At 42.0% G+C, this 288,358-nt stretch overlaps 6 protein-coding genes across 15 annotated transcripts in view; 4 read left to right on the top strand and 2 right to left on the bottom strand.

Annotated features, from left to right (window-relative positions):
* Positions 1 to 16,722, bottom strand: part of LOC137632592 (uncharacterized) — a 35,303-nt gene extending 18,581 nt beyond the window's left edge. The window contains exons 1-12 of one of the 2 annotated variants that reach the window (XM_068364622.1): positions 16,589 to 16,722; positions 12,753 to 12,885; positions 12,229 to 12,358; positions 11,114 to 11,264; positions 10,921 to 11,029; positions 8,211 to 8,363; positions 7,925 to 7,998; positions 7,701 to 7,830; positions 5,789 to 5,960; positions 2,959 to 3,071; positions 2,651 to 2,843; positions 50 to 189 (exon numbers count right to left, since the gene is read on the bottom strand). In XM_068364622.1, coding sequence (XP_068220723.1) covers positions 50 to 189; positions 2,651 to 2,843; positions 2,959 to 3,071; positions 5,789 to 5,960; positions 7,701 to 7,830; positions 7,925 to 7,998; positions 8,211 to 8,363; positions 10,921 to 11,029; positions 11,114 to 11,264; positions 12,229 to 12,358; positions 12,753 to 12,866 — 1,479 coding nt within the window. In that variant the 5' untranslated portion in view covers positions 12,867 to 12,885; positions 16,589 to 16,722. Of the gene's footprint in view, positions 1 to 49; positions 190 to 2,650; positions 2,844 to 2,958; positions 3,072 to 5,788; positions 5,961 to 7,700; positions 7,831 to 7,924; positions 7,999 to 8,210; positions 8,364 to 10,920; positions 11,030 to 11,113; positions 11,265 to 12,228; positions 12,359 to 12,752; positions 12,886 to 16,569 lie in introns of both variants that reach the window. The other variant, XM_068364623.1, reaches the window with a different exon arrangement.
* Positions 16,723 to 27,223: 10,501 nt separating this feature from the next.
* On the top strand, positions 27,224 to 54,562 carry LOC137632596 (GSK3-beta interaction protein-like). 2 transcript variants are annotated; one of them, XM_068364627.1, is made up of 3 exons: positions 27,224 to 27,382; positions 41,354 to 41,565; positions 54,376 to 54,562. In XM_068364627.1, exons 2-3 carry the CDS (start codon positions 41,369 to 41,371, stop codon positions 54,557 to 54,559), a joined length of 381 nt encoding a protein of 126 aa, XP_068220728.1. In that variant the 5' UTR covers positions 27,224 to 27,382; positions 41,354 to 41,368; the 3' UTR covers positions 54,560 to 54,562. The 2 variants fall into 2 exon arrangements, with proteins under 2 accessions (XP_068220728.1, XP_068220729.1); XM_068364628.1 differs by having other exon boundaries at positions 27,224 to 27,288.
* Positions 54,563 to 54,697: 135 nt separating this feature from the next.
* On the top strand, positions 54,698 to 97,451 carry LOC137632594 (RING finger protein 141-like). Of its 2 annotated transcripts, none has more exons than XM_068364625.1 (6): positions 54,698 to 54,839; positions 67,396 to 67,554; positions 77,963 to 78,134; positions 82,292 to 82,373; positions 86,485 to 86,788; positions 96,056 to 97,451. In XM_068364625.1, the coding sequence occupies exons 2-6, from the start codon at positions 67,397 to 67,399 to the stop codon at positions 96,213 to 96,215; spliced, it is 876 nt and encodes a 291-aa protein (XP_068220726.1). In that variant the 5' UTR covers positions 54,698 to 54,839; position 67,396; the 3' UTR covers positions 96,216 to 97,451. The 2 variants fall into 2 exon arrangements, with proteins under 2 accessions (XP_068220726.1, XP_068220727.1); XM_068364626.1 differs by having other exon boundaries at positions 86,485 to 86,731.
* A 6,830-nt stretch (positions 97,452 to 104,281) lies between these two features.
* Positions 104,282 to 127,231, bottom strand: LOC137632597 (chromosome transmission fidelity protein 8 homolog). Its single transcript, XM_068364629.1, has 3 exons — positions 127,095 to 127,231; positions 115,755 to 115,878; positions 104,282 to 104,814 (listed from the first exon to the last, which is right to left on the bottom strand). Exons 1-3 carry the CDS (start codon positions 127,112 to 127,114, stop codon positions 104,572 to 104,574), a joined length of 387 nt encoding a protein of 128 aa, XP_068220730.1. The 5' UTR covers positions 127,115 to 127,231; the 3' UTR covers positions 104,282 to 104,571.
* Positions 127,232 to 128,233: 1,002 nt separating this feature from the next.
* LOC137632598 (uncharacterized oxidoreductase ZK1290.5-like) lies at positions 128,234 to 215,397 on the top strand. Of its 7 annotated transcripts, XR_011042064.1 has the most exons (10): positions 128,245 to 128,470; positions 153,862 to 153,943; positions 161,436 to 161,560; positions 180,241 to 180,364; positions 191,998 to 192,083; positions 194,609 to 194,788; positions 198,235 to 198,405; positions 208,059 to 208,229; positions 209,943 to 210,091; positions 213,876 to 214,014. XR_011042064.1 is itself a non-coding variant. In XM_068364632.1 (9 exons), exons 2-9 carry the CDS (start codon positions 153,868 to 153,870, stop codon positions 214,032 to 214,034), a joined length of 1,092 nt encoding a protein of 363 aa, XP_068220733.1. In that variant the 5' UTR covers positions 128,234 to 128,385; positions 153,862 to 153,867; the 3' UTR covers positions 214,035 to 215,395. The 7 variants fall into 7 exon arrangements, 6 of the variants coding, with proteins under 6 accessions (XP_068220733.1, XP_068220734.1, XP_068220731.1 ...); XM_068364632.1 differs by lacking the exon at positions 209,943 to 210,091 and having other exon boundaries at positions 128,234 to 128,385; positions 213,876 to 215,395; XM_068364633.1 differs by lacking the exon at positions 209,943 to 210,091 and having other exon boundaries at positions 128,245 to 128,430; positions 213,876 to 215,396.
* Positions 215,398 to 236,327: 20,930 nt separating this feature from the next.
* On the top strand, positions 236,328 to 270,552 carry Elp5 (Elongator complex protein 5). The gene is made up of 6 exons (XM_068364637.1): positions 236,328 to 236,719; positions 241,478 to 241,609; positions 252,310 to 252,531; positions 256,038 to 256,204; positions 261,821 to 262,005; positions 270,375 to 270,552. The coding sequence occupies exons 1-6, from the start codon at positions 236,647 to 236,649 to the stop codon at positions 270,463 to 270,465; spliced, it is 870 nt and encodes a 289-aa protein (XP_068220738.1). The 5' UTR covers positions 236,328 to 236,646; the 3' UTR covers positions 270,466 to 270,552.
* The last annotated feature ends 17,806 nt before the right edge of the window (positions 270,553 to 288,358 follow it).

Genomic DNA, 288,358 nt, shown 5'->3' on the forward strand with positions numbered 1-288,358 from the left:
GGTATATTATCTTACATGGTATATTATCTTACATGGTATACTATCTTACCTGGTCATGATCTACTGTCATTAACCTGTCATTAACAACAATGTCTTCCAGATATGCAATGCTTTGTTTTCGTCCTTCCAATGTTCTGTTCAATCCATGCAGACATTCAAGTAAGGTATCTCCATGTCCTTCTGCAGCTCCTAAAATAGGAATTTTAAATCCTGATATAAAAATAAAATTCTTTCTAAGTTACATTAGCATTTCCAAATAAATATTCCATTCTAATAGAACTGCACACAATGTATAGCACATTATCTTTAAAAATTGAAATAGTCCAACCGTTACAAATTTTACTAAAAATCCCTTTGTACGTAACTGGCAAGAAATCTTTCCCATTTTAAATCATTACTCTTTTCTCCACTATACTCTCCTTCTCCCAGTGTATTTGCAGCGCCTGAATCTAGTTTCATTTCGGTCCCAATTTGCAGATAGGCAAAATTAGCCCTTTCAACATGTTAATTGGCAAATACTATTAAAAATTACAGTACCTTTTGTGTAAGGTTGCTAAAAATAAACTAAATAATGGTGAACACTCTTATGGCTAGCAGGAGAGCTCGAGTGGACGGCAAATAATAAAAAAAATATAAACCGATACACAAAAATAAAGCCTGAACTTGATACAGGCGATCAGTAAATTTATTTGCCATGGAGTTTAGCCGCACTAAAGGTCATGGGAAGGCAAGGAAGAATGGTTTTATAGAGGAAAGGAGAGACTGCTTAAGAAATTAAATGGAATCCATGTTTGTAAAAGATTCAAATACTGTACTGTATAATAAGCCATTGCCAAGTTTCTGGTAATTTCAAAATCCTTCATAATACCATTTTAGGTCTCCCTTCAAGCTATCCTATACAGTAAAACTAATCAATGGGAATTTTCAAACTTAGGAAGCTAACAGTATATCCAAAATGAACCAAACTAAATATCCATTTGAATTTACAATGTAACAAAGTAAACTTGTCTTCTCAGATATGCACCATTCAGCAGTGTCTTTACAACAAAACCAAATTCCGAAGCTGTGCAAAGGTTAAATTTTCTTTAAAACTTTGATCTATTATGTTAAACTAATTTTAATGTGCACCATGTATCAAAGAAAAAGCATGGTTAAAAGTTTGCCCTCCATACAAACTTTGGGAGACTCTTAAGGAGATTCACACCATATGGAACAATAGTGCTTTAAAAATTGTGAACAGATAACTAAATACCAAAATTACTGTATGGTAGCCCTAGAACAATAGTATCTGTCAGGCGTTACAACTTTGGAGGCTACATGGCAGCAGTAACACTTATTGTAGCCCTAAACTGTCAAAACCAGGTATGCAGTAGGAGTAAAAATAGATATACAGCATTTACCGATTAACTGAAGTCTACTTTTCTACCTTAACGACTAGAGAATTTACAATATCTCGTCCTTCAAATATGATCAGTTGCCCTCCAATCTGTGCAATTAAAAAAATTAGCTCTTCATCCTATGCATCAAAAATAGGAATCTGCAGCCACAAAGCTTACAATTTTATACATCCAAGAGTTATGCAGTTGCTTTAGTCTAGTATATGTAGTCACTGTACAGTTGTGGTTTAGCCAACTAGTTTAAAACTAGATAAAATTAATCGAACTCACTCCAAAAGACTAAATGTACTTATTTTTACATACATGGCTTATTTACCAAGTAATAGCATTATCAGAGGATTGAAAACTTCCTAAGGGTTTAAGTTTGACAGTTTGGGCAAACCAAATTATTATATACCAAATTTTCCAGCTACCAATAACCAAATGCTTCTGAACATTGTTTGATACCATAGTGATAAGGACAGCTACAAAATTCCTTATAGTTTATTACGTACTCTTTTCCTTTTTATAGAGATTCTTTGCTATCAAAGTGTTGCAAGAACCAATCTGGTCTCAGGAAAATAAAATTTTGCAGGTAGGTCTAAACTACAATAACCCTTGAGAATAACTTGTGTTATGTAAAACTCCATAGAAGAAATGTTACCAATTTCAAAGACCTAAATGCTAGATATTAATTTCTAAAATTAATGACACCTTGGGCAGGGGATGTCGCACTCAGAGAACACTAAAATTCAATGTTATTGTTTTGCAATTATAAAGTCACTTTTGAAGTTATTCTAATCCAAAGTAGATTTTCATAGCCCTATTTGAAGTTGCATAACATTATGACAAAGCTCCTGTAAGACAGTTTTGTAGTACAACTAAAAATGTTAACAATTTATAGAGTAGTAAACTTAAGACTTTAATGTTACTCTTAATAAATTTATCAAGACTGTTAGGTCTTAAAAACAGAAGACTTTAGTGAAAGTTAGATGCTACTAATGTACTAGGCCCACAGGTTTTAGAGAAATCTTTAAACTAATTATAAATCTTAATTTTCTAAGAAAGTCAATACTTTGTTACTCTAAACTGATAATGTTAATCTAATAGACTTTCAGTGGGATTGACCCATGCTTAATCCACTCCCAAGTTCCAAACTGCATATGCTACTTTAACTACCTCAATAGATGAAATTTATGTTTTTCAATAGCATTCAAACTATTTACAGGATCAAAACAAATTAAACCAAGCTACTGCAAAATACAAATACTCACCAAAGTCCACTTCTAAAAATGTGAGAACTCTCCTTTCAAGGACATTCACATCATTGACACAAATGTAATAGATATAGTAAGTTTCACTTATTATAATTCCTCGAATATCCACAACAGACGAACAACTAGTAGCCACAGAGAAAGTTTCGAAGTAGTGGCCAGTAAGATCATCGACATACACAGTAATGACACCCTGCAGTAAAGAAATTTCAAATTTAATATATCTATGAAATTACAAATTTACTTTATTTATCAAAGGTCTTAAAGTTTCATACATTGGAATTTCAACAACTGCTGTATAGCCTTACCCTTTCAGCAACAAAAACAACAGTTTCAAGATTCCTTAAAGTAATGAATCCAACTGAAGCAAATGGAGACAGCAAACCAGTATGCAGTACCTGCCATTGAACAAGCTGCGAATCTGAAAATATTAAACAGTTTACAATATACTATATCAACACTGTTTGGTCACCTATTAAAAAAGTTTTGTTCTACTATGCATGTAAAGTTTATATTCTGTTACCCTGAAGGATCTAATCGCTATTTCTCAACTGTTGCCAATGCCAGCTGGATAGGGACAATTCCTCAAATTAAGTATCACAGGGAAATCTGGCAGAGTCACCCAGCAACTTTATTAACCACCAGTTACATTACAACCCAGGTGTTACGCTTCAACAAAAACAGCGATCAAGCCGCTTTAGATAGATGCTCCTAACTAATTATATAAATTCTCAACCCATAAAGGACACTTATTGGAAAGTTTACTAGGAACCTTCCATATATACCACAATGCCTAGAATTCTGCTCTGCTTAAGCAATGAATTTTCCATGTTCATTAAACTGAAATCTCGAAACCTTATAATGAAGTCTTAAATTTATTTAGAGAATCTTTATACAGTAACTTTAAAGTTTAAATATTTACCTAGTATTAGTTACAACTTAACTGAAATTAAGTTTTCCTTGGGCAAGTAGATAAACAAATGGTTCATATGAAAATATTTGGTTACAAATTTATCTACTTTGACAACTGTGCAATGGTAATAAACTCTGCAACTATAAAAAGGTATAGCAAGGGTCTTACCGAAACCAAACCGATAGAAATTCAAATCAGCTTGTTGGACAACTCTCCAATTTTCTTTTATAGTTTTATTAATTATTACTTGGAAATTTCATAAGGAAACTAGTTTAAAGAATTATCTTTAGGGAATGGACATTTCCAAAGGGTCTGGGTGCAGAGAGATAAAATAACAGGGAACTTTCTACAAGAGCCTAGTTTAAATTAGTTGGCCCAAAATTTTTCATCCATGGTATCTACTCCACAAAAAAGCCACTCACAGCCCTACTTTCTAAAAATCCAAGCCACTACTGTAATTTCCTTTGCAACATACAATTTGCCTCAACCAGTTTAGTCTTTTCTAACAACTAAGAACAAAAATTTTAAACCAAAGTATTTGCATGGACCATCTAAATCTGAACCTTCAGATACAAATTTTATGAATGAAAGTTACAATTCAGGGCAGAGCAAGAACTCACAGCAGATAGGCCAAGAATGCAATTCCACTTGCATGCGCAACATTTAAAAGATCGGCATAATAACCATCGAGAAACTTATGTAGATTTATGGATTTGGGTAATCAAACAGAAGTCAATCAGCATCCACTTTAATTTCAGGATAAAACTAATAGCATAAAGTTAAGGTTTAACTGCAAGAAAGATTAAATTTAGAATAAAAGATACATTAGAGGTGTGAGTGTCAAAGGAACAAGGCTAGGTATAGAGTACACATGGAAGTGCACAGACTACTACCTCAAGGATGTTACCATTCAAGAAAATTTGCCAACTACTAACAGCAATAAAAAACAGACTGGGCCTTCTTTCTCAATCCAATAACTTACTAATTAGATTGCTTTTGGTGCAGCCTTCAACCAGAACATAATAGTTAGAGTTTCTATTTAATTTGGGCCACAGCAAAGGAAGATTGACGAAGCCTCACCTTAATGTGCTGCGAAGTGTACAAGGGATGCTAACAAAGTGGAAGCACTGAATAATAAAGGTAAAGCTTACAAATTCTGTATGCAGTGGGTGCACTTTGTGATTAAGGCCCCACTGGAAAGCAATCTATAGCAGATCTTAACATTAAACGTTAATGCTCTTCATTGACAGTGCTTCTCTTTCCTAGATTGGAGGAAGGACTGAAGACTAGTTCAAATACATCCCATATCACGACTGGACCAGCAGGGAGTTTTATAATTTAAGCTCTCTAGAAGATCTTACAGCCAAAGCTCCAGAAAAAAAATTCTAGTGTCAGAAAGACACTGGAGTAGTCTAACAAAATGATGGTAGTGGCTGATAATGACTTCCTCCAGGCAGGCTTGCTACTTTTAGAGATTTCAGGCCCAAGTAAAAGTTAGAGAAAAATGTGCACTTATAAGATGCAGCTCTACCAAAGGACAGCTTACCACAGAGGAAGTGAAAGAGCAGCAGCAACAACAACAAGAGACTAGCAATGGAAATAGCTTCAAAATGGGATTACAGTAATTCAGTGCTACTGGAATGGTTTGCGAAGTGATTTTACATAATTCTGCGGATATAAAACCAGGGTCAATAGCATTAACAGACAATGCAATGAGTATTTTCACACCCCGGAACATAATACTGCTCCAAACCAGATTGAAGTAAAGCACTTGCCTGGATTGGCTACAAGGGACTAAAAATCTGAAGAGAGCAGTTACCAGAAGTCAAAATTGATTAACCGATCCCCTTTTACCGAAGCCATCATATTTACTATGTGGTAGTCTTAAATTTTACTTTATGTCATATCCTAAATAGGTGTGCTTTAATGCATGCAATATGAAAATCTGGAAAATAATTACAAAATTGGGAGAATTAAATTTTAAATCCTTAAGGTTTCAATGCCTAAAACATTCTAATGCACTTTGCAAAAGTATTTCACCAAGAAAATATGTAAATGGTTAAGAAATAATTTGTTCTAAAGAACGAAGCCATTATATTTAAGTTCACTGACATTTACAAACTTATGTATTTATGATACATCAACTAAATTTTAAAGTAAAATGCACAATTTCTAACCCACATAATAGTTAAAACTTTGAAATTTCACCAGCAACATGCACTTACTGTCCCACCAATAGATAGTTGCTCGACTGCTTTCACTCCTTACTATGACATAATTCTTCAAGTCGTGTGCATCAATGTAAGTCACCACCTGCAGAACTCTGGTCTCAATAAGCTCTTGTACCAATGTAAGGGTGTCTGCTATGGGGTCCAATTCATATACATGCGTACCTTTCTGAAATTGCATACAAGCAGTTTGAGTGCATTCTGCAAGGAATTTCCATTAATGGTTAAATGGATGCCCGACTAATGGCCATCTCCAATCAAAACATTGATGTAACAAAGTCTCAAATTTATATTCAAACTACACATTAAGGGTTTCCCCAGTTCTCTCTGCTATTCTAGAATAGAGTGAAGAATAATCATTAAGCCATACCCTTAAAGTCATGATTTCCAACAGAAAAACTGAATCTATATTAATTACACTAAAATTTTATGGCAAAACATAGCACCAGTAGCCATGAAAATTTCCTGTACTACAGCTGTCTTGTGGCCCCTTAATTACGTCAATCATTTTAACCATTAAGAGGCCGAAATTTTTTCTAAATTTAGTAGCTTCCTCGCAATTCATGAAACTTAGCAACAATTCATGAAACTTAGCAACAAATTGCAATTAGAAATTTCCTCACTTGGGCAAAATTAGCTTCCCATGTTTGTAGTTTAAACAGCTACAAGAAACCAAGATAAAGAGGACACTCTTGCATACAAGACTACCTTTAATTAAAAAACTAGCTTTGTACTTTACATAATCTCTAATTAAACTACAGTAGTGTGGCCACTACTGCCAAATTACTTTACTATCCGACAAGTTAGATTTTGCAGCTACAGGTTTAACAGAAACAAAATAAACAATCTCAAAACACCAACTATTAGGGGGAAGGATCAAGTTAATCAGATTGTCAGTTAAATCTAAAATAAGATTCCTGGAGCCTAGTTTAATACAGAATTACTATACATTTCCGACACATTTTGATATTCTTACAACTAGCAGGATATTTTAAGACAGAAAAGTACATTCCTTCCGAAAACAGATTACTGCAAGCATAGATATGATTAAACTACTCTAAATTTTACAGAATCATTAACTATCAAGGGAAATATTGCATGAATGAAGGATTTTGGTTAAAAAATTTTAGTTAATAAACTAATACATTACTGTATCTGGATAGTATAATTGAAAAATTAGTATTTTAAGGCTACTTAGTCTACAGAATAGTTTACCTCTAATTCGGGTCTTAAATTTAGCACAATTCTTTAGTAAAATAGATACTTTACAGTACTTATGCTCAGCTTCACGCCTTCACATGAATACTATCTTATATCTATTTGGTCCCTTTTACCAAAAATTACATAAAAATTAAAGTGTTACTTTCCAGTTTTTATAGAAAATAATTTATTAAATAAGCTGAAGTTTTATATGAGAAATTTTTCTCGAGAGAACTATAGTTAGGTTTAAATTTTATGTCTGGTTATCACACCAGCAGCCAAGGCCAGCCTACCAAAAAACATTACTACAATAAAGTTTTATTATCAGGTTAGTAGAGGATACTATTTCAAGGGGAGTATTGAAGGATAATGACGTAGTTTTAATGGGGAAAATTTAATTAATCCTAGTTTAGAAACCCTTTACGACCACCTTCCCGAAGCCCTACGCAACAGTTCACACCAAAGCCTATTCAGACAGTCATCACACTTCTACAAACATCATTGATATTTCACTAATCATTACATTTTAAGTCATTCTATCCTATGATTATAAATGGGCTATATAAGTAAAAGTGAATGATTTTGGTTAGTAGGTATAAGTGAAAGATTCTGGTTAGTAGAGAAAATATGAGTAAGAGGGATTGGTGAATATATCAAGTGGCAAGAATGAGAAAAATTATATAGAAATTTTAAATTATTTAATACTCACAACATTGTTCATGCCAATAATAATTATGTAGTCACCACCTTCAAGAAATCCAGTAATAGACTGGACACCAGTACATTCCATGGAAAAGCGGTCCCGTCGGTCAAAGTAGCGTCCCATCAACATGTATATTCTGAAAAATAAATAATTATAGCCATAACTTTCCTATAACACTTCATAACTTACAACCTTAACACACTTCATAACTTAAAACCTTAACTCCTTACTCTGTCGTGCCCACAGAATCTGAAGGTGCTGAACGGTATCTTTCTCCTATAACCAGATAAACTGTATCACCAGCCTGTAAATTGGAAAAAAAAGATAAGTTGATGAATTGGGAAAAGTTACATTTCTAGGGGGGTAAGATTCTCCAGGAACTTATTCCACGAAACTTCAAAAAGTTGAATTAAATTTAAACTCTGTAGCATTGATACGACTCCAGCTAAAAAAGGTACTTCTCGTTAAAACAAAATTTCTTAAAATAGTTATAATCCTGTATAGTGAAGTACTTGCCTGGAACATGTGAAGATCTCCAAGAATTCCTTTGATGGGAATATTTTGAGGCTGCCTGACCTCGCCAGTCAAGAGGTTTACGCATACAATAGACACCAACCTTGAATCAGAGGATCCAAGAGCAATCCAAAGCAATTCATTGTCCACAGCAGCCTGCAAAATAATAAGTAAAGGTTTTCAAAAGCCTTAAAATCTCAGATTGTAGTAGTTAAAATATCTATACAATGACAAACTTTAAAAGTATATTTCACTATATTAACAGTATTTGAGCCAAAGTTGGGAATCCAGACTGGGGGAATGAATTTGTAATTAAATATTTATTATATTTATCTTGATTAGCATTATAAATTATCTTATTTGCTAGTGTTGCAAAAGCTAGCGACCTTATACAAAATTTTAAAATTTTTCTGAAGATATCTCACCCAACCCATAGCCCAGTCATTACCTAACTCTAGATTTCAGAGTGTGGGTTTGGGGGTGGGGTGGAGCAGCCGATATTGTGGGGTAAACTACCACAAGTTTTAAACAAATTTAAAGGGATTTAAATATATATATACAGTATAAAAGTTTTGTTTCTGCTAATTTTCATGGATCATACCTTCCATAGTCAAGCCCTGGCTGTCAGTTTTTTTTTTTGAGAGTGAAGACTAAAAAATCAGTTAAGTAGGGAAAAATCAGTGGAGGAGGAGCAACGAAGTTTTAAAGATAACTAAATTTTTTTTTCCACAGGGTTTATGGGTGTTATGTGAACTAAATTCATAATTTTTGTATTTAAACTAACACTAGGGATTTCTTTACAGTATCAAATTTAAAGAGAATGGCATGTTCAAAATGCCTTTGCAAAAACCAAACTCTTCATAGCAAATCTATTAAGACACTGCCTAAAGTCTAGATAGATAAAGAGTTAAGGAATGGGCAGAACTGTAGTGCTAGAGCTTCCAATAATGTTTAGCTAAGAAAACCAATTCAAAAAGAGCAAGAACCACCTTAATATAGCAAAAAAATATTCTAAGGGCTGCATTTTTGGTCCTGTACAGCAGGAGAACCAAACTCTTAAAGACCTCAATGTTCATTGAGGTACATGAATATTTCACATTGCATATTTCTCGCTTACAGTTATAGTAACAATTAAAAAATTTACTGAATAATCAAGTCTTGAGTTTGCTCTTGAAAGCCTTAATATCTTGAAAGTATTGTAAAAGTCTTATGGGGGGGGGGGGGGGGGTTATTGCATAGTCTCAGAGCTGCATATTTAAAGGCTCTAAAGCCTACAGCAGACATTGTAGGTTCCTGTAGTTGGAAGCCATCTAACTATCCTCGCATCAGGGAGATTTGTTGGCAGCACAATATGTAGCAATTCTTAGATATTTTGGAAGACTTTTTGATAACTTTGTGGGTTATAGTACACATTTTAAATTCTTTAATCAACAACCAATTTAGATCAATTAGTATAGCAGTGATCCTTTCTCTAGGTGGGAGACCTTTTATCACTCTTACTCTGACAAGTTTTGTAATTTCTCAAATTGTACCCGAGATTGTAGTATATCGAGTTACAGTAGTAAACTCTTTATTTAACCAAGAAATAAGCAGTCTTAATTTTGGGCCCTCTGGTCAGCCAGCCAATAAAATTAAGGTTTCGCTTAGAGATATGGCAATAGTAATACCAGTTTTGATATCAGGTGGGTCTTGCAAGCTTCTCATGAATGAAATCAATTTCTTAACACAAATTAAGCAGTTGGGATAATCTATGTTGAATGAAAGTTGAATTCTAAATGCTTTATTATAAAAACTGCCAAATTAAAAGACTAAAGAAAGTAATTTGATAGCTATTAGGGTGGAGAAAGACTAGGAACTACCATCAATTTAAAAAGTTTCCATTGTAGTGGCATGCAGCATCAAGAATCTCCTTTACCTTAGGATCAACATAATATCTAAACAATAGTTAAAGCTGCCTACACAAATTAATAACTTGGCAATCATCATAGCCTTTAAAAGTGGTTTATGCCTAAAGTAGATAAGATTAAGAGATTTGGAAACTAAATTATGACTATGAATTCTAAATTTGCAATTTCTACTTGAAGAAGTATGCATTTATGTTTTGTAGGTAGAAGTCGGCAAATTATGGGTAGCAGTTACTATAACCTGGCTCTGGTCACACTGAATTTTAATAAACTAAACAGTCCATACTTAGGACAAACTGATAAATTTGCAATATTTCCTTTAGGAAAGAAACTACAGATTTGCCCATTGTTAAAAGCTTTTAGGCCGCGGGTGACATACCTACTTAGTATAATATCCATTCAAAGTTCCCTATGGTTTCATAATTTAAGATACTTATGGACAATTTTATTAATATTCAATCTAAGATTTGTTATGGTCTAAACCCCAAAAGTGTTAAAACCACACCAAGTTGCAAACCAATCCAGGATTAGAATACCCCGATTTCACCATCTGAATCTCCCATCCCTGGACACCAAATTTAATCTGGATCGGTAGATCTTGACGGGATCAAGCCATGGCAAGCCAACAGCTCGGGTAGTGCCCAGAGCTTTTGTAATTTTACTAACATTCAAGAGAATACTTAAATAATTTATAAGATCTAATTTATCCACAAGTTTGGTAGTTACCACATTACCAATAAGCAGTGTACTAAAGCTAATAAGTTAATATATTCCTTCCCACAAAGACATACAATTAAAATTATACTTACAGTAATTATATTTATTTTTTCAAAAGCAACCACGGACAGTTTGAACTTCGCAATAATGTCAAAACCACCGTCATAAGGGTTAATGGCCATAACCGCTACATTCTCACTCCTGAAATAGAAATAAAAGTTTAAAACCCCTGGTACATTACGACAACAGCTAAAGAAAGCGAGCGAGAGACAGCGAGAAACTTACGTGGGGCCACCAGTTATTATAAAAGTCCTCCCTTCATGCAACAGAACTTCAAAACCAGTAACTTTGTGGATCCAGCTTGAACCATCCTTCTCAGTCAAGTTAAATGGCAAGATTTCCAAATTTGTAACATTGGCAGATTTTGAGTCTAGCTCTGGAATTAGAAAAAAATTTAGATTAGTATTTGCAATTGATAGAGCTCTTACATCTGAAGTAACAAAATTGAGAATTTTAATTAAACAGCAGCTTTGAAGAGCTTTTATTTAAGACTAATTTTTTAAGAAAATCTTCAAAAGGGAAGAGATTCAGGTTACCACCATAAGGTACTCTACACAGTCTGCAGCACCCTACAGTAGCTGCCTATCCAAGACCAGTTTTAATTGGAAATACAGTAAGCTAGTCCTCCAAGGTTCTAATGTTAAAACACTAGAACCATCCTACCTCACAAAAAGTAAACTAAAACTGGACCCTGCATCAATAATTTTAAAAGTTTTACCCAATATCTTCAAAACTTCCTAAGGGTTACAATCTCTACAATAGGTCCTTTCCCAATCACAGTTTTAACTTAAATTTGAGTAACCGAAGTCAAATCTATTTATAAAAAATATTTTTAAAGCTTTAGATACAATCTTTACTATTCAGAAGTAGAAAGTTAATCAGTACTAGGAATAATATAAGGAGAAAGTGCTAAGGCAGGCCTAAACACCACTGCCTACATTGTCCTTTAACAAACTGGACCTGGATAAAGAACAAACCTAATTCCAACTCCTAAGTTACATTGAAATATCTGCAGAGTAAAGAATTTTTATTTAAAAGTATGCACACCACTTATAGTAACTTTTCTAGTTTATTGTAATCAACAGTACCCCCAAAGTAGTTCCTTATAGTTTAAAGCTTTCAAAGCTCCAACAGTAAAATTTACAATCTAATATAATTGCAGTCATAATTAGACTTAAATACAAACAAACTGTAGAAAATTAAACCTTGATAAACGTAAAAAGAATAAGTGCCACTGCATACCTTAACAGATTGAGTATCTAGCGATACACTTACAAGGTTACTCTTGCCTAAATATGACAGGTTATGAGGATAAAATACTCCAAAAGATTAACACTTACCTCTTTTGTACCTTCGAACTTCTGCAGAAAAGGCTTTGGATATATGCAGTTTGGCTAATCTTCGAATTGCCTCACCATATGCATCCAGGTCCTCCATGGTTTCAAGTTTAAAGTTCCCAAGTTCCTCATCCTTAAAAATAAAATTTTATATGCAAATTTATGTGCAAACTTCATTGCAAAGAACCTAATTCCCAAGCTATTCAGTGAATTTAATCTGTCAATGATTTAGATTAAAAATTAATTTTTTAACAGCATAGCCACTTGCAAACTTATAAATTATAGAAATGTTAGGATGAAGAGGAAAGAACACTGGTACTCATTGTGAAAACATGTGTAGCTAGAGGCCTAAAGGATGCTGCAGCAGAGACTAAGTGATGCCTACTTTGCACAACTGAGGTGCACTTACAACACTTAAAAGTCAAATTACCGAACTCTAAACCACATTAATTTATGCTAAATTTCAAAATTTTAGCTTTCATATTGAAGGAAAAGGTCATACAATATGAAGATGCTGTATGCCTTACCAATCTCTCCAGGGAAGGAATGTCTGGAAGATAGTCTTTAGAAGACACTTTTTGAGCCATAGATGCAGCCATCAACAGCATCAAGGATGCTGCCCATCTAGCCACCTGCCACATTCTTGAAGTTTAGGAATCACTGAAAAGGTTAAAATTTAAAGTTCAGTATCAGAGCAGTTCAATATCTTCATAGTTTAGGGGGGAAAAACCACTCTCCTACTAATGCACCAGAAAAATAAAGGTCATTGTATTTAAATCAATGCAAAGCCCCAAGTTTACAACTTTATGGAAAAGTGTTTTCAGTGGAATGAAGTATCCTTTGAAAATTTATATGCAATCAAGATTTTTGGGCTCAGGCCATGGCGTCCTGATGGAAGGTTCCTTTTGTAACTTCCCAAGGGTATCTTTGACTACTATGAACCTTCCATCAGGACGACATGGCTATCTCACCCAAAAAGAGATTTTTCGCTTTGCTCAAAATAAGTTTTAGGGGCCATGCATAAAATATCTACAGTAGTTACACTTAAATTTTAAATTCTTTCCACACAAATTCAAATTTGAAATTTGGAGCCCAATAAAATTACCTTTAAACTCTAGTTTAGTTAAAAAATAGTGTATCAAATTTTAGGAAATCAAATAGAGTTTTGGATTCTACCACTATCAACAAAAAACCTGTAGCCATTGTAATAAAAGTTGAAGTACAGTAATCACAATTCAGAAGGCCTAGTAGTAATTAAACACTCAAAACCCTGGCTACTTTTTGTCTGGACTACTGAAAGCATAGAAACCGCAAATATAGTATCCAATCATTTTCTATAGGGCCGTTAGTCCAGTGTCAATCAATCTACAACTAAATCTCCTTAACAGAGCCAATTAAACTTATTTGTACACGAAGTTAGCACTTTGTTCTTCCACAGCTCTTTGCTCAGATAGATACTCATTGCTTCTGTGCCCTGCATATCAGCCCCGTGGGCTGGTATTTTGTCATGTTTTTAGTCAACAAATCTATCAGACTATTCGAATAGGTTTTCGTTCTGCCTCTGTTTGCACGTTGCCTCCACTTCCAACTCCTACCAGAATAACTAATCTACCCTAAACTTTAATAAAATAAAGAGTTGTAAATACATAGTATATTCCAATATTATTGAACACAAACAAACCACACATTGAGCACTTTAATTATGATCCGACAGAAGTGCTACCTATCTATTTTCTCCAAGACTGTGCGAAAGGAGATTCCTCGAGGTGTGTCCCAAGATGATGAAAGGAGCAAAGTAAACTTTTAACCTACACTTCAGAGGTAAACTTTAGAGGTTTCTACTGTAGTGTACAGTATTAGCAAAATTCTGGTAAACAGTTCCAATGCCTAACCAATATTGGCTTGGTCTAATCAAACAATATTAGAAATTACAAATTACTGGTTCCTGCCACACACAAGACTTTTCAAAAGGAATTTAGAGCCATAGAATAAAGGGTAAAATTATACAACACTGAACTAAACTTCCAATAGAAAATATTTTCCTACAGTAAATATCAACACCTAACCTAGTACATAGTAGCAGATCAGACCTAGCAGGGGCAGCACCGTGGAACCCCCTTCCAGGTTCCAGACCTAGCAGGGGGGGGGGGCAGAAACCCCTGGATACCCCTTTCCAGGTTACAGACCTAGCAGGGGAGCGGCAAACTCCATAGAACCCCCTTTCCAGGTCTTCAACCTAGTTATATCCCTTTATATAAACAGACACTGATACACCAGTGTATTAGTCACGGCAATCTTTACAATCTAGACAATAGAAAATTAGCTGATCTAACCTAAAATATAGCATAATCATTAGAGAGACTAAAATTGGGGACACCAGAGAGCTTTAAAAATAGTTCGCTACACTAGGCGTTCCATTATACGCATCACGAAACTTTGCTATACCTATATTGGCAGCCATTACACTAAAGTAATGTTTGGCTCCTTAACAACGAACAACTGAACTACAAAGAATAATTGCCCTGAGAAAACCAACTGCTGTCACAGAACTGCCTACATCACATGCATGTAAACATGCCCAAATGTAGTATTTTTTGTCATATGGTAGGAGAAAGTACAGCAAGGAACCAAGTAAAAATTAAATATCAGGATTAATTCCATTGGTAGAAAGTGGGAGGAGGGCTAGTACACAGGAAGAACACTGAAGTTTTTATTGAATAAAAAGATATGAACAAGTATGAGCCCATACATATGGTTAGTAAACCTTAAAAGTGAAATCCATATTTCAGGGGATATACTCCATACAGGGTAATTTTGTTTAATTGTGCATCCCACAAAGTTAAAGGGAAGAAAAGGTTGGTTTTACCATTATTGATTTGACACTAAATTTTCCACCAAAATGCCATGGTTCCCACTGGGCGGCCGAAATTACCATAGGATATATTAGGGTACATCTTAAATATAAGATGAAAAATTTTTTTCAAAGGAAATTAGTTTTGCTATATAAGATTCCTTTCCCTTAAGTTAATCTTTTTCTGTGTTAACTATAATAGTAAAACACTAATTACCTCCATTACCACAACTGGAATTATTGGACCATGGCAAACTTCCAACCCTACCTCCAAGCAAAAGATTAATATCCTGTAGGAGGGGTAAGGTAAGAAGACTAATGCAATCCCAGGTGAGGTTAAGAGTCTGTACTGATTTAACCTAGTGAAACAGATTTTAAAATACAACCCACTCTAAAGGGTTGCCTATACAATCTAACTTATAAATTTTGTTAAATTGGACAAAAAGATATTTTTAAACTCATGAAACATTCTGAAAATTTCCCTTGAATGTTCAATACTTATATCCATTTCCTAGTTTATTTTCCTCACAGGGCTAGTTTTCCCTGTTGCAGCCCTTTAACTTGTAGCATCTTTCTTTACCAACTAGGATTGTAACCTCATTAATTATTTCTAGATATTATTAGAGGTTAAGCTACAACCCTAGACGGAAAATAAAGATTCTACTAGTCAAAAAGGGATCCAATAGCGGAAGATGGCCCAGTGAGTAAAAGAAATAAGGTAGCAGATAGAACTTCCTGTACCATAATCTGACTGCTTCCTAAAAAGGCATAGCAACCCCACCCCCACCAACTTTCAGATAACAGTAAACTTGCAAGACATGAATGAAAACACTGATAACAATTTTCAGATATTCTTAGCATACTAGCAACAAGTGACTTAGCAAGTCAAACGAGGAATGGATTCGGAAATATCGAAACCTACCATTTCAATTAACACGACCGACATGCAAAATAAAGTTTTCATTTTTTTTAAGGCTTTGGTCCTCCCCGCCCTAAACTGATAAGCTTACCAACGACAAGAAATACTCGAAATTAATTAAAATTACTTGGCAAGGAGTTGATAACTACACTGCAGGGATAACTACACTGCAGGGATACAAGACAGACTGCATTAGAAGAAATACACAGATTAATGATTATTAAAGTAGCCTACATATCCCACGAGTCCCAGGAAAATTATGTAAAACCGCATTAATTTTAATTTTTCCCCCCTTTTAAAATTAAGATAGTACAAGCCCTACATACAAAGATATGTCCTCAAACTTAAGTTAATTACACTAAGTTAGCGAAGATGAATTCTTCACTATGCTCTAATACCATTATGACTTGACTATACTAATAAGAAATGCAAAGTAAAACCGGTCGGCGTTCGGTTCTATTAGTTAATAGATGATAACGAGAACAGCTGTCAATAATGTAGAGCAGCCCAAAGCTCTATACAATGAAATAATCAGACACGAAAATAAAAATATAACAAAGGAAAAGTTGCTTACCCAGTTAGAAGTTGCTTACCCAGTTAGAAATAGTTGCCAAACACTAAAACACATTGATAACTATAAAACTGCAAGTAGGTCCAGCTACTTATGGTAAAGGAAACGGCGTTAGGTACTTTATAACCTCTAAAATGATTATGGTCATTGCCAATGATCACCAAACGAATTCACAATACCTCTAGCGGAAGGTCGATGCCATCGTCTTTCATCTCTTCCTTCGGTTGCTAGAGTCACACAACAGATGGCAGTGAAAACAAGTAGGAAAATCCGTCAAATTATTATTATTATTATTATTATTATTATTATTATTATTATTATTATTATTATTATTATTATTATTATTATTAAGCTACAACCCTAGTTGGAAAAGCAGAATGCTATAACACTATCTTAAATATCAAATTATATTTCGAACTATAATTATGCAAGCAGGAGATTGCCGTATTACCATCATGCACAATAACGCTACTCAGAAAACTTCTGCTTATATATATATATATATATATATATATATATATATATATATATATATATATATATATATGCGTGTGTATGTGTGTGTGCGTGCGTAAATATATACATATAGAAAATTTTGAAAACTAAAACCAAAATTAGTATGTAATACATTAAGTGATGAAACCGGTTGTTGCTTTGATACGCAGTTTTTTTTTTCTTTTAATCTGTTACAGTATTTTGAGAAGATAAGTCTATTATCCCACTTAATGCTGAAATGTGATGCTGAAATTCGAAAAAACTATTCAAGATAATAGAGACAAAGTTATGTTGAGATGGGGAACGTATGGCATACGTGATAGGTACACCAAGATCTACTGATGGATACGATATCACGCGATCACCAGCTTCCACTATCAAAATACCCGAGAATGTATAGGCTAAACTGATGTTGTAGGTCCTGCAGAGAATATGGGCCCTCTACGTAATAGGGCCATAAAGGCAGCCTAAATTAGTAAAGGTATGAATATATAAGAAAAAAAGCTCAAGACTTGACAAAGCGTGTAAGAAATGTGCAGGAAATCACAACACCAAGGAATGTAACTCCCGAGTAGTAAATTGTATAAATTTTCACTATATCAAAAACCAAAATTATCATATAGTAAATTCAAGAAATTACAAATCTTTAGATATGAAATTGACGAGACTAGCAGAAAATACGGATCATGTATACTAAGGATTGTAAATATTCAATCTGTTGGTAATAAAACAATTCAAATTAGAGAATTGACAAATGAGAAACCTTTTGACATATGATATTAGCGATATCTTTAAAAAAAAAAATGGTTAAATGACTGTTTTTCTGAGGGCTTCTACGATATGTATTTGGTAACTCCTTGGGTAAGCGTGTATACACTGTTTCAACTGTTTGATACTCTAAATACCAAAGATTAATATATGTCACAAACAGATAATGTAGGCGCAGGTTTTTCGTGTATTATAAGAATAGGAAAACGTCCCTTTTAACGTAAGGCAAGTAAAGATGTTATAAGACGTGACCTATGAATCACTGTGATTTCTGGACATCACCGGAATGAGACTAAACTTGTATTACCAGTTTTTCTTCTTTATTATGCAGTATAATGTGATCAGATACGCATAATATCACCCACAACGAAAGAAGAAAATTCCCTAAATGTAATTTTATTAGATTCTGGCAGTACTAAGTCATTAGTTCACATGCAAAATTTCTGTAGAAGTAATTAACATGGATGATTCATTTATTTCTCTCATGTTAAGTTTTGAAAATATCAAGTTTTTCTAAAGCTCGTTATCAAGTCATTGCTTTATTTGTGTTTATTATTAACAACTGGTTTATTTGTTATTTTATTTGGTTATCTTTATCAAATTCCTCTGTGACTCTTCCTGATAATGATTATGCTAATGATATAACGATAATGATGATGATAATAATAATAGTATCAATATTAATAAAGCAAGACTATTCATAAGAAAGCCATTTTTGTCAAACTTTTTCCAATGTTAGTCCAGACACTCGTAATAGATTACAAACACACAATTGATGGCAACATATTTCCCGAGATCGTAAACAATATCTAAAATTACAACATTAACGACGAGAAATTTGTTTTCATTCCTACCTATAAATAATTCATAGGTGTCAAATAATTTGTTTATAAAAATCGAAACAAACCCAATAAATCCAAAATTCATGATTTATATAAAGTAAAAAGATTTATGAAAATTAACATATTCAACCAAAGCAGTTATGGTTAATTAAAGAAGAAAAATATATGATAATAATTAACATATTAAGAAAATATATGCACCCTCTGCATTTTAAGGTTCATTCCTCTTAACAGTTCTGCATCTCATTTCTCATAAATCTTATTCATTCTGAATCTACAGAACTTCAAATTACAATTATTTATATATAGACAGATCGATAGATAGTTAAGTAGATAGATGGAAAGATAAAATAATAGGAGTATTAATGAATGTGCACTTTTCGCTGAAAACAGCCATCCTTGGGAAAGTAGAATAGCAAAGAGAGGGATGTTGTTGCTATCAAGGTTGCAAGAGAATAATATTTACTTTTCTTCGTGAATATAAGCGCTGGTGAAGTGCAAATGATACATGTTTATAAATCATAATGTTATCGAGACGTTTTCGATTATGTATACTCACACGCACACCGCAGCCGTGTATAGAGTTACCATGAGTCCATGACGCAATACAATATAGGTAGCATGGTTTCGAAATTCATGCAGTGTTTAAGAAACTCGAAAATATATTTTTTTTACAACATTACCGTATCATTTTACATTATTTGAAGTGAACCTGCCATAATTGATACAAGACGATCTTTATTACATACTGTATAAGCAAATCTACGTTTACACTTTTAACGTGATTGAAGCCAGCAAACAATTATTTGTTAAGTACACTGACAATGACATAAAGAGTTGAGGCTGACGTCGTTTTAATGGGTAAACAACCTGACGCTATGTAAACGCCATCTTACCCTTCCCAATATTGCTTAAAAATCGACGTCTTTCACAATTCTCACTTTATTTTCTATTTCAATCGTGCATCAATCATTATCATATAGAGACAAAATATACATGTATATGTATTATATCAAATACCAAACGTTGCACTTATCAAATTTGGCGAATGTTAAATTTATTCGGAACAAACATGCCATGCAGTTTAAGTCCTTTAAGTTATTTTGTTTTTTTTATTTGGCTAACTGTAAATGGTATCCCGTGTATCACATTAAATCACGAGACTAAGTCATGTGTGTTACTAGATGTTGCAGATGAATTATTTATTTAATGCCGGATTAAGGCATGTGAGGAAGTTTTGTCCTGTGTGGAGACCACCCCTAAAAACTAATATAGTAATATTCTTATTCAAGGGAAAATGGACGAGTATATAGTGTGCAGTGTGCTATATGTTTAGAATAGATTTATGCGTGTCGGCTGCCTAACGTTTTAATGAACTGCAATAATAATCTTTATGTTAGTTTTCGTCTTTTATTGTTAATAAGAATATTGATAACTGACGTGGACACATAATTTGCTTTTCTACAAATAGTCATGTTATCAATCATTCGTGTCCTGTCTATTTGTTGAAACTGTTTTTCAAATAAAAATTATAGCATCTTTCAAAATGCCATTATATATTTTTTTTTTTTTGGTGGCATTATTCATCATATACTGATCTGCCTTACTTGAATTGTCTCAAAGATTTCTTGCTTTGCTTAGTTTATATTACTGATTGCAATCATAACAATAGACGTAAAAATCACAGATATTTTACCTTTCTTCAACTATAATTAATTTTCTAGGCCAATGAACTTACGTTGGATAGAGCCCAGTTTTCACGATCTTCTACTAAAATCTAGTAAGTGGAACATGTACAATTTAAATTTCTCTTCTGAGAAGAAGCACATCATAATTATCGCCTATTTTTCAGAGATGTGCTCATGAACCCCATCGCGAACTTCAGAAGTTCCATGGAATTCAAATGACAGTAGTATTAAAATCATATACGTAATTTCACAGTAGATCTACTAATAAACTGATTTTAACTTTTCTGTATAATGGACCGAAAAGAATCTTGTTGTAGTTTACCAGACGTCGCAATAATTTAGTATTGATGAAGTTTTACTTATGTATTTCAACAAATTTATAACAACCATTCAGTTATATTCCTTGCCAGATTTTTTATCTTGCTGTCTTTTCATCGTAAGTTCACCAATGTCATTACGAAACTATTTCAGTTTAATCATTCGTCCCTAGATTAAATCTTATACTATGTCTTAGTAGCAATGAAGATTATCCCATGATCATGGTAGATATGTTTTAACATTAACGTCCATATGTACTAAATATAGCATTTATAAGATATGATTTAGGATGGTTATTAATAGTATGTTAGGCTTACAGCTAGATGTAAATGTTAGTTAAATTCAATTACTTACAGTACCTTGACTGTAATTAGTGTTACATGGGATAAATTTAGAATACACTTAGCCTTAGAAATCAGATGAAATGAACTTTCTTTCATAAGCATACTCTATAAAAGTCTTCCAGAGATTTCTCCAAATAATTTCATGTATTTCACAAATCTATTTTGTAACAAAATATAATTGTCTTATTTTCCCAATGAAAATATGATCGTATACTGATGGAGTACCTGCAGTAAGATATGTTTTCCCATGGCGGGCAGGCGCCAAGTGAGTGGCACTGTGCCGATTGCAGAGAGCAACAGCATCAGTTTGTATCTGAGGACGCATTAAACTACATGTCTCCAGCATCGTGTATCTCTCGTCCTATCTTGACATCCAATATGGCGCAGTGATTATCAAGGACAAACGCGACCCTCACCATGCCCTTCCAGCGCCGCTCAATGCAGTCCACCCCAAGGGCCGCACGCCCTGTCGTCCCCCGTGGACTTGTCCCTGCCCTGCAAGAAGCCAGGCAAGCCATGGCGGCACAGCAACATATGATCAACGCTCTCCGTGACCGGCTTGCGACACATGCGACCCCTGCACCTCGTGTCCCCGCGTCTGCAGCCCCAGAGAAGTGCGAAATTGAGCTGAAGCCCGCTGCATTCAGGTCCTGGAGGAGGTCGATGGAATGCTGGATCGAACTGTGCAGACTACCGCCCCACGAGGTCGTCCACCACATCAGGCTATACTGCACACCCCCTCTGCAACGGGCGCTAGATGCCAGATTCACGTCACAGGAATGGGGCAACCTCACCGCTACGGAAGCCATGGACTTCATTCGCGATATTGTGTTGCGTTCTACAAATCGTGCCGTATTATGGTCGGAGTTTTTTAACGCAGTACAAGGCCCAGGAGAAAGTGTCAGTGATTATTTTTTAAAGTGTTCTCAGAAGGCCACCGATTGCAATTTCCAGTGCCCTCAGTGTCAGTGCAATCTGGCCGAATATATGTTGTTACCCAAGTTAATGGTGGGCCTAAGCGATGAGGCTATGCGCCGCCATGTATACCAGTGTAGCAATGATATCAATAGTGTTAGTGCCCTTAGGGCCAAGTGCTGTGCATACGAGGCGGCCCGCGTCGACGCCGCTGCTCGCCAATGCAACTGGAGGGAATCTGCTTGTGCAGCTGGCAGCGAAACGCCTGAGGCAGATCATCCAAGTGCAACCGTCGCTGGCACAGGCAGGGGTCCCCCACCACCTTCCTGCGGGAACTGCGGTGGGCGCCATGCCCCTGGTAGAGCTTCATGCCCCGCTAAATCCGTCTTATGCAACGGCTGCCACAAGCAGGGCCACTATCACAGATGCTGCAGGAAGTCACAGGCAAAATCGGCAGGATCCCCGACGGATGTGTCTAGTGCTACGTCTAGTGCTGTGCTTGTTGCAGGCGCCAACCTTGCCCGCCACCCAGTAGTGGAGGTGACAGTCGTGCACAACGATACGGGAGTGCGAGTGCCAGTCACCGCCGTGGCGGACACTGGGGCACAGGTATGTGTGGCCGGGCCCTCCTTACTATCGCACCTCCAAGTTCGCCCAGCAGCTCTCACACCCCGGGCCGGTTTGCGTGATGTGGCGAACCTTCCCCTGAAGTGCCTTGGATCTGCCGTGTGCCACGTCACCCTCCAAGGTCGCACCACGGAGCAGGACGTGTACTTCGTGCAGTCGGCAAAGCACCTCTTTCTGTCGTTGAACGCTTGCAAGGATTTAACGCTGATACCCAAGGAATTCCCCTATCCCTCCCCCGCGGTGGCACACGTGAGCCTGTTCGATGGCACAGCCAGGCGGGCCGCCCAGGTACCACCCCGACCTGCCGAGGTGCCCATGCCACCCCAGGAGGAACATGCGGCCAGGTTGGAAGCCTGGCTCCTACAACATTTCGCTACAACGACCTTCAACACAGCCAGGAAACCACTACCAGTGATGCAGGGGAAACCGCACCGTATCCACCTGCTCCCAGGAACTACGCCTTACGCATGCCATACCCCAGCATCAGTGCCGAAACACTGGGAAGAAGAAGTGAAGGCCCAGCTCGAAGAAGATGCCGCCCGTGGCGTTATAGAACCGGTACCCGCCGGGCAGCCAACCGAATGGTGCGCCCGTATGGTGGTCGTCGCCAAGAAATCAGGACAGCCACGCCGTACAGTCGACTATCAGCGCCTCAACGCATCTTGCCTACGGGAGACACATCACACCCCTGCCCCATTCGACATGGTGTCCGGGGTTCCTAAGCACACGTTCAAGACCGTGGCGGACGCGTACTGGGGATACCACCAGGTGGAGTTAGACGAAGAAAGCCGCGATCTAACCACATTTATTACCCCCTGGGGAAGGTTTCGTTACCGTCGTACACCCATGGGGCACTGCTCCGCTGGCGATGCGTATACCAAGCGGTTTGACGACGCCATCCAGGATATCCAGAGGAAATACAAGTGCGTGGACGACACCTTACTCTACGACGACAACATCGAAGGGGCCTTCTGGCATGCCTACGACTTCCTCGAAACATGCGCAGCCAAGGGTATCACGCTTAAGCCGGAGAAATTCCAATTCGCCAGAAGGGAAGTAGACTTCGTGGGCTTCAACCTGGGCTGGGAGGCCTACAAGCCAACAGAGGAACGTTTGGCGGCCATCAAGAACTTCCCGATGCCACGTCAGCCCTCTATCACCGACATAAGGGCTTGGTACGGATTTGTCAACCAGCTGGCGCCATTCCTCGCAACAGCCCCTATCATGAATCCGTTCAGGGAGCTCCTCAAAAAACCAACGGGGAAGGCAGTGTACTGGGACGAGGCACTCCGCACCAAATTTCATCACGCCCAAGATATGATATGCCAACTAGCGAAGGACGGACTGGCCTACTACGACAGGAGCCGCCCCACAGCAGCGATCACCGACTGGAGTAAAGAAGGCATAGGGTTCGTCATCCTTCAACAGTACTGCTCATGCAGCTCCGCCAATACGCCCTTTTGCTGCACGGGTGGGTGGCGCCTGGCACTATGCGGCAGCCGCCATCTCACCGCCGCTGAAGCTGGCTACGCCGCCGTGGAAGGGGAGGCCCTTGCCGTAGCCTGGTGTCTCCAGAAGGCGAGGCTGTTCTTGCTGGGGTGCCCCAACCTCACCGTCGTGACGGACCACCGCCCGTTAACCAAGTTACTGGGGGATCGTGCCCTCACGGAAATCTCGAACCCCCGCCTTTTCAGGCTGAAGGAGAGAACTCTGCAGTACCGATTCAGGGTCAAGTACCTGCCAGGGAAGCGTAACAGCGCGGCGGACTTCCTGTCCCGATACCCCGCCTTAAAGGCCGGTCCCAGCGCCTACGACATGGACCTCGACGAAGATCTCACCGACACCATGGCGGCCGCCGTCGTGGCAGCAGTGGAGCACGACAGCTGTGTCGTGGACGAGGCGAGAGTTAGACACGCCGCCACCATCGACCCCGTGTACCAGCTGCTCACGGCCAGAGTCCTGGCCGGGGACTGGGCCGATAGGAAGTCCCAGGAAATTGCGTGCCTTCGGCCCTTTTACAGTGTCAGGGAAAGGCTGGCCGTTATCCAAGACTTGGTGACATATACGTTCGAACAGGGCAACGTTCGCCTAGTTATCCCGGAGCCTCTCCGTCAGCAGGTGGCTGCCAACCTACACGCGGGGCACCAAGGCCTGGACTCGATGCAACGACGAGCGCGCCAGACGGTATACTGGCCTGGACTCGAGGGGGACCTGCAGTATCACCGATCCTCGTGCGAAGAATGCGATGTACACGCACCATCTCAGGCCGCGGAGGAACTCATTATCACGCCGCCCCCAGAGTACCCCTTCCAGATGACGGTTGCAGATATGTTTCAGCACGACGGACACTCGTACATGGCCTACGCAGACAGGCTCACAGGGTGGCTGGAGCTCGCCCACTTCCCCCACGGAACCTCCTCCTCCCACATCAAGACTCAGCTACGTCGCTACTTCGCCAGATGGGGGGCCCCGGAGCAAATCTCCACGGACGGTGGCACCAATCTGGCAAGTGAGGAAATGGGGGAATTCTTCAAGTTATGGGGCGTGTCTGTGCGTCTGTCATCCGCCCAGTACCCGCAGTCCAATGGCAGGGCAGAGGCCGCAGTCAAGATTGGGAAGCGGATAATAATGGCGAACACGGGCAGCAGCGGCACCCTCGACACGGACAAGTCCTCTATGGCTATCTTGCAGTACCTCAACACCCCCCTCCGCGGAATAAACAGGTCACCCGCCCAGATGGCAGCGGGCAGGCAGCTCCGAGATGGCGTACCTACGGCTCGCTGGCACCTCACGGTAGACAAACACTGGGGGGCGACCTTACGACAGAGAGAACGTCAGATGGCCGACAGTGGTGCTGCCCTCACCAGGACCGGACCGTCAAGAAAGCTTCCAGCCATCAACCCGGGATCCCAAGTACGAGTGCAAAATCAGGCCACCAAGCTATGGGACCGCACCGGTACCGTAGCGGAAACGCTCCCATACCGACAGTACCTAGTCAAGTTAGACGGCAGCGGGCGCCTCTCCCTCCGCAACAGGAAGCACCTGCGTCTCACATCATCGGGGCCCCAGCCTAGGCAGGCCACACCCGCTACGCATCCAGCCACGCCCACGCCCGAGCAGCTACCAGGCAGTCACCCCGCGCCCAGCCCACATGCAGCACGGAAGCCACGCCCATCACGGTGCACTAGAAGGCCTGCGTGGATGGATGACTACATGTGATCATCGTACATTACAGCGGCACCTGCATACATTTGTCTTTTCTTTCTGTCTTTTATTGCTTTTGCTTTTCATATTATTCTATGAACATGTATTACCCGCACATTGTATTTTGCATTCCTGACAGCTATGTACCTGTCTTCTTATTATTGCACATGCACCCAATTTAATCCATGTATATCCATGCATTATTTTTTATCATTGCCTCTCCATGTATACCCATGTATTAATCTCGGGGGGGGGATGATGGAGTACCTGCAGTAAGATATGTTTTCCCATGGCGGGCAGGCGCCAAGTGAGTGGCACTGTGCCGGTTGCAGAGAGCAACAGCATCAGTTTGTATCTGAGGACGCATTAAACTACATGTCTCCAGCATCGTGTATCTCTCGTCCTATCTTGACATCCAATATATACTTTCCCAGTACATCCTTCTTTTACTTATCCCTTCCCATCGGCTGTCGTGGCAATTCTTTACCTTTGTTAATGTTTTACTGTTAATCTCCCATTTGTTTTTGTTTTTTAAGTAATTCTGTCTTATTTTATAGCCAGTGGTTAAATAAAAGTTTAACCATACCTTAAGATTGTAGGCTAATCTTTGAATATTTGCCATATGATGGAGTCCATAGTGTCTACTGAGATCTACACTAGCAGATGTAAAGATGGTAACATTAGTTGCAAATGTAATACAGGAACATTTCTTAATCAGTGCTGTACCATCGTGATATTAGTGATTGTAAGACCTCGTGAAGTGCTGCAGGTAACTTGGTCACGAACACAGTATAAGTTGACCTCAAACCTGCTATGGAAAGTACCCATGAAAATGGTGATCTATACACTGATGTAAATAAGTTTTTTAAAGGCTAACAATTTAAATGGAGTATATTGATAGAAGTTTCATCTACATATGTAAAGCTGGTTATACTGTAGAAATCTAAATTGTGCATATACGTTTATCTTTATAACTGTGTCATTTTGGCAATAAATTAGGTATCTAATTTAAAATCCGGCTGAATAACATTCATGTTATAATAGTAATGTGAAGTGGATTAGGTTGACATTGTTTGAAATGTATGAAAATTATTCTATGTGACCTTAAAATAAGTGTGTTTTTAGTTAATAATCAAAGGGTAAGAAGATTGCATTGGTCCCTGGAGTCACTCCTGAGTTTCTTTTTTAGATTTTTAGAGTAAATATGCTCAATCTATTTTTTATTTTGTCAAAGTTTATGTCATTTGTCATACTAATAGGAATCTGACAAAACTTTAATTTCTAGGTTTCTTGTTTCTGTTTCACTTGCCTTCAATTTAAGCAATATGAGAGAGAGAGAGAGAGAGAGAGAGAGAGAGAGAGAGAGAGAGAGAGAGAGAGAGAGAGAGAGAGAGAGAGAGAGAGAGAGAGAGAGTTTATTTTAAGGATTGCTAGTGTTTGTGTTCGCTGGCTGCGTATGTGAAGAAGCTGTTTGCCAGTGTTGCATTAGGGCAGACGATAACAACACTCATCAACGCAATTGTAGGAAACGAAGCATATTTATTTAGTTCATTTTAATAACAATAAATCGTTTGATATTAGAATGTATTAACAAATTGCCGTAGTCTTAAAGCATGTAAGTATTTTTTTAAAGACCATACAGTTTAAACATTGTTGAATAGCTTGAATTTACTGTTGTCTGTAATTTTTTTTCTAACTCGTAGGTTTACCGTACAGTAGTCGAATGTGTTGTAATCCTTCTTGACGTTTTCTCAGAATAACATCTTTAGCTGCTTTGTTTAATAATAGGATACTTTTTTTTATTTCCTCTTACATAGCCTATAGTAGGTGATAAATTCTATGACGTAGTTGTTTTATTCGATAACGTATGGTACCCTGTGGTAGTTTTCCCTCGAACAGGTCGGGCTAACCTTATAATACATTACTGTATTACTGAGAAAAGGGTAATACTATAGTTTCCTAGTATTGTATTGATAGACCGGCTATTACTTGTGACAGTTCATACTAATTCATAGGTCAAATTATAGAATGGTACAATATTAGTTAGGACATTGAAACACTTTGCAAATACACTACTGTATTTCGAATGCCATATACTACTGGCAGAAACCTCAATTAATAAAGTGGAGCCTTTGTATATTAGAGGCCGGTTACTCATGAGTTGATTAAAAATGGACATCAACTAACCTAAACTTCCCCCCCCCAACCTAACCTACAAGCCGTGTCCTTACCTTCATACCTAACGGCTAACGCCCCCTTGCGACCCCCCTTACACTGCCGTATTCTAAGTGAGCCATAATACATACAGGTGGCCACTATCACATACACCCCTCTCTTTGTTATTAATTTTCAATATTGGAATATGCAACATAATCATAGCTCTTATTTTATTGATTATGTTAATAATAAAAGGTTTGGGTAGAAATGTGCTTGATTGATTTAGTCTGATCATTCGAAAAAGGAAGCCAAGTCCGTGTTTGAACAGATGTTGGAGCACGAAGCTATAACTATCCCCTTTGTTAAGTGTATTGAACTCAGAAAGTTTGTGTAATTGATAATTATGGCCAAAATACTAGCCGGGGGGTTAATGCGTAGCGAAATGTAGGCTGCTTGCCAGAACATAGGAGTATTGAGATAATGTTTATTCGTGAGTGTAGCAAGCATACGTCAGAGCAAAAACCAATAAATCATTAGCACAATTAAGAAAGGAAGTATTTGTAATACGATGAACATTGCTACAAATGACTCCATAGAAAATGGGATGGATACCCCTGTTTTGTATGCTTCTGGAAGTCTGGCATACTAAGGCTCAAATGTTTTGACAGTGTTTCATTACTGTTACTCGGTTTTGATTATGGTATCTTATTTTATCACAGTGAATTTTTATTGCCGACGATTGACAGAAGCAAAGTTTTAAAAACTTAATTCAGATATCTATACAATTAGATAAGTACAGTAAATTTTCAGGTGTTTCAAACGTAATTGATGATGATACCTAGCGCAAAGCCATAGCTTTTAAGTTATCGTAGGCTACCCACCATGACTCAATAACTATGGATTTCTACCTGGAATCATTATCAAAAACGTTCAGAACATCAAAAAATATTTTTCAATATTAATCTTACCCGATAATCATGTAGCTGTCAACTCCGTTGCCCGACAGAATTCTACGGAAGGGATACGCCAGCGATCACTATACTAGAAGGGGGTGTACTCACCAGCGCCACCTGTGGCCAGGTACTGCAGTACTTCTTGTTGACACCACCTCAATTTTTCCTCTGTCGTGCTTCCGGCAAGACCTACATGGATACGCTTATAATTTTGGAGTCTTGTTCACGGTTTTTGGTGAAGTATTGCTCTAAGATTTCAGCTTTCGCTATACTGGAAACTTGTCTATTAGCTTAGATAGCTTTTATATTGATTTGATTAATGGTTAACGATCTTTTGCTTTAATTGGAATCCCCCTTGACTGTTCTTTGATTCAAGATGTCCGACCTTTCTCAAGCTCCTCCCCAAAGACGATGTAGGACTTGTATTAGGCGTATTCCGAAGGCCTCGGTTGATCCTCACACCGTTTGTTCCGACTGTAGGGGAAAATCCTGTCAGTTGGAAGATCGATGTGAGGAATGCGCCGGACTTTCGGAACTTGATTTTGTTCGATTCCTCAAGTATACCACTAAGTTAGAGAGAGAGAGAGTTAGGAGGAGTTCGGCTCGCTCTTCGCTTTATTCCTCACCCCATGATCCTCAACCTTTTCCTCCCCCTGTAGTGGCTACCCCCGAACCTACTATTTGTGCTCAGCCTGATATGTCTGATGTTTTACGTGCCATTCAGGCTTTAGGTGATAAAGTGGAGTCGGTAGTGAGTGACCACAAGTTCCTCTTGGCGGACGTCAAGGAACTTAAAGTGAAAAGTGCAGTGGGAAGTGGTAGTGCCAGTGCTGTGCCGAGTGCTAGTGTCAGTGTCAGTGTTGTGCGTGAGGGTACTTCTGTGCGTGCCAGTCGTCCTCCCAGTCCGGGACCTCTTGCAAGCTCCCAAGCCCAGGGGAGAAGCAATGTCGAAGGGCAAAAGGGTTCGGCAGGCCTTGATCGGCGCACAGAAGTATCCTCGGTGGTTGCGGGCGTATCTTACAGAGATCGTCACTCCCACTCTCAGACGATTGAGCCTTTATTTTTCTCGTCTGCAGAAGAATTTTCGGGGAGAAAACGCTGGACTCAGGTCTCAAGACCTCTTAAGCGTAAAGTCCAGACCTCACGAGTTCAACAGCCCGGATGTAGTCATTGGGCTAGCTCTGACTCGCCGCAGTCATCAGGTGACTGCACACCTCCTAAGAGAGGTAAGGCGATGCCTCAACAGACCTCAACTTCTGTTAAGGCTTTGCCTCAACAGACCTCATCGTCTGTTGATCCCAAGATGGCTTTGCTGCAGTCCATGCAGTCGCAGCTTGCGGTCTTAATGCGTGAGTTTCAGGCAGAGAAGGTTACACCTCCTCCTGCGAGCGCTCCTCCTCCTCTCCGCAGTCCAGTCTGCCAGACGTACGAAGTTGAGGTTCCTCAAGCTACCTCCATGCGTGAGCTACCGCGTTGGGAGTTGCCAGTTACCAGCGTTGTGCAGCAACCTCCACCTTCCTTGAGGCAGGAATCTCTTACCACGCGACAACCCCCTCAACAATGGGGACAGGAGTCTTATGCCTTACAACCTCCTCTTCCTTTGAGGCAAGAGTTTCTTGCAGTAAGACCATCCTCGAGGCAGCAACCTCTTGAGGTACGACAACCTCTACCATCCTTGAGGCAGCCACCTCAGCTCTCGCAGCTGCTACCTCCACTTTCCTCGAGGCGAGAACCTCAACTCTCGAGGCAAGCACCTCAAGAACCTCAACTCGTGAGACAGGAGCCGCGTTCTGCGCAGCCGCCACCTCAACTCTCGCAGCTCACACCTCAAGAACCTCAACTCGTGAGACAGGAATCTCTTACTGCGCAACCACCTCAACCCTTGAAGCAAGCGCAACTCTTGAGACAGGAACCTCATGCAATGAGTCAGCCACCTCAACGCATGCATCTACCACCTTCTCCTCTACTTGACCAGTCTTTGCAGCCTGAACCTCAGGTTTTACTTCAGTCGCCTCTCTCCACACTTGCTCCTCAAACCTCCGCAGAACCTCCTTCATCCCAGCCTCATGACTTTGTCATTACCAGCCCTCATCCTCTTCAACAGAGACTTGAGGATGAGACCGCAAGTGTTTATGCACCCGCTTGTCAGGATTCTGCTGTTCAGCATACCGCTGTAACTTTACCTCTCGCTTCTCAACACTCAGGTGATGAGGTTTCTGAGGAGGAAGCTGCGCACCTAGATGATCCCTCTTCGGACGTGGAGGAACCCAAGTCGTTACCACCCTCCATTGACTTTCGCAAGGTCCTGGCTCTTTTCAGAGAGGTTTACCCGGATCATTTTGTTTCTGCTACCCCTCGCTCTCCTCCATCAGAGTTTTCTCTAGGCATGCAACCGGTTAAGTCGGCCTACACTAAGCTCGTCTTTGCTAGATCCTCTAAGAGAGCTTTAAGAATGTTAGGGGATTGGTTGCAGTCCAAACAACAACTAGGGAAGACTTCATTTATGTTTCCTCCTACTAAGCTGACTTCTAAGGCGGGCGTATGGTATGCCACAGGAGAGGAACCAGGCTTGGGAATCCCTGCCTCTGCCCAGGCTGACTTCTCAAGTTTGGTTGACTCTCCACGTAGATCGGCTATGAGGCGCTCTAAGGTCTGCTGGACCTTTTCCGACTTAGACCACTTCTTAAAGGGTGTCTTTCGCGCCTTTGAGATTTTCAATTTTCTCGACTGGTGCCTGGGGGCCTTGAGCAAGAAGACTGCCCCTTCTGACAAGGACTCGGCCATGCTTATAATGTCCGGTATGGATAAAGCAATTCGCGATGGGTCCGGCGAACTTGCCTCCATGTTTGTTTCGGGAGTACTCAAGAAAAGGGAACAACTGTGCACTTTCCTTTCCACTGGTATCACCTCTTGTCAAAGGTCTCAGTTACTTTTTGCTCCGCTTTCTAAGTTCCTGTTTCCTGAGGAGCTTATCAAGGAATTGTCTGCGGCCCTTATTCAGAAGGACACTCATGACCTTGTGGCCTCTTCAGCTCGTAAGGCTAAGGTTGCTCCTTCGGTTCCTAGAACTTACCGCACCCCAGTGGCCGATACTCCTGCTACAAGATTTATTCCGCCCTTTCGTGGCAGAGCCCCCAGCCGAGGAAGTACCCGTCCAGACGCTTTCAGGGGCAGGTCTAAGAAAGGTCCCAAGCCTTCGAAAGGCAAACACTGACTCTCCTCCTCTCCAGACAGCAGTAGGAGCCAGACTCAAGATCTTCTGGCAAGCTTGGGAAAGAAGAGGTGCAGACGCCCAGTCTGTCAAGTGGCTAAGGGAGGGTTACAGGATACCATTCTGCTGCAATCCCCCTCTGACCACTTCTCCCATCAACCTCTCTCCCAACTACAAGGAAAAGGACAAGAGGCTAGCGTTACACCAGGAGGTGTCGCTCCTGTTACAGAAGAAGGCAGTGGTGATAGTCCGGGACCATCAATCCCCGGGCTTCTACAACCGTCTCTTTCTGGTGGCCAAGAAGACAGGAGGTTGGAGACCGGTGCTGGACGTCAGTGCGCTCAATGCTTATGTCACCAAGCAGACGTTCACTATGGAGACGACGAAGTCGGTCCTAGCAGCGGTCAGGCAGGAGGACTGGATGGTCTCGTTGGATCTGAAAGACGCTTACTTTCACGTTCCTATTCATCCAGACTCCCAACCTTTCCTGAGATTCGTTTTTGGAAAGGTTGTGTACCAATTCCAAGCCCTGTGTTTTGGCCTAAGCACAGAGCCTATGGTGTTTACGCGTCTGATGAGGAATATTGCAAAATTCCTCCACTTAGCGGACATCAGAGCCTCCCTTTATTTAGACGACTGGCTGTTAAGAGCCCCCACAAGTCGTCGCTGTCTGGAGAGTCTCAACTGGACTTTGGACTTGATCAAGGAACTGGGTCTTTTGGTCAACTTAGAAAAGTCCCAGCTTATTCCCTCCCAATCCATCGTTTACCTGGGAATGGAGATTCGGAGTCAAGCTTTTCGGGCTTTTCCGTCGGCCCCAAGAATCAGCCAAGCCCTAGAGTGCATTCTGAGCATGCTGAAGAGGAACGGATGCTCGGTGAGACAGTGGATGAGTCTAACAGGGACCCTGTCATCGTTAGCCCTGTTCATAGAGTTAGGGAGACTCCACCTCCGCCCTCTCCAATTCCATCTAGCAGCTCACTGGGACAAGGATTTGACGCTCGAAGCGGTCTCTATTCCTGTCACCAAAGAGATGAAGACTACTCTCATGTGGTGGAAGACCAACATCCTTCTCAAGGAGGGTCTATCGTTAGCGATTCAGACCCCCAATCTTCATCTCTTTTCGGACGCATCAGACTCGGGCTGGGGCGCGACCTTGGACGGACAGGAATGCTCGGGAACATGGAACAAGGAACAGGAAACGCTTCACATCAACTGCAAGGAGCTACTGGCAGTTCATCTGGCCTTAATGAACTTCAAGTCCCTCCTGCTAAACAAGGTGGTGGAGGTGAACTCCGACAACACCACAGCCTTGGCATACATTTTCAAGCAGGGAGGGACCCATTCGAGGAAGCTGTACGAGATAGCAAGGGACCTCCTCATTTGGTCAAGAAGTCTAAACCTCACACTGGTAACGAGGTTCATTCAGGGCAATATGAACGTCTCAGCAGATCGCCTCAGCAGGAAAGATCAAGTCATCCCCACGGAATGGACCCTTCACAAGAGCGTGTGCAACAGACTTTGGACCTTGTGGGGTCAGCCAACGATAGATCTGTTCGCCACCTCCATGACCAAGAGGCTCCCTTTGTACTGTTCCCCAGTTCCAGACCCAGCAGCAGTTCACGTGGATGCTTTTCTGCTGGATTGGTCCCATCTCGACCTATATGCATTCCCGCCGTTCAAGATCATCAACAGAGTCATTCAGAAGTTCGTCTCTCACGAAGGGACACGGCTGACGCTGGTTGCTCCCCTTTGGCCTGCAAGAGAATGGTTCACAGAGGTACTACAATGGCTGGTCGACGTTCCCAGGACTCTCCCTCTAAGAGTGGACCTTCTACGTCAACCTCACGTAAAGAAGGTACACCCAAACCTCCACGCTCTTCGTCTGACTGCCTTCAGACTGTCGAAAGACTCGCTAGAGCTAGAGGCTTTTCGAAGGAGGCAGCCAGAGCGATTGCCAGAGCAAGGAGGATATCCACTCGTAGAGTCTATCAATCCAAGTGGGAAGTCTTCCGAAGCTGGTGCAGAGCTAATGCAGTTTCCTCTACCAATACCTCTGTAACCCAAGTTGCTGACTTCCTGTTACATCTTAGGAATGTTAGATCTCTTTCGGCTCCTACGATTAAAGGGTACAGAAGTATGTTGGCTTCAGTTCTCCGCCACAGAGGTTTGGATCTTTCCTCCAACAAGGACCTACAAGACATCCTTAAATCTTTCGAGACTTCTAAAGAACGTCGTTTGTCCACTCCAGGCTGGAATCTAGACGTAGTCTTAAGGTTCCTTATGTCTCCTAGGTTCGAACCTCTCCAGTCAGCTTCCTTCAAAGACCTTACTCTCAAAACTCTTTTCCTCGTCTGCCTTGCGACAGCCAAAAGAGTTAGTGAGGTTCACGCCTTCAGCAAGAACATAGGATTCACATCCGAATCAGCAACATGTTCTTTACAGCTCGGATTTTTAGCTAAAAATGAACTTCCTTCACGTCCTTGGCCTAGATCGTTCGAAATTCCTAGCCTTTCCAACATGGTGGGTAACGAGCTAGAGAGAGTTCTTTGCCCTGTCAGAGCTCTGAAATACTATCTTAAAAGGTCAAAACCTATACGAGGACAGTCAGAGGCCTTATGGTGTGCCATCAAGAAACCTTCGATGCCTATGTCCAAAAACGCAGTTTCGTATTATATAAGGCTTCTGATTAGAGAAGCTCATTCTCACATGAAGGATGAAGACCTTGCTTTGCTAAAGGTAAGGACCCACGAAGTGAGAGCTGTAGCCACTTCGATGGCCTTTAAACAGAACCGTTCTCTGCAGAGTATTATGGATGCAACTTATTGGAGGAGCAAGTCAGTGTTTGCATCATTTTATCTCAAAGATGTCCAGTCTCTTTACGAGAACTGCTACACCCTGGGACCATTCGTAGCAGCGAGTGCAGTAGTAGGTGAGGGCTCAGCCACTACATTCCCTTAATCCCATAACCTTTTTAACCTTTCTCTTGAATGCTTTTATTGTTGTTTTTTGGGTTGTTACGGTAGGCTAAGAAGCCTTCCGCATCCTGTTTGATTTGGCGGGTGGTCAATTCGTTCTTGAGAAGCGCCTAGGTTAGAGGTTGTGTAGAGGTCCTTTAGTATGGGTTGCAGCCCTTTATACTTCAGCACCTTAGGGTTGTTCAGCCTCCTAAGAGGAACGCTGCGCTCAGTAAGGAAGACGAACTTATTAAAGGCAGAGTAATGGTTCAAGTCGACTTCCTTACCAGGTACTTATAATTTCATTGTTATTTTGAATAACTGATAATATGAAATACGGGATACTTAGCTTCTTGATATACATGTACACTGGTTTTCACCCACCTCCCTGGGTGTGAATCAGCTACATGATTATCGGGTAAGATTAATATTGAAAAATGTTATTTTCATTAGTAAAATAAATTTTTTAATATACTTACCCGATAATCATGATTTAATTGACCCACCCTTCCTCCCCATAGAGAACCAGTGGACCGAGGAAAAATTGAGGTGGTGTCAACAAGAAGTACTGCAGTACCTGGCCACAGGTGGCGCTGGTGAGTACACCCCCTTCTAGTATAGTGATAGCTGGCGTATCCCTTCCGTAGAATTCTGTCGGGCAACGGAGTTGACAGCTACATGATTATCGGGTAAGTATATTCAAAAATTTATTTTACTAATGAAAATAACATATTACAAACCAGTCTTATTTTCTACAAACCATTTATTGTACCATTCTATAATTTTATCAATAGATGTAATGTCCTACAAACCAGCTCAGTGTTTTAAAGAAGACCAGAAATAATGGAAATTGGAAAAGGGAGGCAAAATATACAATAGAAAAAATTAGTACCTATTTAGTATAGTGCAACATGTTAGCTCTCTCCAGCTCGCAAACACTCCTGTGCGCCAGCTCACCAGTGCTCACCTGTGCGCCAGCGCTCGCCTGTGCTCACCTGTGCGCCAGCGCTCACCTGCCCGCCAGCATTCTCCAGCTTGTCAGCGCTCACCTGTGCACCAGCGTTCTCCAGCTCGTTAGCGCTTGACTGCGCACCAATGTTCTCCAGCTCGTCAGCGCTCGCCTGCGCACCAGCGTTCTCTAGCTCATCAGCACTTGCCTGTACATCAGTATTTTCCAGCTCGTCTGCGCTCTCCAGCTCGACTGCGCTCACGTGCGCACCTGTGCTTGCCTGAGCAACAGCGTTCTTCGGCTTGCCTGCACTCGCCTGTGCTCACCTGTGCTTAAGCGCTTGCTTGCTCGTCAGTGCTCTCCTGCGCAGTGCTTTTCTGCACTCTAGTGCTCTCCAGCGCGCCAGCGCTCCTTAACGTTCCCCAATGCTCCAGCACTCTCCTGTGCACTCGCGTGAAAGGCAAAAAGAACGAAAGGGAAAACTTTTTTGAAAGGTCAGTACTACTGTCAGCAAACACAATCTGGACATTGCGAACGGCCTATCATTAACTCACCAATCTCCAGTTACCAGCTCGCCGATCACTAACTCGCCAATCTCCAGTTACCAGCTCGTCGATCACTAACTCGCCAACTGCCGTTTACTAGTCCGCCAATTGCCGATTACTAGCTTGTCTTCCACCAATGAGAAATCATCAACCGGCTGATCGCTAGATCACCGTTTGCTGATCGCTAGCTCGCTGATAGCTATATCTTTCTCTGATGATTGACCTCCAGTCTTGCCAATTGCTAACTATCTCCGGTTGCTAGCGTGCCGATCGCCGATTACTAGTCGATAATCAGTCATCAGCTTTCTAATCACTAGCTCGCCGATTGCTAGCTCGTCTTTCTTCGATCATCGACCTCATTCTCGCTGTTCTCTGACCCCCAGCACTCTAATAGCCTGTCATCACCTTGCTGATCTCAAGCTCGCCGATCGCCAGTCCTCGATAGTCAGCTGTTGCTTGCTTACTATTCACTAATGCTCCAATCGCTGATCACTAGATCGCCATTCACCGATGATTACCTCAACACTCCGATTGTCGAATGTTTCTCTAACCATACGGTTCTCGATCATCAGCTTTCCAAGCTTCCTTTCAGAGCTCTGAGCTCTGATCGTCAGTGGCTCGCCGATCACCAACTAGCGATCTTTAAACCATTCTGCTGTTTCTCAGGGCGCTCCAAGCCGATAGCCAACTCATTGTTCGCCAGCCTTCCTTGGCTGACTGACCAGACAGCCTTCGTCTTCTTGTCGGTTACCATCTTCGGCTCACAGATCGCCATTTCGCTGATGATTGGTAGTTCACTGTTCACCGGCAGTTAACTTAGACTCTCTAGTCGACCTCTGCCTGTTGTTCCCTAGATCGGAAGGCAAACAACACACTTCTCGCTACTCGCCGTTCGCCATCACACCGATCCACTAAAGCGATCGGCAGACGATCGACATCGACAGCCCCCATCAGCAGCTTGTCGACAGCTGACTACTTGCGAGCACTCTCCAACTGCACTGTTTCCATGATACCCAGCCTTTGACCATTGGTTAATGTTTGCCAGAACGATGCTGTTCTAAGGAGTAGCATGAACCCCATCAGGGCGCATGGTAGGGTCACTTACTTACTTACTTACTTGTGAGTAGTCTTCAAGGCCCCGCTCCGCAGGGCCTCCCTCGTACACGCTGAGTTAACATCTATAATCTTGTTTAATGCACTTTTCATTCAAATCGTAGCATTCAGTGAATAAGTGGGTTTTCAACTTCTTAAAAATCTGCAAATTTTCACTGTTCTTGATATTTTCAGGCAGCTTATTGTACAGCCTTGGTCAAGCTATCATCCCTGGCCCGTCTAGTTTCCAACGGCCGCTTCAGGATTCGTTTTCTCCAGTGACGACACAAGTTCGATTGGAATCAGGCCAACAATTCCCCGGACATTCTGATCCCCGTGGAACCAGAGGATTGGACGGACCTTAAGGGATGGGTGGCAGTCGAGAATCTACGGGGAGGTGTAACCTTCTCATCCCCCCCCCCCCCCCCCAGACTTGATGCTGTGCTTAGACACATCAAAAGAAGGGAGGAAGGACCATCGTGCTGCACCACACGACCTCAGGCCTCTGGACAGAATCCGAAAGTATCTTCACTTAAATCTCTTAAGAGATGAAGGCCAACTTTCCGGTCCTTCAACAGTCTCATAAGTTCTTGATGCGCCACTCAGTGGTGTGATGAGGGACAACACCATATAGTGGCTCACATCAACAAGCAAGAAGGAACTTGCTTGCAGCCTCTTTCCATCTAACAGTATAAATACTAAGATGGGCCGAAGCCCGCTCGGTACTACTATCTGCTTGCTTCATTTCAGACTAGAGGAATGTGCTCGCCGACAGTCTGAGCACAGCATCTCAGATAGGGTGTACTGAATGGTCTTTGGATCTCCTTGTAGCCTACAAAGTCCTGACTTTATGGGGTTCTCCAACTGTGGATCTGTTCGCAATGCCCCTGAACCTCAGGCTTCCACTGCTCCCCAGTCCTAGACCCCAAGGCTCTCTGGCAAGAGGCATGCCAACAACGGTGGGTACAACGACGTTTACGTCTCATCCTCATTTTGCCTGATGAAATGGGTACTCAACAAGGCTAGAACATGGGTCATCCTCTCAAGGTCTCTCATAGTTCCGCTATGGCATTACGCGAAGTGGTTTCCAAACCTTCTGCAGCTCTTGATGGAGCCTCCAAGAGAATCCTCTCCACGTCACTGACAGCCACACTTTGACATCTACCACAAGCTATAGCTTCGCTATGATTGCATGCCTGGAGAATACCCAGCACCTCCTCTCTCGAAAAGGTTTTTTTGCAATAAGTTGCAAAGAGGTTTTCTGGATATCTGAGGAATTCCCCATCATCAGTCTACCAGGCAAAGTATAATGTCTTCTGTGGTTGGTGCCATAGGAAAGTGTATCTCTTCACTCTATACCTTTAATCCAGCGATAGCGTAATCCTTGAGTATATGCAGGAGAAAAAGACCCCCTTTTCAGTTTCGGCAGGTAAAGACGATCACTCGACCTTGAGCCTCACCTTCAAACTGAAAGGAAGGGACATCCTCTCATCGCTAGATCTTTCCTAACTCATGCGGACTTACAAACTTGCCTTGCCCCAGTCAGAATTGAGACCTTCCTTTCAGAACATGGTTTGAGTTCTCCGGTCTCTAAGGAGACCTCCCTACGATCCACTTCACCAGGCAATAAATTTTCACCTGGTTTAGAAGACAGTGTTCGTACACACTTTGACTGCGGCAAAACGAGTCAAGGAACTTCATGGTCTCTCTTTCGACATCGCCCACTCATGAGAAGGCTGAATGACAAAGTTCAGTATTGTCCTTGAGCTTGTTGCCAAGACACAGTCTCCAGAGGTGACATATCCTAGACAAGAAGTCTCCACTCGGTAACTGACGATCTAGATCCTCTGTTACTGTACCCGGGGTGAGGTTTGAGGATCTACCTCAAGAGAATGGCAACAGCCCACCCGGGTGCCTTCTCTTGTCAGCACTGGGAGAGACAAGAGGAGGATCTCCAAAACATCATCTCTGCTAGATTCAGAAAGTCATCAATCACACTCTGAATCCAGATCCTTATACAACACGTTGAACAATGACGTCAGGGTCATAGCTATGCCCCAGGCCCTTCAAAGCAGATTACTATGTGATGCAGGTTCTACAAGAAAGGGTGTGAATGCTCAAGGTGACTTTCACAACCTTTCTCCTGCAAGACGTGACCCAGAGGAACTCGATACGATCTCTATTGGTTCTGTGGTTGCTGCACAATAGCTGGTTGTATACCCCAAGCTCCTTATTGGACAAGTAGCAGAAGGTTGAGGGCATTGTTACCCAGCTTTAGTCTGCATGAATGAAAAGGAATGACTGGCCTGTTTTCTTTTCTTCATCTTCCCCTCTTATGGGGAAAGCAGCATCCTGGGTTCTCTGCACAAGCTGACCTAACCACTGCAGGTAAAACATGCTCCCATGTGTACCTAGTATTGTGTCAATGCTATTGCGTCCCCATACCCTGGCGCAGTGGTATTTGGAAAGTCTTGGCCTAATAGTTTTTCTTACAAAGTCTCGGAATAACTTTCACCTTGACAGTCACACTGCCTATCTCAACACACAGCTTGCGTAGGCCGCAGACCTTACATAGCAGGGTTTAGCGAGGTATAGGGACTCCGTATATTTGGTACTGTATCAACATATTCAATGCAAGGAGCCCCCGGGTAAAGCCAAAAAGCCAGATTGGCAGGGATGTCCACTTCCTAGTGGGTGAGTCTCCCCGAGTAAATAGCGTAGGTTTGTATTCCAGTTACGGAACAAATGACATATTCGTAGATGATTTGTATTTTTCCTAATGATACAAACCTTTAGCTATTTATACAAACTTACCTGCTGACCCTATCCCTCCCTTGAAATCCTACCTGCAAGCAAAGTGAGCTAAATCACAGGTGTGTGAGTGGGAGAGGTAGCAAGCTACCCCGCCTAACCCCTACTAATTAGCTGAATGGTTAGTTAACCCTCGCTAAAATTTGAATGGCTCGTCCTTTCAGTTTCACCAAAAATAATACCCCTAATAAATAGCTAAAGGTTTGTATCGTTAGGAAAAATACAAATTATCTACGAATTTGTCATTTCTTGCTCTATTTTTCCTGATTTACTGATATGTTTTCTATATGGGTACAGTATCTGGATCTCAACAGCTACCATTTGCATTAAACACCAGATTCAAATAACAGGTACTTTTATGGTTAGCCTTTCAGCTTTGGGGGTAGACCTACCAAGTTAGCAAGATAAATTTTGAAGAGGAGAGAAAGGAGATAATCGCTCTCTACCAGCCAAAAAGAAAGTGACTAGATCACAGTTCGGTGAGTATATATATAGGCGGCTAGTACTCCTAGCTACCCCCTACTCAGTGTCTGGGTAGGGTTGCCACCTTGCACCAAAAGTCTAAATGGCAACCATTCCACTTGGCCGAAAGAATATCCATAATAAATAACGTAATGTTTGTATTAGTTAGGGAAAAACGGAAATTATCTACGAATTTGTCATGTTAGTAAGATTTTTCACACCATCAGGAATTGGGCTAGTAATCCTATATCAGAAGGTGCAAAACTTAATAATGAGTATGGCTGGTGAGAAATTCTGGTGCCATTCCTGCCATCCACCTTTATTGAAATGTATTACTATCTAAGGCAGTGGTTCTATAATTAATAAATTGTAAAATTTGTTTAAAGTCTTTTTCCTAATTAAGTCTTGAGTAAACTTTAGATGTTATCTAACTCTTGGTTCTGTTTTAGCATGAGTATCCTAGCATGGAGCATCAAGAAGAACGTGTCCATGATGAGGAGGAATGGCATGTGGAAGCCTCTGCAGTCATTCAAGATGTAAAAGATTGTGTCAGCCAGATTCATATATCATCACTGCCTTCTTCAAATACTACCATCTTCTTCAACCTCACTACCAGGGAAAATAACACATATTGTATAGAACTCACAGCATCAGGTTTCAGGTACATATAACGGAAATTTTAGATTGAAAATCAGGCTTTAGAGAAATTTAGAATGTCTGTGTGTATAATATGTAGTTACCACTAATATCATTCCTATAAATTTATGCATTACAGTATATTAGGTTGAAAACAAAATTTTCAATATTAAACTTACCCGATAATCATGTAGCTTTTAACTCCGTTGCCCGACAGAATTCTACGGGAGGGATACGCCAGCTATCACTATACTAGAAGGGGGTGTACTCACCAGCGCCACCTGTGGTCAGGTACTGCAGTACTTCTTGTTGACACCACCTCACTTTTTCCTCTGTCGTGCTTCCGGCAAGACGTTCTGGGATATGCTTATGATTTTGGAGTATTGTTCACGGTTTTTGGTGAAGTATTCTCTAAGATTTCAGCTGTCGCTATACTGGAAACTTTTCTTATTAGCTTAGATAGCTTTTATATGGTTAACGATCTTTTTGCTTGATTTGGAATCCCCCTTGACTAACTCTTTGATTCAAGATGTCTGACCTTTCACAAGCCCCACCCCATAGACGATGTAGGTCTTGTAATAGGCGTGTTCCGAAGGCCTCGGTTGATCCTCACACCGCTTGTTCTGACTGTAGGGAAAGACCCTGTCAGTTGGAAGATCAATGTGAGGAATGCGCCGGACTTTCGGAACTTGAATTTGTTCGATTCCTGAAATATTCAACCAAGTTAGAGAGAGAGAGAGTTAGGAGGAGTTCTTCTCGCTCTTCACTTTTTTCCTCACCTCATGATCCTCAACCTTTTCCTCCCCCTGTAGTGGCTACCCCCGAACCTACTATTTGTACTCAATCTGATATGTCCGTTGTTTTGCGTGCCATTCAGGCTTTAGGTGACAAAGTGGAATCGGTGGTTAGCGATCATAAGTCTCTTATGGCAGAAGTCAAAGAACTTAAGGTCAAAAGTGCAGTGGGAGGGGATAGTGCCAGTGCTGTGCCAAGTGCTAGTGTCAGTGCGGTGCCAAGTGCTAGTGTCAGTGTCAGTGTGGTGCGTGAGGGTACTTCTGTGCGTGCCAGTCGTCCTCCCAGTCCGGGACCTCTTGCAAGCTCCCAAGCCCAGGGGAGAAGCAATGTCGAAGGGCAAAAGGGTTCGGCAGGCCTTGATCGGCGCACAGAAGTATCCTCGGTGGTTGCGGGCGTGTCTTACAGAGACCGTCACTCCCACCCGCAGACGATTGAGCCCGTCTTTTACTCGTCTGCAGAAGAAATGTCAGGGAGAAAACGCTGGACTCAGGTCTCAAGACCTCTCAAACGCAAAGTCCAGACCTCAAGAGTTCTACAACCTGGTTGCAGTCATTGGATTAGCTCTGACTCTCCGCAGTCATCAGGTGACTGCACACCTCCTAAGAGAGGTAAGGTGATGCCGCAACAGACCTCATCTTCTGTTAAGGCTTTGCCTCAGCAGACCTTAGCGTCTGTCGACCCCAAGATGACTTTGCTGCAGTCCATGCAGTCACAGCTTGCGGTCTTAATGCGTGAGTGTCAGGCTGAGAAGGTTACACCTCCTCCTGCGATTGCTCCGCCTCACCGCAGTCCAGTCTGCCAGGCGTACGAAGTTGAGGTTCCTCAGGATACCTTACCGCATACTGAGTTGCCAGTTACCAGCGGTGTGCAGCAACCTCCGCCTTCCTTAAGGCAACCTCAGCAATGGGAGCAGGAGTCTTATGCCTTACTTCCTCCGCTTCCGCTTGCGGTTCCACCAGCGAGGCAACATTCTCTTGAGGTACGACAACCTCTTCCATCCATGAGGCAGCCACCTCAGCACTCGCTGCAGCGACCTCAACCCTCCTCAAGGCGAGAGCCTCAACTCCTTAGGCTAGCACCTCAGGAACCTCAACTCGCGAGACAGGAACTGCGTTCTGCGCAGCCGCTACCTCAACTCTCGCAGCTCACACCTCAGGAACCTCAACTCGTTCCTCAGGAATCTGCTACTGCGCATCCGCCTCCCTTACAGCAAGCGCAACTCTTGAGACAAGAAACTCATGCTAGGAGTCAGCCGCCTCAACCCATGCGCCTACCTTCCTCTACTCTTCTTGACCAGTCTTTGCAGCCTGAACCTCAGGTTTTAACTCAGCAACAGAGACTTGAGGATGAAACCACAAGCGTTTATGCACCCGCTTGTTCAGATTCTGCTGTTCAGCATACCACTGTTACTTTTCCTCCCACTTCGCTACACTCTGGTGATGAGGTTTCTGAGGAGGAAGCTGCGCACCTGGATCCCTCATCAGACGTGGAAGAACAGAAGTCTTCTCCTCTACCCATTGACTTTCGTAAGGTCCTGGCTCTTTTCAGAGAGGTATACCCGGACCATTTTGTTTCTGCTACCCCCCGCTCTCCTCCATCTGAGTTTTTGCTGGGCATGCAGCCTGTTAAGTCAACTTATACTAAGCTCGTCTTTGCTAGGTCCTCTAAGAGAGCTTTAAGAATATTAGGGTAGTGGTTGCAGTCTAAACAGCAACTAGGGAAGACTTCCTTTATGTTCCCACCTACTAAGCTCACTTCTAAGGCGGGCGTATGGTATGCCACAGGAGAGGAACCAGGCTTGGGAGTCCCTGCCTCTGCCCAGGCTGACTTCTCAAGTTTGGTCGACTCTCCTCGTAGATCAGCAATGAGGCGCTCTAAGGTTTGCTGGACCTTCTCCGATTTAGACCACTTCCTAAAGGGTGTATTTCGTGCCTTTGAGATGTTCAATTTTCTAGACTGGTGCCTGGGGGCCCTGAGCAAGAAGACCTCCCCTGCGGACAAGGACTCGGCCATGCTTTTAATGTCCTGCATGGATAAAGCAATTCGGGATGGGTCTGGCGAGCTTGCTTCAATGTTTGTGTCAGGAGTTCTTAAGAAAAGGGAGCAACTTTGCACCTTTCTTTCTTCCAGCATCACACCTTGTCAAAGGTCTCAACTCCTTTTTGCTCCGCTTTCTAAGTTCTTGTTTCCCGAAGAGCTTATCAAGGATTTGTCTGCGGCCCTGATTCAGAAGGACACTCATGATCTTGTGGCCTCTTCAGCTCGTAAGACTAAGGTTGCTCCCTCAGCTCCCAGGACTTTCCGCACCCCAGTGGCTGATACTCCTGCTACAAGGTTTATTCCGCCCTTTCGTGGCAGAGCCCCCAGCCGAGGAAGCTCCCGTCCAGACTCTTCCAGGAGCAGGTCTAGGAAAGGTCCCAAGACTTCAAAAGGCAAACACTGACTCTCCTCCTCTCCAGACAGCAGTAGGAGCCAGACTCAAGACCTTCTGGCAAGCTTGGGAAAGGAGAGGTGCAGACGCCCAGTCTGTCAGGTGGCTAAGGGAGGGTTACAGGATACCATTCTGCCGCAAACCCCCTCTGACCACTTCTCCCATCAACCTCTCTCCCAACTACAAGGAAAAGGACAAGAGGCTAGCGTTGCACCAGGAGGTGTCGCTCCTGTTACAGAAGAAGGCAGTGGTTATAGTCCGGGACCATCAATCCCCGGGCTTCTACAACCGTCTCTTTCTGGTAGCCAAGAAGACAGGAGGTTGGAGACCGGTGCTGGACGTCAGCGCGCTCAATGCTTATGTCACCAAGCAGACGTTCACTATGGAGACGACTAAGTCGGTCCTAGCAGCGGTCAGGCAGGAGGACTGGATGGTCTCGTTGGATCTGAAAGACGCTTACTTTCACGTTCCTATTCATCCAGACTCCCAACCTTTCCTGAGATTCGTTTTTGGAAAGGTTGTGTACCAATTCCAAGCCCTGTGTTTTGGCCTAAGCACAGCTCCTATGGTGTTTACGCATCTGATGAGGAATATTGCAAAATTCCTCCACTTATCGGACATCAGAGCCTCCCTTTACTTAGACGAGAGCCTCCACGAGTCGTCGCTGTCTGGAGAGTCTCAACTGGACTTTGGACTTGATCAAGGAACTGGGTCTGTTAGTCAACTTCGAAAAGTCCCAGCTCATTCCCTCCCAATCCATAGTTTACCTGGGAATGGAGATTCGGAGTCAGGATTTTCGGGCTTTTCCATCGGCCCCAAGGATAAGCCAAGCCCTAGATTGCATCCTGAGCATGCTGAAGAGGAACAGTTGCTCGGTGAGACAGTGGATGAGTCTCACAGGGACCCTGTCATCATTAGCCCTGTTCGTCGAGTTAGGGAGACTCCACCTCCGCCCTCTCCAATTCCATCTAGCAGCTCATTGGGACAAGGATTTGACGCTCGAAGCAGTCTCTATCCCTGTCACCAAAGAGATGAAGACCACTCTCTTGTGGTGGAAGACCAACCTCCTTCTCAAGGAGGGCCTATCGTTAGCGATTCAGACCCCCAATCTTCATCTCTTCTCGGATGCATCAGACTCGGGCTGGGGCGCGACCTTGAACGGACGGGAATGCTCGGGAACGTGGAACAGGGAACAGGAAACGCTCCACATCAACTGCAAGGAGCTACTGGCAGTTCATTTGGCCCTTATGAACTTCAAGTCCCTCCTGCTAGGCAAGGTGGTGGAGGTGAACTCCGACAACACCACAGCCTTGGCTTACATCTCCAAGCAGGGAGGGACCCATTCGAGGAACCTATACGAGATAGCAAGGGACCTCCTCATTTGGTCAAGAAGTCTAAACCTCACTCTAGTAACGAGGTTCATTCAGGGCAACATGAACGTCTCAGCAGATCGCCTAAGCAGAAAAGATCAAGTCATCCCCACGGAATGGACCCTTCACAAGAGCGTGTGCAACAGACTTTGGACCTTGTGGGGTCAGCCTACGATAGATCTGTTTGCCACCTCCATGACCAAGAGGCTTCCTTTGTACTGTTCCCCAGTTCCAGACCCAGCAGCAGTTCATGTGGATGCTTTTCTGCTGAATTGGTCCCATCTCGACCTTTACGCATTCCCACCGTTCAAGATCATCAACAGAGTCATTCAGAAGTTCGTCTCGCACGAAGGGACACGGCTGACGCTGGTTGCTCCCCTTTGGCCTGCAAGAGAATGGTTCACAGAGGTACTACAATGGCTGGTCGACGTCCCCAGGACTCTCCCTCTAAGAGTGGACCTTCTACGTCAACCTCACGTAGACAAGGTGCACCCAAACCTCCACGCTCTTCGTCTGACTGCCTTCAGACTGTCGAAAGATTCGCTAGAGCTAGAGGCTTTTCGAAGGAGGCAGCCAGTGCGATTGCCAGAGCAAGGAGGGTATCCACTCGTAGAGTCTACCAATCCAAGTGGGAAGTCTTCCGAAGCTGGTGTAGAGCCAATGCAGTTTCCTCTACCAATACCTCTGTAACCCAAATAGCTGACTTCCTATTACATCTAAGGAATGAGAGATCCCTTTCGCCTCCTACGATTAAAGGTACAGAAGTATGTTGGCTTCAGTTCTCCGCCACAGAGGTTTGGACCTTTCTTCCAACAAGGACCTTCAAGACATCCTTAAGTCTTTTGAGACTTCTAAAGAACGTCGTTTACCCACTCCAGGCTGGAATCTAGACGTAGTCTTAAGGTTCCTTATGTCTCCTAGGTTCGAACCTCTCCAGTCAGCTTCCTTCAAGGACCTTACCCTCAAGACTTTTCCTCGTCTGCCTTGCAACAGCTAAAAGAGTCAGTGAGGTTCATGCCTTCAGCAAGAACATTGGGTTCACATCCGAATCTGCAACATGTTCTTTACAGCTCGGGTTCTTAGCTAAGAATGAACTTCCTTCACGTCCTTGGCCTAGATCGTTTGAAATTCCTAGCCTTTCCAACATGGTAGGTAACGAGCTAGAAAGAGTTCTTTGCCCTGTCAGAGCTCTGAAATATTATCTTAATAGGTCAAAACCTATACGAGGACAGTCAGAAGCCTTATGGTGTGCAATCAAGAAACCTTCGATGCCCATGTCCAAAAACGGAGTTTCGTATTATATAAGGCTTCTGATTAGAGAAGCCCATTCTCACATGAAGGATGAAGACCTTGCTTTGCTGAAGGTAAGGACCCACGAAGTGAGAGCCGTAGCCACTTCGATGGCCTTTAATAAGAACCGTTCTCTGCAGAGCATTATGGATGCAACTTATTGGAGGAGCAAGTCAGTGTTTGCATCATTTTATCTTAAAGATGTCCAGTCTCTTTACGAGAACTGCTACACCCTGGGACCATTCGTAACAGCGAGTGCAGTAGTAGGTGAGGGCTCAGCCACTACATTCCCTTAATCCCATAACCTTTTTAACCTTTCTCTTGAATGCTTTTATTGTTGTTTTTTGGGTTGTTACGGTAGGCTAAGAAGCCTTCCGCATCCTTTTTGATTTGGCGGGTGGTCAATTCATTCTTGAGAAGCGCCTGGGTTAGAGGTTGTGTAGAGGTCCTTTAGTATGGGTTGCAGCCCTGTATACTTTAGCACCTTTGAGTTGATTCAGCCTCCTAAGAGGAACGCTGCGCTCAGTAAGGAAGACGAACTTAATAAAGGCAGAGTAACGGTTCAAGTCGACTTCCTTACCAGGTACTTATTATTTCATTGTTATTCTGAGATAACTGATTATATGAAATACGGGATACTTAGCTATCCTTTAGTCATGTACACTGGTTTTCACCCACCCCCCTGGGTGTGAATCAGCTACATGATTATCGGGTAAGTTTAATATTGAAAAATGTTATTTTCATTTGTAAAATAAATTTTTGAATATACTTACCCGATAATCATGATTTAATTGACCCACCCTTCCTCCCCATAGAGAACCAGTGGACCGAGGAAAAAGTGAGGTGATGTCAACAAGAAGTACTGCAGTACCTGGCCACAGGTGGCGCTGGTGAGTACACCCCCTTCTAGTATAGTGATAGCTGGCGTATCCCTCCCGTAGAATTCTGTCGGGCAACGGAGTTAAAAGCTACATGATTATCGGGTAAGTATATTCAAAAATTTATTTTACTAATGAAAATAACATTTTTCCTTTCCATTGATAATGATACAAAATCAGCCAAAAGATACAGCTATTTAGTTGCACAAGCAAATTAGTTTGTAACAGTGGGCCTTTAAAACCTCTTTTGTTCCCATCTGAATGCAAACTATCATTCTTTAATGGAAGTATGATTTCAACAAACCTGGAATTTGGCTGTTAAAATTTATGATGTGATATCAGTAGTTACCAGAGGGTGTTGGGAAAGCCCTGCCTCCCTGTAAGCTAACTGAATAGCCACTTTATTTCAGCCGCCGAGCAGTATGGATGTACTGTCGGTGTTCCTAACTTTGCTGTATTAATTTTCTTTTTATCTTTGCAGTATGTTTGGTTGATATTTTCTGGAATGGATAAACAATGCGTGGACATGTGATCCTGCCCCGGAGTCCCTGGCCGTGAGTACGGCATCTTTATGAGCAAAACCAATGTTGATCCCTATTCCTTGGGACCTTTTTGTAGGGGGCCATGATTGTTTGCAATCATCCCTTTGTAATGAATAGCCATTGCCGTAATGGGTGGAATTTGGCAAGAGGAGGAAGAAGTTAAATGAAGAAATCCACTGGTGCTCTTCTTTTGCTCTCAGGTGTTCTACCTTCCAACCCTTCAACATCTCCCATTGGCGAAGGGAAGGCGAAGAAGGATGACGACCAGGAACTTCTGTATCTTATGGCTGCATGTGAAGGAGTTATGTCTGATTCCCCTAGTTAATCAGGAATCCTCCGTCCTTCAGTCCGTAGCAAGCCTGATGTGACTGACGATGACTTGGCCCTAAAGACGCTGTGTCCTTAAGGAATGAAGGGCATATTTTCCTCGTTAAGACTGCTGCAAGCCCTCGCTAGGACTTTCCAGTTTCCTACTGCTATTTCATATGACATGACCCCTTCTAGCCAAGCTAGGATTACTGTTGGTGTAGTTGACGACTGGTCCTCCCCTTCGATAGCTCCTTCACCTCCAGTTAAAGGAAAGATAGGAAGCTGTTTCCTTCATCTCCTCATCCATTTGATTTTAACCTGTTCATCTGCAGAGGAATCTCTGGAATCTGTCCCTTTACTGTAAGTAAAAGAGTGCTTCCGTGCACAGCCTGCTGCCCCTCCTTCACACAGCGTGACAAAGTTTCCTACAGTTTCTCTTGGAAACCTTCCCTATCTGAGAGCACAAAGCATGCCCACACCCCTTTTGGGATGGTTCTTTGGAGTCTTACCAATTCAGAGGACGAGACAAAACTTGAAAGCACTATGAGAGTCCTTGCACCTACGTATACCCCAGATTATACTTCCTCTTCCAATTTTTCTAAAGAGCTCTCACACGTGGTTGATCCTCTTTTTTCATGCCTGCTCGTTAATTCGCAAGTACTCTTCAGCATGCATGCACTCACCTGTTCACTCAGAAGAAGAGCTCTCACATAAGGCTAATCCTCAGGTTTTTGTGTGCTCTTCAGTTTGTGCGTGCTACTCACCAATGCGCACGTACCCCTCAGTCTGCACTCACTTTCCTGTTCACTCTGAAGAAGAACTCTCACATGAAGTTGATTCCCATGCTTGCTTTAACTCACCTAGTTGTTAGCACCCCATAGTGTGCTCACGCTCAGATGTTCACCAGCACTCAGTTGTCTACAGTAGTACCAGGGTGCATTCACCTCACCCCTTGCGCACACTCCTGTGTTATGGAGAAGTACAAGAGCATTGTGTTGTTGGGTGGTAAGGCAGTCACTTTTTTTTCTCCCACCAGGCAGAAAACCTGTGGGCTAATTGGGTTTTGAGAAGGTGGGATTCAGTCATTTCTCGTTTCTCTCCTGTTGGAGAGTTTTGTGCAGGCAATGGTAGAGTCATGGAGGACTGCTTAGCAGGACTCCCTGATCCACTGTGCTGCCTCTTTCAAGGGCCTCTGGCTTTCGTAAAGGGTTGCGGCCAATCCTGCAGGTTTGGGATTGAGGAAAGGCCCCGTATCCACTTCGAGACCTTTGCCCACAGCTCCCACAACCTTTTTTTTTTTTTTTTTTTTAGAAAAGAACCTGTGTGCGCACAGCTTTTTCAAGTATGCCAACCCATTTTTTTGAGGAAGTGTGGTGGTGGGAAAAAGCGAGGGAGAGAAAATCGCTGATGCTGGCGTTCCCCCTCTACCACTGCAGAGAGTAAGGGGATGCTTGTTTCATCATTGGGTGACTTGGCAGAGACACAAGGCTGAGCTACCCTTCCATGACCACTGGCCCTCCTATCTCTAGTTTCAATTGAGTTTCCAATGGAACATCCAACATCCATGAAAGCCCTGGCCTTGTGGGAAGAGGCAGAAGGGATGTTAGAGAAGTCGTTCGAGACGAGTCTCTTGGCTTCTACAGTTGACTCCTCCCAGTGGAGAAGGCAACACAGGGCTGGAGACCAGTCATCGACCTCTCTTCTCTGAACAATTTTGTTCATCAAACATATTTCAGAATGGAGACGGTACAGTCTATGCTATCTTCCGTCATAGAGTGAGATTTCATGCTTTTTGTAGACCTGAACGATGTATACTTTCAATTGCCTGCTCATCAGTCCTCTTGAAAGTACCTCTGGTTTTCTCTCTACGGTACTGTGTACCAGTTCAAGACTCTTTGCTGCTGAATATTTATGTCTCCCCAAGAGTTCACTCGAGTGTTCACCTTAGTAGTCAGCTGGGCCCTCTCACGAGGGATACGTTTGCTGATGTATTTTGACCACTGGTATAATCCTGACCTCCTCGGAGAGGCAATTGCTTCAGGAATGAGTTCAGATTCTTGCATTTTGCTGGAAACCAGGGATTGTGGTAAATTGGGAGAAGTAGAATTTCATACCCAAGCAGAGGTTGAAGTACCTGAGTATGCTGATAGACATGGCAGCAACGAAAGAGTTTCCTACAGACGATTGTATCAGCAGTCTCAGGGAGGTTACATGGTTATTTCTGTCCAAGACAGAAGTACGAGCTCAGCGCTGACAATGTCTTCTCAGCCACCTTTCCTCGTTGGAGAAGCTTGTTCCTCACTGGCTACTTCACCAGAGATTCCCTTATTGGTTTCTAAAAGATCACTGCTTAGCCGACAGGAATCCCCCTCTCCTTGTTCAGTGAGACAGGAGCTTGAGATGAACAGACCTAGTGGCTCGACAAGGACAACCTCACCAGGGAAGTCCCACTTGACTCACCACCTTCAGACATGCAACAGTTCTCAGATGCATCAAAGTAGGGGTGGGAAGCACACCTAGACGACTTGGTTGTCTCTGGGTTATGGACTGTAGAAGGAAGACATATGCACATCAATGTCCTTGAGATGCTGTAATGGTTTTGCGGACTGCGCCTCTTAGTGAGCTGACGAAGCGAATGCACATTTTGGCGACATTTCACGCCATTGAGTTGTCAGCAAAGTACATTCTTGGCATGAAGAATGTACTAGTAGACACACACTGTCACCTAGGACAGATTGTAAAACCATGGTGGTCTCTGTATCGTTTGGTAGCAAAAAGCTTCTTGCCCTGTGGTGGGTGAACACGAAGCTCCCCATGTTCTGCTCTCTCGTTCCACAACTTTGTACAGTGTTTGAAGACTCCTTCCAACACCCTTATGATTACCTGGATGTGTATGCCTTTTTGCCTTTCAGACTGATCCGGCCGGTAATCAACAGTATTGATTACACCAGGACTCATGATGTGCTTGGTGGCTCCCAGATGGTCTCATGCCGAATGTTATCCCCAACTTTTTGTTCTTGTGGTCTAAATCCTGAGAGAACTATTCCTTTGGCCCACAATTCTTTGTTATCTGCAACTCCAGAGGTACCATCAAGCCGTGGAGTCTTTGGCTCATCGCGGGTGAAGATTATTCAGCACCTCCTCCTTTCGCGAGGCACTGCACAGATGTGTAGGTACCTCCAGAGGTTCAATGCAGCTGTCTACCAAGCTAAGTGGGCCATTTTCTGCAATTGGTTTCGTAGAAGGGATATTTCTCCAGTCGGAGCAACTCTAGCATAGATAGCGGATTTCCTAGTCTTCCTTCGTGGGTAGAAGCAGCTCTCGGTCGCAGCTGTCAAAGGCTACCCATCAGCCTTGAGTATAGTCTTCCAACTGAAGGGCATAGACCTCTCTGCATCCTGGGAGTTGTCTATGCTCATGAGGGTCTTCGAACAGTCTTGCCCACTCCAAAATTTCAGGCCCCCGGATTGGGACATTACCTTGGTCCTCAAGGCTCTTACGAGTAACACATTCAAGCTTTTGAGAAGGTTATCAGACAGGGATCTGACTCAAAACTGTCTTTCTGCTAACTTTAATATCGACGAAAAGAGTTGTCTACTTACACACTCTCTCTTATTAAGTCACCCACACTGAGGGGTAGGAGGTCTCCTTCAATTTTGTGCCTAATATTTGAGTCCTTCTCCATCACCTCCCTTCAGGAGGCATTGGTTGGTAATCGAGAGGAGATGCTTTTTTGTCCTGTGGGGTCAGTGCAATCCTATCTGGAAAGGAAGTGACACATCAGGCCTCGGTGTCAGACGCTTTTTGTTAGCACTGCCAGCCCCCAGAAGGACCTGTCAAGGATCACTCTTTTTCTGGCTTTATGAAACGGGTCCTTGAGCTTAAGGCTGACGAGAGAGGACCAGGGCTCATGAGGTCAGGTTTATTGGCTCCACCCTCACCTTCATTATAAATCTTCCAGCTCACCAAGCAGTGAGTCCCTAATCAAAGGACGAATGTTTGTATGATGCGATGCATAGGAACGGTCAAATTGTTTATATAATTTGTATTTTTCATAGCCATACAATTCTGAGTCCTTTAATCAAACTTCTCTCCTTAACCATCCCTCTCAATTTTTGGCTGAAAGATCAAAAGTGTGAAATTAACGACTAGAAAGGTGACTGGGCTTCTTGCCTCGCACCCGCACTAGTTGGATAAATGCCCTTTATTCAAATTTAGCGACCGATTCTGGATTGTGCTTAAACACTCTCCCTAATGAAAGGACATGTTTGTATGGCTAAGAAAAATACAAGTTACTTGAAAAATTTGTCATATTCATTTCCTAAAAGTTTGTATTAGTTATAAGAATTAGTATTACAGTAATAGCATAGCATGCATAAAATTAGGACCTGTTATGATGAAACAACTTAGGCTGTGGTTATGGGTGCCTAGCTTCAACTATATTCAGCATATTAAGACTGGTGTCACACACTCCCTGTAAGTTTGGAAAAGAAGTATATTACTACTTGAAAAACATTTTACCATTTTTAGTGTGTGATGGAACCTAGTCAGAAATGGTATACTGTACAGTGCAAACAGAAAATTTTAATTTGATTGATTAAAAAATACAGTATGCTTATTTTATTTTAGCAAATTCGGATAATTGGCAATTTTTTCTTTGCAATTTTATATTATAAATAGTATTATGTGCTTTAAAGCTGAACTTACTTCCTTAGTTTGGATATTTGCATGTGCTGTAAATGGTACACATATACACACACACACAGTGTGTGTGTTTTTATGTTTATCCATTTTTAATGAAAGGGAACCAATCATTGATTTTAATTAAGAACCAATATTTTTTCCAATATGGAAATTATGAAATCTATTTTTCTCTTATTATTGTACAGTTTAGCATTTATAGATTCTCCATGATACTATACATAACCTACAGTCTAAACAAGGAATATTTAAGAAGTTATTTTACTAGTAATAATGTGAAAAATCTAGGTAAAGCATTCAATTACTTTATTACAGCATAGAATTTTAGGTACACTTAGGAGCTCAGATGATAGTTGACCTACTGTACTCATTTGCAAAAGAATCTTTAAAATAGTTATCAGGGGAACATATCTGTGTTTATCCTGCTTCACTTGAAGAAAGGTAACTAATTTTGAGTAGGATTTTCATTTTCCATTTAGATTAAGGTTTTGAAATTCAAGTTTTTTCTTTATTTTGCAGAATTGTAAGCTCCAAGTATGATGACAACAGTGAACCATCTGATGCATACTATGAAACACCATATGCACTGTTAGACACAATAAGCCCCATGTACCGAGAGAGTTTCAGTTCAGCACTGGCTGCCAAGTTATCTCTTTTGGTTCAGGAGCACGAAGATCCTCAGGATTTAGATTTAGTTGATTGAATACGTCTTCTTACAAAGTAGTTTGCTTAGTTTGGTAGACATTGTAAATGTGTTAGTTTTAAATAGTGGCAGTATTTTTGCAACTGTATAGCCACTGCAGTTTTAGTTCATGGGCAAACAACAAGCTGACCAATATTGGCAAATTAGCAACCATTGCTTCGCTATGACCTTCATGTCCTTTCTGAAGCGCTTTTTGTGAAAAACATCATGAAATCAATTCTCCTGATTGACTGACAGGACCCAACTGTATAAAGAAACTTTTCCTCCTAAATCATATAAGGTAAGGGTTTAATTGATTTATTATTTTTCAATATTTAACTTAGCCGGTGATTATAATAGCTGCAACTCTGTTGCTCGACAGAAAACTCTAAGGTAAAATTCGCCAGCGATCGCTACACAGGTTGCGGGTGTGCCCAACAGCGCCATCTGTCGTCCAGATACCCAGTACTCAATGTAAACAAAGAACTCAATTTTCTCTCTGTCGTGCTCCCGACAAGACGTGCTTATTCGCTGTTGCTAAACTGGATTTGTTTTCACAACTAATTGGTGAAGTACACTATTCTAGTTTTGAGCTTTCGCTGTGCAGGCTTTCTCTTCGCAATTCCTTGAACTCTTTTTGATTACGGATTCTTTGTTGATGACTTTTTGATAGTTTTTGAATTTCCCTTTGACCAATTCAAAATGGCTGACCCTTCACAAGTCCCAAAATTTAGGAAGTGCAATGCTAGGGACTGTTCAAGGCGTCTTCCGAAGGCCTCTATCGACCCTCACACTGTTTGTTCCAATTGTCGGGATAAAACCTGTCAATTGGAAGATCGATGTGAGGAGTGCGTTGGGCTTTCGGAATTCGATTTTATCGAATTCCAAAAATATACACGTAGGCTAGAGAGAGATAGAGTTAGGAGAAGTTCCTCTCGTTCTATTGACATTTCCTCTCCTCATGCCCCACAACCTATTCATTCCCCTGTAGTGGTTGCTCCTAATCCCCCTTCTGGCACTCAGGAACCTTCGATGGCTGATATGATGCGTGCCATCCAAGCTCTGGGTGAGAGAGTTGAGTCCCTGGCTAGTGACCGTAATCAGCTCATGGCGGATGTGAAGGAGCTGAAGTGTAAAAGTGCAGTGGGAAGTGTTAAAGTGAGTGATAGTGTTGTGGATAGTGTTGCGCTTGAGGGTTCGTCTGTTCGTGCCTGTCGTCCTCCTAGTCCGGGACCTCTTGCAAGCTCCCAAGTCCAGGGGAGAAGCAATGTCGTACGACAAATGGGTTCGAGAGGCTTTAATCAGCGAACAGACGTTTCCTCCGTGGTATCGGGCGTATCTACCCAAGATCGCCCCTGCCTAACAAAGACGAGAGAGCCCATTTATACCTCGTCTGCGGAAGAGGTTTCTCGCAAGAAACATTGGACCAAGGTCTCACGACCGTTAAAGCGCAAGTCGGTCCCTTCCGCGCAAGTCCAACGGCCCAGCTGTAGCCACTGGGTCAGTTCGGACTCGCTGCAGTCATCCGATGACTGCTCACCTCCTAAGAGAGGCAAAGCGGTACCGCCTCAGACAGTTACACTGTCTGTCGCCGCACCTGCTCCTGTAGACCCTAAGTGGTCTTTACTGCAAGACATGCAGTCGCAACTAACGTCGCTTATGCAGGACTTTCGTGCGGAGAAGGTTGCTGCCGCACCAGTAGCTAGTGCAGCTCCTTGCCTACAACCACCCACACGATCGGTTGTGCGTCCTGGGGACGCTGAGGTAACCTTCTCACGCACTCCAGTTGAGAGAGTTCCGCCACCCATGCGTGCCAGTGTGATCTGCCAGCCGCATGTTGACGTTCAGCGACGCACGGAGGTATCCGTTGACGTCCGTGAGGTTCAACAACCGTCAGAGTTGTTTTGTTTTGACGCGGTGCGTCAACCTCCGCAACCCAGTGTGGTTGCCACTGCGCACCCACATCAGTCTAGACAGTCTGGAGTAGACGCTGTGCGTCCCCGCGCTGCTATGGTTGTTGCCAGCTCACAGACTGGGCAACAGTTCCATGACGTTGCGTCCGGCTCAGTCACGCATGCACCCGTGCGACCGGACTCAGCTATCCAGCCGTTACCCACTCCGTTGCCGCTTCCTCATCAATACTCGGATGAGGGACTTTCTGATGATGATGGTGCTGCACACGTAGATGAACCGCATTCAGAACTGGACGAGCCTAAGTCTACGCAACCCTCTTTGGACTTTAGGAAAGTTTTGGCCCTGTTCAAAGAGATGTTTCCGGACCAGTTTGTGTCTGTGGCTCCGCGTTCTCCTCCGTCAGAGTTTGTGTTAGGCATGCCGTCAACCACCCCTGCCTTTACTAGACTCGTCCTCGCACGCTCGTCCAAGAGAGCTTTGCGGGTGATAGGAGAATGGCTGCAGTCCAAAAAGAGTTTAGGGAAGACAGCTTTTACGTTTCCCCCTGCTAGACTCTCTTCTAGATCGAGCGTCTGGTATGCCACGGGAGAAGTTCTCGGCTTAGGAGTTCCTGCCTCTGCCCAGGGCGACTTCTCAAGTCTTGTAGACTCTCCCCGCCGCCTAGCCATGAGACGCTCAAAAATATGTTGGTCATCTTCGGACCTGGACCACCTTTTGAAAGGTATCTATAGAGCCTTCGAGGTTTTTAACTTCCTAGACTGGTGTCTAGGAGCTCTTAGTAGAAAGATCTCTCCGATGGAGAAGGAGACTTCATTGCTCATTATGTCCTGCATGGACAAGGCCGTACGTGATGGGTCTAATGAGCTTGCTGCATCTTTCGTGTCCGGAGTCCTTAAGAAGCGTGAAAACCTCTGCTCATTCCTTTCAGCTGGAGTTACACCATGCCAGAGATCCGAACTTCTGTTTGCTCCTCTTTCCAAGTGCCTTTTTTCCAGAGGACCTGATTAAGGAGATTGCCGCTTCTTTGATACAGAAGGATACTCACGATCTTGTTGCGTCCTCTGCTCGCAAAGCCACCCCTTTGCCTACCTTGTCAGCTAGACCAAGGATGGACACTCCAGCGTCACGTTTTATTCCGCCCTTTCGTGGCAGAGCCTCCAGCAGAGGAGGTGCTCGTGCCGAAGGGAGACGTGGAAAGAAGAAAGGAACCAAGTCCTTTAAGGGCAGAGTCTGACTGCCAGCTTCTTCAGACAGCAGTGGGAGCCAGACTCAAGAACTTCTGGCAGACCTGGGAAAAGAGAGGCGCAGATGCACAATCTGTGAAGTTGCTCAGAGAGGGGTACAAGATCCCGTTTGTACGAAAACCCCCTCTAGCAACGTCTCCCATCGATCTCTCCCCCAGGTACAGAGAGGAAGACAAGAGACGAGCATTGAAACAGGAAGTGTCTCTCTTACTAGAGAAGGGAGCGGTAGTCAAAGTCCTGGACCATCAAACCCCGGGATTCTACAACCGTCTCTTCTTGGTGTCAAAGAAGACAGGAGGGTGGAGGCCGGTGCTAGACGTCAGTGCGCTGAATGTCTTTGTCACAAAGCAGACGTTCTCCATGGAGACCACAAAGTCGGTTCTAGCAGCGGTCAGAAGGGAAGACTGGATGGTCTCGTTAGACCTAAGGGACGCCTACTTCCACGTCCCCATCCACCCGGACTCCCAACCTTTTCTAAGATTCGTTTTCGAAAAGGTTGTCTACCAGTTTCAAGCCCTGTGCTTTGGCCTAAGCACAGCTCCTCTTGTGTTTACGAGGCTGATGAGGAATGTAGCCAAATTCCTTCATTTAGCGGACATCCGAGCCTCCCTCTATTTGGACGACTGGCTTCTCAGAGCTTCTTCCAGTCGTCGCTGTCTGAAGGATCTAAAGTGGACTCTAGATCTGACCAAGGAATTGGGTCTCCTTGTCAATATGGAAAAGTCACAAGTGGTCCCATCCCAAGCTATTGTATATTTAGGGATGGAGATTCACAGTCTAGCTTTTCGGGCTTTTCCGTCGGCCCCCAGAACAAGCCAAGCCCAGTTATGCATCCAGAACATGCTGAAGAAGGAACGATGTTCAGTCAGGAAGTGGATGAGTCTGATAGGGACGCTATCATCCCTGGAACAGTTCGTGTCATTAGGAAGACTACACCTCCGTCCTCTTCAATATCACCTAGCATTTCACTGGAAAAAGGACAATACGCTAGAAGCGGTCTCGATCCCCGTTTCCGAGAAGATGAAGTCTTGCCTGACATGGTGGAAGGACAGTATCAGCCTCAGAGAGGGTCTGCCCCTGGCTGTTCAGACTCCCAACCACGTTCTCTTCTCGGACGCATCGGACGTAGGCTGGGGCGCGACATTAGACGGTCGGGAATGCTCGGGAATATGGAACTCGAGTCAAAGGACAATGCATATCAACTGCAAGGAGCTACTGGCAGTACATCTGGCCTTGAAAAGCTTCAAGTCTCTCCTTCAAGGCAAAGTGGTGGAGGTGAACTCGGACAACACCACGGCTTTGGCGTACATCTCCAAGCAAGGAGGGACCCACTCACTGACGTTGTACGAGATCGCAAGGGACCTCCTCACCTGGTCAAAAGGTCTAAACATTTCGCTAGTTACGAGGTTCATCCAAGGCAACTTGAATGTCATGGCAGATTGTCTCAGTCGGAAGGGACAAATCATTCCAACAGAATGGACCCTCCACAAGGATGTATGCAAGAGACTTTGGGCCACCTGGGGCCAGCCAACCATAGATCTCTTTGCAACCTCGATGACCAAGAGGCTCCCAATATATTGCTCACCAATCCCGGACCCAGCAGCAGTTCATATAGATGCCTTTCTCCTAGATTGGTCACATCTAGACCTATATGCATTCCCTCCGTTCAAGATTGTCAACAAGGTACTGCAGAAGTTCGCCTCTCACGAAGGGACAAGGTTGACGCTAGTTGCTCCCCTCTGGCCCGCGAGAGAATGGTTCACCGAGGTACTTCGATGGCTAGTAGACGTTCCCAGAACTCTTCCTCTAAGGGTGGACCTTCTACGTCAGCCACACGTAAAGAAGGTACACCAAGGCCTCCACGCTCTTCGTCTGACTGCCTTCAGACTATCGAAAGACTCTCGAGAGCTAGAGGCTTTTCGAAGGAGGCAGCCAGAGCGATTGCTAGAGCAAGGAGAACATCCACCCTTAGAGTCTACCAATCGAAGTGGGAAGTCTTCCGAAACTGGTGCAAGTCAGTATCTGTATCCTCGACCAGTACCTCTGTAACCCAAATAGCTGACTTCCTCTTATACCTGAGGAAAGAACGATCTCTTTCAGCTCCCACTATCAAGGGTTACAGAAGCATGTTGGCATCAGTCTTCCGTCACAGAGGCTTAGATCTGTCCAACAATAAAGATCTACAGGACCTCCTTAAGTCTTTTGAGACCACGAAGGAGCGTCGTTTGGTTACACCTGGTTGGAATTTAGACGTGGTACTAAGATTCCTCATGTCAGACAGGTTCGAGCCGCTACAATCAGCCTCCCTAAAAGATCTCACCTTAAAGACTCTTTTCCTGGTATGCTTAGCCACAGCTAAAAGAGTCAGTGAGATTCATGCCTTCAGCAAGAACATCGGATTTTCATCTGAAACGGCTACATGTTCTCTACAACTTGGTTTTCTAGCCAAAAACGAGCTGCCTTCTCGACCTTGGCCGAAATCGTTCGATATTCCAAGCTTATCGAATATGGTTGGAAATGAACTAGAAAGAGTCTTATGCCCTGTGAGAGCTCTTAAGTTCTATTTAAAACGAACTAAACCTTTACGAGGCCTGTCTGAAGCTTTATGGTGTTCAGTTAAGAAACCATCTTTGCCCATGTCAAAGAATGCTTTATCCTATTTTATCAGACTGTTAATACGAGAAGCTCATTCCCATCTGAGTGAGGAAGACCAAGCTTTGCTGAAGGTAAGGACACACGAAGTTAGAGCTGTAACAACTTCCGTGGCCTTTAAACAAAATAGATCTCTGCGAAGTATAATGGACGCAACCTATTGGAGAAGCAAGTCAGTGTTCGCGTCTTTTTATCTTAAGGATGTCCAGTCTCTTTACGAGGACTGCTACACTCTGGGACCATTCGTAGCAGCGAGTGCAGTAGTGGGAGAGGGCTCAACCACTACAATTCCCTAATTCCATAACCTTTTTAATCTTTCTCTTGAAATGTTTTTATTGTTGTTTTTGGGTTGTCCGGAAGGCTAAGAAGCCTTTCGCATCCTAGTTGATTTGGCGGGTGGTCAAAGTCAAATTCTTGAGAAGCGCCTAGATTAGGGGTTTTGATGAGGTCCTGTTGTATGGGTTGCAACCCTTGATACTTCAGATCCTAGGGGTCGATCAGCATCCTAAGAGGATCGCGAGGCTCCGTAAGGAAGACGTACTTAAAAAGGCAGAGTAATTGTTCAAGTCGACTTCCTTACCAGGTACCTATTTATTTTGTTTTTGTTATTTTGATAACTTCTAAAATGAAATAAAAATTTTTAGCTCATAATAATGTAAACATATTTTGCTGGTCTCTACCCACCCCCCTGGGTGTGATTCAGCTATTATAATCACCGGCTAAGTTAAATATTGAAAAATGTTATTTTTATAATAAAATAAATTTTTGAATATACTTACCCGGTGATTATAAATTAAAGGACCCTCCCTTCCTCCCCAATAGAGACGCAGTGGGACGAGGAGAAAATTGAGTTCTTTGTTTACATTGAGTACTGGGTATCTGGACGACAGATGGCGCTGTTGGGCACACCCGCAACCTGTGTAGCGATCGCTGGCGAATTTTACCTTAGAGTTTTCTGTCGAGCAACAGAGTTGCAGCTATTATAATCACCGGGTAAGTATATTCAAAAATTTATTTTATTATAAAAATAACATTTTTGTAAAATTTCTTTTGTATTTTCTCACATTAAATAATTTACCGTTTGATTTTCATCACTTGAAAGTTGAGCTTTGCATGGTTTACTCTTGTGGTCTAGCATCAAAAAAGACAATTTAAGAATGTCCATCTTGAACTCTGGTTCAAGCTTTAACATCAAAGAAGTTGCTTTTGAATCCAAAGCCAATTTAGTTTCTAATAGTAAAGAATTTCATCCAGACTGTATTTGTTTCATTCATTTGTTGTTCTTGTTATTATTAATACTGTTATGTGGAAATAGTCCCAATTTTAAGGGCAATATTATTGAAAAAGATTGCGGTTTCAATAACTTTTGGTTTATATTATTTTTGTTAAATTCTTCTCATCAGCAGATAGACTATAAGAATTCCTAAAATGCATTGATAAATGTACTGTACTGCAAACTGTTGGGTTTAAGGTGATAGACAAGATGTCTTTTAGGCTATTACTCCTGATGCCAGGCAGATGATCTTACTGGAATTAGTATGGACCGGCTGGTGTCACTTGCCTTAGTTAGGTAAGCAGTCCGCATCACAGGGAACTGGCTATCCTATGATTAATTTGGCCAGTGAATCCTCTATGGATTTAGTCCATCTATGGAATGCAAAAATGACAGAAGGGGTCCCAGTCCTGGACGTAGCAGGGTACCAAGAATCTCCCGGTTTATAAACACTAAAGAAAAATTGAAAATTGGTAATTGGAATTTTAGAACCATAAATCAGATTGGGAAGTTAAAGCAAGTGGAGAATGAATTTATGAATTATAGTTTGGATATCTTGGCCTTAACTGAAACACGTTGTAAGGGGATTGATAAAGAAATCTTAGACCAAGGTAATACCTATATCTACTCAGGAAGATCAGATGGAGTTGGAAAAGAAGGGGTAGGAATGATGTTGATACCAAGAGCAGAAATGGCATTAATGGAATGGAGAACTGTAAATAGTAGACTTTCTCTTGCAAATTTTAAATTAGAGCAGTGCAATGTGAGTATTATAGTTTGCTATACCCCAACAAATGATTCCCCTGGAGAGAGGAAAGATGAATACTATGAAGAACTGCAGAGTGTAATAGATGAGATCCCAGAGAGAGATATGAAAATTGTGATTGACCACTTCAATGCTAAAGCTGGAAGTTGGCGAAGTTGCAAATGAAAATGGGGGACATTTTATAACTTTTTGTTCAACAAAACAATCTTGTTATCCGGGCTACTCTTTACCAGCATGAGGACATCCATTAATATACATGTACTTCTCCATGTTGCAATTATAAATTCAAATAGATCACATAGCTATTAATAAAGAGATAAAATAGAGGTGCAGATATTGGTAGTTATCACCAGCTCTTCATTGTCCGAGAAGGACGTCCCGTGGTTTGAAACCTGGGCGAGAGCGGTAACTTTAGCAGTCTCTGGCGCCTCTGCTTCTAAGCAGCAGTCATCCGCAGCTTCTACGCATATTCCCAGAATCTCGATAGTGAAGACAATCTTTCTGGTTACGGTTCTTTCCCTTTGCCTACACAGACACCGAATAGTCTGGCCTATTCTTTACAGATTCTCCTCTGTCCTCATACACTTGACAACACTGAGATTACTAAACAATTCTTCTTCACCCAAGGAGTTAACTACTACATTGTAATTCTTCATTGGCTACTTTCCTCTTGGTAAGGGTAGAAGAGACTCTTTAGCTATGGTAAGCAGCTTTTCTAGGGGAAGGATACTCCAAAATCAAACCATTGTTCTCTAGTCTTGGGTAGTGCCATAGCCTCTGTACCATGGTCTTCCACTGTCTTGGGTTAGAGTTCTCTTGCTTGAGGGTACACTCGGGCACACTATTCTATCTAATTTCTCTTCCTTTTGTTCTGTTAAAGTTTTTATAGTTTATATAGGAAAGAGTGTGTGTGAGAGAAGGAAGTTGAGAGTTAATGTGGGTAAGAGTAAGGTTATGAGATGTACGAGAAGGGAAGGTGGTGCAAGGTTGAATGTCATGTTGAATGGAGAGTTACTTGAGGAGGTGGATCAGTTTAAGTACTTGGGGTCTGTTGTTGCAGCAAATGGTGGAGTGGAAGCAGATGTACGTCAGAGAGTGAATGAAGGTTGCAAAGTGTTGGGGGCAGTTAAGGGAGTAGTAATAAATAGAAGGTTGGGCATGAATGTAAAGAGAGTTCTATATGAGAAAGTGATTGTACCAACTGTGATGTATGGATCAGAGTTGTGGGGAATGAAAGTGATGGAGAGACAGAAATTGAATGTGTTTGAGATGAAGTGTCTAAGGAGTATAGCTGATGTATCTCGAGTAGATAGGGTTAGGAACGAAGTGGTGAGAGTGAGAACGGGTGTAAGAAATGAGTTAGCAGCTAGAGTTGATATGAATGTGTTGAGGTGGTTTGGCCATGTTGAGAGAATGGAAAATGGCTGTCTGCTAAAGAAGGTGATGAATGCAAGAGTTGATGGGACAAGTACAAGACTAAGGCCAAGGTTTGGGTGGATGGATAGAGTGAAGGAAGCTCTGGGTGATAGGAGGATAGATGTGAGAGAAGCAAGAGAGCGTGCTAGAAATAGGAATGAATGGCGAGCGATTGTGACGCAGTTCCAGTGGGCCCTGCTGCTTTCTCTGATGCCTTAGATGACCGCGGAGGTAGCAGCAGTAGGGGATTCAGCATTATGAAGCTTCATCTGTGGTGGATAATGTGGGAGGGTGGGCTGTGGCACCCTAGCAGTACCAGCTGAACTCGGTTGAGTCCTTTGTTAGGCTGGGAGGAACGTAGAGAGTGGAGGTCCCCTTTTTTGTTTTGTTTCATTTATTGATGTCGGCTACCCCCCAAAATTGGGGGAAGTGCCTTGGTATATGTATGTATGTATATAGGAAATATTTATTTTAATATTATCACTGTTCTTAGGATATTTTATTTTTCCTTGTTTCCTTTCCTCACTGAGCTATTATCCCTGTTGGGGCCCCTGGGCCTATAGCATCCTGCTTTTCCAACTAGGGTTGTAGCTTAGCATTTAATAATAATAATAATAATAATAAGTGTTCATTTTATTGTTTCTGACAAGTTACCTGATAGGGCTTTAGTGAATAAGTGATTGATAGTTAACAAGTGTACAGTACTGTATTTGAGTTATGGACTGTGGTACAATTTCATGATCATGACTTTGTGCTGGAATAAGAGATTAGATGTTTCGGCCTATTGTTGATTCTTTGTTCTGCATGACTTATGACTTTTCTATTATTAGGAGATGAACGGAAACTTGGACATTTATTATTGGGGTATGTCGAAGTAGTGTTTACTCAGTTAGTGTGAAGAACATTATTGTGTGAGATGATTATATTGAAAGTAGAAATTCATAGTAGTCTCTCTAAATTTTTTTTTTTATTATTCAATAGCTGTTGTGTAGATATTGGAATTTGACATTTACAGCTTTCTAGATATGCCATATTTATTGATGAAAGCTATGATGTATTTAGCCAAAAAATAGCTGTGATAAATACAGAATAAAAAAAGATATATTTATCTAAAAAATATTTGTAAGACCTAATAGTTGAGTATATTTTCACTAAACTTAAATTTCATACTGTACTTTGATACCAATGGTATAGGTTTATATTGATGATTAATTCACAAGTGTAAAAAATAATTTTAAGAGGTTTTTATGTGTATTGTTTTATAGATTTTAACTTTGATATTAGTGAAGTTATGTGATATTTATGATTATTGAAATGTACTGTATATGGACGACAAAGTTGTGAGTATTGTGCATTACTGATAGTTTGCAGTTTAGTGAAGTGCTTTTCTGTGCATGTTATCAAGGGGAGTGCTAGTCCTATAAGAATCCATTGTACTTTTCAAAATAAGGAGAGCTAATGGTTGGAATGAATGCAGTTAAATTTAGAGTATGATAAATAAAAAAAAAAAATGTCAATTTAAAAGAATTCCACTCAGCTGAATTTACTTATTCATTCATAGATAGGTATTTGTTTCTACATGAATACAAACTTTTGTCCTTTGACCCCTTCCTTACGAGGCATTAGGTTCCTTCAGTGGATGCATATGAGATTTATCACCATCTGATATACATGCACACTTTTTATATGATAACCTATATGTTTATCCTTGTTTACTTGTTTTAATGCTAGCTACTGAGTAAATTTTTCAATTTTTTTTATATTCTACTTTAATAACTGAAATGCACAGTACTCTCATGTACTTTTCCTTTGAAATGTTCTTTCTATTCATTGTAATGTGATTGTAGAAAAAATTTTCAGAAATAATTTTTTTAATATTTTACTGTGAATAATAGCAAAGCACTGCAATTGTATGTGTAAAACAGCTGTATATTCATAATAAAGGGTTTTTGTAATATGTAATAATTCCACGACAGATAGCTGTCAAGAGATAAAACAACTCATCGGTAATGGACCTTACATTATACAGAAATGTAAAGAAAATATCTGTTTGTTTCCTTTGACACAAGGAGTCTAATATAATGTGTAATTGTAAGGTATATGATGAACACAAACTTATCCACTGATGACACAAGAAACCTCTATTTCTGGCCGTGAATACAGTACTCGCTTTAATTTTCATCTTCAAGAGATGTACATTATTCAGGGACTCGTTGAGTGCAAGAGAGACTAATAGGCAATTTAAACAGAGTATATCTAAGCCATGAAAATAATAATATTTTGTAGAAATAATACAGGTAGTTGACAAAATAAGGGAAGAAGCAAAAAAAACAATCAATCAGGCCGTCCATCATCATGTTTTCAGCTGTCAGAGTTACAAATGCGATCAGTATTACCGATATTGAGGAAATTTACGAAATTCTGTGAAATGCAAGTAAATGATGGTAAAATTTGGAAATTTAAAACAAAAGAAGGAAGTTTTTTGTGAACATATTTTCAGGTAGTCATTTATAGTATGGAGATAATTTGTTGGGATATCAGATATCATGTGATGGAATTCAACTGAAACACCAGGTCTCAATAACTTGCATGGCTGATATCTTGGTGGCAGAGGGGGAAGAGCACAACACAGCTGTCTCACTTTAGAGAATGCTTCCTGTATGATATGATCACATATGCCAACATAGAAATGCACTAAAATAGTGTAATATGTTAGCTGGCTGAAACTGCGTATAGCATGCAGACTTACTATTGGGTTAACAACCCCAATCCCGACTTCACGTATAGCTAAATAAATGACCTTGTTTTGGTTCAGGGCAAGGGAACCTAACCAGTGATACATGCTTCAAGAAAGATTTCCTTAAATAGAAGCATTGAATTACTACATCATTGAGGATTGGGTGATGTTATGAAAAGATAAAACAAGAAAATTATAAGAAATTATTTATTTGGGAAAGAAAAATAAGAAATCTAATACCCTACACATCAGTCCATCATGAACTATTGAAAAATGAAGTCACTGTTGCAAGGTTGGCTTGAAATACAGCTGAAATGGAGACAAGATATAATTACACAAACCTAGTTGTAAGAACATCTACTATAGTATCTGTTCATGTCACAGGTTGTAGCATCTGCATGTACTCTTGGTGGAATGTCAGGTGTGTAATTTTGTTTGTCATTCACTAATTGGCCAAGCTTACTATATCTGAGGTAACACCTTGTGAAACAAATTGACAGTACCATGTTATTAAGTCAGTTTTGTGTCAAGTTTTACAGTACAAATACATTCAAGACCAAACATTGAATGACAGCTAGTTCTTCAGCACTTCATGACACAAACGCCAAAACACCTAACCTTCATGTAAAGGGGTTTTATCTAAGTCTGTACCCTATTTCCTCCCTTCATCTGTATACCAGATCAACAAGACTACCACCTAGTCTTACTTTGAGGGTGATATCTATCAAAGAGGTCTCCTAGTAGTTCTGGTTTCATGTTATTTACTGATTTATTGATGAGCTGATTGATAAAATGTACCAAAGTATCAGTTTCCAAACTAAAAGTCCCACTTATTTTTATTTATTACATTAACAGGATGGGACAAGGAAGCAGCACAGGCAACCCACTGCGGGAAAACCTAGAATCTCTTCATAATCAGCTGATGAAACATGCTGGTGCTGATTATGACATCGCCACCACTACAACTCTTACCTATGACCAATTTTTAAGTTACATCACTCAGCTCAATCAAATGTAAGCCATAGAATTAAACATGAAATAGTTATAGAAATAAATTGTTATTAACTTTTTAATTGTAAAGTATAAGAAATTCACTGGTTAAATAAGTTGGCTAGAAATGATTTCTGGATAGTTGGTTTTATGAATTCAGTATTTGGGATTATGATATAATTTGATTAGTTAGTACCTTAGTAGCTGTTGTTTATTGTTAGGGAATCAAGCAATTAGTATAATATTTAGTTTTCCATAAGAATTGAATTTAGTTAAGTGGATATGTTTTGGTAAGTTTGCTGACTTTGCTTACAGGCCCATATGGTTATTTTACTTGGAATTTATTTCATGCAACACAACTGGTATGGCTAACAATAGTCATTTACCTAGTTAAGTTTCCACCAGGGAAGCCCAATTAATGTGATAGATCTTACCTCTAGGTCACTTTTGCTCATTTACACAACCCTTGATATGACAAAGTAATAGGGGGGGAAGGGTTTCTGATATATTGTAGCCAATTTTCACGATGTGAAAGACAGAGATTGATAACAATAATAATGATGTAGATAATTAGTCATTATAAATGGTAATAATGATGATTATTATTATCACTTTTGTTAATACAGATTGAGAATCATTTATCTGGAATTTCTTGGATTGGAAGTGTTTTGGATTTAAGATTTTTTTTTATTTTGGAATACCCCTTTAATGACGAGTTCACACATCATTTATAACATTCTAGTGAAGATTGCCTAATTTTATTTGATCACCTAAATAAGTTTTAAGTAAGTTTATATACAAAGTATATTATTATTTGCTATATGTTTTATTTTGAAGCTGTAATAGTCTTCAAGTTTTGTACACAAACCAATAACTGTAACTTTTTGTTTTTTCCTTTGATTTTAAACTGCCAAACAATGATATTTAGTGATCAGCTAGAAGGGTTTAGGTTTAATCAATGGCTCTACTGTATTTCCTTCAAACAGCAGCTAGCAGCACCTGGGTAAAGAAAAGGAGGGGGGGGGGAAGATTAACGAATGGCACCTTGAACCTTGCTACCAGGAAAAGCCTGTAATTAATGTCTTCATAATGTAGTTTTATCTTATTTATCCATTTATTTGATTGCAAGGTATAATTGTCAAATAAGATACTGTAGATATTGAAAAAATACAATTGCCAAAAGAGCAAAGGTAATACAGTACTTGTTCCTACATGAAATACAAACTTCCGTCATTTAAATGGGTTTACTCCGTTGCTGTTTGGCTGTGACCAGAAATAAGGAATTCATGGGATTCTGGTAACATTGTATGGTTCCCAGGATCCCATCTACGCAGGGTAGGGGCAGCTGAGTCGTAGTCGTCGTTCCAATCAGATACCTGGGTTGACTGCTGTCCATGCTATGCTTTGCTTTTGTGCTTATTCTCTTTCACTGCATTTTTTTCAATATTTAACTTAGCCGGTGATTATATAGCTGCAACTCTGTTGCCCGACAGACAACTCTACGGTAAAAACTCGCCAGCGATCGCTACACAGGTTGCGGGTGTGCCCAACAGCGCCATCTGTCGTCCAGATACCCAGTACTCAATGTAAACAAAGACTCAATTTTCTCTCTGTCGAGCTATCGACAAGACGTACTTACTCGCTGTTGCTAAACTGGAGTTTTTTCACAACTAATTGGTGAAGTACTTTATTCTAGTTTTGAGCTTTCGCTATGCAGGTGTTTTATCTTCATCTTAAATCTTGAACTCGTTTTGGATAGATTTAATTATGGTGACAAAGAGAGTATGGACTTTCTTTCACTTTTAAATGGCCGACCCTTCCCTTAGACGGAAGTGTGTTTGGCTTTTAGTAATTATCTTATCACGTTATAGATTTTCCTCTATATATTTTATATCTCTCCGCCTTTTTTAGGCCTCTTCGATTAACTTTCCATTTATTATAAACATATAAAAATAATTTTAATGTTTTGTTTATATAGACCTTTCCTGAGAGTAGGCGGTCCTAACTTGGAAACCGAAGTTAATCAACATTGAGCCCTTTATGTCGTAATTAGCTTTTAAAGAGCTAAGGATTTAAAACTTTTTAAATGTAATATTTTATGAAAGAATTTCTTTGATAGTCTTCGTACTGTTTTCAAAGATGAACTAACGTTTAGTTTATTTATGCTACGCAGTTGTTGACGTTCAGGACGTTCAACATGCGCTCTATCGTTACGATAGAGAGAGAGTGTATCACGGTTTCACTTTGCAGTAAGAGTAAATCGATTCTGACGTTTTGTTCATTCTTTCTTAGCTTAAATGTTTTAAATTCTATTTTAAAGGAACTTTTTATTTGAAAAACCTTTCAGTTTTTTCCTTTAGTCAAATAACATGTTTTTTTGACGAAATATAATTGGGCTCTTCTCTTAGGTGCGAAATCAAGAGAGAGAGAGATAGAGACGGAGGGAGAGAGAGTAGAGAAAACGTTCCGTTCAAGCGGGTAACGTTGTTCTCGAGTTACTCTCGTCCCTAGTCGCTGTACGGGGAGGAAGGATAAAACGTTTTTAGTTTTTTATTCTCGTCCCCAGGCTATGTGCGGGAGAGATTGAAAACGTAGTTATATGAACTAGTGTTTAGTCTCTTTCCCAGCCACTGATTTTTTTATCTTAAAATATGTTTTCTGTTTTTTGCTGGTATTAATGAGCTTGCATTATACGACTGATTTCGCAATTACTACCTTTTAATGAAGGGTAGAATTGCGTGTTTCAGGTAGAAATCAGTAAAAGTTTCGATTTCAGTGAAATAAGTGCAAAACAGAAAATCGAAGTGATAAAGTGATATGCGCAAAGTGTTACAGTGTTGCGTCCGAGGGTTCGTCTGTTCGTGCCTGTCGTTCACCTAGTCCGGGACCTCTTGCATGCTCCCAAGCCCAGGGGAGAAGTAATGTCAAACGACTTATGGGTTCGAGAGGCCTTGACCAACGAACAGACGTTTTTCCCTCTATGGTATCGGGTGTATCTTACCAAGATCTCCCCTACCATAAGACGAGAGAGACGTTGTTTCTCCTCGTCATCCGAAGGCTTTTCGCATAAGAAACCTGTCACAAGGTTTCGAAGCCCTTAAGCGAAAGTCAGTCCTTTCAGGACAGGTCCAGCGTCCTGGTTACAACCATTAGGACAGCTCTGACCCTATGCAGTCATCGGATAACTGCTCGCTGCCTAACAAAAGCGTAACACAGACTCCGAGAGTCTTTTTTTGTAGGCAAAGTGTTGCGGTCACAGACGTTACCCTCGTCTCTTACCACAACCATTTCCGTTGATCCTTAATGGGTTGTATGGCAAGACATGCAGTATATGCTTGCCGCCCTTATGGAAGACTATTCTGCCGATTAGTCCGTTGAGTCTAGCCGTTTATCTCATCGATATCCTGGCTTTCAGCCAACCTAACGTTCCTTTGTGCTTACTGTTGACGTTGGCGTAGCTTAGTCACGACAGTCAGGTTGTTTAGAACCACACTCGATGCGGTCTCGTGTGGTTTTTCAGCCGCATTTGGACGTTAGGCCACTTGCTGAGGCTCCTGTTGACGTTCAAGACGTTCACTAACAATCGGAGTTGACTTGTTTTGACGCTGTGCGTCAACCTCCGCATTCTAGAGTAGTTTTGACTGCTCAGTCTAGGCAGTCAAAGCAGTCTCGAGTGGACGCTGTGCGTCCTCACGCACCTGTTGTGGTTGACAGTTCAGTTGTTGACAGTTCACAGACTGTCAAGCAGTTACATGACGTTGCGTTCTGGTCCGCTACTAATGCACCAGTGAGTGTGGACTCTGCTTGTAAAGCATTGCCACCACGGTAGGTCTCTCCCTTGCTTGAGACTCAGCTTTTATCGGACAAGGTTCCTGTAGATGAGGAAGTTGCTGTTCCCCCTCCTACTGATATTCCCTTGAGGACTCTGTCAGATGGAGAGGAGCCTAAAGCTGCTTAGCCTCCTATGGACTTTAATTAAATCATGATGATTTTTTTAAGGATCTTTGTCCGGATCTTTTTGTAACTGCTGCTCCTCGTTCGCCTAAACGTCAGAGCTTACACTAGGCCTAGCTACTTCGAAGCCGTTGTTTTTAAGCTAGTGCTCTCTCGCTCTCCTAGAGAGCTTTACGTTTGCTAGGCGACTGGTTTTACACCAGGAGGAGTTTGGGGGATACAGCCTTTGCTTTCCCTTCTTTTAAACTGGTTTATAGAGCGAGAGTCTGATATGACACGAGAGAAGTTCTCGGCTTGGGAGTTCATGCCTCTGCCCAGATAGACTTCTCAATTCTCGTAGACTCTCCCTGGTGCCTGGCCAGGAGACGCTCCAAGTTGTTTACAGGTCAACTTCACAGCTGTTTTCGAGCCTTTGAAGTTTTGCTGTACAATTATGTCATGCATAACAAGGCTTTCAGGGATGGTAAACGGTACCGCCTCAGTCGCTAACCCCGTCTGTTGCCACACCTGCTCCCGTAGACCCTAAATGGGCTTTGCTGCAAGACATGCAGTCCAAGCTTGCGTCCTTGATAGAGGACTTTAATGCGGAGAAGGTTGCTACCGAACCTTCTGGCCAACAACCTTCCAACCGGTCGGTTGTGCGCCCTGTTGACGCTGAGGTAACCTACTCGCGTCTGCCAGTTGAGGTGGTTCCTCCACCGATGCGACCCAGTGTGGGTTGCCAGCCGCACGTTGACGTTAAGCGACGCTCGGAGGTGGTTGTTGACGTTCAGGACGTTCAACAACCAGCAGAGGTGACTTGTTTTGACGCAGTGCGTCAACCTCAGCAACCCGGTAGGGTGTTGACTGCACAACCCAGACGGTCTAGACAGTCTCGGGTTGACGCTGTGCTTCCTCGCGCACCCATGGTTGTTGACAGTTCACAGACTGTGCAGCAGTTCCATGATGTTGCGTCCGGCTCCGTCACGCATCCACCAGTGCGACCGGACTCAGAGAGCCAGACGTTGCCCACTCCGTTGCCGTTTCCTCATCAGTTTTCGGATGAGGAACCCTCTGATGAGGACGTTGCTGAACAACAAGACGATCAGCCCCCAGAATAGATCAAGCCCTGCTATCCATCCAGAAGATGCTGAAGAAGGAACGCTGCTCAGTCAGGCTGTGGATGAGTCTGGTAGGGACGCTGTCATCCGTGGAACAATTTGTGTCACTAGGAAGACTACACCTCCGTCCTCTTCAATACCATCTAGCTTTTCACTGGAAAAAGGACAAGACGCTAGAAGCGGTCTCGATCCCGGTTTCCGATAAGATAAAGTCTTGTCTGACTTGGTGGAAGGACAATATCAACCTAAGAGAGGGTCTTCCCCTGGCTGTTCAGACTCCCAACCACGTTCTCTTCTCGGACGCATCGGACGTTGGCTGGGGCGCGACACTAGACGGTCGGGAATGCTCAGGACTGTGGAACTCGAGTCAGAGGAGCATGCATATCAACTGCAAGGAGCTGTTGGCAGTACATCTGGCCTTGAAAAGCTTCAAGTCTCTCCTTCGAGGCAAAGTGGTGGAAGTTAACTCGGACATCACCACGGCCTTGGCGTACATCTCCAAACAAGGAGGTACCCACTCACTGACGTTGTACGAGATCACAAGGGACCTGCTCATCTGGTCAAAAGGTCAAGACATCTCCCTAGTAACGAGGTTCATCCAAGGCGACTTGAACGTCATAGCAGATTGTCTCAGTCGGAAAGGGCAAGTAATTCCAACCGAATGGACCCTCCACAAGGATGTGTGCAAGAGACTTTGGGCCACTTGGGGTAAAACCATCCATAGATCTCTTTGCAACCTCGCTGACCAAGAGGATTCCAATCTATTGCTCTCCAGTCCCGGACCCAGCAGCAATACATATAGATGCTTTCCTCCTAGATTGGTCACATCTGGATCTCTACGCATTCCCACCGTTCAAGATTGTCAACAAGGTACTGCAGAAGTTCGCCTCTCACGAAGGGACAAGGTTGACGTTAGTTGCTTCCCTCTGGCCCGCGAGAGAATGGTTCACCGAGATACTTCGATGGTTAGTAGACGTTCCCAGTAGTCTTCCTCTAAGGGTAGACCTTCTACATCAGCCACACGTAAAGAAGGTACTCCAAAGCCTCCACGCTCTTCGTCTGACTGCCTTCAGACTATCGAAAGACTCTCGAGAGCTAGAGGCTTTTCGAAGGAAGCAGCCAGTGCGATTGCTAGAGCAAGGAGAGCTTCTTCCATTAGAGTCTACCAATCGAAGTGGGAAGTCTTCCGAGACTGGTGCAAGTCAGTTTCTGTATCCTCGACCAGTACCTCTGTAGCTCAAATAGCTGTTTTTCTCTTATACCTGAGAAAAGGACGATCCCTTTCAGCTCCCACTATCAAGGGCTACAGAAGCATGTTGGCATCGGTCTTCCGGCATAGAGGCTTAGATCTTTCCAAACATAAAGATCTGCAAGACCTCCTTAAGTCTTTTGAGACCACCAAGGAGCGTCGTTTGGCCACCCCTGGATGGAATTTAGACGTGGTACTAAGATTCTTCATGTCAGACAGGTTGGAGCCGTTACAATCAGCCTCCCTGAAAGATCTCACTCTTAAGACTCTTTTCCTGGTATGCTTAGCCTCGGCTAAAAGAGTCAGTGAGATTCATGCCTTCAGCAAGAACATAGGATTTTCGTCAGAAAAAGCCACTTGTTCGCTACAACTTGGTTTTCTAGCCAAAAATGAGCTGCCTTCTCGGCCTTGGCCTAAATCTTTCGATATCCCCAGCTTATCGGAGATCGTAGGCAATGAACTAGAAAGAGTCTTATGCCCTGTTAGAGCTCTTAAGTTCTATTTAAAGCGTACTAAACCTTTACAAGGCCAATCTGAAGCTTTATGGTGTTCAGTTAAGAAACCATCCTTGCCTTTGTCAAAGAATGCTTGGTCAGACTTTATCAGATTGTTAATACGAGAAGCTCATTCACATCTGAGTGAGGAAGACCGAACTTTGCTTAAGGTGAAGACGCACGAAGTTAGAGCTGTAACAACTTCCGTGGCCTTTAAGCAAAATATATCTCTGCAAAGTATAATGGACGCAACCTATTGGAGAAGCAAGTCAGTGTTCGCGTCATTTTACTTGAAAGATGTCCAGTCTCTTTACAAGAACTGCTACACACTGGGACCATTCGTAGCAGCGAGTGCAGTAGTGGGTGAGGGCTCAACCACTACAATTCCCTAATTCCATACCCTTTTAATCTTTCTCTTGAAATGTTTTTATTGTTGTTTTTTGGGTTGTCCGGAAGGCTAAGAAGCCTTTCGCATCCTGGTTGATTTGGCGGGTGGTCAAAGTAATTTCTTGAGAGCGCCTAGATTAGGGGTTTTGATGAGGTCCTGTTGTATGGGTTGCAACCCTTGATACTTCAGATCCTAGGGGTCGATCAGCATCCTAAGAGGATCGCGAGGCTCCGTAAGGAAGACGTACTTAAAAGGCAGAGAAATTGTTCAAGTCGACTTCCTTACCAGGTACCTATTTATTTTGTTTTTGTTATTTTGATAACTTCTAAAATGAAATAAAAACTCTTAGCTCATAAAAGTGTAAACATATATTGCTGGTCTCTACCCACCCCCCCTGGGTGTGAATCAGCTATATAATCACCGGCTAAGTTAAATATTGAAAAATGTTATTTTGATAATAAAATAAATTTTTGAATATACTTACCCGGTGATTATAAATTAAAGGACCCTCCCTTCCTCCCCAATAGAGACGCAGTGGGACGAGGAGAAAATTGAGTCTTTGTTTACATTGAGTACTGGGTATCTGGACGACAGATGGCGCTGTTGGGCACACCCGCAACCTGTGTAGCGATCGCTGGCGAGTTTTTACCGTAGAGTTGTCTGTCGGGCAACAGAGTTGCAGCTATATAATCACCGGGTAAGTATATTCAAAAATTTATTTTATCATCAAAATAACATTTTATCATGAGTGTATCCCAAGGGAATGTGAGAACCTGCCTGGTCTTTTATTTCAATCTGAAAATGCATATTTATTGTGGATCCAACTTTAACCTTAAGCTATGTCAAACCTAAAACACTATGTGCTCGTACCCTGAGGTTGGACCCCAAATCCAAATACTACCAATTGAGAGGCAAGAACATAATTCCCTGAAGTTATTTATCATTATTATTACTAGCAAAGCTACAACCCCAGTAAGGAAAGGAAATAAATCAACTACAAGAGAAGTAATGAACAATTAAAATTAAATATTTAAGCACAGTAATATGAAAATAGATCTTTCATATATAAACTATAAAAAGAGACTTACTAGAATACTGTGTAATATTGAGCCTTTTATGATGGAAAAGGCATAACTACTAAAAGTATTACAAACACGATGGTACTTTCTGGGAATATCTGAATGCAAAGGATGGTCAGAACTAACTGAATGACAGTGCCAGAGATTAGTACAGTGAACCCTCGTTTATCGCGGTAGATAGGTTCCAGACCCGGCCGCGATAGGTGAAAATCCGCGAAGTAGTGACACCATATTTACCTATTTATTTAACATGTATATTCAGACTTTTAAAACCTTCCCTTGTACGTAGTACTGTTAACAAACTACCCTTTAATGTTCAGAACACTTAATGCATGTACTACAGTACCCTAAACTAAAACAGACACAAATATTAAAGGCGATTTTATATCATGCGTTTCCTAAACACGCCAAAAAGCACGATAAAAAATGGCAACCAATGTTTTGTTTACGTTTCTCTGATCATAATGAAGAAACAAACGCATTTACTGTACACATCTGTGTATAGGTTAGTTTTTGCATCGATTATATTGATTATTCAGTACAGTATGTTGATTTTGTTATTACCAATATGTATATATATATGGGTTATGAAAAAAATCCGCGAAGTGGTGAATCCGCGATGGTCGAACCGCGAAGTAGCGAGGGTTCACTGTATCTATATCAGGAATAAGAAACTTAATGGACCGTAAGTTTCTGTCCAACAATTTGAGGTGAGATTTAGTAGTTGAAGACCAGAGAGGAGAACAATACTCGAAACAAGATAGAATGAAAGACTTAGAACATTTCTTCAGAATAGATTTAAAATCCCACAAAACTTTTTCAATAAGCCAGTTTTTTGTGCAATTGAAGAGACAGACCTAATGCGTTTCTCAAAAGTAAATTTGGTATCAAGAATCACAACTGAAATTTTAAGAGTCATACAGAGTTAATTACTTACAAATTCAATAGTGATGCCAAGAAAAGACTCACCCACTCCTAACTGTTTGAGTTTGAAAACATGGGCCTCATGATTAACACTGTCAAAGGGAGCGCTAAAATCAAGGCCAATCATAAGAACTTCCTGTCCACAATTAAGGGATTTCTGTACAGCTTTAGGAAATGTAAGAAGAGCATCACATGCTCCAAGGGTTTTGTGAAAGCCAAATGACAACTAAGGGAACAGATGATTACCTTCAGCAAACTTAGACGTTTTGCCAAAATGTTCAAAAACTTTAGAGGATGTACAAGTTATGGAAATTGGGTGGTAATCAGCTGGACTTGTGCTATCACAACCAGCAGATACTCTAGTAACCCAAAACCAAAAGAAGTGAATGTGGTTATGACATTTACAGACCAAAAGCTTTGTAATGAATAAAGAGATGAGAGATTCAAGGGCATTTATAGCTTGAAAGCCATCTTATATCGTTTGAGAGAGCAATATTATGATCTTTGGGAATTCTTAGTGAATCAGATCCTTATTTTAAGCTATTGATATTGTAATATTCTCTACCCTACAACATATTACAGTGATCATTAGTCTTAATGATTTGTTTCTAAAGTCTTCCTTTTAATTCAGTGTTATATTACTTTAAATGTAATTATCAAGCATCTTACAGAAATTAAAAAGTTCATTAATTTATCTTGTTTCAGAGCTAGTTACTTGGTTTGCAAGTGATATTCCCTAGGGAAATTAAGATTTTAATTTATAGCCAGGTGTAAGTTGCAAACTCATTTAATGTTTCAGGTTTTATACAAACTATTAAAAACATTTATTTTATGCTTATTTATTATTTTGTATGCACAGTGCATACTGTACCAGCAACTATTTTTGTGAGTTGCAAGTTATATTAGGCAAAATGAATTTTTAGAGTTAAAAATATGTGTTTTAGTATATTCTTAAACTTTAGTTATTAGGGGTGACCATAAGTCATAAAGATTGTAAGTCAGGTCCACACAGTATTGGATTTTTACCATTTTTTTCTCTCGTGGTGAAAAATAAAGTATTTCAAGTAAATTTTTGGTGATGAGAATTACCGTAATGCATATATAAATTGCTTGGTAAACATTATATTTTTAGGATTTGGTGTCCTTCAAACCTAGGAAATTGATGTTCTTAGTATGAAGTACAATTTGTATTTTGCTCTTAAGTTTTTATTTGCAGTACTCATAATTTTTTTTTTTATATTCAGCTGCCGAGAGTACAAAGATAGCGATGGTCATGTGCTGGTGTTTGCAGTCAAAAAAGGAACAGACTCTACCATATTTTGGAAGGCTACAGTTCGCATTGCTTGTGTAAAGCTCAACACTGTCACTAATAAAGTGTTGTCATATAGACTCCTCAATATCCGGCAGTTTCTTCAGGTGAGTTGAACATTTAAACCTGAGTAATTAAATTGCAGACAGATACGGTACATGCTAATGGAACTTGTATTGACTTAACCTCTACTTTCATAGGACTCATGCTATTTAAAATTAAGAGATGTTGTGTTAGAAGTATTTTTTGAAAGATATAGTTCTTATTGTGCTAAGTGAATGCATTTAGTGTAGATCTCTTTGAAAAGAAAGCTATTTTATGGTTGTTTTTATAACTTTTGAGCCAGGTGATAAGATCTGATATTATTATTCAAAGGGGTTAATCATTTATATTTAGCAAGTTAAAATTGGTTGAGTAATCTTCCTTTGCCAGAATATGAGAAGTAACTGAATTTTAACAATGAAATTTATTTGTCTACTCACCTGATATTCATATTGCTTCTACTCAGATTTCTGGCGGCATCTGCCCCGAAATAAAAATTTTCCGTTCTCCCCCCCCCCCAATGCTTCCCAATCTGGGCACCACCACACCAACTGGCGATTGATGACAACTATCTAATCATTGAAATTGCAAACCTAATCATTATTCTTTTGACATCACTGATCAGAGGTGAGGAGGGGCTCATGTATATGAACATCAGATGAGTGTAAAGATAAATTTCATTATTGAAATTCTTTTTATTTTTTATGAAATTCCCCTGATGTTCATATTGCTGAATCTCACATTTTGATAGAGGTGGTATAATGAAAGAAAGAGATGTAAAAGTAGGAATATAGATTGATAAAGATACCCCCCACTCGGTACTAGTTTTAAAGGTAGTCAATCCTAACCCCAAGTAAATTTGCAATCACCAATTTCTTGGTTGGATTCCCAAAATAGTTTGCTCATCATCCACCTTTTAAAACTCAAGTCTTATACAGTGTAATGAATAAAACCCAAAATTTCTCATCTGGAGAAATAAAGATATAACTTTTTTTAAGTTGATAAAAAAACCATAAACTCTTATTCATACAAGTCTCAAATACCATTACTCTTCATGCCCAGTAAATTTTGATTTAACCAGGCTTCTATTTTATAAAGCCTTGCAAAAACTGACTATGAGCCAATTTTCCTTTTGATAAAAAAGATTGACAAAATACACTACCCTTCAAAGACTTTTATGGATAACTTTCTGTTCTTTACAAGTTAATTTTTCATCTCTTTATCACATTGTATATATTTTTTCCTTGACATGTTTTTTTTATAAGTAATTTTCATTCTTCACGTCATATGTATGTCAAATTGATCCTTTGCAATTCTAAAAGGGAACCATTCTGTAGGGTATTAGACCCTTTTCAAACATTTCCACAAAGAGAAGTAGCTGGATTACCACTCTGTGACACTAAACCTTTAAGTCTTTCTAGCTTGAAACTGACTTGTGTGACCTTTTCATGGAACCCTCAACTAGAGAAATGTCGTTTTATGAGTGAAAATACCCAAGAAAGTCTAAACTCTTAAACTAAATAAGAATTTCATTTTCAGTAAACTTTATATCAGTCTTATTATCATTTAGTGAAAAAAAAAATAAATGGTTCTGAAACAAAATAGTTATGAATTCACCCTCAAAATCTCATTACAGTAGCCTACTTGCAGTTTATCAAGATGTCTATCTGATATTAATGTTAATAATTGCCAATCTGTTTATGGTAAAACTAAAACTGTTATATCTGCCAGATCTTTAAAAGAAAAACTCGTAACCCAAAATGCTCATTAACCTTAACAATTTTCCCCATAGGAAATTGATGGAATTCACTCGCATTCCTTTTGTTCATAAATACATACATTCACTCATTTTCAAAGGTTCGTAATGGTAAATATTGAATAGTTTATAATCCCTAACATCACAAATGCATACAAATTAATAATTCACAATGAAAAATAGAAATAACATTAAGCAATTTAACTGGCATGGAAATTAGGTGAAATGTCTACATGGCAACATTCCCTCCTGGCCTGATGGGAAGCCTTGAAGGTTTTTTGGGTCCTTTCTCGTATGAGGATTATGATATACTTACGTGATGATGTCACTGTGGTGGTGGAAGGCTGAATTGATGCCCCCCTGTATGTAGAGCTTCCTTGATTGTCACACTAGGAGGCAATTATAGCCCTCTGGAACACAAATTGCGAATGCAATAATCCCGCCTGCCACTGTGCCCATTCAATGCGCTGCTATTGCACATATTTCAGCTGGTCCTGTCTGGCTTAGTATTTACAGTAGTATGTACATAACACTATATACCCATAATTAACCTATCTGTACAGGCATGTATCTCTCTGAACCTCAAATCCTATTTATCCTATCACTGTCATTTTACATTTTCCTTTTTCAAAATCTTTCGATTATTTCCCATATTCAAATCCTACATACTCTATCACTTTCATTTTTCATTTTCCTTTTTCAAAAGCTTTCAACCATTTCCCCTTATACAAAATACCTAATGGCTTTCGTCTGTCCCCTCATGTAAGAAAATAATAATAAATAATAGAGGTTACCAGAGAAGGATCTATGCCTGATTTTTTTTTTTTTTATGTACACCTACTTTGAAAACTAATTGCACACACAAAAGGCACAGTAATAGTGTATATAGTTCAGTATGTTATTCTTAAACATCTCAACTGATAGACATTTAAAGCAAAGTATTTCATGACCAAAGAAATTCTGTTCATCAAGGGATAGTCTCATTCTTTACATTACTTGCTTTTGTTTAAAAGAAAATACAATAAGATGAATTATCTGAACTGAATTCATCGTTGTAACGAGATCGATACCTAGGCTAGATTGATGCAACTTTAGTAATTTCTCAGAATACTTTGTAATCACCTTATATGATTATTCATATCTAAACAAATCATAATCAAAGTTAAGCCTAAATTTCTACTAAAAACTCTGCAAATGTCATAATTTCCAGTGAATTCCTCATTGAAACTCCTTTATTCAAAGATTTCCTCTTGTTTATTCTCTAATGACAAAGAAATTTAACTACATTATTCACAAATGAGGTTATACCATTGAATGATCTATAGAATGAATTGATAGGGTAATGGTTTTGCACTAAATGGGACCTGTATTCAAGTATTTTCTTTGTTTACACTCACTTAACTGAATGGAAAAAATTTTTGCACACAAGGTAAATTTAGGTAATTTGTCTATAAAATCGTGGAAACTGCAAAAATAAGTTGTCTTCATGAATATTTAGAAACAAATTAAAACAAAAAGAATTGAAAACTTATCTTAATTATTTATTTGTATATCTTACTAAAATAAGTGTCCATATACCTTACTCATCTCTAGGCAAGGAACTCATTTGGAAGACTTACGATAGCTCATCTAGTAGCCGAGAAAAGTACACAAGGTATAATTCCAATTGAGGCGGCTCACATCCTATCAAAACATGAAGCTTTAGCCTCCTGAAGGTTTATCAAATAATATTGATTAAATATTCACACCATAATAAAGGTTGGACACGATCACATACTACCTGGCTAATAACGAAGATAATACAGGAAGAAAATAGGACCCCTATGCAAAACTTAAGAAGTTAGCCTAGTGATTCCAGTCTTCTCTGGATTCCTCGGAACTAAAGGCACACAACATAACAAGTAAAGGTGTTGCTAAACTTTAGCCTTTGATTACTAATCAAAGCTGTTAACTAACAGCTGACATAACTTTAAAGAAGAGGAAATGGGAGTGAGGATCATTCTTTCCTACACATAAACACTACACTGTGACCAATGGCAGGGACCTGTTATACGTTTATGCTATGTAAAGCCTGGAAAAATTTGAGAACTTAATTTTAAGAAGAATGCAAGGCTTGTATTGGAATTAAAAGTAGAGCTATTGTATAACGTCACAAAGGCTGTGATAGTATTACAGTGGAGAAGAGAATACCATGATAGGAATGGAAGGTATGGTAGATAGAGACAAGAAAGACAACTTCCTGGAGAGCTTATTTGCACTCGATGAAAAATAATTTTTAAATTAATTTCTCCACATCATGAAATACAGAAAGGAACCATAGAGTTTTGAAAAAATTGCAGTGTGCATAAAGTGAATACAAAATTAATATTATTTTGTAAGTACAGTAACGGATTGAATCTTTTCCTTATGTTAGGGGGGGTCACGCATTTTTTTTATATAGCTAAAGTATTTTACTTGATATTCTAGGTGTTCCGGCGTATAACTTACGAATGCACTGGTGGATCCCTTGGAGGAGTAGAGGGTCTAGAGGCTACAAATGTTTGTGTAGGTAAGAAAATTGGTCAGGAGACAATAAATGTAAGATATTCTTGTAGCATGGTCATACTATTTTACTTATTTATCTTTTGGTTTTCTGTTTTTTTTAATGATTCCATTAGCTGAGTGTCTTACTATTGCTACTTGTAATGTATTTATTTATAATTTTTGTCACCATTATCATCTCTGTTCATAATACTCTATTTCAATTGTATATGAATACATTTATTATCGTTCCTTTTTTTTCATTATTTTTTTCGCTACTATATTTTCTTATGAATACAAAATGGGAATGTGATGATCAATTAGTAATTTGTATGTACAGTATTTTATAGTAAATGTCTAATCTCTGGTTCAATTCTTGTCCTGACCTGAGAGATTATTATTTTATTCCTACGCATATTCAAAGCTTTCGTCCTTTGGAATAAGGAAATGCCTTCAGCAGAGCTGGAATGGCAGTTGAATTTAACAAAGTTGCTAATGACAGGCGGTGAGTCCGAGAGAGTAGTCCCCCCACCTGTCAGAAGCTCTTCACTTTTGTTTTTAGCCATAAGGAGGACGGACATACTGTTGTGCCTTAACCAAAGTCTTTGATCTTTTTCTTTTTGCAGAAAGTGAATGTTGGCTGCTGTTGTTTGCAAGAGATTCGTATTTGGTGGGGAAAAGATGGCCACTTCAGCCAGTTTATGGAAAAACTGGCTGTAGATCCACACTCTCTATTTATGTCAAGGTTTTGATCTTTTTCTTTTTGCAGAAATTGAATTTTGGCTGCTGCTGCTGTTTGCAAGAGATTCGTATTTGGTGGGGGAAAAGATGGACACTGCAGCCAGTTTATGCAAAAACTGGCTTTAGATCCACACACTCTCTTTATGTCTTGTAGAGGGTATGATTGTTTGCAATCATCCCCATGTGCTGAGTGTAGGTTGTGGCCCACTGTGTGATGGAAGGCAAATGCATTGTATGAGAAAAAGTGAGCTAAGCCTTCTCCGGTGTCTGTTTTGGCTACGCCCAAGAAGGCACTGAGGAAGTCTTTCACCTCTTTCTTTCCCTCATCAAGTATGACTGCTACCACTGCTTTTGTGCATATGCCCCTGGCCCGGTCCTAGGAATTATGCGGCAGGAGTGAGGAGACCTTGGATCTACATCAGCGTATTTTTCAGGTTCTGGTGGGTATTTGGGGTTTTCCCAGTGGTTGCCATATCCCATCAGAGGTAGCAAAACTTTCTGCTGCTGTACAGACTGCTACTGACGAGTTTGGCCTAAGGAAGGCTTGGGCTTACTAGGGTCTTTTAGGTAGGCCCTATGTGGCTTTGTTAAGGAAACTGGTAGCTAAGGCTACCTCATCCGAGTATTAAAAATGCCAGTGTCTCCCCTAGGATGATATCTGTGATTAAGGGCAAGGTGGAAATGACCCTAGTGGTGATCCTACCCCATGTTATCATCAGGCCCAAAAGGACTATGAAGGGTTGTCAGTGCCGGTAGAAAAAGCTCCAGCATTATGTGGTGACATCCCTTAGGTAAGTCAACCTCAGTTTCAAATTATATAGAAAGAGAGAGAATTACATAAACAATGCTGTGTGTGCAGTACAGTAGCGTGACCTGGAGATCAGCTGATCGCTAACGATAGTAAAACCAAAGTAATTGTTAAATATTGAAATGCTCCCGAAATTGAAAAATAGCACTTAAACATGCTTCATTAAACCACTATTAAACACTATAAGTTATAGTGAAATATGAAGGCTTAATAATAAAATAAATTTAAATACTGTGTAAAGCTTTAAAAATGAACTAGCCGTACGAACGCACGTACACACACAGAAAAAGAGAGAACATATTTGTACGGTTAAAAATAATAGCTATAAACGAAGTATATGAAAACTATGATATCATGTAACATTCTGGTGCTGTATATAATATTCATCATGAATATATTTCAAATAAATTACGTAATTATATAAACAATACGCCATTTGTATGTGCAATGAGGGACCGTCAGATCAACAGCACAGCTGATCACAACCAAAGGTAAACAAAAAAGTTGGTAATTGTTGACTGCAAAAATTTTTCCGAAATTGAAAAATATAATACAATAGGGATTTATTAGATCATAAGATATACTATGGAACAAGAAAATTCAATAATGATATGCAGTAAGAAAATATTGATAAAATATGACTTGGATGATTGCCAAATCATAACACAGCTTGATAAATCTATGGAAACTTCACTTTTTTAGTTCGACATACGCTGAAATCGACTTACGATGAGCCTCTCGGTCCCTATCTCCGTCGTAAGTCGGCGACTACCTGTACTTGGGCATGGTGAAATACATGACAGCAGCGAGGGTCTTTCCATCGGATGATCACATCAGCAAGCTCAAGGAGATAGTGTGACCGTTCTTTTCCAAGAATGTACTCCCATCTCGGCGCTGGCAGAGTCTTCATGGCAACCTTAACTTGGTGGAGAGGCTCATTACTATCGGGTGCCTTCATTAGAGATCTCTTCAGTGGTTTTTGAAGGATCATTGGTCAGTCTCTAGGGATTACCCTTGCCTATAGGTTCCAGTAGTGAGGAATCTCACTGGACTCCCTACCACCAGACATGCAACTGTTCTCAAAAGAGTCTGGTCAGAAGAAGTAGGCCTCTGCACATCAACATCCTAGAAATGCAAGTAACCTTTCTAGCACAGCAAGCATTCCAAGAATTTTTGAGACTGCACTTAGTAGTGTTGAAGATCCACAACACCACTTTAATGGCTTATTTCAACAAGAAAGGGAGCACATTTCTGAACCCCCCCCCCTTTGCAAACTAATGAAGCAGATGCACATCTGGGCATTGTTCCACAGTGTAGAGTTGTCAGCCAAATACATTCCAGGCAAGAGGAATGTACTAGCTGGCATGCACATGTTGGTGTCATATTATGAAATAAAAACATAATGAATGTACGTCTTTTCCATTGTTTACGTTTGTAATGTGAGACTACAGCTACGCTTTCCAAATCAGCTGATTAAGGGAAACTACCAAAAGATGTTTTTTCCCTTGCTAAAAGAGAATTGGAGGGTCTCAATATGTTAGATCGCAAGTTACACGAGTATATATTGTATTACTATGCTTTACATTTTTAATTTTTAGTTCCAAATATGATTTTTAACAATTAAAATATGAAACTTATCTGCCCTCAGAAACCGGTAATATAAAGAGGAGTCCGTAGTATAGATTTACATTAATATATTTATAAATCTGCAATATTGCAAGGGAATACCAAACAAGCGGATAACAAGAGTTAATAGCTACAAAAACATTCTGACATATTCCTTATGATGGTATAGGTTCTCTTGTGACCAAGTACCATTTTCTCAGTACAGGGCTAACCAAAAGCCTGTGGCATCCGTATACGCACATTGTAAGATAGTTGTTGTAGTCATCACCTTTGTTCCTCTACAGGAATAAGTGCTCTGACAATTGCCAGGTAATTGACCCATCCCAAAATGCTTGTTCATAGAAACTTCCTCTTTCGTAAGGATAAGTCTCCTATTAAGGACAGTGGTTTGTCTTCATGTAGGAACAAATCACAAATCTTGAAGGAAATTTGTATTTTTACCAACTATATAAACCTCAATCCTTCAAGTTACAGTTCCCTTCTCAACTGCGCAGCAAGTCCAAGGCCTAAAGGTAAAAAATGCTAGTCTTGCTTACTGAAACGGTGGGGCTTCTCCGCTACCCGTTGCTAGTTATAACTACCTTGTCAAATTGTAATGGTTATTCCTGCTTTGCTAAAGTCATACTTCTATGAAAGGACTCAGACTTGTATATTTAGGAAAAATATAAATCACTTTAAGAATTTGGGATTTTTACACTTTTCTTTGAAGTTTAAGCTTGTATTTGAAACATACAGTATATGCATATTGATTAAGTATTAGAATTATGAATTTGATTATGAAAATTTGCATTTTACTTTTTATTGTATTAGAAATCTAGATTTAAACTCAAGTTGGTTTGGTTATGTTCATTAAAAGTAGCTCAGATTTAAATTTTGAATAAAGATTTGATTTATATTATATAGTATGAAGCTACTAGAGTTCAAATTTTGATTGTTATATAGATTAGTATTTTATTTCTTTCAGATGATAGGGGTGCCATTCCAAGTAATGTTCCTGTCCCCCCCACAATGGCTGCTTCCATGGTTTTGGGGCGTATGCAGGAGTTATCTACTTCTTCCAGAACTCATTTGAATCAGCCTGGAATCGAGAGCCATGGAGCAACAGGGACATGTGGGACCAATCTAGAAGAGTGTGTCATCTGCCTGGAGCGTCGGCCTGATGTGATTCTTCCGTGTGCCCATGCTTACTGTCTGCCTTGCATCGAACAATGGTGGGAATATGCTAATCCATCTGAAGAATGTACTTCCAACAATGTTGTGCTCTCCATGTAAGCAGTTGAATGCCTTTGCATTGAGCTTTAGCAGTTGCTTTGACACTGCTTACCAGTAGTCCCAATTAACACCTTTGTAAAATTCACTGAAATCACTCTTCTATCTTTAGAACTACTGGCCACTAAGTACTTCGATTTCTAGATTTGATATAAATATTTCTGAGCGCAAGAAAGTAATTCAGTTTTCATATAATAAATTAAAAAAAAATCAATGAATGATTGTAAGTTATCAGTCATCAATTGCAGTGGATATTGATGCTGATGTCAATTAAAAGACAGTAAAATCTCCTTACCTGTGGTCATTATGTTCTGAGAAGCAAACAACAAATTTCCACGACCCCGTCCCAGTGTGGTTGCACAATTACACGGATAACAGGCAACTTAAAATCTAAGGATTTTTGTTTGAATATTAACTTAAGAACTGTAATTATACTTTAAATGTAAAATTCATTACAAGAGTGAATGCACTGTACTGCAATAGAGTAGTAATATATTACAGTCATTAGAATCTTATACAATACTATACTGTACTCAATGCAGTGAGAAAGGGCTGATAGGGGAAGGCTCTTTGTTTGAAACAGATTCCACACTGATGTCCACAAATCACCAGCCCACTCTTCAACCCTCCCCCTTACTCTGTCTCTCTCTTTTTTTACTCTTCAAAATTATTTCTCTATATTTTCCTTTTATGCAAAGAAGTGTAAGTTCACATTGCATATATCTGCCTTAGTTTGGCTTTGAAGGTGGCCATATGGCAAGCTTAAAGCATAGGAACAGTCCATCATGAGAATGTGTGGGTGTGTCACAGTGTGTGTAGGGGCAACGTCTAGCATATGAGAGTGCGAGGGCCCCCTTTCATATGACACATTTAGGATGGGGGAAACCTATACAAAGAAAACACCTTGTAATGGTGGTGTGGTAGAAAAGTTTGAATAAGTTTGTATACAATTTAGTAAATATACCAATTTATATAGAAACAGGGAGAGATAAAGAGAGACAGAGAGTAAGAAGGTAGAGGACGGTTTCAGAAAGAAGGTGATTAGTGGAGGAATCTGTTTAAAACCAGGTGATCTCCCTTATTGGCTTTTTCTCACTGCATTAAGTATAGCAGTATTAGTATCCCTACACTATCTCATTCTCACTCTCTCTCGCCTTTTAATGTTTTGGAATATACTAAACTGCTGAGTTTAACAGAAGTATAGTACTGTTAATTTTATATTGCTGTAGTGATTACATGATAATGTCAGGTATAATGATACATATTAGGACTAAGAGTGAAACAGTAATAAAAAAAAAAAAATACACAATAACTTATAACCAACACCGGCAAACTGTGCTGCACAAAGTGTCGGGTCATATCATATCCATACTGGATAAATATACTACCAATGAAAATAATTAAAAGAGGCTTTGAAGATTTAGAGTACTGTATAAGTTTATATAGTATTTGGTAATAGAAAATGCATGATGAAAATAGGACTCAACCGAGTTCGGCTGGTACTACTAGGGTGCCACAGCCCACCCTCCCACATTATCCACCACAGTTGAAGCTTCATAATGCTGAATCCCCTACTGCTGCTACCTCCGCGGTCATCCAAGGCACCGGAGGAAGCAGCAGAGCCTACCGTAACTGCGTCACAATTGCTCGCCTTTCATTCCTATTTCTAGCACGCTCTTTTGCCTCTCTCACATCTATCCTCCTATCACCCAGAGTTTCCTTCACTCCATCCATCCACCCAAACCTTGGCCTTCCTCTTGTACTTCTCCCATCAACTCTTGCATTCATCACCTTCTTTAGCAGACAGCCATTTTCCATTCTCTCAACATGGCCAAACCACCTCAACACATTCATATCCACTCTAGCTGCTACCTCCTTTCTTACACCCGTTCTCACCCTCACTACTTCGTTCCTAACCCTATCTACTCGAGATACACCAGCCATACTCCTTTGACACTTCATCTCAAACACATTCAATTTCTGTCTCTGTCACTTTCATTCTCCACAACTCCGATCCATACAACACAGTTGGTACAACCACTTTCTCTTACAGAACTCTTTACATTCATGCCCAACCCTCTATTTTTTACTACTCCCTTAACTGCCCCCAACACTTTCATCCTTCATTCACTCACTGACGTACATCTGCTTCCACTCCACCATTTGCTGCAACAACAGACCCCAAGTACTTAAACTGATCCACCTCCTCAATTAACTCTCCATTCAACATGACATTCAACCTCGCACCACCTTCCCTTCTCGTACATCACATAACCTTACTCTTACCCACATTAACTCTCAACTTCCTTCTCTCACACACCCTTCCAAATTCTGTCACTAATCGGCCAAGCTTCTCTTCCGCGTCTGCAACCAGTACAGTATCATCCGCAAACAACTGATTTACCTCCCATTCATGGTCATTCTCGTCTACCAGTTTCAATCCTCGTACAAGCACTCGAGCATTCACCTCTCTTACCACTCCCTCAACATACAAATTAAACAACCACGGTGACATCACACATCCCTGTCTCAGCCCCACTCTCACCGGAAACCAATCGCTCACTTCATTTCCTATCCTAACACATGCTTTACTACCTTTGTAGAAACTTTTCACTGCTTGCAACAACCTTCCACCAACTCCATATAACCTCATCACATTCCATATTGCTTCCCTATCAACTCTATCATATGCTTTCTCCAGATCCATAAACGCAACATACACCTCCTTACCTTTTGCTAAGTATTTCTCGCATATCTGCCTAACTGTAAAAATCTGGTTCATGCAACCCCTACCTCTTCTAAAACCACCCTGTACTTCTAAGATTGCATTCTCTGTTTTATCGTTAATCCTATTAATCAGTACTCTACCATACACTTTTCCAACTACACTCAACAAACTAATACCCGTTGAATTACAACACTCATGCACATCTCCCTTACCCTTGTATAGTGGTACAATACACGCACAAACCCAATCCACTGGTACCATTGACAACACAAAACACACATTAAACAATCTCACCAACCTTACAAGTACAGTCACACCCCCTTCCTTCAACATCTCAGCTCTCACACCATCCATACCAGATGCTTTTCCTACTCTCATTCCATCTAGTGCTCTCCTCGCTTCCTCTCTCGTAATCTCTCTCTCATTCTCATCTCCCATCACTGGCACCTCAACACCTGCAACAGCAATTATATCTGCCTCCCTATTATCCTCAACATTCAGTAAACTTTCAAAATACTCCGCCCACCTTTTCCTTGCCTCCTCTCCTTTTAACAACCCATTTCCATCTTTCACTGTCTTCAATTCTTGAACCAGCCTTCCTTACTCTCTTCACTTCTTTCCAAAACTTCTTATTCTCTTCATATGAATAACCCAATCCCTGACCCTACCTCAGGTCAGCTGCCCTTTTTGCCTCCCTTACCTTGCGCTTTACGTCCACATTTTTCTCTCTATATCTTTTATACTTCTCTACACTATTACTCTGCAGCCATTCTTCAAAAGCCCTCTTTTTCTCTTCCACTTTTACCTTCACTCCTTCATTCCACCATTCACTGCCCTTCCTCATGCTGCCTCCAACAAACTTCTTGCCACATACATTACTTGCAATCCCTACAAAATTTTCTTTTACTAACTTCCACTCCTCCTCTAAATTTCCAGTTTCTCTTACTTTCACTTCGTCATATGCCATTTTCAACTTTTCTTGATATTTACTTTTTACCCCCGGTTTTATTAGTTCTTCAACCCTCACTAGCTCCTTTTTACATCCACCTACTTTATTCCCCCACTCTTTTGCTACAACTAATTTTCCTTCCACCAAAAAATGATCAGACATACCGTTAGCCATACACCTAAACACGAGCACGTCTTTCAATCTTCCAAACATTCTTTTAGCTATCAACACATAATCCATTAACGCCTTTTCTACCACTCTTCCATTTGCTACTCTTACCCATGTATACTTATTTTTATCTTTCTTTTTGAAAAAAATAGAACTTATCACCATCTCTTGCTTAACACACATATCTACCAGTCTCTCACCACTCATTTTCACCTAGTACGCCATACTGTACTTCCCAATGACACCTTCTACCTCTCCAGCGCCCACTCTAGCATTTAAGTCACCCATGACAACTACATAATAGTATCCTGAAGTTACTAAACTGTTCCCGTATTTGCAATCTGGCTTTTGCAAAGGCCCTGAAGCATGTGATGCCTTTCTTACAATTTCCAAAGGAAGTTCATATAATTGGCCTTGATTTTAGTGCTGCCTTTGACCATGTTAGTCATGAGTCCGTTGTTTTCAAACTTAAACAGTTTCAAGTAAGTGGGTTTTTCTTAGCATCATTATTGAATTTTTAAGCACACTTAATAGATAGCAATGAGATGGCGATGGGCACCATAATGAGTATAGAAATGTGATAACTGCTGTTCTCGACCCATTTTTTTTCATACTGTATACACATGATATGTGATTTGGCCTATAGAACAAGCTCATTGCATATGCAGATGATACTACTCTCATTGCATCAATTCCATCTCCTGAATGTAGATCTGGGGTTGCTGAATCCCTTAATAGAGAACTAGCTAAAGTTAGTGTATGGTGCAAATTATGGGGCATGAAGTTGAACCCTAACAAAACTCAGAGTATGATTGTAAGTAGGTTAAGAACAGTGACTAAATATCAAGGTCTCTTAATTAATAATGTTTCTTTAACTATACAACTCCTTTAAGATTTTAGTTGTGATTCTTGATTACAAATTTTCTTTTGAAAAACACATTCGGTCTGTTTCTTCTTCAATTGCACAAAAAATTGGCTTATTGAGAAAGCCTTTCAAGATTTTTGGTGATCAATCTATTCTAAAGAAGTTTGATTTTTTCGTTCTACTCTGTTCCAAGTATTGTTCTCCTATCTGGTCCTCATTTAATTTATTTGACAAAAACTTGGTCTAATAAATTTCTTAATCTTGAACTGGATATTGATCTCTGGCACCATCGTTCAGTTAGTTTGCTATGTATGTTGCATAGGATTTTTCATAATTCTGACCATCCATTGCATTTTTATAGTTCCAGACTGTACTATCTTGTACGCAACTTTACTAAACATGAAATAATGTTACAGGATGATATGTGGAAAATATAGACACTACTGTACGTACAGTATTTCGCCTTAATTCAGAACTGTATTTCCCCCTATAAGTCTAATATTTAAGGTAAGGTATTCTTAACCTTGGGAAACCTTTTCTAATGCTATTCATCTAAAAGTACGATTTATGAAATGGAATAGCCTTGTGTTAATTGGGATACTGAATCTGCTTGCATGCTTGTAATGCTTTTTTTATGCTTCGATCCTTTTTATAGCATGCTATTATACTTTATTGCATATGCTTCTGATTTGCAAAGTATCACCAGTTTTATATCTGCATCCTTTGCTGTATCCTATTTTTGTAGTTATGTCAATTGGAAGAATGTTCCATGAGAATGTTATAATACATATTTCAGTGTATTGTGTTATATGGTATATCAAAAATGTAATGTATGTTGTAGGAATTATTTGATGTGATTTTTTTAAGCCAGTAATTTTTCAAAGCCTGTTCATATGAATGAAGAGCAATTATTTCTTTAATAAATCTAAACTCAGAGCTCTGTTGGCTATCTTAGTCAACATCAACTTACACTTGATAATTATTATTGTCTTCCTTGCCAGAACTCAGTATTTTCATTCCATCACGTAACTGGAATTTTTTCATAGTAAAATCCATTTTTTTCCATATAAAATCCTGTTATTTTTATTATTACTGCATTTATGAGGCTTAAAATAGCTTAACCCTTTTACCCTCAAAGGACGTACTGGTACGTTTCACAAAAGCCATCCCTTTACCCCCATGGACGTACCGGTACGTCCTTTCAAAAAAATGCTATAAAATTTTTTTTTTTCATATTTTTGATAATTTATTGATAAAATTCAGGCATTTTCCAAGAGAATGAGACCAACCTGACCTCTCTCTGACAAAAATTAAGGCTGTTAGAGCAATTTAAAAAAAATATACTGCAAAATGTGCTGGGAAAAAAATAACCCCCTGGGGGTTAAGGGTTGGAAATTTCCAAATAGCCTGGGGGTAAAAGGGTTAATTGGCAGCTGGGCTTGCTCAGATCTGTAATTGCGCATTTGTTCATAAACGAATAAAAACCCTTGTAATTTAATACGAGTATATTTTCAGCATAGCTGGAAGGCGGTTCTTAAAATTTTAAGAATTTGGTAATAGTTACTGCTGGGTGGCTGAAAAGCCCTTCCCACCTGACAGGCCACTGAGCTCTTCACTTTGTTTTCAGCCCCTATAGAGTATTGACGTACTCGTGACACCATCAACTGTGCATTTAATTTTTGCGTTTTCTTTTAGATAATTTTTAGCAGTTTGTTTAGTGCAAGGGATATATTGTACAACAGCATTTTTGTTGCTGTTTATTCCCTCACAAATGAGGAGTGGTGCCCACTGCCGACAAGTTAAAGTAGAGGGGCGCTGCCCTTCTTGTCAGCGCCACCCTGCGTCTGGAAAGGTGCTAGAGGTGTCTCTTCATGAAGTTCCTAGGATTTCTTTCCTCGTTGCACAATTGTCGCTATCGGCCTGGAAACCACACTTAACGAAGAACTTCAAATTCCTCCTCCTCTTCCGCCTCGCTACCCCTTCATGCACTGCCAGTTCGGATAGAGGGCCACCTCCTTTTTTCCCCATTATTGACGAAGTCCTAGAAGACCAATCTATTTGAGTTGTGTATACCTGATTCCTTGCCTTCTGGTTTTGTTATGGTAGGAATACGAGACTATCTATCCTGGTAGCTGCAAATAGTGTCATTTTTTTTTTTTTCATATGACCCTACTATTTATGTAACCACAGTTCTGATGACCCTGCAGTTAATATTCCATGCAATCCAGAAATCAGACAGTTGCTTTTGTGGCTCTGAGGGTCCAGATGGTGCTTATTCATCAGTACTGTACTACTGCTCTTCTGTCTGTTAGACAAAATACTGGGGTTATAGAAATTAAAAAAAACATGAATGTAGGCTAAATATACACTGGATTTGATTGAATAAAAATATCTTATTTTGATAAAATTAATTTCCCTTCGTGCACCCTCATCAGTTATTCCATCGTATAAAAAAAGGATTTTTTTTATATAATTCATCCTGTTGGATAAAAAAGGGGGTTTTGACAAAGTATTAACCAATTTTGATGGAGGTGATATGTGGTCCCCAAGGACTTTCCTGTAAAGGCTAGAACAGTGAATTCAATATGATAGGATATACCATAGAAATATAATCTTCAAACCTAATCTTATCAGTAGCCCTCAGGATTACTTGCTGGTGTACTTAAAGCAGAAGGTTTCAGACCTATTTTGCCTCTTTGTACCTTATTGACATGACCACAGGCCCTTAGACTTGGACCCCTTTCCTTGGGTCTTAAGGTGGCTGTTATGTAACATACCCAGCTCTTTCACTGAACTCGCTATACATCTCGTCCAAAGTAAAACATTCAACCCAAGTCTCGAAGAGAGGTAGAATGACTGGCTCTTCTACATCTTTCTTGTTCCCTTCTCAAAGGGAGGCAGCAATCACACCCATTACAAGCTGATCGAAGGTCTGATGCTGGAAGAGAGCACCTTTCTTTAAACTAAGCATTCCAAGAAGCAACTACTCCATCCTCCTGGCAATGGGTCAGTGTTCTTGATGTCCCTGGATTGACACTGCCAACGTGATCTTCATTTTAGGGAGATAGGTTTTCCATAGTATAGTACTGGGTTCCTTTTAAGCCAGTACTGGCCAAGCCCTTAAAAGTTACATACTTATGATTACCTGTTAGGAGGTTGTTGGATTCACCTTCATCTCCCTTATAAACAGGAAGGGTGACATGTCTGGGAAAAAAAAGAACTTCCCCCTATGGTTCTAGGAGATATTTTTCCCACGTGGGTGATTCTCCAAATTTTAAAGGATGGAAGGGTTCTTTACTTGTAGGAATAAACGAAAAAAAATTATAAATTAATGTGTATTTTTCCTTGCTATACAAAGGGCAAAAGTAGCTATTCTGTGACAGGCAGGTAGCTTGGTTTACCCCTCATACCATTTGTCATTACCAGATACTATGTTAACAATTTAATGGCCATTTCAGTGCCATGGAAGACATATCCCTACTTTAAAGGGCTCAGGTTTGTATAGTTATGATAAAGAAAATTTAATGTTAAAATTTTTTTTTAATTCAACTTTAGGTCTATTATTTATTTTAATAATTTTCCTTTACCCTCTCATTACATTAGTTTTAAAATTATCATCTCTATTTTCCTTCCTTTCATTGTTGTTCTGTAATTATTCTCAGCTTATTATTTCTATTTCGATACTACTGTATTTCATTCCTTATTATATAATAAATCACTGGCACTTGGACTTTCCATTTTAGCGTAAATAGCTAAAATGGAAACATAAAATTTTATTTACCTTATTTATATACCCTGTACTTGCAACCCCATTTTATTATTTCACTCTGGTATCATAAGTGATTAGCTAAAACCTCATAATTAATGTTGAGTACAGTAATAAAAATCAAGAAATTAACATTGCGACAAACTTGGAAGAAAAATATTTTACCGAAAGCAAATAGGGATTTCTTACTCATCTTTGTGTCATTATTTAGAAAAAGGAAGCAATAATTTTTCATGTTTTTATCTCATCACCAACCATGTTACCAAGGTTTCTTGGATGTGCGTTTCAAGTTTAGTATCAGTTGCTAAAGATATGCAAGTGATTGGCTCCCAATATCACTTACTGTCACTAATTTTACTGTTTTCTATAACTAATTAAGCAATTATTAGCTAACTTAGTTTGCTGATATCACAGGTACAGTACTGTATTTTACCACTAAGTAACAGTTCTGCTGAAGTAAAATAAGAAGTCTTGTTCATTATACGAGCACAAAATTTTTATTATTTTGTTCAACAAATTAGGACCCTCTCACTTATTTCAACTAATGTGAACTTGGCCCTCCAAGAGTCCATAAAGGGGAAACAGATTCAATCTCTTCCTCTTTCAAAGAATTATTTCACTTTCAGTAATTGTCATGTGGTAAGTGGTAATGCATAAGTTAAAAAAACATAAAGGGAACAAAAAGTTTGAATTTTTCTCTGTTATGATTTCAAGCCTAGAGTACTTTACTTAATTTTTGCTATGTATGGTATTTTGAAAACATGGTTACATTTGATACTTTTTTTCACAGGACTGATGTAGATAAGACTTGCCCTGTGTGTAGAGAGTCCTTGAAGAGCACTGATGATACTTGGGTCTTATCAGAGGTCCCTGATGATGACCAAGTAAATGATGAAATCCGCAGGGCACTTATTGGTTTGGCTGGCGACAAAACCGAGTCTCCCCCGTGAGTGATGCGAGATAAGATTACTTAGAATGCCAAAGGAGTCTGATGATTGGTTTTAATTTTCTACTGCACTGTGATGTGGGATAATCAGTACTGGTTAAGGATAAGAACAGATTTGAAAGTTTGATTTTATTTCCAAAGTGTGCTTAATATATAAAATTAAATTACTGGACGTTGTGAATGTAAACAATTTCTTCAGAATAACATCATTAATGAGTAGATAAAAAGATGCTTTTCCAATATAGACGAAATTATTGTACTTCAACTCATTTTAAAGTGACTAGGAATTGTAACTTATAGAATGATGATAGGTTTCATTATCTAGTGATATTTAGATGTAACTATTACATGCAGAGCTCATGTGTACAACAATTTACATCACTTACAGGTGGCTTAACCATACATACAGTAGCTAGTAGAGTTCCAAGGCTGACTTAAACCATGGGATTTAACAAATGTCTAGTGCATGAATAGAAAAAAAATAATAGTAACCTTTTAGTTTAATTTAGCATATGATAAAGTTTTGATAAGCTTTGTCAGATATATTGTGATAGCATAATCATGCTCCCTTTCTACATAGAATCCTATTGTCATAAGAGTTTTAAGACATGAAGAAATTTCAACTTTGTCAGGATGCTGTCAAGAAACAGTGGAATGGTTGGGGAAAGCTTTATATAATGTTTCTAAGGTTACTGCAGTGATGTTTTGATTATAAATTTTCTAAGTAGGAAAGATAAGGAAATATAGTAATCTGTTTTCTCATAACAGCTCCGTCTAGTCTTAGTTTGACAAACATTAGGCGCCAAGATTATTTAGAAATAAATATATTCTTGAAAGAAAATACTGAAGCTTTAGCAAACCTTATGTTTTGCAGCTGATATTGGCAGTTTTAACATTATGAATGCTAAGAGTATTGAGCAAATAATAAGTTTTAGTTTTCTCTTATGTTAATTTTACAACCTTTCATATATCTTACTGTACAGTATATACCTGTGGTAAAAGATTTTGATCCTAGATATTTATGATATATTGCATAATCAAATATATTTGCAAATATTTTTATTGTTAGTCTTTCAGTAACTTTTAATCTGAACTGTACTGCATGATGTTGAAATATGTAATAAACACTGAGCAGTACAGTATAGTGTTCCATTCTAAAGATATGCCTTTTATTGTATAAAAAACATGAATATGTAATGTTACTGTGATATGCTGTGGTTAATATCATTGTAGAAGTATGTTTCAGGTAACTTATTGGCTCCTGGGTAAAACTAATTTAATTTGGTTGTCCCTTTGTGGGCTAGACCTGAAATTATTTGCCTTTTGTTTAGTATACTTTCCACATATATTCGAATTTAGTTTAGGTACTCATCTCCCCCCTCCTTGTTCCATGATTTATTCATGTTTGTTTACATTCTGCTACTTCCATATCTCATACTGTACTCTTTAGTTTTCAATATTAAACTTAGCCGGTGATTATATATTAAAGCTTATATAATCACCGGGTAAGTATATTCAAAAATTTATTTTATTATAAAAATAACATTTTTCAATATTAAACTTAGCCGGTGATTATATAAGCTTTAATATATAATCACCGGGTAAGTATATTCAAAAATTTATTTTATTATAAAAATAACATTTTACTGTTCCTCATCCTTTTTCATTCTATGTCTCTATCATCTGAATTCTTTAGGAGCTGCTCAACACCCCTTCTCTTACAACTTTCTTGAAATTTATGACCATTGTTGTTGTAACGCCGTTTTACAGAATGCAAACAATCCACAACTTATTCATTTGTAATATGTGCAGGCAAAGGTTTTATTATTTTTGTAATTCTTACCATAATTCGTTGCTATTGATTCTTACCCAGAATTAATTGCTATTCATCAATTGAAGGAAAATTATGACCTTAGTAATAGAAAATTTACTTTCCCTGGCTAAGCATGGTAGCAGACTCATCCACAGGGAGCTAAGGTGCATGGATCCAGCCGCTCCCACTTTGGCCATTTCATGTATAAACAAAGCCAATTTTTACTTAGCCGTCAGATATTCACAATACATTTGTGTTCGCTCATAAATTTTCTCTCCATTTTATGATATATTGTTGTTTTTGATCACTTCCTTTCTATTTAGGACCATGCACTGTCTCCTAAATATGAACTTGTGTGCATTAAAGTGTATAATAATATTTTATTAATAAGTGGAAAATATGATACATATATAGGCTAGCTCACTAGTGTAAGCAAGAGAGGCTAATTGAGAACAGTGGTGAGTAGGGGGTTATAAGTCAAACACAAGTTAATTATGTTGAATTTAATAACTTTTCATAACCCACTCAGAAATGTATCTCATTATTCTTTAGTTGACTGTTCCTCATACATATAAAAATAATATAAACTTTTTTAAGTGGAAAGAGATTATATTATGTATGAGGAACCATTGAAGAAATTTGGTGCCGAGGAACCAGAGAGAAAGCTGATAACTCAAAGACGGAGATACCTTTGGACATATGGTGACAAGGGATGAGGAACATTCATCAGAAAAATAATAATTATGAAAGTGGTAGGACAAAGGCCCAGGAAATTGTAAGAAAAGTGATAAATTGAGACCTTCACTCAGATGAGAGTTCACAAAGACAGAGGTTAGTATGAAAGAGAATGGGGAGAATTCGTTTCATGTCTTAACCCTCTATAAAGGGTGTAGCTGATGCATAAAGGTTTATAATTATTTATTGTTAGTATCTAGTACTGTGATTTTATATTTTAATTTATTTGCATTCTCTTTCATTATTCTTATTTTTTATTTTTTCTATGTTGACATTTTGGGAATATTACTTATTGAAAAATATCTCCTTTCTCTTTGCAAGTGTGAAATGAGTCTTGTTTTTCTGATCATTATCTATTTGATTATAAATGGCTTTGCAGATCAATTATGTATGTTCCTACCTCATGTAAGTTGAAACTTCAACTCCATTAAAAATAGGCACATCCAATTATTTACGCACAATCTATTTTTGAGGAATTTAACCCAGTAATATGACAGTAGTTTCTTGTATTCTTACTATGTACAATACACTGACTACAGCCATTCAGACCCAATTCATGTTAATTCTCAGGACCTGAGCCACTATTCTTCAAATGACCCAAGTCCTTAATAATTCTGGCTATTCTACTTCTCAGGATTCTAGCAACTCTACTTTGAAGGACCCAAGCTGTTCTACTAAGGAACAAGTTGCTCAACTGTATTGGATATAAACCATTCAACTTATAAGGAATATTGTCCCTCCATTCATAATGACCTGAGCTATTTCACTTCCAAGGGATAGAATCATTCCTCTTTAACATCCAAGCCTTTCATGCCAAAGGATCCAAGTTGTTAAATATCAAAGGATTTAAGCTACTCAACAACTAAGGACTCCATCACAAGAGGATCTGAGTTCCTGTACTAAATCAAGTAGCTCTTTTTCCAAGGATTCGAACCTCTAGTAAATGGGATTAGCAATATGTCCCTTTAAAATAATGATTCTGCACTTAGGAATGGTCTCTCTTGGACCCATAGCAGCATTCAGGATGTTTGAGAGAGGTATGGCTTTTTGTATTATACTTCATAATAAGGCCTTCCCTGATAGAGCAAAATATTTTTATAGTTTGTTAAAGTTTGACTTGTGTCTTCCCAGTCATTTTCACAAGATTTTTAAGATTGAAGTCCACTTACACGAGTCCCTTTAGGTCACCTGAGATCAGAGAAGTTCCCAAGACTTCGGGGGGTAGTCTTCATGTGATCCAGGTTATATTACGATTGCCAGATGTGACTTAAACTTGATCAATTTTGTTGATGAATTTTGGTCCACAAGTCCCTGTGGGTGAACAGGATAAGACCACATTCATCATAATCTTATAAAGGATTCATGACTTTTACCTGGAGACATTAAAAACCTCACAAAGTGATCTCTAATGTGAACCGTCAAGTGATTAAACCCCTTAGTTTTCAAAATTTTGTTAGCCGAGACACAACTTGATACATGCTAAGGATAAAATGGTCAATATGGTAATGGCAAAGTTGTGACATAGCCTCACATACTAATAGCAAATACCGAAGATCCGGGTTGTTCTACATTTTTTCCTCCCCCCCCCCCTCCACTGCAAGAGGAAAAAAAAAAAGGCTAAAGGGGTACATACCTGAAAGGCAATAGAACTAGCAGACTACTTAGACCTTGAGGAAGACCCTAAGGGTGAAGTCACACTTTCCTCCCTTCTTCCCCCTCTTGCCCTAAACTACCCCGCTGTGACTTATGGGGAAGACTGAAAGCAGTCATGCCCCTAGCAAAAACAACAAAGAGGGGAGGGGGTTCAACGTTGCTCATAAAGGTGGCGCAGTTTTGGCCACCAACTCCAGGACAGGACTGCATGCCAGCACATTGCTTCTCCATTTCATAAACAGCAATCACTCTTTGGAGAGAAAAAGATTAAACTGGCCAAGTTAAGGAGATTGAGAGTACATCTGAACTCTTCGGCAGTTAAAGTCAGAGTGACTTCCCGCTGTAGTGGGTGGGGAGAGGTTTCCCTCCACCCGACGGTAACTACCGACACTACGTTATAACTTTTAACAGCCAAGTTTCAAGCTTCACTGCAATCATACTCCTACTAAAGGACGAGGGTTTGTATATGTGGGAACAAATAGCCTTCAGAAATTTGAGTCGTATGTATAATTTGATTTAATTGATAACACTAAGAGTAGTGACCAGATTTCGGAACTACATATTTGGTGCAGTATTCCACAAGCAATTATGGGACATTAAATTATTTTATGGCTAATAAATACATCAATGTACTAATTTTGATATACTATAAAGTTATACAATTTTATTATGATTACAAGCTAAGTTACAACCTTAGTTGGAAAAGGATGCTATAAGCCCAAGGGCTCCAACGGGGAAAAATAGCCCAGTGAGGAAAAGAAATAAACTACAAGAGAGGAAGTAACAATCAATATAAAATATTTTAAGAACAGCAACATTAAATTAGATATTTCATATATAAACTAAAAATTTAAGAAACAAGATAGAATAGTGTGTTAGAGTGTACCTTCAAGCAAGAGCACTCTAACCCAAAATAAAATTACTTAACCCTGGATAGGTACGGTCCTCGGACACCCCTTTAAGGGTATACTCGGACGCGAACGACCCCGACGCCAAAAAAAATTCTTGAAAAATCAGTTTTTGCAGTAACCTCCTTTTTTCTTTTGCCAAAAAAAACTTCAATGAATGCTTAAAACAACTGTAAAGATAAATACTACTCATCTGCAGAAAAACTATTTATTATAAATATTTTAAAAAATTAAGTAGAAAAAAAAAAAGACCTGACATAAAAATTCATAAAAAAAAAGTTTATACATATATACACAAATCCTTTTAGGAATTGATTCTTGAATGTTTAGGACACATCTTGATGTATTTTGGATGAAGTCAGACCCATGGAGGTGAAGATCTGAAATGAGAAAAAAAGGGTAACTTTTTTTGGCCAAAAAAAATTGTCCAAATTTCATGAATTTTTTTGGGTACCCAAATGAAATAGGAAGTGGCTAATTTTTTTAGGGAATAAACATATGTTATCCTAAAATAGAAATATGTAAAAAAATCTTCATTATTTTGTAAATTACATTTATATCAGGGGCCATATCTAAAGGTAATTTTTTGAGTACTTGGAAATTTCGTAAAAAAATACATATATTTAATATATAATATGATATTTATGCAGGTAAAAATATACCAAAATATCACAAATTCTATAGGGAACAAGAATATATATAGATAGGGCAGCTTACGCTTCGGATATGTCCACAAAATGGCCGCCAACCACACTGACTCAGACTCCCTAATCTGCCACTTGAAATGTAGGAAGGGTATGTCAATTTCAAGGTGTTATTTACTAATCTAATTATTATTGGATATACATAAAAATTGTATGGTGGGTTGCTGGATAATTGTCGATTATTTTACGTTTATAAAATTAAAATTCTGACCCAAAAAATTTTTTTTGAAGGGAAATAAAATCGAAAAAAAAAATGTAAAACAATATTTTAGCTAAAAAAATTTGATGATATTCAATCAAAAAAAAAGTAAACAAAATTTTCCGACAAATAAACATCTAGAGGAATCATTACTCTGTGATAGTTCCTTAGTACGTAGTAATTTTGAAAGAATTGAGAAAAAACGAAAAAATGGCAATCACCGGAAAATCGAACACATACCTATATATACGCCATATCTGGCTAAAAAAAAGATAGGCATGGGTAGCCAGATCATCTAAAAACACTTTCCAACACTATAAAAATATAAGTTTTGCGACACTACTTGCCAATTCCTTACGGTAACATGACTAAGCAAAAAAATGCAAAACAAATAAAAAGGGGCACTCGTGGAAAAATGGCCATTCTAATATACGGCATTTCAGAAAAAAAAAATTTCAGCCACGTGCTAGGCAAACCATCAAGGCATATTTTCCGACAAATAAACATATAAATGAAATATTACTCTGTGATAGTTCCTTAGTACGTAGTAATTTTGAAAGAAATGGGAAAAAACGAAAAAATGGCAATCACAGGAAAATCGAACACATACTTATATATATGCCATATCTGGCTAAAAAAAAAATAGGCATGGGTAGCCAGATCATCTAGAAACACTTTCCAACACTATAAAAATATAAGTTTTGCGACACTACTTGCCAATTCCTTACGGTAACATGACTAAGCAAAAAAATGCAAAACAAATAATAAGGGGCACTCGCGGAAAAATGCCCAACATTCTAATATACGGGATCTCAGATAAAAAAAAAGACATGCACGTGTTAGCCCAACCATCAAGGCACACTTTCTAACACATAAACATGAAAAAAAAATCAATAATATACGGCAATTCCTTACTACGTAGTAAATTTTTACAAATATTGAAAAAAAAACAGAAATTGGCAACCGCAGTTAAATACCCAATATACCAATAACTACGTCGTATCTGACAAAAACAAAATCACGCATGGGTAGCCAGATCATCTAGACACACTTTCCAACACTAAAAAAGCAAAAGTTTTACGACACTATTTCGCAATATCTTACGGAAAAATGACTTGGCAAAAAAATGAAAAAAAATGAAAAAGGGACACTCGCGGTAAAATGCCCGACATTCTAATATACGACATCTCAGATAAAAAAAAAGACATGCACGTGTTAGCCCAACAATCAAGGCACACTTTCTAACACATAAACATGAAAAAAAAATGAATAATATACGGCAATTCCTTACTACGTAGTAATTTTTACAAATATTGAAAAAAAAACAGAAATTGGTAACCGCAGTTAAATACCCAATATACCAATAACTACGTCGTATCTGACAAAAACAAAGTCATGCATGGGTAGCCAGATCATCTAGACACACTTTCCAACACTAAACAAGCAAAAGTTTTACGACACTATTTGGCAATATCTTACGGAAAAATGACTTGGCAAAAAAATGAAAAAAAATGAAAAAGGGGCACTCGCGGTAAAATGGTCCTCGTGGTGATGAACGACATTTTAACTAAAAAAAAAAACATGCACATGGTAGCCAAACAATCCACCAAGACTTTCCACAACTGATAACCTATACAAGTTGCACCATTCTACGACAATTTCATAATACGTAATAACTTTGATAATTATGCAAACTACCTCAGAAGGGTAAACTCGGACGCGAACGACCCCGATGCGTCTCAGAAATCGGGGAAGGAGTACAGCTACAGCAATGCACATCTGGACACTACTAGAGCGTGTAGGGGAGACACCTCCTGCAGGTCGATCACCCACAAATTCAGTCACAGGGGTGAGTCACGTGAGAAAAACCTGTTTTTTTTTGACGCTCGGGGTCGCAAACGACCCACCGTACCTATCCAGGGTTAACCCTTATATGGTTTAACACGTATGGGCAAGAGTAGACCCTTTTCTTCAAACATAGATTAGGGATAATAATTGAAAAAAAAATTGACATTTTCCCCGACTAATCTTATTTCAGTGGAAACTGATCAAACTTGTAAAAAGTACATAAATTTTATTTTGGATATTATCAAGTAACATGCTATTCTACCCTAATTTAATTACAAATGGACTAATTAACTAAATTTCAACTCATTACAGTAATGTCAATCAAGTTGAATTTTAAGCCTATAGACTTAAGATTAAAACTAATATCTATTAAGGACACGGCTTATTATTGCTTGAATATCACTATGGAGTAATTTTAATCCCCAAGATAAACAAAACCATACATAAATTTATCTTTGTATAAATTTAGTTCAATATAATTGTCCTGGAATCAAATAAAACTAAGGGGAATAATTCGTACTTGCAATGATGGGCTTAGGTCTGGTCTTAAAGAGCAGTTTTTTCTTTATCACTGCTTCTACCGAATATTCCGTGTTACTGACGGATGGTAATGTAGAGTCCATATATTTTTCATGCGACTCTGGAGCATCTGATGTTTTTCTTAGATATAAAAAAGGCTTGTCAAGATCTTGAACTTTACCATATAGAATGTGGTGACCTATGATGAGAACTGGAATGCCTCCCTGAAATTATAAATTCATGCATTATATTTGCTTCTTGATCTAGCAAAAATTGCATTTTCTAACATTACAATTGTGAAACTCCAAAAATGGTAAATTTATGAACAAATGTCAACCATTTTGACGAAAAGTTGATAAAGTAAAGCTATTCTTTTTTTTTTTTTTTTTTAATTCATAGCTGCTTTGAAAAGGCACAGCATGCACAAAGTAATTAACAGGAGCAAAAAAAAAATAGAACCAACAATAAGGCACTTTTTTCCTGACCATCGGGCACCTCACGACCATGTATAATCCACAATGCCCTTCAGTCTGAGAGTGGCACGCTTGAAGTTGGTACTACAGACCTGGTTACATGTATATTCAGTGTAGACTAGAGTATTCTTAGCAGTCACTTATGCAAGGAGAATAATTGTTGTTTCACAGATTCCCATATAGTTTCCTGTCATGCAACATTGCCTGAAGATTAACTTCCATTTAATAATGGGACAAAGGTATCACAAAATAAAAATGTCCATTAAGCCAGAGTGAAGTTATCTATTTTCCTGAAAACAATGTGTCAGGCTACTGTTCAACTTTTTCTGACAAGGATTCTACAACTAAGAGAAAAGTAGATCTAAAATTAGGTGAATGGGAGAGAAAAGTAGATTCAAAATCCGGAGAATCCAGGAAAGACTAGTTTAACAGAGTTAGACAGCAGTAGGAATTTTAGCTATTAAAGGTTACTAACAGACTTGGAAATTCTTAGTGGCTCCAAATTTGCTATTTTCTCTAATTTCGGAAATCTTGCTATCATGTAGTCTGATTAGGAGCATAAGGCTAACGCTCCTCTAAGTGGTGGCATTGTTCTTAGCCTAATTTGCCCTATTGTAAACCCTCGGTCAACTTCTTATGTTGTCACTAGCAGTTCTAGTTTATCATATAGCAAGGATTCTAATAGTAAAAAGCACATAGTAAAAAAATCCAAAGATTTTAGTTATTTGTATTTTTCCTAGCCCACAAACTTATAAGAGTTCATTAATTAAGGAGATTACTTCAGTAAATCTGGAATCAGTTGTTACCACTGGATAACGAGCAATTATCCAACTGCTGAGGGTGTACGGCAACCCTGCCCCCTTTCAAGCTAGAGCGCCTTCATTTTTTACCTTTCGGGCTAGGACTGAGGGTGATTGATTTAAAAATTCAGATTTATATGGCTATCCAAAATACAAATTTGAAAAAAATTTGTGATTTGTTCCTACACAATATATAAATCCTCGTCCTTTAATTAGTAAGACTGCTTGATGCATTGGAAGTCCCCTTAGAACCTAATTGGATGGTTAATTTTCTTTCCTGGAAGTGATTAATCTTTGTAAAGCTTTGACCACAGCAACCTCCTACCTGCCTTTCATAGGGATAAAAGACTAATTGGACCAGGACTATACATGCAAGTATGTATCCAATCATACTAGAGATAACTTGTATAATGATTAAAGGGTTGGTCTAAGACCCACCATCAAACCCCTCATTAAGGGGGTATTGGAGATATTCTTTAGACCTAAAGAATTGGGCTCAGAGGTGTAATTTACTAACATCAGGTGCGCTCCATCATGTAACGATTCCACAGCTTGGTCCCCAAAGGGGAGGAGAAGATTGAAGAAGAGACAGTAATATTACCATAGATGAGATGCATTCTTGTCCCGTGTGGGAGCTGGGCTGGGTACACAAATACCTAAGCAGTCACCAACGGACCAAGTACAAAGTTGCCAAGAGATTTGTGGCTATACAGTTGGGACTCCTTATTCGAGGGTTTGATCTTAGCGAATTCAGTCATTTGCAATACAGAAAACCACATAATCCATCATATAAAAAATCACCTATCCGCAGTTTCGTGGTTATTACTCTCGAGCGTTAATTTTTTCAAACCAACCCCTCAAAGCAGAACATCCTGACTCTAGCTAATACTTGTAATCTATTGAGTTATAAACCCTTTGCATACAATAGTAATTCTAATACAGTAATAAAAATTATGAAGAGTTCATACATACGTTATGTTTATTTAATATATACAGTGAACCCTCGTTTATCGCGGTAGATAGGTTCCAGTCGCGGCCGCGATAGGTGAAAATCCGCGAAGTAGTGACACCATATTTACCTATTTATTCAACATGTATATTCAGACTTTTAAAACCTTCCCTTGTACGTAGTACTGTTAACAAACTACCCTTTAATGTACAGAACACTTAATGCATGTACTACAGTACCCTAAACTAAAACAGGCACAAATATTAAAGGTGATTTTATATCATGCATTTCCTAAACATGCTAAAAAGCACGATAAAAAATGGCAACCAAGGTTTTGTTTACATTTATCTCTGATCATAATGTAGAAACAAACTGGAGGTAGAGCTTTGCTTATTACCCAGACATATTTCCCATACTTTTCCCTTAGAACTACATCACATCTTCCTACTTTAGATATATATATATATATATATATATATATATATATATATATATATATATATATATATATATATATATATATATATATATACTGTATATGTGTGTGTGTGTGTGTTTGTGTATATGTATATATATTTATATGTATACACATATACATACCTACATATATACATAAATACATGCATATATATATATATATATATATATATATATATATATATATATATATATATATATATATATATATATATATATATATATTACTGTATATATATGGGTTATGGAAAAAATCCGTGAAGTGGTGAATCCGCGATGGTCGAACCGCGAAGTAGCGAGGGTTCACTGTATATATATATATCTAACAAAATGCTGATGAAAAATTTTGTTATGCATTACATTTAAAATAAAATATTCTCAAAGAAAAAACGTAAAGATTTTGAAATTGGATTACTGATGGAAAGACTCATGCTGTTGCTGTATCTATCATCATGTCTCAGGTACTTCAACCTCTGCTTGGGTATGAGATTCAACTTTTCCCAGCTTATCACAATCCCCAAATCACAGTCAAATGTGAGAATCCAATCTTAATCCTGTAGTAACTTAACCTCCAAAGTAGCCAGGATGAATCAATCATCGAAATGTGTCCCTCATAAATAGATACAAGCAGCTACCAAAGTGAACACCTGAGGAGCTGTATATAGCACGAAGCACAGAGTCTTGAACTGGCATATAGTACCGTAGAGGAAGAAGCATAGGTACTTTAGAGAGGACTGTTGAAAAGAAAGCCGAGTGTACACATCCTTCAAGTCTACCAAAAGCATGAAGCAGTAATTCAGTATTGCCAAGACCAACCCCAGAGAAAGCTTAGCTCTCTTCCTCCCCCTCAAGGCATAAGCCTGCCACTGCATAGAAGGCCACGGCATAGGCTTGGCACACGAGGATCATTGCGAACAATCGTATTCCAACGAAAAGCACGGAGAGTGTGTGGATCTACAGGGCGGATTAGACAACCAGGTGGCAACATCCCCCTTATCGTCAAAGAGAAGAAAGCTCTTTCTTGACATCTCTTACATTCAACAGCCAACAATGACTTACTAAATGAAAAAGAAAGATGAAAAGTTTGATCAAGGCCCCAACAGTATATCCTCAATCACAAATGTAAACAAAAGTACTGATCTTCTGAGAGGGGGGAGGCAGCAGGGCTTCTAGCCACCTGTCATTAACTACCTATTAACAATTTCAAAAGCTATTCCAGTTCATGATGAAAATATATTCCCTCTTTAAAGGATGAAAGATTTGAATACACATAGGAACAACTTCAGTACAGTATTTCTATACTTGCTTGAGGTTCATATTATTCCATCCTGCCTCCTCTACTGATTAGTGAGGCCAAGAGGTTATCTAATTTGCTTCGACTTCATATACTGAAGGCTAAACAACCCTTTGCCATACAACACCATGTATCTGGCAATAGTATAGGGTGGGTTTGTCATTTGGGAGTGAGGGAAAAGAGGAAATTTAACGTTTGTGGATAATAAGTCGACGCAAGTGAAGTCTAGAATAAAAATGTTATTTTCATTAGTAAAATAAATTTTTGAATATACTTACCCGATAATCATGTAGCTGTCAACTCTGTTGCCGACAGAAATCTACGGTCGGGATACGCCAGCGATCGCTATACAGGTGGGGGTGAACACCACAGCGCCATCTGTGGTCAGGTACTCCAGTACTTCTTGTCAACACCACCTCAATTTTTTCCTCGGTCCACTGGTTCTCTATGGGGAGGAAGGGTGGGTCAATTAAATCATGATTATCGGGTAAGTATATTCAAAAATTTATTTTACTAATGAAAATAACATTTTTCAATATTAATCTTACCCGATAATCATGTAGCTGATTCACACCCAGGGTGGTGGGTGGAGACCAGCATATATGTTAACAAAGAAGCTAAGTATCCCGTATTTTATTTTATTAGTTATTCAAAAATAACATAAAATAAATAACTACCTGGTAAGGAAGACGACTTGAACCATTACTCTGCCTTTATTAAGTACGTCTTCCTTACTGAGCGTAGCGGTCCTCTTAGGATGCTGAACGACTCTTAGGTGCTGAAGTATAAAGGGCTGCAACCCATACTAAAGGACCTCATCACAACCTTTAACCTCGGCGCTTCTCAAGAAAGAATTGACCACCCGCCAAATCAACAAGGATGTGGAAGGCTTCTTAGCCGACCGTACAACCCATAAAAAGTATTCAAGAGAAAGGTTAAAAAGGTTATGGGATTATGGGAATGTAGTGGCTGAGCCCCCGCCTACTACTGCATTCGTTGCTACGAATGGTCCCAGGGTGTAGCAGTTCTCGTAAAGAGACTGAACATCTTTGAGATAGAATGATGCGAACACTGACTTGCTTCTCCAATAGGTTGCATCCATAACACTCTGCAGAGAACGGTTCTGTTTGAGGGCCACTGAAGTAGCCACAGCTCTCACTTCATGTGTCCTTACCTTCAGCAAAGCAAGGTCTTCTTCCTTCAGATGAGAATGTGCTTCCCTAATCAGGAGCCTGAATAGGTAAGAAACTGAGTTCTTAGACCTTGGAAGAGAAGGCTTCTTGATAGCACACCAAAAGGCTTCTGATTGTCCTCGTAAAGGTTATGACCTTTTTAGATAGTACCTAAGAGCTCTAACTGGGCAAAGTACTCTCTCCAGTTCGTCCCCCACCAAGTTGGACAGGCTTGGGATCTCGAACGACTTAGGCCAAGGACGTGAAGGAAGCTCGTTTTAGCAAAAAACCGAGCTGCAAGGAACATGTAGCCGTTTCAGATGTGAAAACTATGTTCCTGCTGAAGGCGTGGATCTCACTTACTCTTTTAGCTGTTGTCAAGCACACGAGGAAAAGAGTTTTCAATGTGAGGTCCTTAAAAGAGGCTGATTGGAGAGGTTCAAATCTTGATGACATAAGGAACCTTAGGACCACGTCTAGATTCCAGCCTGGAGTGGACAACCGACGTTCCTTTGAGGTCTTAAAAGACCTAAGGAGGTCCTGTAGATCTTTGTTGGTGGAAAGATCCAAGCCTCTGTGGCGGAAAACCGCTGTCAACATACTTCTGTAACCCTTAATCGTAGGAGCTGAAAGGGATCTTACGTTCCTTAGATGTAACAGGAAGTCAGCAATCTGGGTTACAGTGGTACTGGATGAGGAAACTGCATTGGCCTTGTACCAGCTTCGGAAGACTTCCCCTTTAGACTGATAGACTCTGAGAGTGGATGTCCTCCTTGCTCTGGCAATCGCTCTGGCTGCCTCCTTCGAAAAGCCCCTAGCTCTTGAGAGTCTTTCGAAAGACTGAAGGCAGTCAGACGAAGAGCGTGGAGGTTTGGATGTACCTTCTTTACGTGAGGTAGACGTAGAAGGTCCACTCCTAGAGGAAGAGTCCTGGGAATGTCGACCAGCCATTGCAGTACCTCTATGAACCATTCTCTCGCGGGCCAGAGCGGAGCCAACCAACGTCAGCCGTGTCCCTTTGCGAGAGGCGAACTTCTGAAGTACCCTGTTGACAATCTTGACCGGCGGGAATGCATACAGGTCGAGATGGGACCAATCCAGCAGAAAAGCATCCATGTGAACTGCTGCTGGGTCTGGAATCGGAGAACAATACAACGGGAGCCTCTAGGTTATCGAGGTAGCGAACAGATCTATGGTTGGCTGACCCCACAGGGCCCAAAGTCTGCTGCAAACATTCTTGTGAAGGGTCCACTCTGTGGGGATGACCTGACCCTTCCGGCTAAGGCGATCTGCCATGACATTCATATCGCCCTGAATGAACCTCGTTACCAGCGTGAGCTTTCGATCTTTTAACCAGATGAGGAGGTCCCTTGCGATCTAGAACAACTTCCACGAATGAGTCCCTCCCTGCTTGGAGATGTAAGCCAAGGCTGTGGTGTTGTCAGAGTCCACCTCCACCACCTTGTTAAGCTGGAGGGACTTGAAGTTTATCAAGGCCAGATGAACCGCCAACAGCTCCTTGCAAAAGATGTGAAGTGTCCTTAGCTCCTGATTCCATGTTCCCGAGCATTCCTGTCCGTCCAAAGTCGCACCCCAGCCCGTGTCTGATGCGTCAGAGAAGAGACGGCGGTCGGGTTTCTGAACAGCCAAAGGTAGACTTCCTTGAGAAGAAAGCTGTTCTTTCACCACGTGAGAGTAGACCTCCTCTCTTCGGAAAAAGGAACTGAGATCGTCTCTAGCGTCATGTCCTTTATCCAGTGAGCCGCTAGATGATACTGAAGGGGGCGGAGGTGGGGTCTCCCTAACTCGATGAACAGGGCCAGCGATGAAAGTGTCCCTGTTAGACTCATCCACTACCTGACTGAGCATCGGTTCCTTCTCAGCATGCTCTGGATGCAAACTAGGGCTTAGTAGATCTTTGGGGCCGACGGAAAAGCCCGAAAAGCTCGACTCTGAAGATCCATACCCAGGTAGACAATGGTCTGGGATGGGACGAGCTGGGACTCCTCAAAATTGACCAGGAGGCCCAGTTCCTTGGTCAGATCCATAGTCCATCTGAGAATCTCCAGACAGCGACGACTTGTGGGAGCTCTTAAAAGCTAGTCGTCTGACGGAGCCGGACACAAGATCATGGTACTGCTGCACAGTCTGTGAACTATCAACCATGGGGAAGCGAGGAAGTACAGTGACAACCCGAAGCTGTCTAGACTGTCTGGGTCGTACAGACAACTCCTTATCGGGTTGCTGAGGTTGCCGCACTGCGTCACAACAAGTCACTTCTGCTGGTTGTTGAACGTCTTCCCAGTGACACACTGACTCCGTAAACAAAAAATCCTCTAACAAGGACTAAGCTTGGACTGCATGTCTTGCAACACAGCTCAAGGTCTATGGGAGCAGGTGTGGTAACAGACGGGGTTAGCGACTGAAGTGGAACCATTACCTTCCCTGGAAGCATGTTATGCTTAAATAAAAGTCCATAGGAGGCTACGCAGCTAAAGGCTCCTCTCCAAATGACAGAGTCCTCAAGGGAATATCAGAAGGAGGGAGAATAGCACTTTCTCATCTACAGGAACCATATCCAAGAAAAGCTAAGTTCTCTCAGTGAGGGTTTCACTGGTGCAAAAGCAGCAGACTAGAAGGCAACGTTATGAAACTGCTTGACAGTCTAGTGAGTTGGCAACAACCAAAGATGTGTGACTGAGAAGCATGCGGTAAGGTATGCAGAGCATGCTGTATGCAGAGCATGCTGTATGTAGAGCATGCTGTATGTAGAGCATGCTGTAAGGTAAGCAGAGCATGTTGCATGGCGTGCGGCTTATGCTGCATGGGATGAGGCTCATGCTGCATGGGATGAGGCTCATGCTGCATGGTATGAGGCTCATGCTGCATGGGATGAGGCTCAAGCTGCAAGGGAAGAGGCTTATGCCGCATGCGTTGAGGAGGATGCCGCATAGTATGAGGCTCCTGCCTCATGGGTTGAGGCGGTTGCCGCATAGCATGAGGCTCCTGCCTCATGGTTTGAGGAGGATGCCGCATAGCATGAGGCTCCTCATAGCATGAGACTCCTGCCTCATGGGTTGAGGAGGATGCCGCATAGCATGAGGCTCCTGCCTCATGGGTTGAGGAGGATGCCGCATAGCATGAGGCTGCCTCATGGGTAGAGGAGGATGTCGCATAGCATGAGGCTCCTGCCTCATGGGTTGAGGAGGATGCCGCATAGCATGAGGCTCCTGCCTCATGGTTTGAGGAGGATGCCGCATAGCATGAGGCTCCTGTGAGGTTCCTGCCTCAAGAGTTGCGTCTGCCTCAAGGGTTGAGGAGGTAGCTGCGCAGAGAGAGGCTCATGCTGTGAAGAATGCGGTTGCTGCATGCGTTGAGGCGGCTGCCTCATAGCATGAGGTTCCTCAAGAGTTGAGGCTCTTGCCTCAAGAGTTGAGGTTCTTGCCTCAAGAGTGGAGGTGGCTGCCGCAAGAGTTGAGGTTGCTGCCTCAAGGATGGTGGAGGTTGCCGCAACGCAAGAGGTTGCTGCATAGCGTTGGTATCTGGCAACTCCCAATGCGGCAGCTCACGCGTGGAGGTAGGTTGAGGAACCTCAACATCATACGTCTGGCAGGGTGGACTGCGCAGAGGTGGAGTTGAGGTTGCTGCCTCGAGGATGGTGGAGGTTGTCGCACCGCAAGAGGTTGTTGCCTCGAGGATGGAGGAGGTAGTCGCAACGCATGAGGCTCCTACCTCAAGGGTAGAGGAGGTTGCTGCAAAGCATAAGGCTCCTGCCTCAAGTTTTGAGGAGGTTGCCGCGTGGCAAGAGGCTCCTGCCTCAAGGAAAGTAGAGGTTGCTGCACAGAGCTGGTATCTGGCAACTCCCAATGCGGCAGCTCACGCATGGAGGTAGCTTGAGGAACCTCAACATCATACGTCTGGCAGGCTGGACTGCGTAGAGGTGGAGGAGCGCTCGCAGGAGGAGGTGTGTTAACCTTCTCTGCCTGAAACTCCTGCATCAACACCGCAAGCTGAGACTGCATTGTCTGCAGCATAGACCACTAGAGTTTAAGAAAGACAACAACAAACGGAGCTACTGTCCGTTGAGACTGAGGGTCTAAAACAGCTGGTGCGGCAACAGACGGAGCTACTGCCTGTTGCGATACCACCTTGCCTCTCTGGGAGGTGTGCAGTTGTCGTACTGCAGCAAGTCCGAACTGACCCAGTGCTAATGGCTACACCCAGGAGTTGGACTTGCGCGGAAGGGACCGACTTGCACTTAAAAGCTGCAAGATTTGGTCCATGGTTTCTGCGAGAAACCTCTTCCGCAGACGAGGAATAAAAGGGCTCTCTCGTCTTTGTGTGGGTGGGGTGATCACGTCGGCAACGTGTGTAGATACACCCGAAACCACGGAGGGAAACGTCTGTTTGTCGATCAAGGCCTGCTGAACCCATAAGTCCTTCGACATTACTTCTCCCCTGGGCTTGGGAGCTTGTAAGAGGTCCCAGACTAGGCGAACAACTGGCACGAACAGACGAACCCTCGAACGCAACACTGTAACACTTTGCGCTTATCACTTTATCACTTTTGATTTTCTGTTTGCACTTATTTCACTGAACTCGAAACTTTAAGTGGTTTGTACCTGAAACACGCAATTCTATCCTTCCTTAAAAGTTAGTAATTGCGAAAACAGAATTACAATGTAACAGAAAAATATAATGAAAGATAAATAATTCAGTGGCTGGAAAGAGACTAAACACTAGATCAAATAAACTACGTTTAAAATCTCTCACCGCATAAAGCTTGAGAACAAGAATAAAACTCTAGAAACGTTTACCTTCTTCCCCTAAAGAGACTAGGGAGAAGAGCAAAAACGATAACAACGTTACTCGCTTGAACGAAACGTTTATCCTCCTCTCTCTCCCTCCGTCTCTAACTCTCTCTCTCTCTCTCTCTCTCTTGACTTAGAACCTGAGAGATGAGCCCAATCATATATATCGTTAAAACATATTATTGTTAAAGGAAAAAAACTGAAAGATTTCCCAAATAAAAAGTTCCTTTATTAGAATTAAAACCATTAAGCTAAGAAAGAATGAACAAAACGCTAGAATCGGTTTACTCTTACTGCAACGTGACACCGTGAAAATTCTCTCTCTATCGTAACGATAGAGCGCAAGTTGAACGTTCTGAACGTCAACAACTGCAGAGACAAAACAAAACGTTAGTTGAACTTTGAAAACAGTACGAGACTATCAAAGAAATTCTTTCAAAAACATTAAAATAGCATAATATGTTAACAGGTAAAAACGAAATGACGGGCTCAATGTTAATTAACTTCGGTACCAAGAAAAGACCGCCTACTATTAGGAAAGGTCGAATATAAACAAATATAAAAATTAATTTTAATAAGTTTATAATAAAAGGAAGTTAATCGAAGAGGCCTATAAAAGGCGGAGAGATATAAAATAAATCTATAACTTTTGTTAAGCAAAATTAAGAAAGAGAGTCTATACTCTCTTAGACACCAACACTTCCGTCTAAGGGAAGGGTCGGCCATTTAAAAGTGAAAGAGAGTTCATACTCTCTTCGTCACCATAATTAATCAAATTAATTCCAAAAGCTAGCTAAGCTAATGATAAAACTTCCTGAATAGCGAAAGCTAAACTCTAGAGCAAATACATCACCAAATCGTGAGCAAAAACTCCAGAATCAACAGCGTATCCATGTAGGTCTAGCCGGAGGCACGACAGAGGAAAAATTGAGGTGGTGTTGACAAGAAGTACTGGAGTACCTGACCACAGATGGCGCTGTGGTGTTCACCCCCACCTGTATAGCGATCGCTGGCGTATCCCGACCGTAGATTTCTGTCGGCAACAGAGTTGACAGCTACATGATTATCGGGTAAGATTAATATTGAAAATTCCAATTTTTATATGTGAAGTACAGTACATCATTAAAACTCATAAACTTGCAATTGTACCATATGAAGAATGAGACAATATTAAACAATTGTACTTACTTGCTTTGTGAAATGTAAATCTCCAATGAATTTATTCTTCATTTCTTCATGTGTGCGAGACTCCAAATCTCCTTGTAGTTCTAAGAGTACCCATTCTTCCAAATTTCCCTCCCGTTCTGCTGATCTGAAAATACGAAACAGAATAATACAAGGAAATCAATACAGGATGCAGTATAAGGTAAAACAATATCAACTTGGACAAAATATAATCAAGTCAGGAAAAGGATCACACGAGACATTTATTTTGCCTTCTAATCTAAAAGAGGAAGAGGAGAAAGGCCAGATATTCTACCTCTCCTACAAGTCTTAAGTTGTAACCACTACTTCAGACGAGATATTTCTTGTCCCATGAGGGGGAGTTTCGCAACTAAACTTGTTGAGTAGCTACCACAGGACGAAGGATAGGGCTATCCTAAGACTTGTAGATAAACTTCCCTAGGTGGGCAGCGAAAGTGGTCGGTTGTACCAAACTCCTTCCTTTTGGATAACACTAACAGGTTCTTCCTGAAGGTTGAGGCAGATCCGATATTAATGACTTCAGGCACTCAAATTGGGATGTTCTGTCCTCTCATTCACTCACCATGTCTGATAGTGCACGAGTCAGAAGAAGCAATGCTCTTGGATATCTTATTTGCCTTTTTGGTGCGGGAAGTCATTCTGGTAACCCCCATAAGGGAACCCGAGTTATCTCACATGACAGAGAAGCAGTCATCCTGAATTCTGCTTGTAAAGAAGAGCTGGAGACGGTCTTGACTTTGAACTTGTGTACAGCTGAAATGTGGATCTTGGACACGAACCCCAACTCAAAGGGGAAGACCTTCCTCAGAGAATAACTCAACACACGAAATGTCAAGTGGTACGCTTATGCTCAACGCTGAGGGTAAAGCTCATGAGTAGACTTGGCGTAAGGTCCTAACTGATGCCTGATCTTGGTTCATACAGGTTCCACTTGAGGGACCTGAAAACTTGGGTGACATTCCATAAGGGGTTTGAGTTCCGGAAAGGGAAGACTATTCTAAGCTACCCCGAGCCCAGGTTCCCTCTCCTTTCCTTAGATACAGTAATAATAATAATAATACAGTAATAATAATATGTTATTTTCATTAGTAAAATAAATTTTTGAATATACTTACCCGATAATCATGTAGCTGTCAACTCCGTTGCCCGACAGAATTCTACGGACGGGATACGCCAGCGATCGCTATACAAGAGGGGGGTGTACTCACCAGCGCCATCTGTGGTCAGGTACTCCAGTACTTCTTGACAACACCACCTCAATTTTTTCCTCGGTCCACTGGTTCTCTATGGGGAGGAAGGGTGGGTCAATTAAATCATGATTATCGGGTAAGTATATTCAAAAATTTATTTTACTAATGAAAATAACATTTTTCAATATTAATCTTACCCGATAATCATGTAGCTGATTCACACCCAGGGGGGTGGGTGAAAACCAGTGTACATGTTAATCAAGAAGCTAAGTATCCCGTATTTCATATTATCAGTTATTCAAAATAACAATGAAATTATAAGTACCTGGTAAGGAAGTCGACTTGAACCATTACTCTGCCTTTAATAAGTTCGTCTTCCTTACTGAGCGCAGCGTTCCTCTTAGGAGGCTGAACAACTCTAAGGTGCTGAAGTATAAAGGGCTGCAACCCATACTAAAGGACCTCTACACAACCTCTAACCTAGGCGCTTCTCAAGAAAGAATTGACCACCCGCCAAATCAACTAGGATGCGGAAGGCTTCTTAGCCTACCGTAACAACCCAAAAACAACAATAAAAGCATTCAAGAGAAAGGTTAAAAAAGGTTATGGGATTAAGGGAATGTAGTGGCTGAGCCCTCACCTACTACTGCACTCGCTGCTACGAATGGTCCCAGGGTGTAGCAGTTCTCGTAAAGAGACTGGACATCTTTGAGATAGAATGATGCAAACACTGACTTGCTCCTCCAATAGGTTGCATCCATAATACTCTGCAGAGAACGGTTCTGTTTGAAGGCCATCGAAGTAGCCACAGCTCTCACTTCGTGTGTCCTTACCTTCAGCAAAGCAAGGTCTTCATCCTCCATGTGAGAATGAGCTTCTCTAATCAGAAGCCTTATGTAATACGAAACTGCGTTCTTGGACATAGGCATCGAAGGTTTCTTAATGGCACACCATAAGGCCTCTGATTGTCCTCGTATAGGTTTTGACCTTTTAAGATAGTACTTTAGAGCTCTGACAGGGCAAAGAACTCTCTCTAGCTCGTTACCCACCATGTTGGAAAGGCTAGGAATTTCGAACGACCTAGGCCAAGGACGTGAAGGAAGTTCATTTTTTGCCAAAAACCCGAGCTGTAAGAAACATGTAGCTGTTTCGGATGTGAATCCTATGTTCCTGCTGAAGGCGTGAACCTCACTAACTCTTTTGGCTGTTGCAAGGCAGACGAGGAAAAGAGTTTTGAGAGTAAGGTCTTTGAAAGAGGCTGACTGGAGAGGTTCAAATCTAGGAGACATAAGGAACCTTAAGACTACGTCTAGATTCCAGCCTGGAGTGGACAAGCGACGTTCTTTAGAGGTCTCGAAAGACTTAAGGATGTCCTGTAGATCTTTGTTGGAGGAAAGATCCAAGCCTCTGTGGCGGAAAACTGTTGCCAACATACTTCTGTACCCTTTTATCGTAGGAGCCGAAAGAGATCTAACATTCCTAAGATGCAACAGGAAGTCAGCAACTTGGGTTACAGAGGTACTGGTAGAGGAAACTGCATTGGCTCTGCACCAGCTTCGGAAGACTTCCCACTTGGATTGATAGACTCTGCGAGTGGATATCCTCCTTGCTCTGGCAATCGCTCTGGCTGCCTCCTTCGAAAAGCCTCTAGCTCTAGAGAGTCTTTCGATAGTCTGAAGGCAGTCAGACGAAGAGCGTGGAGGCTTGGGTGTACCTTCTTTACGTGAGGTTGACGTAGAAGGTCCACTCTTAGAGGGAGAGTCCTGGGAACGTCGACCAGCCATTGCAGTACCTCTGTGAACCATTCTCTTGCAGGCCAAAGGGGAGCAACCAACGTCAGCCGTGTCCCTTCGTGAGAGACGAACTTCTGAATAACTCTGTTGATGATCTTGAACGGCGGGAATGCATATAGATCGAGGTGGGACCAATCCAGCAGAAAAGCATCCACGTGAACTGCTGCCGGGTCTGGGATTGGGGAACAGTACAATGGGAGCCTCTTGGTCATCGAGGTAGCGAACAGATCTATTGTTGGCTGACCCCACAAGGCCCAAAGCCTGTTGCACACGTTCTTGTGAAGGGTCCATTCTGTGGGGATGACTTGACCCTTCCTGCTGAGGCGATCTGCCGAGACATTCATATTGCCTTGAATGAATCTCGTTACCAGCGTGAGGTTTCGACTTCTTGACCAAATGAGGAGGTCCCTTGCTATCTCGTACAGCTTCCTCGAATGAGTCCCTCCCTGCTTGGAGATGTACGCCAAGGCTGTGGTGTTGTCGGAGTTCACCTCCACCACCTTGCTTAGCAGGAGGGACTTGAAGTTCATTAAGGCCAGATGTACTGCCAACAACTCCTTGCAATTGATGTGAAGCGTTTCCTGTTCCTTGTTCCATGTTCCCGAGCATTCCTGTCCGTCCAAGGTCGCGCCCCAGCCCGAGTCTAAAGCGTCCGAATAGAGATGAAGATTGGGGGTCTGAACAGCTAACGAGAGACCCTCCTTGAGAAGGATGTTGCTCTTCCACCACATGAGAGTGGTCTTCATCTCTTTGGTAACAGGAATAGAGACCGCTTCGAGCGTCATATTCTTGTCCCAGTGAGCTGCTAGATGGTATTGAAGGGGGCGGAGGTGGAGTCTCCCTAACTCGGTGAACAGGGCTAACGATGACAGGGTCCCTGTTAGACTCATCCACTGTCTCACCGAGCATCTGTTCCTCTTCAGCATGCTCAGGATGCACTCTAGGGCTTGGTTGATTCTTGGGGCCGACGGAAAAGCCCGAAAAGCTTGACTCCGAATCTCCATTCCCAGGTAAACGATGGTTTGGGAAGGAATAAGCTGGGACTTCTCTAAGTTGACCAAAAGACCCAGTTCCTTGGTCAAGTCCAAAGTCCATCTGAGACTCTCCAGACAGCGACGACTTGTGGGGGCTCTTAAAAGCCAGTCGTCTAAATAAAGGGAGGCTCTGATGTCCGCCAAGTGGAGGAATTTGGCAATATTCCTCATCAGTCGCGTAAACACCATAGGTGCCGTGCTTAGGCCAAAACACAGGGCTTGGAATTGGTACACAACCTTTCCAAAAACGAATCTCAGAAAAGGTTGGGAGTCTGGATGAATGGGGACGTGAAAGTAGGCGTCTTTCAGATCCAACGAGACCATCCAGTCCTCCTGCCTGACCGCTGCTAGGACCGACTTCGTCGTCTCCATAGTGAACGTCTGCTTGGTGACATAAGCATTGAGCGCACTGACGTCCAGCACCGGTCTCCAACCTCCTGTCTTCTTGGCCACCAGGAAGAGACGGTTGTAAAAGCCCGGGGATTGATGATCCCGGACTATCACCACTGCCTCCTTCTGTAACAGGAGCGACACCTCTTGATGTAACGCTAGCCTCTTGTCCTTTTCCTTGTAGTTGGGAGAGAGGTTGATGGGAGAAGTGGTCAGAGGGGGATTGCGGCAGAATGGGATCCTGTAACCCTCCCTTAGCCACTTGACAGACTGGGCGTCTGCACCTCTTCTTTCCCAAGCTTGCCAGAAGGTCTTGAGTCTGGCTCCTACGGCTGTCTGGAGAGGAGGAGAGTCAATGTTTGCTTTTTGAAGACGTGGTACCTTTCTTGGACCTGCCCCTGTGACCGTCTGGGCGGGTACTTCCTCGGCTGGGGGCTCTGCCACGAAAGGGCGGAATAAATCTGGTAGCAGGAGTATCAGCCACTGGGGTGCGGTAAGCTCTTGGTACTGAAGGTGCAACCTTAGCCTTCCGTGCTGAAGAGGCCACGAGGTCATGCGTATCCTTCTGTATAAGAGCCGCAGACATTTCCTTGATAAGATCCTCAGGAAACAGGAACTTAGAAAGAGGAGCAAAAAGTAACTGTGACCTTTGGCAAGAGGTGATACCAGTGGAAAGGAAGGAGCAAAGTTGTTCCCTTTTCTTGAGGACTCCCGATACAAACATAGAGGCAAGTTCGCCGGAACCATCGCGAATTGCTTTGTCCATACAGGACATAATCAGCATGGCCGAGTCTTTGTCCGAAGGGGCAGTCTTCTTGCTCAAGGCCCCCAGGCACCAGTCGAGGAAATTAAAAATTTCAAAGGCGCGAAAGACTCCCTTTAAGAAGTGGTCCAGGTCAGAAAAGGTCCAGCAGACCTTAGAGCGTCTCATAGCCGACCTTCGTGGAGAGTCAACCAAACTTGAGAAGTCAGCCTGGGCAGAGGCAGGGACCCCCAAGCCTGGTTCCTCTCCCGTGGCATACCAGACGCCCGCCTTAGAAGCCAGCTTAGGAGGCGGAAACATAAAAGACGTCTTTCCCAGTTGCTGCTTGGACTGCAACCAATCCCCTAACATTCTCAAAGCTCTCTTTGACGATCTGGCGAAGACAAGCTTAGTGTAGGCAGACTTAACAGGTTGCATGCCTAGAGAGAACTCGGATGGAGGAGAACGAGGGGTAGCAGAAACAAAGTGTTCAGGGTATAACTCTCTGAAAAGAGTAAGGACCTTGCGAAAGTCAATGGAGGGTGGCAATGACTTGGGTTCCTCCACATCAGATGAAGGATCATCCAGGTGAGCCGCTTCATCCTCAGAAACCTCATCACCTGAGTGTTGAGAAGCGAGAGGTAACGATAAAGCAGTATGCTGAATGGCTGAATCCTGAAGAACGGGTGCATGCGCACTAGCGGATTCATCCTCAAGACTCTGCTGAAGAGGATGAGGGCTGGTAATGACAAAGTCCTGAGGCTGGGATGAAGGAGGTTCTGCGGGGGTCTGAGGAGCAAGCGTGGTGAGAGGCGAATGCTGTAAAGCATGAGGCTCATGCTGCATAGTCTGCGGTTCAAGTTGAATAGGAAGCGGCTTAAGCTGAGAAGAATGTGGTTGCTGCATGCGTTGAGGTGGCTGTCTCATAGCATGAGGTTCCTGCCTCAAGGGTTGCGCTTGCCTCAAGGGTTGAGGTGGCTGCGCAGAGAGAGGCTCTTGTCCCACGAGTTGAGGTTCTAGCCTCAAGAGTTGAGGTGCTTGCCTCGAGAGTTGAGGTTCTCGCCTCGAGGAAAGTGGAGGTGGCTGCTGCAAGAGTTGAGGTTGCTGCCTCAAGGATGGTGGAGGTTGTCGCACCGCAAGAGGTTGCTGCCTCGAGGATGGTTGCAACGCAAGAGGCTCCTGCCTCAAGGGTAGAGGAGGTTGCTGCAAAGCATAAGACTCCTGCCCCAAGTGTTGAGGAGGTTGCCGCGTGGCAAGAGGCTCCTGCCTCAAGGAAAGTGGAGGTTGCTGCACAGCGCTGGTATCTGGCAACTCCCAAAGCGGCAGCTCACGCATGGAGGTAGCTTGAGGAACCTCAACCTCATACGTCTGGCAGGCTGGACTGCGCAGAGGTGGGGGAGCGCTCGCAGGAGGAGGTGTGATAACCTTCTCTGCCTGAAACTCCTGCATCAACACCGCAAGCTGCGACTGCATAGTCTGCAGCATAGCCAACTTGGGATCAACAGAAGTTGAGGTCTGTTGAGGCATAGCTTTAACAGAAGTTGAGGTCTGTTGAGGCAACGCTTTACCTCTCTTAGGAGGCGTGCAGCCATCCGATGACTGCGGCGAGTCCGAGCTAGCCCAGTGGCTACACCCGGGTTGTTGGACTCGCGCGGTCTGGACCTTACGCTTAAGAGGCCTTGAGACCTGGGTCCAGCGTTTCCTCCCGGAAACATCTTCTGCAGACGAGGAAATAAAGGGCTCAATCGTCTGAGAGTGGAAGTGACGATCTCTATAAGATACGCCCGCAACCACTGAGGATACTACTGTGCGCCGATCAAGGCCTGCCGAACCCTTTTGCCCTTCGACATTGCTTCTCCCCTGGGCTTGGGAGCTTGCAAGAGGTCCCGGACTGGGAGGACGACTGGCACGCACAGAAGTATCCTCATGCGCAACACTGACACTGACACTAGGCACAGCACTGGCACTACCACTTCCCACTGCACTTTTCACTTTAAGTTCCTTGACATCTGCCAAGAGAAACTTGTGGTCACTCACTACCGACTCCACCTTATCACCTAAAGCCTGAATGGCACGTAAAACATCCGACATATCAGGCTGAGCACTAATAATAGGTTCGGGGGTAGCCACTACAGGGGGAGGAAAAGGTTGAGGATCATGGGGGGAGGAATAAAGTAAAGAGCGAGCCGAACTCCTCCTAACTCTCTCTCTCTCTAACTTAGTCGTATACTTGAGGAATCGAATAAAATCAAATTCCGAAAGTCCGGCACATTCCTCACATCGATCTTCCAACTGACAGGATTTTCCCCTACAGTCGGAACAAACGGTGTGAGGATCAACCGAGGCCTTCGGAAGACGCCTAATACAAGTCCTACATCGTCTTTGGGGAGGAGCTTGAGAATGGTCGGACATCTTGAATCAGAGAACAGTCAAGGGGGATTCCAAATTAAAGCAAAGATCGTTATACCATTAATCAAAATCAATCCAAAAGCTATCTAAGCTAAGGGAAAAGCTTCCTGTATAGCGAAAGCTGAAATCTCAGAGCAATACTTCACCAAAACCGTGAACAAAGACTCCAAAATCATAAGCGTATCCATGTAGGTCTTGCCGGAAGCACGACAGAGGAAAAATTGAGGTGGTGTTGTCAAGAAGTACTGGAGTACCTGACCACAGATGGCGCTGGTGAGTACACCCCCCTCTTGTATAGCGATCGCTGGCGTATCCCGTCCGTAGAATTCTGTCGGGCAACGGAGTTGACAGCTACATGATTATCGGGTAAGATTAATATTGAAAAATCAAATTCCGAAAGCCCGGCACATTCCTCACATCGATCTTCCACCTGACAGGATTTTCCCCTACAGTCGGAACAAACGGTGTGAGGATCAACCGAGGCCTTCGGAAGACGCCTAATACAAGTCCTAACACTACATCGTCTTTGGGTAGGAGCTTGAGAATGGTCGGACATCTTGAATCAGAGAACAGTCAAGGGGGGATTCCAAATTAAAGCAAAGATCGTTATACCATTAATCAAAATCAATCCAAAAGCTATCTAAGCTAAGGGAAAAGCTTCCTGTATAGCGAAAGCTGAAATCTCAGAGCAATACTTCACCAAAACCGTGAACAAAGACTCCAAAATCATAAGCGTATCCATGTAGGTCTTGCCGGAAGCACGACAGAGGAAAAATTGAGGTGGTGTTGTCAAGAAGTACTGGAGTACCTGACCACAGATGGCGCTGGTGAGTACACCCCCCTCTTGTATAGCGATCGCTGGCGTATCCCGTCCGTAGAATTCTGTCGGGCAACGGAGTTGACAGCTACATGATTATCGGGTAAGATTAATATTGAAAAATCAAATTCCGAAAGCCCGGCACATTCCTCACATCGATCTTCCAACTGACAGGATTTTCCCCTACAGTCGGAACAAACGGTGTGAGGATCAACCGAGGCCTTCGGAAGACGCCTAATACAAGTCCTAACACTACATCGTCTTTGGGTAGGAGCTTGAGAATGGTTGGACATCTTGAATCAGAGAACAGTCAAGGGGGGATTCCAAATTAAAGCAAAGATCGTTATACCATTAATCAAAATCAATCCAAAAGCTATCTAAGCTAAGGGAAAAGCTTCCTGTATAGCGAAAGCTGAAATCTCAGAGCAATACTTCACCAAAACCGTGAACAAAGACTCCAAAATCATAAGCGTATCCATGTAGGTCTTGCCGGAAGCACGACAGAGGAAAAATTGAGGTGGTGTTGTCAAGAAGTACTGGAGTACCTGACCACAGATGGCGCTGGTGAGTACACCCCCCTCTTGTATAGCGATCGCTGGCGTATCCCGTCCGTAGAATTCTGTCGGGCAACGGAGTTGACAGCTACATGATTATCGGGTAAGATTAATATTGAAAAAATAATAATAATATAGTAATAATAACTATAATCTGTGAACAACAGGATCCATAGATGTGGGAAGTCTTGTCCAACTAACTGGGAGGGGATCTCATCAATCAGCAACCGAATTCGATTAGCCTGTGTTCCTGTTCTACTGAAACCAAGAGGTAGGGAAATTGCTGGTTGTCAACTAGGGATGCTTCCAACAACAGTGGAGTGATTGCTGGTGTGATAGCCCAGGTAGCACAAGTTCTTCAAAGATGAGAGACGATTTAAAAGTCGTTGCCACAGATGAACCAGAAGTTTCTGATCATGCAGAAGCAGCTGTATTGACATCCTATGTTTGCTGATATGATTGTTTCATGCGTTAATAGCATACGGTACTCTGGTCCTCTAATCTTCTACCTGGTCATGAGATTGTGCTTACCGATAGAACACGATTATGTGCTTACCGATAGAACACGATTATCAGATTGTGGTCAAAAGAAAGCTGCCTCAGACACGAAGCATTGCTTCCTTGAGTGAGATGGGTAAGTAGATTGTCGAGAAGACCCAAGGGGCAAATCTTATTTGAGTAGGTACTGTACCAGAAGAGGTATGCGAGAACACTCAAGTAATTGAGTTCAAAATTCCAGGTTTCAACTGGTAACTGAAGCCCTGAGGACAAAGAGAAGGTAGTTCCTGAAGGACCAAAGCATGGGTAGCTAGATGCATGTATCCTTCACTTTCACTGAGAAGTCTTCTTCCTCAAGGCAGACCACACAGTACTTCCTCTCTTCATCCCGAATGAAGTCAAGGAAGGGGAATGTAGTAAGTCCATCAGTCCCCGTCGAATTTTCTACTGGAAGAGTTCCCTGTTGTCTTTACCTCATTAAAAGTCTAGAGGCCATTCCAGATTCAATGGAGTCATACTCCTATTAAAGGTCGAGAACTGTATTACACAGGAGAACAAATTCTCTTTTTCTTTATCTGATGTAATCATTATTTGACATTTTAAACCAATTCAAATTTCCAAAATGTTTAAACCAAAGTTCCTGAATGTTTTCAGGCTCCTGACATTTCAACATCATCTTCAATTACTTGATGGTTACCACCTAGTAATAGATACTGATGGGAAATTCAATCTGTTTATGTAATTCTTTATAATTTTAAGGCTTTTCTTCACTCAGTAACTGAAATGTTTTTAATTGGTGCTACCAATCTATACAATCTATAAAGAGAAAGAGGTATTCAAGATAAGTGTGAATTAAATCATCTTTTTTTTTATGGTATACTCTGTGATATCAGTATTTATTCATGTTAGCAAGGGAGGGTTATCAGAAAACCAACCTCCCACAGAGAGTACGGAGGATCCCCTTAAATCAAATCAGAAGGTTGTAGGCTATTTACCGTAGGTTACAAGATACTGTATTCCTGTTTTTCCCTACCCAATTCATCACAGTTTCCATTGGCACACATGAGCTTGATCTACATTAAATATTTTTCTAATTGTTTTTGGTGTAATTAATCACACATGCTATTAATGTATAGTGTAATCCACTCTTTTGTGAGAGCTTCTCCACCCAAATACCCTTGTAGACGTAAGAGTATTCAATGGAGTGAACATTTAGGAACTAAGAAACATTCATGATTGGGATATAATTACAGCTTCAACTCATAATAATAAGGCTCTTAAAATATTTCCATTTACTCTACACAAACTTTTTCTTTCCAATCATCTTCCTTCTATGCAACTTTTCCATGAAATGCTATGTTGTCACCAAAATATAAACACTGGGAGTTTTAAGTTAGGTTAGGTTGGGCTACCCCTGGTTAGTACATACCACCTCAATTTCCACACAACTCTGAATAATGAACACAATAGCATATATATATATATATATATATATATATATATATATATATATATATATATATATATATATATATATCTATATATATATATATATATATATATATATATATATATATATATATATATATATAATGTACGCATATATATATTTCTGAAACTATTCATTTGCGACAGGAACGAGTGTCATTTTCGAAAAGAACGGACCTTTTTCTATAGCAAAAAAGTTGTTTTCTCCCTACGTTACATTACCCTGTAATACAGTACAATAATACCCAAACATGGGGTTGGGGAAACTTTAAAAAACTGGTGCTTCACACCAACAATACTGGTCAGAGATACATAAAACATAAGATAACACGTTGGAAAAGAAAATAATTCGCATATTTTGGAATAAAATCAAATAACATAACATTAAATATGCATAATAAACTTACATTTGGATTGGGATCTGCATTGTTGTTTTTATAAGGTGGCGCCAGGGTCAGCTGATTTAGTATAATGTTGAGTTATAGCTTTGTAACGGCCACCCTATAAGATTTTTCTGTTTAGGTTTAATTTTTTGCTATATTTCTCATTTTAGAGATACATATATATCTCCAATTGATTCTTAATATAACTGCTGTTTCCATCGATTGAACTTTTAGTTAGTACGTATAATAAATTTCATTTAATCTTACCACTTCCCATTACATCATTTCATTGTGATGTAACCTGCATGTCAAGAAATTGTGAAAGATTATTTTATCTCATGTTGGATAAAGAGTAAAATATAAACCAATTTAACAATAGCTCATATGTTGATAAGCTGATGTGAATAATGGTAGAGATAAATTTGTGGTGGCATGTTTACCAAACAGGTACAGTTACAATTCAATGGTCCATATCAGGATTTTATGCCTGTTTTAGAGTCTTAAAAACTTTCCACCTATGGAGTGAGACCATGTTATGGCACGAATTCAGCTTACTTTCAAACTCATTATTATTATGTAATATTACTTTACTATTACCGATGGATCCTTGATTAAAGCATTAAACCTCAGAAATTTCATGATAAATTCTATTTGCAATCCTGTTTATATTAATTTTATAAATAAGTCTGTAACAGTGGACTGCTTAGTTTTAGGGAAATAACTTTTAGATGCAATTTAAAAATTTTCTCATGTAGAAAATCCAGTAAATCCCTCAGAAACAAATTAAGGTTATTGTTTCTAATTTAAGATTTCCAATTTTGTCTGAAGGCCATATTTTTGTGACGAGGGAGGCCCTGTTATGGCATAAATTCAGCTTAATTTCAAATTCGTTATTATTATTATGAAATATTACTTTACTATTGCCGATGGATCCTTAATTAAAGCATTATACCGCAGAAATTTCATATTAAATTCTATATGCAACCTTGTCTATATTTATCGAGTCTGTGACATTGGACTGCTTAATTTTAGTAAAATAACTTTTAGACGCAATTTATAACATTTCTTAGGTAGACAATACAGTAAATCCCTCAGAAACAAATTAAGGTTATTGTTTCTAATTTAAGATTTCCAATTTTGTCTGAAGGACATATTTTTATGACTTTATGCAATCTACTACGAGTGTGTGAGAACGTAACGTTGTGTGATGATTATTTTAGGGAAGACACTGTGTTCCCTGTGCCAAGATCTGGTTGCCAAGGTTAACAGGCACAGTCAACACTTGTCAGTCAGTGAAATAATCTAAATTGCAGAGGTGTGAGAGTTAATAACGCGTAACTTACAATCTAGTACTGTTTAAGTAAAGTATTTAATATCTTCATTCGTTTTTCTTACCTTAGGTAAGCATTATGTTTTCCTTTTTTAGTTATGAGGTTAGCCTGCTGTTGTAAGTAGCCAATTCTGTATGTTATTACCGAAAAATGAGACGTTGGTTAGGTTTATGAATTAATTTTGTTGTACTGTAAGTGACTAAGGAAACTTCCCTTTAGTATAATGATGAACTAAGGTTTTTCTAACATATCTGTAGTAGACTAACACCAGTGATCCACTACATAGGTTAGACTAGAGTTTATTCATATAGGTACTCAAGGTTAAGACTATTGTAGTTTGAGTACCAATTAAATCGTGGCACAAAAACTGAACATGTTTCCTCACAAAGAGAATTTTTGGATTTTTATATGCTATTATACCATTGTTACTATTACTGAACCCATCCTCTGTTTGGTTACTACAAAAGCAGTTTGGGTTTTGATAAAAACAGTAAAAGCAGGTGAGTAAAGAATAATATGACTACGTTTGTATTATTAGTCAAAATCATGCATAGAGTGGTTAAGAACAATGAAATCACAATGACCCACCCTAACCTAACCCCTCTTGACTAGCACATTATCCTGTTTTTGTTTATAGTAGCCAATAAGTGTGGCATTGTCATTAGTGTTTCCATATCTGTGTTTTGTTTATACATACTAATTTGTATGTATTTTCATTAACTCAACCTGGTTCAAGCTAAATGATTTCCTTTTATGTAACTTTCCCCAGAAACATTCTGTTTTTGCATTAAGATACAATTTACTTGTTTGAGATAGAGAATTTGCTCCTACACAAATACAAACCTTTGTATATTAATTTCAGCGTAGCTAGAACTTGGGTTTTGAAATTTATAACTAGGTGCCGTCAGTAGTTACTGGCGGGTGGTAGAGTAGCCCCGTTCTCTTGCCACAACACAGAAATCACTTCGACTTAAGCTGCCGGGTCATACACGTGTATGCTCCGTGATGCTCAGTATAATCTTCGTGGCCATTTTGATCTTTTTCTCATTACAGATTGCAGTGTCTGGCTAAATGGAGACCACAAGTGGAAATTTAACTATCCCTGCTGTTGCTGTAGATAAGTGCAACACCTTTATGAGTAGGAGCCATGGGGATCTCCATTCTTTGTATGCCTCGTGCAGGGAACATGACTTTTCGCAGTCTTTTCCCCTTAAAGAGTGTAAAGATTGACCATCGGTGTGTTGGTTGGAGTACGGCAAGGAAAGAAAGCAGCTGAAAGTAGAAGTCTATGGGCACACTTCTTTCTTCCCCTGGTACTCGATCCTCTGGCTATTCTCTATCACCCTCCTCCGGGGGATAGCAATGAAGGACGACGACTCTGATACTTCTTTAGGGCAAGTTATGAGAGACGTGGCTATATCTACTTCCCCAAGTGATGCAGCTAAGGATATGGTCCTAAGGGTGCTGTGGACTTCTTAGGTTTGGAAGGTATCCCATCATTATCATTATTACCTCTGCCAAGGAGGTATTGCAATCGAGTCGGTTTATTTATTTATTTGGCTAGCAAAAGGCGTGCACTCTTCTCGGATGCTCACCTGTTTTCACTCATACATCACTCTTACCTGAGCACATGCCCCTTCCTTCATGTACTAGTAGGCACGCATCTGCTCATGCTCACTTTCATGTTTGCATGATATACCCTGTTCATGCACGTCTGGTCTTCTTTTGATATCCGCACCCTTCTGTCAATACGTGCCTGCCTTTGCTTGCTCGCTATTCTATTAACACACGCTCGTCTACTTGCGTGCACCTTTTTGTGAATGCATGCATGCTCTTTTATCAATATGCACCTTTATGTTGATTTACGCTTGCCTTTTCCGGCCACTCTTCTAATGATACAGTACACTCTCACCTGTTCGTGGACCCACATCTGTTCACACACCATCATTGAGCGATAAACGCTCATCTGTTCAGGTGCGCTCTTCTCTTCGTACGCATACTTCATGTGCATACAATTCTATGTACACCCTAATCATTGGATAAGTACAGCATTTATCTATATATACAAGGTCTTCTTGTTGCACTTATCCACCTATTAAAGATCGCTCACCTGACACAGATTATGTTAGGATACGAGAAAGTGAACATGCTCATACTCACTTATAATCAAGTTCTTGCTCATATGCGTAGCACTCACTCGTATGGGTGTACTCGCTCTCCTGTTAGAGGACAGTCAATAGTTTGAAAGCTCCACCTGTTTGGGATCGCTTAAGTCACAGGTACTCCCCTAGTAGCAAGAGCTCACCAGTTCACACATACCGTATAGGTTTGTGTGCTTAGCTATCGAGGTAAGAATTGCGGAGGAGGGTATATTCATTGAAACATCTTTACAATATAAGCAGTCTTTGCAATGACATGTACTGTAATGTCTGTCATGCCAAAACTACCTTCTCTCCACATCTTCACACACAGTCTCCGGAGCTCAGAAATGAGTTGCTCCAAGGGTCATCCCGACAGGAAGGTGCAAGACTTTCAGTTGTACAGGGGTTAATCGAGTCACGCAAGGCTCGTGGTGTGTCCAAGGATTTTCTTTGTACTAGAGAAAGACACCTCCAGTGCAAACATTGTGAAGTTCTTTCTCCCTGGTGGGAAGAGGAGTTGAGGGAGACTAGTGGTCCAGGACCACGTACCCACAACTGCAGAGGCTGAGAACCCAGAGATGGAGTCTACCTTTATCAAGGCCTTAGCACTTTGATCAGTGAGTTCAGTTACATGGGTAAACCATCCAGGAACCCAGTGAAGGGTGGCAATAGGTCAATTGACCTGCACTTTGATGCACTGCAAGTGTAAAAGCTATATCTAGAACTCCCCAATTCAGATTAAGTAGAGAGAGGTTGGGAACTAGAGTACAATTTTTTCCACCGAGCTGTGACCTTCATGGGCTCATGCTCATCAAGGATAACTTCAAAGACGTCTGCTCCAGACCTTCAGAATTCCGATATTATCTTTAGCGTCTCCAAAATCTAGATTAGCTCCTCCACTGACGGCCACCTTTCACAGGAGTTCACCGACTGCCCTTACTTTTTGACACCGATTATATCAGACCAGGAGAGGCAGAGGTAGGGAGGAGCTAGAGTGTGTTATCCCCTACTCCACAAGTGTAGGAATGCCTGGCAAGCCAATAGGTGAAGTGGTAGCAGCACGGTGCTGAAAACTTTATGGTAAGGTCTTGTGTGATGGGTACTGCCTCCTCTTCATTGGCTCTCCTCCTCTCTGCACTCAGACAATGAAGACATTTATGTCTTATCAACTGGATTCCAAATGAAGCCTTACTTTCCAATTCCCTATCCAGGCAGAAAATGGAAAACCTAGGCATGCACATTGATACAGTGATAGGAAGAATTTTCCCATCAGAAGATCGGATTGCCGAATTCAGGAGAATTAAAATCTTGTTTCTCCAACACCAGCATCTTTTAGCCCGATGATGGCAACAACAGAGTTTATTGCTAAGACTCAAAATCCAGGAGTAGTGAATCCTAGATTCGGGCTCTTTCGGATTGGGAGTTTTCATTCTGTGACTGATGACGCAAATCAACTGTTACTTTGTCCAGTTAGGAGTTTGAGGTATTACCTTAAACACAGCAGCAGAGCACGCGTGAGTGTTAGCACTCATCGTCGTCATGGGGAAGTTCAAGAGGTGGGTCACGAAAAACACCATCTCGGCTTGGATTCGCAAGGTCATAGACCGTGCATTGAATCCCGACCCTCCTCCTGCTTGTCGACCTAGAGCTCATGATATTAGGGGCATCATTATGTCCCTAGCATTCAAGAGAAATTACTCTTGAGATGCAGGTACTGCAAGCAGGCGTATGGAAGCGTTGAACGACGGTAACTGTCCACTACCTGCAAGACATAACTCACAGGAACTTGGAGACATTCTCCATTGGTCCTGTTGTGGCTGCACAATAAGTGGTTTGAAATGCATCAGGCTCCTTGATGGACAAGTAGTAGATGGTTGAGGGCATAGGTTACCCAGGATTAGTGTGGGATGAATGTGTAAGAATGATTGGCTCTTTCTTTCATCTTCTCCTCTCTTGGGGAATAGCACCCATGGATCCTCTGCAAGCTGGCCTCACCTATCTGCAGGTAATAACCATTTTCCTTGTGTAATTTAGTATCGAAATAATACTTGTTACGTCCCTGTACCCCTTGCGAAGGGGGTATTGGGTATCGTCTATGGTTGATGCTAAAGATTCCTAGTTACATATCTTGGAGAAATCTTATCTAGACAGTCACATTGCTAGTCTCACAAGCACACACGTTGCTCAGGCTGCTATCTGTGTGTTGCACAAAGTTTTAGCAAGGTGTCAGGATTTCTCTCCGTTACGGGCCAAGCCTTTCCCGGGTCAAATGCCAAGCCAGTTGGTTTGGACTTTTACCCTCCTAATGCATGAGTTATCCCAATAAATAGCAAATGGTTTGTATTTAGTGTTGGAACAAATGACAAATTTGGAAGTAATTCGTATTTCTCTTAACAATGCAAACCTGTGGCTATTTATACAAATTGTCCCTCCATCACCTTTCCCTCCTGTGAATTCCTGCCTGCAATCAAAAGTGAGTTACACACACTAGTGTGTAAGTGAAAGGGGTAGCTGGCAACCCCCGCTACCCCTCACTACCTCCTGCTAACTAGCAGGTTGGTAGTTCCCACCTCGCTTAAAAGTCTTTATGGCTAGTCTTCCAGCTTCGGCGAAAGATAATCCCTATAAACACTTCTGTTTGTATCGTTAGGAAAAATACAAATTGCTTCCAAATCTGTCATATTAGATGGCTACCAGAGAATACCATCTTCAAACTGTTATTCTCTTTATGTCAGCCACTATGTGTACATTTCATATGCTATTGCTACTTTATTTAGAGAATTTTTTTCCTTGTATGTAAAGATCTAGACCATTTATCAGTACTTTAGATGGTACATTAATGTGGTTGCAATATGTCAGATTTTTAACTTTATATTGAACGTTTGTTTTCTAAAGTAAGATTTTGTTCCTGCACAAATATGAACAATCATCCTTTAATTGGACTAAGACTTCATTGAAGCTGTGATGGCTGTTTAAACTTGTAACAAGGTAAACATAGATACCTAATGGGAGCAGGTAAAGCAACTCGTTCTTTGACTTTGGCCGCTAGACAGTATTGATGTCATTTTTTGCATCCTTATTTGGGTGCTAATCTATAGCTTATTTTTTAAAGATTAAGTAAATGCTCTTTGAGGGATGTTAATGGAAGAAGTCAAGGATTTGCAGTGTTTCCTGATAACTATGAATTGTGAGTCAAGTTTTGTGTGGTATCTGCCATCATCCAACATATTTTTTCCTGTCGAGCAGCATGTCTATTGTTCTATCCTTTGGATGTTTGTCCTTACAGCTAACATGAACTAAGGGGTTAGTTTTTCTTAGACTTTGCTGGTGCTCCGTCAGAGGAAGTCTGCTGCTAAACAAGTGTCAAGGGAAAGACCCCATGAGATTGTTGTCAGTAGCCTGCATGATTACCGTAGATGATGAATTTCAAGTTCTTCCTACACTCCTGCCTCATTTTTGTTGGTGTGTCTGCTGTAACTTATAAGAGGACATGAAGACGTTGTGGTAGAAATCCAGGAAGTCTGATCGACAGGAATCGTGTATGTGTCTCCTACCGTTTCTTTCCCTGAAGGAGAGACAGTGCACTTATCTCTTGTACAGAACCGAGTTCACATACTTGGAGTTGGGAGTAACCGCTGACCCTTTTTCTCCCTTCCTGGACAGTCGTCTCTCTCGCTCTTTGGGGAAGAGAGTAGTGGGGCATGCTGGAACTATTCCATTCTGGGAATAGGTATCGGTATGCACTGCTCTTGCTGTTCCTGTATCTTCTTATCTTGCTGCTGAACTATTGCCTGCTGTTAGCAGATAAAAGATGACAACTGTCCTAAAGAAATCTGCTAGAGGTGAAGGAAAGTCTTCAGATCATTCCTGAGTGATGAGAACCTCCGCTGACTGTTTTTCCCCTGCATACGTGTGCAAGGAACGGTGTACAGTACAGTATAACCGGAAGTTATCTACTCAGTAAAGCAATCCCAGTAATGAACATTCTCACCTCGTACGCAAGGTGAGGGGTTATGTATCAAGAACACTTGTTCCGCATTTCTATATGCGGTACAAGTGTTCACGTGCTTGCTACTAATACGTGGTCTCAGAACTCGTTTCCTCGTTGGGGATAAAGGGCACTGTCCTCTTTCTCACCTATCTTCTGACAGTTCCCAAGAGACAAAAATTCTCTTGCGCTTGTCCTCCACAATCATTATTTCCCACAGGGTGTGCCATGTGCCTCCATTGCAATCCATACGATTGGTAACTACATGACCGAGAGCCACAGGATTAGGAATAACATGATCGTGAATCACACAATCAGGAACGACACGATCATGAACATGAACCACAGTGATCAGAACTTAAACTTGTTTTTTTGTGATCATTACTTTTGACTTTACAGGGAACTGGTATGCCAGTCCCTTATTATTCGTTCCTTCTCAGTGCCACAAGACTATAAATCTTCAATGAGATCTGACAGGCTGAAACTGTTCCGTGACCAAAATTTTCCCGCGCTCAGAAACCAGTCCAGTGTAGGGGACTTTGGTGTTACTATGAATCAGTTTCAAACACACTTCTACTTATACTTTATATAATTTACTATCTACACATACATACATTCACAGTTGTACCTTAAATATTCCTTTTAACCATAACTTATCTATTTTAGCAATAATTCTATGCCATCAAATACTCACTTATAGTGGAGACATCATATTTTACACTGTAAAAATTATAATCTAATGTAACATATTTATCTAAACTCACTAAAGTAATTAATATTACCAACTCTTAATCCAATAAACTTAACACTTTCTTGATTAATTACAACACAAACTATTGTAAATATATTGTATAGGCTAGCATGTATCATAGTACGACACTATCTTTTGGCTATGATACCACAGAATGGTTTTCATTTCTTGTAGAAAATCTTATTTCATTGGCAAATACTGTATAACAATGTAAATCTCAGTAATATAACACTTCACAATACTGTATTGTTTTTCAATATTAATCTTACCCGATAATCATGTAGCTGTCAACTCCGTTGCCCGACAGAATTCTACGGAAGGGATACGCCAGCGATCGCTATACAAGAGGGGGGTGTACTCACCAGCGCCACCTGTGGCCAGGTACTGCAGTACTTCTTGTTGACACCACCTCAATTTTTCCTCTGTCGTGCTTCCGGCAAGACCTACATGGATACGCTTATAATTTTGGAGTCTTTGTTCACGGTTTTGGTGAAGTATTGCCCTGAGATTTCAGCTTTCGCTATACAGGAAGCTTTTCCCTTAGCTTAGATAGCTTTTGGATTAATTTTGATTTATGGTTTAACGATCTTTAGCTTTAATTTGGAATCCCCCTTGACTGTTCTCTGATTCAAGATGTCCGACCATTCTCAAGCTCCTCCCCAAAGACGATGTAGGACTTGTATTAGGCGGCTTCCGAAGGCCTCGGTTGATCCTCACACCGTTTGTTCCGACTGTAGGGGAAAATCCTGTCAGTTGGAAGATCGATGTGAGGAATGTGCCGGACTTTCGGAACTTGATTTTATTCGATTCCTTAAGTATACCACTAAGTTAGAGAGAGAGAGAGTTAGGAGGAGTTCGGCTCGCTCTTTACTTTATTCCTCCCCCCATGATCCTCAACCTTTTCCTCACCCTGTAATGGCTACCCCCGAACCTACTATTAGTGCTCAGCCTGATATGTCAGATGTTTTACGTGCTATTCAGGCTTTAGGTGATAAAGTGGAGTCGGTAGTGAGTGACCACAAGTTCCTTTTGGCAGACGTCAAGGAACTTAAAGTGAAAAGTGCAGTGGGAAGTGGTAGTGCCAGTGCTGTGCCTAGTGCAAGTGTCAGTGTCAGTGTTGTGCGTGAGGATACTTCTGTGCGTGCCAGTCGTCCTCCCAGTCCGGGACCTCTTGCAAGCTCCCAAGCCCAGGGGAGAAGCAATGTCGAAGGGCAAAAGGGTTCGGCAGGCCTTGATCGGCGCACAGTAGTATCCTCAGTGGTTGCGGGCGTATCTTATAGAGATCGTCACTTCCACTCTCAGACGATTGAGCCCTTTAGATCCTCGTCTGCAGAAGATTTTTCGGGGAGGAAACGCTGGACTCAGGCCTCAAGACCTCTTAAGCGTAAAGTCCAGACCGCGCGAGTCCAACAGCCAGGGTGTAGCCATTGGGCTAGCTCGGACTCGCCGCAGTCATCAGGTGACTGCACGCCTCCTAAGAGAGGCAAGGTGCTGCCTCAACAGACCTCAACTTCTGTTAAAGCTATGCCTCAACAGACCTCAACTTCTGTTAAAGCTATGCCTCAACAGACCTCAACTTCTGTTGATCCTAAGATGGCTTTGCTGCAGACTATGCAGTCGCAGCTTGCGGTGTTGATGCGGGAGTTTCAGGCAGAGAAGGTTAATACACCTCCTCCTGCGAGCGCTCCTCCTCCTCAGCGCAGTACAATCTGCCAGACGTATGAGGTTGAGGTTCCTCAAGCTACCTCCATGCGTGAGCTGCCGCGTTGGGAGTTGCCAGTTACCAGCGCTGTGCAGCAACCTCCACTTTCTTTGAGGCAGGAGCCTCTTACCACGCAGCAACCTCCTCAACAATGGGGACAGGAACCTTATGCTTTACAACCTCCTCTACCCTTGAGGCAGGAGTATCTTGCATTACCTCCATCCTCGAGGCAGCAACCTCTTGAGGTACGACAACCTCTACCATCCTTGAGGCAGCCACCTCAACTCTCGCAGCAGCCACCTCCACTTTCCTCGAGGCGAGAACCTCAACTCTCGAGGCAAGCACCTCAAGAACCTCAACTCGTGAGACAAGAGCCTCTCTCTGCGCAGCCACCTCAACCCTTGAAGCAAGCGCAACTCTTGAGGCAGGAACCTCATGCTATGAGTCAGCCACCTCAACGCATGCATCTGCCACTTTCTCCTCAGCTTGAGCCTCTTCCCATTCATCTTGAACCGCAGTCTTTGCAGCACGAGCCTCATGCTTTACTACAGTCGCCTCTCACCACGCTTGCTCCTCAGACCTCCGCAGAACCTCCTTCATCCCAGCCTCAGGACTTTGTCATTACCAGCCCTCATCCTCTTCAACAGAGACTTGAGGATGAATCCGCAAGTGCGCATGCACCCGCTCTTCAGGATTCTGCCATTCAGCAGACCGCTTTAACTTTACCTCTCGCTTCTCAACCCTCAGGTGATGAGGTTTCTGAGGATGAAGCTGCTCACCTGGATGATCCTTCATCTGACGTGGAGGAACCCAAGTCATTGCCACCCTCCATCGACTTTCGCAAGGTTCTGGCTCTGTTCAGAGAACTTTACCCGGATCACTTTGTGTCTGCTACCCCTCGCTCTCCTCCATCCGAGTTCTCTCTAGGCATGCAACCTGTTAAGTCTGCCTACACTAAGCTCGTCTTCGCTAGATCTTCAAAGAGAGCTTTGAGAATGTTAGGGGATTGGTTGCAGTCCAAGCAGCAACTGGGAAAGACGTCTTTTATGTTTCCACCTCCTAAGCTGACGTCTAAGGCGGGCGTCTGGTATGCCACAGGAGAGGAACCAGGCTTGGGGGTCCCTGCCTCTGCCCAGGCTGACTTCTCAAGTTTGGTTGACTCTCCACGAAGGTCAGCTATGAGACGCTCTAAGGTCTGCTGGACCTTTTCTGACCTGGACCACTTCTTGAAGGGAGTCTTTCGCGCCTTTGAAATTTTTAATTTTCTCGATTGGTGCCTGGGGGCCTTGAGCAAGAAGACTGCCCCATCTGACAAAGACTCGGCCATGTTGATCATGTCCTGTATGGACAAAGCAATTCGCGATGGTTCCGGCGAACTTGCCTCTATGTTTGTATCGGGAGTCCTCAAGAAAAGGGAACAGCTTTGCTCCTTCCTTTCCACTGGTATCACCTCTTGCCAAAGGTCGCAGTTACTTTTTGCTCCTCTTTCTAAGTTCCTGTTTCCTGAGGATCTTATCAAGGAATTGTCTGCGGCTCTCATTCAGAAGGACACGCATGATCTTGTGGCCTCTTCAGCATGGAAGGCTAAGATTGCTCCTTCAGTTCCTAGAACTTACCGCACCCCAGTGGCTGATACTCCTGCTACTAGATTTATTCCGCCCTTTCGTGGCAGAGCCCCCAGCCGAGGAGGTACCCGTCCAGACGGTCACAGGGGCAGGTCCAAGAAAGGTATCAAGTCTTCGAAAGGCAAACACTGACTCTCCTCCTCTCCAGACAGCTGTAGGAGCCAGACTCAAGATCTTCTGGCAAGCTTGGGAAAGAAGAGGTGCAGACGCCCAGTCTGTCAAGTGGCTAAGGGAGGGTTACAAGATACCATTCTGCCGCAATCCCCCTCTGACCACTTCTCCCATCAACCTCTCTCCCAACTACAAGGAAAAGGACAAGAGGCTAGCGTTACATCAAGAGGTGTCGCTTCTGTTACAGAAGGAGGCAGTGGTGATAGTCCGGGATCATCAATCCCCGGGCTTCTACAACCGTCTCTTTCTGGTGGCCAAGAAGACAGGAGGTTGGAGACCGGTGCTGGACGTCAGTGCGCTCAATGCTTATGTCACCAAGCAGACGTTCACTATGGAGACGACGAAGTCGGTCCTAGCAGCGGTCAGGCAGGAGGACTGGATGGTCTCGCTGGATCTGAAAGACGCTTACTTTCACGTCCCCATTCATCCAGACTCCCAACCTTTTCTGAGATTCGTTTTTGGAAAGGTTGTATACCAATTCCAAGCCCTGTGTTTTGGCCTAAGCACGGCACCTATGGTGTTCACGCGACTGATGAGGAATCTTGCGAAATTCCTCCACTTGGCGGACATCAGAGCCTCCCTTTTTTTCAATATTAAACTTACCCGATAATCATGTAGCTGTCAACTCCGTTGCCCGACAGAATTCTATGGAGGGATACGCCAGCTATCACAATACTAGAAGGGGGTGTACTCACCAGCGCCACCTGTGGCCAGGTACTCAATCATTTGTTGTTTACACCTCCTCAATTATTCCTCTGTCGTGCCTCCGGCTAGACGTTCTGGGATACGCTTATGGTCTTCGAGTTTATTCTCGCTTATTTGGTGATGTATTCTCTTTGATTTACGGCTGTCGCATTACTAGAAACCTTCTGATATTAGCTAGATAGCTATTATTTAATTCAGTTTAACGGTTAACGATTTTTTGCTTGTTTTTTGGATCTCCCTTTGACTTCTCTTGAAAACAAAATGTCTGACATTTCGCAAGCCCCCTCCCATAGACGATGTAGGTCTTGCAATAGACGTATTCCGAAGGTCTCGGTAGATCCTCACACCGCTTGTTCTGACTGTAGGGACAGACCCTGTCAGTTAGAAAATCGATGTGAGGAATGCGCCGGACTTTCGGAATTGGATTTTGTCCGACTTTTGAAGTATTCTTCTAAGTTAGAGAGAATTAGAGCTAGGAGGAGTTCGTCTCACTCTTCTTTATTTTCCTCATCTCATGATCCCCAACCTGATCCTACCCCTGTAGTGGCTACCCCCGATCCTACTGTGTGCCCTTCGCCTGATATGTCAGTGGTTTTACGCGCTATTCAGGCTTTAGGCGATAAGGTAGAGTCAGTGGTAAGTGACCATAAGTCTCTGATGGCCGAAGTGAAAGAGTTGAAGGCCAAGAGTGCAGTGGGTGAAGTTAGTGCCAGTGCTGTGACGAGTGCTAGTGTCGGTGCAGTGCCTTGTACTAGTGTTAGTGCCAGTGTGGTGCGTGGGGATTTTTCTGTGCGAGCCAGTCGTTCTCCCAGTCCGGGACCTCTTGCAAGCTCCCAAGCCCAGGGGAGAAGCAATGTCGAAGGGCATAAGGGTTCGGCAGGCCTTGTTAGGCGCACAGAATTATCCTCAGTGGTTGCGGGCGTGTCTTCCACAGACCGTCACTCCCACTTGCAGACGATTGAGCCCGTCTTCCGCTCGTCCGCTGATCTTCTCTCGGGGAAGAAACGTTGGTCTCAGGTCTCTAGACCGCTTAAACGCAGAGTCCAGCCATCGAGTGCTCAGCCAGGTTGCAGTAGTTGGCTCAGCTCTGACTCGCCTCAGTCATCTAGCGACTGTACTCCGCCCAAGAGGAGTAAGGTACAACAGAGCTGCACCGGTGGTGCAACCACTGTTATGGCTTTACCTCAGTCTGCCACTGTCTCTGCTGATCCCAAGTGGTCTATGCTTCAGTCCATGCAAGCTCAGCTGTCGGACCTGATGCGTGAGTGTCGTGCTGAGAGTGTTGCTCTTCCTGCACCTGTGGTGCACCAACCTCCTACACCCGTTCAGCCTGTGCTGCACCCGCCTGCACCGGTGGTGCACCTACCTCCTGCACCCGTTCAGCCTGTGCTGCACCCGCCTGTACCGGTGGTGCACCAACCTCCTGCACCCGTTCAGCCTGTGCTGCACCCTCCTGCACCGGTGGTGCACCAACCTTCTGCACCCGTTCAGCCTGTGCTGCACCCACCTGCACCGGTGGTGCACCAACCTCCTGCACTCGCTGCACCCAGTCGCAGCTCCATCTGCCAGGCATACGAGGTTGAACCACTTTCTGTGTTCACTGTTCCCAGTGTTGTTCAGCATCAGCCTTCTTTAAGGCAACCTTCGGTTTGGGATCAGGAGGATTACTCCACTCTTCCTCCTCCTCCCCTGGCTGCTCCACCGGCGGTGCAACTCTCGGTGGAAGTACAACAACCTCTTCCACCTGTGAGTCAGTCTCCTCAGTTGCTGCACCGAGCTCTACCCGTGCACCCTGATCCTGCTCCTCAGACATCTCTGCTTGCGGGATCTTTACCTTGTTCTGCACAGCCTCGGTCTCTTCACGCTCCACTCATACCACAGGAACAGGAACGGACTACTCCGCCTCCGTCCTCCGTTCAGCTGGTGCATTCCTTGGGTGCAACTCTTGCTAGGAGTCATCCTCCTTCACCCTTGCACCTGTCTTCTGCTCCGACTGTTGTTCAACCTATGCAGTCTGAACCTCAGGTTTTCCCTCAAGTTGAGGAAACCTCTGCTGTTGTTCCTACCCTTTCTGACTCTGCGGTTCAGCATTCTGGTCCTTTTGCTTCGCTACCTTCTGCTGATGAAGTGTCGGATGATGAGGAGGCACATCTTGATCCCTCATCAGACGTGGAGGAGTCTAAGCCTTCTCCATTGTCTGTTGATTTTAGAAAGGTCTTGGCTCTACTCAGGGAGCTTTACCCTGACCACTTCGTCTCTGCTGTTCCCCGCTCTCCTCCATCTGAGTTTTCGCTAGGCGTGCAACAAGCTAAGTCGTGCTATACTAAGCTTGTCCTAGCTAGATCCTCCAAGAGGGCCTTAAGGATCTTAGGGGATTGGCTTCAGTCTAAACAACACCTGGGCAAGACTTCCTTCATGTTCCCTCCAACGAAGCTCGCATCGAAAGGTTGCGTTTGGTATGCCACAGGGGAAGCACCAGGCTTGGGAGTTCCTGCCTCTGCCCAGGCTGACTTCTCAAGTCTGGTGGACTCGCCTAGGAGGACTGCGATGAGACGCTCGAAGGTTTGTTGGACCTTCTCAGACCTGGATCATCTTCTGAAAGGGTTGTTCAGAGCTTTCGAGATGTTCAATTTTCTCGACTGGTGCCTGGGAGCCCTCAGCAAGAAAACATCTCCTGCGGACAAAGACTCTGCCATGTTAATTATGTCCTGCATGGATAAGGCTATCAGGGATGGATCGGGTGAGCTAGCGTCGTTATTTGTATCAGGGGTGTTGAAGAAAAGAGAACAACTGTGTTCCTTCCTCTCAGCCAGCATTACACCGTGCCAGCGGTCTCAGCTCCTTTTTGCTCCACTCTCTAAGTTCCTCTTTCCAGAGGAGCTAGTTAAGGACTTGTCGGCTGCCCTGATACAGAAGGACACGCACGATCTTGTAGCTTCATCGGCTCGTAAGTCTAAGGTTACCACCTCTGTCCCCAAGACTTATCGCTCTCCAGTGGCTGATACCCCGGCCACTAGGTTCATACCGCCCTTTCGTGGTAGAGCCCCCAGCCGAGGAAGCTCCCGTCCAGACTCTCACAGGGGCAAGTCTAAGAAAGGACCCAGGACATCCAAGGGAAAACACTGACTCTCAGATTCTCCAGACAACAGTAGGTGCCAGGCTCAAGATCTTCTGGCAAGCCTGGGAGAAGAGAGGTGCAGACGCACAGTCTGTCAGTTGGCTGAGGTACGGTTACAAGATTCCATTCTGCCTCAAACCGCCTCTGACCACATCGCCCATCAACCTCTCTCCCAACTACAAAGAAGAGGACAAGAGGCTAGCATTGCAACAGGAGGTGTCGCTACTTGTGCAGAAGAAGGCAGTGGTTATAGTCCGGGACCATCAATCCCCGGGCTTCTACAACCGTCTCTTTCTTGTGGCCAAAAAGACAGGAGGTTGGAGACCGGTGCTGGACGTCAGCTCTCTCAACGAGTATGTCACCAAGCAGACGTTCACAATGGAGACGACCAAGTCGGTCTTAGCAGCGGTCAGACAGGAGGACTGGATGGTCTCATTGGACTTGAAAGATGCATACTTTCACGTTCCCATTCATCCAGACTCCCAACCTTTCCTGAGATTCGTTTTCGGAAAGGTTGTCTATCAGTTCCAAGCCCTGTGTTTTGGCCTAAGCACAGCTCCTATGGTCTTTACTCATCTGATGAGGAATGTAGCGAAATTCCTGCACTTATCGAACATCAGAGCCTCCCTCTACCTAGACGACTGGCTGTTGAGAGCCTCCACGAGTCGTCGTTGTCTGGAGAACCTCTCTTGGACTTTAGATCTAATCAGAGACCTAGGTCTATTAGTCAATTTAGAGAAATCTCAACTCATTCCCTCCCAATCCATTGTGTATCTGGGAATGGAGATTCAGAGTCGGGATTTTCGGGCTTTTCCATCGGCCCCCAGGATAAACCAAGCCCTACAGTGCATCATGAGCATGCTGAAGAGGAGCAATTGCTCAGTGAGACAGTGGATGAGTCTCACAGGGACCCTCTCATCTCTGGCCCTGTTTGTCGAGCTGGGGAGACTCCACCTCCGCCCTCTTCAATTCCATCTTGCAGCTCATTGGGACAAGGGCTCGACTCTAGAAGCAGTCTCTATCCCTATCAACCAAGAGATGAAGACCACTCTCCGGTGGTGGAAGCACAATCTTCTTCTCAAGGAGGGTCTATCATTGGCCATCCAGACCCCCCATCTTCTTCTCTTCTCGGATGCATCGGACTCGGGCTGGGGTGCGACCTTGGACGGACGGGAATGCTCAGGAGTGTGGAACAAGGAACAAGGATTACTCCACATCAATTGCAAGGAACTGTTAGCAGTCCATCTTGCCCTGTTGAACTTCAAGTCCCTCCTGCTAGGCAAAGTGGTGGAGGTGAATTCAGACAACACCACAGCCTTGGCTTACATCTCCAAGCAAGGAGGGACCCATTCGAGGAGCCTTTACGAGATCGCAAGGGACCTCCTCATTTGGTCAAGAGGTCTAAACCTCACTCTGGTCACGAGGTTCATCCAGGGCGATATGAATGTTTCAGCGGATCGCCTCAGCAGAAGGAATCAGGTCATTCCCACGGAATGGACCCTCCACAAGAGTGTGTGCAACAGACTTTGGACGTTGTGGGGTCAGCCTACCATAGACCTGTTTGCCACCTCCATCACCAAGAGACTTCCGCTTTATTGTTCCCCTGTTCCAGACCCTGCAGCGGTTCATGTAGATGCTTTCCTTCTGAACTGGTCCCATCTCGACCTGTACGCATTCCCTCCGTTCAAGATTATAAACAAAGTTCTGCAGAAATTCGTCTCGCACGAAGGGACACGGCTGACGCTGGTTGCTCCCCTTTGGCCTGCAAGAGAATGGTACACAGAGGTACGTCAATGGCTAGTAGACTTCCCCAGGACTCTACCTCTAAGAGTGGACCTTCTACGTCAACCACACGTAGACAGGTTGCACCCAAACCTCCACGCTCTTCGACTGACTGCCTTCAGACTGTCGAAAGATTCGCTAGAGCTAGAGGCTTTTCGAAGGAGGCAGCCAGTGCGATTGCCAGAGCTAGAAGAATTTCCACTCGTAGAGTCTACCAGTCTAAGTGGGAGGTCTTCCGAAGCTGGTGTAGAGCCAATTCAATATCCTCTACCAATACCTCTGTGATCCAAATAGCTGACTTCCTGATTCATCTTAGGAATGAGAGATCCCTTTCTACTTCTACAATTAAAGGGTATAGGAGCATGTTGGCCTCAGTCCTCCGCCATAGGGGTTTGGACCTGTCTTCCAACAAGGACCTTCAAGACATTCTCAAGTCTTTTGAGACGTCTAAAGAACGTCGTCTTTCCACTCCAGGCTGGAATCTGGACGTAGTCTTAAGGTTCCTTATGACATCTAGGTTCGAACCTCTCCAGTCAGCTTCCTTCAAGGATCTTACCCTCAAGACTGCTTTTCTCGTTTGCCTTGCAACAGCTAAGAGAGTCAGTGAGGTTCATGCCTTCAGCAAGAACATTGGTTTCACAACCGAATCAGCTACATGTTCTTTTCAGCTTGGATTCCTAGCAAAGAACGAGCTTCCTTCACGTCCTTGGCCTAGATCGTTCGAAATACCTAGCCTCTCCAACATGGTAGGTAACGAACTAGAGAGAGTTCTTTGCCCTGTCAGGGCTCTCAAATATTATCTGAAGAGGTCTAAACCTATTCGAGGACAGTCAGAAGCCTTATGGTGTGCCATCAAGAAACCCTCGAGACCCATGTCCAAGAATGGGCTTTCGTACTATATAAGGCTTCTGATCAGAGAAGCACATTCTCACTTAAAGGAGGAAGACCTTGCGTTGCTGAAGGTAAGGACCCACGAAGTAAGAGCTGTTGCTACTTCGTTGGCCTTTAATAAAAACCGTTCTCTGCAGAGCATTATGGATGCAACCTATTGGAGGAGCAAGTCAGTGTTTGCATCATTTTATCTGAAAGATGTCCAGTCTCTTTACGAGAACTGCTACACCCTGGGACCATTCGTAACAGCGAGTGCAGTAGTAGGTGAGGGCTCAGCCACTACATTCCCATAATCCCATAACCTTTTTTAACCTTTCTCTTGAATACTTTTATTGTTGTTTTTATGGTTGTTACGGTAGGCTAAGAAGCCTTCCGCATCCTTGGATTTGGCGGGTGGTCTATTCATTCTTGAGAAGCGCCGGGGTTAAAGGTTTGGTAGAGGTCCTTTAGTAGGGTTGCAACCCCTTGTACTTTGGCACCTTTGGGTTGATTCAGCCTCCAAGAGGAACGCTGCGCTCAGTAAGGAAGACGAACTTTAAATAAAAGGCAGAGTAACGGTTCTATTCGACTTCCTTACCAGGTACTTATTATTTCATTGTTATTTGAGATAACTGTTATATGAAATTTGGGGATACTTAGCTATCCTTTAATCATGTACACTGGTTTTCACCCACCTCCCTGGGTGTGAATCAGCTACATGATTATCGGGTAAGTTTAATATTGAAAAATGTTATTTTTATTAATAAAATAAATTTTTGAATATACTTACCCGATAATCATGATTTAATCGACCCTCCCTTTCCTCCCCAGAGAGAACCAGTGGACCGAGGAATAATTGAGGAGGTGTAAACAACAAATGATTGAGTACCTGGCCACAGGTGGCGCTGGTGAGTACACCCCCTTCTAGTATTGTGATAGCTGGCGTATCCCTCCATAGAATTCTGTCGGGCAACGGAGTTGACAGCTACATGATTATCGGGTAAGTATATTCAAAAATTTATTTTATTAATAAAAATAACATATTTAGACGACTGGCTGTTAAGAGCCCCCACAAGTCGTCGCTGTCTGGAGAGTCTCAATTGGACTTTGGACTTGACCAAGGAACTGGGTCTTTTTGGTCAACTTAGAAAAGTCCCAGCTTATTCCTTCCCAAACCATCGTTTACCTGGGAATGGAGATTCGAAGTCAAGCTTTTCGGGCTTTTCCGTCGGCCCCAAGAATCAACCAAGCCCTAGAGTGCATTCTGAGCATGCTGAAGAGGAACAGATGCTCGGTGAGACAGTGGATGAGTCTAACAGGGACCCTGTCATCGTTAGCCCTGTTCACCGAGTTAGGGAGACTCCACCTCCGCCCCCTTCAATTCCATCTAGCAGCTCACTGGGACAAGGATTTGACGCTCGAAGCGGTCTCTATTCCTGTTACCAAAGAGATGAAGACTACTCTCATGTGGTGGAAGAGCAACATCCTTCTCAAGGAGGGTCTCTCGTTAGCTGTTCAGACCCCCAATCCTTCATCTCTATTCGGACGCATCAGACTCGGGCTGGGGCGCGACCTTGGACGGACAGGAATGCTCGGGGACATGGAACAAGGAACAGGAAACGCTTCACATCAATTGCAAGGAGTTGTTGGCAGTACATTTGGCCTTAATGAACTTCAAGTCCCTCCTGCTAAACAAGGTGGTGGAGGTGAACTCTGACAACACCACAGCCTTGGCATACATCTCCAAGCAGGGAGGGACTCATTTCGAAGAAGCTATACGAGATCGCAAGGGACCTCCTCATTTGGTCAAGAAGTCTAAACCTCAAGCTGGTAACGAGATTCATTCAGGGCAATATGAATGTCTCGGCAGATCGCCTCAGCAGGAAGGGTCAGGTCATCCCCACAGAATGGACCCTTCACAAGGACGTGTGCAACAGACTTTGGACCTTGTGGGGTCAGCCAACGATAGATCTGTTCGCCACCTCCATGACCAAGAGGCTCCCATTGTACTGTTCCCCAATTCCAGACCCGGCAGCAGTTCACGTGGATGCTTTTCTGCTGGATTGGTCCCATCTCGATCTTTATGCATTCCCGCCGTTCAAGATCATCAACAGAGTTATCCAGAAGTTCGTCTCCCACGAAGGGACACGACTGACGTTGGTTGCTCCCCTTTGGCCTGCAAGAGAATGGTTCACAGAGGTACTGCAATGGCTGGTCGACGTTCCCAGGACTCTCCCTCTAAGAGTGGACCTTCTACGTCAACCTCACGTAAAGAAGGTACACCCAAGCCTCCACGCTCTTCGTCTGACTGCCTTCAGACTATCGAAAGACTCTCTAGAGCTAGAGGCTTTTCGAAGGAGGCAGCCAGAGCGATTGCCAGAGCAAGGAGGATTTCCACTCGTAGAGTCTATCAATCCAAGTGGGAAGTCTTCCGAAGCTGGTGCAGAGCCAATGCAGTTTCCTCTACCAATACCTCTGTAACCCAAGTTGCTGACTTCCTGTTACATCTTAGGAATGTTAGATCTCTTTCGGCTCCTACGATCAAAGGGTACAGAAGTATGTTGGCATCAGTTTTCCGCCACAGAGGCTTGGATCTTTCTTCCAACAAGGATCTACAGGACATCCTTAAGTCTTTCGAGACCTCTAAAGAACGTCGCTTGTCCACTCCAGGCTGGAATCTAGACGTAGTCTTAAGGTTCCTTATGTCTCCTAGATTTGAACCTCTCCAGTCAGCCTCTTTCAAAGACCTTACTCTCAAAACTCTTTTCCTCGTCTGCCTTGCAACAGCCAAAAGAGTTAGTGAGGTTCACGCCTTCAGCAGGAACATAGGATTCACATCCGAAACAGCAACATGTTCCTTACAGCTCGGTTTTTTGGCAAAAAATGAACTTCCTTCACGTCCTTGGCCTAGATCGTTCGAAATTCCTAGCCTCTCCAACATGGTGGGTAACGAGCTAGAGAGAGTTCTTTGCCCTGTCAGAGCTCTAAAGTATTATCTTAAAAGGTCAAAATCTATACGAGGACAATCAGAAGCCTTATGGTGTGCCATCAAGAAACCTTCGATGCCTATGTCCAAAAACGCAGTTTCGTATTACATAAGGCTTCTGATTAGAGAAGCTCATTCTCACATGAAGGATGAAGACCTTGCTTTGCTGAAGGTAAGGACCCACGAAGTGAGAGCTGTAGCTACTTCGATGGCCTTCAAACAGAACCGTTCTCTGCAGAGTATTATGGATGCAACCTATTGGAGGAGCAAGTCAGTGTTTGCATCATTTTATCTCAAAGATGTCCAGTCTCTTTACGAGAACTGCTACACCCTGGGACCATTCGTAGCAGCGAGTGCAGTAGTAGGTGAGGGCTCAGCCACTACATTCCCTTAATCCCATAACCTTTTTTAACCTTTCTCTTGAATGCTTTTATTGTTGTTTTTGGGTTGTTACGGTAGGCTAAGAAGCCTTCCGCATCCTAGTTGATTTGGCGGGTGGTCAATTCGTTCTTGAGAAGCGCCTAGGTTAGAGGTTGTGTAGAGGTCCTTTAGTATGGGTTGCAGCCCTTGATACTTCAGCACCTTAGAGTTGTTCAGCCTCCTAAGAGGAACGCTGCGCTCAGTAAGGAAGACGAACTTATTAAAGGCAGAGTAATGGTTCAAGTCGACTTCCTTACCAGGTACTTATAATTTCATTGTTATTTTGAATAACTGATAATATGAAATACGGGATACTTAGCTTCTTGATATACATGTACACTGGTTTTCACCCACCTCCCTGGGTGTGAATCAGCTACATGATTATCGGGTAAGATTAATATTGAAAAATGTTATTTTCATTAGTAAAATAAATTTTTGAATATACTTACCCGATAATCATGATTTAATTGACCCACCCTTCCTCCCCATAGAGAACCAGTGGACCGAGGAAAAATTGAGGTGGTGTCAACAAGAAGTACTGCAGTACCTGGCCACAGGTGGCGCTGGTGAGTACACCCCCCTCTTGTATAGCGATCGCTGGCGTATCCCTTCCGTAGAATTCTGTCGGGCAACGGAGTTGACAGCTACATGATTATCGGGTAAGTATATTCAAAAATTTATTTTACTAATGAAAATAACATTTTTCAACAAAACATTACAATATTCAAGCATCGAGTAATATCTGTGTAAGTATAGTACCATATCTAGACTGTTCCTGTGTATTCCACTCTTTAATAGACAGTCCTCTTTGTACATATTCTTTATCAAAGCTTTCTCTGTTTCACTTTTACTCATTGAAATTCCCCTTTCTAGTCTTACTTGCTTTTCACTTTTAATAATTTCTAAAGGCTTATGTGTTAACCTCGCCATCCCTGTGATTTGACTCTTAAAAAGACCATTAAAGGTCTGTAGATATTGCACTACTCTCTCATGTCCTGAAAACACAAGCATATGAAACTTCCTGCTCTGTTTTGACATCCAACAGATCCAAAGTCTTTCTTAGTCACACACAACCAAGTATAATCTAATCAGTACTGGGCTCAGAAAATTATTACCATTATCATTATTACTAGCTAAGTTACAACTCTAGTTAGAAAAGCAAGATGCCTGTATAGTATTGAGCCTCATGATGGAGAAGACCTAGTAATACGAACAGGATGGAACTGTCCGGGACGATCTGAATGTAAAGGAGGGTCAGAATTATGAAAAATCTTATGCAACATGCATAACAAACTAATTGAACGACAGTGCCAGAGATTAATGTCTAGATCAGGGATAAATTAAGGTGAGAATCAGCAGCTGAAGACCAGACAGGAGAACAATAATCGAAACAAGGTAGAATGAAAGAAGTAAAACATATTTTCATAATAGATTGATCACCGAAAATCTTTAAAGACTTTCTCAATAAGCCAATTTCTGGTGCAATTGAAGAAGACACTGATCTAATGTGTTTCTTAAAATTAAATTTGCTATCGAGAATCACAACTAAAGTTTTAAAAGAGTCATGCATAGTTAAAGAAACATTATCAATGCTGAGATCTGGATGTTGAAGAACCACTGCCCTTGACCTACTTACAATCATACTTTGAGTTTTGTTAAGATTCAGCTTCATGCCCCATAATTTGCACCATGCACTAATTCTAGCCAGATCTCTAATAAGGGATTCAGCAACCCCAGATCTACATTCATGAGATGGAAATGATGCAAAGAGTTTAGCATCACCTGTATTTTCTAGGCTAAACCACGTGTCATGTGTATATAGTATGAAAAGTAATGGGCTAAGAACACTACCCTGAGGAACACCAGATATTACATTCCTACACTCACTATGGTGCCATCAACAACAACTCTCTGCGATGTTTTACCTAAAAATTCAATAATAATGCTATGAAACAACCCACCACTCCCGGCTGTTTGAGTTTGAAAACAAGGGCCTCATAATTAACACGGTCAAAGGCAGCACTAAAATCAACGCCAAATCATACGAACTTCCTGACCACAATCAGGATTTCTGTACAGTATTGAAGATTTCAAGAAAGGCATCACATGTTCCAAGGCCTTTACGAAAACCAAATTGCAAACTAGGGAACAGATGATTACCTTCAGCAAACCTATTTAGACATTTTGCCAAAAGACGTTCAAAAACTTTAGATAATATGGGAGTTATGGAAATTGGGGAGTAATCAGTTGGACTTGAGCTACCACAAACACATTTACATAGTGGAGTAACATTACCAATTCTCCAACAAGTGCTAAAAGCTCCTCTTCTTGCTAACATGTGCAAAATAATGGATAATTTTGGAGCTAAGAAATCTGCAGTCTATATAAAATCAAAGGAAAAATACCATTGGGGTCTACACCTCCATAAGCATCAAGGGCCATTAAGAGAGCTTTAATTTCACAAGATCGTAAAGCTAAACTAGTGAGTTTAGCCTCCGGACAACAGAAATGAGGAAGATCAAGTTTCTCATTACTCTGTTTACTGTCAAACACATCAGCTGAAAGGGTTTCCATTTCCTTTGGACAGTGAGTGACAAAGCCATCTGATTTGAGTAAAGGAGGAACTGTTGCATCTACACCAAAGAGTGCAGATTTATGTTTCTAGGTTGTACCAGAAAGGTTTTCTTTTATGGTGAAATTGTATTCCTTTTCAGTTGAAGCATAAACAGGCAAATGGAAGAGAAATCACCAACAACATAGGATCCCCTCATCATCCTGGGAAGAAAGACAAAATTGGGGAAAACTGACTTATGGGAGGCAAAATCCTAGTCACATTAAGGTAAACTAAAGCAAACTACTACACCAGGACACAGGATCTTCCCACACCCCAAGAGTAGTTTCCCAGACACCAAGGCCTTCCAACTCTTTCTCTTGATAGGGATTGGAACAGGTGAATTGTCAGGTTAAATCTCCGCATTTATACAAGGACAGGAACTCAATTGCCCCGTTCTGTTCATAGACAGGTGGGTGAGAATCCTAATTCTTGAAGGATGCAACATTCAGTTTACTGTCCTTTAGTCCAACAGGAAGTACCTCCTCCTCCTCATCCTCTAGGCTTTAGTTACCAGTTCAAAGTCCAGGTGCTTTGGACTGTCTATTGCTGAATGTTCACTCACTTCTTCTAGTGCCTACACTTACGAGATTCACCTTTTTGATTTTCCGGACGACAGATTTTTCTCTCAATCTGTCCAGGAGACAAAGCTCCTGGACCGAGACAGTTGGGTCATCTTTTGCCACAATCTGATAATGTGGTTCAATCATTAAGCCCAATCTCATGACCTAGCAGAAAATATTGGACTGAGGTATTTTAATAACACAATGGTTGTTTTTATCAACAAATGTTGGGAGATAATTCAGCTGCTGTTAGCATTTCAAACTTCCTAGCAGGGTTTGACAGGGCACTCTGTACCATTGAAGAAGCACAATTCCACTGTTGTGTGTGACGTCTACAAGCAAGAGAATTTAACTACACTCTACCATAAAAAGGAAAGCAGGTTCAAAGTAAAGTGGGAAGTAATGGAACAGGATACTCTTTGTCATCTGAAATCATGCTGCCTTCTGCAGGAACATTACCTCCCAGAGATGGCTGAGGAGCAACGTCACTGCTGGTGCCAGGTGACCCCAGCCCATGCTTGACCCTGACAGCAAAGCGGTCGTGACTTCCTTACTTGCAAACCAGATAGTTTGATATATATAATGGTGCATGCCTGCACAAGTGTTTGGTGTATGTAAATACGTACACTGCACAGTATATTCAATCAGATATAGTACTCTGTTAATTTCTTCATAATCATAAGATCAATGAAATTTTGAAATTTTTCCTTTTCTCTACTTTTTATAACATTTAAGATGTCATTTTCAAATTAATTACATTAATCATAATTTTATCTGAACCCTCGTGTATAGAAAAAAGCAATTGTTTTAACTTGAATTAGTAATCTTTTGATAAAGACAAATGACTTTCAAAACATTAGTAAACTGATAGAATAAAGGAAAAGGAATAAGTATTGTTTCTTTATTAATGCCAGAGAATCTGAAGAAAGTATGAAAATACAAGAATTTCCATAGGAAATATGTTTATGTCACTATGGCAGTTGCCTTCAATGAGAATTGCATCAGAGAGAACCTGTGTCCCAAAAGCATAAAAAATTGTGGCTGAACAAAGATACGATGGAGGGAGATAGAAAAGGCTTTCCAAAATCAAATCAAAGAAACCACAGTAATAGTCCAACAAATTTAGGCTGAGAGAAAAACATGATGGGAAGACTTATGCTCCTCCACAATAACGAAAATCCAACAAATCACCCATGACTTAGGTGAGCTAAAAGTGAGAAATTACACAAGTTGCGAGGCACAACAAAAAATTATTAATACTTAATGCAGGACTTACGAGAAACATTCTTTAGCAAGATGACTTCTTCAATCTAGTGGGGATTAAACTGACAAATCACCACAGGTCACTCCTATAAAGTACTGTACTTAGGTCTTGAATGTCACTACATGAAGAAGCTGTACCCCGAAGCTAAAAGAACACAAACAGACGTCCTTATAGACCATCTCCTTCAACTACGCAAAAAAGGAAAAATAGATCTAATATTGACTGTTATTAAAGGAAACATGGTAGAAGCTGAATACCAGAAAGAACCTTCAAAAGCATGCTCCTTTAAAAACTCATGATGAAAACCTCCAAAGGATTAGGTAACAATCTGGATATTATTTTTTGGGAAGGTGACAAATCCTTGGTCTATGTAATCATGAGGAATGCAGAATGTAGAGAAAAGATAGACAGAATTCTACTGGACTTTTCCAAATTTACTAATGGTATTGCTCAATCCCTCGGATTGCATCAGCAATGTGGCTTTTTGAGAGAAATGGAGAAATGTGTGATATTCTGGTAGTTATAAGGGGGCTTCTTTTGGTAGAGGGGTAATATACTCTGGAAATTGGTGTAAGGTACTGTCCATTTTTAGCTGTCAATTAACTACAGGTAATTGTATGATTGACAATGCACAAGCAAGATAGAGATATTTTCTTTTAGCAAATTCATTTTTTATAAGGTTAATAGAATTTCCATATATTTAAAGAAAGGTTAAATATGGTTCTTTATCATTGGGTACTGTACTTATTGTCTCTAATTTCAGATTGTGATGGCAGATGTTTACACAAACCCAGAGAAGCACGTAATTCTTCATAACAATGTGAAAATGCCCATACTGGGGTTAGGTAAGTAATAGAAAAAACTGAAATAAATTATTTCAATATACCAGCAATGCAATTTTATTTCAAGTTGAATGTGTGTGAAATTTTAACCAAATGGTAACTATTAATTGCTTGTGTCAAAATAATTGAGTCATATTCTGGAGTGTACAGGTGAATAATACATGGTAAGTTTATTATACTGTACAGTACAGTATTGTATTACTTGAAAAAATAGTACATTATTAATAAATATTACCTTATGATAAGTTATCTAGCCCTGAATTGCTATAACCTGCTCAGTTTTTTACCACACTGACAATCCTGATATAGTACCTCCTACTCCATACCTCTGTTGGTAACACTGACAGATGGAATGATAGTTTGCTCAACTGTTTCTCCAGTTGCTAATGAGAGTTCTGTTGAATTTCCGATTACCCTTTTTGTCCTTAGTTGCTTCAAGCATGTATGTGTTTTTGATTGTTTTTTATCATTCACTGGCATTAGGGGCACGTTGTTTAATCTTGTTTGATTGCCGTCAATCTGGTAGTCTTTCGTTGTTCAACCCAGTGAGATAGAGTTCTCAAAAATTTCCAGTTCTCCTCTTCCAATTCGGTCAAGAGCCACCTCACCCGTGGGACTCGCATGCATTGTAAGGAATGTTATGAAAATGTACCAATGTAGAGGTAAGGTTCTTAATCTTACTTCCTTTAGCAAATTGTGTTGCTCTTGACCCAAACATAAATGTCTACATAGTTCAATGAATACAGGTCATTGCATCAGGAAGGGTTTTTGAAGATAAGAGAAAAGGCCACAGTTGATGAGAAATTTTGGCTCCTGTTTGAGGGCGGGTTGTTCAGAGTCCGCTTACGCTTCCCCCCGTCCTTTTCAACCAGTTGTTTTGTCCTATAATCACCAAGGTCAAGTGGTTATAGTGCTGGTCTTGTGGTATAGGTTAGATCTCTCTCTCTCTCTCTCTCTCTCTCTCTCTCTCTCTCTCTCTCTCTCTCTCTCATGGAGCTAAAAATATCAGAAAGAGCAAGCCGAGGTAGATTGATAGTGCCCAAAACTATACCAGGAAAACTAATGAAGCCACACAGGACATTAATCCACTATGCACCATCATTGCTAATGCAGCGACTATTTAATAAGCTGCCAGCTCATCTAAGAAACATATCAGGAGTGAGCGTAGACGTGTTTAAGAATAAGAACAATAAACACCGAAGATGCATCCCAGACCATCCAAGACTGGAAGATGCAAAATACACCGGAAGATGCATAAGCAACTCTCTGGTGGATATACGAGGTGCCTCACACTGAGGAACCTACTATGAGATTCAGGGCCTCTGTAACACGGTTTTTTTTGACTTTGCTCCTTATCAATTCATCGGATGTAGCTGAAAGTTGACATATGTATATTTTACAACCACACACAAATTTTGTCAGCATTATCAATAACCTAAACCCGATAGTTTTCATTTTTATAGAGTAAAAATGATCTAGCCGACGCCATGGCCAGTGATAACGAGCCAAGAGTCGAAAACATTCATTACGTAAGCAATGTAAACACCTTTTGACAAAATTTTGCCCCGCCCATCCACCAGACACCCATTCACCTTGTTCCATCGGCTCTGGAACCCATAACAGTCAAGAATGGCTAGCAGGATTTGGAATTGCCCCCGTGGTTCCAAAACTGCATTTGCCTTACAACTTGCAACTTTATACAGTCAAGAGAAAGCCCGCGGCCATATTTACTATAGCCTGAATAGGTAATCATTCAGTTTCTAGTTAGAATCCAATGTCTATGGTCTGATTTGTATTTAGCGTAACATGATTATAATACTTGTAATGTCATTCAGACTTTTGAACATTTCCATTAACTATTCACTATGCCACCAAGAGAGAGAGAGAGAGAGAGAGAGAGAGAGAGAGAGAGAGAGAGAGAGAGAGAGAGAGAGAGAGAGAGATTGTATATAAACAGTCTTTATATAACTATTTTTGTTAAAATAAGAATTTTGTGCTAAACTCTCCATCAGACCAACGGATCATCCGATATATTTTTTTTTCCTTATTCTTAGGCCGTACGACCGTGTTGGCTATGTTTTGGGCATGACTGCATTTTGTAAATAAATCATGAATAGTTTTAGGAGTTTTATTTGTACATCTAATGGGAATTTATAGAAGTGAAGTGAACATAATTCATTTATCCTTTAAAATAATTACTACATGTAGCAAAACAAATAGTAGTAAAGATGATAATGCAATGAAGGAATGATACCATACTTTATCTTTAGTTTCAACATCGGCAATAACATTCCCAGTTGCCATAATTTTCAGCTTAATGAAATAACCTATCATCTAATGTTAAACTTAATTTCTGAGGAGGCCATGGCTTATTGCACAGTGAAAAAACATGACAAAGACTTTATGAATGGCGGAACGATACATAAATGTGGGTGGGGTATCTGTGCTAGCGTAGTAATACTACTGTAGCAGTAGTGCCGCAACAGTAGTATACATGAATTAAACGTTTAGGTTTAGGCCAACTGCTGGGATCCTTGAGGATCATTTAGCACTTTTTACAACTACTCGAGAAATGAGTTTTTATAGCCAGAATTTAAATTTTCTGATCCAACAATGCCCATGATAGCCTTCAGTGTTATCCTGAATTATAACGAGGCCAAAGTGGGTGGAGCCTCATGAAGTCATCATTCTGACGATAATTATTGGTGAAGGTTTAAAGCCGAAATACGGTACCGGCTATTTTTTTTTTTTTTTTTTCAGTAAATAGGTAGGTAGGTAGATAGACAATCAATAAAAATTGCTTGACATTGGATATAGCAGTTATCAAATCAAGCTTGTCTACTACGTTTTTGAAAATTACCAACTATTCCCTACACCTTGTCAATCTGATTGTGACCTATAAAGTAGACTGTAATTTCTTAGGAAACTTATTTTGGGAGTTAGACTAATAATCGAAGTGTTTTTGTATTTATTAACATATTTTGTTGGTTTGTTCATTATGACAATTATCAGTGGAGAGGTTTCAGAGTTCATAAAGGTGTACTGCTTTGCTTTTATTTAAACTTTTGTGTCATTGTTGGCAGAGGTATAGCCTTCGTTACGTATAGCCAATCATCGATCGAGAAAGAGGGAAGGAAGGCCGTCATAAGTTACGTAACGAGTGCGTTCGAAACCTTTTCTCTGAGTAAGTTGGCCCGTCTTCAAAAAACGTCACTTTTACTATTATAAGTACCATTTTTATTCAACCTACGTAATGCAGAATATAGTCAAAATTTATGTGTAGATATAATGTGCACTCTGAAGAAGCGTTACATTCATGAAATTCATAGATAAAAAATTATTGCGAAAAAACCGTGTTACAGAGGCCCTGAATCTCATAGTAGGCGAACCCAAACATAGAATAAGGCAATAAGGTAAGGCTCTCTCTCTCTCTCTCTCTCTCTCTCTGTCTCTCTCTCTCTCTCTCTCTCTCTCTCTCTCTCTCTCTCTCTCTCTCTCTCGTCGAAGATTGGCTAACAAACAGAAAACAGAGAGCTGTAATCAATGGAGAAGCTTCAGAGTGGGCATCTGTTATAAGCGAAGTACCTCAAGGATCCGTCCTTGGCCCATTGCTATTTCTGATCTACATTAATGACATAGATTTAGGATTAAGTAGTAGAATAGCCAAATTTGCCAACCATACTAAACTAGGCATAAATGCTGCAACCTCAGAAGATGTAAAAGCCTTAAGAGAGGATCTAATGAAGCTAAGAGAATGGTCCAGAAAATGGTAAATGCCATTCAACTGTAGGAAACGTAAAGTCATTCACACAGGTTATAGTAACCCACAATCAGATTACTCACTGCTGAGTAATGAAATAGAAAGAGTGGACCAGGAGGAAGATATTGGTACTATTATCAGCAAGGATTTGAAGTTAGCCAAACAGAACATAATAGTTGAAAAGAAAGCTAAAAAACTAGTAGGTTACATAAAGAGACAATTCAAATACAGAAACAAAGACACTATACTACAGCTGTACACATCACTAGTAAGACCCCATGAAGAATACAGTGCAGTGTCCAATTCTGAGCTCCAAATATTCAGAAGGATAAAGATAGACTGGAAGCAGCACAAGTTAAGGCCACCAAACTAGTTCCAACACTAAGACAATTTGGATAACGATGGAGCATGAAACGCTTGAACTTATTTTATCTACATTCTTGACGACTAAGGGGACAGTTAATAAAGGTATTCAAAATTCTTAAATGAATAACAAATGTAGATTACAACAATCTATTCACTCTTAGCACAAATCAGTCCAGAGGTAAGGTATACAAATTGTAATTGAAAAGATACAACATCACTCAATTTGACAATTTCTTTACTTACAAAATAGCAAATACTTGGAATAAACTTCCAGCGGATGTTGTAAATAGTAACATAGTAAACGAGTTCAAGAATAACTTAAACAAGATCTTAAAAACTCTTTAAATGCTTAAACTAAATCGCTCTACCAAAGAGTAAATGGAGTCTCTGTGGATGGACTAAAAAGTCTTAGACATCCAAAATCCTTGTGACTTCTTGTAACTCTACTCTCTCTCTCTCTCTCTCTCTCTCTCTCTCTCTCTCTCTCTCTCTCTCTCTCTCTCTCTCTCTCTCTCTCTCTCTCAATGAGAAAATGCCTTGACTGAGTCATGTGGTTTCATCTTATTGTTGAAGAATTGTGACGGGTAAGAGGGCTCTCGACCTTGGGGAAATTGCTCCCCCAGTTCGAATCTCTCTCTCTCTCTCTCTCTCTCTCTCTCTCTCTCTCTCTCTCTCTCTCTCTCTCTCTCTCTCTCATGTATTTCTTTTCAATATTATGTCGACCTAACTTTATAAATTTTCTTTTGTCTTGCTGTCCTAACTCTATGAGTATTTCTCTTAAATTTATATATATATGTATATACAGTATATGCATATATATATTTTTTATTTTATTTGTTCATTACTAATGCTACCATAAACATGGCAGCAGATCAATCCCACATCGGGGTCGTTTGTTTTTTCTTTCTGTTCTTCTTTCGCATTGTTTTTTTTTGGAAAACTTTTACATGGAGTCTTTTATTCATGCATTTATTAATCTGCCTCCGGAAGGTAGTTAGTCAACTGAGGGTGATGGAACGAAAGAAAATGGACTGTCTTTAGTCTGTTTGGTAGGAGTTTTCATGGATATTTCTATCGTTCTTTTCTCTTTGTTGGAAGAATTAGGGTTTTCCAGCCCTCCATTGAATACAAATAACTACATAGTCGAACTGCTTTTGTTCTTTCTTTTTGTGATCAGATGTTGAATCAACTCTTAATGTGAGCAGGTTTGGGACATTTTCATGCAACTAATAATACAGCATTGGGGTACGTTTTCCCCTCTGCTTTTTATTACTTATTTATTTAAAAATTTCTCACTGTTCAGTAGCTCCTTTTTTTTTAACGAATTGGGCTTCTGTGACTAAGCCAGACTTCCTGAAATCTCCTCCCTTTGTAATCACAGGGCTCTTATTCGTATTATCAAAGAGATTGATACATATTGGGCCACCAGTAATCGTGTCGACATGAAAAGAGTTACTGATTGTTTCAAATTATGGGAACCAAGATGTATGTCCACTGTATGGCCTAGAATTTTCAATATACAGCTCCAAGTCTTTACAACAAGCTCCTATTAGATCTCCAGAAGACTGTAGATATTAAGGATTTCAAGAAGAAACTGAAGACTTTTTTTAAGTGTTTCGATATAAGAATTTGACATTTTGTGTGGAATATGCTGTATAATACTGTGAATACCTAGGACTGTATACGACAACAGATCATCTAGGTCTGATAGGGCACAGGGTTTCCATGTGTAATAGAACCAGGTAAATAACCCTCAAGTAAAGTAAGTAGACTAGAGGAGGATTAATTTCTTGCCCAGTGAGAGCCTCTCTTACTCTTATTTAGAGTAGCCAACGTCACTAGTATTCCTTGTCACTTTTTAGTCTCTTCGTTGGTTCTCGTGACTTTTATTTGGAATGTAATATATCGTCAGGTGGCGGGTCCTTGGCTGGCGTTTGCCATAAGTCTAAATCGCCTAATATGGATGATGGGATCAGTCTTACGTTCAGTGGTGGTGAGAGGGAAGAGGACCTTTGATGTACTGAACACTTAATCCTGTGGGAAATGCCGTCAACCCTTGTGAACCCACCTTTCCACACTCAGGATAGAGGGATGTTAAAGAAAACACACTGTTTTCACTTTAGAAGAGTATCCACAAACCATATAGATCCATGTTTTCCATAGGATCAAGTTTAATGAATGTTGGAAAACTTTCTGATTTTAACTACATCCTGATTGAGAGGAGATACAATCATGTCTCTTTGAAAGTTATGTATAACCGAGTTCTTGGTTGGGATGCTGGTTTTCAACATTTAACTCCTGGTTATAGGTACTAACCTGTGCACTGTTTATAACTTTAGACTTAGGAAAGTTTACGGTAATAGAAAATAAAGGTTTAGTTTTCTCACCTTTTCTGGAAGGGATAATCCTCTCATCCTGAGAGGTGGAATGGCTTGAGATCGAGGACCAAGCTGAGGAGATTCCGTGTCGAGAGGAAACTCGGTTTCATCAGTAGTTGATCCATTTTCTGTTTCAATGGCCTGAGGAGGTCAGACTTCATTGGATTTTACTTCCATGTTGATTCTTAGTCTGTGATAACTATTTTTTCCCATGAGAATAGAAACCTTATCATTTATAGAGGATTATCGACAACTACCAAATTGGTTGTAGAAGCTTGTTGATAAGGTACTTGAGTGGCAGGAGCTAGTTGAGTGGTGGCACGGTCCCTCCCGCTTACTTTTTGCCAGAACCTACTTTTCTTTTGTTGCTATCAACTCACAATACCTTTATCTAGACCTTAACACTGCTGCTGTAGAAGTCCCCCGATTATGGATTATTTAAATGATTGATGACTAATTTCTTATGGCCTTTGGTATTTATAGGATTGAGTGCTAGGTCTTTACAAAGCAAGAATAAACACTGGACAAGGATGTATGGCCACTTTTTGTTGTCTTTGAACATTGATCCTCATACTTTTTGTCCATTTGTACCTACACATATACAAACTTTTCATCCTATAAAATAGGGAATGTCTTCAGCGCAAGCTGGAACGACCATTGAATTAGTGAATGAGGTAGCTAATGACACGGTTCGCTTAGGTGATTCGCCCTGCCCACCCTCATGTCAAAAACTTCACTTTTGTCAATGTCTGCAACGATTACGAATGTACTATTGCAAACTATTTAAAGGCTTTAATTCTTTTTCTTGTTTCTTCCTATGTAGTTTATTATAACTACAGTACAGTACTTTTGATATTGATTTAAATTGTATCCAATACTTTACTGATTACATACATTATAATTGATTTTGATATGTTACTCTATATTTGTTTTCTGCAGAAGTTTAGTACAGCATTGTTTATTGTCATCTCAAAGGATTTGATAATTCCAGGTACATCTCATGATGGTGGTTACAGTCATGAAGCTGTAGTGTATGCTCTGAAAAATTGTGGGTATCGGCACATTGACACTGCTAAGCGGTATGGCTGTGAGAAGTATATTGCACAAGCAATAAAGGTGAGAGGGTGAAATTCTTGCCAATATACTGTATAATGGAATTTTATTCTTATTCTAAATACTGCAGATGTCACCTCATAATTATTTTGATGAATTTTATCTGTAGTCACATTGTTAATATCGCAGAAGCTGAGCTTTTCAACTTTAAAGCGAAAAATACAATTTTCTCTCTTTCCCCTCTACTCTCCTCATGGAAGCACCCGTAGTTGTAATGATGTTTGAGTTCTGTGGGCGGAAAACAGCTTAGTGGTTCAGGACCTCATGTAACATCTTTATTTTCACAATATCTCATTGATGTAGTGGAAGAAGTAATTGTTTTTATATAACTACAAACCTTCATCCTTTCATAGGAGTATACTTTCAGCAAAGCTGGATTCACCTGTTACTGCCGAGTGGAAGTGAATCCCCGCTCACCTGACAAGCACTGAATTTTCACTTTGTTTTCAGCTTCGGGAGAGTATCTTGGCCAATAAGCACTCACGCATGATGTGGCATCTCGCTGCTTCTATGAGTGCTGAGATCAGAATTAAGAAGTCACCTGTTCTGGACTGCCACCCCTCATCTTGCAGACCAATAGTATTTATGATACTTTCACATTACCAAAAATCCTGGCTTTGCTGGCAGAAGTGGAAGGGATATTGGAGAAGAATGTACTCAAAATAATTCAAGACAAGTCGCTGGGCTTCTACAGTTGAATCTGCTGGTAGAGAAGTCAACTGTGGTGTGATCCCTACTTCCTTGTGCACCAGAAAGGCTTTTTGCCCAATATGGATCACCGGGAATAAACTTTTTGCTACGTAACTAAACAAAAAGTTTGTGTTTTGTTCCCCAATTATAGTCACATTCTTAGTGTTCAAAGATACCTTTCAACACCCATGGAATCACCTGGATGTCTATGTTTTTCTACCATTCAGCCTAATTCATTGGCTGATCAGTAGTGCTGATCACTCTAGCGTTTCTGGATCTGTTAGACTTATAGTTGAAGTTCTGAGAAAACTACCATATGAACTATCCATCTGTCAGTTGCACATGAAGAGGCACCACTAATCCGTGAAGTCGTTTGCACTTCATATTTGGAGACTATCCAGCTGCTCCTCCAAGCAGAAGGCTTCTCACAAAGTCTCATAGGTGGTGTCTTGTTACCTGTGATGGTCCTCTGCAGCTGTCTACTAGGGAAAGTGGGGCATTCTCTGTAAATGTGCTTTCCACAACTCTGATGACAGTTCTTATCAAGCTCATAGAAAACATCTTCTGATGAATACAATCCCATACTGGTAATTATATGACTGCATAGCAGTAGGCAAGCTATGAAGACTTGTAAAGAAACAAAATATTGCCTTGTTTACTGAAATCCTGCTCAAGTTATATTAGCATCATACAATCCAAGTAAATTTTGCAATTGCCCAACATTCCAAGAATAAACCAAACACCCTGTCTATAAACTATAGAGTTAAACAGCATTACTAGTTATCAAGAATGACATGTCCGAAAGTCAGCCAGCTCAACTAAAGTTCTTATGATAAATACAATGGATCTTGTATATAAATTTATGTTGAAAACACACACCTAATTTATTGAAAAGTTTGTGGGTTTAGGAATTGACCTTCACTTTTGTTTCCAGTAACTTTACACCAGCATAAGTTTATTACTAAAACGTGTTTAACGTGCAGTTGAACATCTGGTAGGAGAGAATGGTGTATGATATACCACCTTATTACATCACTTCATATTTCTATGCTTTCCTAATAAAAATCTCATCAAATTCATAACAAGAGAAAAAATATCACCATGAATCTTACTAAATTATTAGATTTATGACAGAACCATGACTTAAATTAGGGAATTGTTTTAATCCCTAACTCACAAGTCTAAATACTATATTGCCTAAGTAGTTGTGACAGGCAAAGGGTCATCATCATTATCATCATATCTTATCGGACCAACATTATATTCACTGCATAGCAGCTTGATTATATTCGTAGAGGTCCAAATCTGCGCTGATTAGCCCCTGTTCACTCTTGCAAAGTATGTGGTCCACGGTCTGAAGGGATGACCACATGGGCACTCAGCAGAGGAGGTGAGACCCCACTTATGAAGATCGTCTCCAGTTCTTCCAACTCCAGCTGTTACTCAATTAAGAGTAACCCAATCCTTTCTACAAAGGTTTTTTCATGGGGGAAGAGACTCACATCGATTCTGGGTGGCCTCATCAGGTGGGCAGTTGTCTGTTTCTCTTCAGCATTCTAGGTAGTAATTTGCTGACTCCATGGGATCAAAGCTAGTGGTGGTTATGAAGCTCTTGTGGTATTTCAGTCTTTGTCTAACCATCAGGTCCCGGTGATCATAGAACAGGTGCCTTTCATCATTCTCTTGTTTATATTTTTGGGTGTAAATGGGCTATTCCGTGGTGCCGTGCCTGTCAATTTATAAAGTACTGGAAGGGTTTTTGGTCTTACGGCACCAGTAATTATGCATTATGCTTGATTAAGTTTGGCGTCAACTTTGTGGAAATGACATGACCTTTTCCAGACTGGTAAGCAGTATTTGGCTGTGGAATACAGTAGTTGAGTGCCAGAGCTGTTTGTCTTAGAGTTTGAGGATTTGTTCCCCAATTCAAATTTGCATGTTTACTTATGCATGTTGCATAAGATTTTTCATAACTCTGACCATCCTTTACATTCAGATCTCCCTGGACAATTCTATCCTGTTCGTAATACTAGGCAGGCAGTTAATTCTAATAGCCAGGCCTTCTCCATCACGAGGCTCAATACTACGCAATACTCTAGAAGTTTTATTCCAGCTGTAACCAAGTTGTGGAATGATCTTCCTAATCGGGTAGTTGAATCAGTAGAACTTCAAAAGTTCAAAGTTGGAGCAAATGCTTTTTTGATGACCAGGCAGACATGAGTCTTTTTATAGTTTATTTATGACATATTTGTTTTTGATGTTGTTAATAGTTTATATATGACAGGTCTGTTTTGACGTTGTTACTTATTTTAGAATGATTTATTGTTAATTTGTTCTCTTCATTTATTTATTTCCTTATTTCCTTTCTTCACTGGGCTATTTTTCCCTGTTGGAGCCCCTGGGCTTATAGCATCTTGCTTTTCCAACTAGGGCTGTAGCTTGGATAGTAATAATAATAATAATAAGGAGGTTATTTCTGGTAGCCACCTTCTCCTATACTCCTTACATGTTCCCTAAAAGATAGCGTTTGGTCTAGGGTAATGCCTAAGTAGACAGGGAAGCTATCATTCTTTAGTTTCTTATCATTCCATGAGATGTTCAACTCCCTTTTTACTTGGTAGTTTTTAAGATGGAAAGCACATACCTGTGTTTTGTTTGGGTTGTCATTTAGGAAGTTTTACTTGTAGTATTCATTAAGATATTTCAAAGCATCTGATAATTTGCTCTCAATGGTAGTATAGTATTCCCTCGTCTATTACTGATAATTGGTTCCAGGCCACCTCGTGATAAGTTAAAATCCTCGAAGTAACAACGCCCTATTTTTTTTTTAATTTTCAAATATTTAACTTGGCCGGTGAATATATAATAGCTGCAACTCTGTTGCTCGACAGACAAAAAAACAGTAAAAACTCGCCAGCGATCGCTATACAGGTTGCGGGTGTGCCCACCAGCGCCAACTGTCGGCCAGATACCACTCTCTCGATGTAAACAGAGACTCAATTTCTTCTCTGTCGACGTGTCGACAAGATGTATCAATACTCGCTGTAGAACCTGGAGTTTTCTCAACATATTTGGTGAAGTACTTCATTTTGGTTTGAGCTTTCGCAGTGCAGGTGTTTTTATCTTCATCTTAAATCTTGAACTCGTTTTTGGATAGATTTAATTTTTGATGACAAAGAGAGTATGGACTTTCTTTGACTTTTAAATGGCCGACCCTTCCCTTAGACGGAAGTGTGTTTAGGCTTTTAGCAATTATCTTATCACGTTATAAATTAATTATAGATTTTCCTCTATATGTTTTATATCTCACCGCCTTTATTAAGCCTCTTCGATTAACTTTCCATTTATAATAAACATAAAAATAAATTTTAATGATTTGTTTATATGCGACCTTTCCTGAGAGTAGGCGGTCCTTACTTGGAAACCGAAGTTAACCAACGTTGAGCCCTTTCAATCGTAAATAGCTTTTAAAGAGCTAATGATTTAAAACTTTTTAAATGAATATTTTTAATAAATATTTTATGAAAGATTTTCTTTGAATAGTCTTCGTACTGTTTTCAAAGATGAACTAACGTTTAGTTTATTTATGCTACGCAGTTTGCGCTCTATCGTTACGATAGAGAGAGAGAGTATCACGGTTTCACTTTGCAGAAAGAGTAAATCGATTCTAACGTTTTGTTCATTCTTCTTTCAAAGCTTAAATGTTTTAAATTCTATTTTAAAGGAACTTTTTAATTGGAAAACCTTTCAGTTTTTTCCTTTGGTCAAATAACATGTTTTTCAATATTTAACTTAGCCGGTGATTATATAAGCTGCAGCTCTGCTGCTCGACAGAAAACTCTACGTAAAAAATCCGCCAGCGATCGCTATGCAGGTAGGGGGTGTACTTCAACAGCGCCATCTGTCGTGCAGGTACTCAGTACTCATTGTAAACAAAGAACTCAATTTTCTCTCTGTCGTGCTACCGGCAAGACCTACTAATTCGCTGTTGCTAACTGGATTTGTTTTCACAACTATTTGGTGAAGTACATGTTTCTAGTTTTGAGCTTTCGCTGTGCAGGCTTTCTCTTCAATAAATCCTTGCATTCTTTTTTTTTTTATATCGGATTATTTGTTGATGACTTTGGATAGTTTTTGAATTCCCCTTTGACCAATTCAAAATGGCTGACCCTTCTCAAGTCCCAAAATTCAGGAAGTGTAATGCTAGGGACTGTTCAAGGCGTCTTCCGAAGGCCTCTATCGATCCTCACACCGTTTGTTCCAATTGTCGGGATAAAACCTGTCAATTGGAAGATCGATGTGAGGAATGCGTTGGGCTTTCGGAATTCGATTTTATCGAATTCCAGAAATATACACGTAGGCTAGAGAGAGATAGAGTCAGGAGAAGTTCATCTCGCTCCGTTGATTTTTCCTCTCCTCATGCCCCACAACCTATTCCTTCCCCTGTAGTGGTTACTCCTAATCCCCCTTCTGGCACTCAGGAACCTTCGATGGCTGATATGATGCGTGCCATCCAAGCTCTGGGTGAGAGAGTTGAGTCCTTGGCTAGTGACCGTAACCAGCTCATGGCGGACGTCAAAGAGCTGAAGTGTAAGAGTGCAGTGGGAAGTGATAAAGTGAGTGATAGTGTTGTGGATAGTGTTGCGCTTGAGGGTTCGTCTGTTCGTGCCTGTCGTCCTCCTAGTCCGGGACCTCTTGCAAGCTCCCAAGTCCAGGGGAGAAGCAATGTCGTACGACCAATGGGTTCGAGAGGCTTTAATCAGCGAACAGACGTTCCCTCCGTGGTTTCGGGCGTATCTACCCAAGATCGCCCCACCCACACAAAGACGAGAGAGCCCATTTATTCCTCGTCTGCGGAAGAGGTTTCTCGTAAGAAACCATGGACCAAGGTCTCACGACCTCTTAAGCGCAAGTCGGTCCCTTCCGCGCAAGTCCAACGGCCCAGTTGTAGCCACTGGGTCAGTTCGGACTCGCTGCAGTCTTCCGATGACTGCTCACCTCCTAAGAGAGGCAAAGCGGTACCGCCTCAGGCAGTTACACCGTCTGTCGCCGCACCTGCTCCTGCAGACCCTAAGTGGTCTTTGCTGCAGTCCATGCAGTACCAGTTAACGTCTCTGATGCAGGACTTTCGTGCGGAGAAGGTTGCTGCTACACCAACCCCTTGCCTTCAACCAACCACGGTTGTGCGTCCTGTGGACGCTGAGGCGACCTTCTTGCGCACTCCAGCTGAGAGAGTCCCGCCACCCATGCGCTGCCAGCCGCATGTTGACGTTCAGCGACGCACGGACCCTTCCGTTGACGTTCGCGAGGTACAACAACCATCAGGGTTGTTTTGTTTTGACGCGGTGCGTCAACCTCCGCAACCCAGTGTGGTTGCCTCTGCTCGCCCACATCAGACTAGACAGTCTGGAGTAGACGCTGTGCGTCCCCGCGCGGCTATGGTTGTTGCCAGCTCACAGACTGGGCAACAGTTCCATGACGTTGCGTCCGGTTCAGTCACGCGTGCACCCGTGCGACCGGACTCAGCTGACCAGCCGATACCTACTCCATTGCCGCTTCCTCCTCAATTCTCGGATGATGGACTCTCTGATGATGACGATGCGGCACACGTTGATGAACCACATTCGGACCTTGACGAGCCCAAGTCCACGCAACCCTATTTGGACTTTAGAAAAGTTCTTGCTCTGTTCAAAGAGATGTTTCCGGACCAGTTTGTGTCTGTGGCTCCGCGCTCTCCTCCGTCAGAGTTTGCTTTAGGTACGCAGTCATCCTCGCCTGCCTTTACTAGACTCGTCCTCGCACGCTCGTCCAAGAGAGCTTTACGAGTTTTAGGAGATTGGATGCAGTCCAAAAAGAGTCTAGGGAAGACAGCCTTTACGTTTCCCCCTGCTAAACTCTCTTCCAGATCGAGCGTCTGGTATGCCACGGGAGAAGTTCTCGGCTTGGGAGTTCCTGCCTCTGCCCAGAGCGACTTCTCAAGTCTTGTAGACTCTCCCCGCAGGCTGGCCATGAGACGCTCTCAGATATGCTGGTCACCTTCGGACCTAGACCATCTGTTGAAAGGAGTATTTAGAGCCTTCGAGGTCTTCAACTTTTTGGACTGGTGTCTGGGAGCTTTGAGCAGGAAGATCTCCCCGACTGAGAAGGAATCTTCCTTGCTCATCATGTCCTGCATGGACAAGGCCATACGTGACGGATCTAGTGAGCTTGCGGCTTCGTTCGTATCCGGAGTCCTCAAGAAGCATGAGAACCTTTGCTCTTTCCTGTCAGCTGGAGTGACACCGTGTCAAAGATCAGAACTTCTGTTTGCTCCTCTCTCTAAGTGCCTTTTTCCAGAGGACTTGATTAAGGAGATTGCTGCTTCTTTGATACAGAAGGACACCCATGACCTGGTTGCGTCCTCTGCCCGCAAAGCCACCCCTTTGCCTACCTTGTCAAGACCAAGGATGGACACTCCAGCGTCCAGATTTATTCCGCCCTTTCGTGGCAGAGCCTCCAGCAGAGGAGGTGCTCGTGCCGAAGGGAGACGTGGGAGGGAAGAAAGGAACCAAGTCCTTTAAAGGCAGAGTCTGACTGCCAGCTTCTTCAGACAGCAGTGGGAGCCAGACTCAAGAACTTCTGGCAGACCTGGGAGAAGAAAGGCGCAGATGCACAATCTGTGAAGTTGCTCAGAGAGGGTTACAAGATCCCGTTTGTACGAAAACCCCCTCTAGCAACGTCTCCCATCGATCTCTCTCCCAGGTACAGAGAGGAAGACAAGAGACGAGCATTGAAACAGGAGGTGTCTCTCTTACTAGAAAAGGGAGCGGTAGTCAAAGTCCTGGACCATCAAACCCCGGGCTTCTACAACCGTCTCTTCTTAGTGCCAAAGAAGACAGGAGGGTGGAGGCCGGTGCTAGACGTCAGTGCGCTGAATGTCTTTGTCACAAAGCAGACATTCTCCATGGAGACCACAAAGTCCGTTCTAGCAGCGGTCAGAAGGGAAGACTGGATGGTCTCTTTAGACCTAAGGGACGCATACTTTCACGTCCCCATCCACCCAGACTACCAACCTTTTCTGAGATTCGTTTACGAAAAGGTTGTCTACCAGTTTCAAGCCCTGTGCTTTGGCCTAAGCACAGCTCCTCTTGTGTTTACGAGGCTGATGAGGAATGTAGCCAAATTCCTTCATTTAGCGGACATCAGAGCCTTCCTCTATTTGGACGACTGGCTTCTAAGAGCTTCTTCCAGTCGTCGCTGTCTGAAGGATCTAAAGTGGACTCTAGATCTGACCAAGGAATTGGGTCTCCTGGTCAATATGGAAAAGTCTCAAGTGGTCCCATCCCAAACTATTGTGTATTTAGGGATGGAGATTCACAGTCTAGCTTTTCGGGCTTTTCCGTCGGCCCCCAGAACAAGTCAAGCCCAGTTATGCATCCAGAACATGCTGAAGAAGGAACGATGTTCAGTCAGGCAGTGGATGAGTCTGATAGGGACGCTATCATCCCTGGAACAGTTCGTATCGTTAGGAAGACTACACCTCCGTCCTCTTCAATATCACCTAGCTGTTCACTGGAAAAAGGACAAGACGCTAGAAGCGGTCTCGATCCCCATTTCCGAGAAGATGAAGTCTTCCCTGACTTGGTGGAAGGACAGTATCAGCCTCAGAGAGGGTCTGCCCCTGGCTGTTCAGACTCCCAACCACGTTCTCTTCTCGGACGCATCGGACACGGGCTGGGGCGCGACATTAGACGGTCGGGAATGCTCGGGAACTTGGAACTCGAGTCAAAGGACAATGCATATCAACTGCAAGGAGCTACTGGCAGTTCATCTGGCCTTGAAAAGCTTCAAGTCTCTCCTTCAAGGCAAAGTGGTGGAGGTGAACTCGGACAACACCACGGCTTTGGCGTACATCTCCAAGCAAGGAGGGACCCACTCTATGACGTTGTACGAGATTGCAAGGGACCTCCTCACCTGGTCAAAAGATCTAAACATTTCACTAGTAACGAGGTTCATCCAAGGCAACTTGAATGTCATGGCAGATTGCCTCAGTCGGAAGGGACAAATCATTCCAACAGAATGGACCCTACACAAGGATGTGTGCAAGAGACTGTGGGCCACATGGGGCCAGCCTACCATAGATCTCTTCGCAACCTCGATGACCAAGAGGCTCCCAATTTATTGCTCACCAATCCCGGACCCAGCAGCAGTTCATATAGATGCCTTTCTCCTAGATTGGTCGCATCTAGACCTATATGCATTCCCCCCGTTCAAGATTGTCAACAAGGTACTGCAGAAGTTCGCCTCTCACAAAGGGACAAGGTTGACGTTAGTTGCTCCCCTCTGGCCCGCGAGAGAATGGTTCACCGAGGTACTTCGATGGCTAGTGGACGTTCCCAGAATCTTCCTCTAAGGGTGGACCTTCTACGTCAGCCACACGTAAAGAAGGTACACCAAGGCCTCCACGCTCTTCGTCTGACTGCCTTCAGACTATCGAAAGACTCTCGAGAGCTAGAGGCTTTTCGAAGGAGGCAGCCAGGGCGATTGCCAGAGCAAGGAGGACATCCACCCTTAGAGTCTACCAATCGAAGTGGGAAGTCTTCCGAAACTGGTGCAAGTCAGTATCAGTATCCTCGACCAGTACCTCTGTAACTCAAATAGCTGACTTCCTTTTATACCTGAGGAAAGAAAGATCTCTTTCAGCTTCCACTATCAAGGGTTACAGAAGCATGTTGGCATCAGTCTTCCGTCACAGAGGCTTAGATCTTTCCAACAACAAAGATCTACAGGACCTCCTTAAGTCTTTTGAGACCACGAAGGAGCGTCGTTTGGCTACACCTGGTTGGAATTTAGACGTGGTACTAAGATTCCTTATGTCAGAAAGGTTCGAGCCGCTACAATCAGCCTCCTTTAAAGATCTCACTTTAAAGACTCTTTTCCTGGTTTGCTTAGCCACAGCTAAAAGAGTCAGTGAGATTCACGCCTTCAGCAGGAACATCGGATTTTCATCTGAAACGGCTACATGTTCTTTACAACTTGGTTTTCTAGCCAAAAACGAGCTACCTTCTCGTCCTTGGCCGAAATCGTTCGATATTCCAAGCCTATCAAATATGGTTGGAAATGAACTAGAAAGAGTCTTATGCCCTTTGAGAGCTCTTAAGTTCTATTTAAGACGAACTAAACCTTTACGAGGACAGTCAGAAGCTTTATGGTGTTCAGTTAAGAAACCATCTTTGCCTATGTCAAAGAATGCTTTATCCTTTTTTATCAGACTGTTAATACGAGAAGCTCATTCCCATCTGAGTGAGGAAGACCAAGCTTTGCTGAAGGTAAGGACACATGAAGTTAGAGCTGTCGCAACTTCAGTGGCCTTTAAACAAAATAGATCTCTGCAAAGTATAATGGACGCAACCTATTGGAGAAGCAAGTCAGTGTTCGCGTCTTTTTATCTTAAAGATGTCCAGTCTCTTTACGAGAACTGCTACACCCTGGGACCATTCGTAGCAGCGAGTGCAGTAGTGGGTGAGGGCTCAACCACTACAATCCCCTAATTCCATAACCTTTTTAATCTTTCTCTTGAAATGTTTTTATTGTTGTTTTTGGGTTGTCCGGAAGGCTAAGAAGCCTTTCGCATCCTGGTTGATTTGGCGGGTGGTCAAATTCTTTTCTTGAGAAGCGCCTAGATTAGAGGTTTTGATGAGGTCCTGTGGTATGGGTTGCAACCCTTCATACTTCAGATCCTAGGGGTCGCTCAGCATCCTAAGAGGATCGCGAGGCTCCGTAAGGAAGACGTACTTAAAAAGGCAGAGTAATTGTTCAAGTCGACTTCCTTACCAGGTACTTATTTATTTTATGTTTGTTATTTTGATAACTGCTAAAATGAAATAAAAAATCCTTAGCTCATATTAATGTAAACATTTATTGCTGGTCTCTACCCACCCCCTGGGTGTGAATCAGCTTATATAATCACCGGCTAAGTTAAATATTGAAAAATGTTATTTTGATAATAAAATAAATTTTTGAATATACTTACCCGGTGATTATATATTAAAGGACCCTCCCTTCCTCCCCAATAGAGACGCAGTGGACCGAGCAGAAAATTGAGTTCTTTGTTTACAATGAGTACTGAGTACCTGCACGACAGATGGCGCTGTTGAAGTACACCCCCTACCTGCATAGCGATCGCTGGCGGATTTTTTACGTAGAGTTTTCTGTCGAGCAGCAGAGCTGCAGCTTATATAATCACCGGGTAAGTATATTCAAAAATTTATTTTATTATCAAAATAAAATTTTTTTGACGAAACGTAATTGGGCTCTTCTCTTAGGTGCGAAATCAAGAGAGAGAGAGAGAGAGATAGAGACGGAGGGAGAGAGAGGAGAGAAAACGTTCCGTTCAAGCGGGTAACGTTGTTCTCGAGTTACTCTCGTCCCTAGTCTCTGTATGGGGAGAAAGGATAAAACGTTTTTAGTTTTATTCTCGTCCCCAGGCAATGTACGGTGAGAGATTGAAAACGTAGTTTTGAATGTACTAGTGTTTAGTCTCTTCCCCAATCACTGTTTTTTTTTATCTTAAAAGATGTTTACTGTTTTTTTGCTGGTATTAATGTGCTTGCATTATACGACTGATTTCGCATTTACTACCTTTTGATGAGGGTAGAATTGCGTGCTTCAGGTAGAAATCAGTAAAAGTTTCGATTTCAGTGAAATAAGTGCAAAACAGAAAATCGTAGTGATAAAGTGATATTGCGCAAAGTGTTACAGTGTTGCGTAACCGAGGGTTCGTCTGTTCGTGCCTGTCGTTCACCTAGTCCGGGACCTCTTGCAAGCTCCCAAGCCCAGGGGAGAAGTAATGTCGTACGACTTATGGGTTCGAGAGGCCTTGATCAGCGAACAGACGTTCCCTCTATGGTATCGGGTGTATCTTACCAAGATCTCCCCTACCATAAGGCGAGAGAGACAATTTTCTCCTCGTCATCCGAAGGCTTTTCGCATAAGAAACCTGAAACAAGGTTTCGAGGCCCTTAAGTGAAAGTCAGTCCTTTCAGGACAGGTCCAGCGTCCTGGTTGTAGCCATTAGGACAGCTCTGACCCTATGCAGTCATCGGAAAACTGCTCGCCGCCTAACAAAAGCGTAACACAGACTCCGAGAGTCTTTTTGTTGGCAAGGTTTTGCGGTCACAGACGTTACCCTCGTCTCTTACCGCAACCTTTTCCGTTGATCCTTAATGGGTTGTACGGCAAGACATGCAGAATAAGCTTGCCTCCCTTATGGAAGACTATTCTGCCGATTAGTCCGTTGAGCCTAGCCGTTTATCTCATCGAGATCCTGGCTTTCAGCCAACCTAACGTTCCTTTGTGCGTCCTGTTGACGTTGGCGTAGCTAAGTCACGTCAGTCAGGTTGTTTAGAACCACACTCGATGCGGTCTCGTGTGGATTTTCAGCCACATTTGGACGTTAGGCCACTTGCTGATGCTCCTGTTGACGTTCAGGACGTTCGCTAACAATCGGAGTTGACTTGTTTTGACGCTGTGCGTCAACCTCCGCATTCTAGAGTTGTTTTGACTGCTCTATCTAGGCGGTCAAAGCAGTCTCGAGTGGACGCTGTGCGTCCTCACGCACCTGTTGTTGTTGACAGTTCACAGACTGTCAAGCAGTTACATGACGCTGCGTCCTGGTCTCTCGCACCTGTTGTTGTTGACAGTTCACAGACTGTCAAGCAGTTACATGACGTTGCGTCCTGGTCCGCTACTAATGCACCAGTGCGTGTGGACTCTGCTTGTAAAGCATTGCCACCACGGTAGGTCTCTCCCTTGCTTGAGACTCAGCTATTTTCAGACAAGGTTCCTTTAGATGAGGAAGTTGCTGTTCCACCTCCTACTGATATTCCCTTGAGGACTCTGTCAGACGGAGAGGAGCCTAAAGCTGCTTAGCCCTCTATGGACTTTAAATAAATCATGCTGATTTTTAAGGATCTTTGTCCGGATCTTTTTGTAACTGCTGCTCCTCGTTCGCCTAAACGTCAGAGCTTACACTAGGCCTAGCTACTTCGAAGCCGTTGTTTTATAAGCTAGTGCTCTCTCGCTCTCCTAGAGAGCTTTACGTTTGCTAGGCGACTGGTTTATCACCAGGAGTTTGGGGGATACAGCCTTTGCTTTCCCTTCTTTTAAACTGGCTTTTAGAGCGAGAGTCTGATATGACACGAGAGAAGTTCTCGGCTTGGGAGTTCCTGCCTCTGCCCAGATAGACTTCTCAAATCTCGTAGACTCTCCCTGGCGCCTGGCCAGGAGACGCTCCAAGATTTTACAGGTCAACTTCACAGCTGTTTTCGAGCCTTTGAAGTTTTGCTGTACAATTATGTCATGCATAAACAAGGCTTTCAGGGATGGCTCCAATGATCTGACAGCCACGTTCTCTGCAGGGACAAGTCCCTCAGGGATGGCTCCATGATTTGGCAGCCATGTTCACTGCAGGAGTACGTAAGAGGCAAGTGCGCTCAATGTGTTCATTGTCAAGACAAACTTCACGATGAAGTCTACCAGGCTGTCTTGACAGCATTTATGGAAGGCGACTGGATGGTCTCTTTCGACCTTCAGGAGGCATACTTCCACATTCCTATACACCCGGATTCCCAACCGTTTCTGAGGTTTGTTGACAGGAATGTGGGATACCAGTTTCGAGCTTTCGGAGATCAGAGCCTCCCTGTACTTGGACGACTGGCTTCTCAGAGCCTCTTCCAGTCATCGCTGTCTGAAGGATCTCAATTGGACTCTATATCTGGCCAAGGAATTGGGACTCCTAGTCAATTTGGAAAAGTCACAGCTGGTCCCATCCCAAACTATTCTGTATTTAGGGATGGAGATTCACAGTCAAGTTTTTTCGGGCTTTTCCGTCGGCCCCCCAGAATAGATCAAGCCCTGCTCTCCATCCAGAAGATGCTGAAGAAAGAACGCTGCTCAGTCAGGCTGTGGAGGGGTCTGGTAGGGACGCTGTCATTCCTGGAGCAATTTGTCTCGCTAGGAAGGCTACACCTCCGTCCTCTTCAATTCCATCTGGCTTTTCACTGGAAAAAGGACAAGACGCTAGAGGCGGTCTCGATCCCGATTTCCGAAAAGATAAAGTCTTGTCTGACTTGGTGGAAGGACAATATCAGCCTACGAGAGGGTCTTCCCCTGGCAGTTCAGATACCCAACCACGTTCTCTTCTCGGACGCATCGGACTTGGGCTGGGGCGTGACGCTGGACGGTCGGGAATGCTCAGGTCTGTGGAACTCGAGTCAGAGGAGCATGCATATCAACAGCAAGGAGCTTTTGGCGGTTCATCTGGCCTTGATAAGCTTCGAGAATCTCCTTCGAGGCAAGGTGGTGGAGGTAAACTCGGACAACACCACGGCCTTGGCGTACATTTCCAAACAGGGAGGTACCCACTCACTGACTTTGTACGAGATCGCAAGGGACCTGCTCATCTGGTCAAAAGATCGAGGCATCTCCCTAGTAACGAGGTTCATCCAGGGCGACTTGAACGTCCTAGCAGATTGTCTCAGTCGGAAAGGTCAGTAATTCCAATCGAATGGACCCTCCACAAGGATGTGTGCAAGAGACTTTGGGCGACTTGGGGTCAACCCACCATAGATCTCTTTGCAACCTCGCTGACCAAGAGGCTTCCAATCTATTGCTCTCCAGTCCCGGACCCAGCAGCAATACATATAGATGCCTTCCTCCTAGATTGGTCACATCTAGATCTTTACGCATTCCCACCATTCAAGATTGTCAACAAGGTACTGCAGAAATTCGCCTCTCACGAAGGGACAAGGTTGACGTTAGTTGCTTCCCTCTGGCCCGCGAGAGAATGGTTCACCGAGGTACTTCGATGGCTAGTAGACGTTCCCAGAAGTCTTCCTCTAAGAGTAGACCTTCTACGTCAACCACACGTAAAGAAGGTACACCATAGCCTCCACGCTCTTCGTCTGACTGCCTTCAGACTATCGAAAGACTCTCGAGAGCTAGAGGCTTTTCGAAGGAGGCAGCCAGTGCGATTGCTAGAGCAAGGAGAGCGTCTACCATTAGAGTCTACCAATTGAAGTGGGAAGTCTTCTGAGACTGGTGCAAGTCAGTTTCCGTATCCTTGACCAGTACCTCTGTAGCCCAAATAGCTGATTTTCTCTTATACCTGAGAAAAGTACGATCCCTTTCAGCTCCTACTATTAAGGGCTACAGAAGCATGTTGACCTCGGTCTTCCGGCATAGAGGCTTAGATCTTTCCAACAATAAAGATCTGCAAGACCTCCTTAAGTCTTTCGAGACCTCTAAGGAGCGTCGTTTGGCTACTCCTGTGTGGAATTTAGACGTGGTCCTAAGATTCCTCATGTCAGACAGGTTTGAGCCTTTGCAGTCAGCCTCCCTGAAAGATCTCACTCTTAAGACTCTTTTCCTGGTATGCTTAGCCTCGGCTAAAAGAGTCAGTGAGCTTCATGCCTTCAGCAAGAACATGGGGTTTTCGTCAGAAAAAGCTACTTGTTCTCTGCAACTTGGTTTCTTAGCCAAAATGAGCTACCTTCTCGTCCTTGGCCTAAATCTTTCGATATTCCTAGATGATCGGAGATCGTAGGCAATGAACTAGAAAGAGTCTTATGCCCTGTTAGAGCTCTTAAGTTCTACTTAGCTCGTACTAAACCTTTACGAGGCCAATCTGAAGCGTTATGGTGTTCGGTTAAGAAACCATCCTTGCCTATGTCAAAGAATGCTTTGTCAGGTTTTATCAGATTGTTAATACGAGAAGCTCATTCACACTTGAGTGAGGAAGACCGATCTTTGCTTAAGGTTAAGACGCACGAGGTTAGAGCTGTAGCAACTTCCGTGGCCTTAAAGCAAAATAGATCTCTGCAAAGTATCATGGACGCAACCTATTGGAGAAGCAAGTCAGTGTTCGCGTCATGTTACTTAAAAGATGTCCAGTCTCTTTACGAGAACTGCTACACACTGGGACCATTCGTAGCAGCGAGTGCAGTAGTGGGTGAGGGCTCAACCACTACAATTCCCTAATTCCATATCCTTTTAATCTGTCTCTTGAAATGTTTTAATGTTTTTATGGGTTGTCCGGAAGGCTAAGAAGCCTTTCGCATCCTTTTTGATTTGGCGGGTGGTCAAAGTCATTTCTTGAGAGCGCCCAGATTAGGGGTTTGATGAGGTCCTGTTGTATGGGTTGCAGCCCTTGATACTTCAGCTCCTGGGGGTCTGTCAGCATCCTAAGAGGATCGCGGGGCTCCGTAAGGAAGACGTACTTACAAGGCAGAGTAATCGTCTAAGTCGACTTCCTTACCAGGTACCTATTTATTTTGGTTTTGTTATATTGATAACTGTCAAAATGAAATAAAAAACTCTTAGCTTATACGATGTAAACATATTTAACTGGTCTCTACCCACCACCCTGGGTGTGAATCAGCTATTATATATTCACCGGCTAAGTTAAATATTTAAAAATGATATTTTAATTATAAAATAAATTTTTGAATATACTTACCCGGTGAATATATAAATTAAACGACCCTCCCTTCCTCCCCAATAGAGACGCAGTGGGATGAGAAGAAATTGAGTCTTTGTTTACATCGAGAGAGTGGTATCTGGCCGACAGTTGGCGCTGGTGGGCACACCCGCAACCTGTATAGCGATCGCTGGCGAGTTTTTACTGTTTTTTTGTCTGTCGAGCAACAGAGTTGCAGCTATTATATATTCACCGGGTAAGTATATTCAAAAATTTATTTTATAATTAAAATATCATATTTACTTATATTTTAAACCTTTCCCATACTAATATTAAACCACTTTCTATCTGTACAGTATTATCTTTTATTACACTCTTATATAGTATTAAACTGAAAACCCTTTTGTATTTAGGAAAATTTTCTTTGTGCACAATATATACAATAAAAGTATATAAACAGTTACAGTAAACATAGTTAAAAGTTATTTAGTTTTAATTTTACTCTCTCTCTCTCTCTCTCTCTCTCTCTCTCTCTCTCTCTCTCTCTCTCTCTCTCTCTCTCTCTCTCTCTCTCTCGTAAGAGTAAGAGTTTCTACTCACCTGGCTTGAATGATGACTATGATATTTTCTTCATCTTTCTTAATGTTGCGAGCGGTTGACTCGATGTTGTAATGGTGTCCAACTGCCACGAATCTTCTGCCTTCTTTCAACATGGCAAGAAGTTTTACCTTCTCAACTATGGTGAGCATATTCCTTTCCCACTTAGGCTCACTACCAGAGGCAGTAAAAGGAGCAGGGCGTTTGGGCAGCATCGTAAGGATTGAAACAAATATAAGAAGATGCTAAAACTTCACTAAACGCAGCAACACAAGTTACTGTAATGCGATGTAAACACAACTAATGTGCATTCGGGAGAAGCTACAAGGCGAGATACAGTGAGGTGACGCTGTGCTCCATAGCCAATCGGCTCCCAAGATACAAATCTCTGTCCTCTCATTGGGTGACTCCTGCCTGTCAGCCAATAACGTACCATGTACGATTTCAAGTGAGTACAGACAAAGGCGCTATGACTCTCTGTTTCTATTGGAATGTACACTTTTTCGTATCTCTCAGGTTTGCACAGTTTAGCAGATAATATCCAAGTTTAAAAACATTTATATATTAAAAGCCTGCAATGCACTGAGGCCGTGAAACATGAGCCACAATTTGGCGAGGAAATGTTGTAAATGAATCTGACTGGATGGTTAGGCACAGATCATCTGCATATATAAATTTACGGATATCTCTGAACTGTGGTAGATTGTTGGTATAGATTGTGGTAGGCCATATTTCTTTTTTCGCCATCTGCTTTCCTACCATCCATTTCAACAAAGAAAAGTCCGTTACTCAGCAGTGACTGGATAATATGCATAATGCTTGAGTTGCGAATAGCTTTGGCAAGTTTCAAAAGATGCAACAAGTGGTTCATGGTGTCATAGACTGCTGTTGGATCAACAAATACTTCCCTTGTGATTTTCCCAAGCTGAAAGCCATTCTCAATATATTGAGTGAGGCTAAGTACTTGGGAGCAGCAGGATCTCCCTGCCCTGAAGCCAGCCTGGTCTCGTGCCATTTGTTCTTTGACTGTGGGAACTATGCGGGCCACCATCATCCAATCGTTTAGTTTGTATAAGATTCAGAGGAGAGATATTGGGCGATAGCACTAAGGGATCATTGGGTCTTTGCCAGGTTTTAATAAGGTTACAACTTTAGCTCCTCTCCATAGTTTTGGGATCTGGAATGTTCTTGCACAGTTGTTAAGAAGTGCTAATACCCATGATTTAGTCCTGCTGCCGAAGTGCATTATTATCTCAAATGTAATGTCATCCAGGCCAGCAGCTTTTCCACGTTTACTGCAATGTGTTTCATGGTTTCTTGGAGTTCTTCAATTGTGAATGGTTCAATCTCATTATTTTCTTGAATGGCACGTTATTTTGTCCTTCATTCTTTTGAGATATCCTCGTAAAAGGCAAAGGGTGAGGCTTACACTTCATACCAATTCACTTCGCTCTATCACTAACTTGTAGTATAGCAATTTAACTTCTTCTGCCACATGATTTTTGGAACATTTTGGCACCCCATACATAATCTTAAAACCAGATAGAGACATCTCTTTCAACTTCTTCAAATTCTACTACCAGATACCCATTTCAGTCTTAAATTAAGTCAGAGCAAAGGAGGCTGCATCACACAATGAGAATAGAAATAATTATTTCAAGTTCTGTAGGTGTAATGACCAGTTGTATGTGTACCTGTTGCCTCCTTGTGTTGTGTCTACTGGTCATCATAGGAAAGGGGGAAGATGGAAGAGAGAGGGGTAGAAATTGCTTTTCCTTAAGGTTGAGAAACTGGTGGCTTCAATGGTTAAAGTATAAAGACTACTAGGTAAGTTTCATTTTAATAATCTTATCATTATTATACTTTTGAAATGTTCATTAATAGCAGTTTGTCTTTATTATATAAGAAAAACATTCTGATTTTATTCCTGACTCCTTAGGCATCTGGGGTTTCAAGCGAAGATGTATTTCTGACGACAAAATGCTGGCCAACAGACTATGGGACCAACACCACTCGAGAAGCATTTAATGGTTCATGCCAAAGGCTGGGAGTAAATACTTTAGGTTAGAATTTTTTATCATGAGATATTTTTGCATTAGTTATTGAAAATTCATATACCAGTTCCTGAAGATTAAATCTTTCAAAGTAACCAGTATCTTTATTTGCATATAATGTTCTGTGGAAAGTTACCTTTAGTAATACAAACTATTGTTCAGGTACTGGTATATGAGTAAGTTATTTCTTTCTACTGTACAAGGTTTATTAATAACACTTCTTAACATACTAAAAGAGTCTCTGATCCATTTGAACTTATAATGATACCCACTTGAAACTTGGTAAAATTTCAGAATTTTCTAAGGTATATCATGTAAAAGTGTATTTTTAATACCAAAACAATGCAGTTCGGCTCATTGCCTCAGGCAGCCTCCTAGTGAAAAGCATTTGGACCCAAAGTTGTCTTTAGAAGGTTAAAATCAGAAACCAGATATTGTAGGCTGGATGAAAAAACAACAAAGTTGTCAATTAGAATATTTTCAATAAATCATTATGGCATATGAACTAGCTGATTCACTTTGAGTACATGATCTACCAGAATGATACTAGCATTAGCAAAAATTACCCAAGTTTATCACTTGCTACCATTATCATTCTTTTTGGGAATAGTGAAAGGATTTATTCATTGAGACCCATTATGTTATTAGAGAGCTCTCATACTTTAATAGTAGTCTGTTGGAGCCAATGATGACATTCAATGTTCTCCAAAAGTGAGAAACAAAATGCTTGGCTGGCAAAATTATTAAGGCGAGGTAAAGAGTTTGGTATGGACTTTAACTTGCAAATTGACTGAGCTGCCCAATTCCAGGTAGTAAAGGAACTTAATAGGCCGACCACTGAAGGGGACTGCCTAGGAGTCAAGGAAGTAAGAATTCGGATTCTCATTTTATGCTTATTCCCAGTACAGTACATAATTCATCCCCAGTAAAGCACACAAGGCTTTTGTCTCAGGAGACTGACCCATAAGGCAGAGGGTCCATTCTATTGTTATGATTGTAAATAGGTTAAGGGCAGTGACTCCTCAACGTCTGGATCTCGGCATTAATAAGGTTTCTTTAATTCTACATGACTTGAAATTTTGGGTGTGATTCTTGACAGCAAATTTGCTTTTGAGAAACACATTAGGTCTGTCTCTTCTTCAATTGGACAAAAATTGACTTATTCTGAAAGTCTTGTAAGATTTTTGGTGATCAATCTATTCTGAAGAAGTGTTTTAATTCTTTCATTCTTCCTTGTTTCGAGTATTGTTCTCATGTCTGGTCTTCAGCTGCTGATTCTCATCTTAATTTATTTGACAGGTACTTACGGTCTGTTAAATATCTTATTACTGATCTAGATATCAATCTCTTGCACCATCATTCAATTAGTTCGTTATGCATGTAGCATAAGATTTTTCATAATTCTAACCATCCTTTACATTCAGATCTTCGTGGACAGTACCATCCTGTCCTTAATACTAGGTATGCAGTTAATTCTGATAATCAGGCCTTTTCCATCATAAGGCTCAATACCACACAGTATTTTAGAAGTTTTATTCCAGCTCTTGTTTCCTTTATGTGGACCTACTGATCTTAAGTAAAAAGTAGTGTAACTCTATTATTTAACCCTTCTTTTTACAGACTATTGCTTTGTTTATATGTGTTCTTACAAATGTACTTTCTTCACAGTGAGTGAGGCTGTGATGATAACGGTTTGATTTCATTACAGTTTACAAATAATTGCATAGTCCACTCATAGAGTTGGACTGTTGCCCAAAATAGCTATATTTGAAAGTGTAAAACAAACTATCATTAGATACACTGAGCGTAGAAAAATTTTAAATCTCCTATAGTTAGTGAGGTGGATACAAAAGAGCACTTATGTTGTTAAAACTCTAATTTGCCAAAACTGAGAATTTTTAATTCTCTGGTTCACTTCCATCAGGACAACAGGGCTAGAGCCAAAAAAAAGGCATTTTGACACAGGAAAAATTTATTTTTGAGTGAGTTAGCCATGTTGTCCTGATGGACCTGCCCGTTACTTTTCATCCCCTCCAAATTCTCAGTGTGAGGCTATTTTTCATATGATGGCTGCTGCTGGAATGTCAAACCATGTCCTTCGAGACAAGGTTAACTCTTCGGGGAAGGATACCCATGGTTGTTTTAAACACGTCCCTGTTAGGTACACGATATCTTTCGGGATATTCGCTCCAGGGGTAGTAACCTTGTGTTACTTCTACATGTAAAATTCTCTGGTATATCACTCACAGGAAATATCCCAAGTAGAAAGTTGCCTAGAGGAACTTCCTTCAGGACGATATGGCTATCTCACCCAGAAATAGATTTTTCCTAAGTCAAAATCTTGTTTTTTAAGGACTTGGGTTTCTCATTTGGCACAGTCAAGTTAGTCTGTTTGTGATAAGCAGTTATACCATGCCTTAGGAACAATTTTTAAAATTAGATTTATCTGAATACTTGCTCAACATTCATTGTACTATACATTTTGCAAGTACAGCTTGATTGGCAAACTCAAAATTAGATGACTACCAGTGGGATTAGAGCTAAAGACTTACCATGAATTCAATCATCAGACTCCTTGTCCCAGTGAAGTCTGAGATTAAAAGAGGCATTGTAACTTTCCTTGAATTCAATTGAAGCAGTGAGAAGGTTTGAAAACCTGGGGATTCCTTGTAGCCTAAAATATTTTTCACCACATGGACTACCACTAACCAGAATCAAAGGAGGGCTAGTCAAAAAAATTCTCTTAAGAAGTCCACCCTAAAGTACCTTAACTGGACCTGTAATTCTATCGCCTAATGAAATAAATTATGCAAATTAAAAACAAAGTAATTAATTGCTTGATATAAGATATCTCATGCCACAACTAGGGGATTTAATTAACGACAAGTAATCCACCTCTTTAACTTCTTTCAAGCATGAAGAAACAAAATGAAATTTTGTGAAGTAAACATTCCTCTAATTTTATGCATATTAACTTTGAGGGAACAGAAAGTACTCCCTAAGCCACATTGTGGGAAGGAAAAGCAGTCCCCTAAGTCACAGTGAGTATTTATAATTAAATTCTTTGCAATAAATGTCATAGAGTTCTTTGACTGAGGGTGAGAAAGTCCAAAGAAAAGACTTCTGGAATTTTATGTGAAGGAGTAGCTCTCTTTAAGTACTCTTTTAATGACTTAACAGCATAAAGAGACATTTCACAAATACTTTCTTCCATCCTAGCATCTCCGCATTACAAAATCCATGAGGAAGATAAACAACATAGGTGACAACAGATTCCCTTGGAGTCCTCTGCTGTTCACTGGAAATTCATTTGATAGGACTCCATTAACCTTAATTTTTCACTTACTATGCTCATGAACAGACTTAATCAAATTTACATATTCAAGAGGAATTCCATAATAACTTAGAACTCTCCCCAAAATTGGCTTGTGCACACTATCAAAGGCTGGGACTGGATTGGTGATAGGAAATTAGCAGACCTAAAATATGCTGATGATGCTGTCATTGGCACAACACCACAGGATTTGCAATACTTGCTTAGCAGAATGCATGAAATATCACATGAGGTTGGGCTCATGATAAATAGAAGAAAGACAGAGATGATGGGAATGAAGTATGCAGTGGAAGAAAAAATATCATTGGAAGGGGAAATGATTAATAAGGAATCATTTGTATGGGGTCATGGATGACCCCATTAGATTTTGGAGATGATCCAGATCCAGATTCTAATTTATTTATTTATTTGTCTGTGTGTCTGTGGACAGAATTACGTCAGAACTACTTGACGGATTTTGACAAAATTTTCACTACGGGTAGATCTTAGGTCGTGGACAACCCCATTAAATTTTGGAGATAATCTGGATCTGGATTCTAGATTTGAATTTACATTTTTAAATATTTAACTTAGCCGGTGAATATATAATAGCTGAGCCTCCGGCGGCTCGACAGAAAAAACACACAAAAACTCGCGAGCGATCGCTATGAAGGTTGCGGGTGTGCCCACTAGCGCCAACTATCGGCCAGATACCGCATATACATGTAAACAGACCCAATTTTTCTCTGTCGGCCTTAACGACAAGACGTATCAATACTCGCTGTATAACCTGGAGTTTTCTCAACATATTTGGTGAAGTACTTCCTTTTGGTTTGAGCTTTCGCAGTGCAGGTGTTTTATCTTCAACTTAAATCTTGAACTCGTTTTTGGATAGATTTAATTTTTGATGACTTTGGATTGTTTTTTGGACTTTCTTTGACTTTTAAATGGCCGACCCTTCCCTTAGTACGGAAGTGTGTTTTAAGCTTTTAGCAATTATCTTATCACGTTATAAATTAATTATAGATTTTCCTCTATATATTTTATATCTCAACCGCCTTTATTAGGCCTCTTCGATTAGCTTTCCATTTATAATAAACATCAAGATAAATTTTAATGATTTGTTTATATGCGACCTTTCCTATTCCTCCTCTAATCCGAGAGTAGGCGGTCCTAACTTGGAAACCGAAGTTAAACAACGTTGAGCCCTTTCAATCGTAAATAACTTTTACAGAGCAAATGATTTAAAACTTATTAAATGAATATTTTTTAGTAGATATTTTATGAAAGATTTTCTTTGAATAGTCTTCGTACTGTTTCAAAGATGAACTAACGTTTAGTTTATTTATGCTACGCAGTTTGCGCTCTATCGTTACGATAGAGAGAGAGAGAATCACGGTTTCACTTTGCAGAAAGAGTAAATCGATTCTGACGTTTTGTTCATTCTTCTTTCAAACTTAAATGTTTTAAATACTATTTTAAAGGAACTTGTTAATTGAAAAACCTTTCAGTTTTTTCCTTTGGTCAAATAACCTGTTTATTGACGAAAGATAAGTGGGCTCTTCTCTTCGGTGCGAAATCAAGAGAGAGAGAGAGAGAGACGGAGAGAGAGAGAGAGGAAGAGAGAACGTTCCGATCTTTATTCTCGTCCCAAGCGAGTAACGTTGTTCTCGAGTCAGTTTTTTACTCTCGTCCCTAGTCTCTGTACGGGGAGAAAGGATAAAACGTTTTTAGTTTTTATTCTCGTCCCAAGGCACTGTACGGTGAGAGATTAAAAACGTAGTTTTGAATGAACTAGTGTTTAGTCTCCTTCCCAGCCACTGATCTTTTTATCTTAATATATGTTTACTGTTTTTTGCTTGTATTAATGTGCTTACATTATACGACTGATTTCGCAATTATAACCTTTTGATGAGGGTAGAATTGCGTGCTTCAGGTAGAAATCAGTTTTATTCATACCTAATGTGAATTGTTGAAAAATTCGATTTCAGTGAAGTAAGTGCAAAACAGAAAATCGTAGTGATAAAGTGATAATTGCGCAAAGTGTTATCAGTGTTGCGACCGAGGGTTCGTCTGTTCGTGCCTGTCGTTCGCCTAGTCCGAGACCTCTTGCAAGCTCCCAAGCCCAGGGGAGAAGTAATGTCGTACGACTTATGGGTTCGAGAGGACTTGATCAGCGAACAGACGTTCCCTCTATGGTTTCAGGCGTGTCTCATCAACACCGCCCCTACCATAAGACGAGCGAGACGATTTTCTCCTCGTCATCCGAAGGCTTTTCGCATAAGAAACCTTGGAACAAGGTTTCGAGACCCTTTAAGCGAAAGTCAGTCCTTTCAGGACAGGTCCAGCGTCCTGATTTTAACCATTAGGACAGCTCTGACCCTATGCAGTCATCGGAAGACTGCTCGCCGCCTAAACAAAAGCGTAACACAGGCTCCGAGAGTCTTTTTGTAGGCAAGGTTTTGCAGTCACAGACGTTACCCTCGTCTCTTACCGCAACCATTCCCGTTGATCCTAAATGGGTTGTACGGCAAGACATGCAGAATAAGCTTGCCTCTCTTATGGAGGACTATTCTGTTGAGCAGGTTCACGATGATCCTCGCCGCTTAGCTGATCGAGATCTTGGCCGTCAGCCGCCCAAACGAGCCTTTGCTCGTCCTGTTGACATTGACGTTACACAGTCACGTCAATCGTGTTTTGTAGAGCCTCACTCGATGCAGTCCCGTGTTGACTCTCAGCCGCTTGTGGACGTTCAGCCGCTGCCGCTTGCTCTTGTTGACGTTCAGGACGTTCACCAACCAGCATAGTTGACTTGTTTTGACGTTGAGCGTCAAGCACCGCAGTCAAGAGTTGTTTTGACTGCTCAGTCTAAGCAGTCAAGGCAGTCTCGAGTTGACGTCGAACGTCCTCCCGCACCTGTTGTTGTTACTGGTCAGTCCTTTAAGCAGTTACATGACATAGCGTCCTTGACTTATACTGTTGCTCCTTTGCGTGTGGACTCTGCTTGTCAAGCATTGCCACCACGGCAGGTCTCTCCCTTGCTTGAGACTCGGCTATTGTCAGACAAGGTTCCTTCAGATGAGGAAGTTGCTGATCCCCCTCCTACTGATATTCCCTTGAGGACTCTGTCAGACGGAGAGGAGCCTAAAGCTGCTCAGCCCTCTATGGACTTTAAATAAATCATGCTGATTTTTAAGGATCTTTGTCCGGATCTTTTTGTAACTGCTGCTCCTCGTTCGCCTAAACGTCAGAGTTTACACTAGGCCTAGCTACTTCTAAGCCGTTGTTTTCTAAGCTAGTGCTCTCTCGCTCTTCTAAGAGAGCTTTACGTTTGCTAGGCGACTGGTTAATCACCAGGAGGAGTTTGGGGGAGACAGCCTTTGCTTTCCCTCCTTTTAAGCTGGCTTATAGAGCGAGAGTCTGTTATGACACGGGAGAAGTTCTCGGCTTGGGAGTTCCTGCCTCTGCCCAGATAGACTTCTCAAACCTCTTAGACTCTCCCTGGCGCCTGGCCATGAGACGCTCCAAGATTTTATGGTCGACTTCAGAGCTAGACCATCTCCTGTTGGGAGTTTTTTCGAGCGTTTGAAGTTTTGCTGTACAATTATGTCATGCATAAACTAGGCTTTCAGGGATGGCTCCAATGATCTGACAGCCACGTTCTCTGCAGGAACAAGTCCCTCAGGGATGGCTCCAATGATCTGGCAGCCATGTTCACTGCAGGAGTACGTAAGAGGCAAGTGCGCTCAATGTGTTCATTGTCAAGACAAACTTCACGATGAAGTCTACCAGGCTGTCTTGACTGCATTGATGGAAGGTGACTGGATGGTCTCTCTCAACCTTCAGGAGGCATACTTCCACATTCCTATACACCCGGATTCCCAACCGTTTCTGAGGTTTGTTTACAGGAATGTGGGGTACCAGTTTCGAGCCCTGTGCTTTGGCCTCAGTCCTGCTCCTCTCGTGTTTACGAGGCTCATGAGGAATGTGGCAAAATCCCCCCATCTATCGGGGATCCGAGCCTCCCTGTACTTGGACGACTGGCTTCTCAGAGCATCGTCCAGTCTTCGCTGTCTGCAGGATCTACATTGGACGTTGAGTCTGGCCAGGGAGTTGGGACTTTTGGTCAACCTAAAAGTCCCAACTGATCCCATCCCAGATTATTCTATATTTGGGGATGGAGATTCGCAGTCCAGTTTTTTCGGGCTTTTCCGTCTGCCACCCGAATAGAACAAGCCCTGCTCGAAGTCCAACTAATGCTGAAAAGAGAACGTTTGTTCAGTCAGGAGTTGGAACAGTCTCGTAAGGACTCTCTCATCCCTGGAGCAGTTTGTCTCACTAGGGAGACTACACCTTCTGCCTCTCCGGTTCCATCTAGCCTCTCACTGGAACTAGGACAAGACGTTAGAGACGGTATCATTCCCAGTCTCCGAACCAGTAAAGGCATGCCTGAAATGGTGGGACAGCAATATCAGTCTGAGAGAGGGACTATCCCTAGCAGTCAAGAACCCAAACCACGTGTTGTTCTCAGACGCGTCGGATTTGGGTTGGGGTGCGACCCTGGACGGTCGGGAATGCTCGGGTCTGTGGACCTCAAGTCAGAAGAGCATGCACATCAACGGCAAGGAGCTATTAGCAGTCCACTTGGCCTTGATGATATTCGAAAGCTTCTTCGAAACTAAGTGGTAGAGGTCAACTCAGACAACACCACAGCTTTGGCGTACATCTCCAAGCAAGGAGGCACACTCCTTCACGCTGCTCGAGATCGCAAGGGACCTTCTCTTATGGTCAAGAAATCGAGGCATCTCCCTGTTGACGAGATTCATCCAGGGGGACTTGAACGTCTTGGCAGACTGTCTCAGTCGGAGGGGTCAGGTGATACCCACGGAATGGACCCTCCACAAGGACGTGGGCAAGAGTCTTTGGGCTACTTGGGGTCAACCCACCATAGACCTCTTTGCCTCCTCGTTGACCAAAAGGTTACCAATCTATTGCTCTCCAGTCCTAGATACAGAAGCAATCCACATAGACGCGTTTCTACTGGATTGGTCTCTTCTGGACTTGTATGCATTCCCACCATTCAAGATAGTCAACAAGGTACTGCAGAAGTTCGCCTCTCACGAAGGGACAAGGTTGGCGTTGGTTGCTACCCTCTGGCCCGCGAGAGAGTGGTTCACCGAGGTACTTCAATGGCTGGTAGACTTTCCAAGAAGTCTTCCTCTAAGGGTAGTTCTGTTACGTCAGCCCCACGTAAAGAATGTCCATCAAAGCCTCCCCGCTCTTCGTCTGACTTCCTTCAGACTATCGAAAGACTCTCAAGAGCTCGAGGCTTTTCGAAGGAGGCAGCCAGTGCGATTGCAAGAGCGAGGAGAGCTTTTACCATTAGAGTATACCAGTCGAAGTGGGAAGTCTTTCGAGACTGGTGCAAGTCAGCATCTGTGTCCTCGTCCAGTACCTCTGTAGCCCAAATCGCAGATTTTCTTTTACATCTGAGAAAGGTTCGCTCCCTTTCAGCTCCCACGATTAAGGGCTACAGGAGCATGTTGGCTTCGGTCTTTCGACATAGAGGCTTAGATCTTTCCAACAATAAAGATCTCCTTAAGTCTTTCGAGACCTCTAAGGAACGTCGTTTGGCAACTCCTGGATGGAACTTAGACGTGGTCCTAAGGTTCCTCATGTCAGACAGGTTTGAGCCATTACATTCAGCCTCCCTGAAGGATCTCACCCTCAAGACACTTTTCCTAGTGTGCTTGGCTTCGGCTAAAAGGGTCAGTGAACTTCATGCCTTCAGTAAGAACATCGGCTTTTCTACAGAAAAAGCCACTTGTTCACTTCAACTTGGTTTCCTGGCCAAAAATGAACTGCCTTCTCGTCCTTGGCCTAAATCTTTTGGTATTCCTTGCTTATCAGAGATCGTAGGCAACGAACTGGAAAGAGTATTATGTCCTGTTAGAGCTCTTAAGTTCTATTTAGCTAGTACTAAGTCATTACGAGGTAAATCTGAGGCATTATGGTGCTCAGTTAAGAAACCATCATTGCCTATGTCAAAGAATGCTTTGTCATATTTTATCAGATTTTTAATACGAGAAGCTCATTCTCACTTGAATGAGAAAGACCGATGTTTGCTTAAGGTTAAGACGCACGAAGTTAGAGCTATAGCAACCTCCGTGGCCTTCAAGCAAAATAAATCTCTGCAAAGTATTATGGACGCAACTTTTTGGAGAAGCAAGTCAGTGTTCGCGTCATTTTACTTAAAAGATGTCCAGACTCTTTACGAGGACTGCTACACACTGGGTCCATTCGTTGCAGCGAGTGCAGTAGTGGGTGAGGGTTCTACCACTACATTACCCTAATTCCAATATCCTTTTTAATCTGTCTCTTGAAATGTTTTTAATATTGTTTTTTGGGTTGTACGGAAGGCTAAGAAGCCTTTCGCATCCTGGTTGATTTGGCGGGTGGTCAAAGTCATTTCTTGAGAGCGCCCAGATTAGGGGTTTGATGAGGTCCTGTTGTATGGGTTGCAGCCCTTAATACTTCAGCTCCTGGGAGTCTTCCAGCATCCTAAGAGGATCGCTGGGATTCATGAGGAAGACAGACTAATAAGGCAGAGTAATCGTCTAAGTCAACTTCCTTACCAGGTACCTTTATATATTTGGGTTTTGTTATGATATAACTGTCAAAAACTCTAAGCATATACGCTGTAAACTTGATTAACTCTGGTCTCTACCCACCACCATGGGTGTGAATCAGCTATTATATATTCACCGGCTAAGTTAAATATTTAAAAATGATATTTTAATTATAAAATAAATTTTTGAATATACTTACCCGGTGAATATATAAATTAAAGGCCCCCCCTTCCTCCCCGATAGAGACCCAGCGGGATGAGAAAAATTGGGTCTGTTTACATGTATATGCGGTATCTGGCCGATAGTTGGCGCTAGTGGGCACACCCGCAACCTTCATAGCGATCGCTCGCGAGTTTTTGTGTATTTTTTCTGTCGAGCCGCCGGAGGTTCAGCTATTATATATTCACCGGGTAAGTATATTCAAAAATTTATTTTATAATTAAAATATCATTTTTCGCCATTTTCAAGTTAACATTAATACTTCTAGATGGATTTTGACAAAATTTTCACTTCAGATAGATCCTAGGTCATGGACGACACCAATAAATTTTGGAGATGATCCGGATCCGGATTCTAGTTTATTTATTTATTTGTCTGTGTGTCTATGGACAGGATTACGTCAAAACTGCTTGATGGATTTTAATGAAATTTCCACCACAGATAGATCTTAGGTCATGGATGACCCCATTGAACTTGGGAGGTGATCCGGATCCGGATTCTAGATCTGGATTTGCATTTTTTGCCATTTTAAAGATAACGTCAAAACCACTTGACGAATTTTGACAAAATTTTCACCATATGTAGATCTTAGGTCATGGACGACACCATTAAATTTTGGAAATTATCCGTATTTGCATTCTTCGCCATTTTAATGATATAACGTCAAAACATATTGATGGATTTTGACGAAATTTCCACCACAGATAAATCTTGGGCCATGGACGACTCCATTAACCTTAGGCAGAAGTCAGAAATCTGTGATTACTCTTGTTAACATTATTATTGTGATGATGATTATTATTATTATTGATATTATTATTATTATTATTCTACCAGATGAAGAACCGGATAAATTTTCTTGGATATGTCATAAGTATACTGTACATTTGATGTGCACCAAACTTACCTAAAATTGGCTGAATAAAAAAATTTCAGGGAGAGGACCTCGTCCCCCTTTGTAGACACCCTCTCTCTGTAAGGGCTCACTCACTTGCCTGGTTCATCTTTCACAAAAGTCTTACTAAATTCTTGGCTGTGCCCTTAGAATAGATTTTTGTTTCACGCCTTGATTTTAGAAAGTGATACATATGAGTTTGTGTTTGTATTAATTCATCTTAATTTTATAATTCATGCTTTCACTGTGAAATATTCTGTAATAACTTCCTGTAAATTTTGTTTAAGTTTGTAAATATGCAAGTTTAGCTTTTAATCTGTGTCAGACCCTTGTAACCATAACAAGCCCTGTTGTTATCATTGGTTTCAGTTTAGCATTAATTACCTGTTTTGTAAATACAAATAATAATTTAGAAAATGTTTGTCCCTAATGAAATCTTGATTCAAAGTTAGTGTGATTAATATAAATGTCCAAGTTTCTGTGATCCATCTGGATGGTTAAGGTCTTGACTTTTTTTAGGATCATTTCTGACAAACTGAAAACTTCCACCGTCAAAAATTTAATCCAATTTATATTTCGTGAATAGACCTCTATCTTCTGCACTGGCCAGATGTACCATCAGGTGTCAGAGACAAAAATTCCCTTTTGCTGGATACCTGGAGGACTCTCGAGGTATAGTATTATTCAAATATTTTAGGATAAGTTTTTTACCTTAGATTGTTGATTTAAATACTGAGATTTATTTTGATGAAGAATTAGATATTTGGAAACATCTTGTTTTGTCATATTAATCTGGAGCATGTTTTATTTAGGAACTAGCACAATGGTTTTGTTGCACAGTAAATATATAATAACGTACAGTAATCCCTGGTCATATGTGTGTTCACCTATTGCTCCCTCTATATTGCAGATTTATAGATGTATGTAAATCTGTATTGCAAACTCCTCTTTATATTGCGGGTTTCTTGGGGCAGATAAGTTTTATCTTTTTCATATTTTGATTATGTTTTGTTAAAGATAGTAATTTTTAAGCCTAAAAATTAATAAAGTAAATTACAGTAATACTGCATATACTCATTTAACTTGATATTTTGCAAATTGCTCTGCCCCCAAAGTTTTATCGATCAAAATTATTTTATTTTGTATCTCATGTATCATACAAGGCCCTTTTTTTGAGACCAAATTATAATAACCTAACCTATTTTCCTCCACTTCTGTCTCCCAACTTCTAGTTCAATACTATAAGTTATAAAAACAAAGGAGAACAATGAAAGTATTATCAGTAACACATACGACTATAATGAACCAAATAAAAAGCAACCATTTTGTTATGAAGAACCAATTCGGATAATAGCTGTTTTGCTTGCATTTGAACTTTCGTACAATATTAATCAATTACAAATACGGTAGTTGTTACAAATAACATTAAGTAGAATACGACTGATATAAAATATATTATTACATTACAGTATACCTTTTTCAGTTTATGAAAGGTAAACCAAATTGCACAAAAACTACCTAAGGAATTGGGCGATACAATCAATAATTTGATGAAGTTTGTAAACAAGCACTGATAAAGTAAAGACTATAAAATTATTGTGTATTGGCAAAAGGGATGAAAATCTTATAAGCTTTGATGTGCCACTAAAATGAGCAGTAAATAAAATATAAGAAAAGTATTTTAAATGAAAAGTGCATAAATTTTTATGGTAAAATAAAAAAAAATAGTTCAAGTAATAATGTCTCTTAGCAAAATAAGAAAAAAAAAATCATTTGGTAGTTCACCTTAATCAGCTGATTTGGAAGCCATAGATGGTAGTAACAATGATTTTATAAATGTAAACAATGGAAAGATGTATATTCACGAGACGGATAGTGAGAGAGAAACCAAACCAGGTACAAATGCTCTGAAAATAAGTTTATTTGACAATCCAGACCTACCAATAGGTAACCAAGACTGTATATCAACAGCAGCCCCTTGAGTATCTCAGCTCAGGTCACAATGAATTATGTAATGATTATTTTAGAACAATTTGGTCTCCTAACATATCCCGGGGTTGGATTTGCCTTGATCATAAAATCAAATTATCTAATTTTTATGCCTTTTTCTTTTATTTTTACTGGCGGAAGATCTCAAAGAAAAATAGTCAGCGTAGTTAATTTTTAAAAAAAGAAAAATGTTTTTCCAATTTTCAAAGTACGTATGCAGATATTTCTTGTTCACATGCACATAATTTGTCACATATTTCTTGATTATTTCAACTTCAGACATATCATGTGAATTACTCAGTACAGCCAAAAGTTTGGTTTACTAGTAGATATGACAAAGGGTTTTTTGGATTTTTGGGAGTCATTTTTTGATACTGGCATCTAACATAATTCAGTCTTTGTCACTTAGAAAACACCTCCAAGGGGTTGTCCCTAAAATTTCTACACACAGTTTAGTGTCTCTATGGGCTCATTACATGCATGTAAATTCTTTAGCTTTCTATTGTTACATTTTGATGAATCATAGGTTACTAAAGTATTTGGAAGTAGTAATGAAAGAGAAGTTCTGGTGGCATCTCTCTTTTATTCGTCAAGGAGATTATGATGACTTTGCTATAGTATTTTGCTGTCTTTTTTTATCAGAAAAATTAATGTCTTTGCTATAATATTTTGCTGTCTGTTTTATCGTATCCTGAACATTGTTTTATTTTATTATGGTAAAAATTACAATAAAGGCAGATGTCAAAATTACTGCTAGTCTTCAATAGGATGTTGAATACTAGCACTATTTAAATTTTATTTATAATGAAGAAAGAAACATTGAATAAGTTTTTTCCAATGCATGGCTATGCATGGAGAGCAAACACGTTTTGCTATACTGTACTCTCATGATATAAGAAAATTGGCAAATTCATAGTTTGATCATATTTGAGGTACTGTATGTTTTTGTATAGTATTTGCATTTTTAAGTTCTGTACAGTATTATTATATTTTGTCAATTTACTGTATATTAATGCTTACTAGCGTGGTTGCCTACTGTTGGTTTGCAAATTGAGTAATTATAGTAGATTTAGTAATTACAACTAACAAGCAGTTAATATGCCATTCAAGAGCAGACAACAAAATGAAGGATTTTATAATGTAGTAACAGTGCCATATTGATTACTTAATCATTGATTTTTTCATTATTTTTTTTTTCTTCACATCAGCTGTTACTTGATGAAGAAAGAGTGAGATCAATTGGGGTCAGCAATTTCTTGGAGCCACATCTTGAAGTGATTCTCAACGAGTGTTCTGTTGTCCCTCATGTAAATCAGTGTGAATTTCATCCCTACAATAATCCAAAGAAGCTTCGATCATATTGCAAAGAAAGAAATATACAGTTTGAGGTAAACCAACATTTCTTGAATAAAAATTATTTAATTTTTCTTTAATTTTTCAATAGGCATGCTGTAATTGTGTAATGTATTTTTAAAGGCTGAAATCAGTTACTATGGGAAGTTTTAAAATTTAAGCTTGTAATACCAAATTTCTTTTGTACTAGGTCAAGAATGGTCTTTGTCAGACATTTCCTCAGGGATTGTGTAATGTGTTATTTAGTTTTATCTTTAAGCAAGAGTCATCTGTACCCATTTTTTCCAAGTGATGTCCTTCTTTAGGGTCTTATTTTTTCAGTACTCGGCATGTGTGTGCCTGGAGCCTTTATAAATTTGCTATCTCTAACTTTGAATCCAAAAAAATTTACAGAAACTATAGTAGGCTTTTGATTAGGGTCCGGGTTTGTTTCGTTAGTTTTGGACCTTTCTTCCGGATCCTTGGGTTGTATCTGTTTTTTGCAAAATTTTTGTTTTTCCCTTTCCTCTTCAGCTACCCTCTCAGGGACTTTTGTTTTACTCTTACCTATTATTGATGAATATACTATGTTCTTTTGCTACAGTTAAGAATATTTCTTATAGGTCCCAGTTTATTGGCCTGTCTTTCAAGTTGAGATCTGCCCTACATGGTTCTTTGATAGGTGTGCTCATCAAAAAGATGAGAAAGGGGAGCCATGCAGAGTTTCACAAGACTCTTTGTCGATTAACTTTTTCTACTCTTTTTTGGGAGGATAATCTGAGAATTCAAGAGTACCAATTTAATATTTTCCAATTTTGAGTACATTGGTTGTACTTTGGGAATTCCTTTTTTTTTCTGGCTCAGTCAATTACTGCACAGTAAGACATCCACTGATTCCCCAACCACTAATTTGACTATCTGGAGTTGATCTATTGATACCATTATAGAAAAATATACTGTGTGCTGAAAATGCACATTTGTGTCCGTTAAAATGGAAGCACCGAGCAAAATCTTTAAATGTGTCATTACATCACCACTTAGTAGAGAAGGCTACAGTAAAGTTGTATTTCAGGTAAAGTGAATATTGTCTCAAAGCCTAAAATGTTTCTCACATTCTTCTCTCTTTTCATTTTTATTTTTCAAGAATTTTTATAGCTCATTTTAAATTTATTCGAATTTTTATAGCTCATTTTAAATTTATTCGAATTTTTATAGCTCATTTTAAATTTATTCCTTATGCAATTACCTTCTTCCCTTATTCCATATTATACTTTTTCCTATTCTTACCATTTATCATGCTTATTTAATTTTATTTCCTTTATATTCTTTCTCCATTAATTTTATTTAATGTGAATTTTGTATAGAAGAATTTATTGCAGAAAATTTAAAATCTATTAATTCATTGTGCACATGTGCCTCTTTGGACTGAGTAAGTGAAATACAAATGATTTTTGGTTGGTAGTTGAAGAAATAATTTTCAATACCAAATTTCACTTTTTTTGAAAAGACAGCTTGTTGAAGATATAACTCAAAATCATGAAATATGTTCATCTGTACATATAAAAAATGTCAGTGTCTGATGAAACTTGGCAGTCAGAACCTTGAGTCTAAAGTAAAAGATGTTGACATTGAGTCATTAACTTCTACGTGGTAAGAGGCTGCCATAGGAAATATCATTCAGTTTGACGGTAGTGTTTGATTTGATATGGAAAATTATTATTGCATATAGTTGAACATATTTCATATTATTTTGTGTTACCTAAATAAAAGCATTGTTTTTCTCATTAGAAAATAGTTATCAAATTACCGGTATAAAAAGATTATATAAATTCTACAGTAATTGCCAGTGCTAAGGTCTGTGGTGTAATGGAGCAAAAGACCTTCTCTCTGTGCCACTTCACTCTCTGTGTGGAGATGGGATGATGAAGGGTTCAAACCTGGGGTCACTCTTTGAAAGGGTCTGAGATTGACCATATACCCTAGCACTAGACTAAGGAGCTCCTAAACCTCTTAGAGTGGGAGACAAACTTCTTTGCCGATGAAGGCAGCAGAGACACTCTTGCACGTCAGAACCATGACTGAGGTCTTCTCAAAGGCTCGTACGAAGTACCGAAAACAGCAAGACTGTTAGAAACGCTCCTAAGCATAGGCAACGCCTATAAAAAGGAGAGTCTATCTCCATCTGACGGAAGACCATACTCAAGTTTGAGCAGTAGTTTTAACAGCCGCTACTAAGAGAAGCTTCTCTCAGCCAGGAAAACGCAGAACTCTCTGATCTGATCTAAAGATGATCCGACTTCAGGAGAATCTGTTCTATGAGAATGGCCCACTTAGCTGGGAAAGTGAGGACCAAAGGAGTTCCTTTGCGATCTCCACAAGGCAGAACAGAAAACCATTCGTCATTAGGCTATTTAGAAGCCACCCGAATCAACCTTAATCCCAGTGCAATCTTATGCGTTGTGTTAGCCGGTGGACCGAGGTTGAACAGAGATAGGGCTTAACCATCGAAGTGATCCTGTGGGTATTAGAAGGCAAATTCAAAACAGGTCATGGGATAGGAGGAGGTTTTTGATACTTTCTCTCCTTGCCAAAGTAACTTTTTTTGCTAAGTTAGTTGCCCTTGTTTAATATTTTCATTTCTTAGAAAGAATAGCTCATGAGTTTTGAATAACTAAGGTAATATTTTATAATTATTGTAACAAAGAATACTCACATAGAATTGGCTCAAAGGAATTGTTCTTAAATGAGGAGTGAAAATTGGGGTAGCACAAGGTTAAAAATGTTAGACAGTTATGTGGGAAAAGACTAAAGGTAACAAATGGAAGACAAGGAAGCAATGCTGCTGGGACTGAAAGGATTTGTAAAAGATCTTTTAATACTCAAAAATTACTTATCATCCTGAAATTTAGGTAAAAATCCTGCATCTAATGATGTACAGTATCTTAATGTGTGCCAAACAAGGTGCACAACTAGCAATTTCTCCTTTTATGTGCTTTTTGAGCACATTAAACTTTTTTTGTGGATGGTTATCCTTGTTGTTATTGCCTTATCAACAATGTTCTGAAAGAAAAGGATTTTGTAAAGATAGTTAGAAAGGAGAGGATATTGTAATAGTTGTAAGAGTTTGGTATGTACAATTCGTCATAGCTGACTGAAGTTTAATAAGGGAATAAGAAATGCCATGTTACTAATGTTCAGTCCATGCCATCACAATTTGTAGTCTGAAAATTTAACATTTCAGTTTTGTTCTCGCCGTAAGTTGGTTTGCTTTCTATTTGTGACAACAATCTGACCTGATGCGGTTTGATATTGCTTGCTTAGATTTTTTATGTAATTTTGATTATTGCCTTACCATTGTGTAACTCACAAGCTTTGTTTTTTCAAATTCATGTGTCCCATCAGGTTCTATTTTATGCTACATTACTTATTTCTGTTATTTTATATAATAATTTTAAGTTTATGGCCAGATTTTTATTTATATTTAACATTCATTTTATCTTAGGGTTATTCTCCATTAGCAAAAGGTATGCTTTTGAATGAGCCCCAGGTGTTAGAAATGGGGAAATCCTATGAGCGAACACCAGCTCAAGTTCTCATCCGCTGGGGTATACAGAAAAAGATTCCTACCATACCCAAGTCAACCAAAGGGCAGCGAGTTTTGGAAAATTCTCAGGTACACGATATAGATATTACACATGGCAAGTAGTATATGAGGATATGGAGTAGTTGGGTGGTTTAAGGTTCGCTATTATGATAAGTCAAAATAAAGTCATTAACACCTCAGAAACTTCATCGTAAATAATACCCTATTGCATGAAACTCTGACACATTTATGGTATATTGAACTCATGGTACATTTGGTAATCATTTAATAACAAGGTTAACATTGGGTTTTTAAATTTTGCTTTGAATGTACAGTAATTAACTTTGCATTATTTTATTTTGATGAATACTTTTGTTACATATGCATTTACTTTCAGTATTGTTTGTAAATGAGACTGATTTAGAAAAAAAAAGTGTCATTATCTGGGTAATATAATTAACCATTAGGGTTATTTGTCTATAGTCCATGTGCACAACCACAAGGAAATGCATAGGCTAATGCTTCAGATCATGTAGAGTACAGCATTTTGTGTTTTTCATTGTTGGAGATTTGATTTTGACTTTTTTCCTTGCTGGAGCATTGATGCTGCCTATCATCAAGGCTTATTTTTATTTCAGTTTCTAATGGGTGATTTCCAGAGTATGGAAAGTTTAGTTGATTTCGTGTTTATTTTTAACTCTTGATTTTGTTTCCAAGTATTTCTTTCGTAGACGTGGAGTAGTATTTTCAGATATTATCCTCTAAAGTTTCCTTATTGCATACTGCCTTCACTCTTTTTCCTTTACCATTTATTTCTCTATATCATAAATTTTTATGTCCAGCCTTGATTTATTAAAAGCCAATTTTTTTTTGTATTACGTTAGAAGAGAAGTTTATCAAATTTTTTTTCACTGTGACTGATTATGATTATTGTGCCATGTCTTTCTTAGTATCTTCCCCCCAAAAAAGGAGATGAATTGCATTCTTCTAAAATCTACTACTCTATGTTGATAGAAATTTTCCTATTCTAGTTCTGTACAGTAATACCCTGAATATCAATGACACATTTTACATAAAAAATCTGTTAGTATCTGGCTTCAAGTACTTTCCTTTATCAAATCATTGTCATATTGTATTTCTATCACTCTGATCAAGTTTTAGTGTTAAAACATTTTTCAAGACCAATACCTGCCACATTAGTTTGATATTCCCTGTTTAATATACAAAGTGAAATGGAATTTGTAAGATAAATTTCAATGGCGGAATCGACAGCCATGGAGTTGTCTGCCTTGGCCTCCTTTCATGCTGTTTTCCAGCTTAACCATTGGTCAGGGGCAGTAACATACTGTGCAGAAACAATGAGCTATTGACCCTGGAGTCTTTGGAGAAGTATTAGAGTCTCATGCTGTTTGAAAAGAAGGCAGCAACCTTTCTTGCACACCAGTCAGCAAACCAGTGGGTTAACAAGGTTTCCCATATCTCTAAACAACTTTTCCCAGAGGTAGCGTTGACACTTCAAAACTGTTCTGTGCAGGGTGCAAGGTTTCTCCTTACCCAGGAGTTATGGGCAAGCAGCAATTTCCCTGCCCTTTGAAGAGAACAGCTTGTAATCCTTGTGTTCAGCCCAGCCTGCGGGATCGAGTTCAAGGAGGAGACCAGCACCTGCTCATAGACCCCGATCACCGCAACCTATTCCTAGAAAGTCTGTGCATACACAGCCATTTCAAGCACCCCAACCAGGTTTCTCTAGCTGACTCTGAAAGCATTTCCCCATTTAAAGGACTTGGGTTTGTATAGCTAGGAAGAATACAAAGTACTTTTAAAATTGATTATATTTTCTAAGATGTTTTCCCATTAAAGTATGCCCTTTTCAACATAACACACATTCTCACTGCATGTTGTGTTTTGTATGTACTACCTATAACAGGTAAAAGGTTTACTGTGAAATGATTGGTGAATAAACTTATTTGATAACAAATACAAATTTTTAGTTGGATCAAAACAAAATTGCAGAAAAATTATTTCAATTTTTTTTTTTCAATATTAATCTTACCCGATAATCATGTAGCTGTCAACTCCGTTGCCCGACAGAAATCTACGGACGGGATACGCCAGCGATTGCTATACAAGAGGGGGGTGTACTCACCAGCGCCATCTGTGGTCAGGTACTCCAGTACTTCTTGTCAACACCACCTCAATTTTTCCTCTGTCGTGCCGCCGGCAAGACCTACATGGATACGCTGTTGATTTTGGAGTCTTTGTTCACGGTTTTGGTGAAGTATTGCTCTGAAATTTAGCCTTCGCTATACAGGAAGCTTTTCCCTTAGCTTAGATAGCTTTTGGAATTAAATTGATTTAATGGTTAACGATCTTTGCTTTAATTTGGAATCCCCCCTTGACTGTTCTCTAATTCAAGATGTCCGACCACTCTCAAGCTCCTAGACAAAGGCGATGTAGTGTTAGGACTTGTAGTAGGCGTCTTCCGAAGGCCTCGGTTGATCCTCACACCGTTTGTTCCGACTGTAGGGGAAAATCCTGTCAGTTGGAAGATCGATGTGAGGAATGTGCCGGGCTTTCGGAATTCGATTTTAATGAATTCCTCAAGTATACGGCTAGGTTAGAGAGGGAGAGAGTTAGGAGGAGTTCTTCTCGCTCTTTGGTTTATTCCTCCCCCCATGATCCTCAACCTTTTCCTTCCCCTGTAGTGGTGACCCCCGAACCTATTACGAGTGCTCAGCCTGATATGTCGGATATGTTACGTGCCATTCAGGCTCTAGGTGATAAGGTGGAGTCTTTAGTGAGTGACCACAATCTTCTCTTGGCAGATGTCAAGGAACTTAAAGTGAAAAGTGCAGTGGAAGTGGTAGTGCCAGTGCTGTGCCTAGTGTTAGTGTCAGTGTTGCGCATGAGGATACTTCTGTGCGTGCCAGTCGTCCTCCCAGTCCGGGACCTCTTGCAAGCTCCCAAGCCCAGGGGAGAAGCAATGTCGAAGGGCAAAAGGGTTCGGCAGGCCTTGATCGGCGCACAGTTGTATCCTCAGTGGTTGCGGGCGTATCTGATAGAGATCGTCACTTCCACTCCCAGACGATTGAGCCCTTGATTTCCTCGTCTGCGGAAGAAGTTTCCAGGAGGAAACGCTGGACCCAGGTCTCACGACCTCTTAAGCGTAAGGTCCAGACCGAGCGAGTCCAACAGCCCAGGTGTAGCCACTGGGCCAGTTCGGACTCGCCGCAGTCATCTGATGGCTGCACGCCTCCTAAGAGAGGTAAAGCGATGCCTCAACAGGCCTCTGCTCCAACTTCTGTTGATCCCAAGTTGTCTATGCTGCAGACAATGCAGTCTCAGCTTGCGGTGTTGATGCAGGAGTTTCAGGCAGAGAAGGTTAGCACACCTCCTCCTGTGAGCGCTCCTCCACCTCTGCGCAGTCCACCCTGCCAGACGTATGATGTTGAGGCTCCTCCTGCCTCCATGCGTGAGCTGCCGCATTGGGAGTTGCCAGGTACCAGCGCTATGCAGCAACCTCCACTTTCCTTGAGGCAGGAGCCTCTTGCTATGCGGCAACCTCCTCAACCCTTGAGGCAGGAGCCTCATGCTTTGCAGCAACCTCCTCTTCCCTTGAGGCAGGAGCCTCATGCGTTGCGGCAACCTCCTCCATCCTTGAGGCAGCAGCCTCATGCGTTGCGGCAACCTCCACCATCCTTGAGGCAGCAGCCTCATGCTATGCGGCAATCGCCTCAACTCTTGAGGCAAGAGCCTCAACTCTTGAGGCAAGAGCCTCAACTCTTGAGGCAAGAGCCTCAACTCTTGAGGCAAGAGCCTCAACTCTTGAGGCAAGAGCCTCTCTCTGCGCAGCCACCTCCTCAACCCTTGAGGCAGACGCAACTCTTGAGGCAGGAACCTCATGCTATGAGGCAGCCGCCTCAACGCATGCAGCAACCGCATTCTTCGCAGCATGAGCCTCTTCCCATTCAACATGAACCGCATACTATGCAGCATGAGCCTCATGCCTTACAGCATTCGCTTCTGACCACGCTTGCTCCTCAGACCTCCGCAGAACCTCCTTCATCCCAGCCTCATGACTTTGTCATTGCCAGCCCTCATCCTCTTCAGCAGAGACTTGATGATGGATCCGCAAGTGCGCATGCACCCGTTCTTCAGGATTCAGCCATTCAGCATACCGCTTTATCGTTACCTCTCGCTTCTCAACCCTCAGGTGATGAGGTTTCTGAGGATGAAGCTGCTCACCTGGATGATCCTTCTTCTGATGTGGAGGAACACAAGTCGTCGCCACCTTCCATAGACTTTCGTAAGGTCCTGACTCTGTTCAGAGAGTTATACCCTGAACACTTTGTTTCTGCAACCCCTCGTTCTCCTCCATCCGAGTTTTCTCTAGGCATGCAGCCTATTACGTCTGTCTACACTAAGCTTGTCCTCGCCAGATCATCAAAGAGAGCTTTGAGGATTTTAGGGGATTGGTTGCAGTCCAAGCAGCAACTGGGAAGGACGTCTTTTATGTTTCCTCCTCCTAAGCTGGCTTCTAAGTCGGGCGTCTGGTATGCCACGGGAGAGGAACCAGGCTTGGGGGTCCCTGCCTCTGCCCAGGCCGACTTCTCAAGTTTGGTTGACTCTCCCCGTAGGTCGGCTATGAGACGCTCTAAGGTCTGCTGGACCTTTTCTGATCTGGACCACTTCTTGAAGGGAGTCTTTCGCGCCTTTGAAATTTTTAATTTCCTCGACTGGTGCCTGGGGGCCTTGAGCAAGAAGACTGCCCCTTCTGACAAAGACTCGGCCATGCTGATCATGTCCTGTATGGACAGAGCAATTCGCGATGGTTCTGGCGAACTTGCTTCTATTTTTGTCTCAGGAGTCCTCAAGAAAAGGGAACATCTATGCTCCTACCTTTCTACTGGTATCACCTCTTGCCAGAGGTCACAGTTACTGTTTGCTCCTCTCTCCAAGTTCCTGTTTCCGGAGGAGCTAATCAAAGAGATGGCTGCGGCTCTTATCCAGAAAGATACGCATGACCTCATGGCCTCTTCAGCACGTAAGGCTAAAATTGTACCTTCAGTGCCGAGAACTTACCGCACCCCGGTGGCTGATACACCTGCTACCAGATTCATTCCGCCCTTTCGTGGCAGAGCCCCCAGCCGAGGAAGTTCCCGTCCAGACGGTCACAGGGGCAAGTCCAAGAAAGGTGCCAAGTCCACGAAAAGCAAGCATTGACTTTCCTCCTCTCCAGACAGCTGTAGGAGCCAGACTCAAGACCTTCTGGCAAGCCTGGGAAAGAAGAGGTGCAGACGCTCAGTCTGTCAAGTGGCTAAGGGAGGGTTACAGAATTCCGTTCTGCCGCAATCCCCCTCTGACCACATCTCCCATCAACCTCTCTCCCAACTACAAGGAGAAGGACAAGAGGCTAGCGTTACATCAAGAGGTGTCGCTCCTGTTACAGAAGGAGGCAGTGGTGATAGTCCGGGACCATCAATCCCCGGGCTTTTACAACCGTCTCTTCCTGGTGGCCAAGAAGACAGGAGGTTGGAGACCGGTGCTGGACGTCAGTGCGCTCAATGCTTATGTCACCAAGCAGACGTTCACAATGGAGACGACGAAGTCGATCCTAGCAGCGGTCAGGCAGGAGGACTGGATGGTCTCGTTGGATCTGAAAGACGCCTACTTTCACGTTCCCATCCATCCAGACTCCCAACCTTTTCTGAGATTCGTCTTTGGAGAGGTTGTGTACCAATTCCAAGCCCTGTGTTTTGGTCTAAGCACGGCACCTCTTGTGTTTACGCGACTGATGAGGAATATTGCGAAATTCCTTCACTTGGCGGACATCAGAGCCTCCCTTTATTTAGACGACTGGCTTTTAAGAGCCCCCACAAGTCGTCGCTGTCTGGAGAGTCTCAGATGGACTTTGGATTTGACCAAGGAACTGGGTCTCTTGGTCAATTTAGAGAAGTCCCAGCTTGTTCCTTCCCAAACCATCGTTTACCTGGGAATGGAGATTCAGAGTCGAGCTTTTCGGGCTTTTCCGTCGGCCCCAAGAATCAGCCAAGCCCTAGAGTGCATCCTGAGCATGCTGAAGAAGAACAGATGCTCGGTGAGACAGTGGATGAGTCTAACAGGGACTCTGTCATCGTTAGCCCTGTTCATCGAGTTAGGGAGACTCCACCTCCGCCCCCTTCAGTACCATCTAGCAGCTCACTGGAACAAGGATATGACGCTCGAGGCGGTCTCTATTCCTGTTTCCAAAGAGATGAGGGCTACTCTAACGTGGTGGAAGAGCAACATTCTTCTCAAGGAGGGTCTCTCTTTAGCTGTTCAGACCCCCGACCTTCATCTCTACTCGGACGCATCAGACTCGGGCTGGGGCGCGACATTGGACGGACAGGAATGCTCGGGGACATGGAACCAGGAACAGGAAACGCTTCACATCAATTGCAAGGAGTTGTTGGCAGTTCATCTGGCCTTAATGAACTTCAAGTCCCTCCTGCTAAACAAGGTGGTGGAGGTGAACTCCGACAACACCACTGCCTTGGCGTACATCTCCAAGCAGGGAGGGACTCATTCGAGGAAGTTGTTCGAGATAGCAAGGGACCTCCTCATTTGGTCAAAAAGTCGAAAACTCACGCTGGTAACGAGGTTCATTCAGGGCAATATGAATGTCTCGGCAGATTGCCTCAGCAGGAAGGGTCAAGTCATCCCCACAGAATGGACCCTTCACAAGAACGTGTGCAGCAGACTTTGGGCCCTGTGGGGTCAGCCAACTATAGATCTGTTCGCTACCTCGATGACCAAGAGGCTCCCATTGTACTGTTCCCCGATTCCAGACCCGGCAGCAGTTCACGTGGATGCTTTTCTGCTGGATTGGTCCCACCTCGATCTGTATGCATTCCCGCCGTTCAAGATCATCAACAGGGTTCTTCAGAAGTTCGTCTCTCACGAAGGGACACGGCTGACGTTGGTTGCTCCCCTTTGGCCTGCAAGAGAATGGTTCACAGAGGTACTACAATGGCTGGTCGACGTTCCCAGGACTCTCCCTCTAAGAGTGGACCTTCTACGTCAACCTCACGTAAAGAAGGTACACCCAAGCCTCCACGCTCTTCGTCTGACTGCCTTCAGACTATCGAAAGACTCTCTAGAGCTAGAGGCTTTTCGAAGGAGGCAGCCAGAGCGATTGCCAGAGCAAGGAGGATATCCACTCGCAGAGTCTATCAATCTAAGTGGGAAGTCTTCCGAAGCTGGTGCAGAGCCAATGCAGTTTCCTCTACCAGTACCACTGTAACCCAAGTTGCTGACTTCCTGTTACATCTTAGGAATGTTAGATCTCTTTCGGCTCCTACGATCAAGGGGTACAGAAGTATGTTGGCAGCAGTTTTCCGCCACAGAGGCTTGGATCTTTCCTCTAACAAAGATCTGCAGGACATCCTTAGGTCTTTTGAGACCTCTAAAGAACGTCGCTTGTCCACTCCAGGCTGGAATCTAGACGTAGTCCTAAGGTTCCTTATGTCATCTAGATTTGAGCCTCTCCAGTCAGCTTCTTTCAAAGACCTTACTCTCAAAACTCTTTTCCTCGTCTGCCTTGCAACAGCCAAAAGAGTAAGTGAGGTTCACGCCTTCAGCAGGAACATAGGATTCACATCTGAAACGGCTACATGTTCCTTACAGCTCGGTTTTTTGGCAAAAAATGAGCTTCCTTCACGTCCTTGGCCTAAATCGTTCGAAATTCCTAGCCTTTCCAACATGGTGGGTAACGAACTGGAGAGAGTTCTTTGCCCTGTCAGAGCTCTTAAGTACTATCTTAAAAGGTCAAAACCTTTACGAGGACAATCAGAGGCCTTATGGTGTGCTATTAAGAAACCTTCGTTGCCTATGTCTAAGAACGCAGTTTCTTATTACATAAGGCTTCTGATTAGAGAAGCTCATTCTCACATGAAGGATGAAGACCTTGCTTTGCTGAAGGTAAGGACACATGAAGTGAGAGCTGTGGCTACTTCAGTGGCCTTCAAACAGAACCGTTCTCTGCAGAGTATTATGGATGCAACCTATTGGAGGAGCAAGTCAGTGTTTGCATCATTCTATCTCAAAGATGTCCAGTCTCTTTACGAGAACTGCTACACCCTGGGACCATTCGTAGCAGCGAGTGCAGTAGTAGGTGAGGGCTCAACCACTACATTCCCATAATCCCATAACCTTTTTAACCTTTCTCTTGAATGCTTTTATTGTTGTTTTGGGTTGTTACGGTGGGCTAAGAAGCCTTCCGCATCCTAGTTGATTTGGCGGGTGGTCAATTCTTTCTTGAGAAGCGCCTAGGTTAGAGGTTGTGTTGAGGTCCTTTAGTATGGGTTGCAGCCCTTTATACTTCAGCACCTAAGAGTTGTTCAGCCTCCTAAGAGGACCGCTGCGCTCAGTAAGGAAGACGTACTTATTAAAGGCAGAGTAATGGTTCAAGTCGACTTCCTTACCAGGTACTTATAATTTCATTTGTTATTTTGAATAACTGATAAAAATGAAATACGGGATACTTAGCTTCTTGATTAACATGTACACTGGTTTTCACCCACCCCCCTGGGTGTGAATCAGCTACATGATTATCGGGTAAGATTAATATTGAAAAATGTTATTTTCATTAGTAAAATAAATTTTTGAATATACTTACCCGATAATCATGATTTAATTGACCCACCCTTCCTCCCCATAGAGAACCAGTGGACCGAGGGAAAAATTGAGGTGGTGTTGACAAGAAGTACTGGAGTACCTGACCACAGATGGCGCTGGTGAGTACACCCCCCTCTTGTATAGCGATCGCTGGCGTATCCCGTCCGTAGATTTCTGTCGGGCAACGGAGTTGACAGCTACATGATTATCGGGTAAGTATATTCAAAAATTTATTTTACTAATGAAAATAACATTTTATTACAAGTGCCATTGCAAATTTAGAGGACAAAGTTGAATAGTCTCATAACACCAATACAGTGTAGTACAGTATATTAAGATTTATTATTAAGAAGTGAAGAAAATTAGAAGATTAAATCTTCATCTTCCTCAGCACTATGAACATCAGGGGAGGTTCATATAAATAAACAATTTTTTAAATAAATTTGTTATTCCTATACTCATTTGATGTTCATGTATATACCTACCCTCCTCCCCACTAAACTTTGGTCTCAAGAGGATAGGAAATAGTTTTAACTTCGAGACAAGGCAGAGACACTTGTGGTTGCGTGAGTCATCTGTTATTGTCATTACCTGCTAAATTATTTCATTATTTGACTAGAAAAAAGTTTATTAAAAAGAAAGAAAACAAGATCTTTTTTTAGATTTAGGAGTAAATGTTGATAAAACTGAGCTTCCAGAGAGAAGCAATATGAACATCAGGGGAGAGTCATAGAAATTATAATTTTTTTCTTGTGGAAGATGGTCTGGAAGTATAGTAATAGAACACTCTGTAGAACGTTGTTGCTGTCACAGTAATGTTACTTGAATGAATGTTGTAAAAAACTATAAAAATATGTTTGTAAAGGAACATATTTAATTAATTTTATGTGATAAATTATTGTAAAAACTTATGGGAATTTGAAAAAACAACTAAGCTGAAAATGTGCCTTTAATAGAAATTTGGTGTATTTGGCATTTGCACATTTAAAGGCAATTTGTAAGGGTAAAGTCTTGTTTTTTCAATGGTAATATTTTACTAAATGACTTTATTAACTTTTTATGAATGTCTGTTAAATCCAATATTATAGGGATACTGTCCACTAGGCAATGGGCAAATTCTTACTGAGCCCAGTATTCAAGACATAGCCCAAAAGCACAGCAAGTCCCCAGCTCAGATTCTTATTCGCTGGAATCTGCAGAATAGGGTAGTTTGCATCCCAAAATCCACCAAGAACCACAGGGTTAAGGAAAATTCAGAGGTAGAATCTGTTAAGTATTATTCTAAAGATTATTAGTGTGTGTAGGTTTCAATAACTTTTATTTCTAAAAAAATTCTATATAGTACTTTAGTTGGGATCCTTGCAGCAAATCTTTGTCATTTTCTTCAGAAGCCATATTTTATTTTTTATATAGTGTATTTTTGCTTCTTCATTCTCGTCTCAAATATTATAAAAAGAAAATTATTATTGTTATAAATATCTTGGTTACATGATTTGAAAAGCATATTATCTAGCTTTTTTGTCACTTTTGTTATCATGTTTGATGACTTTAGTAATGTACTCTGCTTGCCTGTTAAGATGAGAACAATATCTGTGTAAATTATCAACAAAAATCATTCCTGAGTAGTGTTTGAACAAAATATACACCTTGCCAACTGTAAGTCCGCAATAAGAAACTTTGTTAAAAAATTATCCATTAACGGAGAAAGAAAGAGGGGGGAGGGCCACGTGAGAGCAAAAGCCACGACAAAATTATTGTGAATCACAATCTTTGTTGGTGCTTCTTCAGGACTCGCTTCCCTTCACTTACCTTTCAGTACATATGAGGCTGGAAACAGTATAACAGTCCTACAAAGGGGGTTGTAATTAACAATATGAAAGAGAATTTTTATTAAAACTTTTCATTTTATTTTTTAGTAATGAAGTTGTATGGAAACAGTATAGTGATTTGAGGGATAATACATACATACAGTTTTGTTGTATGTTTGGCTTTTGAACTGGTCAGTTCTTATAATGTGGGACAGTAGCCAATGGAACTAGACTGATATTTAGAAAGGATGCAAGCCAGCAAAGCCATCCCTAGATTTTCTGAATAACTGGATGAGAAAGATGAATTGGTAATGACTGTAAGTAGATATGTTGCCTTAGATAATTTTGATATGAAATAGTAAGGGAATCTGAAATTAATAGCATAGTCATAAATTCAATTTTCACAATCTACGCTTAAGTAGAAATTCAGAATAGCTAGATGGAAAAAATATTATTAGGTATTAAAGATAAATGTTATCCTAGTCCAGAATAAAATGACTAAATGTATGATTGAAGAAGTTTACAATAGTACTTATGAATAATTCAAGTGAAACTGTAGTCAATGTTATTTTTCTTCAAAGATGTAGACATCTTTGTTACCATTGGTTTAAAGAATGTTGTATTATTGTTGGTTTTAGGAAATTATATTTTATATTACAGTGATACAGAAAAAGCTACTTTCAACATTATACTGTACACTTAAGACCACAGCTCGTGTCTTAGTAGTTTTCATGCCAAATACCATTTTAAGCGGTATTTGATTGTGTATAGTAGCAAGAATAGCAACAGTCTTCCACCATATGGATTTAACAGAAAGCACCAAAGCAAAAGGCAAAAAGCAGAGACATACATTAGTCATCAATGCATGATAATTAAAATTCCTAAGATTCCAAATCATGTGAATCAGACTTCATGAAGAAAGTTATTTTACATTGAGATCTTTGTCCATGCATTTGATTTTGCTTATCACTAGGTAAAATAGGTTTGCAAGCCTGCCAAAGTATAACATGGTAGTCATTTTAAATATAAATTGTTGAATCCCAACTAGTGTACCAAGATGTAATAACTAATGCTGTATTTGTGTTGGTAGTCTTAAACTTTACTAACTCGTCTTCAATGTTTGTTTCGGTAAGTAAAGATTCACTAACTTTTACCATTTTGCAGATATTTGACTTTGCCTTATGTGAAAAAGATATGGACTTTCTAGATAACCTAAATCGTGACCTCCATGTCTCATGGAACCCCAACTCATTGCTGAGATGATGTTTTGTGCAGCATTTATGTTTCCAAATTTTTGGTCCTTGCATGGCGAGGTATGTTTGCTGTGTCAAGTAACTTTGCTTTTATTTATAAAAGTGACTCTATATGTGTGCATTATAGAAATATAAGTTTTATTATGATATTTACCTTTAAGTCATATTGCTAATAAAATCTTCAAACCATGAGCTTCTTGACTTTTTCCTAGAAATTTAAAATTCTATGTCAACTATTATATTTTCGCTTTCAAGACTACGCTGAGCAAGATAGCTATGGTTATACAAACAGATGTGCGCCAAACTCTTATACCAGTTGATGTCTGACTGAAGATGGTTAAAGAGCCAAATTTTGGTCAGGAGTTGGAGGTTCTCAGTCCTGATTTATCTACTCTGTTTTCTTTGTGTCCTGAGACTCATCAGAAGACTCAGAGTTCTACTTACATGTCTGATAATGATATGTTGGTTCCTGATAATATCTCCACTGTTGTTTTTTGTACTGACTTGCCTTTTGAATACAAGTTGGTTTGTGGTGCTGTATCCACTGATGATTGTTCTACTGACTTATCTCATGAAGATACGTTAGTTCATGATTATTGTTCATCTGTTGACTGTTATATCAACACATCTAGTAGTGATATGTTGGTTTTTACTACAGGGTACATTATTGACCTATCTCATGAAGATTCGTTAGTTCATGATGCTTTTTTAACTGTTGACTGTTCTACCAATGCATCTAGTAGTGATATGTTGGTTCCTACTGATGTTTCTGCTGTCAACTGTTCTACCACTCTCTCTTGGGAAGACATTTTGGTTGGTGATGACATAACCTCTGACTGTTCTGCTAACCTGTCTTGTGAAGACACGTTAGTTTGTGATGAATCAATTATTGAGACTTCTAATGACCTGTGTTTTGAAGATACTGTATCTTCGTATCTGCTGCTGATGATGTTAACTTGTCTGAGAGATTTTTGTGTAATCAGTTGAATATTGATTTGACTGATTCCAGTCATGTGTCAGAAATAACTGTTAGTATATTATTCAATGGTTGCCGTGATCTTGAGTCTTGTTCAAAGTTGATTATAGATTAGAAGTCTGACTATACTTTTGTTCAAATTGTTGTCCGTGAAAATCATAATGTTGATATTCTCAGTCTCGCTCCGGAATGTCCTATGGCTGTTAATTTTGAATTGAGTAAAATTGAGTTATCAGGCATTTTTATGGGCATGATGTTTGTTAGGATGTGGCTCAGTTTTGTTGTACTTGTCCAGTGTGTCAAACTATTGAAAAGTCCAATCAGACTTATATGAAAGTCTCATTTAAGTTCAGCTTTGCCTTTGGTTAATTATTTAGTAATGTCCTTAAAAATGGTGTTAGACTCTGGCTGTAAAGAGGCATTGGTTAAAAATTAATTGTGAATTTTGATAACTGTTGTGTAGGTGATATTTTATGTTTTCTTTATGTTGATATTATTGATATTTTTTAGATTGTTTATTCATCCACTGTAAATTTACATGTTTCACTGGAAATTTAAAATATAAAGATTTATTTTATAATATTATTTTTGGGTATAAAATCATCGTACAGTATTTGTAATCTTGCATAAGATAACTTGTTTGTACTTGTGAAAAGTTGTTGGTTAACGGCTTCCGAATTTTTGTTAAGCAGGGGGATTTGTTATATGTAGATTAAATCTATCTATATTTATGCTATAGGACCTGTGAAAAAGGTTTATTTTGAAACATTAAATGTTAATGGGAAGATTAAAATATTTTAATGATTTGTAAATCAATGGTATTGTTGCATTCTAGAACAAGAGCTTCTGGTAATTTCTTGAAATTTGTCATCTTGAGCTTTGCATATTGTGTGATATAGTCTGTCCGGAACTTTCTCGAGTCTTATAGAAAACGGGTCTCGTATGTATGCAGAGTATAGCCGATGTATTTGGAGAGACTTGCGCCATCCATTCCCGAATACATTTGTGGGAGTATTTCTGTGACACCTGTTGTGACACCGCCTATATACTTCCATTTTTACACTGCTACTGCCTTAGAAAAAAAAGGAAGATCAGATTTCATCAGAAATGTTTCCTGTTTATCATCTTCCATATTTGAACTCTTCTAGAAATTTGTTGCTGAATTCATTTTTCTGACATCATCTGATTCCAAAAATCATTGGGAAATTATATCATAGGCCTGTATTACCTTACAGATTTGTGCAATTGTTATTAATAGGTGAACTGTGAGTACTGTATATGAATCTTATAAAATATTGAAAATATTTTCAGTAATCTTAAATATAGTGGTGGTTTGCTGGCTATTTTTTTTCTTTGGCTATTACTGTTTTGCTATTTTCTATGTTAAATTGATCAATAATGAAATAAAACATTAAAGTAGATTTTATATGATCTATGTTTTGATATAGCTGACTGTTACAGGGAGGAGAAAGTTTTAGTATAAGGTCAATAAGCTCAAACTTTGAAGATATTAGTAATGTGATTTACATTGAAGTATCAATATAAAAAAATCTTTTTCTCTTCTTTTAGATATCATGGTTATTGAATTGAATATTTAGCATTCAGTAGATTTACCATGCAAGATCATTTTTCTGATTAGCATCTTCTGAACTAGATATTTTAAGATAATATTGACAATAAAAGTGCCTCTTTGCCTGAGCATTTTATTGTCAAAGATTTAAAAACTACATTATAGGAAATGGATTTCTATTTAGTCCATACATATTCCCTTCATGTCCCTATTATATTAGCAGTTTCTAGTACAGAACTGTATTAATATTTTACTAATTAAATGGTGTACCCACACTGGTGTGCTGAGGTTCTTAATTCTAATAATAGTTTCCAAAATGGTTTGTGTGTGAAGTTCAAAACGATCAGTCTTCAAAGCCTCTGATAACATGGTGGACGTGGGATCTTAGTAAGCACTTATAGAAACAGTGATAGACTTTCATGGAAATTGTTATTGTAGGCATGCATTTTTATATTGATGTATAAGCATAAACCTAAATTTCATCTTTAGGATCTAACAGTAATTAGTGTACAGTATAATTGTTCCTACATTACATACACACCCTCATCCTTTAATTAGGGAGGTTACTTTGGTGTGAGCTGTAATCAGTCATTAAAATTGGATAACAAGTGGTTATCTAACTGATGAGGATGCAGAGCAAGAAGTCCTGCCCCCTTTCCAGTCAGAGACAATTCACTTTTACTTGAACCACTGCCGTGTATTTATGTACAGACAGCACTTATCAGACTTGGTAATTTTCTTAATTTTTTCAAGAAGTAAATGTTGATTGTTAATTTTGCAATAGAACCAAGGAGCTTGTTGCCAGGGATGAATATCAGGAGCTGGGTGCCCTAACTGACTGTAGATATGCAGTCCCTCTATGCTTAGGGGCATATCTGTTCGCAAGCATCCCCATGTGCTGAGTGTAGGTCATGGCTTCCAGTGCAGTGATGGGCTTCGCACTGAAGGGAGGAAGTGAGAGAGGTGTTTGTGGGAGTTGGACTGGGTAACACCCAAGAAAACTCTGGTGGGCTTTTCGCTGCTTCTGTCTCCTCAGTGACATGTTTGATGTGGTCGCCCGTGCTTGCATCCCTGGATCAGTACCAAGGGAAGTATACTGCAGGGGTGCAGAGTCTTCAGATCTTCGAATCCAATTTCAACGACCGATTTCAGCTTTCGCCAAGGTGATCTCCCTGAGTAAAGGTCTAAGGTTTGTATGGCTAGGAATAATACAAATTACATAAAGATTTTGTTATTTTACTTCAGTGTAATGACTAAATTTTTTTCAAGTTTCTGATTTGTATTTTACTCTGTTACAGGTTTTTGATTTTGAATTAAGAACCGAAGACATGGATACGTTAAACAATATGACTCGTGAAATTCAAATTATGGATCCAAGTACTATTCAAGCCAAGATTGACAATCCTTTACCAGATGGGTACAAGCTAAAGCTTGTACAGATTCCTGTGGAACCTTGATTACAACTCGCCACTTTTTGTATAAAGTAACAACATAATTTACAGCCTTTAACTGTATCATCAGCTAGCAAAGACTGTGATTGTGTATCACAAAGTTCAAACTCCGAGTGTATTGTTGCTTTCATTAAATAGAAATTAAGAAATAGTAGTTGGTTTTGAAAGTTAAGATGAGATTTTTGATGAGAAAAGTGAATGTTACCTGTGTGTCATAATGATATCTACAAAGTGAGAGCTTCTTGATCTTAAAATTAGGGTATCAAATTTTCTCTTTCAATTCCTACAGTATATCCTCTCCTCTAAGTACTATCCAGCTTTGTATTCTGAGTCAGACTGTGGGCCTCAAACCATGCTTAGTGGTCAAGGATACTCACCTAATACAGTAGACTACTCATTCTATTTATATTTATATTTTTTTGAGCTATTGTCAACTTTTATCTCTCACTAATTGAGTTTATTTTTGTGGGATTTTTTATTTTATGTAGGACTTCGTTGTGGATTAGCAAGGTATTTATTCTGATATTAAGATATAATTTTGATTGAATGCCCTTTAGATTAGTGTTATTAGAAGACATACTGTAGAACTTAACACCCTGTGTACAGTGTACTGGAGCCAACAGTGTGATATCGACAAAAAAAGTCAAGAATACTCAAATTGTTCTAATAATCAAATGGCAGAGTACAGTATGGTAAATTGGCAGTTAAGAGGGTGATAGATAAAGATATAAAGTGTAATAAAAAATATATGAAAGAAAGAGATCATGTTTAAGTAGGCAATACACGTCAGTATGTTACTCTATTGTCGTCTTCTTCCAGCTCTGTATTGCTAGTCTGACTTGTGGATTAAATCATGCTTGGTTGTCCAGGATACCCACCTAATCCAGTAGTACTCTAATACAATTCACGTCCCTTTGGAGTTACGGTTTACTTTCGTCTCTCAAATTTTATGCGTTTTTTTTGTGGGGAGTTGTTATTTTATGTAGGATTATCTTCTAATTCTATGATATATTTTTAATTCAATGCTTTATGAATTGATTATTATTAGAAAACATAGCATCTCATACCCTGTGTAACATGTGTAGGGACCAACAGAATGATTGTAAGTAGGTCAAGGACGGTGGTTCCTCAACATCCGGATCTCAGTATTGATAATGTTTCTTTAAATATGTATGACTCTTTCAAAATTTTAGGTGTGATTCTCGACAGTAAATTTACTTTTGAGAAACATATAAGGTCTGTGTCTTCTTCAATTGCACAAAAAATAGGCTTATTGAGAAAGTCTTTCAAGATTTTCGGTGCTCAATCTATTCTGAAGAAGTGTTTTAATTCTTTCATTCTACCTTGTTTTGAGTATTGTTCTCCTGTCTGGTCTTCAGCTGCTGATTCTCATCTTAATTTGTTGGACAGAAACTTACGGTCTATTAAATTTCTTATTCCTGATCTAGATATTAATCTCTGGCACCGTCGTTCAATTAGTTCATTATGCATGTTGCATAAGATTTTTCACAACTCTGACCATCCTTTACATTCAGATCTCCCTGGACAATTCTATCCTGTTCGTAATACTAGGCAGGCAGTTAATTCTAATAGCCAGGCCTTCTCCATCACGAGGCTCAATACTACGCAGTACTCTAGAAGTTTTATTCCAGCTGTGACCAAGTTGTGGAATGATCTTCCTAATCGGGTGGTTGAATCAGTAGAACTTCAAAAGTTCAAAGTTGGAGCAAATGCTTTTTTGTTGACCAGGCGGACATACAGTAGGGTCCCGAATTAAGTGTGTTCGAATTACACGATTCCCTTTTCCGCGATCGCTATTTTTAAAAAATAAATTTTCTGTATCTGCGAGGCTGTTCAAAGTTCTCGAGTCAAGCACTACAAAATGTATCAAATCTATTGTCTTTTTAAGTATATTGGTAGCCCTAAATACGGTGATTTATAATAAATGTTACAAAACAATATTAACATTACATTACATTAACATAATTTCATAATGAATAGCCTATTTAAGGATAAAATTCCACATCAACAATGAAATCAACTGTTAACTGTGCGAGTCCAGCTGACAAAATGTAAACAAAAATGTGGTTACGTTCTCGGCAATCTTTATCTTTCTCCAACCTTACGATAATTGTAATGGTAGTGTTAATGATGGTATATTAAAGCACTATTTTTGTTTAGTACAGTATATTTAAAAGCCTTATTTTTCCCTCTGGGCGTTCAAGGTTTTCACGAGTAGACTGGGTTCGTTTATCGGCAGTGAATAGCCTAAACTTCGGTAACGAGTCGTCAATATTTTGTGTTTATCGGCAGTGAATAGCCTAAACTTCGGTAACGAGTCGTCAATATTTTGTCATATTTTAAACAGTATACATTTGATTTGCAAACATTGGTTTTGTAGAGTAGACGGTAAAATAAAATCTAGAGAGAGAGAGAGAGAGAGAGAGAGAGAGAGAGAGAGAGAGAGAGAGAGAGAGAGAGATTTCAAATCTCTCTCTCTCTCTCTCTCTCTCTCTCTCTCTCTCTCTCCGTAAGAAATAAAACCATAGTTCACATATGGCAACTTGAGTTTAAGAATGAAATTAACATGAATATTGTTAGTTGTGGCGATCAATTCCTCGCTTCAGGGGGTACACGAAACAAAAACACGACATTCAATTACAACAGCTGATTCTCTCTCTCTCTCTCTCTCTCTCTCTCTCTCTCTCTCTCTCTCTCTCTCTCTCTCTCTCTCTCTCTCTCTCTCTCTCTCTCTCTCGTTATACAATACTTACAAATAGATGAAGAAACCAAAATCGGTTTTCTTGAAGTGTCAATTAAATACAAAACGAAAAAATTATACCGTGTATACATCCATTTCAATCATAGCTTAAAATACGGTAACCGATTTCTCCCGCAAACCACTATTTTTTAGGAAACACCATTCTATTCCAGAAAAGTTTTACTCTTTAAATGTCAATTGCGCTATAATAAAACATGTACTTATGTTGTTAAATTTCGGGTGTGTTTTAAAAATCGAGTATTGCTAACTTATTTTTGTTTTACTTTTGGCTGTGATCACATCAGCTGATGTCTAGCTTCCGCGCGAATACAATAACAAAGAATTGTTTACACCATTTCTTAACTTATTCAAACCATCTATACAGTTAATATTACATAAACACCAATGTGTTATAACCTATCATATTTATTGTTTAGTACTTTAAAACCATCCCTCTCTCTCTCTCTCTCTCTCTCTCTCTCTCTCTCCTCTCTCTCTCTCTCTCTCTCTCTCTCTCTCTCTCTCTCTCTCTCTCTCTCTCTCTCTCACATCGAACGTTATAGCGGTAACCTAATTGTTCGGTGACTTTAAAAATAGGCCTAGTACTTTCTTCTTTTACCTTTTTTGCATATGGATCCATAATTGAGGTGGGTACAAGTTGACTTATAACTGAAGTTAGGAAAAGTATTTTGGATATGGAAAGGACAATTATCTTTCGTAACAGTTTAGAATTATCGTAAGTTATCACTCTGTCATTAGTGGCAGTTTGCTATTGTGGATTAAACGCATAAGGAAAAAAAAATTTCCAGCTTTGATACGAATTTAGGAATTTATATGGCTACAGTAAGTAAAATATTTGTAATAGCATAATGTTTACTAAATGTTTGTAATATCATTAGTTATGACTTAGATCATGTGTGTTTAATGCATTCGTTTGTTTATTATGATCGAAGATGGAGCGTAAACAAATGGAAGGTTTCCGTTTCAGGCGGCATCATAGAGAAAAACATTTCATAAATGGCATTCATTTCATTTATTTGAAAGTTCTAATAAAAATTAATTAGAACATTGGTAATAACAAATTCAACATATAATCTATACTTGGTAAAATTGCTGTCAATTCAAAAACACAGATGTATAAATGCGTCTGTTTCTTCGTTGTGATCAGAGATAAACGTAAACAAAACATTGGTTGTTGTTTTCTATTGTGCTTTTTAGCGTGTTTAGGAAACGCATGATATAAAATCGCCTTTATTTTGATAATTCTGGATTTTCAATCATACAACAAGCTAGTCTATAGAGTGATGGTTTTGCTATTCACCAGTTGTATTATACAATAGATATGACAAACATTAAAATTTGTCTGTATTTTGGGTTGTGTTATAACGGGAAATATATAGTGTTTATACCTATCCTGGTTGTAATTTTAACCATTTTACAAGTTATTAGAACTTTAAAGTATATTAAATGTTTTATTTATTTACAAGAACAATTTGATATTATAAAGAAATACAGTATAGTACAAAGAAAGTATTGGAAATGGGTAGTAAACACATTTGAATAGGCAAATTGCTGGTTGCCATGGCCACAATGGAATTATTTCTGTTAGTTGTGTGTTTCGAAATTCGCGATTTTCCATTTACACGAGGTCATTAATCGACCAAATTCTCGTATAATTCGGGACCCTACTGTAGTCTTTTTATAGTTTATTTATGACATATTTGTTTTTGATGTTGTTGATAGTTTATTATATGACATGTCTGTTTTGACGTTGTTTCTTATTTTAGAATGATTTATTGTTAATTTGTTCTCTTCATTTATTTATTTCCTTGTTTCCTTTCCTCACTGGGCTATTTTTCCCTGTTGGAGCCCCTGGGCTTATAGCATCTTGCTTTTCCAACTAGGGTTGTAGCTTGGATAGTAATAATAATAATAATAATGATGAAGACTGAAGATATTCTGAATACTTTTAACTGTTCAAATAACCAAATGGCACAGTATGTTAATTTGGTACCTAAGAGGATGCAGGATTGAGATGGGAAGTGTAAAAAGAGGAGTATAATGCTTTAGAAGGTAATTCAGATCAGGGTATTAAACTATTGTGTTCTTCTAATGCTGTACAGGTTGGTTGGGAAGTAGAGATTTTGTTATGATCTGAATGAGAATATATTGTTATGATCTGAATGAGAATATATTGTAAATTTAAGTTTAAATTTCTGGCCCTAAATCACAATTTTCAATATTTAACTTAGCCGGTGATTATAATAGCTGCAACTCTGTTGCTCGACAGAAAACTCTAAGGTAAAATTCGCCAGCGATCGCTACACGGGTTGCGGGTGTGCCCAACAGCGCCATCTGTCGTCCAGATACCCAGTACTCAATGTAAACAAAGAACTCAATTTTCTCTCTGTCGTGCTCCCGACAAGACGTGCTTATTCGCTGTTGCTAAACTGGATTTGTTTTCACAACTAATTGGTGAAGTACACTATTCTAGTTTTGAGCTTTCGCTATGCAGGTGTTTTATCTTCATCTTAAATCTTGAACTCGTTTTGGATAGATTTAATTATGGTGACAAAGAGAGTATGGACTTTCTTTCACTTTTAAATGGCCGACCCTTCCCTTAGCGGAAGTGTGTTTAGGCTTTTAGTAATTATATCACGTTATAGATTTTCCTCTATGTATTTTATATCTCTCCGCCTTTATTAGGCCTCTTCGATTAACTTTCCATTTATTATAAACATATAAAAATAATTTTAATGTTTTGTTTATATAGACCTTTCCTGAGAGTAGGCGGTCCTAACTTGGAAACCGAAGTTAATCAACGTTGAGCCCTTTATATCGTAATTAGCTTTTAAAGAGCTAAGGATTTAAAACTTTTTAAATGTAATATTTTATGAAAGAATTTCTTTGATAGTCTTCGTACTGTTTTCAAAGATGAACTAACGTTTAGTTTATTTATGCTACGCAGTTGTTGACGTTCAGGACGTTCAACATGCGCTCTATCGTTACGATAGAGAGAGAGTGTATCACGGTTTCACTTTGCAGTAAGAGTAAATCGATTCTGACGTTTTGTTCATTCTTTCTTAGCTTAAATGTTTTAAATTCTATTTTAAAGGAACTTTTTATTTGAAAAACCTTTCAATTTTTTCCTTTAGTCAAATAACATGTTTTTTTGACGAAATATAATTGGGCTCTTCTCTTAGGTGCGAAATCAAGAGAGAAAGAGAGAGAGAGATAGAGACGGAGGGAGAGAGAGGAGAGAAAACGTTCCGTTCAAGCGGGTAACGTTGTTCTCGTGTTACTCTCGTCCCTAGTCGCTGTACGGGGAGGAAGGATAAAACGTTTTAGTTTTTTATTCTCGTCCCCAGGCTATGTGCGGTGAGAGATTGAAAACGTAGTTATATGAACTAGTGTTTAGTCTCTTTCCCAGCCACTGATTTTTTTTTTTTTTTATCTTTAAATATGTTTTCTGTTTTTTGCTGGTATTAATGAGCTTGCATTATACGACTGATTTCGCAATTACTACCTTTTAATGAAGGGTAGAATTGCGTGTTTCAGGTAGAAATCAGTAAAAATTTCAGTGAAATAAGTGCAAAACAGAAAATCGAAGTGATAAAGTGATATGCGCAAAGTGTTACAGTGTTGCGTCCGAGGGTTCGTCTGTTCATGCCTGTCGTTCACCTAGTCCGGGACCTCTTACATGCTCCCAAGCCCAGGGGAGAAGTAATGTCAAACGACTTATGGGTTCGAGAGGCCTTGACCAACGAACAGACGTTTTCCCTCTATGGTATCGGGTGTATCTTACCAAGATCTCCCCTACCATAAGACGAGAGAGACGTTGTTTCTCCTCGTCATCCGAAGGCTTTTCGCATAAGAAACCTGTCTCAAGGTTTCGAAGCCCTTAAGCGAAAGTCAGTCCTTTCAGGACAGGTCCAGTGTCCTGGTTACAACCATTAGGACAGCTCTGACCCTATGCAGTCATCGGATAACTGCTCGCCGCCTAACAAAAGCGTAACACAGACTCCGAGAGTCTTTTTTTTGTAGGCAAAGTGTTGCGGTCACAGACGTTACCCTCGTCTCTTACCACAACCATTTCCGTTGATCCTTAATGGGTTGTATGGCAAGACATGCAGTATATGCTTGCCTCCCTTATGGAAGACTATTCTGCCGATTAGTCCGTTGAGTCTAGCCGTTTATCTCATCGATATCCTGGCTTTCAGCCAACCTACCGTTCCTTTGTGCTTACTGTTGACGTTGGCGTAGCTTAGTCACGTCAGTCAGGTTGTTTAGAACCACACTCGATGCGGTCTCGTGTGGTTTTTCAGCCGCATTTGGACGTTAGGCCACTTGCTGAGGCTCCTGTTGACGTTCAAGACGTTCACTAACAATCGGAGTTGACTTGTTTTGACGCTGTGCGTCAACCTCCGCATTCTAGAGTTGTTTTGACTGCTCAGTCTAGGCAGTCAAAGCAGTCTCGAGTGGACGCTGTGCGTCCTCACGCACCTGTTGTGGTTGACAGTTCAGTTGTTGACAGTTCACAGACTGTCAAGCAGTTACATGACGTTGCGTTCTGGTCTGCTACTAATGCACCAGTGAGTGTGGACTCTGCTTGTAAAGCATTGCCACCACGGTAGGTCTCTCCCTTGCTTGAGACTCAGCTTTTATCGGACAAGGTTCCTGTAGATGAGGAAGTTGCTGTTCCCCCTCCTACTGATATTCCCTTGAGGACTCTGTCAGATGGAGAGGAGCCTAAAGCTGCTTAGCCTCCTATGGACTTTAATTAAATCATGATGATTTTTTTAAGGATCTTTGTCCGGATCTTTTTGTAACTGCTGCTCCTCGTTCGCCTAAACGTCAGAGCTTACACTAGGCCTAGCTACTTCGAAGCCGTTGTTTTTAAGCTAGTGCTCTTTCGCTCTCCTAGAGAGCTTTACGTTGGCTAGGCGACTGGTTTTTCACCAGGAGGAGTTTGGGGGATACAGCCTTTGCTTTACCTTCTTTTAAACTGGTTTATAGAGCGAGAGTCTGATATGACACGAGAGAAGTTCTCGGCTTGGGAGTTCATGCCTCTGCCCAGATAGACTTCTCAATTCTCGTAGACTCTCCCTGGCGCCTGGCCAGGAGACGCTCCAAGTTGTTTACAGGTCAACTTCACAGCTGTTTTCGAGCCTTTGAAGTTTTGCTGTACAATTATGTCACGCATAATAAGGCTTTCAGAGATGGTAAACGGTGCCGCCTCAGTCGCTAACCCCGTCTGTTGCCACACCTGCTCCCGTAAACCCTAAATAGGCTTTGCTGCAAGACATGCAGTCCAAGCTTGCGTCCTTGATAGAGGACTTTAATGCGGAGAAGGTTGCTACCGAACCTTCTGGCCAACAACCTTCCAACCGGTCGGTTGTGCGCCCTGTTGACGCTGAGGTAACCTACTCGCGTCTGCCAGTTGAGGTGGTTCCTCCACCGATGTGACCCAGTGTGGGTTGCCAGCCGCACGTTGACGTTAAGCGACGCTCGGAGGTGGTTGTTGACGTTCAGGACGTTCAACAACCAGCAGAGGTGACTTGTTTTGACGCAGTGCGTCAACCTCAGCAACCCGGTAGGGTGTTGACTGCACAACCCAGACGGTCTAGACAGTCTCGGGTTGACGCTGTGCTTCCTCGCGCACCCATGGTTGTTGACAGTTCACAGACTGTGCAGCAGTTCCATGATATTGCGTCCGGCTCCGTCACGCATCCACCAGTGCGACCGGACTCAGCGAGCCAGACGTTGCCCACTCCGTTGCCGTTTCCTCATCAGTTTTCGGATGAGGAACCCTCTGATGAGGACGTTGCTGAACAACAAGACGATCAGCCCCCAGAATAGATCAAGCCCTGCTATCCATCCAGAAGATGCTGAAGAAGGAACGCTGCTCAGTCAGGCTGTGGATGAGTCTGGTAGGGACGCTGTCATCCGTGGAACAATTTGTGTCACTAGGAAGACTACACCTCCGTCCTCTTCAATACCATCTAGCTTTTCACTGGAAAAAGGACAAGACACTAGAAGCGGTCTCGATCCCGGTTTCCGAAAAGATAAAGTCTTGTCTGACTTGGTGGAAGGACAATATCAACCTAAGAGAGGGTCTTCCCCTGACTGTTCAGACTCCCAACCACGTTCTCTTCTCGGACGCATCGGACGTGGGCTGGGGCGCGACACTAGACGGTCGGGAATGCTCAGGACTGTGGAACTCGAGTCAGAGGAGCATGCATATCAACTGCAAGGAGCTGTTGGCAGTACATCTGGCCTTGAAAAGCTTCAAGTCTCTCCTTCGAGGCAAAGTGGTGGAAGTTAACTCGGACATCACCACGGCCTTGGCGTACATCTCCAAAATAGGAGGTACCCACTCACTGACGTTGTACGAGATCACAAGGGACCTGCTCATCTGGTCAAAAGGTCAAGACATCTCCCTAATAACGAGGTTCATCCAAGGCGACTTGAACGTCATAGCAGATTGTCTCAGTCGGAAAGGGCAAGTAATTCCAACCGAATGGACCCTCCACAAGGATGTGTGCAAGAGACTTTGAGCCACTTGGGGTAAAACCATCCATAGATCTCTTTGCAACCTCGCTGACCAAGAGGCTTCCAATCTATTGCTCTCCAGTCCCGGACCCAGCAGCAATACATATAGATGCTTTCCTCCTAGATTGGTCACATCTGGATCTCTACGCATTCCCACCGTTCAAGATTGTCAACAAGGTACTGCAGAAGTTCGCCTCTCACGAAGGGACAAGGTTGACGTTAGTTGCTTCCCTCTGGCCCGCGAGTGAATGGTTCACCGAGATACTTCGATGGTTAGAAGACGTTCCCAGTAGTCTTCCTCTAAGGGTAGACCTTCTACGTCAGCCACACGTAAAGAAGGTACTCCAAAGCCTCCACGCTCTTCGTCTGACTGCCTTCAGACTATCGAAAGACTCTCGAGAGCTAGGGGCTTTTCGAAGGAAGCAGCCAGTGCGATTGCTAGAGCAAGGAGAGCTTCTTCCATTAGAGTCTACCAATCGAAGTGGGAAGTCTTCCGAGACTGGTGCAAGTCAGTTTCTGTATCCTCGACCAGTACCTCTGTAGCTCAAATAGCTGTTTTTCTCTTATACCTGAGAAAAGGACGATCCCTTTCAGCTCCCACTATCAAGGGCTACAGAAGCATGTTGGCATCGGTCTTCCGGCATAGAGGCTTAGATCTTTCCAAACATAAAGATCTGCAAGACCTCCTTAAGTCTTTTGAGACCACCAAGGAGCGTCGTTTGGCTACCCCTGGATGGAATTTAGACGTGGTACTAAGATTCTTCATATCAGACAGGTTGGAGCCGTTACAATCAGCCTCCCTGAAAGATCTCACTCTTAAGACTCTTTTCCTGGTATGCTTAGCCTCGGCTAAAAGAGTCAGTGAGATTCATGCCTTCAGCAAGAACATAGGATTTTCGTCAGAAAAAGCCACTTGTTCGCTACAACTTGGTTTTCTAGCCAAAAATGAGCTGCCTTCTCGGCCTTGGCCTAAATCTTTCGATATCCCCAGCTTATCGGAGATCGTAGGCAATGAACTAGAAAGAGTCTTATGCCCTGTTAGAGCTCTTAAGTTCTATTTAAAGCGTACTAAACCTTTACAAGGCCAATCTGAAGCTTTATGGTGTTCAGTTAAGAAACCATCCTTGCCTTTGTCAAAGAATGCTTGGTCAGACTTTATCAGATTGTTAGTACGAGAAGCTCATTCACATCTGAGTGAGGAAGACCGAACTTTGCTTAAGGTGAAGACGCACGAAGTTAGAGCTGTAACAACTTCCGTGGCCTTTAAGCAAAATATATCTCTGCAAAGTATAATGGACGCAACCTATTGGAGAAGCAAGTCAGTGTTCGCGTCATTTTACTTGAAAGATGTCCAGTCTCTTTACAAGAACTGCTACACACTGGGACCATTCGTAGCAGCGAGTGCAGTAGTGGGTGAGGGCTCAACCACTACAATTCCCTAATTCCATAACCTTTTTAATCTTTCTCTTGAAATGTTTTTATTGTTGTTTTTGGGTTGTCCGGAAGGCTAAGAAGCCTTTCGCATCCTGGTTGATTTGGCGGGTGGTCAAAGTCATTTCTTGAGAAGCGCCTAGATTAGGGGTTTTGATGAGGTCCTGTTGTATGGGTTGCAACCCTTGATACTTCAGATCCTAGGGGTCGATCAGCATCCTAAGAGGATCGCGAGGCTCCGTAAGGAAGACGTACTTAAAAAGGCAGAGTAATTGTTCAAGTCGACTTCCTTACCAGGTACCTATTTATTTTGTTTTTGTTATTTTGATAACTTCTAAAATGAAATAAAAATTCTTAGCTCATAATAATGTAAACATATTTTGCTGGTCTCTACCCACCCCCCTGGGTGTGAATCAGCTATTATAATCACCGGCTAAGTTAAATATTGAAAAATGTTATTTTTATAATAAAATAAATTTTTGAATATACTTACCCGGTGATTATAAATTAAAGGACCCTCCCTTCCTCCCCAATAGAGACGCAGTGGGACGAGGAGAAAATTGAGTTCTTTGTTTACATTGAGTACTGGGTATCTGGACGACAGATGGCGCTGTTGGGCACACCCGCAACCTGTGTAGCGATCGCTGGCGAATTTTACCTTAGAGTTTTCTGTCGAGCAACAGAGTTGCAGCTATTATAATCACCGGGTAAGTATATTCAAAAATTTATTTTATTATAAAAATAACATTTTACTTCCTTTATAAATTTCTCTAATTTTAAGCTTATCTTTAGTAACATCACCTTTCTAACTCACAAGTTTGGTATAGTATTGAGAATTATGGCTCACAGGTAAGTTTTATTGAACAGAATTTTAATGGTGAAACGTATCAATTCGCTACTTGCATGCAACATCTTCCTCCCCACTTCCAATGATATATTGGTGTTGGGTTACGTGTCTTTAATACCTTCAGTTATGTAAGAATACTGGATTTGATGGGCCTCATGAACTACTGAGTGGAGTTTCATTCCATAGTCTGTCACAAGATAGTGCACTGAAGGTTCCCTGGCGGACAGTAGTTTATTGTAAGGTCGTGAAGCTCTCTCTTCATAGATAGTAGCAATGTGACTCACAGGTAAGTACCTAATGATAAATTTAATCATAAAGATTCTGTTTCTCTTTAGATGCCACTGCTTGAGAATTTCACAATTGGAATAGTATAGATAGTTGTTCAAGTGTTTTACGCAAAGTTATGCCTCATCAAAAGGTTTTTTTCAAATTATGTTGTGTATTGCTTTAATAGATTTATTCTTTTTTATGCTTGTTTCATGGCCTTGAACCTTATTGAAGATTATTGGAGGAATTTTTTCTTTTACCATACATGTGTAATGGCTCCACCATAATCTGTTTACTTTTCACATTTCTTGATAGTTAGATATCAAGTCAATTGTTACTGTAAAAAGTTAATTTTTTTTATTATTATCAATATTCTATCCAATGTTCATTTCTTCATAAATTGTCAATTTGTTTTGCTTTAAATGTCATATTAAAATTCATGACTGAAGTACAATGAGATCATATTATGGTAAAGGAATTTGCAGAGAGTTGTGGTATTACAGTACGAGCAGGAAAAAAGGCTGAGAACTCAGAGATATTGATGGTTTGGAAATGGGATGAGGAGCAGTTGTTCATAAAATTAGTTGCCATGGAAATGGCAAAATAAAGACCTGTAGGAAGGCCGGATAAATGAAGACCTAATCCTAATGAGAGTTCAGATAGACAGGTTACAGGATAAGCCTGTAAAGTCGAGACCTAACGTCTAAAATTTTATTATGGGAATTACACTTCTTTGCTGCCACGTATTTGTGACAGTCTAGTTTGCTATTGGTAAATTGTATGCGATTTACAGTAGAATCGCAGAGATTTGACTTGTCTGAACCTATATAGATCAGTATTTGAACTATACTTTAGAAAATGTATTTTATTTGAAAGATAATTCAGAAATCAAAACGGTAATTACAACCCGTATGGCTAAGACGTGTATCATCAAAGGTTTAACATGCACAACATATAAACGATTTATAATAGGGTGCACTCAGTTTTCATGTACCTCTCACCCATAGCACACCAGTAAAACTTCGTTCACTTTCTTGCTATTTTTTTCTTATTTATTCACTTTCTTGCTTCCTTTTTTTGCTTTTTTGTTATACTGTACTATACAGTAAAATGTTATTTTCATTAGTAAAATAAATTTTTGAATATACTTACCCGATAATCATGTAGCTGTCAACTCCGTTGCCCGACAGAAATCAAAGGAGGGATACGCCAGCTATCACAATACTAGAAGGGGGTGTACTAACCAGCGCCACCTGTGGCCAGGTACTCAAGTACTTCTTGTTGACACCTCCTCAATTATTCCTCGGTCCCACTGGTTCTCTATGGGGAGGAAGGGAGGGTCAATTAAATCATGATTATCGGGTAAGTATATTCAAAAATTTATTTTACTAATGAAAATAACATTTTTCAATATTAAACTTACCCGATAATCATGTAGCTGATTCACACCCAGGGGGGTGGGTGAAAACCAGTGTACAAGATTAAAGGATAGCCAAGTATCCCCAAATTTCATATAACAGTTATCTCCAATAACAAATGAAATAATAAGTACCTGGTAAGGAAGTCGAATTGAACCGTTACTCTGCCTCTTTTTTAAGTTCGTCTTCCTTACTGAGCGCAGCGTTCCTCTTGGAGGCTGAATCAACCCAAGGTGCTAAAGTATATAGGGTTGCAACCCCTACTAAAGGACCTCTACACAACCTTTAACCTAGGCGCTTCTCAAGAATGAATTGACCACCCGCCAAATCAAAAGGATGCGGAAGGCTTCTTAGCCTACCGTAACAACCATAAAAACAACAATAAAAGAATTCAAGAGAAAAGTTAAAAAGGTTATGGGATTAAGGGAATGTAGTGGCTGAGCCCTCACCTACTACTGCACTCGCTGCTACGAATGGTCCCAGGGTGTAGCAGTTCTCGTAAAGAGACTGGACATCTTTCAGATAAAATGATGCAAACACTGACTTGCTCCTCCAATAGGTTGCATCCATCACACTCTGCAGAGAACGGTTTTTATTAAAGGCCATCGAAGTAGCTACGGCTCTTACTTCGTGGGTCCTTACCTTCAGCAATGCAAGGTCTTCCTCCTTTAAGTGAGAATGTGCTTCTCTGATCAGAAGCCTTATATAATACGAAAGCCCATTCTTGGACATGGGTCTCGAGGGTTTCCTGATGGCACACCATAAGGCTTCTGACTGTCCTCGGAGAGGTTTAGACCTCTTGAGATAATATTTGAGAGCTCTGACAGGGCAAAGAACTCTCTCAAGTTCGTTACCTACCATGTTGGAAAGGCTAGGTATCTCGAACGATCTAGGCCAAGGACGTGAAGGAAGTTCGTTCTTTGCTAGGAATCCAAGCTGGAAAGAACATGTAGCAGACTCGGTCGTGAAACCAATGTTCTTGCTGAAGGCATGAACCTCACTGACTCTCTTAGCTGTTGCCAGGCAAACGAGAAAAAGGGTCTTGAGGGTAAGGTCCTTGAATGAAGCTGACTGGAGAGGTTCGAACCTAGATGTCATAAGGAACCTTAAGACTACGTCTAGATTCCAGCCTGGAGTGGAAAGACGACGATCTTTAGACGTCTCAAAAGACTTAAGAATGTCTTGAAGGTCCTTGTTGGAAGACAGGTCCAAACCTCTATGGCGGAGAACTGAGGCCAACATACTCCTATATCCCTTAATCGTAGGAGCTGAAAGGGATCTCTCATTCCTAAGATGAAGCAGGAAGTCAGCTATTTGGGTCACAGAGGTATTGGTAGAGGATATCGAATTGGCTCTACACCAGCTTCGGAAGACCTCCCACTTAGACTGGTAGACCCTACGAGTGGAAACCCTTCTTGCTCTGGCAATAGCCCTGGCTGCCTCCTTCGAAAAGCCTCGAGCTCTAGCGAATCTTTCGACAGTCTGAAGGCAGTCAGTTGAAGAGCGTGGAGGTTTGGATGTAACCTGTCTACGTGAGGTTGACGTAGAAGGTCCACTCTTAGAGGTAGAGTCCTGGGGAAGTCTACTAGCCATTGTAGTACCTCTGTGAACCATTCTCTTGCAGGCCAAAGGGGAGCAACCAGCGTCAGCCGTGTCCCTTCGTGCGAGACGAATTTCTGCAGAACCTTGTTGATTATCTTGAACGGAGGGAATGCGTACAGGTCGAGATGGGACCAGTTCAGTAGAAAGGCATCCACATGAACTGCTGCAGGGTCTGGAACAGGAGAACAAAACAGAGGAAGTCTCTTGGTCATGGAGGTGGCAAACAGATCTATGGTAGGTTGACCCCACAAGGTCCAAAGTCTGTTGCACACACTCTTGTGGAGGGTCCATTCCGTGGGAATGACCTGATTCCTTCTGCTCAGACGATCTGCTGACACGTTCATATTGCCCTGGATGAACCTCGTGACTAGAGAGAGGTTTAGACTTCTTGACCAAATGAGGAGGTCCCTTGCGATCTCGTAAAGGCTCCTCGAATGGGTCCCTCCTTGCTTGGAGATGTAAGCCAAGGCTGTGGTGTTGTCCGAGTTCACCTCCACCACTTTGCCTAGCAGGAGGGACTTGAAGTTCAACAGGGCTAGATGAACTGCCAGCAGTTCCTTGCAGTTGATGTGGAGAGATCGTTGTTCCTCGTTCCACATTCCGGAGCATTCCTTTCCGTCCAAGGTTGCACCCCAGCCCGAGTCCGATGCATCTGAGAAGAGATGAAGATTGGGGGTCTGAATGGCCAAGGATAGACCCTCTCTGAGAAGGAGGTTGTGCTTCCACCACAGGAGAGTGGTCTTCATCTCTTGGTTGATAGGGATAGAAGTTGCTTCTAGAGTCGAACTCTTGTCCCAATGAGCTGCTAGGTGGAATTGAAGAGGGCGGAGGTGGAGTCTGCCCAGCTCGACAAACAGGGCTAGGGACGAGAGAGTCCCTGTGAGACTCATCCACTGTCTCACTGAGCAACTGCTCCTCTTCAGCATGCTCATGATGCACTCTAGGGCTTGGCTTATCCTGGGGGCCGATGGAAAAGCCCGAAAACTCTGACTCTGAATCTCCATTCCCAGATACACGATGGATTGTGAGGGAATGAGTTGAGATTTTTCCAAATTGACTAATAGACCCAGGTCTCTGATAAGGTCTAAAGTCCAATGAAGATTCTCCAGACAACGACGACTCGAGGAGGCTCTCAACAGCCAGTCGTCTAGGTAGAGGGAGGCTCTGATGTTTGACAAGTGAAGGAATTTGGCTACATTCCTCATCAGAAGGGTAAAGACCATAGGAGCTGTGCTTAGGCCAAAACACAGGGCTTGGAATTGGTAGACGACCTTTCCGAAAACGAATCTTAGGAAAGGTTGGGAGTCTGGATGAATCGGAACGTGAAAATAAGCATCTTTCAAGTCCAATGAGACCATCCAGTCCTCCTGTCTGACCGCTGCTAAGACCGACTTGGTCGTCTCCATCGTGAACGTCAGCTTGGTGACATACTCGTTGAGAGCGCTGACGTCCAGCACAGGTCTCCAACCTCCTGTCTTCTTGGCCACAAGAAAGAGACGGTTGTAGAAGCCCGGGGATTGATGGTCCCGGACTATAACCACAGCCTTCTTCTGCACAAGAAGCGACACCTCCTGGTGCAAAGCTAGTCTCTTGTCCTCCTCTTTGTAGTTGGGAGAGAGGTTGATGGGCGAAGTGGTCAGAGGTGGTTGAAGGTAGAATGGAATCCTGTAACCGAACCTCAGCCAACTGACAGACTGTGCGTCTGCACCTCTCATCTCCCAAGCTCGCCAGAAGGTCTTGAGTCTGGCTCCTACTGTCGTCTGGAGAAGCGGAGAGTCAGTGTTTTCCTTTGGATGGCTTGGATCCTTTCCTGGACTTGCCTCTGTAAGAGTCTGGATGGGAGCTTCCTCGGCTGGGGGCTCTACCACGAAAGGGCGGTATGAATCTAGTCGCAGGGGTATCAGCCACTGGGGAGCGGTAAGTCTTAGGGACTGAGGTGGAAGCCTTAGACTTACGAGCCGAAGAAGCTACAAGATCGTGCGTGTCCTTCTGTATCAAGGCAGCAGACAAATCTTTAATGAGCTCTTCGGGAAAAATAAACTTCGAAAGAGGAGCAAACAGAAGTTGTGACCGTTGGCAAGGGGTAATGCTGGCGGAAAGGAAAGAACACAGCTGTTCTCTTTTCTTCAACACCCCTGATACAAACAAGGACGCTAGCTCGCCCGATCCATCTCTGATGGCCTTATCCATACAGGACATTAACAGCATGGCAGAATCTTTGTCCGTATGAGAGGTTTTCTTGCTGAGGGCCCCCAGGCACCAGTCGAGAAAATTAAACATTTCAAAAGCTCTAAACACCCCTTTAAGCAAGTGATCCAGGTCTGAGAAGGTCCAACACACTTTTGAGCGTCTCATAGCAGATCTTCGAGGCGAGTCTACCAGACTTGAGAAGTCAGCCTGGGCAGAGGCAGGTACTCCCAAGCCTGGAGCTTCCCCTGTGGCATACCAAACGCTCGCTTTCGAAGTGAGCTTCGTTGGAGGGAACATGAAGGAAGTCTTGCCAAGAAGTTGCTTAGACTGCAGCCACTCCCCTAAGATCCTAAAAGCCCTCTTGGAGGATCTAGCTAGGACAAGCTTGGTATAGGAAGACTGAGCTTGTTGCACTCCCAGCGAAAACTCAGATGGTGGAGAGCGGGGAATAGCTGAGACAAAATGGTCTGGATAAACCTCCCTGAGAAGAGCCAAGACCTTGCGAAAATCAAGAGACTGTGGAGAGAGCTTGGATTCGTCCACGTCCGAAGAGGGATCAAGGTGTGCCTCCTCATCATCCGAAACCTCAACCCCAGAATGAGGCGACGGGATCGGATACGAATGCTGAACCGCAGAGTCAGAACGAGCAGGAACAACAACAGAGGTGGAAGGAGGAGGTGCAGCAAGTTCCTGTTCCTGTTCCTGTGGTATGAGTGGAGCGTGAAGAGACCGAGGCTGTGCAGAACAAGGTAAAGTTCCCGCAAGCAGAGATGTCTGAGGAGCAGGATCAGGGTGCACGGGTAGAGCTCGGTGCAGCAGCTGATGAGGAGACTGACTCACAGGTGGAAGAGGTTGTTGTACCTCCACCGAGAGTTGCACCGCCGGTGGAGCAGCCAGGGGAGGAGGAGGAAGAGTGGAGTAATCCTCCTGATCCCAAACCGAAGGTTGCCTTAAAGAAGGCTGATGCTGAACAACACTGGGAACAGTGAACACAGAAAGTGGTTCAACATCGTACGCCTGGCAGATGGAGCTGCGACTGGGTGCAGCGAGTGCAGGCGGGTGCAGCACAGGCTGAACGGGTGCAGGAGGTTGGTGCACCACCGGTGCAGGCGGGTGCAGCACAGGCTGAACGGGTGCAGGAGGTTGGTGCACCACCGGTGCAGGCGGGTGCAGCACAGGCTGAACGGGTGCAGGAGGTTGGTGCACCACAGGTGCAGGAGGTGCAACACTCTCAGCACGACACTCACGCATCAGGTCCGAAAGCTGAGCTTGCATGGACTGAAGCATAGACCACTTGGGATCAGCAGAGACAGTAGCAGACTGAGGTAAAGCCATAACAGTGGTTGCACCACCGGTGCAGCTCTGTTGTACCTTACTCCTCTTGGGCGGAGTACAGTCGCTAGATGACTGAGGCGAGTCAGAGCTGAGCCAACGACTGCAACCTGGCTGAGCACTCGAGGGCTGGACTCTGCGTTTAAGCGGTCTAGAGACCTGAGACCAACGTTTCTTCCCCGAGAGAAGATCAGCGGACGAGCGGAAGACGGGCTCAATCGTCTGCAAGTGGGAGTGACGGTCTGTGGAAGACACGCCCGCAACCACTGAGGATAATTCTGTGCGCCTAACAAGGCCTGCCGAACCCTTATGCCCTTCGACATTGCTTCTCCCCTGGGCTTGGGAGCTTGCAAGAGGTCCCGGACTGGGAGAACGACTGGCTCGCACAGAAAAATCCCCACGCACCACACTGGCACTAACACTAGTACAAGGCACTGCACCGACACTAGCACTCGTCACAGCACTGGCACTAACTTCACCCACTGCACTCTTGGCCTTCAACTCTTTCACTTCGGCCATCAGAGACTTATGGTCACTTACCACTGACTCTACCTTATCGCCTAAAGCCTGAATAGCGCGTAAAACCACTGACATATCAGGCGGAGGGCACACAGTAGGATCGGGGGTAGCCACTACAGGGGTAGGATCAGGTTGGGGATCATGAGATGAGGAAAATAAAGAAGAGTGAGAAGAACTCCTCCTAGCTCTAATTCTCTCTAACTTAGAAGAATACTTTAAAAGTCGGACAAAATCCAATTCCGAAAGTCCGGCGCATTCCTCACATCGATTTTCTAACTGACAGGGTCTGTCCCTACAGTCAGAACAAGCGGTGTGAGGATCTACCGAGACCTTCGGAATACGTCTATGCAAGACCTACATCGTCTATGGGAGGGGGCTTGCGAAATGTCAGACATTTTGTTTTCAAGAGAAGTCAAAGGGAGATCCAAAAAACAAGCAAAAATTCGTTAACCGTTAAACTGAATTAAATAAAAGCTATCTAGCTAATATCAGAAGGTTTCTAGTAATGCGACAGCCGTAAATCAAAGAGAATACATCACCAAATAAGCGAGAATAAACTCGAAGACCATAAGCGTATCCCAGAACGTCTAGCCGGAGGCACGACAGAGGAATAATTGAGGAGGTGTCAACAAGAAGTACTTGAGTACCTGGCCACAGGTGGCGCTGGTTAGTACACCCCCTTCTAGTATTGTGATAGCTGGCGTATCCCTCCTTAGATTTCTGTCGGGCAACGGAGTTGACAGCTACATGATTATCGGGTAAGTTTAATATTGAAAACTGTATGTTCATGTAAAATGGGGCATAACAAGGTTAGTTGTGGTAATAAAACAAATTTGTGAGAACAGTGATACAATTGAGAAAAAGAGTTCAATCCGAAGTTAGAGTGGTGTGCTGTTATCTGATTTATCCAGTCAGCCTTCCACTTTGGCTATCAACTCTCCTTACTGCAGGTAAATTGGGAGGGTCAGTTTTGATTTACCTGTATTTCATTAACTTATTGTGTTTGATTTTATTATTTTATGGCTCTAAGTACAGTACTGTAAATGCATAAAAATGCTTTATGATGAGCAATGTTTTGGGTCTGGAATGGATTAATCCAATTTACATTATTTCATATAGGAAAATAAATTGTGTTCAAACAGATTAGTGTTTGAATGGCCTGAAGTTTAATGAGTTCGATCTCTCTCACTCATGTTAATCACCATTATGGTATTTGAGTTCATTTCTAGTTTATGTAAGGTGAGGCCAAGTAAGCTGTCCATACTATTCTTTGTAATTTTGGTATTTTTAATTATATATAATTATTTTTATTCATCCAACATTTTTTCCTTGCATTAGTCATTTCATTTGTTCTGTCACAATGTAAGACACTAATATTTACAGATTTTGAATTTTCTTATGCAATATTTTGTGTTTTCCATTTGTAATTTTTTCATACTATATCAGAATACTGAAGTTGAAGATTAATATTGTGTTATAAGTGGGTAGGAGTGTGTCAATATGGAACAGAGTAAGAGTTTGGCTATAAATTTATCAAGTTTGGGAGTCCAATGTTGATACTTGGATCGCCACATAATCAATGGCCCTAAGTTCATCTCTGCTGTTAGTGTTTGCTCCAGATATAGAGATTATAGGCAGGTAAGCTAAGACATGTCATTTGCAAAGCCACAAGGATAGAGAAGAATTGATAAATATTTTACATATTAAATAATATGTTTTGAGAGTAAACTGGACATGGATGAAGATTTATCAAAAACATATGGTACTCACAAAGAAATGAAACCTAGAAATAAAGCAGCCAAAGAAGAACCAAAACAAGGTATGGAATAATTACTAAGACAAATCCCTATCACTAATACTGTATTGCTACTAAAACTGTTAGTCTTTCATTAGTGATACAACCACTACTTGACTGTTATTTGTAAAGGTTAAAGGTGTGGGGTGTCTTCCAGTTTTATGAGAATAGATGCTCGCCAGAACATCAGCTTGGCTAGTGCCCCCCCCCCCCTTCCCATGTGGTGCCCAACCACAACAGTGGCCTCCCCAGTAAACAGTTTAAACTTACGGTCCCGAGCTGGGAATGCTAGGCAAACACGCCACCACTGCATTAGCAGAGAGGTTTGCTTTTTAAGGAGATAAAATTCTAGATTTAGAGAGATCATAAAGCAAGAACAAAAAAAGAATGTACAGTACAGGATCAGCACCACTGTTTAAGCTGTTTACATACTTGAGAAAATGAAGAATAGAAGAGGAAGGAATCCATAATTATTTTTGCAAAGTTGGAAACATTGGGAAGGATAAAAGTGAAAAATGAAGAGGTGAAAGGTATGAAAACACAATCATTCATTGAAGATTAACCCTCCTTTTAAGTGGCTATTGCACGATACACAATTAGGAAAGGAATGTTGGAATAACCCGTAGCCACACCATATTCAGGATTATTTCTGAAACAGGTATATGACCAGTAAAAATAGGGATTCAGTATAAAAGAAAATATGCATTTTCACAAAAACAATAACAGAAAGAAATAGGTTAGTGCAAGAGATTTTAGAAGATCCAATATGGCAATGCCTGTAAGTGCATGTTACTGTCAATGCACTTTTATGCAGTGTCCTTTTACCCTATAGCTACACTCTCTGTATAACCTATTAAACTAAAGTTCCCCTTTCCTTTCTTCCATCTTTCTATCCAACCAATTATTTTTTTTTTATAAGGCAAATGCAAGTTTTTTTTTTTTTTAAATAATCCTGAAGCCAATTATTATTATTATTATTAGCTAAGCTACAACCCTAGTTTGGAAAAGCGGATACTATAAACCCAAGGGGTAGAAGTGCAATTGAAATATGTAGAAATTTTCAAATAAAGGTGGAAGTAAAATTTTTTATGAAACAAAAACTTAGAAAAACGTAAAACTTTCACATGAATAGCAGATTGGGTCCCACCCCAGCCCATTAGTTGAAACTATTTACTGGGAAGGTTACTACTATGGTTGGATACCAAGGTGCATGATCTTGCTTGTTTTGCTGACATTCTGATAAGTATCTCTTCAGATGAAATTGGAAGTGAGACCGGACAACTTTAAGCTATAGGCATAAAATGGAACGAGGTGAAGAAATTGAGATTAAGTGATGGCTGGTACAAAAGATCCAACTGTAAGTCTGTAACGATAAAGGTTAGAGTAAACACAATATACCTAAAATGTAAGAAAGGACAATTATATTTATGAATGGGTAGACAAGGAAAGAATGAAACATTTGTTTGATTGCATGAAACTTTGTGAAGTTAACATGAAAGTGGTTTTTTTTTTTACCTTTTACCATTTTGCACCTATTACGCTTCTAGTAGTATGCCCACAATTAGTGTTGTGGAGAGAGCAACAAGGAACTTTGAACCTGTTACCTGCATGGAACTTTATAGTGAAGTGTCAACTTGTCAATGACATCATTTCGATGCGCCAAAGCTGGTATTTAGTAACTAATTGAGCGCCGCAACCGTAAAAGTGATCGTTTAGGAGCCAGTCAGACTGTACAACAAGGTTGAGTAGTGTCCCGAGTCCCTAGCACTGTAATTTTAATCTGAATCGACCACCAGCAAGACTATCGGTTCAACCTTTTAGCTTCATGGTACATCGTAAACTACCTGTATTAGTGTGACGTGAATTGTCATTAACTTGAGTTTCCTGACCTCAAAATAAGAACAATGACGAAAGCTATCCTCGGGAAAATTATTCATAAATGTGAATCCTTTTCTCCAAGGTTAATATTAATTACAGGTAAGTTGATTGCAGGCTTAACTGTCGTCGGTAAGCTGTAAGTGATGTGCCGATGGTAGGCCTAATGACAACCGGTTTAAAATATCCACATGTCACGTGTTTAGGGGACATGGTTTATATGAATATGGAGAAATAATTTTTATTTTTTATTCTAATATGATGCTGTATTCTGGACTTTAAATGCATTTCTGTTAGATGTGAATGTAAATTTAAGGATGTATGTAGTTGGTTGGGGCAAACATAAAACTTAGGGGTGTATGTATGATAGCGGCCACCTGTATGTATGATTACGGCTAACTGAGAATACGGCAATGTAAAGGGGATCGCAGGGGGCTGTTAACACCCCTTAGGTAAGTAGGTTAGGTTAAGGGGGGGAAAGTTTAGGCCGCTTATATACAAAGACTCCTAATCTTAATTATTGCTTGCCAAATCTATTTTCGGTAAATTTTTAGTTTCAGCCAAATTTGGAAAAATGCAATAAAAATATATTTGTTGCATCAGAAATAGTGTGGTTTCAATGAATTTAACGTTTATTTTGACTGCAAACCAACCGATTTAGAGATTTACTATGTAAACCCTAGTTCATCCCACCAATTATGGGGGACACCCTTTGGGAACCGGGGTTTTGGGTGGGGGAAGGGGGCGGAGGGTGTTGGGGCATTGAATGATATTTGCAATAAATGAATAATTAATGTTCCAGCACCCCTCCCCCATACCCCTAACTAGGCCTACCGGGGGGAGGGGGGTAGGGCCCCCCAGCGACCCCCCCTTAAAGCCACAGTAATTTTCAGGGCACCACAGAACCTAACAAACCCACCTAACCTAACCTAGGGGCCCTGTACCCCTACCGGGGGGGGCTTCGCCCCCCCTGCGACCCCCCCTAATGGCCACAGTAATTTTCAAGGCACCACAGAACCTAACAAACCCACCTAACCTAACCTAGGGGCCCTGTATCCCTACCGGGGGGGCCTTCGCCCCCCCTGCGACCCCCCCTTATGGCCACAGTAATTTTCAAGGCACCACAGAACCTAACAAACCCACCTAACCTAACCTAGGGGCTCTGTACCCCTACCGGGGGGGGCTTCGCCCCCCCTGCGACCCCCCCTTATGGCCACAGTAATTTTCAGGGCACCACAGAACCTAACAAACCCACCTAACCTAACCTAGGGGCCCTGTACCCCTACCGGGGGGGGCTTCGCCCCCCCTGCGACCCCCCCTTTAACCAGGGGTAAATTTGAATATATATATTTTGTTAAATCACTTCTTACCTTAAACGGAAGATGACGATGAAGATGTGGAAGGTTGTGGTTGACCCTCCTTTACAGATTTGGTACAATACCACACATGTCTATCCTCACGAAAATGTAAAGCCGAATCACATTTACCACACTGGACACTTAAAGGTAATACGGAATGCTCCCTTAGAAAACGATTCACTACTTCAGGAGTTCCATTATAATTCCCATGAAATCGGCCGATCACATCAAAATAGGAATAACGACATATTTCACACAACCGTACCGGAGGATCCATGACAGTCAAGTGACGTGTGATGAAAATATAGAAACCGGAACTTTTGAAAACCGAAAACAAATGACAATCACGGGTTTCTCCCATAATGAAATAGGGAAAAAAACAAAACACTATCGTTTACAATGTTATATTGCACGAAAAACAGATCCTTGAAACAAGACTGAGAGACCAATGAATCGTCCAATACTGTAATAACCCTTGAAAAGAACCCAGTAGTATTTAGATTGGAGGAGCGACATTAGTGGGAGGAGCAAATGCGCATTCAAGTAAATATTGTCACATTGCGCAATGGGGAGGAGCCAAGTAAGATGAAAACAGATATACAAACGAACAAGAGCTACCTTGCGTGCCCATGGAAAGATATACACTAAACTTAGAAAAAGTCAAGACCTTCAATTCCTGAAATATTTTTTTTCTCTGTAAGTATGCATTAGCGACAATAATGTATTGAGAAGAAGTGTTTTGTTATCACGTGCTTTACTAGGAAAATATATTAATATAATACATTTCCCAATTTGGTTGAATCCAAAACTTTACCCTATTTTCGATTTTTTAAAAGTTCTGGTTGTGACAACAGTTTCTAATATACCCTTTTGGTTTTATAGTTCTGGTTGAGACATTTTCTGGAGCCTTTGTATAGTAGCAGCCAGTTCCTCACGCGTTGGTTAAAAATGAACATCGGTAAATGTGTAGGAGAGCTCCGCGCTCGATTTAAAAGTTTCTAAAAGTAGAAAACGAAAGAAAACAGTAAATTAGAGCTACAGTTACCTTGAAACTGTGAGATAATCCTCCTACAACCACCTAACTCTTACACAGAAAATGTAAGCATAAACCTACTACTACAATTATGGGGGACCCCAGTGGGAAGCGGGGTTTTTGGGTGGGGGGAGGAGGAGAAAAGTGATTTTTCGGGGCACTACCGAACCTAATACAACTACCTACCCTACCCTGGGGGCCATGTACCCCTACCTAGGCCTACCGGGGGGGGCTCCGCCCCCCCTGCGACCCCCCCTTAAGGCCACAGTAATTTTCAGGGCACCACCGAACCTAAGACACCCACCTAACCTAGCCTATGGGGCCCTGTACCCCTACCTAGGCCTACCGGGGGGGGCTCCGCCCCCCCCTGCGACCCCCCCTTAAGGCCACATTGAGTTTCAGTTCAAACGAAACAAATTAAAATGAAAACGCCTTTTGCAATAAAAGGAACACAAACTTCAAATTAGTCTCAATATCTAACTTACCTTTGAAACAAGACACGAAAAAATTGCACCTCCTCTTCCTTTTCCCACGAGTAACCACACTACGATCACACCGGAATGCTAATTTGTTGTAATCTATACGGCACACATTTTCACAATTAGGGCACTTTTTCTCTGCCAAAATCAAACCATGACGTTGAGCAAATGCAATTAGCAAATCAACTTTCCCTGAATAATGTACACAAAAATCCCCATAAGAAATAAAGCAATTGTCACAAGTGACACAGTCGGAACGGGATGAAGGTCCTGCTAATTGCTCCATACTTCACGGCAAAATGAGCTTTTCAGTTTGAAGGGAGATCCGAGACGTGCAAAAATATTCCTCCGCGGAACTTCACGTAAACTGTGGTAACTGGTGGAAAAATAGCAGGGATAAGTGAAGTAATAAGTGTCAGCATTGGCTAGATTTGTAAAAACCGCCATGATTGGTTTTCAAACAGTGTGACGTCAAGAAAACACCTGTTATTGGTTAGAATAGCATTGAGAACTAGTCTGCCATACGCAGTAAGGCGGTGAAACAGCTCATTTTAGCCAAGACATCACACAGTAAACAAAAACAAACACTTAGAAAAAATCCAAGTGAAACATAACTATACACACGAATATCTTCGTTAAATAGAAGCTGCTCATATATTGACTATTATATAAGCGTTCTATATGATATAATAGTGAATTGTAGGTGTTTAAAATTCTTCAAGATCTTCCGCGGAGCTCTCCTACACATTTACCTGAACATCAACTCACCTAAACTTTCCCCCTAACCTAACCTACAAGGTTAGGTTAAAGTAAAAGTAAGTAAGTAAGCCGTGTCCTAACCCACTTAGCTAACAAGGGGGGGGGGGGGTTGGCTAATGCATCCCTGCGACCCCCCTTACGCTGCCGTATTCTAAGTTAGACATAATAATACATACAGGTGGCCGCTATCATAGCCTACATACACCCCCATCTTCTAATGTAGTATACTGCTTCTCCTACAAGGAAACTAACGATTTTTTAAGAAATTACTCCTATTTTTATAGCACATAGATTGTAAGCGAGATGTACCCAATTATATCCACTGAAAACTGGGGTCACCCAGTGGGAACCGGGATGTTATGGTGGGGAAAATCTACTGAAGAAGCCAATTTTTTTAAAAATTTTAGATGTTATAGAATTCTAAAAGTTATAATTGGAAAACTACATTTTAAAAGGGAAACGAACACCTCCTAACCTAACCTAGAAGCTAAGAAAAAGAATACAAGGACAAATAAATCAAAACATCGGATATGTTGGGCTTTCAAGACCATGCAGGGAGTGGTCTCTTTTTTTGGGTACATTGAGAGGTGTTAGATGCATAACTTTGGGAGTATTCAGGGTGCAGAAAGACTTCCTTTGGAGCAGATTCTTCCCCAACCAAATTCTCCCATAACCTTTCCAACTTCCATCCACATTTAATAAAAAAAGACAACTTTCGGGGAAGAAGTAGAGAGTCTTGATAGCCAAAAAGGTCATCAAAAAGGTAAAGACAATATCTCTGGAGATATTAACAGGCTGTTTGTGGTTCCCAAATCATGAGAGAGAGAGGAAGACCAGCGCTGGATATACCTAAACAAATTAAATTCCTTAGAGTTCTAGCTAACACTCAAAAGATGACTAGATGTTTCCAATATTTCTTTAAGATGCTTATCTTCATGCTACCATTTATTCAGACAGGAAAGTTTCTGAGGTGGTGTTCAAGGGGAAGACTTTTTAGTTTAGACACCTTTGTATCACTCAACACAGCCGTGCAAGTACTGTATTCACACATATGATGGCTCCATCTGCTTAGTCTAAATTATTGTTTTATATACAGTACAGTATACTAGTAAGGAAAAATACAAATTACTCTTAAGATTTGTTGTTTTTTTAATTGATTCATGGAAATTTTCTGATATTTTAATGTATTTTCCTGATATATGCATTATTGATTTGATAATTATGTTTTTAGATTCAAGTCAAATACATGGTCGTGGAGTGGTTCTATCGCTAGTCAAGTCACACCTACGTACGAATACTGAAGTACATTATCTCACTACAGCATTATCACCTGCCAGAATAAAATCTTACATTGAAAGTGAAGGTTAGTATATCAGGTATTTTATATCTAGAATATTGTACTTATTCGTGAATTTTATCAAATTTGTCTAATGAATATTAAAGTGATGTTCTGACTCTCTACAAACCTTTTGCTATTTATTCAGGATTATCTTTCGGTGAAGCTGGAAGAATAGCCATGAAGACTGTATGCGAGGTGGTAACTACCTGACCTGCTAGTTATTGGGGGGGGGGGGGGGGTGAGGGGTAGTATCTCAATGGGTGGCTGGTTCCCTAGCCAACCTACTACCTCCATTGGCTTCGGCCCATCGAAGAGAACAGCTGCCAAATTCTTGGGTTCGTCCACTGCACCCATTAGCTTTTCTTGAAGAGAGCCTGTGCGTGCATGGTATTTTCGAGCATGCAAACCTTTCAGGAGGCGTTGGTTATGGGAAGAGGGGAGGGAAAGGAAAATGCTTAGACAGGTATTCATTTTCTGTTTTGCCACTGGACAACGTGGCAGAGACCTGGGGCAAAGTTTTAGGTTGTATGTGTTGTTCCGGGCAGTTATTTGCTTCATTTTCTGGACCACCAGCCTCCTGTAACATTGTTCGATAAAGTCCCAGACAGATCTTTGTGAGATGAAGTTCAGGATAGAAACAGATGGTCAGTGCTGTCTTCCATCAGAGAGAGAGAGACTTAGTACTTTCGGTAGATCTGAAGGACATGTTCAATACTTTCATATATCAGAACTTTGGAAAACACTTCCACTTGTCCCTTAACGGTAAAGTGTACCAGTTCAAAACTGTGTTTCAGACTGTATACGGCTCCTCAGGTGTTCGCTTGGGTGTTCACCACAGTAGCTGCTTGAGCCCACTCATGAGGGATATGTCTCCTGATGTATTTCAATGACCGGTTGATCCTGGTTTTGTCGATAGTTGCTTCAGGATCAAGTTCAACTTCTTTCACTTTGCCACAATCTAGACATTGTTGTAAACTGGGAGAAATTGAGTCTTATACCCAAGCTGAGTATGAAGTACTTGGGCATGCTGATAGGTTCGGCAGAAGCGAGAATCTTTCCCATAGATGATTGATTGCATCACCAAGCTCTAGGAGGTTGCGCAACTGTTCCTGTCTAAGACAGTTCTTCCAGCTTGGCAATGTCAACATTTTCTCTTACATCTGTCCTTTTTGGTGAAGCTTGTTCTTCTCTGGTATCTCCACCAGAGATCCATTCAGTGGTGCCTAAAGAATCACTGGGTAGCTAACAGGTATCCCCCGTTCCTTCCTGTGCCGGAGTCACAGGAGGTCAGGAGTAATTTTACCTGGTGGCTCAACGAGAACAATCTCACCGGAGGAGTCCCACTTAACTTCTTGCCTCTGGATCTGCAGCTGTTCTCAGATGCATCAAAAGGTGGCTGGCGACGTGCACCTGGACTACCTGGTCGTATCAGGAGTGTGGTCCGAGAAAGACAGCCACCTGCATTCGAGAGATGCGAGTGATCTTCCTAGGCCTGATGAGCGACAGCTAAACTGTAGTGCCCTACGTCAACCATCAGGAGGCACAGTCTTGTGCCCCTCTGTAAGTTGATAAAGCAGATGCATGTTTGGGTGGCATTTCATGCCATAGAGTAGTTAGCAAGGTACATTCCGGCCAAGAGAAATGTCCTAACAGTAACACTCAGCCGTCAACAACAGGTGTAGGAGTGGAGTGGTCTCTACTTCCCCTTGTGGCTGAAAGGATTTTTGCCATGCGAGGCTATCTGGGGGTCAACATGTTTGCAACTCAGCTGAACAGGAAGCTCCCCGTCTTCTGCTCCCCCGTTCGAGACCCATGGGCAGTATTCAGAGATGCCTTCCAACACCCCTGGGATTACCTGGAAGTCTACACCTTTCCCTCAGTTCACCCTTATTTGGCCTGTAACCAACAGTGTCTTGATTACATGAGGACTCGGGATGTCCCTGGTGGCTTTCAGATGGTCACGCACCGAGTGGTATCCCATTCTGCTTGCTATTCTGGTCGAGGTTTTGAGAGAACTAACCTCCATGGACCACTTTTCTCTGTCAGCTGCACCGTTAGAGGCACCACCAGTCTGTGGAGTTGTCATCTCTTCATGGGTGAAGATTATCCAGCATTTCCTCAGAGCAAAAGGCTTTTTGAGAGGCACTGCACATGAGATGTCGAGATATCTTTGAAGGATGTCAACAGATGTCTACCAAGCTAAATGGGCCATGTACTGTACTGTGATTGGTGTAGTAGAAGGGGTATTTTTCTGGTCAGAGCTTATCTAGCACAGATCGCGTTTTCCTTTGCCGGGAGAAGCATCTCTCAGTTTCGGCCATCAAATGCTTCTGCTCAGCATTGAGTATGATCTTTTTGACTGAGGGGCATAGATTTCCCAGCCTCCTGGAATCTGTTTATGCTTGTGAGGAGCTTCAAGCAGTTTTGCCTGTCCCTAGACCTCAGGTAACCAGAATGGGATGTGACCTTAGTCCTCAAGGCTCTTACACGTACCCTATTCGAACCCTTTAACAGGTCATCAGACAGGGATATAACACTTAAGACTGTTTTTTTTGCTAGTTATAGCACTGGCGAAGAGAGTGAGTGAGTTGCATGGTCTTTCGTACTTAGTCGTCCATGCTCATGGATGAAAAGAGGTCTCCTTAATTTTGTGCTTGAATTTGTAGCCAAGACTCAGAATCTGGGAGTGCATGACTCTAGGTGAGTTTCCAGAGGTGGTGAAGATAAAATATTCTTGTTTCCTGTAGGGTCTTTGTGCTGGTTTTTCAAGAGGACCCAACAACTCAGGCCTGAGCATAGGAGAGACTTGGTTAGCAGTGGCAGGGCCAAGAAAGATGTGTCAAGGAACATGATCTCTTTCTAGCTTCATAAGACAATTCAGAGAGCTTAAGTCTTGGCTGATGAGGCAGTTGAGGCGCCAGCCAGGATGAGAACTCACGAAGTCAGTGTTATTGCCCCATCTCTCATTCCAAAGGGATCTGTCTGTGGTCCAAGTTTTAAAGGTCTGTGTCTGGAAGAGGGAGACCACCTTTACCTGAGAGGTTGTACCCACAAGGCCTTTGACACTTTTATGCTTGGACCTGTGGTAGCTGCTCAATCTGTTGTGGAGCAAGCCTTGCTCTAATGAATGTAGTATATCTAGCTCTTATCTTTCATTCTTCTGCCCCTCTCTTGATATCAGCAGGTCGGACTAGATGCCAGTAAGTTATACTTTAGAGCTCCAGTCTTTGAAACCAAAGAAGTATATTTCCCCATCCCCCATGCTAGTGCATCTAATACTAATCCATTACTCATATTCCTAGTATTCAATTTGCGTACATTTTCCTTGAAAGGAATGTCAGGATGCCTGAAAACTTTAAATCATTCATTTCCTTGAAAGGAAAGGGTTCCTTTGATTTTGGTACTGTACGTTATGTACACCTCAGGTCTTATCACCCCTATGATAAGTAGATGGGGGTCTTAGTTTCTTTGCCTTGCTCTCCTCAGACCAAGCGTTGAACACATTGAAAGAAGTTGAAAGAATCTCCCAGTTTTATTTTAGTGGGATGTCCAACCCTCCAAGTAGTGAGGCTTCCTAATTGAGAGACAAGGATTTGTTTATCGTGTAGGAAAAAAATATAAGATTTATAAAGTAATTTGTATTTTTCCTACGCATACAAACCTGAGTCCTATAATATGACTTCCCTCCTCAAACCATCCCCCCAAGTCCGAGGTTGAAGTTGCATAAGTGAATAGAGAACAGACTCTGAGGGGTCTGGGCTTTGCCCTGCACCCTCACCAGTTGGATAATTGCTCGTTATCCATTTCAACAACTGATTTCAGCGTGCGCTGAAGTAATTTCCATAATTAAATGACTCGTTTTTCAATATTAAACTTAGCCGGTGATTATATAAGCTGCAACTCTGTTGCTCGACAGAAAACTCTACGTAAAAAATCCGCCAGCGATCGCTATGCAGGTAGGGGGTGTACTTCAACAGCGCCATCTGTCGTGCAGGTACTCAGTACTCAATGTAAACACAGAACTCAATTTTCTCTCTGTCGGGCTACCGGCAAGACCTACTAATTCGCTGTTACTAACTGGATTTGTTTTCACAACTATTTGGTGAAGTACACTATTCTAGTTTTGAGCTTTCGCTATGCAGGTGTTTTATCTTCATCTCAAAACTTGAACTCGTTTTGGATAGATTTAATTATGGTGACAAAGAGAGTATGGACTTTCTTTCACTTTTAAATGGCCGACCCTTCCCTTAGACGGAAGTGTGTTTAGGTTTTTAGTAATTTTTCTTATCACGTTATAGATCTATATATTTTATATCTCTCCGCCTTTATTAGGCCTCTTCGATTAACTTTCCATTTATTATAAACATATAAAAATAAATTTTAATGTTTTGTTTATATGCGACCTTTCCTGATAGTAGGCGGTCCTAACTTGGAACCGAAGTTAATCAACGTTGAGCCCGTTATATCGTATTTAGCCTTTAAAGAATTTAAAACTTTTTAAATGTAATGTTTTATGAAAGAATTTCTTTGATAGTCTTCGTACGGTTTTCAAAGATGAACTAACGTTTAGTTTTTTAGGCTACGCAGTTGTTGACGTTCAGGACGTTCAACATGCGCTCTATCGTTACGATAGAGAGAGAGTGTATCACGGTTTCACTTTGCAGTAAGAGTACTGTAAATCGATTCTGACGTTTTGTTCATTCTTTCTTAGCTTAAATGTTTTAAATTCTAATTTAAAGGAACTTTTTATTTGGAAAACCTTTCAGTTTTTTCCTTTAGTCAAATAACATGTTTTTTTGACGATACAGTATATAATTGGGCTCTTCTCTTAGGTGCGAAATCAAGAGAGAAAGAGAGAGAGAGATAGAGACGGAGGGAGAGAGAGGAGAGAAAACGTTCCGTTCAAGCGGGTAACGTTGTTCTCGTGTTACTCTCGTCCCTAGTCTCTGTACGGGGAGGAAGGTAAAACGTTTTTAGGTTTTTATTCTCGTCCCCAGGCTATGTGCGGTGAGAGATTGAAAACGTAGTTATATGAACTAGTGTTTAGTCTCTTTCCCAGCCACTGAATTTTTTATCTTAATATATGTTTTCTGTTTTTTGCTGGTATTAATGAGCTGCATTATACGACTGATTTCGCAATTACTACCTTTTAATGAAGGGTAGAATTGCGTGTTTCAGGTAGAGATCAGTAAAAGTTTCGATTTCAATGAAATAAGTGCAAACAGAAAATCGATAAAGTGATATGCGCAAAGTGTTACAGTGTTGCGTCCGAGGGTTCGTCTGTTCGTGCCTGTCGTTCACCTAGTCCGGGACCTCTTGCAAGCTCCCAAGCCCAGGGGAGAAGTAATGTCGTACGACTTATGGGTTCGAGAGGCCTTGATCAACGAACAGACGTTTCCCTCCGTGGTTTCGGGCGTATCTACCCAAGATCGCCCCACCCACACAAAGATGAGAGAGCCCATTTATTCCTCGTCTGCGGAAGAGGTTTCTCGTAAGAAACCATGGACCAAGGTCTCGCGGCTTATTAAGCGCAAGTCGGTCCCTTCCGCGCAAGTCCAACGGCCCAGTTGTAGCCACTGGGTCAGTTCGGACTCGCTGCAGTCTTCCGACGACTGCTCACCTCCTAAGAGAGGCAAAGCGGTACCGCATCAGGCAGTCACACCGTCTGTTGCCGCACCTGCTCCTGTAGACCCTAAGTGGTCTTTGCTGCAGACCATGCAGTCTCAGTTAACGTCATTGATGCAGGACTTTCGTGCGGAGAAGGTTGACACTGCACCAACTTCTAGCCTACAACCAACCACGGTTGTGCGTCCTGTGGACGCTGAGGCGACCTTCTGCCGCACTCCAGCTGAGAGAGTCCCGCCACCCATGCGTTCCAGTGTACCCTGCCAGCCGCATGTTGACGTTCAGCGACACACGGAACCTTCCGTTGACGTTCGCGAGGTACAACAACAGTCTAAGTTGTTTTGTTTTGACGCGGTGCGTCAACCTCCGCATTCTAGAGTTGTTTTGACTGCTCAGTCTAGACAGTCAAAGCAGTCTCGAGTGGACGCTGTACGTCCTCACGCACCTGTTGTGGTTGACAGTTCAGTTGTTGACAGTTCACAGACTGTCAAGCAGTTACATGACGTTGCGTTCTGGTCCGCTACTAATGCACCAGTGAGAGACTCCGCTTTTATCGGACAAGGTTCCTGTAATTAAATCATGATGATTTTTTTAAGGATCTTCGTCCGGATCTTGTAACTGCTGCTCCTCGTTCGCCTAAACGTCAGAACTTACACTAGGCCTAGCTACTTCGAAGCCGTTGTTTTTAAGCTAGTGCTCTCTCGCTCTCCTAGAGAGCGTTAGGTTGGCTAGGCGACTGGTTTTTTCACCAGGAGGAGTTTGGGGGATACAGCCTTTGATTTCCCTTCTTTTAAACTGGTTTATAGAGCGAGAGTCTGATATGACACGAGAGAAGTTCTCGGCTTGGGAGTTCATGCCTCTGCCCAGATAGACTTCTCAATTCTGGTAGACTCTCCCTGGCGCCTAGCCAGGAGACGCTCCAAGTTGTTTACAGGTCAACTTCTCAGCTTTTGTCGAGCCTTTGAAGTTTTGCTGTACTATTATGTCACACATAACAAGGCTTTCAGGGATGGTAAACGGTTCCGCCTCAGTCGCTAACCCCATCTGTTGCCACACCTGCTCCCGTAGACCCTAAATGGGCTTTGCTGCAAGACATGCAGTCCAAGCTTGCGTCCTTGATAGAGGACTTAAATGCGGAGAAGAACCTTCTGGCCAACAACCTTCCAACCGGTCGGTTGTGCGCCCTGTTGACGCTGAGGTAACCTACTCGCGTCTGCCAGTTGAGGTGGTTCCTCCTTCTGGCCAACCACCTTCCAACCGGTCGGTTGTGCGCCCTGTTGACGCTGAGGTAACCTACTCGCGTCTGCCAGTTGAGGTGGTTCCTCCACCGATGCGACCTAGTGTGGGTTGCCAGCCGCACGTTGACGTTAAGCGACGCTCGGAGGTGGTTGTTGACGTTCAGGACGTTCAACAACCAGCAGAGGTGACTTGTTGTGACGCAGTGCGTCAACCTCAGCAACCCGGTAGGGTGTTGACTGCACAACCCAGACGGTCTAGACAGTTTCGGGTTGACGCTGTACTTCCTCGCGCACCCATGGTTGTTGACAGTTCACAGACTATGCAGCAGTTCCATGATATTGCGTCCGGCTCCGTCACGCATCCACCAGTGCGACGGGATTCAGCGAGTCAGACGTTGCCCACTCCGTTGCCGTTTCCTCATCAGTTTCGGATGAGGAACCCTCTGATGAGGACGTTGCTGAACAAGACGATCAGCCCCCAGCCCTGCTATCCATCCAGAAGATGCTGAAGAAGGAACGCTGCTTAGTCAGGCTGTGGATGAGTCTGGTAGGGACGCTGTCATCCGTGGATCAATTTGTGTCACCAGGAAGACTACACCTCCGTCCTCTTCTATACCATCTAGCTTTTCACTGGAAAAGGACAAGACGCTAGAAGCGGTCTCGATCCCGGTTTCCGAAAAGATAAAGTCTTGTCTGACTTGGTGAAAGGACTATATCAACCTAAGAGAGGGTCTTCCCCTGACTGTTCAGACTCCCAACCACGTTCTCTTCTCGGACGCATCGGACGTAGGCTAGGGTGCGACATTAGACGGTCGGGAATGCTCGGGATTATGGAACTCGAGTCAAAGGACAATGCATTTCAACTGCAAGGAGCTACTGGCAGTACGTCTGGCCTGGAAAAGCTTCAGGTCTCTCCTTCAAGGCAAAGTGGTGGAGGTGAACTCGGACAACACCACGGCTTTGGCGTACATCTCCAAGCAAGGAGGGACCTACTCTCTGACGTTGTACGAGATCGCAAGGGACCTCCTCACCTGGTCAAAAGGTCTAGACATATCACTAGTAACGAGGTTCATCCAAGGCAACTTGAATGTCATGGCAGATTGTCTCAGTCGGAAGGGACAAATAATTCCAACAGAATGGACCCTCCACAAGGATGTATGCAAGAGACTTTGGGCCACCTGAGGCCAGCCAACCATAGATCTCTTCGCAACCTCGATGACCAAGAGGCTCCCAATATTTTGCTCACCAATCCCGGACCCAGTAGCAGTTCATATAGATGCCTTTCTCCTAGATTGGTCACATCTAGATCTATATGCATTCCCTCCGTTCAAGATTGTCAACAAGGTACTGCAGAAGTTCGCCTCTCACGAAGGGACAAGGTTGACGCTAGTTGCTTCCCTCTGGCCCGCGAGAGAATGGTTCACCAAGGTACTTCGATGGCTAGTAGACGTTCCCAGAACACTTCCCCTAAGGGTGGACCTTCTACGTCAGCCACACGTAAAGAAGGTACACCAAGGCCTCCACGCTCTTCGTCTGACTGCCTTCAGACTATCGAAAGACTCTCGAGAGCTAGAGGCTTTTCGAAGGAGGCAGCCAGAGCGATTGCTAGAGCAAGGAGAACATCCACCCTTAGAGTCTACCAATCGAAGTGGGAAATCTTCCGAAACTGGTGCAAGTCAGTATCCGTTTCCTCGACCAGTACCTCTGTAACTCAAATAGCTGACTTCCTCTTATATCTGAGGAAAGAACGATCTCTTTCAGCTCCCACTATCAAGGGTTACAGAAGCATGTTGGCATCAGTCTTCCGTCACAGAGGCTTAGATCTTTCCAACAATAAAGATCTACAGGACCTCCTTAAGTCTTTTGAGACCACGAAGGAGCGTCGTTTGGTTACACCTGGTTGGAATTTAGACGTGGTACTAAGATTCCTTATGTCAGACAGGTTCGAACCGCTACAATCAGCCTCCCTGAAAGATCTCACCTTAAAGACTCTTTTCCTGGTATGCTTAGCCACAGCTAAAAGAGTCAGTGAGATTCATGCCTTCAGCAAGAACATCGGATTCTCATCCGAAACGGCTACATGTTCTACAACTTGGTTTTCTACCCAAAAACGAGCTGCCTTCTCGGCCTTGGCCAATATCGTTCGATATTCCAAACTTATCGTATGGTTGGAAATGAACTAGAAAGAGTCTTATGCCCTGTAAGAGCTCTTAAGTTCTATTTAAAACGAACTAAACCTTTACGAGGCCCGTCTGAAGCTTTATGGTGTTCAGTTAAGAAACCATCTTTGCCTATGTCAAAGAATGCTTTATCCTATTTTATCAGACTGTTAATACGAGAAGCTCATTCCCATCTGAATGAGGAAGACCAAGCTTTGCTGAAGGTAAGGACACACGAAGTTAGAGCTGTCGCAACTTCCGTGGCCTTTAAACAAAATAGATCTCTGCAAAGTATAATCGACGCAACCTATTGGAAAAGCAAGTCAGTGTTCGCGTCTTTTTTATCTTAAGAATGTCCAGTCTCTTTACGAGAACTGCTACACTCTGGGACCATTCGTAGCAACGAGTGCAGTAGTGGGTGAGGGCTCAACCACTACAATTCCCTAATTCCATAACCTTTTTAATCTTTCTCTTGAAATGTTTTATTATTGTTTTTGGGTTGTCCGGAAGGCTAAGAAGCCTTTCGCATCCTACTTGATTTGGCGGGTGGTCAAAGTCATTTCTTGAGAAGCGCCTAGATTAGAGGTTTTGATGAGGTCCTGTTGTATGGGTTGCAACCCTTGATACTTCAGCTCCTAGGGGTCGCTCAGCATCCTAAGAGGATCGCGAGGCTCCGTAAGGAAGACGTACTTAAAAAGGCAGAGTTATTGTTTAAGTCGACTTCCTTACCAGGTACTTATTTATTTTATGTTTGTTATTTTGAATAACTGCTAAAATGAAATAAAAAATCCTTAGCTCATAATAATGTAAACAATTATTGCTGGTCTCTACCCACCCCCCTGGGTGTGATTCAGCTTATATAATCACCGGCTAAGTTTAATATTGAAAAATGTTATTTTTATAATAAAATAAATTTTTGAATATACTTACCCGGTGATTATATATTAAAGGACCCTCCCTTCCTCCCCAATAGAGACCCAGTGGACCGAGGAGAAAATTGAGTTCTGTGTTTACATTGAGTACTGAGTACCTGCACGACAGATGGCGCTGTTGAAGTACACCCCCTACCTGCATAGCGATCGCTGGCGGATTTTTTACGTAGAGTTTTCTGTCGAGAAACAGAGTTGCAGCTTATATAATCACCGGGTAAGTATATTCAAAAATTTATTTTATTATAAAAATAACATTTTTTATGGCTAGAAAAAATACTTGTTACCATTTGATATTTTAAGATGTCTTCCCCTAGTTTAGTTTACAATTACTGCATTGCCTGAAATGTATACATGACTTATTTCTGGGAGATCATGTCCCTCATTCCCATGTATTGTGTCAGGTCAATTCTCTGATTTATATAATTGTTGTGAAGAGTGCGTTTCACTCTCGATACCACTAATGGGAAAGTATTTATTGGGATGGTGACAATATTTATGTGCTTCCACTTTTAGACAACACAAGTTCAGGCATTTTTTTTTAGTGAGGACCTTCATAAGCTCTTGACATCATGAGTAAAAAAGTTTCTGTAAACGTTTCATACTCTTGTTAACTTGAATTCAGGTATTCCTCTCCATGGAAAATTTAAATATAGAATTTTTGATGATGGTGATTACAAAAAGATAATTAAAAACTTTATTTGAGACTTTTTGATGATATTGGAGTTTATTTGCTATTTAGAATTTAATAATTCATGTCTTAATTTTTTCAGGTTTGGCTTCAAAAGTAACTTTCTTTGATGGTTACAGTGATGCCTCTGGTTGGAAAAATACAGCTTCCTGTGTTCACCTTCATGAACCATTAGAAGAGCTCTTCACAGTAGGAACTGTAAAGGGGAGCAGCAAATATGTTGTTGTAATTGACAAAATAGATGATGCTATTAACCATCAAGATTCATCAAAGTTGATAAAAAGTTTACATAAAATCTCCTTAGGTATGTATTTCTTTTTGAAATATTTTAGTTGTAATTAACCTTACCAAAGATAATTGCTGCCATTAGTTCTTGTAACTTTAGTTATTATAAGACATAAAATTTACAGCTAACAAACACCTCTTAACATGGTAGCCCTGGTTTATTCTATGCTTGTAACCTCCTGTGGCTAATCCCTTCATATTTTCTATTGTCGCTTTAGTGTTAAGAATTTTTTCTTTAGGTACTTGATTTCTTTGGATTAACTGCTCTTTATGCAGGTAGATCTTCTAAGACATTAACGTTGAGAACTTATGATTTATGATCATTAAGAAGGGTAAATAATGACCCACATGTTACTTGCCACGGGAATCTTTATTGTGGCAGAATGTGGTAATCGGTGTGAAGGCCTGAGTGAGTTACAGGCATTTTTACAGCTTGCATATACCTAGAGCTATAAGAGGAGTTGATTAAAAGTTATAAAGAGCACTAGTAATAGTGCATCATCACATGATTAGGGGTTAGATAGCTGTATTTCTCAAGTTTGTCTGTGAAAACTAGTCCTGTTGCTGATGTGGATACCAAGTTTAAAGATGAAAAAACAAATCTTATTCTGGACAGAGTATACATTCTTATAAGATTTTCAGGTTAATATATATAACTGTGTATTCCTTCTACCTGAAGTTGAACCTAGCTAGGATGAAGCTCTAGAGATTCCAGTTACCCTTTCTTAGGAAGGTACAATAGTATCTGAACTAATTAGACCTTAGGTAACCTCTGGCTTACACTCTAGGAATCAGATTGTTACTAATGCTTCATGTATAATTGTTGCGTCTGAACCATATCTGTTAACAATTTTCATGTTCACAAAACAAGATTACATTGATAACCATAGTGGTAAGTAAAAGTATATTTTTTCCATTTCAACTTGGTGGCCCATTACTTGTAGAGGTTAAGTGATCAAACTTTATAAGAGGAGGAGCCTGAACCTTCATCCAAGTAACCCCAGCCTATAACTGTAAACCTTTTGCCTCTGAAAATAGTTATGAGCATGATTTGATGCAATCTATGTAAAAGTGCTGGCAGACTGTGACTAATATCCTGTGAAAGGCTTCTGTGCGGCCTCAGACTAAAGATGGAAATCTAACGTGGTAAGCAAGAGTATATTTTTTTCTTTTCTGCTCACTTGGCTGTGAGTCCAATGGCCTGGGGGGAGTCAACGTTGGCTCCGCCTTCAGGGAGAACTTTGGTCAATGATTGGCACTTTGATGCCTTAGTCAAATCTGATTGTTTTGGACCTAGATCGAGATGGTGATTAGATCTGCGAATCTGAAAACTCTCGAGTCCAGCTGGTCAAACAAGATCTTTCCCCCGCCCCATCCTCACTCTCGCGGCAGAGGTTCTACTCACCAGAGCATGCTGGGTCATCTCCTCTGCAGGTTGACCCGTTGGTGTGCGGACTCTCCTTTGAGAGACTCAAGGTGGAAGGTACGTCCTTCTCAGCCAAGTCGGTGGACATGGAATTGTCTGCCATGGACTCCCTCTCAATTGTCTCTTGGTTTGACTAATGGTCAGCTACAGTGATTTACTTAAACAAGTTTGTAGGGTTATCAATGCTGGAGTCTTTGGAGAAGCACAAGAGTCTCTTGCTGTCTAGTGGGAAGGCAATGACCTTCCTTGCACATCAAGTAACAAATCAGTGGGATAACAGGGTTTTGAGGAGAAGAGATGCCTTGGTTTTCCATTTCTCAAAACAAGTTAACCCAGAGGTAGCGCTTTCATTTCGGAACTCTTCAGTACGGGTGGCAACGTCTCCTCCCAAGGAGTTGCATGCATGCAGTGGTGGTGAAGTAGAGAACTTCTTTGCAGATCTATGCAGGACCTAAAATTAATTTGATACCGACCCAAATATAATAGGCCTTCCTCCCTCCCCACATTCAGGGCTTTTTAATAAGTGACTAACAACAGTTACAGGCCTGAGGGTGACCAGGGCCATCATGTGAGATGTGCTTGTTAGGTGTAGATTTTTATTTTGCCAAATAGCTAAGCCTACAAGAACTAGTAGCAATATCAATTAATTTTAGTTTAGAAATGAGATTAGTTTTGACCTTACTTTACATCATAAAAACTAAAGTAATCTATAGCCACTAAATAGCCAGGCCTTCTCCATCATGAGGCTCAATACTACACAATATTCTAGAAGTTTCATTCCAGCTGTTACCAAGTTGTGGATTGATCTTCCTAATCGGGTAGTTGAATCAGTAGAACTTCAAAAGTTCAAAGTTGGAGCAAATGTTTTTATGTTGAGCAAGCTGACATGAGTCTTTTTATAGTTTATATATGACATATCTGTTTTTGACGTTAATACAGTAGTTTATATAGGACATATCTGTTTTGACATTGTTACTGTTTTAGAATGATTTATTGTTAACTTGTTCTCATCATTTATTTATTTCTTTATTTCCTTTCCTCACTGGGCTATTTTTCCCTATTGGAGCCCTTGGGCTTATAGCATCTTGCTTTTCCAACTAGGGTTGTAGCTTGGCTAGTAATAATAATAATAATAATAATAATAATAATGTGGACTGATTGCAAAAGAAGGATATTCTTGTCCAGTCTTGAATTTTGAAATGCAAGGGTTGCAGAGTCTCATGATTAAATATAATTGCTGAGGACCTTTGATTGTCTTTATGTTGACCCATTGTCATTTAGACAAAGTGAGAGTCTTGGAGATATGTGTAACAAATTTATTGTCTGTGCCATAACTTAAAAATTATGTTTTAAAGAAGCTTTCATTTAACACACATATTCCTGATGAACTATGAGCTTCTACAAAGGTCATATAGACAATGTTAAACTCAGAGAGATAGAATTAAGTTCGTAAATCATTATGAACTTTGTATTGCATGTCTTATGGGAGCATACACTTGATGCTAATGTTAATTATGACCTGAAGATGTGTTTGTTCCTTCGCATATACAAACCTTTTGTACTTTAAAAAAGTAAACACGGCCGTTGAATTCTTTAACGACCTAGTTAACAATAAGTGAAGGAATAATGTTTCTTATTTGTGCTCTCCACTTGTCATTACTACCAAGCTATTGAATTCAGTGGCTGTTCCAGTTCCAACTGAAAACATATTCCCTATTTTAAAGGACTTAGATTTGTATAGTTAGAAAGGTACAAATTACTTCTAAAATCTTTCATGTTTCATCTGCCTTAAAATGGGAAAGTTTGTCACATAAGGGAAGCAATTTTATGAACAGTAAATTTACCTTATTTCAATTTCCAGGTTTCTTTTTAGGAGTAACTGATAGTGACTAGATTAATTAAATAATGTAAGGATCTGTAAATGTCTAATCTCATTCCAGTTACTGAGTTTGAAGTGAATAAGACTGAAAAGAGGTCAAATTACTGTATGAGTTATTATGCTGAGGTGTTCTAAGGTACCAAAATTGTTTTATAGTCTTAAGTTTAATGAAATAAGAGGTGAACAATAATTACAATTCATGAAGAGTTTCCTATTGCAGATGAAAATGTAGAACAACTGATAGTATATGCTAGTTCAGACTGTGTGCAGGAAAATGTGATGTCAGCTCTTTGCCACTTAGCATCTGCTACCATTCATCTTCAAGCTGCAGTGCCTTATAAATGTAGAATTGTTTTAAAAAAGCCTTCTGGGAAAGTTTTACAGAGTGTAAGTATTTTTTCAAACTGTTATCAAACAAGGTTCCAAAGGCATGAAAGGTATATAGAATTGTGAAAGATGTCTCTGAATAGCTTCTTCAAATTTATTAGTGTAGGGAGACCATTATATGCCCATGCAAATTATAAAAAAAAGTTCTCAGCAGTGTGGAGCAATTAATTTCAGGAATTTTAGATTGGAATCATATTAAATTTATTGTTCTTTGGATTTGTTTTGCAATTCTGTCAACTACATGCCATTTAGATACTCCAGCAGTTAATTACATCATAAGATTTTGGGAAAGTTTGAAGTGCCAAGAATAAAACTATTAGCCCCATTTCTTCAATCATGAAATATGTAACATACCTTTTTCCTGTGCGAATACAAGCTTTTGTTCCTTTTAATTTGGAGTATTGTCCAGTGCAAGCTGGCTTGGCTGTTAAATCATTAACAAGGAAGTTGGGTAATGAGACGGGATGATGGGGATCTACTCACACACTTGCCTGACTCAGTCAAGTCATTTTTTTCGTCTAGATGTATCAAATATAAATATGCGCAGCTGCTTTCGTCACTCCTTACTGTTGAATCTTTCTCTTACTGTTGGACTTTTTGATGGATGAATGTAAGGATATGCAAAAGTATTCTGGTAAAAGAGGCAAGGCATTTGAGAAGTTAATGGACAAGTCTGTCTGTCCCCAATTAATCTCTACCTATTGTAGGGGAAATTGTTGTATGCCATGTTCGCCTTGTGATAAGTGTAGGCATTGGTCTCCTGCATTGCTTGAAAGGTTTGGCAGGAAGAGGTAAAAGACTGAGTAGTGTTTGCCAGTATTCTTTGGCAGAAGTACCCTCCAGTTAATGTCATAGAACCTTTTTGGTTCATTTTTCTCCCCCCAAGCTTTTATATCTCTTTCGGTTACTCATTAGGCTTGGACCTTGGAGAGTAAGAGTAAGGAGAAGGATGACTTTGACCTTCACCCAGCACTTGGTTCCTGTATTTTGGGTGTGAAAATCTCCCCCAGTGAGGAAATCTCACTTATGCATTTGCAAGATTTGCAGGTACGTATCTGATTTATCTGTTACCAATGATGATGTTTCCCTAAAGACTGTGTCCCTCTTTGGGCATTTCAGGAACACTGTGAGTGGTCTGAAGGAAGGTATGGCTTTGGGTAGGACTCCCTCAATGTCAGTGCCTTCAGTGAGAGTTTCCAGTGCCTATTATATGCCTGTGACCCAATTTTCTGTGGTTCCAGAGGTGGATTCCCATGTGGTTGTGTCCTCTATGGGAGCACCTTTGTCAAGGGCTAAAGAAGGGTTTGTCTGTTATAGTAATAGGAAGAAGCAAGCAAGCTTGCTTCTCTTCATCCTCCTCTCATCCTCCTCTACCAGTTCCAACCTTTCTTCCTCCTTTACCAGTTCCAACCTTTCTTCCTCCTTTACCAGTTCTAACCTTTCTTCCTCCTTTACCAGTTCTAACCTTTCTTCCTCCTCTACCAGTTCCAACCTTTCTTCCTCCTCTACCAATTCCAACCTTTCTTCCTCCTCTACCAGTTCCAACCTTTCTTCCTCCTCTACCAGTTCCAACCTCTCTTCCTCCTCTACCAGTTCCAACTTTTCTTCCCCCTCTCCCAGTTCCAATGCTTCCTCCTTCACTACCAGTTCAAAACTTTCTTACTGTCATAAGAAGAACAAGAAGAGCAATTTTAACAAGAAGGCCTCTAGTGACGACTTTTCTCCCCTGGGAGTAGGCAATGGTGTTCATGTAGGGACCAGTACCCTCAGGGTCAGTCTACTGAAGTGTGAGCCTAATGTTGCATCTACCACTTTTGCACTGCTCATGAGTCCTTGTTCCTTTTCACGTCTGAGTGCGCACAATGTAAGCCACTTTAAGGTTGATTGTGAACACCCATTGCTATTTTTCTTGCTTGATTAGAAGAGGACTGCCCCTGTCCCCTCATTGTCTCATGAGTCTTTGGACACCTGAATGCATCAATCGAGTGATGTATTGTCTTTGTTCTTAGCCTTGTGGTGGTTTTTCTAGTCGTTATGTGGCCAGGCCAGCTACCTTATGGGGCAAGGATTCATCTTGTCTACGGTAACATGTTTAATATGCCCGGAGGAAGGGCAAAAGGACTGGCTCTTCTACTTCTTTCATTCCCCTTACTTTGGGATAGGCTTTTGTACTATTACACACTGGGTCTGACATTTATGCTGATAAGCTACATTTCTGAGCACTATTCTTATTAGAGTGGATCTGTAAAAAGTAGTTTTCCCCTTCCTTTCTTCATAAGGGAGAGGATAGTGAAATGAATACCTATCCTTTGTCCATAATGTGCCAGGTATTTGTGTGTAGACTGCATCTCTCCTTCCAGGGAGAAAGCTCCCATCATCGACCAAGTACTGGCCAGGCTGTATAAACCTAGTCATCCCAATGATGGGATGATAGAAGCTGTCTGAATTCATCTTCTTTGCCCCACATGGGACCAATGAGACTGGTATTTCCAGGAAAGGGAAAAAGTACCAATTTGGTCCTAGGCAACATCCAATAATTGAGTGGGCCTTTTTCAAGTATGAAAGGTTTGTATACGTGTAAGAACAAATAAAGTATAAAAGTAATTTGTATTTTCCAAGCTATGCAAACATGAGTCCATTTTAGTGAAACATCCCACCTCAACCACTCCTCTCAGTACAGAGCCGAAGGTCAAATGTGAGGAATTTGACAAACAGGTGAGCCAGACTTCTCACCCGCCCTTACTACCTATCCTTAACTACCTTTTTAACAATTTTAACAGCTGTTCTAGCTCCCCTGAAGACATTTCATATTTTAAAAGACTCGTGGTTGTATAGCTAGGAAAAATCCAAATAACTGTACCATAAAATGTTTTTTGTTTCATGTAAATTCTAAAATGAAAAAAATCTACTTTTAGGATTCTTATAGTCTGCAGCTTTTTTAAATGAAACCTTTGTATTTTTTGGAAAGGCCTTAAACCTTTCCTCCCATTTCAGAAAGTGAAATGGCAACTGCCTCTGCTTTGTCTTTGGCTTTGTCCACTATGGCTGGAGGAAGAGAGATTTGCATAGAGGATCACTATATAGAAATTCCTCTAGCTCTACTCAAACATATCCAGATATATCTCCCAAAAAGGGGCTACTCTCTTTTGACCAAATAAATCTCCTTTCAGCAGCACCTCCCTCATTGATGCAGATGCCAATTTCACCATTTTAGGACTAAAAAGGAATATTTAGCCTGGCACTGTCATTCCAACCACAGAAGCATCAAACAAACTGAGGTCAAGAAGAAAACCCCAGCGTCTAAGACTATGTCCGCTAAGGTATTCAAGGAAGACTACGGCATCAGAACAACCTCTTTTGGGGTTAGTAGGGAACATGCCCCGAGAGACAGATCTTTGAACTTTTGTTTTCATTCTGAAAATTCTGAAAGGTTCTCAAATTTGATATTGAATGGCATTTCTTTATACTTATGGCAAGAAATATTTGACTCCTGCTAAGAGGCACATCCATCACAGGATCACCAAGGGTTTCCCACTAAGTCACTCATCTACATCCATGGCAGAAGCTTCCTCCGCCGCTTTCCTCCCACCACCACCGAACCTTCAATGCTTGAAACAGAAGAAAGCTAGTAACCATCCAGATCCACAGAAACAGGAGGAAGCTGGTAAGCCTAAGGGCCAGCCACACTGAAGGACCAGGCTGGAGTGGAAGGGAAGGCGACGGACCGTAGATGGAGTGGATCAAAGCCTCGACTATCTTTACTATAACTGAGACGTCCATGGCAGATGCAAGCAGACTGATATCCTGCTTAGCGGAACACTGGATTGGATCTGACCTGGAAAGTAATGTAGTCATTGGGGTCTCCCGAGAGATACCTCTTCGTAAAGACCAAAGCCTCTACTTAAGAATCCTGCAGTAAAGCTTCCTCCTCTGCAGAGTCTAGTTCGTCCCCAGGTCCAAACTCTATAACCTGGAAAGGGGCCCAGTAAACTGACCCCATCCTCACAACTCCTAACTGCAGAATCTTGTATTTCAGAGCTAATGAGGTCCTTTAGATCTGTACTGGGTAAATACTCTTTGATATGCTCTTTGATGCTAGTTTCAATTATGTACTCCACTATTAAAAAATAGTATAGAAAAAATCAACTCACACGTGATCTTTGACCCATTCTTAAATATATTTGACACAGAGTTGAAACTTAAGAATGGCATATCTGTGTTCGGGATGACTTTAGAAATTTTATGGTATAAATTTCATATATGTACTCAACCATGCTAATTAAAACATCAGTTAGTGTTAATTAAAATCAGTCAAGTGGATAGGTGACAGGAGATGAAACTTAGGATTGGTGAATATTTTCTATTTTTCCTTTGAGATAATACTGCTATATAGTTATTGGATCCTTTGACTGGCCATATACAGTAGTACTACATTGGCTCCCTCTCTGGTTATGGCTCGATTTTTCTTTGCGTACACATACACTAAATAGTGGCCTATTCTTTACACATTCTCGTCTTTCTTCATACACCTGACAATACTATGATAACCAAAAAAATTCTTCTTCACTCAAGGGGTTAACTAGTGCACTACACTTGGTCAGTGGCTACTTTCCTCTTGGTAAGAGTAGAAGAGGCTCTTTAGCTATCATAAGCAGTTCTTTTAGGAGAAGGACACTCCAAAATCAAACCATTGTTCTTTAGCCTTGAGTAGTGCCATAACCTCTGTACCATGTTCTTCCAAAGTCTTGGGTTAGAGTTCTCTTGTTTGAAGGTACACTCAGGCATACTGTTCTGTTTCTTTATTTCCTTTCCTTGCTGGGCTATTTTCCATATTGGAGCCTTAGGGCCTATATTATTATGATTTTCCTAATAGGGTTGTAGCTTGGCTAGTAATAATAATAATACAATATCTCCATAAAGCATTTCAGAAAAGATTAGCCCGATGTATTTCGCATGCTAAATAAACCATCATTTTGTAGTCACTAAAGTGGTTCCCCCTACGTAATGCATAGGTTGCTGAAATTAGGCATTCCAGATATTAGGTCCAACACAGGCCAGGTACTTGGTTCAGCCTCCTAACTTTTTGTATTCCGAATGCTGCATGAATCCTTGTGGGTTCCCTAGCTAGGAGGTTGTTCCTGTTATCCCTTGCCATGAGAATTGTAGTTATTTTCTTCTAGATCTCTTAAACAATTGAAAAAGTAAAGTTGAGTGGACTTGAACATATCATGTTATCATTTTTTTTATATATCTGTAAATACTGTAGTTTTCTTTTAAGAAGATTGGCATTGTTAAAAGTGGCCTGCACAAAGTAAGTTGTAGATCATACCTCCATTAGTTTAGAGAACTACTGGTGTATTAAAACTGGTTTATTTCTATGGGGGCTTTGGTTCAGCATTAATTATTTTACAAGTACCTTCCATTAAACAAAAAATGAGACCTTACAACATGTTAATTTCTAGACTTTGTTTTTAAAGTAATAAACAAGCTTTTGCTGGAATAAAACAATCCCATAACTTTACAGTACATGGAAAATAGGAAAGAAATCTACTTGTGATTATTTTTGGTATTTACAATATTTGTGTTCTTAAACTGATATATTAATGTATGTTGCAGTGTGAAGAATTCAATCTAGGTCCAGACTTGACAGTACAAGATAACAGAACTGTAGAAATAGTGAAACATCAACCAGAAGAAACAAGTGATGCTGATGCTATTTTAGCAGCACAAACTACTTTCAATCTAACGTTAACTGAAGATCAGCGTAAATCGAAAAACATGTTACTCCTACCTCATACCAGGTATGCATACTGTGAATACTAACATATAGTTTTGATTTATTTTGGACTTATAAGAATTGCTATTTTTTTCTTTTATTTTACATTATAAACTATATTTATTAATTCATTCCAATCTTTGCCCATAATTTTTTGTGTATGTATTTCTCCTTATGATTATGTACCAGTTTCCCCACCAGGTTGCATTGTGTGGTCACATATGCACAATTTGTTTTGGGTTCACAGGTGCTTGAACAAACAGTTATGTGGTAGTAGTGCCCTAAAGTAAAATTATTAGTTTAAGCTGCAAGAGTTATTGACAGGAAGAATGTGTGATGAATATTTATTTGACACAACCCCTATCAGTTTATTATGCAGCAGCTCTTCAGACACACTCAGACACATTGAAAGAATCCTTATCTATCCAGATAATCCACTGTCAGCACCGTTTTTGGTAGTAGTGGTGATTAAATTAATGTTTGGGTATAGCAAGCAAGGAACTCGTAGCTGTCTTTGTTGCTGTTTTTTGGTCATCCTTACACTTCTTAATCAATTTTCCCCAAAGTTTTTCAATAATTATGATATTTTAATTATAAAATAAATTTTTGAATATACTTACCCGGTGAATATATAATAGCTGCAACTCTGTTGCTCGACAGACAAAAAACAGTAAAAACTCGCCAGCGATCGCTATACAGGTTGCGGGTGTGCCCACCAGCGCCAACTGTCGGCCAGATACCACTCTCTCGATGTAAACAAAGACTCAATTTCTTCTCATCCCACTGCGTCTCTATTGGGGAGGAAGGGAGGGTCGTTTAATTTATATATTCACCGGGTAAGTATATTCAAAAATTTATTTTATAATTAAAATATCATTTTTAAATATTTAACTTAGCCGGTGAATATATAATAGCTGATTCACACCCAGGGTGGTGGGTAGAGACCAGTTAAATATGTTTACATCGTATAAGCTAAGAGTTTTTATATTTCATTTTGACAGTTATCAATATAACAAAACCAAAATAAATAGGTACCTGGTAAGGAAGTCGACTTAGACGATTACTCTGCCTTGTAAGTACGTCTTCCTTACGGAGCCCCGCGATCCTCTTAGGATGCTGACAGACCCCCAGGAGCTGAAGTATCAAGGGCTGCAACCCATACAACAGGACCTCATCAAACCCCTAATCTGGGCGCTCTCAAGAAATGACTTTGACCACCCGCCAAATCAACCAGGATGCGAAAGGCTTCTTAGCCTTCCGGACAACCCATAAAAACAACATAAAAACATTTCAAGAGACAGATTAAAAGGATATGGAATTAGGGAATTGTAGTGGTTGAGCCCTCACCCACTACTGCACTCGCTGCTACGAATGGTCCCAGTGTGTAGCAGTTCTCGTAAAGAGACTGGACATCTTTCAAGTAAAATGACGCGAACACTGACTTGCTTCTCCAATAGGTTGCGTCCATTATACTTTGCAGAGATCTATTTTGCTTAAAGGCCACGGAAGTTGCTACAGCTCTAACCTCGTGCGTCTTAACCTTAAGCAAAGATCGGTCTTCCTCACTCAGGTGTGAATGAGCTTCTCGTATTAACAATCTGATAAAGTATGACAAAGCATTCTTTGACATTGGCAAGGATGGTTTCTTAACCGAACACCATAAAGCTTCAGATTGGCCTCGTAAAGGTTTAGTACGAGCTAAGTAGAACTTAAGAGCTCTAACAGGGCATAAGACTCTTTCTAGTTCATTGCCTACAATCTCCGATAAGCTGGGAATATCGAAAGATTTAGGCCAAGGACGAGAAGGTAGCTCATTTTTGGCTAGAAAACCAAGTTGCAGAGAACAAGTAGCTTTTTCTGACGAAAATCCGATGTTCTTGCTAAAGGCATGAATCTCACTGACTCTTTTAGCCGAGGCTAAGCATACCAGGAAAAGAGTCTTAAGAGTGAGATCTTTCAGGGAGGCTGACTGTAAAGGCTCAAACCTGTCTGACATGAGGAATCTTAGGACCACGTCTAAATTCCACCCAGGAGTAGCCAAACGACGCTCCTTAGTGGTCTCGAAAGACTTAAGGAGGTCTTGAAGATCTTTATTGTTGGAAAGATCTAAGCCTCTATGCCGGAAGACCGATGCCAACATGCTTCTGTAGCCCTTGATAGTTGGAGCTGAAAGGGATCGTCCTTTTCTCTGGTATAAGAGAAAATCAGCTATTTGAGCTACAGAGGTACTGGTCGAGGATACAGAAACTGACTTGCACCAGTCTTGGAAGACTTCCCACTTCGATTGGTAGACTCTAATGGTAGACGCTCTCCTTGCTCTAGCAATCGCACTGGCTGCCTCCTTCGAAAAGCCTCTAGCTCTCGAGAGTTTCGATAGTCTGAAGGCAGTCAGACGAAGAGCGTGGAGGCTTTGGTGTACCTTCTTTACGTGTGGCTGACGTAGAAGGTCTACCCTTAGAGGAAGACTTCTGGGAACGTCTACTAACCATCGAAGTACCTCGGTGAACCATTCTCTCGCGGGCCAGAGGGGAGCAACTAACGTCAACCTTGTCCCTTCGTGAGAGGCGAACTTCTGCAGTACCTTGTTGACAATCTTGAATGGTGGGAATGCGTAAAGATCTAGATGTGACCAATCTAGGAGGAAGGCATCTATATGTATTGCTGCTGGGTCCGGGACTGGAGAGCAATAGATTGGAAGCCTCTTGGTCAGCGAGGTTGCAAAGAGATCTATGGTGGGTTGACCCCAAGTCGCCCAAAGTCTCTTGCACACATCCTTGTGGAGGGTCCATTCGGTTGGAATTACCTGCCCTTTTCGACTGAGACAATCTGCTAGGACGTTCAAGTCGCCCTGGATGAACCTCGTTACTAGGGAGATGCCTCGATCTTTTGACCAGATGAGCAGGTCCCTTGCGATCTCGTACAACGTCAGTGAGTGGGTACCTCCCTGTTTGGAGATGTACGCCAAGGCCGTGGTGTTGTCCGAGTTTACTTCCACCACTTTGCCTCGAAGGAGATACTCGAAGCTTCTCAAGGCCAGATGAACCGCCAAAAGCTCCTTGCAGTTGATATGCATGCTCCTCTGACTCGAGTTCCACAGACCTGAGCATTCCCGACCGTCCAGCGTCGCGCCTCAGCCCAAGTCCGATGCGTCTGAGAAGAGAACGTGGTTGGGTATCTGAACTGCCAGGGGAAGACCCTCTCTTAGACTGATATTGTCCTTCCACCAAGTCAGACAAGACTTTATCTTTTCGGAAATCGGGATCGAGACCGCCTCTAGCGTCTTGTCCTTTTTCCAGTGAAAAGCCAGATGGAATTGAAGAGGACGGAGGTGTAGTCTTCCTAGTGATACAAATTGCTCCAGGGATGACAGCGTCCCTACCAGACTCATCCACAGCCTGACTGAGCAGCGTTCTTTCTTCAGCATCTTCTGGATGGAGAGCAGGGCTTGATCTATTCTGGGGGCCGACGGAAAAGCCCGAAAAGCTTGACTGTGAATCTCCATCCCTAAATACAGAATAGTTTGGGATGGGACCAGCTGCGACTTTTCCAAATTGACTAGGAGTCCCAATTCCTTGGTCAGATCTAGAGTCCAATTGAGATCCTTCAGACAGCGACGACTGGAAGAGGCTCTGAGAAGCCAGTCGTCCAAATAAAGGGAGGCTCGGATGTCCGATAAGTGGAGGAATTTCGCCACATTCCTCATCAGCCTCGTAAACACGAGAGGAGCTGTGCTTAGGCCAAAGCACAGGGCCCGAAACTGGTAAACCACATCTTCGAAGATGAATCTCAGAAAGGGTTGGGAGTCTGAGTGAATGGGGATGTGGAAGTAGGCGTCCCTTAGGTCTAGAGAGACCATCCAGTCTTCCTTTCTGACCGCTGCTAAGACTGACTTTGTGGTTTCCATGGAAAACTTTGTCTTTGTGACAAAGACATTCAGAGCACTGACGTCTAGCACCGGTCTCCAACCTCCTGTCTTCTTTGATACTAGGAAGAGATGGTTGTAAAATCCCGGTGATTGAAGGTCCGAGACTTTGACCACCGCTCCCTTCTCTAGCAAAAGAGACACTTCCAGTTTCAGGGCTTGTCTCTTTTCTTCCTCTCTGTACCTGGGAGAGAGATCGATGGGGGACGTCGCTAGAGGGGGTTTGCGTACAAAAGGGATTTTGTACCCCTCTCTGAGTAACTTCACAGATTGTTGATCTGCGCCTCTCTTCTCCCAGGCTTGCCAGAAGTTCTTGAGTCTGGCTCCTACTGCTGTCTGAAGTTGCGGGCAGTCAGACTCTGCCCTTAGAGGACTTGGATCCTTTCCTCTTCCCTCGCTTCCCTTCGGCACGAGCACCTCCTCTGCTGGAGGCTCTGCCACGAAAGGGCGGGATAAATCGAGACGCTGGAGTGTCTATCCTCGGTCTAGCAGACAAAGTAGGCAAAGGGGGAGCTTTGCGAGCCGAGGATGCAACTAGATCGTGGGTGTCCTTCTGTACTAACGACAAGGCAATTTCCTTAATCAAGACTTCAGGAAATAGGCACTTGGACAAGGGCGCAAAGAGTAACTCAGATCTTTGGCATGGCGTCACTCCAGCAGACAGGAAAGAACATAGAGACTCTCGTTTCTTCAGGACTCCGGACGTAAATGAAGCAGCAAGTTCGTTGGACCCATCACGGACGGCCTTGTCCATGGAGGACATAATGAGTAAGGAAACATCCTTGTCCGGAGAAGAGATTTTCCTACTCAGGGCTCCTAAACACCAGTCTAGGAAGTTAAAGACCTCGAAAGCCCTAAATATACCTTTAAGAAGGTGGTCCAGGTCCGATGGTGACCAACAAATCTTCGAGCGTCTCATGGCAAGGCGGCGGGGAGAGTCTACAAGACTTGAGAAGTCGCCCTGGGCAGAGGCAGGAACTCCCAAGCCGAGAACTTCTCCCGTGGCATACCAGACGCTCGATCTAGACGAGAGTTTAGATGGGGGGAAGGCAAATGCTGTCTTCCCTAAACTCTTCTTGGTCTCTAACCAATCGCCCAACAGCCGCAAAGCTCTCTTGGATGAGCGAGAGAGAACGAGTTTAGTAAAGGCAGGCACGGAAGCAGGAACGCCTAATACAAACTCTGACGGCGGCGAACGAGGAGCCACAGAAACAAAGTGGTCAGGGAACAACTCCTTAAACACAGCCATGACTTTTCTAAAGTCCAAGGATGGTTGAGTTGCCTTAGGCTCATCAAGTTCTGAAGGTTGATCCTCTTGTGGTTCAGCAACGTCCTCATCTGACAGTTCCTCATCCGATAACTGATGAGAAAACGGCAAAGGAGTGGGCAACGTTTGACTCGCCGAGTCCGGTCGCACTGGTGCATGCGTGACGGAGCCGGACGCAGCGTCATGGAACTGCTGAACAGTCTGGGAACTGTCAACAACCATAGGTGCGCGAGGACGCACAGCGTCCACCCGAGACTGTTTAGACCGTCTGGGTTGTGCAGTCAACACCATACCGGGTTGCGGAGGTTGACGCACCGCGTCAAAACAAGTCACCTCTGATGGTTGATGAACGTCCTGAACGTCAACAACCACCTCCGTGCGTTGCCTAACGTCAACGTGCGGCTGGAAACCCACACTGGGTCGCATCGGTGGAGGCATTACCCCAACTGGTTGACGCGAGAAAGCTACCTCAACGTCAACAGGACGCACAACAGACCGCTTGGATGGTTGTTGGCCAGAAGGTGCGGCAACCTTCTCCGCATTGAAGTCCTCCATCAAGGACGCAAGCTTGGACTGCATGTCCTGCAGTAACACCCATTTAGGGTATACGGAAGCAGGTGCGGCAACAGACGGGGTGAGCGACTGAGGCGGCACAACTTTGCCTCTCTTAGGCGGCGAGCAGTCATCCGATGACGGCAACGAGTCCGAACTGTCCCAGTGGCTACAACCGGGACGTTGGACTTGTCCTGAAGGGACCGACTTACGTTTCAAAGGTCGTGAGACCTTGGTCCAAGGTTTCTTACGAGAAACACCTTCGGACAACGAGGTAAAAATGGGCTCTCTCGTCTTACGTTGGTAGGGGCGATCTTGGGGAGATACGCCTGATACCATAGAGGGAACGTCTGTTCGCTGATCAAGGCCTCTCGAACCCATGAGTCGTACGACATTGCTTCTCCCCTGGGCTTGGGAGCTTGCAAGAGGTCCCGGACTAGGAGGACGACAGGCACGAACAGACGAACCCTCAAGCGCAACACTGTTCACAACACTTTGAGAAACACTAGGCACTTTAACACTTTCCGCCGCGGCACTTTGGCACTTTAGTTCCTTTACGTCCGCCATGAGTTGATTCCGGTCACTTGCTAGGGCCTCAACTCTCTCCCCCAAGGCATGAATAGCACGCATCATGTCTGCCATCGACGGTTCCTGAGTGCTAGGAGGGGGGTTAGGAACAACCACTACAGGGGAAGGAATAGGTTCAGGGGCATGTGGAGAGGAAAAATCTACCGACCTAGAAGAACTTCTCCTTACCCTATCTCTCTCTAGTCTGCGTGTATATTTCTCAAATTCGATAAAATCGAATTCCGAAAGGCCCACGCATTCCTCACACCGATCTTCCAATTGACAGGTTTTACCCCGACAATTGGAACAAACAGTGTGAGGGTCGAGAGAAGCCTTTGGAAGACGCCTATGACAGTCCCTAGCATTACATTTTCTGAACTTGGGAACTTGTGAAAGGTCTGCCATTTTGAATTAGTCAAGGGAAAATTCCAAAAAACGATCTAAGTCATCAACAATTAATCCGATCCAAAAAAGAGTTCAAGGATTTATTTGAAGAAAAACACCTGTACTGCGAAAGCTCAAACCAAATTAAAGTACTTCACCAAATATGATGTGAAAAAACTCCAGGATCAACAGCGAGTAAAGTACGTCTTGTCGACACGTCGACAGAGAAGAAATTGAGTCTTTGTTTACATCGAGAGAGTGGTATCTGGCCGACAGTTGGCGCTGGTGGGCACACCCGCAACCTGTATAGCGATCGCTGGCGAGTTTTTACTGTTTTTTGTCTGTCGAGCAACAGAGTTGCAGCTATTATATATTCACCGGCTAAGTTAAATATTTAAAAAATAATTATTGTACAATGAAGATTTCGGCATAATTCTCCCAATTTCTTTGATATTTATGATACTTACTGTGGAGTATTTTCCACCCCTTACTGCAAGTGCTGTAAATGCCTTGTTCCTGCAGTTTTGACATTTTTTTTAAGTATATCTAATAATCTAAGAACTACTGGTCTTCATCCCTACCGGTTATTTTGTTAAAAGAAAGTTTGTTCCTACTTTTATACAAATCTTTTGCCCTTTAAAATAGGAAGCATGTCCTCATGAGCTGGAATGGCTGTTGAATTCGTCAAGGAGTTGAGGTAATGACAGGTCCTGAGTTTGAGCGAGCAGCCCTGCCACCCCAACTGTTGAAAGCTCTTTACTTTTGTTTTCGACTGCAATAAGTATGAACATACTGTTGCGCTCTAACCAAAAGTTTTTATCTTTTTCTCTTTCACACAGTAAATGAATGTTGGCAGTTGCTGTTTGTTATGAATGTGAAGGAAATTTGTACTTCTTAGGGAAAGGGTGGTTATTGCAACCGGTTTAAGGCTAAACCGGGTGTATATCCACACTCTACTTCTTGTAGAATTTATAAATATTTTTCTTGTTGGTTGGCTTTTATCACTAATCATCTTAGGATTTAGGGTGCCTCGTATGCATTAAAAATATACTGTACCTGAAAATGGAGAAACATAAATGTTTACTGTGAGTTTTAGCAGAAAGTGCACTGGATAAGGCCCATGCTTTGCTTAGTTTACAGCCAGGAGAGACATATCTTTAGTGCATCTTGGCTTATAGAAGTTCTAGTAAGTCCTCTGAATACCAAATAAAACGGCAAATCCCAAGACTGTGTTTCTTCATCAATTTTGTTGAGAACTAAATTCAGCAAATTTCAATGTGTAGTAATCGAATTCCAAAAGCGTGACTATCTGTTGTAAGATACTGAAATTGACCCATTAATACTGGAGCAATTTGTAGATATAATAAAAAAAAACATGAATCAAAGGTATTAGGCAACAAATATTCTGCCTGCAAAATATGTATTTCATTAGTGATAAAAAATACAGTGAAAAATGGTGAAAAAAATATACCAACCATAAAACATACCTAATTTTTATTCCTATTTTACATCATCCAACAAATCCTTTAAAAGAGTTCAGATAAGCTCCAATTGATCTTTATACAAAGAGTAAGCTAGAAGTTTTTCATTTCTATTTTTGCAATAGTAGCCTTGATAGCAGTGGACCTTGACATGACCAACTTAAAGATAACATATTATATTGCCATAGAAATTAGAATAATAACTCAGTTTTCTATTTCAGGGTTCAGTCGTCAGGAGGCCAAATCCTATACACTCCAGATGATGTTGATGATTGGGATGAAGAGGATCCCGATGATGATCTTGATATATAGGATAACTATTTAATTTTCTTTTGTTTGTGATTAAATCCTTCTCTATTCTTATGCACAAAGTATATGAAATAAAGAATTTCATTGGAATTTCTAAATCATAAAACCTTGTAGAAAACTATTCTACAATAAAGTAGCAACATTTTCCACCATTTCCGTAATATCAAAATATTGTAAATATAGGCCTCGGGGAATTAGTTTCAGATTATTTACTTATTTCAGAACAAGTTTTTTCTGCAGAGCTTTATTTTGTTTTCGGCTTTACAGTATTTAGGGAAGTGCCATTACCATAAGTAGAAAATGGATTGGTTTTGAAAGAAAAACCCATTACTTTAGTATTACCTTCAGATGTGTCAGGTCCTTTTCTAGATACACTTCAGTGGTAGAAGAATCTAGCTTGGTTGCCTGCACAGCAAACAATAGTAATCGCAAATATGTGCCATACTGATCAGACATTTTGCCTGTTCCCCAAACCTGAGCAGTTCAAGCTTATTTCGATGAATTATCCATAATATTCAATCATCTAAGTTAAACTGAGTGTAATTAGCATTGATTATTTGGCCCTTTTGGCGAGTGCTGTAGTTTTGCTGTTTTTGGTTTCAAGTTTAATGTTTGCTTTGAGCAGCCACATGTTTCTCTGTTTCTTAGTTATTCAGATACTGTACAGATGTTTAGACTTGTTATATCTAGTTTGGCTTGGTTAATTTCCCTCGGGTAGGAAGAGGAAAGCTATTTAGTTCATTTTTGTGAATTAAGGTTTTCATTGTGCCTTGGCTTTGCTATGCATACAATTGTGGGCATTGTTGTTTTTCTTTTAGTCAGCTATTCATAATTGCTGGTTACTTTAAAAACATACCAGAGAAAAGTGAAATCCTGTGATATGTGTTCCTTCCCAGTAACAGACCCACTACAATTATTAAATCTCTATTGTTTGCAAGTGGTCGACTCGCACTCCACAGCATACCTAAAAATGGTAGTGAGTGGCTATGGGAAAATTTGCCAAAGTTGAAAGATTTACTGCAGTATACAATGCAATCCAAGAATTCTTACAACATCGCTTTGTTCTAAATCATTTTGTTCCGTAACTGGAATACAAACCTACCCTATTTATTGGAGGTTATTACTTTTAATGAAGCTAAAAGGACGAACCATTAAAATTTTAGCGAGGGTTAACTACCCATTCTGCTAGTTAGCAGGGGTAGAGGGGGTAGCTTGCTACCGCTCACACACTGGGGATTTAGCTGACTTTGCTTTTGGCTCGGATGGTGTACTGTCATTGCCGTTCTTCATCCTTTGCCTATTTGGACTGCCATTAATGTTTTTTTTGTGTTTTTTCTTTTATTAGTGTGTGTGTTGACTTCTGCGACCATGCGTACTTGCCCTGGACTCGAAGGAAGGCTGTGCGGAACCTTCATGTCGACCGTGGACACCGATCGCCACGCACTTTGTCCTGCCTGCAGAGGTCAACGATGTGATAAGGGTAACAGGTGTAGTGAGTGTTCAGAGTGGTCTGCCTCCCAGTGGGAAAGGTTTGGGCGATGGCGGAAGAAGTCAAAGTGGGATATTTCTCCTTTGAAGGTTTCTTCGAAAGGGAAAAACCCAAGACCTCTTTTTTTGCTTTCCAACCTTCCTCTGAAGCTCCTGTACATTATTTCTCTTCCGGGAGACCGTCGAGTAGTAGCGTAGGCCCTTTAATTTACAACCAACCCCGGTCCTCGAGAGAGAGTGTTGCTTCCCCAAACGAAGCCGCCCCACCTCTACCCCCGGGTGAGGCCTTGTCTCTGTCTCCTTTTGTACAGGTCCAGCTTCCAGGTCCACCCTCCAAGGACTTAGCTGTCCTCAGTCTAAAGTGAGACCTCCCCCATGGAAGGTGGTTGGAGTTCTCAGGTCTCTAAAGATACCTCCCTATGAACCATTAGGCCAGGCAACAGATCGCCACAACACTTGGAAGACTGTTTTCCTAATAGCTTTAGCTTTGGCCAAGCAAGTTAGTGAACTTCATGGTCTCGTATGACATCGCCCATTCAAGGGGATGGGGAGAGGTAACATTCGGCTTCGTCCCTGTGTTTGTATCCAAGACTCAGAATCCGGGAGTAGCGGATCCCCGATTCGACTCCTTCCAGATTTAAAAAATCTCCGCTCTGTAACCGACGACCCTGATCATCTCTTACTCTGCCCAATGAGGAGTTTGAGGTTGTACCTCAAGAGAACAGCCGCAGACCGTCCCTGTGTGTCTGCACTTTTCGTCAGCATATGGAGGAACAGGAGGAGGGTCACTAAGAATAACATCTTTGCCTGGATTTGCAAGGTCGTAGACCATGCCCTGAATCTGGACCCTCCTCCTCCACATCGCCCTAGGCCCATGATGTCAGGGGCGTAGCTAGGTCCCTCACCTGCAAAAGAAACTTCTCTGTGACGCAGGTTCTACAGGCTGGGTTGTGGAAACGTCAAAATACGTTCAAAGCACACTACCTGCAAGATGCGACCCACAGGAGGCTTGATACGTTCTCTATCAGCCCTGTGGTGGCTGCACAACAGCTGGTATAATACCTCAAGCTCCCAAATGGATAAGTAGAAGGAGGTTGAGGGCACTGTTACCCGGTTTTAGTCTGCATGAATGAAAAGGTTTGACGGGCTCATTCTTTTCTTCATCCTCCCCTCTCTTGGGGAAAGCAGCATCCTGGGTTCTCTGCATAAGTTGACTACAAACCAGCGCAGGTAAACCATGCTCCCTTGTGTTCCTAGCATTAAGCTAATACTGTTGCATCCCCATACCCTGGCGAGGTGGTATTGGGAAAGTCCTGGTTACAACAGTTTTCCTACAAAGACTCAGCATAACTTTTACCTGGACTGTCACACTTCTAAACATCTCAACACACAGCTTGCCTAGGCCACGGACCTTGCGTAGCAAGGTTTAGCAAGGTACAGGGACTCCTTATTTTTGGTACAAACCTTTTCAAAATTAGGAGCCCCCAAGTAAAGCCATAAGCCAGTTTAGCAGGGACGTCCACCCTCCTAATTGGCGAGTCACCTCTAATAAATAGCATAGGTTTGTATTCCAGTTACGGAACAAATGACAAATTCGGAGATAATTCGTATTTTTCTTAACGATACAAACCTTCGAAGTCCTACCTCCAAGCAAAGTTAGCTAAATCACCAGTGTGGGAACGGAATGGATTGTTGACCCTTGCTAAAATTTTAATGGCTCGTCCTCTCAGCTTCGCTGAAAGTAATAACCCTTATTAAATAGCTAAAGGTTTGTATCGTAAGGAAGAATACAAATTATTTCCGATTTTGTCATCTTTTTTCGTCACATTGGGTGTTTATTACTGTGGGAGGCACTTTCATTTACGGGTCTTCTTTGTAATTTACCATCAGTAATCTTTTGTAGGTGGATTTTCAGGTAGAACAACAGTCCCAAGCCAGAAAAACTTAGGTGTTGTAAGTAATGCTGCCTATCTTTTTGGTTAAATTAGTTATTAGTGCTTTATATTATTTCTATGAATCTCTCCTGATGTTCATATTGCTTTTTCTCCAGAAGCTCAGATTAATTGACACCACCTGTAAAATGTTGAAATTTTTCCCATTTACTTTGCTTCAACCAATAAATGCCCTTAATAAAGGAATAAAGCACTCTGGTGGAAAGTGGTAGTAAGCCCACATTGTTGCATCAGGAAGCATATATTGTAGTTTTCTCCGTTGACTGGTGACGATCAAACCTGCACTCAGATTGTTTACATACTGTGCTTTAAGATAGCTTCTCTCGGTTTAATTTACAGTTATTACCTGGAATGAGTAAGGGATTTATATCGGGGAGATTATGTTTCACATTCCCTTGTATTGTATCAGGGGCAATTTTGTTATGTAAATAATAGTTGTGAAGAGTGCATTTCACTCTTGTTACCACTAATGGGGAAGGAGGTTTCAATGAGTGACAATAAGTTAACAGTTCCAGCAATCTGGGGAAGACTAGGCTAGTTGATTGTAGCGGGATGACGACGATATTGACGTGCCTCCACCTTTAGGCAACACTCAAGTTCAGCGTTTTTCGATAGTGATGAGCTTTGTAAGCTCTTGACATCAGTTGTTCCCTTTGTTTAAGCTTTAGAAGTCTAGTGAATCCTCCTTTAGTCTTGGTAATTCGGTCATTCTCAGCCTGTTGTCTAATCTAATCCAGTCGCCCATAGTCAATCTAAATTAACATTATTTCATTCAGTAAGGGTTCCGAATGTACATTGCGCTTCACGGACTCTAAAACCTCAAACTCTTTATGTACTTTAGTTCATTCTCCTGCTAAACCCTTACATACCACAATTCTAGTCGCTCTTTAAGACTAAACTATTTTATGGGGCAGAAGACCGATTGGGTTGTCTTGAACCTATAATTTTACAGGCAGAAGACCGAATGGTATGTCTTGAACCTATATCCTATCATTGACTAAAGTAAGCGCTTATCATCCGTCTCATGTTACATATGTGGATGGCTCGTATGATTCCCTTAAATTCTGAGAGGTGAACAAAGTTCCAACTAATTTAAATCATTTTCATCATGTTTTAGACTATAGTATTCGCCATTCACTTGCAAGCTCAGCTAGCTCTATAGTGGACTGGACGTTAGATGCAAATGAGCTTTATAACTGAGCAGCCATTCTTTTCAGACAGGATCACTTAAGAAGATTCTTCCCTCATCCTCCCAGACAAGGGCAAGGATGGGTAGAATGTATATAACCCACTTCTTCATACATATAGATATCTTATACAAGGATATAGGTTCTCCTATTACCAATTACTATTTGTTTGGTACTGTATTGGACTAAGCTAACGCCTTTGGTATGGTGCTCAGACCATTAGGCGGTTGGCATGAGTTATCTCCTTTGCTCCTATACAGGGCTAGGTGCTTTGACATTGCCCAGGAAAGTTAAACTAGCCAGTTGTAGGTTTATAGGGACTTCCTCCCTTTGAGGATTAGGCTCATATTAAAGGATGATGGTTTATATTCTAGTAGGAAAAAATCACATATTTTGAAGATAATTTGGATATAAAAATCAGGTTATATATGAGTTTACTGAGACCTGTGTTATTGTATGGACATGAGTCATGGTATGACAATGAAAAAATATCTAACAGATTTTGTAGATTTGAGAACAAAGCCCTCAGAAGAATCTTGGGAGTTAAATGGCAGGACAGGATTAGAAATGAAACTATAAGAGGGATTCTAGACTGCCATAAGTGGATGAGATCAGATGGTTTGAACATGCTCTTCCCCAAGAGAGATAAGTTCACCAAACTTTTAACTGGGCTCGACTAGGCACTAGAAGAGTTGGAAGACCCAACCCTACATGGCTGAGGACTGTGAAGCATGAAGTAGATGATGATGAATGGAGAAGTATTGATTTACAAGATCAGCATGGAGACGACTGGCAAAATCTAACATGAGGCCCCTTTGTGTCAATAGGCATAGGAGGAAATGATGATAAAAACACGAGTCCCTTTAAGTTGCACTTCATTTCAACTGCCTTGCTAATCCCAAGCCTAAGGTCAAAAGTGAGTGTCTAGTTAACTGACTATTTGGCAGTGCTTTTACTGAAACCTGCTGGTAGATAATTACAGTACTTAAGAAATTTTAATGGCCACTTCAACTTTTGCAGAAGTCATACTCCTATTAAAGGACTCTAGTTTTTACACATACATATACCATGGCACTTCCCCCAATTTTTGGGGGTAGCCGACATCAACAAAGAAACAAAAACAAAAAGGGGACCTCTACTCTCTACGTTCCTCCCAGCCTAACAAGGGACTCAACCGAGTTTCTAAAAATCACAAATTTTAAGTAATTTGTATTTTTCCTAACAGTACTTACCTCGAACTACTTTCTTTGGAGTATCTGGGATCTCCTCCCAACCGACCAGAATTTTGTGTAGTTTCCCCTACCTCCGTTTTCTATAGTGGGTAGCTCTGGGCGGAAGAATACGCGCCACGAGGCGACCCTGGGTCAGAGAGCGGGCTCGGCTAGGTCTCGGTCACCAGTAAGTTTATATGATAGATAAGGTATCAAAAGTCCTGTAAGGCACTCTGGGCAGGATGGGTGGGCCATAACCCGAAAGTAGTTCGAGGTAAGTACTGTTAGGAACGATACAAATTACTTAAAATTTGTGATTGTTCCAACACGAATACTTACCTCGAACTACTTTCTTAGGAGTTACCTGTAATCTCCTCTCTACCGACCAAAGTTTTGTGTAGTATACCCTAAACCCGTTTTCTATGGAGGGCTAACCCGGGAGTAAGAGAACGTGCCCCGAGGGTAGCCTTTGCGCTAGGTCGAGGTCCGCTTGGGTCGTGAGCGCCAGTAAGTTCTCTGGTCGCGACGTGATACCACGTCGCTCTCGTCTCTCTCGACCCTTTGTGTCCGCCTCGTGTGTCCCGCGTGGTAACTTTGTGCTTATCCCTTGTGTTCCTGTGCGTTCACTACCCTTCCTTGTGCTTCCCAAGTGTATTCCTTTGATTCCCTGCATTCCTGTGTCTTGTGGTTGTGCGCTATGGAGCAAATCCGCCGTTGTCCTGGGCCTAGAGCCGGAAAATCGTGTGGAGCATTCCTCTCCAAACCTGAAGTGGATCCTCACTCCCTTTGCTCTTCCTGTAGGGGCAGAGTTTTCTCTCCTTCAGGTACGTGCTTTGAGTGTGTTGGTTGGAGTGAGATTCAGTGGGTGCGATACGGCACGAAGAAAAAGAAATCGTCGAAACGTTCGCCCAGAAAATCTAGCGTCTCTTCACCGCTACCGTCGCCCAGTGGACGGTCCGACGGGGCTTCTGTCTCTCCTTCCCCTACCCAGAGTAGGGGACGAGCTAAGTCCGTTGCGGGGAAAGAGCCGGGCGTTCTTCCCCAAGAGTCTGGTGTGTGTGAAGTGGGAGTTGTGGGGCCTTCTCGGGCTAGTGAGGAGCCTGGTAGTGCTGTGTCGGGGGGTTCTGGAGACTCGGCCCTTGTGCTTGGGGGGCACGTTTCCTCCGATGACCCCTTATGGTGTAGCAATGTTGTTCCTGTGTCTTCGCCCCCTTCGTGGGCCTGTGTTTCAGGTTCTTCGGCAGGCGGCGACACCCAGGGTAAGTTAGACTCCGCAGTAAGTGATACCTTCGGATGGAAGCTCCCTAAAACGCCAGGTAGGTCCCCTATGCGGATGGAAGAGGGCCTGGATATCTGGTTCCCTAGTGTTGGGCGCCAACCCTCGTTCCCAACTCCTCTGACGGCGGTTCCAGAAACCTTCCTGCAACCCTCTACCTCGGGTACGCAACGAGTCGCCAAGCCCTCCGCGGCCCCCGCTTCTGCCTGCCATGCGGTTGGTACGGTGTCGTCGTGCTCTTCGGATGGTGGGGAGTCATTCTCTTCGGGAGAAGAAGCCAGGAGGAGACATCGGTGCCGGAGGGAGCGGTCCAGGAGCAGGCGGTCCCGCTAAAAACGGAGGAAACACAGGAGGAGTAGGTCACCCGATGGTGATTGGGTATTCGTTTCCCGTAAGTCAGAGCTACAGTGTTCCCCAGACTGGCGGTCCAGGGATTTCTCGCCACGGAGACCATCCTCCAGACGTAGTTATGACCCTCGCAGGGAGAAACGCGAGAAGGCCTCTGCAGGCAGGCGTAAGACCGCGAAGCCTCCGGTTCACCCCGCCCAGCGGGGGGAACCGTGCTTCCTTACGGGCAGCCTGGCCGAATCAGCCCAGCTGGTGCGGCCCTCGGACTTTAAGGAACGGTTCCCACTGTCGGGTCAGCCCACGGGATCCGCGTCCTTGTCCCCCAGAGAGCATGATCGGGCGGTAGTCCTCGCCGGCTCGGCGATGCCAGTCCTAACCCCCGTCCCTGGTACGGAGGTCTCCGCCGGGGAAGACCAGTACCTCCGCAGGGGAGTGCCTGTTGGGCCAGAACCAAGGCGCCCGGTGGGAGTGCCCAGTGACCCGGCTCCCTGGGCCCAAGTCGAGGCTTCGGCCGACGGTAGGGAAGGTTCCCCGACCGAGGACTCGGCCTATCGAAAAGTTATAAGTCTGATCAGGAGACATCACAGGATTGAAGAACCAGTTGCTACCAATGAGGACTACTGGAGGTCCAGCCTTACCCGGTTGATGCAAGCGCCTGTCCAACAAAAAGCCTCCCTGGCACTTCCTGTGGCCCGAGATCTCGTCCTGGGCCGAGAGCACGTTGATAGAGTGGTAGCAGGCAATGCTGAAGCTCCCAAGACGCAGAGCTCTTCGAAGTTGCTCCAGGGGCTCAAAACACAGAGCAGGGTCTATGTGCCAGAGTGACAATGACCGGGAGCCTGCAAAGTGGAACCTGCTCTCGACATTCTGGGTCAGGGCGCCTCGGAGGACAGAGCCTCTTCAGCCCCGATTTGTTTTTCACAATCGGAGGCTGCGATGATGGAGGAGATGTCTAAGGACCTAGTGCACATCTCCTCTTGGTTAGACTGGTGGGCTTCCACACTGGTAGGTGTGCAAGCAACTTATGACCTGACAGACCCAGAACAGCAAAGCTTCCTGAGGGAGCTTATCATCTCCGGGGGCAAGACCCTTAAGTTCCTCACCTACCAGTCCCTCGCCCTGTCAGCGAATTAGGTGCTTCGCAAGAGGGACACCATCCTGGCGAAGCTTTCCCAGAAGGTCCCAGATAGAGAGGCGAGGGCCATGAGGAGCCTTCCTGTGTAGGGTGACTCCTTGTTCCCCTTGAAGGAGTTAGAGGAGATCATGGAGAAGGTGGCTAAGAGGAAAGAAGTAAACGCGCCCAGGCCTACGCCGGTAAGGAGTCCCCCCTACAAGAGGTCAGCCTCAGACAGTGCCTCGGCGCCTCAGGCCCCCCCTAGCCTGACGAGGAGAGAAGCCCCTTCTTCCTCTTGGGCCTCAGCACCTCAGCCCCCCCGTAGAGGAGCCCCAGCAGCGTCGGCCTCCTTTAGGACAGGTTATTCTGCCTCCAGGAGAGGCCGTTCAGGCCGCTCCTCCAGGAGGAGATAGAGTGGGAGGCCCCCTACTCCTGCCCAAGCCTCAGGTTGGGGGATGCCTCAGACTACATTGGCAAGCATGGAAAGCTCACGGAGCAGAGCCCTGGACAGTGTCCGTACTGAAGGAGGGCTACAGGTTACCGTTCTTAGCAGAACCTCCCCCTCTAATTCCGGCCAGCCTGTCGGAGTGGTTGGTACCCAAGGACCCGTTGAAGAGGGCTGCCCTTCAAGAGGAGGTGTCCACCATGTTGGAGAAGGGCGCCATGGAGGAGATCCTACACCCAGGGCCAGGTTTCTACAGCCGCCTGTTCCTGGTCGAAAAGGCGACGGGGGGTGGAGACCGGTGATAGATCTGTCGGCTCTCAACAAGTTTATAAGAAAGACAGAGTTCAAAATGGACACTCCGAAGTCGGTCCTGCTGTCCTTGAGGGAGAAAGACTATATGATGACCATAGACCTCAAGGACGCTTACTTCCAAATTCCAGTCCACCCCTCGAGTCGAAAGTTTCTCCGGGTGAAATGGGGTACCCAGATCCTGCAGTTCAAGACCCTTTGCTTCGGATTGTCGACAGCTCCCCAGGTATTCACGAGAGTCTTCACGACAGTCTCAGTGTGGGCTCACGAGCGAGGCATTCGCCTCATCCGGTACCTGGACGACTGGTTGCTTCTTTCCTCCTCGAAGGACGTTTTGAAGGAGCAAGGGATGAAACTTCTCCAGTTTTGCAAGGGTCTGGGTATCATCCCGGAAAAATCGAACCTATCTCCCTCCACCAGAATGACCTATTTGGGGATGACACTGGATTCCCTACTAGTGAAAGCTTTTCCGTCGGAGGAGAGGAGAAGCAATCTGATGAAGATCCTTCGTCCGTTCCTGTCGGGGCAACCCAGGAGGGCGAAGGACTGGCAAAGACTAATAGGTCATCTGGTGTCGTTGGAAAAACTGGTTCCCCAGGGGAGACTCAGACTCAGAGCCGTCCAATGGAACCTGAAGAACTTCTGGTGCCAACTGGACTCGCACCAGAAATTAATCCCAGTCCTACCAAACACAATACCCTCCCTGGAATGGTGGCATTGCCGGTCGAACTCGCTCAAGGGGATGCCCTTCGCGAACGACCCTCCCGAGTTACTTCTATTCACAGACGCCTCCAACCAGGGATGGGGAGCCCATCTCCTCAACGGGACGGCGAGAGGAACCTGGATGGACGGGGAGAAGGACCTACACATCAATGTCCTAGAGTTGAAGGCAATCCAGAAAGCTTGCCTGCACTTCGTCGATCTACTAAGGGGAAACACTGTGGCGTTGATGTGCGACCACTGTGGACATAAAGAAGCAAGGAGGCCTAAAATCAAGGGAATTGTGCGATCTCGCCCTAGAGATCCTAGATTGGGCAGAAACGAACCAGGTTGTGTTATTGGCAAGGTTCATCCCCGGGAAAAAGAACGTTCTAGCCGACGGTCTCAGCAGGATGGGTCAAATAGTAGGGACAGAATGGTCCCTCCTTCCAGAAATAGCCAAGCTCATCATTCAACGTTGGGGTTCCCCGGTGATGGACCTCTTTGCAACCAAACTGAACGCGCAACTTCCCTAGTATTGTTCTGTCCCAGACCCAAGGGCAGCCTTGGAGGATGCCTTTCAACACAAGTGGGACAACCTAGACGTGTACGCTTTTCCCCCCTTCACGTTGATCAGGCAAGTACTCAACAGGGTAAGGACTGCCCGAAACTTAAAGATGACTTTGGTAGCGCCCTGGTGGCCGGAGAGAGAGTGGTTCGCAGACCTAAAAGACCTGGCGAGTCATCCTCCGTGGCCACTCCCCGACAGGTCAGATCTTCTACGACAGCCGCTCTTTCTCAGGTTTCACGACAACCCACAGTCTCTACGCCTTCACGCCTGGAGACTATCGAGCGGCTCCTGAAGAAGGAAGGATATTCAGCAGCAACGGCTAAGAGGATGTCGCTATACCTGAGAAGGTCGTCGGCAGCGGTCTACCAAGCGAAGTGGGCCTCTTTCACGAAGTGGTGCGCTTCGAGGCGCATAAAGCCCCTCAAAGCCTCGGTCCCAGACATAGCAGACTTTCTGGTATATCTCAGGGACGAGATAGGAATGTCAATCCCAGCTATAAAAGGAGTGCGAGCTGCCTTGGGTCAAGTCTTCCTTCTAAAGGGCATTGACCTGGGTTCCTCTAGAGACATCTCTATGCTTGTCAGGAGTTTTGAGCAGTCCTGCCCCCCACAAGCAGTTAGGGTGCCTCAGTGGGACTTAAGATGTTAAGTGGCCCCCCCTTCGAGCCAATGAAGGATATCGTAGACAAGGATCTCACTCTCAAGACAGTCTTTTTGCTAGCCTTGGCTTCTGCGAAAAGGGTAGGGGAGATCCATGGGCTGTCTTATGACGTCTCTCATTCGAAGGGGTGGAAAGAGATCTCTTTCAAGTTCGTTCCGTCGTTTGCGGCGAAAACCCAGAACCCAGCTGTCTGGGACCCAAAATTCGAAGGTTTCTCTCTGCCAGCTATTCCTAGGACGGGGAATCCTGAGGATTTGAGGTTATGCCCTGTCCGTGCCATTAGAAAATACCTTGAAAGGACTGCACATCTCCGGCCAGGCATCAAGAGCCTTTTCGTCTCCACAGGTGTTACTAAGAAACAGGTATCGAAGAATACCATTTCCTTCTGGTTGAGACAAGTTATTGCCAGGGCCTACAAGGAGGAAGGACTGGCCTTACCAGGCGTTCCCAAACCCCATGACATCAGGGGTCTGAGCACGTCCTTAGCCTTTGAGAAAAACATGGCAGTGGGTCAGATCCTTCGTGCGGGTACCTGGTCGAACCAGTCAACCTTTACTGCCCATTACCTCAAGGACTACTCAAGGAGGTCCTTAGACGGGTTCTCCATTGGAACAGTCATCTCCGCGCTCCAAGTGATTTAACGGTAAAGCCCCAGGCTCAATCGTGGATAGCAAACCAGGAGACACAGGTTCGTTCCCTTTCACCCTAATCCCCGTTTTCCTATCCCTATTGGAGATAACCCTCTTGTAACCATTGGATAACACGTCTCTGCAACTGCATTACTGGACTCAACATCAGAAGAAGTTTTTCAAAGGGTGAGTACTTAGACACTAACGTGACCTCTTTGTGTAGTTACCCTATCGTCCGTTTTCCTAGTATGTTTTGTTTTTTATACCTAGGCCTCTTGGCTTCCGCTTGCTGGGTCTGAGGGTCAGGAAGGCACTCCCACCTCCTAAAGTGTAAGTCTCCTAAGAAAGTAGTTCGAGGTAAGTATTCGTGTTGGAACAAATCAAAAATTTTAAGTAATTTTTATTTTTCCTAACATACTTACCGAGAACTACTTTCGGGTAATGGCCCTCCCTACCTTCCCCGAGTGCCTCTCTGCCCTTGCAAGAATTTTTGCAACATCCGAGGAACTTACTGGCGCTCACGACCCAAGCGGACCTCGACCTAGCGCAAAGGCTACCCTCGGGGCACGTTCTCTTACTCCCGGGTTAGCCCTCCATAGAAAATGGGTTTAGGGTATACTACACAAAACTCTGGTCGGTAGAGAGGAGATTACAGGTAACTCCTAAGAAAGTAGTTCTCGGTAAGTATGTTAGGAAAAATAAGAATTACTTAAAATTTTTGATTTTGTTCCAACACGGAGTACTTACCTCGAACTACTTTCTTAGGAGACTTATACTTTAGGAGGTGGAAGTGGCCTTCTGGACTGAGAGACAGTCTGGAGAAGGGAAAATGAACCTAGATAGGAGGCTATGTTCTACTGACCCCAAAATGGAAACGAGAACTAGGGAAAAATACGCAAAAAACTATCACAGTGTCTAAGTAACTCACCTCTGTAAGAGTCTTCGGAGACGAATACATCCAACTGAACGTGTTCCCCATGGTAGGAGAAGGGATCAAGGGTAATGGAGGGGAAGGGTGATAAGGGGGAAAGGTAAGGAAGGAACCTGTGTCTCTTGGACTTACCGCCCACGGCTTCCCCGGGGCTACGACCTTAAATCTTGTGGAGCGTAGAAATGACGGGCCCAAGAGAGAAACCGTCCAAAGATTTCTTAGAACAGTCCTTTAGGTAGTGAGCCGTAAAGGTGGACTGTCTGGACCAAGTGCTTGCCTTCAGGATCTGGCCCACTGCCATGTTCCTCTCGAAGGCCAACGAAGTACTCAGGCCCCTAATATCATGGGGTCTAGGCTTTCCCGGAAGGGAGATTCCTGAGCTGTCGTAAGCTCTCATAATTACCTGCCGTAACCAGAAAGAGACTGTATTCTTGGAGACTGGCTTCTTCACTAGCCCCGAAGAGACGAACAGACTCTTGATCCCAGGACGAAGCCTGGACGTCCTCTCCAGGTACTTCCGCACTGCTCTGACTGGGCACAGTAGCAAGTCCCTTGGGTTGTCCGAACGCGGGATCGCTGGCACTGAGAACCCCTCGAACCTAGGGTCCCAGTAAACTGGGTTCTGAGTCTTGGCTACAAAACTAGGTAAGAATCTAAAAGTTGCTTCTCGCCAACCTTTCGAGTGCGAGACCTCGTATGACAACCCATGGAGCTCACTTACTCTCTTCGCCGACGCAAGGGCTAACAGGAAGACCGTCTTGAGGGTGAGCTCCTTGTCCAGAATGTCTTTGAGGGGTTCGAAGGGCGGCTCTGACAGGACTTTCAGAACTCTAGCCACATCCCACTGGGGCACCCTAGAGGCCTGGGGGGAACATGACTGTTCGAAGCTCCTGATGAGCATCGAGATTTTCCTGGAAGCTCCTAGATCAAGGCCTTTCAGGAGGAAGACCTGTCCCAACGCCGCTCGGACTCCCTTGATGGCTGGAATAGACGTACCCACGTCGTCTCTCAGATAGACCAGAAAGTCGGCTATCTCATGAATAGAGGCCTCCAATGGCCTGATGTTCTGTGAGGCGCACCATTTAGTGAAGGTGGCCCACTTCGCTTGGTATACCGCGACCGAGGAACGTCTTAAGTACCCCGACATCCTTGCTGTGGTCTACGACAAGTATTCTTCCCTCTTCAGGAGACGCTCGATAACCTCCACGCGTGTAGGCGGAGGGACCGAGGGTTTTCGTGAAAACTTTGGAAGTTTGGTTGCCGGAGGAGGTCTGGCCTGTCTGGAAGGGGCCAAGGTGGGAGGCGCGCCAGTTCCTTTAGGTCCGCGAACCATTCTCTCTCCGGCCACCAGGGCGCTACCAAAGTCATCCATAGGTTGTTTTCCCGCCTCACTCTGTTGAGAACTTGTCTGAGCATCACGAAGGGCGGGAAGGCATACACGTGAGGTTGTCCCAAGGGTGTTGAAAGGCGTCCTCGAACGCTGCTGTTGGATCTGGCACAGCAGAACAAAAGACGGGGAGCTGTGCGTTTAGTCTCGTGGCGAAGAGGTCCATCACCGGCGAACCCCACTTCAGGATGACCGTCCGGGCCACTCCCGGGTGTAAGGACCACTCCGACCCTACTACTTGACCCATCCTGCTGAGGCCGTCGGCTAGGACGTTCCTTTTCCCTGGGATGAACCTGGCTGTAATCTCGACCTGTTCTTTCGCAGCCCATTCCAGGAATTGTGTCGTGAGACTGCACAGCTCCTTCGACTTCAGTCCTCCTTGTTTCTTCACGTAGGCCACCACCGTGGCGCTGTCGCACATCAGAGCCACGGTGTTTCCCCGGAGTAGATGGACGAATTCTTGGCATGCCCTTTGCACGGCCAACAGTTCTAGCACGTTTATGTGACGGCTCTTTTCCTCGAGGGACCACTTCCCTTTTGCTGACTCGTTGAGAACGTGGGCTCCCCAACCCTCGAACAACAGCATCTCCGGAGGATCGATTGCAAAGAATATTCCCCTGAGGGTGTTTTCCCTGTCGTGCCACCACTTCAGGACTTCTTTCGTCTCCGGGAACACCGGAACTATTTTGTGCGGGGACTCCCCTGGGGTCCAGATCTCCTTCAGGTTCCATTGAACTCCCCTGAGTTTGAGCCTCCCCTGGGGGACTAACTTCCCCAACGACACAAGGTGGCCCACCAACCTCTGCCAGTCCTTGGCTCTCCTGGGCTGGTCCATTAGGAATGGTTGCAATATCTGATCCAGATTGTCTAGCCTCTCCGAGGAGGGGAAGGCCTTCACCAACTGGGTGTCTAGAACCATCCCCAGATAGGTCATCCTGGTGGAGGGCGTCAGCTGCCACTTTTCCAGGTTGACAGTGATACCCAAGTCGCTGCAGAACCGCAGAAGCTTCGCGCCTTGCCCCCTCAGTGCTCCCTCTGAGGCTAAAAGCAACAACCAGTCGTCTAGGTAACGAATCAGGCAGATGCCCTGCTCGTGTGCCCAGGCTGAGACTGTTGCGAAGACTCTCGTGAAGACCTGAGGAGCTGTCGACAGTCCGAAGAAGAGAGTTCTGAACTGCAAGGCTAGGGTACCCCACTTCACCCTTAGGAACTTCCTGGTGGAGGGGTAGACGGGTATCTGAAAGTAGGCGTCCTTGAGGTCTAAGGACATCATGAAGTCCCCTTCCCTCAAGGCCGCCAACACTGACTTCAGGGTGTCCATTTTGAAGTCGGTCTTGGACACAAACTTGTTGAGGGCTGACAGATCTATGACTGGCCTCCAACCTCCTGTCGCTTTCTCCACCAGGAAGAGTCTGCTGTAGAACCCCGGGCCGGGATTCTTGACCGGTTCCAACGCCCCTTTGGCGAGCATGGCTGACACTTCCTCCTGCAATGCTGCTCTCCTTAAGGGGTCCTTGGGTGCCAACCACTCCTCCTGTTGGTCCGGGATCAGAGGGGGCGGTTCCGCTAGGAAGGGCAACCTGTACCCGTCCTTCAGTACTGCTACGGTCCACGGATCCGCTCCGTAGTCCCGCCAAGAGTATTTAAGGCATCCCCCTACCTGAGGCTTCGGCAGGAGTAGGGGGCCTCTCCGCCTATCCCCTCCTAGAGGCGCGGCTGGAATGTCCTCTCCTGGAGTTGGAATAGGAGGGCCTAAAGCTTGATTGCGGGGCTGAACTTCCCCTACGGGAGGGCTGCGGGGCTTGGTGCCAAGACACCGACAGGGACTCCCTCCTCGGTTGGACTGGCGAAACATGGGACGGGTGAGGGACGTCTAAGGAGGGTCTCCTGTGAGCTGGCCGTCTTGCAGGCGTGGGTCTGGGCTCTCCCGCTTCTTTAAGTTTTCCGACCCTCTCCATCACCTCCTCGACCGCCTTAAGGGGGAACACCGACTCGCCCCAAACTGGTGAGTTCCTCAACTCCCTCGCTTCCTGTTCAGGTAACCTCCGTACCAACTTGCTCAGTACTGTGTCCCTCTTCCGCAGGACCCAGTTGGCTGCTTGAGAGAGAGATTGGTAGGAGAGAAACTTAAGAGCTTTTCCTCCCGAACTGATCAGTTCCCTTAGTAAGAACTGATTCTCGGGGACGGAGAGGTCATGAGAGGACTGGAACCCCACCAGTGTGCAGGCCCACCAATCCAACCACGACGAAACGTACACCAGGTCTAGGGCCATATCTTCTATCATGGACGTTTCCCCTGGAGAAAAGCACACCGGAGCAGAGGATGCTCTTGTCTTCTGCCGCTCCCTGGTTCAAAATTGCGATCGCTGGCTCGACCGTACGGGAACCTCCGCGACGACCCTCCGGGACATAAAAGCGTTTCTGCGTTTTAAGTCCCGGAAGAAGTTTGGAGGCACTCTGGCTCTTGGGGGCGTCAGCTTGGCTGGCTATGAACCTGTCTATATGGTCCATACCCAGCTTCACGTCCCTCGCCAGGGGTAGGGCTAGGGAAGGCTTCTGCTGAACCGGGGTATCCACCAGTCTGCTCAGCCCGGAGAGCCAGGCCTGCTCCGCTGAGGGCTTAAGTTCATCCAGCCTATGGTGGCGCCTGATGAGGGCTAAGACTCATTGGTAGGAGGAGACGTCGTCTGACGAGCACTCTCCTCCTTCTACCAGGGCTTCCGTTACCAGGTCCTCCGCATGGGGAGTCCCGTCGATGGCGGGTGGAGCCGCGTGGGAAGGCAGGACTTTATTCTTATGGTGGGCCATCGGCGCGGTGACGCGCAGAGAGGGCGGATCCGCTGGGACGGGAGTAGCCGTTATGGGTCTACTCCCTCCCGCGGAACTTCGCGGGTCTGCGGGCTTCTGTGGACCAGCTGGCCGGCTTTGTTGCCCGGGGAAAGCCGTCGAAGTACCGGAGGCTGGGACTAAGCTGCTAGACCGAAGGAGCGACTCTTTCCGCTGGGCGGATGGAGCCGGAGCCTTCGCGGACTCAAGCTTGTCGAAAGTGACCTGGTGCGGCGCCTTCTGACGATAATAAGGTCTGATGGAGGAGCTGTGCCGCGAGGGTGACGAAGAGACTCTAGGGAGCCAACCGGAGGCGCCCGGAGCAGAGGTAGCCTTAAGGAGTTCACTCCGGGGGATCGTGACCCGCACCCACTTCTCCTCAGACGAACGGCTCCTCTTGTATTTCTTCCGGGTGGTCCTGGATCGTTTCCTGGCATGGCGTGAGCGGGACCTCTCCTGTTTTCTCCTCGAGTCCCTCGGACCTTCGTCTTCCGAGGAGAACGAATCTGACGAGGAGGAGGAGAGCGATGACGGGGAGGAAGGAGAACCTGCTGAGTGGAAGGATACGTCTAAAGTTGCTGGGGGATCTTCGTGCCAGTCCACCAGCGAAGAGGGCTGCAGAAAGACGGGCAGGAGCGTTGACGACGGTGCCGGGGGAGACCGAGGAACTTTCTTGGGAGCGAACCAGGTGTCTAACTCTTCCTCCAGTCTCATGGGCGTCCTGGGTGGCGCACAGGCGACGGGATCCGAATTTGACGATCCTGCTTCTTTCTCGGCGTCTCCCCCGGTTGCTGAAGCACCTGAAACACCCATGATGCGGGGGAAGAGGCCGCAGCATGCTTCCCCCACATCGGATCTTCAGC

The sequence above is a fragment of the Palaemon carinicauda genome, chromosome 41, assembly GCF_036898095.1.
Source record: "Palaemon carinicauda isolate YSFRI2023 chromosome 41, ASM3689809v2, whole genome shotgun sequence".
Lineage (NCBI taxonomy): Eukaryota > Metazoa > Arthropoda > Malacostraca > Decapoda > Palaemonidae > Palaemon > Palaemon carinicauda.

Bases quoted from the DNA above. Each gene is read 5' to 3' on its own strand.
- LOC137632596 (XM_068364627.1), top strand. From the start codon at position 41,369: ATGGAGCATCAAGAAGAACGTGTCCATGATGAGGAGGAATGGCATGTG. The intron at 41,566-54,375 runs GTACATATAACG...TTTATTTTGCAG, and splicing joins CTCACAGCATCAGGTTTCAG to AATTGTAAGCTCCAAGTATG.
- LOC137632594 (XM_068364625.1), top strand. From the start codon at position 67,397: ATGGGACAAGGAAGCAGCACAGGCAACCCACTGCGGGAAAACCTAGAA. The intron at 67,555-77,962 runs GTAAGCCATAGA...TTTTATATTCAG, and splicing joins ATCACTCAGCTCAATCAAAT to CTGCCGAGAGTACAAAGATA. The intron at 78,135-82,291 runs GTGAGTTGAACA...TTGATATTCTAG, and splicing joins ATATCCGGCAGTTTCTTCAG to GTGTTCCGGCGTATAACTTA.
- LOC137632597 (XM_068364629.1), bottom strand. From the start codon at position 127,114: ATGCAGATCCCAATCCAAAT. The intron at 115,879-127,094 runs GTAAGTTTATTA...TCGTATTTTCAG, and splicing joins ATGCAGATCCCAATCCAAAT to ATCAGCAGAACGGGAGGGAA. The intron at 104,815-115,754 runs GTAAGTACAATT...TTATAATTTCAG, and splicing joins ATTTACATTTCACAAAGCAA to GGAGGCATTCCAGTTCTCAT.
- LOC137632598 (XM_068364632.1), top strand. From the start codon at position 153,868: ATGGCAGATGTTTACACAAACCCAGAGAAGCACGTAATTCTTCATAAC. The intron at 161,561-180,240 runs GTGAGAGGGTGA...CTGACTCCTTAG, and splicing joins ATATTGCACAAGCAATAAAG to GCATCTGGGGTTTCAAGCGA. The intron at 198,406-208,058 runs GTACACGATATA...CCAATATTATAG, and splicing joins GAGTTTTGGAAAATTCTCAG to GGATACTGTCCACTAGGCAA.
- Elp5 (XM_068364637.1), top strand. From the start codon at position 236,647: ATGACGAAAGCTATCCTCGGGAAAATTATTCATAAATGTGAATCCTTT. The intron at 241,610-252,309 runs GTTAGTATATCA...TAATTTTTTCAG, and splicing joins ATCTTACATTGAAAGTGAAG to GTTTGGCTTCAAAAGTAACT. The intron at 256,205-261,820 runs GTAAGTATTTTT...TGTATGTTGCAG, and splicing joins CTGGGAAAGTTTTACAGAGT to TGTGAAGAATTCAATCTAGG.